This window comes from Caretta caretta, chromosome 9, assembly GCF_965140235.1.
Source record: "Caretta caretta isolate rCarCar2 chromosome 9, rCarCar1.hap1, whole genome shotgun sequence".
NCBI classification, from domain to species: domain Eukaryota; kingdom Metazoa; phylum Chordata; order Testudines; family Cheloniidae; genus Caretta; species Caretta caretta.
In genome coordinates, this window is record NC_134214.1 from 50,608,521 (window position 1) to 50,895,228 (window position 286,708).

The window sequence follows — 286,708 nt, forward strand, 5'->3', positions numbered from 1 at the left end:
CCATACACACACAAACTCACTCTCCTGCTGGTAATAGCTCATCCAAAGTGACCACTCTCCCTACAATGTGCATGATAATCAAGGTGGGCCATTTCCAGCACAAATCCAGGTTTTCTCACCCCCCCCACCCCCATACACACACAAACTCACTCTCCTGCTGGTAATAGCTCATCCAAAATGACCACTCTCCCTACAATGACAGGTTTCAGAGGAACAGCCGTGTTAGTCTGTATTCGCAAAAAGAAAAGGAGTACTTGTGGCACCTTAGAGACTAACCAATTTATTTGAGCATGAGCTTTCGTGAGCTATCAAGGTGGGCCATGTCCAGCACAAATCCAGGCTCTCTCACCCCCCCCTTCCCCCCCCGGGGGGACACACACACACAAACTCACTCTCCTGTTTTCAGTAGCTTATAACTTTGCCAAACTTAAACCTTTTGGACTGAAATTCTACTGGCCTCAGACTGAATATTTTTGGAAAGTTTCTGTCAAAGTTTCAGCCATTTCCAAGAATGAGGCGAGGGAAAAAATACATTGTTGTGCCACATTAAAAAAAAATTCTTACAGTTGTTTTTTTTTTTAAAAGCTTTCACACCTTCATGCTTTTGGTGCAGGGACTTGAAACTTGACATGGGGTGGCCGTTGTGTCCGGAATGTGCATTTTGCCATCCCCTATGAAAATCCACCCAAGTGTGAACAAATCTTTGAAAAGTGAGTTTGCTTGTGTTCAGAGACTTTGTAGACTGTAGCTAAACTCTCTGAAGATACTGTCTCTTTCAGTTCCTGCTGTTGACTAGCCTGCACATGCATACCCAGAAAGTGACTGAGCATGCTAAAGCTCAGGGATACAAGCATCAAGCAGAACTTTCCCTGCAATTGTTGCTCCCAGCTGCTGCAGACTGGTGTAGGGCAGGGCACCAGAACTGAGAGCATGGAAACTTTCCCCTTGTGCTCTCAGTGACCTGGTCACCACCCTCTGCTGGCAACCAGGCAGTGTAGAAAAGGAAGGTGCCTGACAGAGGTGACAAAGAGTCTGTGGGGGAAAGGGAGTGGAGTGGGATTGATTAGGAGAGGAGACTGGGCCTGAGAGCTGGAGAGGGAAATGGGGTGTGGGGACTGGGAGCCAGTGAGGGAGGAAAGACTCATATTTATGAAAGAGTGGAGGGAGGTGAGGACACTGTGACTAACTCAGAGGGGGAAAAAAGACTGGGCCTTGGGAACCCATAGTGGGAGAATGGAGATGGTGAGGCGGAGGAGACAGATCTGATGAAAAGCCACGGTGCATGGGGAAAATTGGAACTGTTCTGAGCAAAGAGACTGGGACAAGGTAACAGGTAGAAGGTGATGGGGATGGAAGGGAGACTGAAATTGAATAACATACTATTCGCTCCATCATAGGATTGGCATGAATGGTGCTGTTCAGCCCTTATAGATTCATAGATGTGAAGGCCAGAAGGACCATTATGATCATCTGGTCAGACCTCCTGCATAACACAGGCTAGACAACCTCACTCTGATGACTACAGCAGTGGTTTTCAACCTGTGGTCCACGGACCTGTGGGTGTCTGCAGACGATATCTAAGGGGTTATAAATTAATAGTTACATTCGTTAATTATCCTTACAGTTTAAAAAGTGTGCCTTATTTCTAGTCTGAATTTGTCTAGCTTCAGCTTCCAATCACTGGATCTTGCTACGCCTTTTTTCTGTTAGTAAACACCTTTTTAATTTATCAGAACTCTTGTTCCCATATACGTATGCATTATGATACAGTGTTTTCACATACTGTTTTCCCACAGGCTGTCTCTGCTTGCTTCAGTACCCAGAAGATCACAACTGGTGAAAAGAAGAGCATTGTGCCTGCTACAGACCAAAATCATTGGTGCCTCCTTCAGAGAGTGCAATCCACCAGAAACCACGATCAGATGTTATGATCTTGCAAACCAGTATCTTACATCCAACCTTTCTTTGTAGAACAACTTGAAAACGTGGCAACTAGTTGATTCCCACAGCACTTAATCGCTGCTCTTCACATTCCCCGACTCCTGATACAGAACGTAGGGGGGTGATTTTCAGGGGGCTGCAGCAGAGTCTCACCGTCACTGCTCAGCAGCTTCCCAGGGGGTCAGTGAGGAGGTTCTGCTCCCCTCCAGCTCCTGGGTTACAGTGAATAGGAAGTTTGGGGAATTAAACTAGTTCCTGTTTGATGTGTGTGCGAGGTGTCTCTGCATGTCAATTGCCAGTGCAATCACAGCACACTGCAAACAGCCCTCAGCTCAGCTCCGGGGGAGGTTAGAGAGCGGGCGGGAGGCGATCGGGCCGGGGAGGAATTGGGCTTGGGGACTATGGGCGAGGGGGTTTCAGGGGCGGGTGGCAGGCAGCGGGTGCTGGGGCCTGTGGCGGGATTATTCCACGTATCGAGCCCGAGGGGTCGGGAGGTGGCGGGGTGTGGGGAAGGGGCGTTGGGGTGGTGCTGGGGGGGGGTTGGGAGTGCAGGATCTGAGACGGGGGGAACAATTGGAGGTGGTGGAGTCTGGAGGGAGGTTGGGGGCGGACCCGAGACGGAGGGGGGCGGCTGAGAGTGGTGCGAGCACGGGGCCGCGGTTGGGGGGCGGAGCCCGAGGCGGGGCCGGGGCCGGGGCCGGGGCCGGGGCCAAGGCTCGGGTCGCTCCCCTCAGACATGGTCGGGCCGCGCGGGCCCTGTTGCCCGGCAGGGGGCGAGCGTGGCCGGCTCTCGAAGTGCGGCCGCGCGCGCCCCCGCGAGCAAATAGCAGGTCTCGCGGCGCTGTTGCGGAAGGTCGCGGGGCGGGGGCCGGACGAGATAGCTGCGAGCGCTGGGCTGTGCGGCTGCGAGACCCGCGATGGCTCTGGGCAGCGGGCTCCTTCTCTGCGCCCCGCTGGCGCTACTGCTGCTGGCAATGGCCCCGGGCAGTGCCTCCCCGGCTGCTGCGTCGGAGGGAGGTAAGAGAGCCCGGCCCCCCACGCAGAGCCTGCCCCACACAGCTCCCGGTGTCCTGCCCTTCCCCCCCGTCTCCTGCCCCGCATCTCCCCCCACCCGTCACATCCTGACCCACACAGCCCCCGGTGTCCTGCCCCCCCAAGCCGGACCCCCCCCGATCTCCTGCCCGGCACCTCCCCCCACACGCCACAGCCTGCCCCACACAGCCCCCAGTGTCATGCCCCCCCAAGCCCGACCCGCCGGTCTCCTGCCCCGCACCTCCCACCCCCACACGCCACAGCCTGCCCCACACAGCCCCCGGTGTCCTGTCCTGCCCCCCCCCCCCCCGATCTCCTGCCCCGCACCTGCCTCCCCACACGCCACAGCCTGCCCCACACAGCCCCCGGTCCCCTGCCCCGCACCTCCCTCCACACGCCACAGCCTGCCCTACACAGCCCGTGGTGTCCTGGCCCCATCTCTTCTGTCCCTGGCGCCTTGCCAACCCCCCCCGTACCCGACCCCCGTGCCTCGCACTTCCTCCCCGATCCCCCCAGGTGTCTTGCCCCGCACTTCCTGCCTCTGGTGTCTCTTCTTCCTCCCCCCGTATCCGACACATCCCCCAAGTGTCCAGTCCCCTACAATCATCTGAGACTCTAATTCCCCTCCACCCCTGCCCTGCGACTGCTGCTGTTGACAACTCGCGTTAGCTTCTAGCGGAGAGAAGGCCATTGGTAGTTTCCCCTGGAGCTGGTGGAGTTGCGATCCTGGGTTTTACCGCTACTTGCTTGTTTGAACATAGCAACTTCACTAGTGTCTGGTCTTCGTTAGGATTTTCCCCACTGCCAGCTAACAGAGGAAGAACGCACCCCTTTCTCACTGTGAAGACAAGACCTTGCAATAGTTGGTCTCAGTATTTAGCCTTCTAAGCACAGTGGGCTATTTGTTACAGCCTTGCCTTATCAAAGAGTGGAGTGTGCTAATCAGGGAAGTCATTAAAATGTGGTTTCAGAGGAACAGCCCTGTTAGTCTGTATTCGCAAAAAGAAAAGGAGTACTTGTGGCACCTTAGAGACTAACCAATTTATTTGAGCATGAGCTTTCGTGAGCTACAGCTCACTTCAGGTTTCAGAGTAGCTATCTTGTTAGCAGAACACCAATTTATAATCACACCTTTGTGTGAAAACTTGTTCACCTGTTAGTGTTACAAGTAACGCCTAACATGACTAAGGGGAGAGATTAGCGAAGACAGCATTGTGAAACCAACCATACACACTATTCCCTCTGTGCCTTGCATAATGACAGGTTTCAGAGTAGCAGCTGTTAGTCTGTATTCGCAAAAAGAAAAGGAGTGCTTGTGGCACCTTAGAGACTAACCAATTTATTTGAGCATAAGCTTTCGTGAGCTACAGCTCCCTTCATTGGAAGTTCATATTGAAGTTCTCTTATAGTTGTTACGAATTTTCAGTGCAGGGATGTCAGTTACTGAATTATGTGAATTGGTGGGTAAGCGAACAAACAAAGCAAGGACAGTGTATTGCTATGTATTTTATTAGTTTTGATAACTAAGTTTTTAACTTTTCACTGTACTGATAAGATTGTATCTCTGAAACACTATGAAGTAATAGCTTACTGCTTAGTAATAGCTGACTGCTATAAAGGGGGCTTCTGTTTCAGGCTTTGAGAGGTGCCCTTCCACACATGAACAAGCTCCAGTTCTATTTTAACCTCCTGAAGGTCCAGAGAAGTCTGAGCAGGCTACCTGATTTCTCTGCCAGAGTGTGGTATTACAAATGTATGGAATGCATCTCTTAAACATGATGGATGGTGAGAAATACTTTGAGTTGAAAGCATTATTTTTCACTTAATGTAACTGCCTTCATCCCAGTGCACTGTTTCCACCGTCTTCCTCCTAGTTAACAAATTTCAAAATCTTAGGGTGGAGGTTTTGGGTCTTGTGATCAGATTTTCACAAACTCTAAAACGTTTCCAAAATGCTATGTATTCCTTGTACATACTTTACAATTACAGACCAACAAGGCGGCTTCCCCAAACCAGACAAGAGGAGAAGCTTGTGAGAAGATTGGTTTTGAAGTGTGCCCTGATGTCATGTGACTTTTGACTAAAGTTAGGAATGAATTTAAAGATTACAGCCCATCACAGAAAACACCCTGATACTGCCCAACAGCTCCCTCTTTTCTTGAGGGGACTCCAACTTGAGTGCTTTGACTGACTGACTGCAGCTGCATTAACATGGCACCAGGAGAAAGGCATCTCAAATACGAAGGTTGCAAGCCATTTAAGATTCTTGGTCAAAACCATCCCCTTCCATTCACTCAAGCCAGCGTGCCGGCAGTGCAGGTCATGAAGCACTGGTGTCATGTGTTGACTGTGAGAAACTTCTCCAATAAGCAAGCTGCCACCTTTGCTGCAGGTTTCCGTTTGTGAGTTGATTTAAAGTGCATCCCTCTCACGCATTTCAGAAGTCTAATCCTCAGGTTATAAAGGCATAGGCCATGGCAGAAAGATTGAATTGAAAAGAAAAAGTTTCAACTTCTTGGCTAGTGCCTGGCTAACCACCTCCATCCCTGTTTGCACCTGTTCAGGTGACTGCTGCTATATGATCATCAAAGAGTAAGTGGGGATCTAGCAATACTACCAGATGCCTAGATTCTAAGGCCAGAAGGGACCACTGTGATCCACCAATCTGACCTCCTGCATAGCACAGGCCATAGGACTTCCCTGAAAAAAATCTTGTTTGAACTAAAGCATGTCTTTAAAAAAAAAAAAATCGAGTCTTGATTTAAAAATCTCCATTGATGGAGAATCCACCACATCCTTTGGTAAATTTTCCAATGTTTATTTACCTTCACTGTTAAAAAAAAAAAAATATGCCTCATGTCCGGTCTGACTGTCCGTTTTCAACTTCTAGCCATTGGATCTTGTTATACCTTTGTCTCCTAGACTGAAGAGCCTATTAGATATGTTCCCTGTGTAGGTACTTACAAACTGTGATCAAGTCGCCCCTTAACCATCTCTTTTTTTAAACTAAATAGACTCAAGAGCTCAATCTGTCACTAGAAGTCAGGTTTGCCAATCCTTTAATTTCTTGTGCCTCTTCTCTGAACCTTCTCCAATATATCAGCATCCTTCTTTAATTGTTGGCACCAGAACTGGACACAATATTCCAGCAGCAATCGCACCAGTGCCAAATACAGAGGTAAAATAACCTCTTTTCACACAAAATTCACGTTTGTTACATCCAAGGATCTCATTAGCTGTTTTGGTCAGTGTCGCACTGGGTGCTCATGTTCAGTTGATTATTTACTAGGACCCCCAAAGTCCTTTTCAGAGTCACTGCTTCCCAGAGTTTCTTCTGAAGGCGAAGAGAGCAGGGTGGCAGCAAGCATCCTAAAAGCATACTACCCTACTTTATGTCACACTGGCTTTTCTTCATTCTTCAACAAGTGAAATAACAACCTGGCCCTGCACCCTGCATTTTAACAGCTGCACAAGTTGGAAGAACAGAAGCAGAAGGTGGGTGGGGGACAGTATGAGGAGGTAGCACCAGAAGTAAACATTCTAGGCCTGTCTCAAGGTTTCAGTGAATGCTAGGCCAAGGATTGAGGTGGCTCTTCCCGATTAGCTTGTGAAGAATGTCACTTTCACAGGCCCTCTACTTAGCACTCATAAAGGTCTACTTAGATTAGGGGTGAAAGTAGGTGCTTTTCAAAATAAAATGAAAAACTGAACTGGATAATAGAACTGCAAAAGTATTTAATTGTCTACACTACGGGCTTGTCTACACTGGCAGTTTACAGCGCTGCAACTGTCTCGCTCAGGAGTGTGAAAAAACACCCCCCTGAGCGCAGCAAATTTCAGCGCTGTGAAGAGCCAGTGTAGACAGTGCACCAGTGCTGGGAGCCACGCCTGTCGTGGAGGTGGGTTTTTTAGAGCATTGGGAGAGCTCTCCCAGTGCTGCGCCGTGACCACACAAGGCACGTTAAAACAGTCCTGCGGCAGCGCTTTAGTGTTGCCAGTGTAGACTAGCCCTAAGAGTCTGTCCACACTAGGACATGCACATTATTAGTCAAGATGAACCCTAGGCTCCCCTCTAGGGTTCACATTGACAGTCTAACATTAAAAACTACAACTTGCCATCACTACACTAAAATTTTAAGATGTTTAAGCTGGTATGTTTTAAGAGTGTACCTCTCTATCCTACCCAGGTGGATTGATTTAAATAATGGTGATTTAATTCACCAAGTGGAAAGTCTAGATTTAAATAATCAATTTCAATCAGCTTTTCCATTTGTACTTCAGTTCTTTCGTATAAAGAAAGATGCATTCTCACTGGTGTATTCATTAAAATATGTAGACTTAGAACTAAATAGAGCCTTTATGCTATATTTGGTATACCTTTTTGCTACCTAAGAGGGTACACTATAATGATATACATTTATTTAAAGAGTGTTATAGTTTAATATTTTCAGCTTCTTAATTGTACGTTTTAGTAGGTTAGAAAATGGTGAATGAGGGGTGGAGTCATACATATTCATAATTTGAGAACTGAGCCAATCAGAGTTCAGGGAGAGGGAAGCTATAAAATAGGAGTATGAGACTATCCCGGTGGGCTCAGTGGATGATCCTGGTGAGATATGAATTTCAGTTTGTTACCCCCAGTAGCACAGCCCCTGGAAACCCCACAGGATCAAACACTTAATACAGAACATGACCTGTTGTGCCATCTTATAAAGCTTGCCCTTCAAATTGAAATGTTTTTCTCCTGATTCTTTATAAAGAAAAGTAATCTTTAACTCAGTGTTTGGTAGTGGCTCATGGATTCAGAGTATTTATTTTTATTTAAAGGTTTTAATGATTATAATTTTAGGCCTTAGCATATTTTCCATTAAATTCAGATTTAATTTTAAACAGATTTATTTTTAACAAGAAAAACTTATTAAAATTTAACTAAAATCAAAAATCTTATTTAAAGGGGGAAAAATCCAATTCTTTTATTCCCCCCCCCAACATCATCAGTTTTTATCCACCTTGTATCCTAGTGAGAGAGAGTGAGAGAGGTCATAGGTGTTAAGATGCACTTTAAAAAGAAATTGAGGTAGCCAACATGATTTGAAGGACCTCTTTCCTAGTCGTCTTGTTGTTTTTACTGATACAGACTAACACGGCTACCACTCTGAAACCTGTCACTGTGCAAGGCATTGAGTTTAGCTGTATGAAGTGGATAGTCTCTAAGTGCCACAAGGACTCCTCGTTGTTTTTTCATAATGTAGAAAGGTCTTTATCTTGTATTAGGGCTCTCCCAGTAGTGTGGATTTGTGAGATTCTGCTACAGTTGTTAGCAGTATCTTTGTTTGTTCAATGAGACGTATCACGCAAAGTATCTGACAAGCTGGTAGAAAGCAGCAGAAGAGCAAATGTAGCTTAATTCAGACTTTAAACTTCACCAATTGCATATTTGCTGCCCATCAGCTTGTTGCTTGAATTAACTGTTCTAAAGCTGCATTCTTGTTGAATCAAAATTGAACAACTCAAGGACTGGAAAGTCAGAAGGTCTTAGAAATTGGGGCTTGCTAAACAGCAGTAACATAGTGCTGGCTTGAATTAACTGATCTTGGACTGAATCACAAGTTTACTGTACTTTTTTAACTATATAATTAGTGTTAACATAAAAGTCCCATGACTTCTCTTCTGTCCCCAACGTTTGTAACTGTGTTTAGGGGTGTGGAGTGGCTGTTCCACGACTCCCTTCAACTTGGTAGTAATGACAGTGAATATTAGTACTTTATAAAGTCTCTGCTTCAGATCTAGTTTAGGAGTTCAGAGTCTGACTTCTAAAATGTAGAGCGGTGTGTAAACATCTCTATCTTACCTATGTTCATAGAATGCTGACTCACTTCAAGGGCTGTACCCTGAGGATATAAACCTAAAAGAAACCACAGCTCTGCTCCCTAATCACATGACTGATCTCCGCTGTAAATGAAAACACAAAACTGACCAGCTGCATTGTAGCTAATGGAAAATCATTACTACAAATGTTCTTATGAACAAATACCCTTTCTTTTCTAGTTTACAAAAGATATTTTAAAGGTATTTAATGTGTAGTACATCATCTTCCACAGACCATCGATTGAATGCTCAATAATTTCACTAAAATCTTGTCTTCCCGCAAAATAGGGTACTGCTGATATTTTAAAATTCTCAACTACTCCTCAAACATTCAGTAATTAAAAGTGCTCTTCAAATGCTATATTTGAAAAGGAAATAATCTTTCTGAAGTTTACTAGATGGAGGAAGCATTCTAATGAAGTGGGTTCTTAGAGGTCTTGTCTCCTGTACTTCTAACACTCTGTTTTGGTTGAAGGGAGGAAATGTGGCGCTATAGCACACTAGGGTAACCAAGAGACTATCGAATGTTAATAGGGACTATTGGGGAGACCTGTGATTTAGAAGATTTTTTATTTCATAGAATATCAGGGTTGGAAGGGACCTCAGGAGGTCATCTAGTCCTAAACCCCTACTCAAAGCAGGACCAATCCCCAGCTAAATCATCCCAGCGAGGGCTTTGTCAAGCCTGACCTTAAAAACTTCAAAGGAAGGAGATTCTACCACCTCCCTAGGTAGCATGCATTCTGTAAATTAAAATCTGCGGACACAGCATGTTTAAGCTTCTAAACGATGACAAAAACACAGAAACCTTTTTATAACTACCTAAAACCAGTGAGGTATTGTACCAATAAAGTATGCAAGCCCTTCAGTTCAGGGACAATATACCTTGAGTACTTGTGGCACCTTAGAAACTAACCAATTTATTTGAGCATAAGCTTTCGTGAGCTACAGCTCACTTCATCGGATGCATACTGTGGAAAGTACAGAAGATCTTTTTATACACACAAAGCATGAAAAAATGGGTGTTTACCACTACAAAAGGTTTTCTCTCCCCCCACCCACTCTCCTGCTGGTAATAGCTTATCTAAAGTGATCACTCTCCTTACAATGTAAACACCCATTTTTTCATGCTTTGTGTGTATAAAAAGATCTTCTGTACTTTCCACAGTATGCATCCGATGAAGTGAGCTGTAGCTCACGAAAGCTCATGCTCAAATAAATTGGTTAGTCTCTAAGGTGCCACAAGTACTCCTTTTCTTTTTGCGAATACAGGCTAACACGGCTGTTACACTCAGGGTATAGGTTTCAGAGTATACTAGCCAGGAAACTATTCATGCTCTCTCCACATTTTCACCTCAGTTATATTTGGTTTTGTTCTTTATAGATAACAGAACATGATTACAGTGAACAGGGCATAATATTAACAGAAGAGTGTAGTGAAGAGTTTGTCAGAAACCATGATCTGTTGCAGTTTGAAGGATTTTGTGTGCTTGGATTTGAAGAAAACTAAAAACTGCAACTAACGTTTCTGAGCCTCCTGCTTGGGGTAACTCACATACCAAGAGGAAGACGAGCTCAATTGTTTTTTTCATCAAGAGGGTCATTGCAAATAGGAGGCTGAGCAACATTGGTGGAGTTCTTTTTAAAACTTTTATTTAATTGCAAATCTGATAATTGGGACCTGGCATAACCTGCTTCCCCAACAATTAAGTAATAAAACATTGGACTAAATCTATGATAGCTCGCATGCTTTCATAGTTAAACGTTAAACAGCCTAGAATGAGCCTGCGTGGAAGAGACTTTTCATAATCTTGCAGAAATGCTATCTAGTCTCAAGACTGTGTGTCTCCCGAAACTGTTTAAATTGTGTTACACTAATGGCACGAGAATTGCAACAATAGATAATTATGTGGAAAGGAGCCTCTACAAATAGATGGTATATGTGCAAATAGAGTGGGAATATCTTGATTGTATGGTGCTGCTTCTCCAGTTCTCTGAGACAAAGCACTAGTGCACAGGAATAAGGTAAGAAGTTGCTGCACTTTACAGTAGAGTAATTAGTCAAGGAAAAATGTCTGGCAATGCTGCTTTGTTTTTTTAGAAACTATATGTAGTACGGCCTGGCTGCGAGGATACAGCAAAGTTAAATGTTCAGGCATTATTTATTTTCAAAATGTTGTTTGTATGGGCCTAGCTAAATACTAATATGGCTCTTTCCTCTCCACAGCTTGTCCTCAATACACAAACAAAACTTGTGAAGAGTGTCTGAAAAAAGTCTCAGTAAGTAGTAGAAAAACAAATCTATTTCCTTTATTTAAGTGAACTTGCTGTGTCAACCTGCCAAAGGTTCATAGTTTTGCGAAGCAGCTGAAAAGATCTGTCTTGGCATTTTGAAGTGGGGAGCAGCCACTATGCCAGCTGACTTCAAAGGGAGCTGCAAGTGCTAAGCACCTGTGGTGGGGTGGTTTTGTTTTTAAATGTTTAATCCAAACCCTTGGAAAGGGTTCCTGAAGAACCTTGCCTTTCCCTCCAGGTTCTGATGATCTCTGCCACATTCTTTGTTTGGATGACCTACTGTTCCCCACCAGTATTTTAGAGGACTGTTTGGAGTCCTGCTTTTCCTTTTTGTCACTGTGTGGGTGCTGGCTAAACTGCCTCACTTCTCCAGTGGGCTGAGTGGATTGAGAGAACAGATCACAATCTGAGGATATGCTGGAAATAGCGTGTCTCCTCTAGCACTCCTAGAACCAAGTGGAATTCAGATGGGGGTAGGGGAAGTTATCAAACACCTCAGTTTTGGAGGTTTGGCTTTACAGGTAGGAAGAATCCAAAGTTTTGGCTCTTGAATTCAGGTATAGAAGTAGTCTTACTGAAACAAACCTTACAAGATTGTGGAAGGCCTAAAAGTGACACTGGGCCTTGACCTCCACCTCAAATGTCTTCTAATGACGTGTGTGTTTGTTTTTCTAACTGCCTAGTGTCAGGACTCTGATTTTAAATTGGCTTGCTGAGAAACTCCGAATGCCTCTGAATTTGTACCTGCTCATCATATGAAGGTGAATGTTGGTGCAGATAGGTGAAACTTAGTGGTACTAAGGCTAGGGGAAACCATACATTCATAGGTATGAAGTTGTCCCTTATATCAGTCAGTTCTGAGCTGCAAATTCAGAGTTGTAACGTTCCCTAACTGTGGGAAAGTGAGAAATTGAGAGAGACTCCAGTGTTCTATGAAACGAAACAGTGAACACAAAAACAAGTTTATTTCTCATGCCTGGAAATGCACATTGTCCTTGCATTTCTGAGTAGAACACTGTTGAGTCTCTTGTATCTTCTCTTGAAACTCTAACACTTAACTGCTTTTTTTAAGCATCTAGTCAATTACAAAGTTCCAACCAAGCCAAACCTACCTATTCAAAATATGTGGAACTGATGCTGAGCTGGCTATGCAGGAATTGTAGGACTTATAAAAAGGATAGCTTTGAATTCAAAGCTATCATGTCTTCCACTACTTACACAATCTTCTCTCTTTTTCTGATCCAGTAAACTGACATAACCTTTTTTTACAAACTTGGAGTAGAAATCTGGATCTGTTAATCCTTTTTAAAAGAAGGAGTTCAGGATTACAATCCATCAGCCCTGTTTCTGCTTCTTCCACAATATAGATTTAGCCTAGAACTTTGTGGCATCAGTGGGGATAATGGAAAAGTACCATGGCTTCTCTGCACTGTCTTGGCTTTGTTTTTGTGTGGCTTTGTTTATTTAGTTAGATCAAGCCAGACTCCTATAGAGACTACAACAGTAATGTCCTTAGCCTGTGAAGTCCCTCCAACATCTTCAGTTGTTGTTGGAAGCTTGTCACACTTCTGAAGAGTCCTTGTTGTGCACATGTAGCATGTTTTGCCCAGTACGAATTCTAGTTGACTTACAGTAACTTGATGGAAAGCAAAAGGGGAAAGTCCCCCACCAGAAGAGAACACTGTTGATAAAGGGTGACAGAGGAGTGATGGGAAGAAACTCAATTCTATTTCCAGGCCCCAGCCACCTGACCTCCACGTGACAAAGGTTAATACCCCTAGCACATGACTGGGTCAGCATGCACAGGCTCCACTGGCTACGGTTCCACTCAGCTGTGCTCTGGGAGACAATTACGTTGAATTTCTTTTAAGAAAAATGTCTAGTTGCTTCTGGGGTTCTGCCCCTGGCTTTCATGAATGGCAGATTATTTTAAACCCCACCTCTGGATTACAGAGATTTACCAAAACTACTCTACCATCCTGTGGCTTCCATGTTCTCTAGAATATAATGACATATGGTAACTTTAAATCCTTTACCACCTCCTGGAAGGAGTTGTGCTTCCTTTGTGAACAGCTAAGGATCTGGCTACACTGCAGTCAGGAGATATGATGAGAGCACCTGTAGGTGTACCCATCCTAGCTTTCATCAGACTAGTTCACTAAAAAATAGCAGTGAGGCACAATGGTTTAGACTAGCCACCCAAATATATAATCAGGGTCACAGGCAGGCTTGTGGTTAGGTGACTAGCCCACACCACCACCTGTTCTGCTGTGACTTCACTGCTATTTTTAGCAAGATAGCTCGATCGAAGCTAGGGTAGGTATCCCTACATGTGCTGCCATCATGCCTCCCAGTTGCACTGTAAACAGACCCTAAGAGGTCACTGAAACAGCAATGAAGAGACTCTTCCCCCAGTAATGTTATGGGTCAGTTGTTCCTCACGCTCTGCCTAATAAACTGCATCTCTGATGTAACCCAGCTCCTGAGCTGAGGATATTGTGGGAAATCAACCTCAAAATACTATATCCCAAGAGGCTTAGAATAACACTGGGCATAACAATGTGGACACTTGCATTGTATAAAAGAACAATAAAAATCAGCTCATCTAGATTACACTGGAAATTGGCTTTAGAGCTTCTTTACAATACAGTTAACTGCTGGAAAAATTCACTCTGCTGCCACAGTCCAGCCCTGATCCAGCTCTACGATCAGTTACCATCACTAATTACATCTGTGGTAGAGCAAGAAAGCTTTGTTTTATCTGGAGTATAACACGGCTGCTACTCTGAAACCTGTTAGAGGTCAGTATTTCTAACCTGCATCACTATGCCTGAGTATTTCCTGATATTAGTAATCAAATCTTTGATAAGCTTCTCCTTAAACTCCTCATGTGATACACTTCTCATAGCGGCCTCAAATCAGACGAATGTCTTGTGAGTGCTCAAGTCTTTAACTGTATTGCCCATTGTTCTAGGATTGTAAGGCTGAACATAAACACATGTTAATTATCTTGAACACAGTATCTTTTCTCTATTTGGGAATTATGAAAGCATTGTACAACTGGCTAGCTCCTATATGAGGAGATACCAGTTGGTGCCCAGAATTTACTAACTGGGTGTTTTGGAATTGGCGGCTGTGATTGCAGAGCCATTGGCCATTATCTTTGAAAACTCGTGGCAAACGGGGGAAGTCCCAGATGACTGGAAAAAGGCTAATGTAGTGCCAATCTTTAAAAAAGGGAAGGAGGATGATCCTGGGAACTACAGGCCAGTCAGCCTCACCTCAGTCCCCGGGAAAAATCATGGAGCAGGTCCTCAAGGAATCAATCCTGAAGCACTTAGATGACAGGAAAGTGATCAGGAACAGTCAGCATGGATTCACCAAGGGAAGGTCATGCCTGACTAATCTAATCACCTTCTATGATGAAATTACTGGTTCTGTGGATGAAGGGAAAGCAGTGGATGTATTGTTTCTTGACTTTAGCAAAGCTTTTGACACGGTCTCCCACAGTATTCTTGTCAGCAAGTTAAGGAAGTATGGGCTGGATGAATGCACTATAAGGTGGGTAGAAAGTTGGCTAGATTGTCGGGCTCAACGGGTAGTGATCAATGGCTCCATGTCTAGTTGGCAGCCAGTGTCAAGTGGAGTGCCCCAGGGGTCGGTCCCAAGGCCGGTTTTGTTCAATATCTTCATAAATGATCTGGAGGATGGTGTGGATTGCACTCTCAGCAAATTTGCGGATGATACTAAACTGGGAGGAGTGGTAGATACGCTCGAGGGCAGGGATAGGATACAGAGGGACCTAGACAAATTGGAGGATTGGGCCAAAAGAAATCTGATGAGGTTCAATAAGGATAAGTGCAGGGTCCTGCACTTAGGAGGGAAGAACCCAATCACAGCTACAGACTAGGGACCGAATGGCTAGGCAGCAGTTCTGCGGAAAAGGACCTAGGGGTGACAGTGGACGAGAAGCTGGATATGAGTCAGCAGTGTGCCCTTGTTGCCAAGAAGGCCAATGGCATTTTGGGATGTATAAGTAGGGGCATAGTGAGCAGATTGAGGGATGTGATCGTTCCCCTCTATTCGACATTGGTGGGGCCTCATCTGGAGTATTGTGTCCAGTTTTGGGCCCCATGCTACAAGAAGGATGTGGATAAATTGGAGAGAGTCCAGCGAAGGGCAACAAAAATGATTAGGGGTCTGGAACACATGACTTATGAGGAGAGGCTGAGGGAACTGGGATTGTTTAGCCTGCAGAACAGTAGAATGAGGGGGGATTTGATAGCTGCTTTCAACTACCTGAGAGGTGGTTCCAGAGAGGATGGTTCTAGACTATTCTCAGTGGTAGAAGAGGACAGGACAAGGAGTAATGGTCTCAAGTTGCAGTGGGGGAGGTTTAGGTTGGATATTAGGAAAAACTTTTTCACTATGAGGGTGGTGAAACACTGGAATGCGTTACCTAGGGAGGTGGTAGAATCTCCTTCCTTATGACAGGTTTCAGAGGAACAGCCGTGTTAGTCTGTATTCGCAAAAAGAAAAGGAGTACTTGTGGCACCTTAGAGACTAACCAATTTATTTGAGCATGAGCTTTCGTGAGCCACAGCTCACTTCATCAGATGTTAGTGAGCTGTGGCTCACGAAAGCTCATGCTCAAATAAATTGGTTAGTCTCTAAGGTGCCACAAGTACTCCTTTTCTCCTTCCTTAGACGTTTTTAAGGTCAGGCTTGACAAAGCCCTGGCTGGGATGATTTAATTGGGGATTGGTCCTGCTTTGAGCATGGGGTTGGACTAGATGACCTCCTGAGGTCCCTTCCAACCCTGATATTCTATGATTCTATGAATGACAGCTGGGTTAGATTTGATAGGTGAATGGCAGGACAGACTTGATTCCCATAATCTTCTGTTCCTGCCATCAAACAGTATAAATAGGTGTAGTCTTGGGTAGAGGTGGTTGAGGTACTTGTGTGAATGGTAGCTGAGGAAACTTTTCAAACCTTGGTCTTAATGTCAACAAACTTGTTCAAGTTCCAGTTGTAGGGCTAAATTCTACCTTCAGTTAAAGGTTTAACTGAACTGGTTCTATAAAAGGTTCTGTCAGACAAGGATTCTGGCAATGCTACAGCTCCTGATGTCTTTTAAACTGTCATCTTAGGCCTTGTCTACACTGCAGAAAACATGGAACTCCATGCCACTTCTAGTCACTCTTCAGAGCAGTGCTTCCCATTGGGGCCAGGGGAAAAGAGGACAGTCATACATTCCCTTCCCTCCCCAAAGCACCTGTCAAACACTGTCCACTCACATGCTTCCTGTTTCACAAGAGTTCAAACTACCAGCATAACCACATGAGCTCAGACAAAGTCCTATAGTTGTTTTTGCTGGTATACTAGTGCTACCATAGGCCAGAAGCATAGGTGGCACAGCTGCATTGGCTCATTTGGTCTGTCCTGCACTATAAATGTTAAGAACCCAGCACACTTAGGTCTTCACATCAACAAACAAAAAGACAAGATGCAACAGTGGTGGGTAAAGGATGCAGGGGAAGGGAGGATGTATGTTATACTAAGATCAGAGTTACTCTAGGTGTGTGCACATCTTACTTAACAGAATCCCCCAAAGCTGTAGATAGATAAGGAGCACTTAGTCATTGAGTTTAAGGCCAGAAAGGACCATCAGATCATTTAGTCTGACCTCATGTATAGCACAAACCACCAGCACCCACATACTAAACCCAACAAATTACAGCCCATTACTTAATCTACAGGTTTCTGAATGCATTGCTGCGTGCTCTTTCTGTTTGCTATACCATGATTGCTCTGTCCTGTAGTCCTGATTCCTTCTTGTCTGGAGCTACTGCGGCTGCTGTAATCCCATTTTATGAGATAGTGTGAGCAACCCTGAGGCCTCCTTTTTGTCCTTTTAAAAAAACAACTTGTAAATCTTCCACTTTGCTCCAGCATCTCCAACAGAAACTCCCATAAACTTCTGCTTCAAAGAGCTGTGCCAGGACCTGCAGAGAAACTTCAAAAACTGTGTCCCCCTACTCCTGTGATAGTTGGGGGGGAGTGCTGTATGTGAAGACAGTGAATCCGGTCAAAGAAAAATTAGCTAGGGTGGATACTAACCTTTCACATTTCCCTGGTTCTGTAACAGTTACTGAATGCTTTGCTCATGTAACTATTTAAAGTCTTGTTTCAGAGGAACAGCCGTGTTAGTCTGTATTCGCAAAAAGAAAAGGAGTACTTGTGGCACCTTAGAGACTAACCAATTTATTTGAGCATGATAAATAATGCTCAAATAAATTGGTTAGTCTCTAAGGTGCCACAAGTACTCCTTTTCTTTTTATTTAAAGTCTTGTAGTCCAGAAAGCCTTTGCATTACCTGTCTACTGTTGACTGTGATTATTTGCATTTTAAGGGCTCTAATGATAACATTCTCCCTAGGCTCCAGGGAAAATTCTTTGTAACACCCTTATGTCTGATATGAAAATCAGTGGCTCTTTTTCACTTGTATTTGCTTTGGGGTGAAAAGTACAAATGTTACATATTAAAAGTTGACTTGCCAAACTAAGTCTAAGTCCTGACTTAGAGCGACATTTCCATTTGTTTACAAAGTTTCCTCCCTTATTTATTCAACAACCTTCATATAGGAAGCATATTTGAGCCTTTTTATTTTACAAAAATGTACTGTAACTATTATAAACCCATAGCTATTTACAAAGCTTGTTTCCGGACAGCCTTAGTTGAGGCACACTTTCATACCAACAAACATCAGCAGCAAAGCATGACATTCATGACTTGCAAACTTTTTTCAAAAGTGCAGATACTGAACTTTCATCATGCCTCAGGAATCTGCTGTTCTATATATCCACAGCACCACATAACCTAACACTTAACCATAGCAGTTCTCAGCAATCGCCTTAACTATCTGTAGTCAAATACAGATTACTCTCATCAGCCTTGTGCCCTTGAATATTGGAATATAGTAAGTCATGTCATACATTGTAGTTTGTAAACTTGTCTGGCTCGTTACAATGCTCTTAGCTTGAATAGCCTTTGTTACCTAGTAGTATCATTGCACTCAAACAATCTTGCACTTGCATCTCACTTGCTTTGCTTCTCTTTCAGTGTCTGTGGTGCAGCAGCAACAAGAAATGCATGGATTATCCTGTTAAAAACCTTCTCCCTCCTCACTCTCTCTGTGAGTTGAGTTCTGCACGCTGGGGAGTCTGCTGGGGTAAGTGGATTTTATGTCAGTGATTTTGTGGAAAATGTACAGTAATTAAAAATTGGTGGCACCTTATCAATTCTACAGCCTTTGTTACATCCAGTGTAACAAGCAAGAGAAGAAACTTTTCCCCAGGTTTCTCTAATGTGATGCCACTATGTTTTATCAGAGATCCTAGCTATATCAAGAGTTCTCAAAGACCACATCTTAATGCAGTGTCTTCTGGACCGCCTCCTTTTCTGCTGGCAATAGAATAACTCATATAACTACCTACCTACATAGAAAAATAGTATTTGGAAAGCATTTAATGTGATAGTAGCTTCTTCATGTGGTTTAGGGGCCGGAAATAAGAGCCACCAGGTCTCTGTAGATTAGAACATCGGCAAATGCTTGATATACTACTGATGGTACACAGGCTAGAATCTGGGAACTAGGGGCCACATTGTCCTCTTGCATGGTGAAAAGCAGAAGAGTTATGTCCAGCTAATATAGCAAGATGAATGTTGACATACCATCTATACTTACTTTTCTGGCCTTTACCAAAAAAAAACCTTTACTAGTATCTGGTTTGACCTCCTGTATAGTACTAGTCATAGAACTTCACTTTGTGATTGCCCATTTAGCCCAGTAACTTGTGGCCAAACAAGACCATATTCTAGAACAAGTTCTCTTTAACCAACAGAAGTTGATCCAATAAAAGATATTACCTGAACCAGTATACATGTCTGATATGGGATCCACAGTATTTCAGCCTCCTGCATCCACAGGAATGGGCCCCTCTACCTGCCCTTTATGCACTGAGCTGCCCTGTTTAACCAAGGAAATGATGTGGTACACCTGCAGGCATTTGGAGCTGTTCACGCTTTAAGAATGGCTTTTCCTCCCTTTTGTGTCATTGTATATGGTAGGGATTTCTTCATTAAAGGTCATAGCAGAATTCATTCTTTAAAATGAGCCTGGATAGCTGTCTAAAAGATGCTCTAGTTCAACTATCGATTGAGTTAGATGGAGGAATTATGGGGTGAAATTCTCTGGCCTGTGCTATGCTGGGCAGACTAGATGATCATAATAGTCCTTTCTGGCCTTGAGTCTATAAGTGAAGTTACACACATGCAGCAGTCTTGAGGAGAAAGACAAAGATGCGTTGCCTCTGCATTGCCCAGTGAACCCAAACGTGGCTGATCTAGGTTTGCTCTCTGAGTCTCTTGTCTTATAATCCTTTGTTTAATGTTTTAGTAGTGGTTACGTAAAGAGCTATTCGCTGTTACATTACATTTCCTTGAAAGAACTGTAGTGCCTTGTTAGACGTTTTTTGCTCCTTTAGAACATAGTGCTCATTTGTTGTGTAATGGTTTCTGTTGTCACCTGCCTCATGGGAGGGGTCTGTCTTGGCCATGACTAAAATGCTAAGCATACGGGCAATCCTAATAAATATTTACGCTCAATATTCCTAAATTCTAACGGGTGTTCTTCAAGGACTGTTCCCGACCTTCTAATTACTTGCATTAGGGGACAAAACGTTGTGTTCCTTCCTGAGTCTTTGTACAGCTGATCTTCGGCAGTTTAGTAGTAGGTGTGGTACATCCAATTCCATTTGCTCCTGATGGATGGGGATAGTTAAACAGTAAAACCTCACGGCATAGAGTGGAAAAACGAAGGCAAATTGACTCCTTTCCTGCCTGATGCAGATATGGAATCACAACCATAATATCTCGAGCACTGGCTTACAGACTTTGCTATCCCCATGGGGCATGCAGTTGCAGCCTTTGAAGGTATAATAAAAGGCAATGAGGGCAGAGCCTGGTAAACAGTGACTGATATTAACTTTTGATGAGTTCTGAGCAGGGGTGCATTTCATGCAGGTGTTTGTTTCAGCTAGGTCCAAAAGCTCTGCCACTGAAGTCTACTCCTGTTTTAGGTAATACACTTAAAGGTGAGAGAGTGGACCTCCGATCTGGGCTTGCATGTTGAAGCTCAATGCCAGCTTGTGGTACGCTGTCTCCTTGGCCCACCTCTGAAATGGCATTGTCCACAGTGCTTGGGAAGACTATCAGTAAGAAATTAGCCTGAAGAAAAAATAAGAAGGGTATTTCTGCTCAGTTAATCTTGAGGGATATTTAGTTGAAACACATTAAATCAACCAGGGGTCTGGGGACCCCTGGGGGGGGCCTTGAACAGGTTTCAGGCAGTCCACCAAGCAGGGCCAGTGTTAGACTCACTGGGCCCCAGGGCAGAAAGCTGAAGCCCTGCTGCATGAAGCTGAAGCCCAGGGCCCTGAGCCCCACCACCGGGGCTGAAGCCAAAATCTGAGCAACTTAGCTTTGTGGGGGGGCCCTGTGGCAATTGCGCTGCTTGCCCTTAATGCCAGCCCTGGCTTTTATAAGCAGAAAACCAGTTGTGGCACAGGTGGGCCATGGAGGTTTTTTAGCATGTTTGGGGAACCTCAGAAAGAAAAAGGTTGAGAACCCCTGCATTAAATGATTTAGTCTGCTGATGAAATTCCAGTTTCTGAAAACTGTCTGAACAATTGGTCTGAGCTTTCCAACTAGGTATATTTGCCTTGAGCAGCTGACAGGATAATAGAGATCTAGAAAATCTTTCTTGCAACCAGAACTAGGGAATTCCTCGAGACCTGCCTCTTCCATTTGTGGAAGACCCCTCTGCCCAAATGCAAATGTTCAAGCAGATCTGACTAGCAAGTATCTCAAAAGGACTCTGTAGGCTGACTAAAGGAGTGCCATGCAAATCAAGACTGGAAGGGGGGGAAAAAAAATCTTACTTTGCTGCTAGAAAGTTTGGAAACTGGAAAGTTTGCTGCTATGACAGTTCATTTAGCCTGGAAGGTAGCCGATGTGAATCGATAAATGCTCCATGTGGAAGTGAGGAGGGTCTTCCCGTTTCCTGGCCAACTGCAGGATTAACATTGACTGACAAAGGAGAGGAGTCTTCCACAGCCAGTATGCTACTATGTGATGACTGTAGTAGGAAAAAGGTGAGAAAATGAGGGATTAGAGGCCCTTGTCAAAAAGAAAAAAGGATATGGGCAGAGACTAGACGGGGCGGGGGGGGAAGGATGGCAGAAATAGGGGTACAGAAGAGATGAGAAATCCAAATTGGGAGCAGGACAAAATGACTTCCTTGGTTTTTGAAGGGGTTGGTTAAATTCCTGTGATTTCCAGCCCTGTTAGGTGGTGGCGATTGGTGGGCAAAACTTGAAATCTGTGCTTTTCTTTTCTTTTTAATTGTCCCCTCTCCCTTCCTCCTTGCCTCTCCAAGAATAGGAATCTATCTAGCGATGATTGCCTTCAGGAAAAAGGAGAGTGGCCATATTAATTGTAGTTCTGAGAAATTAAATCTGTAAGTAGGGGGTTTCTGTCCATCTCCGCTCAAGAGATGGTAACGGTACCAGACACACAGGGTGGTGGTTTGCACCAACAGAGGAATCAACACTTGCTCTTGAATTTGTCCAGGAAGTTATTCTGCAAGCAGGTTTCTACCTGCAGTAACTGATCTGCGAGTCAAGGTTCTTCCATTTCTAGTCATATTCTCACTGAAGTGGTAATGGTCTATAGTGAGTTATCAGGCCATTTTGGATTTGTAAGAGGGTATGAATAAAACAGTTTCAATGTTGATGTTTTGTCTGCGTACAGAATTTAAGACCTCCTACCAGTAGTATGACTGAAATAAGACTGCTTAAACCTGCTTTTATAATTTAGCTATAAATTGTAACTTTCAAATTTGTGCTATTGCAATTTTTCAAGTAGGTTATAGCAACATCAATGACTTTGATATCAAGTTATATTCAAATTGCCTCACCCTGCAAGCATACCAACTAGCTGGTAATTATTTCCACAGGAACCATTGTCTGACATCTCAGAACACATTGGTGTCCTTGCAAGTTCTTGATAGGTGCAGTAATAGCCAGTAACTAAAGTGTACAGTTATGCTAGGGTTGCCAGTTTTGGTTGGCCGTATTCCTGGAGGTTTCGTTGGATGATTTAATCTTTAATTAAAGATTTAATCTTTTAATTCCTGGAGATGCCAGGACAATCCTGGAGGATTGGCAACCCTAAATTATGCATCAGTTAGTTGTATAACACCCCTGTACTGTGGTAGCCTTCCTGCTTGGGATGATTGTAGTTGACTGTAATACCTGTACTGCTTTCTATAGGAGAAAAGAACAAAAAAATTTGAAACAAATGAGTCAAGCTAATATTTCTGACTTTTAAATGCAACTAAGCTTCCAGAAAACAATGGCTTCTGTGTCATAACGCAAAGGCCTCAAGGTTGTAATTCTCACTTTCTTAACATCTTCATACGCTTTTATACTTATAAATGTTTTGACTCTTTCAGTGAACTTTGAAGCCTTGATCATCGCAATGTCTGTGGTAGGAGGAGTGATCCTTGTTGCTCTCTGCATCTGCTGCTTCTGCTGTTGCAGGAAAAAGAAGAGCAAAAAGCAAGTATCTGAAAATCTAATTCCTACTTTACAGCACTTTTAGAAAGTTACAAAACTTAACTAGATGCCCAAACCCTGGTGAATGCCAAACACAGCCAGCTGATGGTTGTTTATGACAATCTCTATTATTCCTGTCAGGCCAGACAAAGACGATGAAAAAGCTGCCAGAGAAAGGGAACAGAGGAGAGTACGGCAAGAAGAGAGGTGAGTACCCAGTGTGAGGTAATGGGATGGGCAAGGCAGAAATGGATCATCTTCTGCTTAAAATAACTTTCTGTAAACAGATCAACACACCTGTCTTGATATTGGAGAAATGGAATGCTATATATGTTCAGTCTTGCTCAAATTGTAAAATATTAATCATCTGTATATTTACCGGTCTCCTAATAACATGAGGTAGTTGGTAATTTAAACGTACCATCACGTACACAGTCCTAGGTATCTGCATCCAGACTCAATCTCAACACCCCCATGGCCCAAGATGAGGGGCTCCTTTGGTGACAGCAGTGGAAGTACTTAGCCATTGGAGAACCTAAAACTGCTTCCCAGTGCCAGATCTCAAAGGGACATATGACTTTACCTCCAACCAGCAATCTGTGCAACTGGATTAAAAAATGTCTATGTATTTGTGTAAATTTCATTAGTGAGGCCCTGTTCTTTTGGCTAATGCTTAATGTTAATGTAATATTATCAAGCATCTCTGGAGACTGTTTCCATAGGTGACTGGTTGAACTTGTTAAATTAAAACAATGTTGTCAATATACATAAACTTGAGGAGATTTGAAAACCTTGACTTGACATACTAACTCATTAGAATGTGAAACTGTTAACACCTCACCTACCTTGTCTCTCTAAAAGGAACTATCTTTTATTGGACCAACTTTTGTTGGTGAGAAAGATAAGCTTTTGAGCTTACACAGATCTGTGTAAGCTCAAAAGCTTATCTTTCTCACCAACAAAAGTTGGTCCAGTAAAAGATACTACCTCACCCACCTTGTCTTTCTAATTCCTGGGACCAACTGCTACGACATTCTGGGACCAATGGCTGCAACAACACTGCACACTTAGTTCCTTTAACAGTTTTTTTATAATCTGTTTGTACTGTAACTATTTCTGATGGGTTTCCTCTTGAGTCCCGGGTTGTTTAATGCTTTTTTTTTTTTTTTTTTTTTCCTCCTCATGAAGGCCTTTTGGGGGCAGGGAAACACAATCTGTATGCAGACTGGTAACTGTCTAACCCTATGTATATTGGCTCCAGAAACTGGTACTTTGGAGGAAAAAGTATAGGAAGAGACAGATAACTTCATTAGCTTATACTTTTTTAAAAGTCTCTAATTTGTTTTTGCAGGAGAGCTGAGATGAAATCTCGACATGATGAAATCCGGAAAAAATATGGTAAAATTCATAAGTTCACAAGTGACTTTCTTTTTCAAGTGATTCTTCAAATCCATATATTGCACTAAAGTATTTGATACCTTGCTATAAACAAAACATTGACTGCATGCATCACCAAATGATCAGTTGCACTTCGGGGAGGAATACAAGAATTGCTATTGTCTGTTTGTATTTGGTCTGACACCCAGTACCACCTGTTTGAGTGATCTAGGAGTGAGTAGGAGGGGGGCAGAAACTGCATAATAAGTCATGCAGCTTAATAGTTCATTACATTAAACCAAAAAAAGTTTTTTTTTTCATGAGATTACAGTTAAACTTAATAAAGGCAGAAGAAAGCCACAAATAGACACTGAAAACAATGCAGTTACAGTGAACATTCAGACACAGCCCTTCCACAGCGCCAGATGGGAATGCTGGTCAGCTTGTTCTATATGTTGCTTTTCCTGCTTTCCTGGGGTTTAATTGAAATCTGCCAAAACAAAGGTGAGGAGGAAGCTCTGAGATTCCGGGTAGGAGGCAATGAGATTTTTTCCCCTCAAGTGATTAAAAATAACAAAAGCCAAAGGATACAACCTGTCCAGCCAATGGGCCAGATACTCAAGAAGTGGCACCTTACTCTACAATAATCCTGTAGGATCAGATTCTTCACCTCAGGTGCAATGAGGTTGGGGGCTGTCAGGGAACTGGCTGCATGTGGAGGAAGTTTTTCAGTGGTCATCTCTGGCCACTGTGAGGTGTGCAGTGGATTTAGCAGAGACTGGAGATTGCAGCTGATTGACTCCAGGCGGAATGCTCATGTGAGTAATGGTTCACCAGTGAGAGTACATGGCTCGCAGCCTGGCCCAAAGGGAGCAGGTGACATCAGGCTCTCATCCCTTTCATCCTCTTGTGCAGCGTCTGTAAACCCTTATTCCTTCTTCGGAGGGGCTCCTTGGGACTGAAGTGAGGGAAGAGGTCCTGGAGTGGGTGAAAGGAGGTGAGAGGAGGGTGAGGGCCATAATCTGAGAGAGTGAGGTTGGGCACTTGAGGGAGCAACAGCCAGTGGCAGCAGAGTAAACAAATAGAAGCAGTGAGAGATAAAAAGGCATCTTTTAAAAAGTGGAAGTCAAATCCCAGTGACGTAAATAGAAAGGAGCATAAACACTGCCAAATGAAGTGTAAAAATGTAATAAGAAAAGCCAAAAAGGAGTTTGAAAAACAGCTAGCCAAAAACTCAAAAGATGAAAAAGCATTTTTATTAAGTGCATCAGAAGCAGGAAGCCTGCTAAACAACCAGTGGGGCCCCTGGACGATCGAGATACAAAAAGAGCATTTAAAGACGACAAAGTCATTGCAGAGAAACTAAATGAATTCTTTGCTTCAGTCTTCATGACTGCGGATGTTAGGGAGATTTCCAAACCTGAGCTGTCTTTTGTAGGTGACAAATCTGAGGAATTGTCACAGATTGAAGTGTCATTAGAGGAGGTTTTGGAATTAATTGAGAAACTTAGCAGTAACAAGTCACCGGGACCAGATGGCATTCACCAAGAGTTCTGAAAGAACTCAAATATGAAATTGCGGAACTATTAACTATGATTTGTAACCTGTCCTTTAGATCAGCTTCTGTACCCAATGACTGGAAGATAGTTAATGTAACCCCAATATTTAAAAAGGGCTCTAGAGGTGATCCTGGCAATTACAGACTGGTAAGTCTAATATCAGTACCGGGCAAATTAGTTGAAACAATAGTAAAGAATAAAATTGTCAGACACCTAGAAGAACATAAATTGTTGGGCAAAAGTCAACATGGTTTCTGTAAAGGGAAATCATGTTTTACTAATCTATTAGAGTTCTTTGAAGGGGTCAACTAACATGTTGCAGTGGGTTGGACTAGATGACCTCTTAAGGTCCCTTCCACCCTTGTATTCTATGATTCTGTGTGGACAAGGGGAATCCAGTGGACATAGTGTACTTAGATTTCCAGAAAGCCTTTCACAAGGTTCCTCACCAAAGGCTCTTAAGTAAATTAAGTTGTGATGGGATAAGGGGGAAGATCCTTTCATGGATTGAGAACTGGTTAAAAGACAGGAACAAAGGGTAGGAAAAAATGGTAAATTTTCAGAATGGAGAGGGGTAACTAGTGGTGGTCCCCAAGGGTCAGTCCTAGGCATAAGTGATCTGGAGAAAGGGGTAAACAGTGAGGTGGCAAAGTTTGCAGATGATACTAAACTTCTCAAGATAGTTAAGACCAAAGCAGACTGTGAAGAACTTCAAAAAGATCTCACAAAACTAAGTGATTAGGCAACAAAATGGCAAATGAAATTTAATGTGGATAAATGTAAAGTAATGCACATTGGAAAAAATAACCCCAACTATATATACAATATGATGGGGGACTAATTTAGCTACAGCTAATCAGGAAAGAGATCTTGGAGTCATCGTGGATAGTTCTGAAGATGTCCGCAGTGTGCAGTGGCAGTTAAAAAAGTGAACAGGATGTTAGGAATCATTAAAGGATAGATAATAAGACTGAGAATATCTTATTGCCCGTATAAATCCATGGTACACCCACATCTTGAATACTGCGTACAGACGTGATCTCCTCATCACAAAAAAGATATACTGGCGTTAGAAAAGGTTCAGAGAAGGGCAACTAAAATGATTAGGGGTTTGGAACAGGTCCCATATGAGGAGAGATTAAAGAGGCTAGGACTTTTCTGCTTGGAAAAGAGGAGACTAAGGGGGAATATGATAGAGGTATATAAAATCATGAGTGGTGTGGAGAAAGTGAATGAGGAAAAGTTATTTACTTGTTCCTATAAGAACTAGGGGCCACCAAATGAAACTAATGGGCAGCAGGTTCAAAACAAATAAGGAGGTTCTTTTTCACACAGTGCACAGTCAACCTGTGGAACACCTTGCCTGAGGAGGTTGTGATGGCTAGGCCTATAACAGGGTTTAAAAGAAAACTAGATAAATTCATGGAGGTTAAGTCCATTAATGGGTATTAGCCAGGATGGGTAAGGAATGGTGTCCCTAGACTCTGTTTGTCAGAGGGTGGAGATGGACGGCAGGAGAGAGATCACTAGATCATTACCTGTTAGGTTCACTCCCTCTGGGGCACCTGGCATTGGCCACTGTCAGAAGACAGGATACTGAGCTGGATGGACCTTTGGTCTGACCCAGTATGGCCATTCTTTTGTTCTTACCTTGAGTCCAGGTTTCAGAGTTGCCTTCACAGCCTGATGTTGAAGCTGCTGCCCTACTGGGGTGGGATGGGCAGGGAAAGCCACTGGGCCCTGGGTGGGTCCCTCTTAGTGCAGCCACAGAGAGGAGGCTGGAAGGCCTTGACTTGCCCTTACTTGTAGCTGATGTTGGCTGCTGTAGAGGATGAACTCTGTGGATCTGAGGACTTAAACTGTCTCCTACAAAGTCCTTTTGCCTGCTGTCCCCATTCCTCTTGTGGAATGGGGGAAGAGTAGATGAGGCTGCTGGGCCTGGTGCCTTTGAGGAAGGAGAGGAACCAGAAGGCTCTGCTTAGCCAGTAGCTATTGCCATAGGAAGTCTGTGTTGTCTTAATGCTCTGGCCTGGTCCAAAGCCCTACTGCACAGCTTCCAGAGTGTGAGAAGCTCTCTCCTGTTTCACTCAGTGGTCCGTGTGCTCCGTCTTTCTACGAGTAGGGATGGTGGGAGAGCTGGTGCTGGCTGCTTTGGAGAAAGGAGCCGTGGGGCACAGCAGCCTGACCTCAACCTTTGGGAAGGGGCTGTGGTAGAGCTGGTGACCACCTTTCATAGACAGCTGGAAGGAAACTTTTTTTTCTTTTACATCTTTCAGGAAAGTGGGATGAGGGGAATTACTGCAGCTTTCATTTAGCCAGACCCCTCATTCGGAACACACTTCTTTCTTAAAGTCCAACCTTTACCAAAAAACACTTTGATCAGCCCTATGCTTGGACTTCCAGTTGTTTTCTTAAACATCCTTCAAAGAGGAAAGAGCCTATACACTACTGACCTTTCTCTTTTTTTTTTTGTTTTTTATTTTGTTTAAGGAGAAACTTGCCACTGCTTTACACAAACATCTTAGTGTGGAATTGGGTTTTGTTAGACTTGCAGGGCAGAAATACTTAAATGCAGCGTCCATTGTTTTGGGTGTAAGTGCTACCATTTCAATGTTTACCTGATTTGTGAGCACAATTGTATATACTGCAAATGCTATCATTTAGTTAAATAATTGAGTCAAGCCTGTACAGTCATGCTAAGAGCCTGAGGTATCTACACACCCAATTTTCATTGAAATCTGTGTGAGTTAGGCTTCTAAATACCTTTGAGGCTCTAAGCCAGGAGTGGGCAAAGTTTTTGGCCCGAGGGCCACATCTGGGTATGGAAATTTTATGGCGGGCCATGAATGCTCACAAAATTGGGGGTTGGGGTGCAGGCTCTGGAGTGTAGCCAGAATGAGGAGTTCAGGGTGTGGGAGGGGGCTCTGGACTGAGGTAGGGGGTTGGGATGCGGGGGAGGGAGGGGATGAGGGCTCCGGCTGGTGGTGCGGGCTCTGGGGTGGGGCTGGGGATGAGGGAGCAGGAGGGTGCTCTGGGCTGGGACTGAGGGGTGTGGAGGATGGGAGGGGGAGCAGGGCTGGGGCAGGGAGCTTGGTTGCCAGAGGGGGTCAAAGGCGCAGGCTCTGGGCAGTGCTTACCTCAAGTAGCTCCCAGAAGCAGCGGCATGTCCCCCCTCCGGCTCCTATGTGGAGACATGGCCAGGCAGCTCTGTGCACTGCTCTGTGCACTGCCCTGTGCGCAAGCACCGCCCTTGCAGCTCCCATTGGCTGTGGTTCCCCCTGGCTGCCCCTATGTGTAGGAGCCAGAGGGGGGACTTGCTGCTGCTGCTTCCGGGAGCCGTGTGGAGTGGGGTAAGCCCCTGACCCCGCTCCCCAGCTGGAGCGCCAGAGCGGGGCAAGTCCTGGATCCTGCTCCCCAGCAGGAGCTCGAGGGCCAGCTGTGCCCCCCCCATGGTTTGCCCACCTCTGCTCTAAGCCTTTAAAGATGGGAGGAAAACTGTACTGTGTCATAACACTTGCATAAGTGACCGAAAGCAGACTTGGTACTGAGTGAAGAAATGTTTGATTTATTTCTACTATCAGAGTGCACTCAACTTGTCTACTCTTCTTCTCCCACCCCCACCTCCCTTTCAATCCTGAAATGTATTAGTCTGACTGGAGCTTTTTTCTTTTCAGGCTTGTTTAAGGAAGAGAACCCTTATGCCAAATTTGAAAACAACTAACTGGTCTCCCTAGAAGTACCACGCAACACCAAAGCTCCTCTACCTTTGCCGACTGGAGCTTTACAGTATAGGCTTAGAGACTTTGCATTCCAAACACCAAAAAAATCAAATTAATGAGATGCTGCGACAGCCTTAAATTGCCAAAAAGACTGTCATGAGCTTCAGTAGAAAGCTTTGTGCTAACTTGGGACAGAGCCTACTGTAATCCCAATGAGCTGTTACAAGCAGCGAGACTGAACCAGAAAGAACCTGACTTTACCTCAAGACATTCTAACATAGCTCAACAGACTGTGCAGCATTGTCTGGGAGTCGATTTTAAGTCTTTGCTATTTCTGTTGTCTGACTTGCCAGACGCTTTGTAATACAATGGTTTCAAAGAACAGCTTATTGAACCAGTCTTGCCCTTCTGCCCTACTACTTCTTTATTCACCAAATAAAGCTTTAAATCTGAGGGCAGGGCAGGACTGGAGTGGGGGTGGGGGCTAGTTTGGTCCTACATAAGGTATAGCAGCAATTCAGAGTATCAGGGTAGATGAATAAAAGAAGACTTCTTAGATCATCAAGGCCTTAACTGTCACTTGAAGTGCCTATGCAGTTCTCTGTGTGTTACTCAGCAATTCTTTCAATTTTTGTAAGGGTTTTTTAAATTATTCTGAGGGAGGGAAGGGAGTTTAGTCTTATTTGCACTTAATGAGTAGATGCTCGTTCTCCTTTCAGAATTCATTTTGTTTAAAAGTCTGTCCTACCTCTGCTCTGTGCCTTTCTGTAACTTCTCCTATAATAGTAAAAGTAATTCAAGACTGATATTTTGTAACAATATAAGATTTAGATGTAATACTAGGATTTTGATCCATTAGATAAAATTATAAAGACTGTAAAGCTTTAGCAATACTGATTTGATTCCTCTAAGCCTGATTGACTTTTGCTTTAACACAAAGTATAATTTGTGTTCAAGAATGTGTTGGCAAACCCATGCTGTAGCTGACGCAGCATATAATCTCTAAAAGAATGTTCTAATAACCAAATGGTCAGAAGTATGGAAAGGCTTTCATACAGCAGGAGCAACTGTGAAACCTTTTAGTTGAGCTGCAATGTGGCCTCTGCTTTGCATTTAATATAATCTGCTGTCCTTGCAAGTGTAAGTGCAGTAACCAGCTTTTCGGGTAGTTCTGCATTGTCCTAGGCACAGCAGCCTGGAATGTTGCCTGGTGCCTTAGGGCTTGAGCCAAGTAGCTATGTATAGTTACTAATCTGTGTGTTTTAAAGTGCCGTAGAGAAGTGGAAAGATGGGATGAAAACATCTTATAGGAGATGGGTTTTAGTTTTCTATGAAACACTCAAAATATATCAAATAATTGACAACCTTGAGAGCAGACAGCTGGAAGCGGTTGCTGGTTTTTTCTGAGACACACTTCTGAACAGGTGAGGCAACTTGATTTTTGAAGTTTGAAAGTGTTTTGGGCACATGAAACACAAACAAATGGTGGCAACATTCATTGTGACATTCCAGATCATCTCAGAACTTTCTCAAGTCAGTGGCCAAGTGCCCATTAATATACAGACCAGCCATAAATATTTTGATGAATGTTGAAGTATCCATTTTTTATTCCAAGGAAACAATTTTTGTGTAGAATACTGTGTAATGTCTTTTGAGTAAGACATGTCTGCTCTGAAAAGACTGCCTGTTAAAATGGTAACTTGGGATCCCTTTCCTTGCAGACTTCTAAAAACTAACCTGGAGGTGATATTTCAGTACATCATCTGGGATCTTGTAATATTGCTGGGGAATTCTTAAAACACTTTGTTGTAATGTCACACTCTTATGGCTGTCCGGTCTCCTAGAACAGTGGTTCTCAAACTAGGGCTGCCGTTTGTTCAGGGAAAGCCCCTGGTGGGCTGGGCCGGTTTGTTTACCTGCTGCGTTGGCCGATCGCTGCTCCAGGCCAATGGGGGCTGCAGGAAGGACGGCCAGCACATCCATCGGCCCGTGCCGCTTCTTGCAGCTCCCATTGACCTGGAGCAGCAAACTGCGGCCAGTGGGAGCCATGACTGGCCAAACCTGTGGACACAGCAGGTAAGCAAACTGGCCCAACCTGCCAGGGGCTTTCCCTGAACAAGTGGTGGCCCTTGTTTGAGAACCACTGTCCTAGAACATAATAAATGCCAAACCTTGGAGCTGAACTTTGAACGCTTTCAAAACTAATCCATCGTGTGTAAAACCTTATGGATGTTGATCGGCTTGAAGGGCACAGTAGCGTTGAGTGTGTAAAGCTCTTCCGCATACTAGTAAGATGTGATTTCACTTCCACTAACACTGGACATATGGGCACAAGAAACTTGCATATAGTCTTTAATCTCTATACTGTGGGGTGTGGGGTTTTTTTTCCCCCCCCTGCCTTCCTTTCAGCAGTTTGAAGACAACTTCAGGCAAGCAACCAATAGCTAAATATTTAAATGCATTACTTGGCTAATGATCAATAAACAGATTTAGTAAGTATAAACAGTGTGCCATGTGTGTTTCTTCTTTATGATAAACTACAGTACTCCTTTTGGTATTGCCCTCTTTAAAATGGCATATTAAAGAAAAGGTAGATGTTCTTTGGCTTATTTAGACGTATATATATTTGGTGAAAAGCAGCATTGCTCCTTGGATAGTCTAAAACGGGTGGGCAAACTATAGCCCGCAGGCTAGATCCGGACACTCAGGACTTTGGATCCAGCCCACAGGATTGCCACCCCCATGGTGCTGCGGGCCCTGCTCAGGGAAGCAGCCAGCACCATGTCCTTGCGGCCCCTGGGGGGAGGGGGGAGGCAGAGGGCTCTGTATGCTGCTCTTGCCTGTGGGTACCTCCCCCAAAGCTCCCATTGGCCACAATTCCCTGTTCCCAGCCAATGGGACCTTCGGGGAAGGTACCCACAGGCAAGAGCAGTGCATGGAGCCCTCTGCCTGTCCCCCCTCCCCCTGAGGCTGCAGGGGTGTGGTGCTGGCCATTTCTTGGAGCAGCACAGGGACAGGGCAGGCACGTAGGAAGCCTGTCCTGGCCCAGGTGCGTGCTGCTGCCACCCCGGAGCCGCTCCAGGTAAGTGACACCGGGCCGGAGCCCACACCCCTTCTGCACCACATCCCAACTCCCTGCCACACATCTCCTGCACCCCAACCCCCCTGCCCTGAGCCGCCCCCTCCTGCACTCCACACCTCTCCCGGCACCACTGTCCTGAGCCCCCTCCTGCACACCACGTCTCCCCAACTCTGTCTACCCCAAGTTCTTAACTACTAGCCACTTGGACTTTTCCCATCTAGTTTATTACCCCAAAGGCATGAAACCAGCCCGTGTTCTCAGTTCACTTTGGTGCACACACTCCTTGCTGTCTGCACACTAGAGAACTGCTTGGGGGTAAAAACAAAAAGTTTGTTTACTAGAAAAGCCACAGCTTCGAAGACACGAGTAAGGGAAAGCAAACCTAGCCAAGTTACACAGAAAATGAACATAAAGATGCTACTTCAGGCTTTACACTTTCAAGTTTAAATAAAATCCCTTTTCTAATAAAAGGTTTCAGAGTAACAGCCATGTTAGTCTGTATTCGCAAAAAGAAAAGGAGTACTTGTGGCACCTTAGAGACTAACCAATTTATTTGAGCATAAGCTTTCATGAGCTACAGCATCCGATGAAGTGAGCTGCAGCTCACGAAAGCTTATGCTCAAATAAATTGGTTAGTCTCTAAGGTGCCACAAGTACTCCTTTTCTTTTTTCTAATAAAAGTTGCCCATTTCCTTAACTATTTCCTAGCATGCCCTCTACCCATAGGAGGAATCCAGTGGTCACTGGCAGCCTCCTACTTTAAGTTCTGGATAAAAAAAACCTCAGATGCAAGCCTGCTTTTGAAAGGCCTTTTTTTTCTTTTAGACCATGATGATCCATGTTCATTGAGTCAAGAGGAAGTTTCCACTCAAGAGCTGGGATAGCTCAATGCTTTTCCACTCACTCCTATGGCCCTTACTTATCTCTTCCTGTGCTGGAAAATGTTAGTTGGAACTAGTTTCATATAAATGCCCAGTTGCAAGGTGCCCCTTGCTGCTGTGAGGTGGTTGAAATGATGAGCATGATTTTCTAGATACACTAATACCTAGATCCATAACCACAGTCCGCATACATATTTTGTAATGACCATTACAAGCTTTCATAAAAGACCTTCCTCAAAACACTTCGCACACTGTGTTATCGTACTATATCAGTTGGTTCAAATTGCTCATTTTGGGGGCTTAAATTTACTGTTCTTCCCTTGGGTGCCTAGAGCCTGATTGTCACAGAGGTGTGTGGGAAACAAGTTCTCTTCTGGGAGGTGTTGAGTGGTGCAGGGGAAGGGTAGCTGACCCGCGGGCCACTGTACTTTCATGCATTGGTAAACTTAAGCTTTGTCTACACCCAGGAAACTGGCTGGTATAGATACTCAGTATAATTTAGCAGCTTCCCAGGCAGCAGTATGTACCCAGAGCCCCAGGTGGGCAGGGCTAAACTGCTGCCATGGTGTTGCTCTATTGTTACTCAAGCTAACTTTGATCTAGCTAGATTAAAATGTGGTTTGTAAATTGCTTGTCCCTAACACTGTTAGTGGAAAAGCTCTCCTTTGTCTATTGATCACTGGAGGGAAAGGACTACAGACTCTTCCATTTTATTTAAAAAAAAAATCAACTAACCTTTGCTCCTCTTCATTAGATAGTGACAAAATCATTTACTGGATTCATTTCTTCCATTTGGTTTTTTGCTACAATGTAAAGCAAGGAAATTTTCAGATTGGGCTTTTTGTGTGTCATAATCCAGAAACCTAATTTACCTCAAATTTGATAGTCCATATCTCCCCTCCATGCTTAATCTGGCAGCACTGGGGCCTGTGTTCCTTTGATGCTAGAGAAGCTGGGAATGGGCAGCATCAAGCTTATACTAGCAACTCTTGCCTCCTCACCTATGGTTGGGCACTATTGTTTCATATCCAGCTATCCTACTATGTTATGGCACTTTACAGGCAGAATACAAAAGGCATGTCCTAAGGAGAGTTGATGCTAACATACAATTAATTACCTTGGTGTAGAAAGATTAGAGTGGCAGATATACAGGCTCAGGAGACAGCCATGCACGACTCATGCCTTGGGCACCCCTCTCCAGATATCAGGCAATAAACAGGCATTTTTGGAGAGAGACACTTGCCCCCCTAACACTTTTTCCTAGGGGAGGGTGAACTGGCCTGGGAGCCAGAGGATTTCTGGTCTTACCTCTACTACTGAGCATTGGAAATGATTTTTTTTTTTTTTGGGTGTCATTCATAACTCTTATGACTGACCCAGGCTGCATCTCCCCAGCCTGGGAGCTTGGTGAATCTTACAAATGAGGTGACCTTTGTCCAGCCTGTTACTTCAGAAGGAGCTGCAAATAAAACCCAGGTCTCTTAACTTAGTGTGATGGGGTGTATTAACCCTGAACTGATGATGGAGGGGTTAAAGAAGTGCTTTGGGAAAGGCTGGCCCCACCTCTTCAGCCCTATCAGTCAGGTTACGTTGAAATAAGGGCTTAAAAGCTCTGGGTGAGAGCAGACAGTAGCTGTACCACTCAAGTTTTTTCAGTGTGCAGACAGTACAAGGTGCCCATCAGCAGCCTGAGAATTGCGACACTAGCCACATAGCTTTTCAGACAACATGTACCTGGTGTGGGCTTGGCTGTCCGCTCTGGAAACGCTCAACCATGTTCTGCTCTAGAGCCTGGCCCTGCGATCTCCACCATTCCATTGCTGCCTCCTAAAGTGGTGTAAAACCACTAGAAAAGAATGGCTCGGGTCCCCCTCTAGGGGCTGGGGGACGGTGGATAATTGTTCTCTTTAGCTACAGTTGCTCCTTCAGCATTACGGGAAGATATCTGTGCTGTGGCTTGGAAGTGCCTGGGTGCAAAGCTTTCTGATCACCTTATGGGGAAGAATCTATGATCATAGAATGCATATGCATGAGAGGGCAGAAGATGGCTGCATGGGAAAACTTTATTTTTAGCACTTTCTACCTCTGAAGGGCTTGACTTTGCAATTTTAAAACAAACCATGTTAAAAGAATGTAATAGGACCCTGAGATCATTGTAATTATTGAAAACTTTGCTCGTGCACCATGTCTTTAGAAGTGAAGCTGGATGTTGTGTTAACACTGGGCTCGTTTAAGGGAACTGTCCTATTAAGAACAGGGTGGAGCACTCGCTGGTAGGGTTTGCAGGAGCCAGAGCAGGGTGAGTTTGCCTGTGTGGCCAGAGTGTGGGAGACTCTGCCTGGGCATACTCCAAAAAGGGGAGAACTTGGCAGAAGTTAGAAAGCAAGTGTCATTCTTGAGGGCACCCTGGGAGCAGGAGCTGTTGTTCAGCATGTTACCAGTAAGCCACAAAGCCTGTCCCTTCTCCTGTTGCTATCAGAATATAGCCCAACTCAGCAGGGATTAGAAGCTGTTCTTATCCAATGGCTGGGCAGCAGCATCTCAGATGAGTTTGTCCTAGTCCCAGCTCCCATGTCTGCATGACTTGGCAGACTCAGCAGAGAAGGGACTGTGGTACTACGCTCCTCCAGGGAATGCGTTCCCTAGATGCAGGCTAACAGGGCAGTGGGGGCGGTGAGGACTTGCCGTGCTAGTAAACAGGACTCGATTAATCTGTATGCAGTTCAGATTCCCCAGCCTAGCTGCATCTGGGGCTGGCAGGTCAATTTTTCCTCCTCCAAAATCTGAACAGTCTCCCCATCTGAAACCTGGGTAGGTCCAGAGGCCTCCTAAATGTCATTATGGCAAAAGCAAAGTTGGCAGTTCCTCAATCCAGGAGGAAGAAGACTACTCCTGGGGAGGCGCTCTGACTCTTATGCCATCTTCCTTGACCTTGTAAGTTTATGTATCTAGGCAGATTTCTGCTGGGGGGCATCCACCTACTGGCTTCACAGAACATCATCTCTAGGGCACCACTCTGTTCCCATCCAGCCTTGTATTGACCGCGTGCCTATCCACGTGCTCTTCGATTTGACCTAGTCCTTCTTGCCCCCTCCTCCCTTTTTCAGAGGATAAGCCATGTGTCTGGGGGGGGAACGACCATCTTGTGGCTACTTTCTACTTGCTAGAGGTCAAATAGGTCAATGCCTTTCACCTGCCCTAAATCCAACTCCCTTGTAAAGGGTGAAGCTTAGTTATATGCAAACTAGCTTACTTGATCTGCATGGAGTGGCCCAAAACTTGGTAGCTATGGCTACATGCATCTGCGATCTTTTCAGTCTTCCTGGTTTGCTGCACAGAGGCCCATTGCTCTCAATTCTAGAAGTATCAGTACCTTAAGATAGTCCCGAGAGGGGAAAGAGTCTGTTACAAGGTAGGGTGTGAATCAGAAGTCACAATCTAGTACCCACCTGACCAAAAGCATCATGCCAGTAATGCAGCCTCTTGGAACACTGCCGCTTGTCCTTTTATCATTGTCATTGCCCCCCCCCCGCCCAATTCACTCATACTCAGTTGAATTGTAACTTCCGCTCCACCGTCTTTTCACTCTCCTCCATTCCTCTCTCATCTCCTTCCTGTTTAACTTCCATCTCCATAGTACTAGACTCCTTTGGTCTCCTTGATCAGCACTCTGCCTAACCCCCTCCCTCCCCAAGCACCATTCTTCTCTGTTCCCTGTCCATGAGTTTGTATTTACTTCCAGATCACTAACAAAAGCTACTGAATAGCATCTGACCTAGCCCTGATCCCTACAGCAACCTCATTAGAAACACCCATTCAATGATAAATCCCTACTGACAACTACTTTGAGATCTGGCAGCCAGTCCTCAAGCCAGTTAGTGTGTGTATTATTGATAGTATATAGTGCTCACTGTTTAATCAGAGTGCAGTGTTGTTTTTTTAAAGTTGATTTTGTTGTATCATGCACCACCAAATACTTGGCAGTATATTTTATATGTGAGCAGGAAGAACAGACACACCAGGATATAAGCAGGAAGGGTAAAAGAAATGTAATAGTGATTAAGACAAGAACTGGAATAAAGATGCTGTATGTAAAAAAAAAAAAGATGTATATTAAAAGAATAGAAAAGCTGCAAGAAGAGATTATGCAAAATGTTAGCGGTTAAGATGCACACAGCCAGGAAATTAAGACAATCCCTCTCCACAACCTGCTGCTTGTTAATAATTTTGGCAAATGAGAGTTTAAAGCCAACTCATTTTAAGCATCACCTGAAATCAACATGCACTGGATTTAAAGATAAACCATTGAAATTTTTTTCAAGAACAAATTAATTGAATTACCCACCGAAAAGAAAACGATAAAATCTGATTTTATTAGTAGCAGTGATCCCTCAAAAGTATGTATCAAGCTAGTTTGTGCATTGCAAAAGCAGGAAAGCTAAACACTGTCAAACTGATTTTACTAGTTGCGAGAGATGTGGTGTTAGTAATGTTGAAAGAGAAAGCAAAACACTTTAGCCCTCCTTTCTCTATCAAGGGCCATGGCTTCACACAGAACACAAGTCATGTTAGAAAATGTCAAAGAACAACGTGTGCCTATAATAAGATGTAACCACTTCTCTGTTCTGCACTTAGATGAATGGACAGTCATGGGAAATACTGCTAACTTTTTGACATGTGTGTAAAGCTACCAAGGCAATAGACCCGTCAAAGAAGTTTTCCTGTTTTGGGAACCTTTCCCCACTCATAGCGCTGCAGACGGTGTTCTCAAAGCTTTGAACGAGGTTGCTGCCTAGTGGGCGTCTGTGCCTGCTCTGTTGAAGAATGTACAGGTGGTACCCAGGCCTTGACTAGCTGCCACAGCGCATGGATTGCTTGTGTTGGGGCTATCGCTCCATGGGCTGAGTGGATTTAGCATTCTTCATATGGGTCCTGCGATTTGCTGGGGAGTAGCAGTAGCACAAGCACACAGATCCCAGGCTGATATATTTTCTCACTGGCCTGGGTCTGCTGGTGTCATAGGAGGTTCTCCCTGGCAAGTCGCCCCACAAGACCCAGACATTCCCACATCTGCTGGATGTACTGTGGTATGCTTTGGGAGTGTTCTTCTCAGCCTCCTTAAGGAGATCTAGGCTTACTTGGGAGCAGTTGGCCATACAGTAACTCCAGCGTGAAAAGCCCGGCAGTGCCTGTAGCACCTTCTGCACCCCACAGAAAGGGTACAGCAGAAGCCTGGCTCAGTGTTTGGGGTCTGTTTTCATGATTTTTTTCACCCTTTGTTTTAGGGTCTGATTAAACTTCTCTACCAGTTCATACATACGGAAGGGACTGGACTGAACTGAGGTTTGGCAGGGTCTGACCTAGAGAGCTGCCACACTTCCTGTAGTAAGTGGATCATGAAGTTTAATCCCTTGCTGGGTGAAGACCGGGGACAAACCTACCCATCAACAGACCTATGCCAGTTCCTTTGCTATTGGCTGGACTGTCATGGCTGAGAGGATCACACTGAGTCACCACTCAGGCAGCTGGCAACAATTCAGCTAAACTGACTTACCCTGCAGTGACTCAGTTCTCAGCAATGCAGTGGCAGCCCATCCCTAAGCAGAACCCAGGTCAGATGATGCCCCAGCTCAGGTATTTTCCCCAACCCCACCAGAGCTGCAGCCAATCTGTCTAACAGTCCTACCTGGACAGGGACCTTCCTGCTGCCTCGTACGGTAACAGACTCACTAGACTCCCTGCCTGATCCAGTTTCTGCTCTAGTCCTGTCCTTGCTCTACTCTAACCTTGCTCCAGCCTTCTTACTGACCCCTTCCAGCCCTGCCTCTGCCTCCTGGCCTCCCCCGCCCAATCCTCACTACCCAGATTCAACCCTTGGCCTGCACCTTGACTCCACCTATAGTACTGATTGAGCTTGCATATGGGTTCTGATCTTAGTTCTGACTCCAGCCTGTCCCAATTCCAGCACTGCCCTTGGCCCCATCCTAAGTCTGGCACTGACCTCTACTCAAACCACTAGGCCTTACTACCATGAGCTAGTGCCCAACACCCTGCCTCAGTTTCCCTTTGAGTCTCCAGAAATATCTTACAGCAAAAAGGTCTTTAAAGTAATATTCCTCCTCCGTGAAGGTCTAGTTTGAGCCTTTCCAGAAGCCCCTTTTGGCCCCTCTCCTTAAGTCCAGGATTTGACAGCAACTGGGTGCTGGTTGATTTCTTTCCCTCCAGCAGCTCTCTCCGGCTTGGAGCCTCCTTTTGACACCCCTGCCCAGTCATCAAATCATTCTCATAATCCTCCCCAGGTGGGTGTAATAACCCCAAACACCTGTTGGTACTGGCTAGGCGAGAAGGGAGCCCCCATAAAGCTCCTAGTCCTGTGCCCTCACAGAGAAAACCCAGACCAGTGTTCCTACTCCTCCCCTCTCCCAGAGGATGATTGTCCCAGGAGAACCAACTTCCTTCTCTCCCCCCCCCCCCCCCCCCCCCCCCCCCCCCCATGATTGCTTCAAGGCCTTCTGTGGAAAAAGGTAATTATCTCCTTCTGCCTTCCAGGGCCAGTACCCCATTACAATCCTGAATCCACTAACCCTGACACTGTTTGCCCCCTACATTGTACTGGGGGCCACATATGCCTGGTAACACCTATCATCTGCTGAGGCAGTCAGAGACCCACAGAGCTCTATGGCCTCATACCCAGTGTAGTTGCACTTCATAAGGAGGAAGGACTGACTAATATGTCCTGGCTTCCTACAACAGAAACAGATCATTGAGTTGCTAGTCTTTGGTTAATCCTCCAGAAGTCCTCCACAGATGCCTGGGTATAGTTCTGATGAAATGTCTCAGGGCACCTTGTGGGATCCAGCAAGTGGCAGTCTCTTGCTCTATGGGTTTTCCTGATTGCCCATGGTGGGTCCTCTGCGCGCTGAGCCTGTGGCCATCTGGCTTGGGCTGATCAACCTTGCTGGGCCAACCTGTGGCCGGACGGTCTTTGGCAGTTTGAACCGTGACTACTAGTGAGCTGGGATTATGCTGCTGTGTCTGAATAGGAGCCAGAAGAACTAAGTATTGCTTTAATGCCACCAAGTCTACAGTGTCCATTGCAGTGTGGGCCTTTAGACAAAGCCTAATCCTGGCATTGGGCAACAGTCCAGGGTGGTGACCTGGAAGGGGAAGACTCTGTCCAGAATTGGTGGTGATGTCCCTTGGGACACTCCTATCCTGTCAAGTATAGCGGCCTTTAGGCTATCCTCTAAAGGCTGGTAGGTGGTGTGGATTTCTCTGGATTGGAAAGGTACAAGCCATACAGCCCAGGTCTCCTTAGCCCACTAGGCCATTACTGCTGTCCACTTGAACATGATAGGCCTCTGGATCATCACCTGGCCCCAGCTTGGAAAGGGCCAGGCCAGTACCTAGTGTTGCTACTCTGATGGGGCTAGGCTGGCCACCTGCTGGAGCGCTGACTCTTGAAACTCTCTCTTGCTGTTGGCTATGTTGCTGCTGTTGAATCATGGGGCCTCTTGTTGTCCCTTGAGAAACAGTCACTAGGCCTCAGCCTGGGCCTGTCATCAGGCAGGAGTGGCAGGAGCTCTTCCATCAGCCCCTTCTTCCCAAAGGGGAATTCGGACATCCTACTGTGGTACCAGTTGTCACAGGGTGGAGTGAGCCAGAGGAGCTTTTTGCTAAGTGACCCTGCCTCATCTTACATCAAATGACTATTGAACCTAGGGTGGCCACCTGGGCCTTACATATCACAGTAAACAGCCTTGTGTTGACTTTGACTAAAAAGGTGCAGTGTGAGTTAGGCTCTGGCCAGGCTTCTTGGGTTACAACACAGAGATCAAAGAATCATAGACGATCAGGAGGTCATCTAGTCCAACCCCCTGCTCAAAGCAGGACCAACCCCAACTAAATCATCCCAGCCAGGGCTCTGTCAAGCCGGGCCTTAAAAGCCTCTAAGGATGGAGATTCCACCACCTCCCGAGGTAACTCATTCCAGTGCTTCACGCCCCTCCTAGTGAAATACTTTTTCCTAATATCTAAACTAGACCTCCCGCACTGCAGCTTGAGACCATTTCTCCTTGTTCTGTAAAGTAAAAGAAGCAGCTGGAGGCAAAAAGGCATTCTTTAAACATTGGAAAGTAAATACTACTGAGGAAAATAGAAAGGAACAAACTCTGGCAAGTCAAGTGTAAAAGTATAATTAGGTAGGCCAAAAAAGAATTGGAAAAGCGACTAGCAAAAGACTCAAATTGTAGTCCTCCCAGGGTTCAGGTCCTTAATTAGTGCAACAGGGGCTTGTCATAGTATTCCTTGGATGGAATATCTCTGTAGCCCTCCACAGGCTCAGTTCTCAGTCGAGGGGCCTATCTTAGTACCCTTGCTGGTTTCCTGTAGCTCTCCCTGGGCTCAGTCTTTAATGAGGCCCACAGTCTTTAGATAGTCCTGGCCCTGATATGGGACCGTCTTTATTCTCTCTAGCCCCAGCTCTTCAGCTGAATCGTTCAGTTCAATCAATCTCCTTCTGAGAGTATCTCAGTTCAATCACTACCAACCCTCTTCGGGGTTTTCAATCCCTTCTCCTGGGCCTCTGTAAATTCCCCTTCTTCAGGACTTATGTCACTTTCCTAATGGCTGGTGGGGGGGACCCCAAGCCCACCCACTATTCCAAGTCCCATCCCAGGGACCCCATCAGTAGCAGCCATCTGCTGTGTCCTTTTTCTGTATGCTACATTTCCCTGGGCCACTTCCCTGCAAACCCTGATACCTTCCTTTAGCCTTAGCTCAGGGCAATATTGTACTCAGTCCCAGCAGCTAGCCAGGAGCTCTTTCTTGCTCCTCCAGTCCCTGCTAGCAACTTCTCTGTTCATGCTTGTACAGGTCCTTCAGCCAGCCAGGAACATCATCCTCACTCCTCTGGCTCTAGACAGCAACTGACTCTCATTGATACTGCAACTCCTTTTATAGGGGCCTGCAACACTCTGACTGGCTTCTCTGTGTAGCCTCCCTGATTTGCTGCTTCCACCACAGCCTCTCTAAGCTGCTTGGAGGACGCACCTCCACTGCCCTTTTTCTGGGAAGGGATGTGGTAGTACCCCAAGGACCCCCAGCAGGGCCCCTGGGCCTTGTAAACCCAGTCACAAACTGTTGCCAGGGGATGTTGTAAAGGCAAAAAGTATAACTGGGTTCCAAAAAGAATTAGATAAGTTCATGGAGTTTAGGTCCATCAATTGCTATTAGTCAAGATGGTCAGGGATGCAATCCCCTACTCCGCATGTCCCTAGCCTCTGTCTGCCAGAAGTTGGGACTGAAGGACAGGGATGCATCATCTGATAATTGTCTTCTTCTGTTCATTCTCTCTGAAGCACCTGCCATTGGCCACTGTGGGAAGACAGTGATAATGAGATGACTGGTTCTGTGGATGAAGGGAAAGCAGTAGACATGTTGTTCCTTGACTTTAGCAAAGCTTTTGACACTGTCTCCCACAGTATTCTTGCCAGCAAGTTAAAGAAGTATGGGCTGGATGAATGGACGATAAGGTGGATAGAAAGCTGGCTAGATTGTCGGGCTCAACTGGTAGTGATCAATGGCTCCATGTCTAGTTGGCAGCCGGTATCAAGTGGAGTGCCCCAAGGGTCGGTCCTGGGGCCGGTTTTGTTCAATATCTTCATAAATGATCTGGAGGATGGTGTGGATTGCACCCTCAGCAAGTCTGCAGATGACACTAAACTGGAAGGAGAGGTAGATACGCTGGAGGGTAGGGATAGGATACAGAAGGCCCTAGACAAATTGGAGGATTGGGCCAAAAGAAATCTGATGAGGTTCAACAAGGACAAATGCAGAGTCCTGCACTTAGGACGGAAGATTCCCATGCACCGCTACAGACTAGGGACCGAATGACTCGGCAGCAGTTCTGCAGAAAAGGACCTAGGGGTTACAGTGGACAAGAAGCTGGATATGAGTCAACAGTGTGCCCTTGTTGCCAAGGAGGCCAATGGAATTTTGGGATGTATAAATAGGGGCATTGCCAGCAGATTGAGGGACATGATCGTTCCCCTCTATTCGACATTGGTGAGGCCTCATCTGGAGTACTGTGTCCAGTTTTGGGCCCCACACTACAAGAAGGATGTGGAAAAATTGGAAAGCATCCAGCGGAGGGCAACAAAAATGATTAGGGGACTGGAACACATGACTTATGAGGAGAGGCTAAGGGAACTGGGGATGTTTAGTCTATGGAAGAGAAGAATGAGGGGGGATTTGATAGCTGCTTTCAACTACCTGAAAGGGGGTTCCAAAGAGGATGGCTCTAGACTGTTCTCAGCGGTAGCACATGACAGAACAAGGAGTAACGGTCTCAAGTTGCAGTGGGGGAGATTTAGGTTGGATATTAGGAAAAACTTTTTCACTAGGAGGGTGGTGAAACACTGGAATGCGTTACCTGGGGAGGTGGTGGAATCTCCTTCCTTAGAAGTTTTTAAGGTCAGGCTTGACAAAGCCCTGGCTGGGATGATTTAATTGGGGATTGGTCCTGCTTTGAGCAGGGGGTTGTACTAGATGACCTCCTAAGGTCCCTTCCAATCCTGATATTCTATGATTCTGTGACATGATACTGGGCTACATGGAGCATTGATGTGACCCAGTATGGCTGTTCTTATTTATCTTATTATGCCCCAGCAGATTTATGTACTCTGTTGGAAAAAGAGAGCTGATTTAAGGCTCAGAACAGAGAATGGGAAGGAGTCCTTATGTCTGGCTTGGCTGAGTGCCAGGAGCATCCTCCATTCAGTAGCCAGAAATCTTGAAGTGGGGTAGGAGGGCAATTAGTTAAGTTGGGAATAGAGCTGGGTGCTCTATTTTGTCCATCCTGCAATAAAATTCCCATTCTGAGGCAAAATGAATCCAAGACCTTTCCTGAAAAATGAGATTGAGGGTAAGAGAACAGCCAATAGCCTAGTGGTTAGGGCTCTCATCTGGGAGACCCAGCTTCAAGTCCCGACTGCAAATCAGGCAGAGCAAGATCTTGAAACTGGGTCTCCCAGGTGAGTGCTCCTAACCACTGGGCTAGTGTCTATTCTGGGTTCTTGTGTTTTCACTCTGGTTTTGACCAGAGATTCCATCCTGGATCTGAGAAAACTTATGTTTCTGTGAAAAAAATTTAGTTTCAATGAATCAGCATTTTCTGATCGAAAAAACATTTCATCCAAAAATTCCCAACCAGCTCTAGTTGGGATATGGAAAGGATAGGTTCTGTAGGAACAGAAAGACCTGGACAAAAGAGAGAGACTACTGAAAGGGAGTACGGGTTAGGCAACTCCAAGAAAAAGACACTTTCTGTAACTGAAGCAGAGACGTTAAAGCAGTAAATTTAGCATTGGAAAGAAGGCAGAGGTAAGCTAAAGAATAAAACATTAGGTCAGACATTAGCAGGAAAAGAGGAAGGAAATTGTGGTGGGAGGGTGGGTTTTGATTTAGCAATCACAGTTAAAAAGAGACATTTGCTTGCTGGCAACCACCCATTAGCTAGAAACAATGACCAACATCATCACCTGCACATGTTCCAAATTGGTTTTCTTTCCCTGACCGGCTTTACCCCCCTTGTTCTAAAGGACTGTTTTCTGGGAGATTGGGAGCTCTTCTGTGTGAAGGGAAAAGCCCCTCCAGCAGTGACATGCTTAGAATCACAAGCTAGACTAAACCTGACTTGGATCTCTCTGTGTTGAGGTGTGGTGGAATCACTGAGTCACAGAGCACCTGCTTCAGAATCCAGGACTCTTATCAGCAGCACTGAATACATAACAGACCATAATAGATTTTCAGTTTATCAGGTTACTCTTTTTTGTTGTAATGGACTGGGTGTGGCAGAAGTTCTCAAACTGCACCTCATGATTTGTCCAGGGAGAGATGGTTGTTCCCATCCTTGTTTCCTGCTGCTAAATTATATAAAAAGACCACTAAAAATATGTTCCTCCTATTACTTTTTTAGATAAAAACTGTTGTAGTTGCCCAAGAGATGTTATTTGAGATTTATGAATGAAAAGTGATGCGTAACAGCTAGGTATTATTTATTATTAGTCAATGGAAGGGGTGGTTTGTATAATTATGAATGGGGGGAGGTAGCTCAGGAGAAAAAATTCTTATGAAAATAACCTTGGGACAATGGTTTATGTGTATCACTAGACAGACAAGATGGGTGAGGTAATATCTTTTACTGTACTAACTTCTAATATCCTGGGACCCCAGCAGCTACAACTATGCTGCATACAACGTATGTGTGTCACTGTCCTCTACTGGAGAGAATCAGAACTGTTTCACTAAGTTATCATTTACTGCTCAGTTTCTTAATTATCTCAAGAAGTAGGGGCCTGTGCTTTTCGAGCGGCAGCTCTAGTTTGACTCCAGGAAGTTCTGAGAGGCCAGGTTGTGCAACAGAGTGACAACGGCGGAGTACCTGGAAGACCACAGATTTCCTATACCATTGATTACAAATTGTTGTACTGGTTAGGGTTCAGTCTTGTCTGGCCCTAGCTATCTTCATTGCTAAAATAACTTACCTGTTTGCAGGTGACCTCTGTCATCCCATCACTAGCGGCTGTACCAATTCAAGGAATGCTTTTTAAGAATAACTGCTGCAAATCATATGGTACACATGCAGTAATTCCTAATAGAAAATAGGTAGAAAGACTATTTCTGTTGGGATCCTGGATGGTGGGAAATTACTTTGGCTGCTATACAAAAGTCATGGGACCAGCAGTCAGTCTCTCTTCCTCACCAAAAGAGAGCAATTTATGGTGTAAGCAAGCCTGGGATTGCTAACCCTGTCCCTTATATGTAACTCATATTAATTCTACAAGGGAAGTACATTGCATTGACATGTGTGAACTACTGCTTGGGTGTGCACACATCTATATACATACATGCATATGTATGTATGAGGGGTTGTGAGTATACATATATGCACTCATGCATTCATAAGTATGATACTATGTATGCATTTGTGTGATTTTTGTATGAAGTCTTTTCATAGATTCCATGGCTAGAAGGAACCATAGTGATCATCTAGTCTGATCTCATGTCTAACATGTCTTGTATATGCATTAGCATGTTATGCATATCCATTCCTAGGAAAATAAGCCCCCCAACATATGTATACATACGTGCAGTTTTTTTGTACATGAACATGTGTGCTTTTGTGTATGAGTCTGAATTGTTTCGGGGCATTTATGTGTACACATTTAGTATGCCTGTATATTACTGCTGTATATGCACAAGTATGTGGTTCCTTTGTTTTTGTGAGCATATACAGTTGTGTGTTTTGTGTATCTGCATATGTGCAAAGCTGTGTATGCATACATGTATGCTCATTCACATGTCTATGTTTTTGGGCAATGTAGGAGAAAACAACGTATGTATACTTTGTGCAAGTTTTCTTTCATGTGCGCGCACAGGTTGGGATGTGGATACAGCTTCAGTGTGTATGTGGGTTTTCAAGATGGCTGTTTAGAGCACATATGTTTGTTCATTTTTTTTCATGTACCAGCATATTTGTGCCTGATTTCCTGTGTGCATGTGGTCATACATGTTTATGCAGGTACCTGCATCACTGTGTATATGTTCATTTCTACATATATGTAGTGTCCATTAGCTATGCATATGGGTAGAGCTATACACTTCCATGAATGTAGGTGTGTGTGCGGGGGCGGGGGGGCAGTCATGAGCACACACACACATAGGGATCCAAATATTTGTATACCCCTATGCAGCCTCAGTTTTCCCATCTTTAAAATGCGGGTAACAATACTGATCTCAACCTGCTGGTGAAAAGTGTTATTGCAGAGCTGTTATTGCATTATCTGTACTTGTACCTTTGGGTGTCTCAGACAGGGGAGCTACCACTACCCAAACCACCACATACCTTACTTGCTGCCTCCCCATGGCAAAGGTGCTTCTGGCTAGCAGTTGTGATTGTGGCAGCCCCAGGCCCTTTGACAGGCAATAGAACACCAGGGCCCCTTTCGCCCCTCCCCCACTCTCCCTGGGAGCTGATCCCAGGGCTCTGTGCTACCCCTCCCCATAGGTTCTGTGGAGAGCTCTCCTGCTCTCTTTGCCCCTCCCCCAGGGCTTTTTGGGGAGCTGTCCCCATTCCCTTGCCCATCCCCCAGGTTCTGGAAGGAGCTGACCCATGGGGCTCTGTGCCACCCCTCGCCCCAGGTTCTGCGGGGAGCTCCCTCTTCCCCTTTACCCACCTCCTTCTCAACACCACTTGCTTCGCCCCTCCCCCCGTTGGCGTCCTCCTCCGTCGTTTCCGGTTCCCCGATGACGCACTTCCCAGCGCTACCTGCCTCCGCCCCTAAAGCGCGCCCCCGACGAGGCATTGCTCGCGAGCGCGCCTCGTGAGCGCGCACCGGCACGTGGTCCCGCCGGAACCAATCAGAGGCCGGGGATTTGGGGGGCGAAGCGCGCTCTCGCGGACAGTTCCGGCGGGAGAGACGCGGGAGCTGAAAGCGTGACTGTGCCTCTTCCCCGCTCCCGCCAGGCCGGACCCGTCCGACGCCGCCATGTCCGAGGAGAAGCCCAAGGTAACGGCTGGGGCCGCCGCACGCGGCGCGGGGCCGCTGGGCCCACGCCGCTCCTCCGCGCCCGGCCCCGGGCGGGCTCCCCGCCGCGCAGCCCGGGCCCCGCAGGCTCTCTGGGGCCCGCCGGCCACGCCCCGCAGCGGAGAGACCCGGGGTCCCGCGAGGGATGCTGGGAGCGCGGCCTGGCTGCGGGTCGGGCCTCCCTGGGGTCGGCGGCGACGTCGCCGAGAGGCGCTGCGCCGGACGTGGTGCTGTCAGGGGGAGCGTCCGGTTCGCTTCGCTCTTCTCGGCTCGCCCCGCCCCCGCCTTCGCTGAGCTCACGCTGCCCACCTCGGCAGCGCGTTAACTCCTGGCCTGCGGGGTCGCTCCGTAGGGGAGGCAGTTGTGTAGTGAGTAGGGCCTGTTTTAATGGACCTGGGGCTTCGTGGTTAAGAAGGCAGGTCAAAGACCTACACCTTGCACCGGCAGCAGAGAGCGGTGAGGTCAGGACGGACCTCGGTTTCTGGAGGCCTTCATTCCACGGTGCTAAAGACTGGCCCCAGAGCGGAGTTGTGCACCGCAGTCTTCATCCTGGGTCTGTAGGCGGCCTTTCTAGCTCTCTTGGGCCCATGCCACAGAGCGCCTTGAAGATAAGACCTGAGACTTTGACCTTGATTTGAAAATCTGTATGCAGCGACTAGTGAGCGGAGGAAGGGTTTGAAGTGCTAGCAGTAGCCTGTGTTGCTGAGGAAGACGCATTACAACATTCCCTGCTCGTGGAGTTTGGTAAATGCTGAAGAATACGTGCCCAAGTACGTTGCATTGCTCTAGTCCAGCTGAGAAGCGACAAAGCTTGGCCAGTTGACATGCTTTCATTGACGTGCCCTGACGTTATGGGATTGCGATAATGTTAGTTTGAGAAATATAACCAATTTTACAAACAGCTACTATACATCTACAAAACATAGAATATTAACAATTGGAAAAGTGAACTTGCCACTTCTTTATCTGGAAAACCACATGACCGCTATATTGCCATTTAGGGGCTTGTCACTGAAGAAGAAAAGATTTTACCAGAGGATGGAAAGCTGAACCGATAGAGGTGGGATCAGTTGATGAGCCAGCCTCTTCCTAGTAGTCCCAGCAGTGCCCAGGGAACGTACTTGATACAGGCTCCACCTGTGCCTCTTTAGTGGAGGCATGGCCAGTGGGTACTTACTAAGTTCTTTGATTCTGAAATGTGTGGAAGCTTCTGAGTTTCTTGCTCAGGGTTAAAAACAAAATTGTGGTTCACCAGGACCTTGATAGTTCTTTGGGTATTAAGAAAAGCAGTTTAGTATGATTGAGTCCTCACTGCAGGTTGTCCATATATTGATAATTCTGGATGCTGCCTTGTTTCAGACTCGCTATTGCTATGACTGTCATCTCTATGAAAATGTGAGTAGAAGAGACCAAAGGGTATTACTTACCACAATCAGTTGTCCTCAATTGTGAAGTAAATATAACACGGGTGAGCTGAACTAAACAGAATTTAAAGGTAGGCCTCTTTGAGATTAACAGAGGGAAGGTATTTTTCAGAGATAATTCTTGAATGAGATGAGTCACAGATTCTGTGCAGAAATGGGGTTTATGTACTACCAGATTTAAGTTGAAATGCCATGTTCTTTGTATCCACAAAGAACCTTGAATAGAAACTGAAGAACTTCTTGTTGGCTGGAACTAGAACAATCATTCTTAAATAGATTGTTACTTTATGGGGTGGTGAGGAGGCCAAAAAGGAAGGGTGTGGGAATTACTGAGAAGACTTGCGTGAATAATCTTCAGAGCACATCTGTCAGGAGGTATGGTTCAGGAGGAGAAAGTTCTTCAGTCTTCCTATGAAGACGGTGAGTTCCTTGGCTGAAAAGATTTTGTTCTCTAGAGAAGACACCGCAGAGGGGCTTTTGGCTGGTGGAGGAAAAGAGATGTGGCAGCTGAAATTTTCCCTTACGTTCCTGAAAGAGGATTGGTTGGGCAAGATCTCATTCAAGTCTGAGGAATTCGTTGGTGTCTTTTGGGGGGATCCCCTGAAAAGTGTTCTCACCAAAGGGAGCTTGAATGACAGAGGTGAGGCTGGTGGGCAAAGGAAAGCATCCTGAAAAGCCTGCAGTCATGGTGCTGTTTCCGTTAGTTGAGACATACACCCTCAATTGGTCAGTTCAGTCCATAGTCTAGGAGTACTCTTGGCAAGTGAGACTCAGCATCAGTGAGGAATCCAACATTTGCAAGCAGTGCTTTCTTCCATCTCTAGCTAAGAGACTCTGTCCCATCCTGGTGGACAAAGACCTGGCCTTAGTTATTCATGGCTTTGGCACTTCTCAGCTGGACTACACCAACATGATATACCTGGGCGTGAAACCTTCAGAACTTAGGAAACTCTTCCTATTGCAGAAGGCTGCAGCCCATCTCCTCAGCAACACAGGATACCATGAGCACATCACATCTGTATTCTGTTCTCTAATCTGGCTTCCCATAGACTAGAGAATCAAGTTCAAGATCTCAGTCTCAAAGTGCTCTTTAGCCTGGGCCCAGGATATCTAAAAAATTGTCTAAAGCTCAGGTATGAAGACCATGGTCGACAACCCCACTCCTCTGGCACAGTGGAACTCTCAACAATAAGAGTAAAGGTTGTCTGTGTGGGAGACCAAGCTTTCTCCAGGGGTTGTCTGAGACATTGGAATCAGCCAGCCCACCCCCCCACGACTAAGTACTACCACAAGCCTCACCACTTTCTGTTCCAAGTACAAGGTGCATTTCTTTCACCTTGCCTTCTCTACTATAAACACTTAACAACACATATTAAAAAAGCAGTGGATGTAGGAGCAGACACTAACTCCTCACTTAACGCATTCCTGAAAAATGCAACTTTAAGCGAATTTAATTTCCCATAAGAATTAATGAAAATAGGGGGGGTTAGGTTCCAGGGAATTTTTTTTGCCAGACAAAAGGCATTATATACATAGACAGTATAAGTTTTTAAACAATTTTAAATAAGCAATTTAATACAGGCACTGTACTGTTGTTGGGAGGTGCCCCTGCCTTACCCCACATGCAGACAACAAGGCAGCTGAAGGTGCCATTGTAGACTAGGAAGCACCTTGTACAGCAACAGGGGCAGCTTTCCCTACTGTGAAAGCACAGGCACCGCCTTTGGGAGGGGGTCAACCCCGGGCCTGACCACTCCACCCCTTCCCCCATGCCCCCACCATTGCCCCGCCTCTTCCCACCCCCGCTTCACCTCTTCCCCGGAGCACGCCGCATCCTCGCTCCTCCCTTCGTCCTCCAGCCTCCTGAACACCGCAAAACAGCTGATTGCCACAGGCAGGAGGCAGGGAGGAGGTTGCACGCTGCATCCTTGCTCCTCCCCTTGAACGCCGCAAAACAGCTGATTACCATGGGCAGGAGGCAGAGGGGGGATGATGCGCGCCGCATCCTTGCTCCTCCTCCCCCAGCCTCTTTAATGCCTCAAGACAGCTGATTGCTCAAGGGGGGAGCGGGGGGAAGGTGCTGATCCGCAGGGTGTGCTGGCGGATGGGAGGCCCTGGGGGAGGTGTGGGGGAGCTGACGGGGGGGCTGTCAGCCCACCTTGTTACAAATTGTGCAATGCTGTCTCATAAAGTCGCTGCTGTTCTGGAGAATCCTGCAAGCTGTGGACAAAGCAGGTGGCCAAATGACATTAGAAGGGAGCATTGCACAACTTTAAATGAGCATGTTCTGTAATGGAGCAGAGCCGTAACATTGAAACAACGTTAAGCGGGAGGACCTTAAGTGAGTTACTGTACTCCCCTGAACATACTTCTCCCTCGTGGAGAGGATGAGAGACAATATATGACAGGTGTGTAGTCACATCACTTCGCATGCTACTGGAAAGTATTTGGATATTACCATGATCCGTGCATTTTAAGAATGTCCTTGGAGGTCTGTGTCCAAAGCTCTAAGCCACATATTGTGGCAAGCTAGAATGTAACAGGGAAGGGTTTTAGTGGAAAAACTAGCAATGATGTAGATAGTTATACAGGAAGCAGAGTGCTAACTTGTAAATCTTTAGCTTTTTCTTGACTTTTGCAGGCAACCTTAGATTTAGGGTAATACATGGACTGTATGATAGACATGTGAGCAAAGACTGGAGATTTAAAGTAATTTTGTAGGACAATGGGCAAATATTCAAAGCTGCACCCCAGTGTGCTTTTAAAGTTTTGGTCCACAAAATCCATAATGGTCCTTGTTCCTTTTATTGGGGTTAGAAACTTCATGTGCTGAAAGCAGTCTTGAGACGAAGGAAGGGAGAATCAATCTAGGGGCCAATGAGGACTGGACTTGACAAGCTATATTTGATATAGCTTTTCTGTGGCTCTGCAGATAGATATTTTCCTCTCTGGATTGTACCCTTCAGAACCTGGAATCTTTTCTAGAGACTGTTTTGGAGAAGATCACTTTCTTTCTTACTGCTGCTCGTTTGGAGGAGTGTGCCATTTTAAGGAAAGGGTGAAATCTCCACCTGGTAGTGGAGGATCTGACCTGAGCTATGGCACTGGCTTACTTGGAGAGCTCACCTGTCTTCTGCTGATAACTTGGGTGAATGTTTCTGATAGTTGTATGATTCTTAAGATGAAGAGCGTGATTAGTACTTTGCATTCTCTGTACTTAAAGGACAGTCATTGCTCATTAAAAATCTTAACTGAATTTATCTGGTGCTTATCTGGTAAGGTGGTTGAACTAGTGAGGCTGTGTTTGATGGAAACGTCTGTGTTCTCCTTTGGTAGATACCAGGACTATCAGGAAAGAAAAGGGCAGGATTATGTCTTGACTGTCAGAAGTTATCTTGTTTCTAATAGTAGTTATGTTTGGCTCAAATGTTTAACACCAACAAAAGATGGGAAATAAAGAGATGACTGTTTCAAGTTTCCAAAAATATTAGAAAACTATAATAGTACCCAAATATGTGCTAAGATATTTTTATTTTGTGATAGCACCTAGATGTCAATTGAGAAAGGGATCCCATTTTTCTAGGTAATATACAAACATAGTGATAGTCCCGGCCCCTAAAAGTTTGTAAGCTAAATAGACAAAGGGTAGGGCAAAGGGATATAAAATACAAATAAGGTGAATCCAGTGATGGTTTGAGAACATGTTAGTGCCTTGGAGGTTTTTTGTGAGGGGGGGCATTGTGATTAGAATAATCGAATCATAGAATATCAGGGTTGGAAGGGACCCCAGAAGGTCATCTAGTCCAACCCCCTGCTCGAAGCAGGACCAATTCCCAGTTAAATCATCCCAGCCAGGGCTTTGTCAAGCCTGACCTTAAAAACCTCTAAGGAAGGAGATTCTACCACCTCCCTAGGTAACGCATTCCAGTGTTTCACCACCCTCTTAGTGAAAAAGTTTTTCCTAATATCCAATCTAAACCTCCCCCACTGCAACTTGAGACCATTACTCCTCGTTCTGTCATCTGCTACCATTGAGAACAGTCTAGAGCCATCCTCTTTGGAACCCCCTTTCAGGTAGTTGAAAGCAGCTATCAAATCCCCCCTCATTCTTCTCTTCTGCAGAAGAAACAATCCCAGCTCCCTCAGCCTCTCCTCATAACTCATGTGTTCCAGACCCCTAATCATTTTTGTTGCCCTTCGCTGGACTCTCTCCAATTTATCCACATCCTTCTTGAAGTGTGGGGCCCAAAACTGGACACAGTACTCCAGATGAGGCCTCACCAATGTCGAATAGAGGGGAACGATCACGTCCCTCGATCTGCTCGCTATGCCCCTACTTATACATCCCAAAATGCCATTGGCCTTCTTGGCAACAAGGGCACACTGCTGACTCATATCCAGCTTCTCGTCCACTGTCACCCCTAGGTCCTTTTCCGCAGAACTGCTGCCTAGCCATTCGGTCCCTAGTCTGTAGCTGTGCATTGGGTTCTTCCGTCCTAAGTGCAGGACCCTGCACTTATCCTTATTGAACCTCATCAGATTTCTTTTGGCCCAATCCTCCAATTTGTCTAGGTCCTTCTGTATCCTATCCCTCCCCTCCAGCGTATCTACCACTCCTCCCAGTTTAGTATCATCCGCAAATTTGCTGAGAGTGCAATCCACACCATCCTCCAGATCATTTATGAAGATATTGAACAAAACCGGTGGGTTTTGTTAGGTGGGTTGAGGTTAACAGAAAGAGGAAGGGAGATGGAAAATGCAGAAGGGGGGGGGGGGGGGGAGTGTGGAGGGCAGATGGAGTGAGATTTAAGAGAAGAGACCATGAGGGAGGGGGGTAGAGTAAACAACTAATCAGCAGAGGAATGTCCAAAGGAAAAACTAGAAAACAGGTTATGTCTACACTACACACACCTTGTGGTGGTGTGTAGGTTATGTGTTACTACATACTGCTGTGCAAAGCAAGCTGTATCCACGCTGCAGCGTAGCTACATGTCAGTGAAGGCTTTGGCAGGGGTAGGAAGTGCGGAAAGGCTTGGCTCTGCTGCTTCTCTACTGCCAGAGTCTTTCACTGCCATGGGGAAGGACCCCAGCTTTGGGGAGGCAGCTGCAGGACAGGTAGTGCTTGCGCGAACAGAGAGCCATGTTGGGTACGCGCAGGGTTCAGGCATATTGTTAACTGACCTAAGCAGTGCCTGTCCATCTACGGTGCTAGTTATTAACAGTGCTAGGGGAGTATGTCGTCTATGTACTCTACACACTACCAAAAGGAGTGTGCAGTGTAGACGTACCTTTAGATGACATCATCATGTGTCCGATAATGCCATCTGCAGCTGCTTCTTTGTTTGTTGCCAGCTGAGACTTTAGCTGGTTCTATGCAGCTTCCCCAGAGCCACATGGTTGTGGGGAGGGATAGAGCCTGGTGTTCCTAGGGGCAGGAGTTCTCTGTCTAAGGAGTGCTGGGAAAGGGAGGGAACCTGTTGGCTTCACTTGGAGCTCATCTTCCCCTCCTCCAGTGTGTTGTTTTACCTGCTGCAACTGCTTCTGCTAAGTGCTTATCAGAATCCTGCCTCAGAGCTTGCAATCAAAATAGATGACACAGAAAAAGGAGTGGGGTAAATGGAGGCAACACAAGTTTCAATATTCTTTCATATTCTCCTGGTTTAGGTTTTGTACCCCTCTGATTGATTGAGAACATCTGAGGGGTAGCCGTGTTAGTCTGTATCCACAAAAACAATGAGGAGTCCAGAGGCACCTTAAAGACTAACAGATTTATTTGGGCATAAGCTTTCGTGGGTAAAAAACTTCTGTATCTGAAGAAGTACGGTTTTTTACCCACGAAAGCTTATGCCCAAATAAATCTGTTAGTCTTTAAAGTGTCACCGGACTCCTCATTGTTTTTGAGAAAATCTGTATATTGTTAGCCCCTGGGGGAAGGGTGAGGCCAGGTGGCTACTTCATGATCTCAGGACAGATTAATGTTTTTTTTTTTTTTTTTTTTCCCCCAAAGAAACATAGCTCAGAGATTTGGAACTGACAGCATGGCTACCTTGATTGCTGAGGAAAAATATATGTGTGCTGCCAGAGATGCTAATGTGTGGTTTCTGGGCAATTCCTGGATCACAATGTTGGAGAAGTTTGCAGGAGAGTAGTAAGTACACCATGACATGGAGATTACTAATTGCAAGTTGATTTGTGTGGAGAGAGAAAAAAGAGGTTGGAATCGTGTTTTGCCCACTGTGCAGTGTCTCACTGGTGACTTAAGAGGTTGTGATGTGTCAGACATGGTGATTCAGTGAGGCAGAAATTATTTGGGCCTTATTCCTGGTGTACTGCTAACACAATGTATGAGTGCAGATTTGGACTGCATCAGTGACTTGTGCCCAGGAGCTGTGATAGTTTCCTTTAATTTGGCTGAGCCTCTGAATAATCACTACAGTGACAATATGAAAGCTATTAATAAGTGTTGGAAGAACATTAATTGGGAAATTGGAGGGTTCATGGCTAATTGAAAATTTTGTATTGTGTGACAGAAATATTTACAAGGTCTGACACCTCACTGTTTCTTGTAGTTGGGGTACATCTCTCGCACAAGGGTCAGAAAGGATTTTTCAAATGTACAGAGGGTTTTAGGATGTATGATCAGTACTTTCTTACGCATGTTTCAACACTTTTGAGAATGACTGTGTAGGTGGTTGCATTATTTTTTTTTTTTTTTTTAGATTTAACAGAGTTTTAAATGTTTGTTTAGAATCCTAGAATATCAGGGTTGGAAGGGACCTCAGGAGATCATCTAGTCCAACCCCCTACTCAAAGCAGGACTAATCCTCAATTAAATCATCCGACCAATTTTTGCCCCATATCCCTAAATGGCCCCCTCAGGGATTGAACTCACAACCCTGGGTTTAGCAGGCCAATGCTCAAACCACTGAGCTATCCCTCCCCCCCCACCCGGTATATGCTTGTATATAGTTGGTTTGTAATAAATGACTGTGACGTTCCCCTTGGGTATTATCTGGACCAGTGATCTGCTAGGCCTCTCCAATCCTTGACTCTGGGAGCCAGCCTTACCCTGCTCTGCTGTGAGAACTCCCACTCCTGGGCTGTTCACACACAGCCTCTGGCATGTAAGCTGCTCCCAGCTACTTGCAAGCGAATGACTAGCCAATATCTCTGGTCCCAGACACAACCCTGGGAACCTCTGTCTTGCAGTGTCCAGTTATGCCTGTTGGACGCTGCAAGCTTATATAAGTTTGTCAATTTAACAAAGAAAAGGATATGTACCAGGCTTGTACTCCCCAGGGGAGTCTTTGACACGCCTCAAACCAAATGCATCGCTTCAGGTAGAATAAACAAACAGATTTATTAACTGTAAAGGTATATTTAAGTGATTATAAGTCAAAGCATAACAAGTTAGATTTGGTCAAATGAAATAAATGCAAAATGCATTCTAAACTGTTCTTAACACTTTGTGTCCTTAAAAATTTAGATGCTTCTCACCACAGGCTGGCTCTCTCCCCTTTGATCAGCGCTTCAGTCTGTAGGTGAAAGAGAGAGAGCACGGCAAAATGTCTCTGCCTTAAAGAAAAGGAGTACTTGTGGCATCCTTTTCTTTTTGCGAATACAGACTAACACGGCTGTTCCTCTGAAACCTGTCTCTGCCTTGTATCATGTCCTTTCTTTCCTCTTGGCTTTGCCCCCCCCCACCCCCTTTCAGAGTCAGGTGAGCATTACCTCATCGCAGTCCCAAACTGCCCAAAGGAAGGGGGTGGCTCCCTCGAGGGTCTAACAGATTCTTTTGTTGCTGCCTAAGACAGTGTCAGTTGTTTCTGTGAGGCTGGGCTGGGTTTGTCCTATCCACGCCCTAATGAGGTGTGAACTGTCTCTGTTCTTGGAGATGTTTCAGAGTAACAGCCGTGTTAGTCTGTATTTGCAAAAAGAAAAGGAGTACTTGTGGCACCTTAGAGACTAACCAATTTATTTGAGCATGAGCTTTCATGAGCATCCGATGAAGTGAGCTGTAGCTCACGAAAGCTCATGCTCAAATAAATTGGTTAGTCTCTAAGGTGCCACAAGTACTCCTTTTCTTTTTGTTCTTGGAGAGTTTTTGCATGGGCTTGCTTTAAGCCATGAGGATACATTTTTAGCCTCATAACTATATACATAAAATTATAACCTATAACCGTACTGTAATAATTACTATAACATCACTATAACAACCATGCTCAGAGCATTATGAGCCTTCCGAAGACACCCAACATGACAAACTTTGCATTGGATACCACATAATTATTTTATAAAGATGAACATGGGGGTGTAAGGTGTTCCCCTGAGGTACAGAGCGTCACAATAATTGTTCAGCAATTAAAGTGCTTGCGGTCTATTATGCACCTGTGTAGGCAAGCATGTTCAATTCAGAGTTTGAGGACAGTGGGATAACTCAGTGAATGACAGTTATTTCACTGAAATTCATGTCATAAAGGAATGTGACGCTTAACTTTCACATTTGAAGTAGTTGTGAGCCTTAGCACAGGCTGAGTGGGCCACGTTATAAACTTTGATTTACTGAGGAGTTCCTCCATCGCCCCCCACCTTCCTCCTCCTGCCTCCCTCCCAGAAAAGTTGCATCAGGACCAAGGAGCAGCAACCCAAGCTCATAACTCATAGAATCATAGAAGATTAGGGTTGGAAGAGATCTCAGAATCATAGACCATCAGGGTTGGAAGGGACCTCAGGAGGTCATCTAGTCCAACCCCCTGCTCAAAGCAGGACCAATCTCTAATTTTTGCCCCAGATCCCTAAATGGCCCCCACAAGGATTGAACTCACAACCCTGGGTTTAGCAGGCCAATGCTCAAACCACTGAGCTAACCCTGCCCCCTAGAAGGTCATCTAGTCCAATCATCTGGAGTTCTTTGCTCCAGAACTCAGAGGTGGCAAGTTGCATGGCTGGGGATTCTGTGCAGGGTAGACAGCATTAATTTGTTTACCTAGGCATGCAGTACTGGGTGCATTGTATTATTTAGGCTTGGTAGGATTCGATTTAAATTGTTTGTTAGTTCCTAGTAAATGTGGATTTTGCCTGATGCACTGAAATTGACAACAAAAATCTTTTGGCCTCTCTGCACTGTTCCTGTGGCTGCACAGGGAGCCCTCTGCGACGCTGTTGCCACAGTCCTGCTCACTTACTGTCTGGGGATGCGGTGGCCTTCCCCTAGCAGGAGTCATTCAGTAGCATGGTGGCCTCCCCTGTGGCTGGGAACTCATTGACCTTGCAATCCAGGCTGAGGGGGTCACTGCTCTGCCCTGCCGGGACCATAGTCCTCTCTATACCTTGCTCCTGCAGGGATTCAGTACCTCGCAGCTGTTCAGGGAGGCCCTTGCAGCACCACCGTAAAACTGAAAATGTATTAAATTGTGCCAAGCTTAGTGTTGTTGTAGGGGGAAAAGGTCTTTGCATAATATTTATGTGGGATCTACTCCTTTCTCTTGACTGGGACATACAGGCTCCCATAAAGCATTGTCTTATTGCTAAGCATGGTGTCTGTCCTTGAGGGATAACCATTGCCTTCCCGAAGGTGTTTGATGGGCAGTTAAAGGCTGAGGACCTGGAATTCAAGATATTCCTCACCCACTCCAGGGGACCCCCATCTAACAGCTGCTCCTACTTGAAATAGTCAAACAAATGTCTCTCTAAAGTAAACTTTAGAAAAGGGTGTACAAAATTTCTCTTACACTTTTAGAGACTTGCAGACAGCTAGACATAACATAGCAGCCCAAAACAAATCCTGGATATCCACTAATGGGACATTTACCTGTTTCACGTAATTCACTGGAATTCAGATTGCATGGGGAGGAGAGGAAAAGAGGGATTAGAATCTGAGAGAGAGAGATTAAGTGCTTTGGACATATTACTGCATCCTCTGTACTCCATAGCAATGGATTGCAAGGTACCAGATCTAGTTAGAGCAATAATTTTTATTCCGTTGTGATTGAGTCTTTATTTTGACTTGTTTGATAAGTAAGGAAATTTATTTCAGTGGTATACAGGGTTATGCTCAGAATAAGGAGTGTCTGCACAGCCACGGGCATGAGGGAGACAATGGGAAATTCTGGCTGTGTGTGTGTGTTTGTGCAGAGCTACTGATAAAATTATTGCTGTGATGCAGCTCAGAATAGTCTGTTGGTCAGTCAATTGTTACCCAAGGTAGTGCGTGGCATCTACTAAGTCTTTGGGAGACCCAAGCTGTGAACAGTATTTAAGAACACATTCACTTCTTTGCTTGCATAGATGTGCAACCTGGAAGGAGCACAATGTGCATGTGCCAATAAAGAACAAAACCAAGAGGGTTTCTGTGCAGCCACTTATGCTTGTCTGGGTAGGCTGAGAGAATGCGCTAATGCCATTGCCTCTGGTGAACACCCCACCAATGACATTTTTAGTCTGAACCTTTGTACACCTGTGCAATAAAGATTTAATAACTCATTTTGCTTGGTAGAAGCTGTCTGTGTTATAGCAGATTTATATATTATGGGGAGGCTTACTGTGAACACAGTAGGATAGTCAGTAGCCGGTCTAAACAAATTTTTATGTTTTATCCAGTGGGGGAAGAGCCAGGGACAGAGGCCTGAGTGGGTTCAGAGCAACTTGGGGGGGGGGGGGCGTGTCCTTTAACAGTGTTAGTTGGAATCCTGGGCATGAGAGTGAATGGGTTGTAAAAGGAGGTGAAGAGCTTGTACATTTCTTACTCCTGGGGGGATTCTGCACCAAAAAATTCAAAATTCTGCATATTTTATTTGTCAAAATAATGCAGTATAATCACACCAGTTTCAATTGTTTTAGTAATTTATTTAAATTACAATACAGAAAAAAGTCACAATAACTATTCAGCATTTCCCAAACACATGGAAGGTAAGTTGTAAACAGTTGGTAACTAATACCAGGCATTCCAATTATAATCCTGGATTTAATTTAAATTAGATTTCAGAACACCAAACAGCAAAAAAATTTTTTTTATAAAAGTAGAATGTCATTTTAAATTGCTGAGACTTTCACACATGAAAGTCATACCGTTTTGCTAATCATTGTCCTGGACCTGGCTGGGTACTTTGGGAAGTGCTTGGTTCTGATTTTCCTGACATTTTGGGCACGTCTACACTGGCAAAGTTACAGCGCCGGTCAGAGAGCGCAGAAGGAAAACCGCTGTTGTGTGTTCACACTGACAGCTGCCTGCGCAATAGCGTGTTCACACTTGCAGCGCTATTTGGAATGGTGCACTCTGGGCAGCTATCCCACAGAGCACCCTCTTTCTCTTTTGCAACTAAGACTTGTGGGAACACGGAGCATCCTTGGTCCAGTCCCAATGCCCCTTGATGCGTTGCTTCGCATCCCAGCAATCCCTGTGCTTCTGTCCATGTTTGGCATTATCTTTCAATGGTTTCTGTACGGCGTGCCCTGCCTCTTTCAGGTTGCAAGAATGGATCCCTAACTGCTGACCAGTAAGCTGCTCGCTCTGACCAACACGTCACAAGTGACAGTGGAGTTATTCCTTAAACTACAAAGGCAAGAGGAATACGAAGTTGATCTTGCCATACGTAGTAGCTACAACAAGAGATTGCTTGTGGCATTCACGGAGGTGCTGACCAAAGTGGAACACCGCTTTTGGACTCGGGAAACAAGCACTGAGTGGTTGGATCGCATTGTGATTCATGTCTGGGATGATGAGCAGTGGCTGCAGAACTTTCGCATGAAGAAAGCCACATTCATGGGATTTTATGAGGAACTCGCCCCAGCTCTGCGGCACAAGGACACAAGAATGAGAGCTGCCCTGTCATTGGAGAAGCGTGTGGCAATTGTACTGTGGAAGCTGGCTACTCCAGACTGCTACTGATCTGTCACTAACCAGTTTGGAGTGGGAAAGTCGACCGTTGGAGTCGTGTTGATGGAAGTTTGCAGGGCCATCTATCGCATCCTGCTCTGAAAGACCATGACTCTGGGCAACGTGCGTGACATTGTGGATGACTTTGTATAAATGGGCTTCCCTAACTGTGGAGGGGTGATAGATGGCACTCACATTCCAATTCTGGCACCAGATCACATAGCCACCAAGTACATTAATCACAAGGGGTATTTCTTAATGGTTCTCCAGGTGCTTGTGGGTCACCATGGGTGTTTCATGGACATTCATGCAGGCTGGTCCAGAAAGGTGCATGACGCATGCATCTTTTGGAACACTGGCTTGTGCAGGAAGCTGCAAGCAGGGACTTTCTTCCCGGACCAGAAGATCACTGTAGGGCAGTGGTTCCCAAACTTTAACAACCTGTGAACCCCTTTACTAAAATGTCAAGTCTTGCGAACCCCCTCCTAAAAATGAATATTTCCAGGGATTTTCTCCTTTATCTGAGAATAAATTATAAAAGCAGTGATCTTGGAAATATAAAATTTATTTTTATGACATGCTTATTACACACTATTTATTATTAATTACTTATTACAGTATTTTTATTACATTATGAAAGCGGCAACACTCATCCAAGATCTCGCTTTTGTAGCTTATATCACTTTGAAAAGTCTGTTATAAGAAAAGGCTCCTATGTTTTATCAAGGAGTATCAGATGTGAAACAGTATGAAGGTATTTAAGACGCCAACTCAAAGAGTTCCTCCGACACAAGCATTCAGGTCTTGAGCAGTCCAGTACAACAAAGCTTAAACTTGTTCTTCATCATAATTTTAAAAACAATACTAGCTGCCTATTTAATTTTTAAAATATCCACCTCCCTGTTTTATAAGGAGTCTTGAAGTTTAAATCTCCTCAGTGTGATAAATATGCTTGCTTTGATCTGCTTAGCTCTTGGAAGTCCAGGGGCTACGGGCTGCTGGCCCCGTGCTGCCTGAGGTCACTAGGGACAGCTCTGTCCGCCATTAGGGAATTTTCCCCCGAGAACCCTCTGTAACATTTCACGGACCTCCAGGGGTTCTCGAACCCCAGTTTGGGAACCACTGCCATAGGGGAAGTTGAAATGCCCATTATGATCCTGGGAGACCTGGCCTACCCTTTAATGCCGTGGCTTATGAAACTGTACATGGGGCAACTTGACAGCAGCAAGGAGCAGTTCAATAACAGGCTGAGCAAGTGCAGAATGACTGGAGTGTGCATTTGGCCGTTTAAAAGCCTGCTGGCAATGCCTGTATGGGAAGCTGGACATGGCTGATGACAATATTCCTATGCTTATAGCTGCGTGCTGTACGTTCCATAATATTTGTGAAGGGAAGGGTGAAAGCTCAAATCGGGGCTGGACCGCAGAGGTTTAGCGCCTGGAGGCTGAGTTTGAACAGCCAGAGACCAGGGCTATTAGAGGGGCACAGCACGGGGCCATAAGGATGAGGGATGCCTTGAGGCAGCAATTTGAAGCTGAAAGTCACTAATATTTGCTGCTATGCTTGGGATTGCAGTGCTTGTAATGCTAGGAGGTGACTGGTGCACATGATGCAATAAGGGGGTTTAACATAATTGCATGTTGCTTTGCAGTGCTCTTTTTGCTTTCACTTAATAGAATAAAGATTGCTTTCAAACCAACATGGTTCTTTTATTAAAAGACAACAACCAGAGGAGAGAGTCAAATGACAAAAATACGTCAACAGGAAGGGGGGTGGGGGAAGGTGGAAGGGAAGGTCTCCAGAGGAGAAGGGGTCCCGGGATGGCTACAGATTTGTGTATGTCCAGGGATCATACCCAGCCTTCTCCTTTGGAGTCCAATGCAGCGGGTGCTGTACTTCAGCAGGGCCAAACTGCAGAGGGATGGGTGTTGAGTGCAGTGGGTAGTGGGAGTCCACACTGCTGGACTGTGAGGAGTGGAATGCTGTGGGTAGAGAGTGGAGCCAGGAGGTTGATAAGTGTGTTGGCAGTGTGGGTTGTGGGGGGGGAGGCATGGGAAAGAGTTTTGTAACAGCGGCTGCAGGGGAGGGCAGGCACGGAGCTGCTTGGTTTGAAGAGCTAGTATCACCTGGAGCATGTCCACTTGGCACTCCATAAGGTTTAAAAGCCGCTCCATGGCTTCTTTCTGGTGTGCTGCGTTCCCTTTCCGTCCCTCTTCTCGCTGTCCCGCTACTCCTTCAATTCCTGTTTCTCAGCGGCAGAATGCATCATAACCTCATGGAGAAAGTCCTCCTTAGTTCTTCATGGCCACTTTCTAATTCTGCACAGCCATTCTGCCACCGATAAGGGAGGCTGGCCTCTCAAGGTCATCTCTGTGAAGTTTAAATACAACATTTTACAGAAGCAGCATTTTTTGCAACACAGACAACACTGATTCAGTGCTTTAAAACACAGCCAGTACTCGCACACCTGTCACTAACTGGCTGACCCCAGGCAAGCACACATGAGCCACAAGACCCCCAAAATGGTGAGTAACCACAGGGCCACGGTGAGCCTGTTCTGCTGCTCAGAATAGGCATGCAGTGGGAGACAAGCCTGCTTTCTGCAACCCTCCTGCCCCCGGTAATTGCTTCAGCAATTCTCAAAATCAGATCCACTTACCAGGGGCCTCCTCTCTTCTTTCCGCTTTGCCACGATCAACTGCTGTGACTAGCTAGGCTCTTCCGGAGTAGAAAAGAAAACCTGACTGCATGCATCTCTGGCCTCCAAGCCATCCTCTGCCTCTGGGTCCCCCTCCCCCTCTTCATCCAAGATTTCCTCGTCCTGGCTCAATCCACTCTCGAATGGCACATGAGCCAATGAAGTATCCGCAGGGGCCTTTGCAATGGAGATGGGGTCACCACTGACTATTGCGTCCAGCTTCCTTTGTAGAACCAGCAGCTTGTGGGCGCAGCACTGGAGCAGCGGTTTGCCTCCCATGCCTTATGGTAGGCATTCCGCAGCTCCTTCACTTTTACCCTATACTGCAATGTGTCCCAGTCATAGCCCCTTTCTGTCATGCATCATGAAATCTGTCTGTAGGTATCCTAATTCCTACGGCTGGAGCGCAGTTATGACTGCACCACTTCCTCTCCCCAAATGCCAATGAGGTCCAGGAGCTTGGCATTGCTCCAAGTGGGGGATCGCCTGGTGCGTGGAGCAGGCATGGCTACCTGGAAAGATGCACTGAGACCACTGTATATATCACCGAGGAAAGAGGAAGGGGACTTTCAAATTTGCAATGTATGGGGTGGGGATGATGGTTGGTCACCTGAGGGCAGGTCAGTAGAGTTCAAATCGATGACCAGAGAGGCGAGGAGGTATTGTGGGACACCTCCCAGAGGTCAGTCACAGCGCTGTAGTTGCCACGGTGTCTACACTGGCACTGCAGTGCTGTAGCCCCGGTGCAGAAAGCTCTACGCCTCTCGTCGGGCTGGTTTTTTTAGAGTGCTACAACTGCGCAGTTTCTGCGCACTAAGTGACTTGGCAGTGTGTGCACCTCAGGAGTTACAGGGCAGAAAGCTGCTTTACTGCGCAGAAACTTGCCAGTGTAGACGGGCCCTTTATTGACTGCTTGGTAAATGTTTTATTGCCTTCAAAGTCTTTTACTTACCCATTTAAATAAATCCTGAACTGTAATCTAACCCCACTGTGCCACTTTGGCACAGAAAAAAAGTGAGAGATCTTCCTAGCTGAGGATCCCCTTACTATCATTTATAATAAGACTCCTTTACATCACTCTGGCCTTAAAACTTTCACAAATTTTATGCTCCTGGGAGAACTGACTGAGAATGGGAACAGTTGATTAACAATAGGAACAATTTCTGCCTCCGAGAATGAGGTCAATTAACCATCAATAGCAACTTTAACAACTTTGCTACACAGTCAGGCTGCTACATCTGTGCCTCAGCGAATGAGATCACTTAACTCAGGGAAAGTCTTCACTGGCAATGTTAAAGCATTGCTGCAGCACTGCTTTAATGTGGCTTGTGTAGTCGCGGCATAGTGCTGGGAGGGGGCTTTCCCAACACTCAAAAAACCCACCTCCACGAGGGGAATAGCTCCCAGCGCTGGGAGCCCTGTCTACACTGGCACTTTACAGCGCTGAAACTTGCAGTGCTCGGGGGGGGGGTGTTTTTTCACACGCCTGAGCGAGAAAATTGCAGCACTGTAAAGTGGCAGTGTAGACAAGCCCTCAGGCAGGCTGCTTCATTTGTGCCTCTAGCGTTCTTCCTGCATAATAAAAAGCCCTACCCTTACACGCCAGGGAGCTGCAGTTGCAAGAGAGAGGGACAGAGTATCTCTCTCGCTTGTTGGCACGCACGTATGCCCAGCCCTGCTCCCTGCCCCCCAGACACTCCCAATGGTGATCACCAAGGCACGCACGCCCAGCTTCCCTCCCCCGTCTCTGAGGCTGCTTCAGGCATGCTGGAAGAGGGGTGTGTCCCCCAGCAGATTTTTTTTTTTTTTTCATTTTTCTGTGCAGGGGGCACAGAAAAATGCAGGCCATATGAATTCTGTGCTTTCGCAGAGGTGGAGAATCCCCCTCCTGGAGTAATTTCAGCAGCTGTGTGGTTGGCAAAGTAAAGGTATGTGTGTTAATGGGGCGTATTGGGGCATTACTGAAAGAGAGCAAAGTTAAGGTTGCCCATGAACACTTAACTATGCATTTCCTGGTTTTCAGACGTTTGAGTTTTGCTCAACTCAATGTTCTGCATGACATATCAAGCAGCCTTAACTCTGTATTAATTTAGTGTTTTGCCATTGAGTATAAATAATCTACTAACTTTCCCCTCAGGATGGTCTGAGTTTGCAGATGTACATGTTGGAATTTGTTCAGTTTTTAGTAATTTGTTCTAAAGTTTCTTGCTTTTACCTCTTTGCCTGCAAGTCTCAGAGGCAAACACAAAACTTCAGGTTTTTTTCCTTTGTGTGCTGTGGAGAACATCAAACCTTTATACATAGGAAGGAATGCTTGTTTTGCAACAGTTTGCTGAAGTACTATCAGTCTTTTCCAGATTCTTAGGGTAACTTTTATTCCTAAATAGTGATGTCCATCTTTACATTTTGTTTTGCAGGAAGGAGTAAAAACAGAGAATGACCATATCAATCTAAAAGTAGCTGGCCAGGATGGATCCGTGGTGCAGTTCAAAATAAAAAGGCATACACCCCTAAGCAAACTAATGAAGGCTTATTGTGAGAGACAGGTACATGTTTAACACAGCTTTTATATGTTGTGGTCCAGTATTACTAATAAATTCATCATGCTGCCTGAGAGTCAATAGGATCACTTATCTTATGAAAGACCTTGTCATTATGGAAACTTTTCTTTTCATAAAATGTGTTAAATACCAATGTTCCAGAGAATGAGTAGACCCCATTATATGGGAGTATGGTAGAATATGTATTTTGAGGCCTAACTTTCTCTCTCTGGTTTGAAAAATTTAGTTTGTTATACTTTAATCAAAATGACTTTCTCCTCATCCAGTGCTCCTAGTTCTCTAAAATTGGTACTAGGGGCCAGAAACTTCTGAACTCTAATCTCAACTCTGACACTAATTCCTTCTGTTGCCTTAGATCTCTTAACCTCTATGTTATAATGTATGTAAAATCCTTATGCACCTGACAAGTGTGAAGTGAGGTTTAAGAAGTTTGCAGAGTGCTTTGAAGATGAAAGGTAGTTGTCTGTCTTTTCCTTTTGTTTTTTCACTCTGGGCCCCCCCCATGTTTTTTGCTGTCTCTCTATCCCCCTGCATCACTCTGCTGTGGTAGCTTAGGCCTGGTTTACACTACGAGTTTGTCGAATTTAGCAGCATTACATCGAATTAACCCTGCACCCGTCCACACAATGAAGCCATTTTTGTCGACATAAAGAGCTCTTAAAATTGATTTTTGTACTCCTCCCTGATGAGGGGATGGGCGCTGAAATCGACATCGCTGTTTCAAATTAGGGTTAGTGTGGATGCAATCTGACGGTATTGGCCTCCGGGAGCTATCCCACAGTGCACCATTGTAACCGCTCTGGACAGCACTCTGAATTCGGATGCACTGGCCAGGTGTACAGGAAAAGCCCCGGGAACTTTTGAATCTCATTTCCTGTTTGGCCAGGCGAGCTCATCAGCAGAGGTGACCATGCAGAGCTCATCAGCACAGGTAACCATGCAGTCCCAGAATCGAAAAAGAGCTCCAGCATGGACCGAACGGGAGGTACTGGATCTGATTGCTGTATGGGGAGACGGATCTGTGCTATCAGAACTACATTCCAAAAGATGAAATGCCAAAACATTTCAAAAAATCTCCAAGGCCATGATGGACAGAGGCTACAGCAGGGATGCAACACAGTGCCACGTGAAACTTAAGGAGCTCAGACAAGTGTACCAGAAAACCAGAGAATCAAACGGATACTCCGGGACAGAGCCCCAGACATGCTGCTTCTATGCTGAGCTGCATGCAATTCTAGGGAGGGCCGCCACGACTACCCCACTCCTGTCCGTGGACTTCGATGATGGGGTACTCTCCGCCATGCCTGAGGATTTTGTGGACAGGGAAGATGAGGAGGAGGACGAGCTTGAGGAGAGCACACAGCACACCGTTTTCCCCGACAGCCAGGATCTTTTTATTACCCTGACTGAAATACCCTCCCAACCCAACCAAGCCAGAGAAGGGACCTCTGGTGAGTGTAGCTTTTTAAATATAATGCATGTTTTAAAAGCAAGTGTTTTTTAATAATTAATTTTCCCTGAGGACTTGGGATGCATTCGTGGCCAGTACAGCTATTGGAAAAGTCTGTTAACGTGTCTGGGGATGGAGCAGAAATCCTCCAGGGACATCTTCATGAAGTTGTCCTGGAGGTACTCTAAAAGCCTTTGCAGAAGATTTCTGGGGAGAGCAGCCTTATTTTGTCCTACCATGAAGGACACTTTACCACGCCATGCTAGTAGCAAGTAATCTGGTATCATTGCATGACAAAACCTGGCAGCGTATGGTCCCGGTGTTTGTTGGCATTCAAGCAACATCCATTCTTTATCTCTCTGTGTTATCCTCAGGAGAGTGATATCGTTCATGGTAACCTAGTTGAAATACGAGAATTTAATTAAGGGGACATTCAGAGGTGGCAGTTCCTACTGGGCTATTAGCCTGTGACTGAAAAGAAATCCTCCTCCGCAGTTAGCCAAGAGGTGTAGGGGGAGAGGGAGGGCATTGGTGCTGAGCTGTTCGCGTTTGGCTAGCAGTGATCTTCCCTGATACCAGCCACGCGGTGGGGGGAGGGGTAAGCGATCATCCCAGAGAATTGGATTGACGGCAGGGGGGTTAGTTTGGTTTCTGCTGCTGCAAGTTAACATGAAAACCGCAGCACCAAGTGGCCAACTCAACAGGCTTTGCTTGATATGGGAAAGGAGGGCGCTGCTGTTATGAAGGTTGCAGAAGCCGAAAGACTATGGCTTATCACGGCCACCTGTAAGCCAAATTCTGTTGCCCGGCACTGCGTGTGTGTGATCTCTAACACCAAAGCCACAGGCACTCAGTATACGATGCAAAATGTGACCTTGTACCGAAATCACATGTGCTATGTAATGTGAATAGTGTTGTTCACTATGAAAGAGTATAGCTATTGTTCTGTAAAATGTATCTTTTTTTAATACTTCACTCCCTTTTCTTCCTCCCGCAGCTGCAAATGTTTCAAGCCTCCCTCCTCCGTCCCAAAGGGTATCTCAGATAAGGCGGCGAAAAAAATGCACGTGTGATTAAATGTTCTTTGAGCTCATGCAGTCATCCGGCACTGACAGAGCTCAGCAGAATGTGTGGAGGGACACAGTAGCACAGTACAGAAAAGCGGCCAATGAACGTGAGGACAGGAGGGACGATCGAGATGAGAGGTGGTGGCAGGAAGATCAGAGGAGGCAGGATGCAACGCTGGGGCTACTGCGGGATCAAAAGGACATGCTCCGGCGTCTGTTGGAGGTTCAGGAACGGCAGCAGGATCACAGACTGCCGCTGCAGCCCCTGTTTAACTGCCCTGCCTCCTCCCCAAGTTCCATAGCCTCCTCACCCAGATGCCCAAGAACATGGGAGGGGAGGCTCTGGGTACCCAACCACTCCACCGCAGTGGACAGCCCAAGCAATAGAAGGCTGTCATTCAACAAGTTTTGAAGTGACGTTTTCCTTCCCTTCTACCCTCCTCCCACACCCCACCCAGGCTACCTTGTGAGTTATCTCCCTATTTTTATACCCAATTAATAAAGAATATATGGTTTTTAAATGATAGTGACTTTATTTCCTTTGCAATCAAGCTGTGATCGAAGGGGGGGAGGGCGGGTGGCTTACAGGGAATTAGTCAACCAAGGGGGTGGGTTTCCATCAAGAAGAAACAAACAGAAGTGTCACATGGTACCCTGGCCAGTCATGAAACGGGTTTTCAAAGCTTCTCTGATGCGCAGCGCTTCCTGCTGTGCTCTTCTAATTGCCTTGGTGTCTGGCTGCGTGTATTCAGCGTATTCAGATTTGCCTCAGCCTCCCACCACGCCATAAATGTCTCCCCCCTTACTCTCACAGAGATTGTGGAGCACACAGCAAGCAGCAATAACAATGGGAATACTGGTTTCGCTGAGGTCTGAGCGAGTCAGTAAACTGCGCCAGCGACCCCTTAAACGTCCAAATGCACACTCTACCATCGTTCTGGACTTGCTCAGCCTATAGTTGAACAGCTCCTGACTACTGTCCAGGGTGCCTGTGTATGGCTTCATGAGCCAGGGTATTAAGGGGTAGGCTGGGTCCCCAAGGGTAACTGTAGGCATTTCAACATCGCCAACAGTTATTTTCTTGTCTGGGAAGTAAATGCCTTCCTGCAGCCGTTTAAACAGACCAGAGTTCCTGAAGACATGAGCGTCATGAACCTTTCCTGGCCATCCCACGTTGATGTTGGTGAAACATCCCTTGTGATCCACCAGTCTATGTACTGGCTGCCCTGGTGGTCCGGTCCCAAGATAGGGATATGTGTTCCGTCTATAGCCCCACCACAGTTAGGGAATCCCATTGCAGCAAAACCATCTACTGTGACCTGCACATTTCCCAGAGTCACTACCTTTGATAGCAGCAGCTCAATGGTTGCGTTGGCTGCTTGCATCACAGCAACCCCCACAGTAGATTTGCCCACTCCAAATTGATTCCCGAGTGACTGGTAGCTGTCTGGCGTTGCAAGCTTCCACAGGGCTATTGCTACTCGCTTCTCAACTGCGAGGGCTGCTCTCATCTTGGTATTCTTGCGCTTCAAGGCAGGGGAAAGCAAGTCACAAAGTTCCATGAAAGTGCCCTTACGCATGTGAAAGTTTCGGAGCCACTGGGAATCATCCCAAACCTGCAACACTATGCGCTCCCACCACTCTGTGCTTGTTGCTCAGGCCCAGAATCGGCATTCCACGGCATGAGCCTTCCCCATTAACACCATGATCTGCAAATTGTCGGGGACCGCGGTTTTAGAGAAATCTGTGTCTATGGCCTCATCGCTCTCGTCACCGCGCTGCCATCGCCTCCTTGCCTGGTTTTTCAGGTTCTGCATAAACTGCACGATAATGCGTGAGGTGTTTACAATGGTCATAACTGCTGCGGTGATCTGAACGGGCTCCATGCTTGCCATGCTATGGCGTCTGCTCAGGCAATCCAGGGAAAAGGGCGCAAAATGATAGTCTGCCGTTGCTTTCACGGAGGGAGGGTTGACTGACGACATTTACCCATAAGCACCCACAACAAATTTTTGGCCCCATCAGGCACTGGGAGCTCAGCCCAGTATTCGAACGGGCAGCGGGGACTGTGGGAACTGTGGGATAGCTACCCACAGTGCACCACTCGGAATGTCGACACTTGCCACGGTACTGTGGACGCACACTGCCGAATTATGTTTAGTGTGGATGCATGCACTCGACTTTATACAATCTGTTCCCAAAAATCGACTTCTTTAAAATTGGAGTAATTTCATAGTGTAGACAAGGCATTACTCTCCCTTCCCCCACTCAACAGAAAGCTACATACTGCCAGGTGCAGGGGGCATGTGCTATTCCAAAATACAGTAGAACCTCAGAGTTAAGAACATGTTGGGAATGGAGGTAGTTTGTAACTCTGAACAAAACATTATGGTTGTTCTTTCAAAAGTTTACAATTGAACATTGACTTAATACAGCTTTGAAACTTTACTATGCAGAAGAAAAATGCTGCTTTCCCTTTATTTTTTGAGTAGTTTACTGTATTTGTTGGGGGATTTTTTTTTTGTTTTCCCCTCTACTGCTGCCTGATTGTGTACTTCCTGTTCCAAATAAGGTGTGTGATTGACTGGTCAGTTCATAACTCTTAGGTTCTACTGTAGGTGTCCTGCTCATACAGTGCCTGCCCTGGGATATCAGACTAACTTAGAATTTTGACATCTGTTTTGATTCATATACTACGACATGCATATAGCTCTTCTGTAACTTTAAATCTTCTGAATTCTGATTTTTACACATTATAGCAAATACTCCTAATCATAAACTTATTTTATTTGGATTCCATATCTCCATATTTCATGTTAATTATTTTAACTTCCAGGGTTTGTCAATGAGACAGATTAGATTCAGATTTGATGGACAACCAATTAATGAAACTGACACCCCTGCACAGGTATGAAAATACGTTGTAATAACTGTAGCAGAACTCTGTATATTTTTAGATGTGTCTGCACCTAGAGAAAACTATTTTAGGGGGCATTTTGATAGAAAACTATCTCTGTTGTAGGCAGTTCCCAAAATGTGCAGTAGGATTCCTTTTTCTTTAAAATTTCTCATAATTGTTACCACTGGTGGAGCTTGACCCAATTAGCAAGTGAGAGTACTAGTGTAGACATGGCTCCAAATAGCTGCCAGAGTTTTAAGGATTGTCTTACAAACCATGCTCAGAGTAGGTCTAGACAATATCATGATTAAAACGCAGGTGGCTGCTGGTGCCTTGTCTACACTAGTGCTACCACCATTTCTGCCACTGCTGAAGCTGAATCAGTACTGGCAATAGTGATAAATTTCAGGGAGGAGAATTCCTGGTATGGACAAGACCTGTGGTAGGGAATACAAGAAACAAAACCAAGACATATTCTGGATTGTGTGGATTGGACTAATGAGTCCTCCTTTGGGGTTGAGAGAGAACAATAAATCACTGACCAAACTGGTTTGTTCTGGCTGTGGGAATGCCCTGCAAAGCTATTTTGTAATTGGATGTGAAAACTATCAGCCTAGATTATCTCTCTCAAAAGGGACACCCTGACTGCAGCTGACTGGAGTGCACCCCAGGATGGCTTGCTGAAAAGACTAACTTTTTCTGTGCCCACAGAGTATAACCCTTGTAGAATTAATGGTACTACTCATGTGAATAAACTGTTCACAGTGGTGAGCAGTTAGTCACTTGAGTAAAGGGGTTCACAATCTGGCCCTTTGAGATTAGTTCCAGACCCTTGCTGTTCAGAAGACAAATTGAACTGCACAGTGGTTCAAAGTGCACTGCTGCAGAAGTTGGCTGGGAGTGGAATGAAGTTTGGGGAGATCTGTAGATTAAATCAACAGAAACCACACCTTTAGCAGTTAGAGAGGAGGAAACAGAGCAGAGAATCTTGTCCCAGGCTTCTTGGGGAAGTATACTGAGGGTATGTTTACACTACGGCGGCACAGCTATGGCGCTTCAGCTGTGCCTCTGTAACATTGTAGATGATCCCGATGTTGACAGAAAGGGTTTTTCTGTTGATGTAGGTGATCCACCTCTCCGAGAGGCGGTAACTAGGTTGATGGAAGAATCCTTCTGTTAACCTAGTCATGTCTACACCAGGGGTCATTTTGACCTAGCTATGGTTCTCAGGGCCTGAAATTTTCCACTGCCCTGAGTAACGAAGATAGGTTTGTCTAATTTTTCAGTGTAGACCAAACCTGAGACTGTGGGGAGCAAGGGTGTGAATGGAGGGCCAGAGTTATGCCTGTCGAGCAGGAACAGTCTGTGCTGTGTGTTGACGCTAAAGGAAAAGCATAGACTGACATGAAGCCCTTAATGCCTTGGATCTTAGACCCCACTTTACTGCCTAAATCTGGGATCTTGTTCTCCAACGCAATGTCAGTCAGCCTGGAATGTCTTGGCTGAAGGGAGACCAAGACAACTTGTGACTGGAGCTGGGAAGACACTGTGGTGAAGGGGTGATGTTGCTTTCTAGTTGGGTGGAGAGGGGAATTTAATAAGCATTAAAGTTTAAATTTAAACACTGCTTTTTAATGAGTAATGCTATTAACAATGCAAGAACTAAATGCCCTTTTAAAATATATAGCTATGTATATATTAAAATATTTGTGCATTAATCCAACAGCTGGAGATGGAAGATGAAGATACTATTGATGTGTTTCAACAGCAGACAGGTGGAGTGTGTTAAACGTGATCCTTTTGGGAAGAGGAATTTAAAGACCCTTGTCACACCTCACTTTCTCATCTGTCCTTGGATTTGCTATTAAATAGTAATGAATGAACATGCCAATCACACAGGATTCTTCTAAAACTTTAGAGGACATTTACCAAAATTGTTCTGCTGTCCCTCTGACATACTGCGTGTGCAAGTCTAAACTGTATCTGCAGGGATTAACCTACATCTTAAATTGGGCCAAATGGAATTAACTTTTCAGTTTAAGTAAAATATGGGTTGTCTGTCTGCTGTTACCTTGTTTATATAAACCTGTGGCCTAAGTAACCACCTATATTCTAGGACATGAATTGTTCATTCCTGGCTCTTGTTATATTATTGCCCCACTGCATAATTCTAATCATGTAAATATATCCTCACTTCAGTAGTGAGTTTAAAATCTCCTCCTACAATAGGGCAAGGGAAGAAAAGGTTATTGATTTAGAAGTTTTTACTATGTGTTGTAAACACAGTTATTATTGTAAAACTTAAAACCTATGATACAAGGACTGTACATGCAGATATGAGGCTTAGTATAGAGTAAATGTTTAAAATATTGCAAATGTACATGTGCTTTGTCATAATCTGATAAAATAGACTGAAATTTAAGTTTTAAAAAACAAAAATGAAGGAATTGCCCAGAATTAATGTCAGCAACCAGAATGCTAGTCCAAACCTACTGGTGTTCATGACTGAACACTAGTGTATTATGTTCCGTAAGAATAAAAAGAAAAAAGTCCATCGTCACAGCTCACTATCCATTTATTAGGTGATGGACAAAAAAATGTGTAACTTGTCCCTGTCATCCCCTTTAATACAAACATAGAAGTTGTATCATTATTACTCACTTGGTACTAGTAAATATGTGGCCTCTGGTTTCTTTCAATATGTGTTTCTTATGGATAAATGTGGTCTTATATAAAACAAAACAAACCCCTAACAGACAGACTCTTGATGAGCTTATGGCCAAGTTGTATGTGCAGAAGAGCTATTAAAAGATTGCTAAGCACAAAAACCTTGAAAAGGTAATTTAAGGTTCTTCTGAGAAATTTCTGCTCTGCTGCTTCCCAAAATGTATTGAATTTTAAATGCATTTATGTGGTGACTTTCAGTTCTGTATGATGTTTTGGGCTCTACTCCAAATGAAATTTTTAAAAGGTCATTCTATTATCCTTCAATAGGTTGTCAATCGCTGCTTGATTAGGTCATTATCTGCCTTTTATATTTACCTGACCAATTTGACAACATTAGATCATCACTTTGCTTGAAATCTTGCTGGGAAAAGTCCTTATTTTCTTTTTCATTTTATTGTATATGGGCTAGGGTGGGATATTCTGTTAGAGCTCATAGTTTAGTCACCAATTTGTACATTATTTGTTGTCCTTTACTACTGTATACAGTAAATATAGTTTGGTACTCTGTCTCATGGCTTATGTTTAATGCTGCTGCATTTCTGAAGGCTTTACTTGACATGAGGTCACTGAAGTGCCATTGCTTTATTTGTTACCATATCTTGCATTGAAATCCTCACCTCTGATAAAAAGAAAAGGAGTACTTGTGGCACCTTAGAGACTAACCAATTTATTTGAGCATAAGCTTTTGTGAGCTACAGCTCACTTCATCGGATGCATAAGCTGTAGCTCACGAAAGCTTATGCTCAAATAAATTGGTTAGTCTCTAAGGTGCCACAAGTACTCCTTTTCTTTTTGCGAATACAGACTAACACGGCTGTTACTCTGAAACCTGTCACCTCTGATAGTTCTAATCAGCTACACTGAACATGATAATAGGTACAGTGAATGCACAGTTCAGGGTACTTATACTCACAAGCAACTAGGGTTACAGTAAAGGCACACTCGTCTGGTAATCCAAACTCTACTATGGTTAACTGGTGAGGAATATCTTTTGTGTGTTTTGTTAATTACCTGAACCAAAAAATAATTGGGCAGGAGCGTTGGAAGATTTCCAGGTTTCTCTGTAAACAGCAGCTGTGCTGAGTTGTTCAAGAGGCCAACTCAACGTAAGAAACATACCTGTAACTGAACGTGAGAAACATACCTGTAACTGAACTTACTGAGATGCCAGTATGACAGCAGTACATTGTTAGGTTTGCTTCTAGGTATAAATACAGAGCATTCAGGGCACACAAAGACAAGTGATCCCACCAAACTAAAAAAAGCAACATCTTTCATTGCTTGTGTGTCAGACAACTTTCACCATCGCCAGTTTCCCAATGAAAATTTTGCGGTAGCTATTCTTTCTCTCTCTGAAGCGGTTTCTAAAGAACAATTGCATGCAGCTTTTCCCTTTTGATGAATTAGAGTATTTCCCACAGTGCGAAACACATCACCAGACACTAGACATGTTCCACTTCCTCTGAGATAAATTTGCAGAGTGAAATTCAGCACTGGTGTTTCCCAGTGTAGAGACAGCTTTGACATTTTACACACAATGTACCATACTTGTCACTTTGATGTATGTCATTTTTTGTCTTCAGAAACAGCTCCTGTAGCCCTAAGCAGGGTAGCTAGAACTTATCTGGCCTGAGAGGGACTAGATCATTCAAAAATGTGGGGGAAAGGAAAACAAGTACTCAAAACAGGCCCATTGTGCTGAGCAGACAGTACTATCTGTGAGGTATACTGCTTTCTCAGGGAGGTGGGGCTCCCCTTTCCAAGGTTTCACTTGAAGGGGGGACTGAATCATTCAGGAAGCTGAAGCTTGGAGTCTACTCTGTAGCCTAGATCTCTGAGAGCAGCAGGAGGAGTGGAAAATGTGGATCAGGAGAAGAGGGAACCTGTCTTCTCCTATCGCTCTGACTACTACTCCACTTAGAGTGGTCAGATTCCATCTAGCTGAACTGGTCTACAGGCTCATGTGACTGCAGCTAAGCCACGCATGCCTGAGCAGCAAGACAGCCTACAGCTCTCAAGTTCTGCAGGTATGCAATTACCAAAAACTAGGGGACAGTTTGAATTTCCCATCTTTCAGTGAGATGTTACATTTTACAATCTGTGTGTGCCTGCAGGGCTCTCTAATCTATCTAGCAAAGCCATAAGAGAAGCCACTGGCTGGAAATAGAAACTAGACCAATTTAAACTCCAAGAAGAAAAGGAGTACTTGTGGCACCTTAGAGACTAACAAATTTATTTTTCTTTTTGTGGATACGACTAACACGGCTGCTACTCTGAAACCTGTCATTAAATTCCAAGGAGGCACATGCTTTTTACAGTGCAGGTAAATTAACTATTGGACCAAAATACCAAAGGGTGAGATGGACTCTCCATCATGTGAAATCTTTAAGAAATGCTCTACTTCACCCAACATACAAGAATCTGAGTGAAAATTTGTGGCCCGTATTACGTAAGAAGTCAGAAGGGTGTTGGGTGCTAGCTCACCAGCCCATACATCAAAGAACACACTCCAAACTCAGGATTCTACGCCCTGTTCTTCACAGCTTCAGTTTTGTCTTTAAAATGAAACTGTCCACGACCTCAGTTGTGTTCCTTCCCCCTGAACTGGAGTCTTCTGGAGGTACCCACTTACTCCCTACTAAATTGCATCCAGGAGGCTACCTGCCTGGGAGTCAAGGTGAGCTTTTTTTTCCTTGGCCTGCCCTCTGCAGTTTTCACCTTGGCAGATCATCTCCCCTCCCTAAGAATTGTATACAAATAGGGTTCTTTTCCCCCACACCAGAATCTCCTGCAGGAGTCTGTCTACTCACCACAGCTGTCCAGCACAACTACTTGCTGGCTTTTTGGGGCACCAGATCTTCAAGTTGTCACCTGACCCCTGGTCTCACAGCATCAACTGTGCAGTAGCTGATTAATTACAGGTGGGGCCCAATGCCCCTTGAAGGGCAAGCCACCCTCAAACCGGTATTTCTGGCCTTGAAGCCTATGACTATTAATAAGACAATCTTAAAACCTTGTACACGTTCCAAATTCAAACCTGGTCTAACTGGTGCAGGTAATGGAATTAAACTGGGATCAGCAGTCTAATGCGTTCAGTGAAAGAGGTTAAAGTAGAAAGGCATGTCTGTGTGTGTGTATTTAGCCATTCTTTTCTGATGCTAAATCCTCCACCTCTGTAATTACAGTCTTCTGCATAAAAGGTGCTTTATCAATGTGAGTTATTACAAAAGGTCATGGACATTGCCAGGGTTCCTTCCCAACTCTGAACTCTGGGGTACAGATGTGGGGACCTGCATGAAAGACCCCCTAAGTTTATTTTACCAGCTTAGGTTAAAAACTCTCCCAAGGCACAAATTCCGCCTTGTCCTTGAACAGTATGCTGCCACCACCAAGTGATTTAGACAAAGAACCAGGGAAAGGACCACTTGGAGTCCTATTCCCCCAAGCCCTACACCCCCTTTCCTGGGGAAGGCTTGAGAATAATTTCCTCACCAATTGGTACAGGTGAACACAGACTCAAACCCTTTGATTTTTTATTTCTTTTAAGGACCTGATGGATCTTAAGAACAGAATTTTATTTAAAGAAAAGGTAAAAGAATCACCTCTGTAAAATCAGGATGGTAAATACTTTAGAGGGTAATCAGATTCAAAACACAGAGGATTCCCCTCTAGGCAAAACCTTAAAGTTACAAAAAACCGGGATAAACCTCCCTCTAGCAAAGGGAAAATTCACAATTTGAAAAGAAAAGGTAATTTAAAGTGCCTTGCCTTATTTACTTACTCTTTGTAATATCAGAGACTTGTACAGGATGGTTTATAGGAGAAGGAGTTTTTTGACCTGATGCTTCTCTGCTTTCCCCAGAGAACATACCAACAAAGCCTTCCCCCACACAAGATTTGAAAGTATCTTTCCCCATCGGTCCTTTTGGTCAGGTGCCAACCAGGTTATTTGAACTTCTTAACCCCTTACAGGTAAGGAGGAATTCTAGGCTACCCTTAGCTGTATGGATATGACAGACCTTTTCTCCCAACTCCCATAAGGCTGAGTCAGCAAAGGAATAAAGAATGCTCATGAAGCACTCAAATGTGCTGTCATGAATTCTAAGGAACAGCTGGAGCAGGCCCTGGAATCACAGAGACCAAGTAAATAGAACATTTTTCGATTTATTTGCACGTATAATGCAATGCTTAGCTGCAAACTGCTGAACTTTGCCAACCCAGAATGTTCCAGATTATAAAGGTGCTGGAGTTAGATAGTGTTGCTGTACCTTCTTAAAGCAAAACGCACCCACTGCCCAGCCCATGGAAAAGGCATATAGTGCAACCCAATCACAGCCACTACTCCAGCCTGTGGCAGACAGGGGGTTCAAGCCCCTGAATCTAGGTAATCATCGATCCTATGGACCTTCTCCTGGGCTTGTTCTGAAGTCTCCCCTTCATGCAAGTCTATTCTGAGCTGAGGCTGAGCCCTGCTATGGTGTATAACATGTGCAAAGGCCCCCAGCTATAGCCATTCTGCCCCTGTACACAGCATCACTGGCAGGGCTCAGGTGGTGTGCTGACCCTCAGCACTGGGCACATTTCCCCACAGTGCTTGGTGTGTTAAGAGTGTAGGCCTGCCTAGTGTACCTCACCTCTCAACTTCCTCCGCATCACATTCTCCCTCCTACCATGGGCAATACTCAAGATTATAGCATAGCAATAGCTCTACTATAGTCTGGTTTGGCAGGGTTCCATTTTAATCGATAACTGTCTGTAGATGTTGATTTCAGCTGACACACTGACATTACTAAAAAGAGGATCAATGGGTCACAGTCTGTGTGCCTGTAGGGCTCCGTGGCCACAAAGCGAGCTCTCTGCAACCCTTCTGCCATAGGAGTGGCTGAGCAGGTTTGTGATAACGGAGCTGCAGAGGGCTCCCTGCAGGCACAAGGTGCGGGAAAAGGCTGCGGTCCTGGGTCGTGGTGGGTCAGAGCAGAGACCCCCGGCTAGGACTGCAAGGAGAAGGAAGAGATCCCAGGTGCGGGGGAGGCCACGCTGCTGCTGACTGGCTCTTGGGGCAGAGCAGGGAGCCCTTTGCAGCCCCGCTGTCACCCATCTGACGGTGTCACACCAGCTGGGAGTGCCAGGGTCTCTGTTCTGCCCACAGGACTGCAGCCTTCCCTGCACTTTGCATCTGCAGGAATCCAGTGTCACTGGCTCTGTGGCCATACAGAAAGTCCTTTGCAGCTCTGCTGTCACAGCCCTGCTCACTCACTCACTCACCAGCCTGGAGCGTGGAAGCCATCTCTGGCAGGAACTGTTCAGCAGTTGGGCGGCCTCTCTGCAGCCAGGGGCTCATCCTCCTCCTTCCAGTCCTGGTTGGGGATCTTGGCATCCCACCACCAGACACATCAGGACTGGACAAACTAGAAGCCTGGGGCAGGGTTACCAGATAGTAACTGTGAAAAAATGGGACAGAGGGTGGGGGGTAATAGGCGCCTATTTCAGAAAAAGTCCCAAAGACCAGGACTGTCCTTTTAAAAACAGGACATCTAGTCACCCTAGCCTGGGGCCGTGGGCAGGCAGCACTGGCAGCAAAGGGCTGGCAGGTGTGACTGGGTGGCAGCGGGGTGCATGGCAGAGGCCCATGGCTGCCAGTCCCCTTAGCCTGCGCCAGCTACCAGAGCCACCACTCGCCCAGTCCACTTATGCTCCAAACAAATCCCCCAGCTGCTCACTGGCAGCCTCTGGGGTGGGGGAAGAGGGAGGCCTGGACTGCGCGTCCCCCAGCTCAGGCCTCGCATTTCTTGCAAGGGTGAGGCCTGGCACTACGGGACCCACTGCGTCCCCTTAACTCGGCCCTTTGGAGCACCCGCCCCCTGCGCTCAGACACAAGGCTGGGCGGAACCCTCCGTCCACTCGGCGCCCAACGACTCCTTCCCGCAGCGCCAGGACCACGGAGCTGGATTAACTAGGGGGGCCGGGGCTGTGGAAGCGGGGAGGCATCCGCGGGCCGGGCCCGTGCAGCGGCCGCGGGGGTGGAGTCTTGATGTCCCCCCTCCCTCCACCCCGGGCTCTCAGTCTCCAGCAGCCCCGCCCCTAGCGCGTGCGCCCGACGGACCCCGCAGCACCAGCGAGAGGGAGCTGCGCGCTGGGCCTGGGCGGCCTTTCTAGCCGCGCCGCCTGGCTCTCTATGGTGCGCTGCTGCCTCGGACGCGGCTGGCGGCGGCGGGGCGCGCTCCAGCTCCTCACGGCTGGCGGCTGCGGCCCGGCCGGGCATGGCGGGCACGGCGCTCAAGCGGCTGATGGCTGAGTACAAGCGTGAGTGAGCGGGCCGGGCCCGGCCTTCCCTCCCGCGCGGGGACCCAGCCGCTGCGGGGCGGGCTCGGCATCGCTCCCCCAGCTTGGCGTGGCACGGGGGCGCCGAGCTGCGGGCCGGGCCTGCGCGGGACAGGGGCTCCAGGCGAGGCTCCTGCCGCCGGCCCATGGGGCCTCTGTTGACGCGGGGCAAGGCGAGGCCCCTGAGCGGAGCCGTGGGGCAGCGCTCCCTGGCCGGTCCGCCCGCGGCTGAGGAGCGGCCCCTTCCCTGCCCTGCCAGGCGGGGAGGCCCGGGGTGCCAAGGCCCCCGGGAGAAGCTGGGGAGAAAGGAGCAAAGACGGTGGGGAAATGGGGTCAAAGCATACGGCTGTTTGGCCGCCATGTGAAAATCATCCTAGTTCTGAGCACGCTCTGCCCGCTTAACCAGGCGGGGCTGGTTGGAGACGTGACCTGTCGGACAAGCTGCCGTTGACTGTCACTGGACGTGTCCTTTTAAACAGCTGAGCTCGGGTGAAGCAACGTTGGTATTGTTCACATCTTTCCCAGTAGAAGGAGCAATGAGACTTTCACTTCACAGTTTATCCAGCGAAAGCCTCATTGCTTTCTGATGAATGATGGAAGAATCTGACTTCTGCAAATGCTGCAGGAGTACTGTACTTCAGTGTGCTGTGATGATTAAATGGCCCCCTTGAAGACTCCATCCTCAACCGGTATATAAAAAGCCCCGGACAATTGTGACTAGAAATCTTAACGATCTGACAGGAGTCTGACCCCAGACAAATGAGTTGCTTGTCTCAGGTTGTCTGCACTACAAATTACTTCGGTATAACTTATGTCACTCAGGGGTGTGAATAAGCCACCCACCGAGTCATGTAAATTACACTGACCTAAGCGCCACTGTGGACAGCGCTGTTTGTGTGAGAGAAGCTGCTCCACCCCCCCGCCAATTTAGCTACCACCTCTTGTGGAGGCAGGAATTATTAAGCTGATGGGAGAGCTTTCTCCTGGTGGTTTAGAGCTGTGGCTGCTATAGTGTAGACGTAGCCTCAGTCCCTTTCATAGTGTGGCGGTATCCATGTCCCAAAGCTGCATGATGACCAGGCACTTGTCAGGGCCGTTGTTGGCTCTCAGTGAGGATGAGGATTGTGTGGGCATGAAGAGTGAATTGCTCTGATCTCTTTTGTCTGCTGCTTATGGGCAAGAGTGAAGTCTATTTGTGCTTCTGTTGAGTTTGTTGCATCTGATAGTGGTTAAATTGAGAGCCCTAGATACCAAAGTTCCCTTCAGAAGCATTAGATATGCTTCTGATCTTGGGCGGGTGGAGCGGGGGAGGATTAGTCCCTGCTTGCATTTGGGAGCTTAGATGTTCCTCCTTTTAAGTAGATCTCCTAATTTAAAAAACTTGGGCGCTTCTGTTGTCTAAAACTTCTAACTGAACTTTGGTTCATGCAAATGTGAACTTAATAGCATTAAAAAGACTTGGGCATAATAGGGGTAGGCATTTGTGGCCAGGTCCCGGGGGAGCCATGCTGCGGTTGCTCAATTAGGGCAAACTGCAAAGAATAGTGCGGCAGTCCCCCAGATTGGTGGTTATTTCAATACTTAGTTCCACCAAGATAGCAACAAAACACTTCTATAATACCTTACTGGTTACCCAGAAGCCAAAATGCAATTCCCTTAAAGCAACACAGCCTTTGGCTTCCACCCAGACAGCCAAGTCAAATATGATGAGGATTACTGAAAATCTTGTTCATCATATACAAAGTTCTACCAATCCCAGATGATCAGCCATATTACCCATCAAGTTAATGGATATTTCAGATCTTACACAAATACACGCTTACAGCCAATCCTTTAGTATCTAACATCTAAAGGTTTTATTTATAAAAAGAAAGAAAGAGGTGAGAGTTAAAATTGGTTAAAGGAATCAAATAAATACAATAATTGCAAAATTATTGGATTAGCTTTAAAGCAGTGATGGCATAAACTGCTAACTAGTTAAGTCTCTGGTTGTTCCCAAGTAATTGGAAGGTCCTCAGTACCTTGGTTATAATGCTCCCATTAGTATAAATCCATAGTTCAGAGATCAGAGCAGGAAAGAGGCAAAATGGAGCTGTTTCCAGGGCCTTCTATAGCTTCTGCCATGTGGGGGGAAACTTCATTGTCTCAAACAAAGCCTTGGCATAGTTTGTGGAAAAATACAGGAACACAAGATGAAGTTTAGTACCACAGGGTCTAGTCCAGAGGTGAGCATACTATGGCCCGCGGGACCGTCCTGCCTGGCCCCTGAGCTCCTGGCCTGGGAGGCTAGCTCTTAGCCCTTCCCTTGCTGTCTCCCCTTCCCTGCCGCCATGCGGCACAATGTTGTAGGCGGTGGGGCTGCAGAGTCCAGCCTGACCTGATGCTCTGTGCTGCGTGGCGGGGCTGCCTGTCCTGGTGCAGCCGTGCTGCCAACCACCGGTGCTCCAGGTAGCGTGGTAAGGGGGCAGGGAACGGTGGGGGTTGGATAGAGGGCAGGGGAGTTCAGGGGGTGGTCAGGAGTGTGGATAGGGGATGGGGCAGTCAGAGGGTGGGGAATAGGGGTTGAATGGGGGCAAGGGGTGGCAGTCAGGAAGGAGAGGGGGAGTTGGATGGGGTGGCGGGGGCTGGTTAGGAGGCAGGGAGCGGGGGGGTGGATTGGGCAGGGGTCCTGGGGAGGGCAGTTAGGAAGGAGAGGGGGGGTTGAATGGGATGGTGGGGGGCAGTCAGGGAGAAGGGGTGTTGGATGGGGCAGGGGTCCCATGGGGCAGTCAGGAATGGGAGGAGGGGTTGGATGGGGTGGCAGGGGGCAGTTAGGGGCCGGAGGTCCGGGGGCGGTCAGGGGACTGAGAGCGGGGGACAGGGGATGGGACAGGGGGGCCATCAGGGAACAGGGGGGGCAGATGGGGCTGGAGTCCTGGGGGGGGCTGTCAGGGGGTGAGAAGCGGGGGGGGGTTCAGATGGGGGCGGGGGCCTGTCTGTTTGGGGAGGCACAGCCTCCCCTAACCGGCCCTCAATGCAATTTCAGAAACCTGATGCGGCCCTCAGGCCAAAAAGCTTGCCCGCCCCTGCTCTAGTCACATGCCCTTGCATGAGTCAGAGCAGCCATTACCCGTACACTAGATAGAAGGTCCTCAGGAATGTCCATTAGATGGGGATAGGCTTCTTCTGTGGCCTGTTGTGTTCGTTGGTGGGCAATCACTCAAACTCCATTCACAATGTGCTGGCTAGACTTGATGTAAACTGCATTGTGGGTGTTTAGATTCATAGATACTAAGGTCAGAAGGGACCATTATGATCATCTAGTCTGACTTCTTGCACAATGCAGGCCACAGAATCTCACCCACCCACTCCTGCGAAAAACCTCTCACCTATGTCTGAGCTATTGAAGTCCTCAAATCTTGGTTTAAAGACTTCAAGGAGCAGAGAATCCTCCAGCAAGTGACCCGTACCCCATGCTACAGAGGAAGGCGAAAAACTTCCAGGGCCTCTTCCAATCTGCCCTGGAGGAAAATTCCTTCCCAACCTCAAATATGGCGATCAGCTAAACCCTGAGCATATGGGCAAGATTCACCAGCCAGATACCCAGGAAAGAATTTTCTGTAGTAACTCAGATCCCACCCCATCTAACATCCCATCACAGGCCATTAGGCCTATTTACCATGAATATTTAAAGATCAATTAGTTACCAAAATCATGTTATCCCATCATCCCATCTCCTCCATAAACTTATCGAGTTTAATCTTAAAGCCAGATAGATCTTTTTCCCCCACTGCTTCCCTTGGAAGGCTATTCCAAAACTTCATTCCTCTGTTGGTTAGAATCCTTCATCTAATTTCAAGTCTAAACTTCCCAATGACAAGTTTATATCCATTTGTTCTTGTGTCCACATTGGTACTGAGCTTAAATAATTCCTCTCCCTCTCTGGTATTTATCCCTCTGATATATTTATAGAGAGAAATCATATCTCCCCTCAACCTTCTTTTAGTTAGGCTAAACAAGCCAAGCTCCTTGAGTCTCCTTTCATAAGACAAGTTTTCCATTCCTCAGATCATCCTAGTAGCCCTTCTCTGTACCTGTTCCAGTTTGAATTCATCCTTCTTAAACATGGGAGACCAGAACTGCACACAGTATTCCAGGTGAAGTCTCACCAGTGCCTCGTATAATGGTACGAAAACCTCCGTATCTCTACTGGAAATACCTCGCCTGATGCATCCCAAGACCGCATTAGCTTTTTTCACAGCCATATCACATTGGCGGCTCATAGTCATCCTATGATTAACCAATACTCCAAGGTCCTTCTCCTCCTCCATTACTTCTAATTGATGCATCACCAGTTTATAACTAAAATTCTTATTAATCCCTAAATGCATAACCTTACACTTCTCACTATTAAATTTCATCCTATTACTATTACTCCAGTTTACAAGGTCATCCAGATCCTCCTATATGATATCCTGGTCCTTCTCTAAATTGGCAATACCTCCCAGCTTTGAATCATCCACAAACTTTATTAGCACACTCCCACTTTTTGTGCCAAGGTCAGTAATAAAAAGATTAAATAAGATTGGTCCCAAAACCGATCCCTGAGGAACTCCACTGGTAACCTCCCTCCAGCCTGACAGTTCACCTTTCAGTAGGACCCGCTGTAGTCTCCCTGTTAACCAATTCCTTATCCACCTTTCAATTTTCCTATTGATCCCCATCTTTTCCAATTTAACTAATAATTCCCCATATGGCACGGTATCAAATGCCTTACTGAAATCTAGGTAAATTGGATCCACTGTGTTTCCTTTGTCTAAAAAATCTGTTACTTTCTCAAAGAAGGAGATCAGGTTGGTTTTGCACGATCTACCTTTTGTAAAACCATGTTGTATTTTGTCCCATTTACCATTGACTTCAATGTCCTTAACTACTTTCTCCTTCAAAATTTTTTCCAAGACCTTGCTTACTACAGATGTCAAACTAACAGGCCTGTAGTTACCCGGATCACTTTTTTTCCCCTTTTTTAAAAATAGGAACTATGTTAGCAATTCTCCAATCATACGGTACAACCCCATAGTTTACAGATTCATTAACAATTCTTGCTAATGGGCTTGCAATTTCATGTGCCAATTCCTTTAATATTCTTGGATGAAGATTATCTGGGCCCCCTGATTTAGTCCCATTAAGCTGTTTGAGTTTCGCTTTCTACCTCAGATGTGGTAATATCTGCCTCCATATCCTCATTCCCATTTGTCATGCTACCATTATCCCTAAGATCCTATTTAGTCTTATTAAAGACTGAGGCAAAGTATTTGTTTAGATATTGGGCCATGCCTAGATTATCCTTGACCTCCACTCCATCCTCAGTGTTTAGCGGTCCCACTTCTTCTTTCTTTGTTTTCTTCTTATTTATATGACTGTAGAACCTTTTACTATTGGTTTTAATTCCCTTTGCAAGGTCCAACTCTACTTGACTTTTAGCCTGTCTCACTTTATCCCTACATGTTCTGACCTCAATAAGGTAGCTTTCCTTGCTGATCTCTCCTGTTTTCCACTCCCGGTATGCTTTCTGCTTTTTCTTAATCACCTCTCTGAGATGCTTGCTCATCCAGCTTGGTCTATAACTCCTGCCTATGAATTTTTTCCCCTTTCTTGGGATGCAGGCTTCCGATAGCTTCTGCAGCTTTGATTTAAAGTAATCCCAGGACTCCTCTGCCTTTAAATCCATAAATTCTTCAGTCCAATCCCTTTCCCTAACTAATTTCCTTAATTTTTGAAAGTCAGCCCTTTTGAAATCAAAAACCCTAGTAGCAGATTTATTTTTGTTAATCCTTCCGTTCAGTTTGAACTGAATTAGCTCGTGATCACTTGAACCAGGATTATCCCCTACAACCATTTCTTCTATGAGGAGCAAACACATTTGAAATATAGGAACATAGTCAATATTCATAACTTCAGATACAAAAATAATATATGCATACAAATAGGAGAACCATATTCAGCAAATCATAACTTTTCCATAGATACCTTACATGACCTACCGTATAAACTCGTTCATTAGTCCATTCGTTTATAAGCCGACCCCCCAAAATGGATAGGTAAAAATGGCAAAAACTGTATGACCCTTTCATAAGCCAACTCTGTATTTCAGGGGTTGGCAAACTTTGGCTCCTGGCCCATATGGGTAAGTCGCTGGTGGGTCGGGACATTTTGTTTACTTGGAGCATCTGCAGGCATGGAGCCCCTCAGTTCCTAGTGGCTGCAGTTTGCTGTTCCCAGCCAATGGGAGCTGCGGGAAGCAGCGCGGGCCGAGGGACATGCTGGCTACCACTTCCCGCAGCTCCCATTGGCTGAGAACGGCGAACTGTGGTCAAAGGGAGCTGAGGGGCTCCGTGTCTGCGAAAGCTCCAGGTAAACAAAATGACATTATATTAGATATTCAATTCAATAGAGCTTAAAATTGTCAAATTTTGATGTAGACCCATTGATAAGCTAACCCCGCTCTTCAATGCTTCACTTTTTTACCAAAAAAATTTGGCTTATGAACGAGTATATACGGTACTTTGTATAAGATTTGCTGTATTTATATAACAATGGTAGCCACAATGGTCATATTTTAATCATATAACATCAGAACATTCTTCGTGTATTGTTTGCACAGCTCTGCCAGTACATCGCAGTCATGACCTACAACATATGCTATTCCAGTTCTGAGTCTTCCTTGAGAAGAGGCATCCGAACTGTAATTGAATGTAGTCTTGTGAACAATTAATGTAATCTATAGCAATTAATTTACTGTGCAATGATTTCACCTATGGAGACACGAGCAGAAAAGTTTGGCACACTGTGTATCCCAGCTTCCCCGACGTTCTAAGTGATGTAGTTTATTATCAAAACTAAGTTCCTCTTGGAAAATTATAACCATAAGTCTGATATGTTTTCTCTCCGAGGCATGTAATTGTCAGTCCTTGTAGACCATTAATTGATCTGTCTTCTAACATTTGAACAAACATAGTTAAACTGCTTATGCAGACAGTAACTCTCCTAGCTAGCCTCTTTTTTGTTAAGCTTTTGTTCCAAAAAGCAGAGGTAAATCTAGACCATAAATACTCTTCATGCCTTTTGCTGATGTTTTATGCTAATGATGTACAAGTGAACACCCAATTATAGCTGTCCTCTAGTATTTTTCTTTAGCCCAAAATAGTTTTCAAAAGTAAAAATATAGTAAATGTTTGTTCATAATCTTAAAGTTAGATCCCCTTATTGTGCTTTTTTGCTTTTATTGGATGTGGATTATTAGCTAACTAGTGTGTAAACTGAAATTAAGAGAGACTGCTCTGGGGAAAGCTTTTTATGAATATATACTTTTCTCACTACTTTAATCTGATTTCTCCCCTCCTCCCAATAATTTGTTCCTAATTATGACAGAAATACCTGTTTGGCGTTTGGCTTGTTTTTTTTTTTCTAGTGTACTATCTCTGAAATTCTTTGATTTCTTTTATTATTATTTTTAATTTTGTTTTGGTCCCTTGACTTTTTTGTATTGAGATCTAGGCCTTGATACTTCAAACACCAGCATGCTTATCTTTACTACTGAGAGTGGTCCCATTCATGTCATAGGGTAGTGAAATGTGTGCATAAGTGTTCGTAGGATCGGGGCCTTAATCTGATTTTTGTAAAGTAGTAACTTCCCTTCCAGCATCTCTGGTCTTGTAAAAGAAGTTAAATCATTCCTTTTTTTAGTTTAGTCAGTTGTCTGCTAGAATAGTGCAGTTATACTCGAGCTGGTGCTTTATTTACATCTGTACTTAAGGTTGCATGAGCATTATAATCCTTTGTTTTCAGTTTTTCATAATGTTCAGGGACTTCAATATGTTGGGCTGAAATTTTTCCAGAAATGGTCTCTGCCTGTGTATGTATTTTTTTTATAGTTTAATTAAAAAAATTGGTTGCCATTTCTGAATGAGCAAGTAAAAGATGACAACAGCAAACTTTCCCCATTTTTATATGTTGTAAATAAATTCTTGAAACAATTTTTTAAAGAGCTCTATGACAAAATGGCTGGGGTAGAGAGTTCAAAGTTTTGTATGGCAATGTTCCTTTTTGAGTTCTGGTGAACATTTAATTTTATTTGGCAGATAGGAGGGTTTCCAAATTTTCTATGTATGCAGGTAAAATTTTTAAAAACCTATATTCTATGCAAAGCTGCATGTATGCGTACTGGGAAGATGCACGTTTTCTAAAGAACACTGCCTCATTAACTGTGTACGTTGAATGAAGCTGAGATCCTGTTCCATTCTCTGCATGTTGGTTTAAGCCGTTACAATTTTTTTGCCCTGTGTGTATGTCTTTCGCTGCTTTGGAAAACTATGGGCTTGGCTACTCTTGTGAGTTACAGCACATTAAAGGAGCCCCGGGCGCACTAGCTCAATACTCGTCCACACTGGAAGGCACATGGAGCGCTCTGACTCTGCGGCTGGCCCGTTCCTGGTACTCCACCTCGGTGAGTGGAATAACGTTTGTTGTGCCCCCGCTGGAGCGCCACGGCGCCAGTGTGGATGCCCTGGTCTGTTAGTGCGCTCTGATCGGCCTCCAGAGGTGTCCCACAGTGCCTGTCCTAGCCACTCTGGTCATTACTTTGAACTCTACTGCCCTGCCCTCAGGTGACCAACCGTCAGACCCACCCTTTAAATTCTCTGGGAATTTTGAAAATCCCCTTCCTGTTTGCTCAGCCAGGCGTGGAATCCTCTCGGCGAACCTTTCCAGATGACTATGCCTCCGTGCACCAGACGATCCCCAGTATGGAGCAATGGCGAGGTGCTGGACCTAATCGGTGTTTGGGTGGAGGAAGCTGTCCAGTCCCAGCTGCACTCCAGCTGTAGGAATTACAATACCTTCAGGCAGATATCAAGGGACATGATGGAAAGGGGCCACGACTGGCACGCACTGTAGTGCAGGATTAAAATGAAGGAGCTGTGGAATGCCTACCACAAAGCGCACAAGGCAAACAGCCGCTCCGGTGCTTCCCCTGCGACCTGCCGTTTCTACAAAGAGCTGGACGCGATACTTGGGGCTGACCCCACCTCCACTCCGAGTACCACCATGGACACTTCAGAGCCCAGTTCAACAAGGTGGGAGGAGGAGGAGGAGCAGCAGAGTCGGAGCGAGGGTGCTGAGGCAGAGGAAGACACCCTGGAATCCCTAGATGCATGCAGCCAGAAGCTGTTCTCAAGCCAGGAGGAAGGTAGCCACTCGCAGCAGTCGGTGTCGGGGGAAGGACAAACACCAGAGGAGGTTCCCAGTAAGCGGCTTTTATTTTGGGAAGGAATTTATTTATTTGCGGGCTCTTGGGGTGAGGAGGGTTAGGGCTGCATGCATGCCTAGATGCGGAATAGGACCTTGGTGTGCTCTCTCTCACATCTTGGTAATCTGTCTCAACGATCTCTTCAAAGATCTCATCCAGAACTTGGGAAATGTGCTTGCACAGGTTTCTCGGGTGAGCCACTGTGTTCCTTGTCCCAGTAAAGCTAACTTGTCCTCGCCACTGTGCCGTGAGGGGCGGGGGGACCATAGCTGCGCACAGGCAAGCTGCATATGGGCCAGGGCGGAATCCGCATTGGAGTAGAAGACCCTCCCTTGCTTCCCAGGTCACCCTCAGCAGCAAGATATCCAGGACTAACTCCTATGGAAAATGTGGGGGCAGTGTTCAGTATAGGGGCCCCCTGCCGCTGTTGGCTCTCCCCAAGGCACAGAAACCCAGAGGACAATACAGCTGTGAAACAATCAGTCACGCTTGACCCTGTGCTTACTCACCATTTTGGGGCTTCTGTGGGTTATGTGCGCTCACTTTAGGACGGGCAAATTATGCAATTGTGTAGACTGTGCTTGCCCTTAAGTATGAGGGAATCATTGCTCTGTCTGGTGTGAACAATGCTGCCTCTGTTAAGTGTTGCATTTTGCCTTTGCAGATGCAACCTTGAGATCTCAGCCGTCCATGTTATCACCAGCCGAAAGACTCCAAAGAATCAGAAAGAGCCAACGTAGAAGCAAGGAAGACATGTTGCATTAAGTAATGCAGCATTCAAGTAATGAAAATCAAAAAGTGCAGGAGTGGCGGGACAGGGAAAGGAGGATCAGCCAGCAGAATGAGGACTGCCGGCACAAAAGCGCGGTGCTCCGGCAGCAAAGCACGGATCGTCTGATAAGCATAATGGAGCGCCAAGCGGACTCGATCCAGGTGCTTGTAGCCATGCAGGCGGAGCACTACTGTGCCTGGACTCCCCTCCCCTCCCCCCCCGCAGCCCTTGTCCCAAAACTCTTTCCTTTGTGCCCCCATGTCACCTCCAACCCACTGTCCCCAACATCCGGGTTCTTACCGCCACCAGCTGCCTCCAACACCTGTAGCTTCACCACCCAGCCCTGAAAACTACGACTCTTACCCACTGCACTCAACCCCCATCACCATGCAGTATAGCCATCCTGAAGTGCAGCACTCATTGCACAGTACTCCAAAGAGGAAGGCTGAGTATGATAACAGGACAGATGCAAATCTGTGGTTGTACCGTTCCCCACCCCACCCCCTTGCCCTGTCTGTTTCACAAGCAGTTGTTTCTTTTCAATAAATGGATTTTTTGGCTTTGAAAATATTCTTTATTATTGTTCCGTGGTTGGGCACTGTCATAAACATACAGCTAAGGGTAGCGTAAAATCCCTCCTTTACCTGTAAAGGGTTAATCAGTTCCATTAACCTAGTTGGCACCTGACCAGAAGCACCAATGGGGAAAGAAGATACTTTCAAATCTGGGGGAGAAAGGTTTTTGTTTGTGCTCTTTGTTGTTCTCTCGAAGACAAAGAGAGAGACCAAGCAACTAATCCAGCTCCTACTAAATGATACATCAAAAATTACAGAAATAGTAAGTAATAGCAAGGAAATGCATTAGAGTATCTTTTGTTTTAGCTTGTGAATTTTCCCTATGCTAAGAGGAAGGTTTATTCCTGTTTCTTGTAACTTTAAAGTTTTGCCTAGAGGGGAATCCTCTATGTTTTAAATTGTATTACCCTGTACAATTACCTTCCATCCTGATTTTACAGAGGTGCTTGTTTTTCTTTATAAAAAAGTTCTGTTTTTAAGAATCTGATTGGGTAAAGGGATTTGGGGGGATATTTTGGGGAAACAGGAACTCCAAGTGGTTCTTTGTCTAACTCACTTGGTGGTGGCAGCGATACCGTCCAAGGACAAGGAAGAATTCATGTCTTGGGGAAGTTTTTAACCTAAGCTGGTAGAAATAAGCTTAGGGGGTCTTTCATGCGGGTCCCCGCATCTGTACCCTAGAGTTCAGAGTGGGGAGAGAACTCTGACAGGCATTAAAGTCAGAAATTTCAGGAAGTTAAGACACTACTAGGCTGACAGGAGAGCTGCTCCCATTGGCGTGGTTAACCCACCTCTGCGAGAGGCGGCAGCTATGTCTTTGAGGTAAGCCTTCCTGTCGACATAGTGCTATCTACACCACGGGTGAGGTTGGTATAACTGAATTGCTCGGGGTGTGTGTGTGTGTGAATTTTTTTACACCCCTGAGCAATATAGTTATACAGGTGTAATTTTATAGTGTAGACCTGGCCTAAATATCCTGGATTTTGTGCTGTGTTAAATCTGAAATTGGTTGAATGTCATTTTTGAGGAAAAGCATTTTTTTGGTTGAAGCACGTGAGAGTTGGTAGATTGGAATCCTCTTCCTGGGGCTGGTCTATGCTACAAAGTAAGGTCGGTTTAACTACATTGCTCATGCCATGTGCGATGTAATTAAGCCGATCTAAGCCTTGGCATAGAGACTGGTAGGAATTCTTCTGTCAGTCTAGCTACCGGCTCTTGGAGAGGTGGATTTACTACAGCAGTAGAGGAATCCTTTCCATCTCTGTAGTGTCTACATTACAGTGCTACTATGGCGCTGCTGCTGTAGCATTTCTAGCATAGCCATATCCCCAGCTTTGCCAGTAATGTGCTATCTGATCTTAGGCAGCTCTTTACACTCCTGTGTCTGAATTTCCACATCTGTAAAATGGAGGTTCTTTTATATCATTAGAACCGTAGAACTGCAAAGTAGTCGTGTTTAATATAAGAAAGTATTTCCTTTTAAAAATTGAGGCATTTAACCTGTGGAATTTATTACCACTAGATATAATGGAGGCCAAGGGCCTAGTAGGATTAAGAAAAAAATTAGACATTTATATGGCAGAGAACATCTATGGTTACGTTAGACAGGATTTAAAAAAACAATTAGAAGAGATATAAGCCTTTATGCTTCAGGACATAAGCCAACCTCATTTCAGTTTGCATGCTCTTGCAGTCTGTTCTTAAAATTGGAAAGTTTCCATCTGGAGCAAAAAGAAAAATCCAGCATTGCAGCTGGACAGGTTGTGGTTAGCTGCTGCTGCTCATTAAATAAAGAGATAAATATTTAGGCAAGGCCCCTGCAGCTGGTTAACATGGTTAGCATCAAAACCACTGCTTTGAAAATGCCCCTTCCTTTCCTAAACATAGTATTTGGGGCTTTTCCTAGTCAGTTATTGAAACTCAATCCCAAGAGAGAATGTGTTCAAAAATGTAGGAAATTGCGTCATAAAACACTTAAGCTTATCCAAGTAATGATAATGAATTCACTTACCACGAGGGAACTGTAATAAATAGGATGAGTGAGTTCAGGACAGAGAATGTTTCTACCATCTCTAATAGAGGCTATAATAGCAGGGTGGATTTGATTTAAATCAAACTGATTGAAATCATGATTTCAATCACGAGTCAGGAAGACTTGATTTAGTCATGGATTTCTACATAAAAGTGCATTCTTGTTAGTTGTTATAACCTTAATACATATGCTTCACAACTCAGAGATAGATGTAGGTTTCATTTTTAGAAGGTACACACTATACATTTTTAAGTGATTTATTTTGAGAACTTTTCAGATTAGTTTTACAGCTATATCAGAAAATGAATGATTGTTTGGTTATCTCATTTATCAAAGGTAATTGAAGCAGATATTTATGAAGTCATTGGGAGGTGAACTATCTCCAATTCAATAGGTTGATCATTAATATTTGGAGGATTTTCTTGCCATGCTATATTAGGAGATCACCAGACAGACATTTAGATTATTTAACTGAAACAACAATGTTGTGTATTCTGGATTTTTTGTCTTCAACAGCAAACATATAATATTATAATAAAACAAGCATATGAATTTTTTAATTTAAATATTCATGTTTTTTAAAATCAGGTTTGTTTTGGTTAAAATTGTTTTTAACTAAAATAGTTAAATGAAATATTTTTTAAAAAAAATTAAATCGACTGTCAGCCAGGTCAACACGAGAAACTTAAAATATTGGCTTCTGCAGCTAACTCAGTTCTCTTCACCGTCATTTTCCTGTTTGTTCATAATCTGGAGAAGAAGCTTTCCTGCTTTTTCAGGTCCCAAAAGATTTCTCAGTTTGGAATGAATTAGTCCAAAGGAAGAAAATATTTTTCTACACGGGCAGAAGAAGCTACTGTTGTTACAAGTGAGATTATCACTTCAACAGTCTCTGAATCCAAGTGCTTAAGTGAGTTCCACCAGTTCACTGGTGTGACTTTCTTTAAAACATCATCAGCAAACATATATTTCTTGAATGGTTCATCCTTAGCTCTGAAGTTTATTATAGTTGGCATTATGGAGAGATGATTGCTGGATGTCCATGTGATAGCCAACTCCTCTTCTTCAGTAGTTAAGGTTTGACCCTCGTATCGAGTATTGAGACTATTTGCAAGAAAATGAGCTGGAGATAGTGCTTGTCCCATTCGTTTTTTTAATGCTTGTAATTAACTCTGTCATTGCATATTTCTCTTTTTAAGATCTCACTCAATTCTTCCCAAATTTCAACAGCATCAGCAATAAAACAGCTATTTCCATGCATTTTGTTCAAGGCTACAGAAATAGGCTTCAGGATACTCAGCATGTGTTCAACATTTCTCTTAAGCCCAATGTTGGGAACTTCGGCTGTGACAGTGCCGTCTATCTTTTTACAATTTTGTTCACAAACTGTCATCAGATTAGTCCAATTCTTGATATAGTGCTCAAAATAGTCCACTACTGAGTTCCATCGCGCACCTTGTGGGAGAGTTATCTTGGTTCTTCCGCTTTTTTCAGAGCAGCTGCTGCAAAGTGGTTGTTACGGAAGTATTTTGCCAAAAACATTAGCCTTTATTTCTGGAACACTGAAGTCTTTGGCTAGGGGGTGCATCAAATGAGCACTGCAAATGTATATTATCATCTTGGGACTCTCTTCACAATAATGTCTTCTCACTTTGTATACATTTGCAATATTGTCTGTGACCAAGCTGCATACTAGACATTTGAATTTTTTTTTCAGCGTTTGTTATAGCTTTTACTGCTACTTCTTGTAAGTATTCTGCAGCGTATGCATTTCCTGATCATAGAATCATAGAATATCAGGGTTGGAAGGGACCTCAGGAGGTCATCTAGTCCAACCCCCTGCTCAAAGCAGGACCAATCCCCAACTAAATCATCCCAGCCAGGGCTTTGTCAAGCCTGACCTTAAAAACTTCTAAGGAAGGAGATTCCACCACCTCCCTAGGTAACGCATTCCAGTGTTTCACCACCCTCCTAGTGAAAAAGTTTTTCCTAATATCCAACCTAAACCTCCCCCACTGCAACTTGAGACCATTACTCCTTGTCCTGTCCTCTTCTACCACTGAGAATAGTCTAGAACCATCCTCTCTGGAACCACCTCTCAGGTAGTTGAAAGCAGCTATCAAATCTCCCCTCATTCTTCTCTTCTGCAGACTAAACAATCCCAGTTCCCTCAGCCTCTCCTCATAACTCATGTGTTCCAGACCCCTAATCATTTTTGTTGCCCTTTGCTGGACTCTCTCCAATTTATCCACATCCTTCTTGTAGTGTGGGGCCCAAAACTGGACACAATACTCCAGATGAGGCCTCACCAATGTCGAATAGAGGGGAACGATCACGTCCCTCGATCTGCTCGCTATGCCCCTACTTATACATCCCAAAATGCCATTGGCCTTCTTGGCAACAAGGGCACACTGTTGACTCATATCCAGCTTCTCGTCCGCTGTCACCCCTAGGTCCTTTTCTGCAGAACTGCTGCCTAGCCATTCGGTCCCTAGTCTGTAGCTGTGCATTGGGTTCTTCCCTCCTAAGTGCAGGACCCTGCACTTATCCTTATTGAACCTCATCAGATTTCTTTTGGCCCAATCCTCCAATTTGTCTAGGTCCCTCTGTATCCTATCCCTGCCCTCGAGCGTATCTACCACTCCTCCCAGTTTAGTATCATCCGCAAATTTGCTGAGAGTGCAATCCACACCATCCTCCAGATCATTTATGATGTATCAGTTGTTTCTGTAAGGAAGACGTTCCCTTCTTCTGTTGTCAGACAAGCACATACAACAGGATCATTGTGGATATTGCTCCATCCATCAAGACTCAGGTTAACAATTTTACCCTCTAGACCTTTTGCATACTGCTCAATTTCTCTTTCATACACTTTATCCAGCAATTTGCCTGCGACGTCTGCTCTGTTGGGTGGACTGTATCCTGGTCTTAATGACTGAACCATGTTAATGAAGTGTGGGTTCTCGATCATACGGGAAGGAGAGTTTCTTGCATAAAAAAAACAGGCATTTTTTTCATCAATTACCTCTTTTTGTAATCTTCTGGTTCTTATCACAAACTTATCTATGGTTGTTTCTGGATGATAGAGATTTTTTTTTTCTTTGACAACTGCACAAGTAAGCGTCTCTGATGGTATCTTCTAGACTGAGCACTGAGTCCCATTGGGTATATGGAAAGATTAACCTAAATAATCTATACAGAAGCCCCAGGAACCCTATAAAATTGGGTCCCTAATACATGAACTATTGGAACTCATTTACAAAACTTTCCTTAAACGTTACATGAATATATTGTCTCATACTATAGAATTAGAATTTTTAATCCCTATTCCATAATGAGATATCTTTGAGCTATAATGTATCTTAATTAAAACTGTCTTTAGATAGGTTTTTCCCTCAAAAAGCATTTTATCAAAAAAATCTGATTTAAATAAAAAATAATTATTTTTTATCCACCTTATATAATAATGAATAATATTTGCTATATAACAGCTAAGGGTATGTCTACACTATGAAATTAAGTTGATATTATAGAAGTCGATTTTTATAAATCAGTTTTATACAGTCGATTGCGTATGTCCACACTAAGCGCATTAAGTCGGCGGAGTGCGTCCTCACTACCGTGGCTAGCATCGACTTAGAGTGGTGTACTGTGGGTAGCTATCCCACAGTTCCCGCAGTCTCCGCCACCCATTGAAATTCTGGGTTAAGCTCCCAATGCCTGATGGGGCAAAAACATTGTTGCGGGTGGTTTTGGGTACATGTTGTCAGTTGCCCCTCCCTTCATGAAAGCAACGGCAGACAATCGTTTCACACCTTTTTTCCATGCGGACACCATACTGCTTTCAGCAGACGGTGCAGTAGGACTGCTAACCGTCGTCATCCACCGCTTCCGCTGCAACTCTGCTCTGCTGCTATTGTCTCAATAGTGAATTTCTCCATGTTGTCTGTCATGGGCTCCCGGGTACGTGTGTTCTTCCTCGGGAAATGTGTGTGTTGTTAACCTTCGTCCTCCACCTCTTCCGCTGCAACTTTGCTCTCCTGCTCTCATGAATCCACCTCGCAGGTCATCTCATCGTTCTCTGTAAATATCTATTCTCGTGGCATCTGTCGTCAGCCACCGCTTCCGCTACAACTCTGCTCTCCTGCAGACGCCATACCATGGCAAGCATGGAGCCCACTCAGATCACTGTGGCTGTTATGAGCATTTAAACACCTCGTGCTTTATCCTGCAGTATGTGCAGAACCAGAACCTGCAAAAGCAGGCGAGGAGGCGGTGGCAGCGTGGTGACAAGAGTGATGAGGACATGGACACAGACTTCTCTCAAAGTACGGGCCCTGGCAATTTGGACATCCTGGTGGCAATGGGGCAGGCTCATGCTATGGTACGCCGATTCTGGGCCCGGGAAAAAAGCACAGACTGGTGGGACCGCATAGTGTTGCAGGTCTGGGATGATTCCCAGTGGTTGCGAAATTTTCGCATGCGTAAGGGCACTTTCATGGAACTTTGACTTGCTTTCCCTGCCCTTGAAGTGCAAGAATACCAAGATGAGAGCAGCCTTCACAGTTCACAAGCGAGTGGCGATAGCCCTGTGGAAGCTTGCAATGCCAGACAGCTACCGGTCAGTCGGGAATCAATTTGGAGTGGGCAAATCTACTGTGGGGGCTGCTGTGATCCAAGTAGCCGACACAATCACTGAGCTGCTGCTATCAGGGGTAGTGACTCTGGGAAATGTGCAGGTCATAGTGGATAGTTTTGCTGCAATGGGATTCCCTAACTGTGGTGGGGTGATAGACGGAATGCATATCCCCATCTTGGGACTGGACCACCTTGGCAGCCAGAATGTAAACTGCAAGGGGTACTTTTCAATGGTGCTGCAAGCACTTATGGATCACAAGGGACGTTTCACCGACATCAACGTGCGATGGCCGGGAAAGGTACATGATGCTCGCATCTTCAGGAACTGTGGTCTGTTTGAAAAGCTGCAAGAAGGGACTTACTTCCCAGACCAGAAGATAACTGTTGGAGATGTTGAAATGCCTATAGTTTATCCTTGGGGACCCAGCCTTCCCCTTAATGCCCTGCCTCATGAAGCCATACACAGGCACCGTGGACAGTAGTAAGGAGCTGTTCAACTATAGGCTGAGCAAGTGCAGAATGGTGGTAGAATGTGCATTTGGACGTTTAAAAGCGCGCTGGTGCAGTTTACTGACTCGGTTAGGCCTCAGCAAAACCAATATTCTCATTGTTATTGCTGCTTGCTGTGTGCTCTACAATCTCTGTGAGAGTAAGTGGGAGACATTTATGGCGGGGTGAGAGGTTGAGGCAAATCACCTGGCCCCTGATTATGCGCATCCAGACATGAGGGCGATTAGAAGAGCGCAGCAGGGTGCGCTGCGCATCAGAGAAGCTTTGAAAACCAGTTTCATGACTGGCCAGGCTACGGTGTGACAGTTCTGTTTGTTTCTCCTTTATGAAAACCCACCCACTTGGTTCACTCTACTTTCCTGTAAGCCACCCGCCCTCCCCCCTTCGATCACCGCTTGCAGAAGCAGTAAAGTCATTGTTGTTTCAAAATCATGCATTCTTTATTAATTCATCACACAAATAGGAGGATAACTGCCAAGGTAGCCTGGGAGTGGTGGGGTAGGAGGGAAGAACCAGGTGGGGTTGTGTATGAGGGGAGGAGGGAAGGACAAGGCCACACTGCACTTCAAAACTTATTGAATGCCAGCCTTCTGTTGCTTAGGCAGTCCTCTGGGGTGGAGTGGTTGGGTGCCTGGAGCCCCCCCCCCCTTCCCGGTTCTTGGGCTTCTGGGTGAGGAGGTTATGGAACTTGGGGAGGAGGGCGGGCGGTTACACAGGGGCTGCAGCGGCGGTCTGTGATCCTGCTGCCTTTCCTGCAGCTCCACCAGACGCCGGATCATATCCGTTTGATTCCCCAGTAGCCTCAACATTGCGTCCTGCCTCATGTCATCATGCTGCCGCCACCTCTCATCTTACTCGTCCCTCCTGTCCTCACGTTCATTTTATGCTTTCCTGGACTCTGCTATTGTTTGCCTTCACACATTCTGCTGAGCTTTTCCGTGTGGGAGGACAGCATGAGCTCAGAGAACATTTAATCGCGAGTGCTTTTTTTTCGCCTTCTTATCTGCTCTAGCCTCTGGGACGGAGATGATCGGGGGAGTGTTGAAACATTTGCAGCTGCGGAGGGAAAAAAAGGGAGAGTAGTATTTAAAAAGACATTTTAGAGATCAATGAGTAGACTCTTTCATGGTGAACCAAGCTGTTAACATTACGTAGTATGTGTTTTCGGTACAAGGTCGCATTTTGCCTCTTCTATTGAGGGCCTGCCGGTTTGGTGTGAGAGATCTCACGCACACAGGGCTGGGCAACAGAATTCGGCTTGCAGGCAGCCATGGTAAGTCACAGTCTTTCGGCTTCTTCAGCCTTCATAACATGTGGGAATGGTCTCAAACAGCAGCACTGTCCTTTCCCATACCAAGCACCCATTGGGTTGTCCATTTAAAAGGAGGGACTGCGGTTTAACGTGCAGCACAAACACAACTAACCGCTCCCCCCCCTCCAATTCTCTAGAATGATCGCTTCACCCCTCCTCCCACCGCGTGACTAGTATCAGAGAAGATCCCTGCCAGCCAAATGCGAACAGCTCAGCGTAAGTGGCCTCCCCCCAGCGCGTGGCTAAAAGCGGGGATGATTTCAGCCACAGGCAAACAGCGCAGCAGGAACGGCCACCTCTGAATGTCCCCTTAATAATGTCCCTGGAAGATTTCCGCTCCATCCCCAGACACGTTAACAAACTTTTCCAGTTAGCTGTACTGGCCGTGAATGCATCCCAAGTCTTCAGAGTGAATTAATCATTAAACACGCTTGCTTTTAAACCATGTATTATATTTACAAAGGTACACTCACCAGAAGTGCCTTCTCCACCTTCAAGGTCCGGGAGCCCAGGTTGGGAGGGTATTGGCTCCAGGGTGATAAACAATTCTTGGCTGTTGGGGAGAATGGTTTCTCCGCTTGCCTGTTGTGCGCTATCCTCCTCCTCCCCAAAATCCCCATCCCTGTTGTGTGAGACTCCCCCCTTGCAGGTGTCCACAGACAGGGGTGGGTTAGTGGTGGGGGCACCCCTTAGAATTGCATGCAGCTCATCACAGAAGTGGTATGTCTGGGGCTCTGACCTGGAGCAACCGTTTGTGCCTCTGGTTTTTTGGTGGGCTTGCCTGAGCGCCTTAATTTTCACGTGGCACTGCTGCAGATCCCTGTTATAGCCTCTGTCCATCATGCCCTTGGAGATTTTTTTCAAATATATTGGTATTTCACCTTTGGAACGGAGTTCTGATAGCATGGATTTATCTCCCTATACAGTGATCAGATTCAGTACCTCCCGTTCGATCCATGCTGGAGCTCTTTTTCGATTCTGGGACTGCATGGTCACCTGTGCTGATGAGCTCACCACGCTGGCCAAACAGGACATGAAATTCAAAAGTTCCCAGTGTTTTCCTGTGTACCTGCCAAGTGCATCTGAGTTTGAAGTGCTGTCCAGAGTGGAGCACTCTGGGATAGCTCCCAGAGGCCAATTCCGTTGAATTGCTTCCACACTACCCCAAATTCGACCCGACGATGTCGATTTCAGCGCTCATCCCCTCCTTGGCGAGGAGTACAGAAATAGATTTTAAGAGCCCTTTAAGTCTGCAAAAATGGCTTTGTCATGTGGACAGGTGCAGGGTTAAATCAAACTAATGCTGCTAAATTCAACCTAAACTTGTAGTGTAGACCAGGGCTAAGTATCTTCATCCATAGGTCTCAGTACTTTGCAAAGGAAAGTAAGTGTCATTGTCCCTGTTTTACATATGGGGAAACTGACCGATGGAGGGAGTGACTTGCCCAAAGTCACACAACAGGGCTACAACAACACTGAATACAACAATAGGGAAATGGCAGAGTGGGAAATAGAATTGGGTTTCCTGAATCTCAGGCCAGAGTCCTATCATTTGCCTGCACTAAGGGGAAAAGATGTATTTCTCAGGTAATCTGTCTTTAATAGTTTTGCATACCTTCAAATTAATTGATAAATGTTTAATAAAGTTTTCAGAAGGTGTATTGTTCAGCAGATCATTTGAGAACATAATCAGGGTTGATTAAAATGCAGATTCTTGGTATGTTTGTACACTCGCTATAGTGAAGTCAAAGTTTATTTGACCATAACTATTTTATACCTAACAAAATGACCCTAAACCTGAGGGGGAAGCAGAAAGAAGCTTTTGTGGGGGCTGAATGATATTGAATAAATTAGTTCCCAGGAGAAGGGGAATATAGTTTCAAAGACTTTGGTTTTAACTGGATTATTCTGGAGAATTTGGAGGGAAACTGCAGGGGGTGCTTGTAGGACCACTAGGGGCAGCTGCTCTGCATGACAAAGGAACTGCAGAGAAGTTTAACTGTCCATGAAGAGACTGTCTGGTTGTGGTCACTGCATGATATCTCTATAACTCTTTCTATGGACAGTTTCATCCTGAGTGGTCATACATCAGTGACTCACAATGAGTATGACATTAGTGACTGTTGCTATAACAACAATAGTCCTCCAGGGCAGATTGGAAGAGGCCCTGGAGGTTTTTCAGCTTCCTCTGGAGCATGGGGCACGGGTCACTTGCTGGAGGATTCTCTGCTCCTTGAAGTCTTTAAACCACGATATGAGAACTTCAGTAGCTCAGACATAGGTGAGAGGTTTTCACAGGAGTGGGTAGGTGAGATTCTGTGGCCTGCATTGTGCAGGAGGTCAGACTAGATGATCATAATGGTCCCTTCTGACCTTAATATCTATGAATCTATGAAACCTTTTCTAAAAACTTGGGCATCCGCAACATGCATTAGTGGTCATTGTGTGTACCAGAAATGTTCAGGGGAGACACTGTATTTGCATGTGAATAGATCTTTTAAATGGGGTGGATATTTCATTCTAAGCTTAAAAACAAATTAGAAAATCTGAACTCTTAACACAAACAAAATTTAAGAGTGCGTAAATGGCTCCAGGGATTAGTAATGGGTTATGGAGCCTTCTGCCTCTGGCTGCAGTGGCTAGTGATAAGATACAATAAAAGATCATGGGCTTGTGTTTTTACAAAACCTGCATTTGGGATCTTGTTCAAGCTGTGTCCTTTTAAAATCATGTAATGTTGATTGCAATCTTGTTTTTTAGTCCACTTCAGTTCTGATGTAATTTTAACAGCTAATGCTTCACAAGCTAACATAAAAACAGCCATACTGGGTCAGCCCAGTGGTCCATCTAGCCCAGTATCCTGTCTTCTGTCAGTGGCCAATGCCAGGTACTTCAGAGGGAATTAACAGCACAAGTAATCATCAAGTGATCCTTCTTCTATCAACCATTCCCAGCTTCTGGCAAACAGGCTAGGAACACCATGCCTGTCCATCCTGGCTAATAGCCATTGATGGACCTATGCTCCATGAACTTATCTAGTTCTTTTTTGAACCCTGTTATAGTCTGTCCTTCACAACATCCTCTGGCAAAGAGTTCCATAGGTTAACAGTGAGTTGTGTGAAGAAATACTTCTTTGTTTGTTTTAAACCTGCTGCCTATTAATTTCATTTGGTGACCCCCTAGTTCTTGTATTATGAGAAGGAGTAAATAGCACTTCCTTATTTACTTTCTTCACACCCGTCATAATTTTATAGACCTCTATCATATCCCCCCTTAGTCATCTCTTTTCCAAGCTGAAAAGTCCCTGTCTTATTAATCTCTCCTCATATGGAAGCTGTTCTATACCCCTAATCATGTTTGTTTGCCCTTTTCTGTACCTTTTCCAATTTTTTTGAGATGGGGCAACCAGATCTGCATTCAAGATGTGGGCATACCATGGATTTATATAGAGGCAATATGATATTTGCTTGAGATTAATGCTGTATAGCATTTGAAAGCTGGGATTCCCAAATGGCCTTTAAATTGTATGAACTCTAGCAGTGTGAGAGAATCCTGGAAGTGCAAAAGAGGGGTACCCTCTCCCCGCAAAATAATCCAAGCATAAAATGGCTATCAGAATGATGTGAGTTCAAGATCCTGCAGCTTTCCTCTCTCAGGACTAGATAGGCCTAACCCCACACAGCTGCCTTGTGCTTGCTCCCCTAATGTGATGCGCACCCATTTCTGTTGAGAAGGGGAAGGACAGAGCCTAGCCAGGTGAGGTGAAGGGTTGAGTCTGCATCTTCACAAATACCTTATTTTGTCCCATAGGATTTCACCCTCACTGTCCCCAGTACCTTGTGTTGGTATGGTTTTCTTTGGGGTAGGAGGGCTATACAGTGCATCCTTCACAACTCCTTTCATAGCTATTAACTCCTAACTAGGCCCTGACTGAGCAACAGAAGTCTCATTCGCTGTTCTCTCAGCACAGAGTCTGAGATCTGAACACTGTTCTCCCTTTCAGAAGTGAAAAATCCAGCCTAGAAGGGTGCATGTAATTGTGGGAAATATCAAAAGTATTCTGATGTTGAGTTGATAGGCTCAGAGCTTCCACAGGCTGTGTATAATACCATACATTGGTGATGTCATTTACTAACTTGACATTGAACTGTACTTGGCAAGACAAAGAGAAATAATTCTTTGAACCCCTTGGCTTGACTCTTCCACTTTGAATCCTATTCCTTAATGGCTTTCCTTGTATTGTTTTTTACGCAGAGAGCTGTCAGGCTAGAGAGCCTCTTTTGTAAATTCCTCTTCCAAGTGTTCCACAGGGCTAAAATAATTCAAAAGACTGTGTTTCAGGGTATACCTAAGCTTTTCAACTCAAATCAGGGTAGCTCGCTACGAAGTTTTTATTCTGATCAGAAATTAGTTAAATTGCTCTCACATCCTCTAGATATTGGAGACTTTCTAAGTGATTACTACAGTAGGACATGTTTCAGAGTAGCAGCCGTGTTAGTCTGTATTCGCAAAAAGAAAAGGAGTACTTGTGGCACCTTAGAGACTAACCAATTTATTTGAGCATAAGCTTTTGTGAGCTACAGCTCACTTCATCGGATGCATGGAGTTCTTGCCTCAGGATGCTCATCTTATGGGAGAGTCTGAAATCAGGGGGCCATGGATTTAAGTCTACTATAGCTTGGTGAATCAGGAATTGTCAGCTGTCTATGAAGCTGCAGATGAACTGTGTCGTGATGAGGTAAAGGTTTGCTTTAGTCAGGCTGTGACTGTCTGGAGACAGGAAAGACTCCTTGACTAGTCAGCCAGTTGTTCAAGGCTGTTCTGTGGTTCTTTTCTCACATTTCTTAAATTGTACAGATAGGATGTAGTCCTCAGCAGCTGCAGTACAGTATGCAGCTATTCCCATCAAATCTTTCTGCGTCCGTTCCTCCTCCTCGCTGTATTCTGGCTTGTGTTTGGGGTGAAGATGTCATCAGTTTTGAATTAATGCAGTGAGGCCATGGGAGTAAAGTCTTTCCCTGTTCATTGAACTTTGATAACTCTGTGTGCTAATTCAGAATATCCCACCCTGAAAAAGCGTGCATGTTTTCTGTGTTTGGGTGGAACAGTGGTTTTTCCCCTTAAAGTTCAAATTGTTGTGTATTGGGTTTCAGGAAAGGTTTTTAAAGCCAGGTTGGCTAGCAAGTCAGTGATTGTGTTAGTTCATGAAGTGGTTTCTTTCTGTGAGCTTGATGTGTTGGTGTTTCTTCTCTGGAAGACTCAACCGATGAGGAGAGTAGACAACCAGTAGGAGGAATCAGAACATTCCCAAGTTTTTCCTGATATCTGATCGGCTGTTGCTGCTTGTCAGGAATTAGCATGCTGAGCTACAGCAATCCAATTGATAGGTTAAATGTCTTATTCTTTGAATTTTAAGTAATATAAAGAAACTACTGTATCAATAACAATCTTCTTTTAATTCTGAATTTTAGAGTTAACCCTGAATCCACCAGAAGGAATAGTAGCAGGTAAGGAGCTATATAGAACTCATGTTATGTAGGTATGTGTCATTGACTGTTGTTCGTAAAGCAATGATGTATCTTTTTTTTTTTTTTCTTTAAATAGGGCCTATGAATGAAGAAAACTTCTTTGAATGGGAAGCCTTGATCATGTGAGTTGATACTCCTTTGGAGTTAAACTTCATCTTACATTTAACTTTTTGGACTAGCTTGTCATAAAGGAGAGCATTAATACAGAAAATCTTAATTCAGTCTTGTATATTCTTGCGTAAAAGAGAACTCCATGCAATCTGCTCAGTCCGTATTCAAAGGGGGAAGTTGGGAACCTCTCTGCCATCAGACCATGATCTGGATTTGAAAATAGAACACTTGCACTTGAGTCGTCTTATGCTGATGGTCATATTGTTGAAGGAATAATAAAAGTTTGTGACGTTGGCCCAGTGAAGTAGTGTGCTGGGTGTAGTGGCATACCCCAGGGATCATTGCTGGCACTACATCTACTTAATGTGTACGTAAATAACTTGGAAAACAATGAGTTGCCTGATTTGCAGACTGTGAAAACAGGTAACTAAATTCAACAAAATAGGGACAGATTTCTCACATTATAAGCAGAAGAAGACAGACAGTTTGCCAGTGTTACATCTGTTTTCCTTTTGTCTCCAAAATTAATTTTCGTTTTGTCCCCTCCAGCACTTAACCAAGGTGCCAGAATGATCTGGCAAGCTCCACATTTACTGTTATGGAGCATACAGGGTCCATAGGCATTGTTTGTAGAACATATAGATGCTTACTTAGGGCATGTCTACACTTGCCATTTAAAGCGGAAAAAGTCCCTTTTTTGTACAAAAACTATGGAAGTGTCTACACTTGCCAGTGACTTTTTGCAGTGAAACTAAGTTGTTACACCACAAAAAGAAAACCACCTCCACGAGAAGCGTACAGCTCTTACTGGTGATGCTTTTGAGGTGATGTGCAAGTGAAGACGCATTCTTCCTGTTTACACAGCTTTTAGCTTCTGGAGGATATCCCACAATGCCTAGGTGACCACTCTAGCCAGCAGCTCTGCTGCTCCAATGCCAGGTAAACAGACATCCACTCCTCCCCCTGTAAAGCCCCCAGGAAGTTTGAAACTCCCCTTCCTGTTTTCTTGGCAAGTACTCACTTATCTGGCCCGGTGACAATGCCTGCTCCATGGAGCAAACGAACCCCTGCATGGAGCAATGCTGAGCTACTGGAGCTTATCAGTGTTTGGAGAGAGGAGACTGTGCAGGGACCCAGGATGCCCCCATCACCTCCCCCTCTCCCCTTCCCACAAGACCCATCATGAAACTGGAGAGAGCTGCACTGTGGGATAGCTGCCCTAGAGCGCAGTGATGGAAGTGCTGCTAATGTAAACACTGTCTGACACCTCAGGAATTAAGTGAGTACACAAACCAGTGCTTTACTTTCACTCATTCCCTGTCACTGGTGTAACTTATAGCGCAAAAACTCTGCAAGTGTAGACATACCGTTAGCTTTCTGGGAGGAGCTCAGATAATATAGGGGTAGGCATGGTGTAATCAACACCTTAAACTTCATCCAGAAGTCAGTGTGTAGCCCATGAAGATCACATGGCACAGATGTAATATGCTGTGTGTGGAAAGCTGCTCTGTAGGTGGGCTGCCTTGTCTGGCAATAGCTGTGGCTTTGGGATGGTATGAACGTGTAGTCTGTGCAGACCATGTTGTAATAGTCCAATCTTGAGTTGACAAAGGTATGGTTAGGCATAGTGAGGCCTTACATCTGAAAGGAAAGGATGCACTTTCTTGCCAATCATGTGAGAGGCTTATAGCTTTTAACTTCCTAGGGATGTAAATATCAATTTAAAAAGTTAACCAGTTAAATTATTAAAATTATACCATTTAACTGGTTAACCGTTAACCAAGGTCGTTCCGGTGGGGCGACTGGGGCTGGGATCCCACTGGCCTGCCCGCTGCTCCCGGGGCCGCTCCAGCCTGCCGGGGCTGGGGTCCCTCTGGCCCACCGGCCCAACACGGCCAGGGTAAACAGTTAAGGTCCAGTTAATGGTAAGCCTAATGCTTACTGGTTAACCTTTTACATTCCTAAGGGTATGTCTACACTACGAAATTAGGTTGAATTTATAGAAGTTGGTTTTTTAGAAATCGTTTTTATACAGTCGATTGTGTCCCCTCCCCCCACACAAAATGCTCTAAGTGCATTAAGTGCATTAACTCGGTGGAGTGCTTCCACAGTACCGAGGCTAGCGTCGACTTCCGGAGTGTTGCACTGTGGGTAGCTATCCCACAGTTCCTGCAGTCTCCGCTGCCCATTGGAATTCTGGGTTGAGATCCCAGTGCCTGATGGGGCAAAAAACATTGTCGTGGGCGGTTCTGGGTACATGTCATCAGGCCCTCCCTCCCTCCCTCCCTCTGTGAAAGCAACGGCAGACAATCGTTTTGCACCTTTTTTCCTGAGTTACCTGTGCAGACGCCATACCAAGGCAAGCATGGAGCCTGCTCAGCTCACTGTCACCGTATGTCTCCTGGGTGCTGGCAGACGCGGTACTGCATTGGTACACAGCAGCAGCAACCCATTGCCTTATGGCAGCAGACGGTACAATAGGCCTGAAAACCATCCTCATCATGTCCGAGGTGCTCCTGGCCGCCTCGGTAAGGTCAGTCAGGAGCGCCTGGGCAGATATGGGTGCAGGGACTAAATTAGGAGTGACTCGACCAGGTCATTCTCTTTAGTCCTGCAGGCAGTACTATTGTACCATCTTATGGTGAGCAGGCAGGAGATGTGGATGGCTAGCAGTCCTATTGCACCATCTTCTGGCAAGCAGCCAGGAGATGTGGATGGCTTGCAGTCCTTCTGCACCGTCTGCTGCCAGCCAAAGATGTAAAAGATAGATGGAGTGGATCAAAACAAGAAATAGACCAGATCTGTTTTGTATTCATTTGCTCCCCCCTCTCTCCCTCCCTCCCTCGGTGAAGTCCTGCCTGAAATACCAGAGGGAGGGATAGCTTAGTGGGTTGAGCATTGGCCTGCTAAACCCAGGGTTTTGAGTTCAATCCTTGAGGGGGCCATTCTGTGGGACAGTTGTTTTTGTTTCTCCTTGATGTAAAGCCACCCCCTTTGTTGATTTTAATTCCCTGTAAGCCAACCCTGTAAGCCATGTCGTCAGTCGCCCCTCCCTCCGTCAGAGCAACGGCAGGCAATCGTTCCGTGCCTTTTTTCTTGCCATACCATGGCAAGCATGGAGCCCACTCAGATCACTTGTGCAATTAAGAGCACATTAAACACCACGCGCATTATCTAGCAGTATATGCAGCACCAGAACCTGGCAAAGCGAAACCGGGCGAGTAGGCAATATCAGCGCGGTGACGTGAGTGATGAGGACATGGACACAGACTTCTCTCAAAGCACGGGCCCTGGCAATGTGGGCATCATGGTGCTAATGGGGCAGGTTCATGCCGTGGAACGCCGATTCTGGGCCCGGGAAGCAAGCGCAGAGTGGTGGGACTGCATAGTGTTGCAGGTCTGGGATGATTCCCAGTGCCTGCGAAACTTTCGCATGCATAAGGGCACTTTCATGGAACTTTGTGACTTGCTTTCCCCTGCCCTGAAGCTCATAAATACCAAGATGAGAGCAGCCCTCACAGTTGAGAAGCGAATGGCAATAGCCCTGTGGAAGCTTGCAATGCCAGACAGCTGCTGGTGAGTTGGGAATCAATTTGGAGTGGGCAAATCTGCTGTGGGGGCTGCTGTGATGCAAGTACCCAACGCAATCAAAGATCTGCTGATATCAAGGGTAGTGACCCTGGGAAATGTGCAGGTCATAGTGGATGGCTTTGCTGCAATGGGATTCCCTAACTGTGGTGGGCGATAGATGGAACCCATATCCCTATCTTGGCACCGGAGCACCAAGCCGGCGAGTACATAAACCGCAAGGGGTACTTTTCAGTAATGCTGCAAGCACTGGTGGATCACAAGGGACATTTCATCAACATCAACGTGGGATGGCCGGGAAAGGTACATGACGCTCACATCTTCAGGGACTCTGGTCTGTCTCAAAAGCTGCAGGAAGGGACTTTATTCCCAGACCAGAAAATAACCATTGGGGATGTTGAAATACCTATAGTTATCCTTAGGGACCTAGCCTACCCCTTAATGCCATGGCTCATGAAGCCGTACACAGGCAGCCTGGACAGTAGTCAGGAACTGTTCAACTATAGGCTGAGCAAGTGTAGGATGGTAGTAGAATGTGCATTTGGACGTTTAAAGGCGCGCTGGCACAGTTTACTGACTCTGTTAGACCTCAGCAAAACCAATATTCCCACTGTTATTACTGCTTGCTGTGCGCTCCACAATCTCTGTGAGAGTAAGGGGGAGACATTTATGGCGGGGTGGGAGGTTGAGGCAAATCGCCTGGCTGCTGGTTATGTGCAGCCAGACACCGGGGTGGTTAGAAGAGCACAGGAGGGCGCGGTGCACATCAGAGAAGCTTTGAAAACCAGTTTCATGACTGGCCAGGCTACGGTGTGAAAGTTCTGTTTGTTTCTCCATGATGAAACCCCCCGCCCCTTGGTTCATTCTACTTCCCTGTAAGCTAACCACCCTCCCCTCCTCCCTTCGATCACCGCTTGCTGAGGCAGTAAAATCATTGTTGCTTCACATTCATGCATTCTTTATTAATTCATCACAGAAATAGGGGGATAACTGCCAAGGTAGCCCGGGAGGGGTGATGGAGGAGAGAAGCACCAGGAGGGGTGGTGGAGGAGGGAAAGACAAGGCCACACAGCACTTTAAAAGTTTAAAACTTTAAAACTTATTGAATGCCAGCCTTCTGTTGCTTGGGCAATCCTCTGGGGTGGAGTGGCTGGGTGGCCGGAGGTCCCCCCACCGCGTTCTTGGGCGTCTGGGTGAGGAGGCTATGGAACTTGGGGAGGAGGGCGGTTGGTTACACAGGGGCTGTAGCAGCGGTCTGTGCTCCAGCTGCCTTTCCTGCCGCTCAACCATATGCTGGAGCATATTAGTTTGATCCTCCAGCAGCCTCAGCATTGAATCCTGCCTCCTCTCATCATGCTGCCGCCACCTTTCAGCTTTAGCCCTCTCTTCAGCACGCCACCTCTCCTCCCGGTCATTTTGTGCTTTCCTGCACTCTGACATTGTCTGCCTCCATGCATTCATCTGTGCTTTGTCAGTGTGGGAGGACAGCATGAGCTCAGAGAACATTTCATCGCAAGTGCCTTTTTTTCGCCTTCTAATCTTCACTAGTCTCTGGGAAGGAGAAGATCCTGTGATCCTTGAAACACATGCAGCTGGTGAAGGGGAAAAAAAAGGGACAGTGGTATTTAAAAAGACACATTTTCTAGAACAATGGCTACACTCTTTCACGGTAAGCCTTGCTGTTAACATTACATACATAGCACATGTGCTTTCATTTCAAGGTCGCATTTTGCCTCCCCCCACCACATGGCTAGCCCCTCACCCTTCCCTGTGGCTAACAGCGGGGAACATTTCTGTTCAGCCACAGGCAAACAGCCCAGCAGGAACGAGCACCTCTGAATGTCCCCTTAAGAAAAGCACCCTATTTTAACCATGTAACCATGAATGATATCACGCTCCTGAGGATAACACAGAGAGATAAAGAACGGATGTTGTTTGAATGCCAGCAAACATACACTGCAATGCTTTGTTCTACAATGATTCCCGAGTACGTGCTACTGGCCTGGTGTGGTAAAGTGTCCTACCATGGTGGACGGAATAAGGCTGCCCTCCCCAGAAACCTTTTGCAAAGGCTTTGGGAGTACATCCAGGAGAGCCGCAAATGCCAGGGCAAATTAATCATTAAACATGCTTGCTTTTAAACCATGTATAGTGTTTTAAAAGGTACACTCACCAGAGGTCCCTTTGCTGCCTGGCATGTCCGGGAGGCAGCCTTGGGTGGGTAGTGGCTCCAGGTCCAGGGTGAGAAACAGTTCCCAGCTTCGGGAAAACCGGTTTCTCCGCTTGCTTGCTGTGAACTATCTACAACTTCATCATCATCTTCTTCTTCTTCATCCCCAAAACCTGATTCCGTGTTGCCTCCATCTCCATTGAAGGAGTCAAACAACACAGCTGGGGTAGTGGTGGCTGAACCCCCTAAAATGATATGCAGCTCATAGAAGCGGCATGTTTGGGGCTCTGACCCAGAGCAGCTGTTTGCCTCTCTGGTTTTCTGGTAGGCTTGCCTCAGCTCCTTAAGTTTCACGCGGCACTGCTTTGGGTCTCTGTTATGGCATCTGTCCTTCATGCCCTGGGAGATTTTGACAAATGTTTTGGCATTTCGAAAACTGGAACGGAGTTCTAACAGCACGGATTCCTCTCCCCATACAGTGATCAGATCCCGTACCTCCCGTTCAGTCCATGCTGGAGCTCTTTTCGATTCTGGGACTCCATCATGGTCACCTCTGCTGATGAGCTCTGCATGGTCACCTCTGCTGATGAGCTCTGCACTCACCTGCAGCTTGCCATGCTGGCCAAGCAGGAAATTGAAATTCAAAAGTTTGCGGGCCCTTTCCTATCTATCTGGCCAGCGCATCTGAGTTGAGAGCGCTGTCCAGAGCGGTCACAATGGAGCTCCCGGAGGCCAATACCGTCTAATTGCGTTCACAGTACCCCAAATTCGACCCAGCAAGGCCGATTTCAGCGCTAATCCCCTTGTCAGGGGTGGAGTAAGGAAATCGATTTTAAGTCGAAAAAAAGGGCTTCATCCTGTGGACGGGTGCAGGGTTAAATCGATTTAACGCTGCTAAATTCAACCTCAACTCCTAGTGTAGACCAGGGCTAGGTGTAACCTCCACAGGGGACCATCTTTGTATGTCTGAAATAACTTCTAACTCCTGCTGGTGATCTCTCACAAATCAGTCTGAGCTCAAAGTGGATAGTAATCTCTACTTGGGATCTGACCGGTTACGCAGGTGCCAAAGTAACCCCTGTTTAGGGCAATGAGCTTCTGCTGCTCCGAGCCACAAAACAGCTCTCAGAGCTGATCTGTGAAGGGTAAATCTGACCCTCCCAATGTCAACCCATACCTCTGTCTATAAGATTCCTCCCAATGCACCTCAGGGAACAGGAGGTGACTTCCCTTTCCCCTACCTTAATCATAGCCAAGAGGGCCAGGTAGCCCTGAATGACAGTGCACCTTGACAGCATTGGAGGAGAGGGCGTATAGCAGGCCACTCCTCCATCTAGACATGGAATGGTAAGATGAGAGCCCTGGACTTTCAGGGAATGATGTCCCACATGGAGAGTAGTGGTATGAAACTTATCCAAAATGCATCCTTTTTCCAGTGAACTGTGTTCTGGGTTGGTAATAGTGAGGCAGACTCTTCCTAACAAAAAGTTCACACACCCTGAAAGAGTCCATGTAGAAGTTATACCTTTTGCCAGCATTTCTGGACGCCTTTTAGGTATGTGTATCCTCCGCTGGCATTAGGCAGCAGAAATAACTCCCAGGTGTGCGATATTTCAAACAGTCATGCTTTCCAGTATTGCATGCACACAGGCTGAAAGTTCTCTGACAGTGCAGCTTTTAACTTCCATGTGGTCCCTCTAAAGGGCCAGACAAACTCCCAGATAAACTTCATTCAGCTATAAATAAATGGGTATTAATCCCAAACTGGGATGGGCATGCACTAGTTATAAAAACAAAGGTGGTGGTGCTGAGTGGTGGAATTGTAGGCTCTGCAAGCAACCTGATGCCTGTTCACCATCCCTGCTAACCAGCCTTTACAGGGATACACTTACAGAATGACTTAAACTTTAAAAACGTTGAAATTATTGACATCAAATGAATACGGAATACAACCATGGTTGTAAGAACTTACCTAGCCTGTTTTGGTGACTGGAGCACTTGAGGTCTGCAGCCCATGAAGTGGGTGAAGGTGATATTTTTAATTAAAGAATGGGATCTCTGACTTGTTCTGGAAGAAGAAAAATATTGGTTTGAAGTGATACAACCAATTAGTACCCCCTGTCTTAATAAAATTTTGGCCTGGGAAGCAGGCTTATAATTTCAAGATTTCTTTGATATCAGTGGGAGTTGTGGATCCTCTACGTCTCTGAAAATAAGATAATTTAATTTCTAAATATGCATTCATTGCCTAACTTTTAGGCATCCAAGTCCAGAAATGTTTACCATGATTCTTTATGCAGTGTCTTCTAGTTGGAAATGTGGTAATCAGCATTCTTAGAAGTATGATCTGTGTAGCTGTGAAAGGTGAGCACTTACTAGTATTCTCTAAACAGTGTGACGATCTGGTTGACTTTAGAAATCTCCCAGGGTTTGACAAACTCCTTGGAGTGAGGAAGTACTGATAACTCAATTTCTTTCCCAAACAGGTTTCAGAGTAACAGCCGTGTTAGTCTGTATTCGCAAAAAGAAAAGGAGTACTTGTGGCACCTTAGAGACTAACCAATTTATTTTAGCATAAGCTTTCGTGAGCTCACGAAAGCTTATGCTAAAATAAATTGGTTAGTCTCTAAGGTGCCAGAAGTACTCCTTTTCTTTTTCCCAAACAGTGAGAGCTGTCATGGAGGACACACAATGGAGAAACTTGAAAGTGTATTGTTAGGCATAAAATATTTTTGTTTCCCTTGTCACTATAATGCAGATGTAAATAGCCAGAGACTTCTTGCTGGCATTGAAAATGAACACCCTTTAAAGTGAAAACTCTCAAGTACGTTTAGCTTGTGGTATTTCTGTCAGTGCAAATTAAGCATTATTACTGTTACATTTATTTGTTTGGCATGTGATACGAAAATTTGCATTTTAACACTGGATAGATTTTGAAGCTGAATTGCAATAAAAGCAGAGATTCAGGTACCTTTGTCCTCAAAACTGTTTATTATAAATAAATATGACAAAATCTTATAGAAAGTTTTAATTACTTTTAAAATGAAAGTTCAGTTAGTACTTTATATTTGGATGTAAGCTTCCCCCAGCATTGTGTGCAACCACAAAATTGCAACTTTGTGCTGATGCTGCATGATGTCCAGGAAACTAAACAGACTATGAAGTGCCACTAATTAGTCTAGCCCTGTCCAAGAGAGATACAATGCAAAAAGTAAAGGAGCAGCATAAATGGTGAAATGGCAAACAGGAGGCTTGACATTTTTTCGTTTTGACTAATTTAAGGGGCCTTCTGTAGCACATGTGAAGGACCCACCAAGCATAAATACAAGAATTACAGCCGGTTAAAGTAGTAGGGAGATGTGTAAGTGGGAACTCTTGTTTCTCTTCTAGAAAGCAAGGAACATTCTTTTTAAAATGCTGAATTCTTTCAACACTGTGTTTACACAATGCAGCACTGCTGTAATAGTTAAGTTTAAGATCTTATTGATTTGAACTTCCCAAGTAGCTGTTTTTCGGTTCCATAAAGCCATGTGTGTTTACCTATCCCAGGCGATTATATTAAGAGGTGTCTTTCTAACGCACAAATGTGTATGAAACGGATCAGAGTGCACATCTGTGATGCTACTGTGCCACTCGAATACAGCTGAGTTAATAGAGGTCTGCAGGTTGGATCTTTAGAAAAGGGCTGATTGGTTCATACAACATAGTGATAAATTGTTCCAAAATGTCAAAGGATTTAATCAAAATACTGGATAATATCTTAACGCTGTGTGGGGTCCAAGAATTTATTGTGCAAGTTTATGAATTTAATATTAACATTTCAGGGCCTTTTTAGTATTCTGCCTTATGAACTTCAAAAGCAGTGTACCATGAAAGCTTATGCTTGTGTTAAAGAAACAGCTTAGCCCACCAAAATGATACAGAAGCACTCGTTAAGAACTTTGTTAGCCTAAAGATTGCTTTTTTTAAATATAAACAATACAAATTTAAGCCGATTTTTCAAAAATCTGTCTTGAAAAGTGTTTAGATCTGTGTTTAGACTTAGGACTTTTGTTTGGAGAAGGGCTTTTTGTATCATGGAATTGCCTTTTATCAGGATCTGATGAGGTGGTGGTTTTTGGTAATTTTCCAGCTGTCACAAATACAAAAGAAGCCATTTACAAATGTACAGAAAACAGTGATCATAGAATTGCCTATACTCTCATCAGTTTGTCTCACCCTACTATTTTGGCAGACACCTGGATGTTGGTTTTCTCTCCATAGTGTTGCTCCTCCCACCATAAATAGCATCTTATTGATGGACTCCAGAGTTTCTTCTGCTCATGTTGTATATTAAACCAACAGTGCATCTCTTCCACCGTACACACACAACCCAACAGAAAAATATTTCCATTTATGATGATCAAAATGTAGAGAGCATTTTTCTTATTTTTCCTACTTGAGAACTTAGAGTTTGATTTAAGGATCTTTACTTCATATATTTTGACATGTGATGTTGACAGTTTGGGCTTGAATGGTTATAAAGCTTTAACCATTTGAATCTCAGCATCTATTATATTTAAATAATTGTCTGACCCTCCCATAATTTCCAGCAATTGTGATGATATAAATCATCTGAGTAGGGAAGGAACCATCTGAGTAGGGAAGGAAATAGACTTCTAGGATGGAGGTTGGCACAACTGATTAAGAGAGCTTTAAACTAGGAATTTGGGGGAGATGGTTGGGAGATGTCCAGGTAATCTCCACGCCAGAATTTAGCATAGAGTGGAAAGAAAATGAAGTAAGAGTGGATACAGCTGTAGGTAGGAGGAAGGGCAGTGTAGATACAAGTCTAATAGGTTATACTGGTAGTAAAATGACGGTGCCTAATAGGGTACAGAATGTGAGTGAGGCCAAACAGCAAAAATTAAGATGTTTGTACACTAATGCAAGGAGCCTAGGTAATAAAATGGAGGAACTAGAGTTACTGGTGCAGGAAGTGAAACCAGATATTATAGGTATAACAGAGACCTGGTGGAATAGTAGTCATGACTGGGCTACAGGTATTGAAGGGTATGTGCTGTTTAGGAAAGACCGAAATAAAGGTAAAGGTGGTGGAGTAGCACTGTATATCAATGATGAGATAGAATGTAAAGAAATAAGAAGCGATGAAATGGATATGACTGAGTCTGTCTGGGCAACAATTAAATTGGGGAAGAAAACTATTAGAGCCTCCCCTGGGATAGTGCTTGGGGTGTGCTATAGACCGCCGGGATCTAATTTGGATATGGATAGAGCCCTTTTTAATGTTTTTAATAAAGTAAATACTAATGGAAACTGTGTGATCATGGGAGACTTTAACTTCCCAGATATAGACTGGAGGACGAGTGCTAGTAATAATAATAGGGCTCAGATTTTCCTAGATGCGATAGCTGATGGATTCCTTCAGCAAGTAGTTGCTGAACCGACTAGAGGGGATGCCATTTTAGATTTGGTCTTGGTGAGTAATGAGGACCTCATAGAGGAAATGGTTGTAGGGGATAATCTTGGCTCAAGTGATCATGAGCTAATTCAGTTCAAACTGAATGGAAGGATTAACAAAAATAAATCTGCAACTAGGGTTTTTGATTTCAAAAGGGCTGACTTTCAAAAATTAAGGAAATTAGTTAGGGAAGTGGATTGGACTGAAGAATTTATGGGTTTAAAGGTAGAGGAGGCCTGGGATTATTTTAAATTAAAGCTGCAGAAGCTATCGGAAGCCTGCATCCCAAGAAAGGGGAAAAAATTCATAGGCAGGAGTTGTAGACCAAGCTGGATGAGCAAGCATCTTAGAGAGGTAATTAAGAAAAAGCAGAAAGCATATAGGGAGTGGAAGAAGGGAGGGATCAGTAAGGAAAGCTACCTTATTGAGGTCAGAATATGTAGGGATAAAGTGAGACAGGCTAAAAGTCAAGTAGAGTTGGACCTTGCAAAGGGAATTAAAACCAATAGTAAAAGGTTCTATAGTCATATAAATAGGAAGAAAACAAAGAAAGAAGTGGGACCGCTAAAAACTGAGGATGGAGTGGAGGTCAAGGATAATCTAGGCATGGCCCAATATCTAAACAAATACTTTGCCTCAGTCTTTAATAAGACTAAAGAGGATCTTAGGGATAATGGTAGCATGATAAATGGGAATGAGGATATGGAGGTAGACATCACCATATCTGAGGTAGAAGCGAAACTCAAACAGCTTAATGGGACTAAATCGGGGGGCCCAGATAATCTTCATCCAAGAATATTAAAAGAATTGGCACAAGAAATTGCAAGCCCATTAGCAAGAATTTTTAATGAATCTGTAAACTCAGGGGTTGTACCGTATGATTGGAGAATTGCTAACATAGTTCCTATTTTTAAGAAAGGGAAAAAAAGTGATCCAAGTAATTATAGGCCTGTTAGTTTGACATCTGTAGTATGCAAGGTCTTGGAAAAAATTTTGAAGGAGAAGGTAGTTAAGGACATTGAAGTCAATGGTAAATGGGACAAAATACAACATGGTTTTACAAAAGGTAGATCGTGCCAAACCAACCTGATCTCCTTCTTTGAGAGAGTAACAGATTTTTTAGATAAAGGAAACGCAGTGGATCTAATTTACTTAGATTTTAGTAAGGCGTTTGATACTGTGCCACATGGGGAATTATTAGTTAAATTGGATAAGATGGGCATCAATAGGAAAATTGAAAGGTGGATAGGGAATTGGTTAAAGGGGAGACTACAACGGGTCCTACTGAAAGGTGAACTGTCAAGTTGGAGGGAGGTTACCAGTGGAGTTCCTCAAGGATCAGTTTTGGGACCAATCTTATTTAATCTTTTTATTACTGACCTGGGCACAAAAAGTGGGAGTGTGCTAATAAAGTTTGCAGATGATACAAAGCTGGGAGGTATTGCTAATTTAGAGAAGGACAGGGATACCCTACAGGAGGATCTGGATGACCTTGTAAACTGGAGTAATAGGAATAGGATGAAATTTAATAGTGAGAAGTGTAAGGTCATGCATTTAGGGATTAATAAGAATTTTAGTTATAAGCTAGGGACGCATCAACTAGAAGTAACGGAGGAGGAAAAGGACCTTGGAGTATTGGTTGATCATAGGATGACTATGAGCTGCCAATGTGATATGGCTGTGAAAAAAGCTAATGTCATCTTGGGATGCATCAGGAGAGGTATTTCCAGTAGGGATAAGGAGGTTTTAGTACCATTATATAAGGCACTGGTGAGACCTCACCTGGAATACTGTGTGCAGTTCTGGTCTCCCATGTTTAAGAAGGATGAATTCAAACTGGAACAGGTACAGAGAAGGGCTACTGGGATGATCCGAGGAATGGAAAACTTGTCTTATGAAAGGAGACTCAGGGAGCTTGGCTTGTTTAGCCTAACTAAAAGAAGGTTGAGGGGAGATATGATTGCTCTCTATAAATATATCAGAGGGATAAATACCAGAGAGGGAGAGGAATTATTTAAACTCAGTACCAATGTGGACACAAGAACAAATGGATATAAACTGGCCACTAGGAAATTTAGATTAGAAATTAGACGAAGGTTTCTAACCATCAGAGGAGTGAAGTTTTGGAATAGCCTTCCGAGGGAAGTAGTGGGGGCAAAAGATCTATCTTGCTTTAAGATTAAACTCGATAAGTTTATGGAGGAGATGGTATGATGGGATAACATGGTTTTGGTAATTAAATATTCATGGTAAATAGGCCCAATGGCCTGTGATGGGTTTTTAGATGGGGTAAGATCCAAGTTACCCGGGAAAGAATTTTCTGTAGTATCTGGCTGATGAATCTTGCCCATATGCTCAGGGTTTAGCTGATCGCCATATTTGGGGTCGGGAAGGAATTTTCCTCCAGGGCAGATTGGAAGGCCCTGGAGGTTTTTCGCCTTCCTCTGTAGCATGGGGCACGGGTCACTTGCTGGAGGATTCTCTGCTCCTTGAGGTCTTCAAACTACAATTTGAGGACTTCAATAGCACAGATATAGGTGTGAGGTCTTTTTTAGGAGTGGTGGGTGAAATTCTGTGGCCTGCATTGTGCAGGAGGTCAGACTAGATGATCATAATGGTCCCTTCTGGCCTAAATATCTATGAATCTATGAATCTATGAATAAAAATAAACATGTCAGATTTATATTTTAAAAATCAAATTCTGCACAGTCTTTTTACCCTATAGAGCAATAGGCACTACACCCCATATCGTCTTTCTCAGCAGCTTTTCATGCATTTTGATCAGAAAGGGAAATACAATAGAGCATTGAATGCTAGAGCTCTAAGGTCCTGTGAACAGTTGCCCGATACCACCAACTGTGATCTCTGACAGAGAAGAACTGAACTATTCAAGTATTTTAATTTATCAGTAAATCTTCTGAAGGATGGTGTAAGGCTATGTGGTCTCATCTAGCCTCTCTTAGAACGGTTTGTAGTCAGTCGTAATGTCCTCCGAGTCCTAAATATCATAAATTTTGTTAGGAAGTTTTAACAATCAGCACCAGTGATGCTGGGCAGAAAATGATCTCTGCTGTTTGGCTGCAGAGACCGCCATCTGAGGAGGACTATGGTTGCTTGTGACATTCTATACCTTGTGGGAGCATATTGTAACCCCCATATTCCTCATTTTCATATAATTGTGCATATAAAGCATGCCTTGTATGGTATCGGGGAAAGGTTATGATCTTCTGAAAGTCACTTCTCTATCCATATATTTGTATCATTAATGCATATGAAGTTATGAGAATTGTGTTGTATGGTGGTCACTAAAACATGCCATAAATTGAGGAATCAGCCAGATATTCGCTCCCCAGAGGCAACAGCAAGGAAAGTAACCAATGCCCGGGCTGGGTGTCAAACAACCCATCAACAGCCATTGTTCAGCAAGGGAGCTACAATGCAATGACTCACCTGCATGAGGCCTCACCAGGGGAATTGCTCAACCTTGCTTGGAGAGACTCAGCAGTACCCCCCCAGACATGCCTGGACTTGTGCTCCCCAAGCACATGGACTGAGGGTATAAAACAGACAGGGTGGACACATACTTGGCCCTTCTCCTGCCCCACCTTGCAAACAGCTATGACACTGAGAAGAAGACAAGACTACAACAGAGGAGATTGGCACAGATTTAAGGAACAAACCTGTTTATTAAGGAATGCAATATCCAGTGGGTTGAGGAAAACTGCTTAAATCTAGATGTTGCCCAGTCTAATAGAGTTGAGAGTTTAGACTGCATGCTTATATTTTATTTTAGTTTGGTAACCACTCTGACTTTTTGCCTATCAATTAAAATCTATCTTTTGTGGTTAATAAATTTATTTGTTTATTCTACCTGCAGCAGTGTGTTTGGTTTGAAGTGTGTCAGAGACTCCCCTTGGGATAACAAGCTGTTACATATCCATTTCTTTGTTAAATTGACGAACTCATATAAGCTTGCAGAGTCCAGCGGGCATAACTTGACACTGCAAGACGGAGGTTCCCAGAGTTGTGTCTGGGGCCGGAGACATTGGCTAGTGTCATTCGGTTGCACAATCCGAGGAGTAGCTTACATGCCAGAGGCTGTGCATGAACAGCCCAGGAATGGGGGTTCTCACAGCAGAGCAGGGTAAGGCTGGCTCCCAGAGTCAAGGATTGGAGAGACCTAGCAGATCACTGGTCCGGATAACACCAGGGGAACGTCACATTGCTAATACCATATTTCTAGAGCTCTGCTTCCCTTAGTTACACTGGTGGTGAACAGAGGAAAAATACCCTGTTAAATGGAATGGAAACAGTCATTGCCTCCTTCAGAAAAGCACACCTACAAAACTCCTTGAAAAACACAATAACTCATCCCAGGCCTCCAGAAGCCAACGTTACGTGCTGCCTCATCACCAGCCAAACGTTCCCGAGCGAAGTAATTAACCACGGTGCTCTGCCAACATGCTAGCTGCCTCACAGACAGGGTTCAGACCCAGACACAGCCCAGAGATCGCTCTGGTGCACTAAAGGACGATCACCACATAACCATGGGCATTGGACCATCTGCTGCCTTTGACCCAATGGACCTGAAGGTGCTACTAACCCCCCTCCCTGACGTAGGAGGAGCAGATGGCCCAGCTCAACAGTGGCTCCGGTTGTTCCTCTCCAGCAGAACAAGAGTTGTGGTAACTCTTCCTCCTCTCTGAAGGCCTTCACCTTTGGGGTACCACAGGACCCAGACTATCCCCGTTTCTCCAGTATCTGTGTGAGACTACCGGTGAAGAGAGCGAGATGCTATGGGCTCAGCTGACTAAAGTGTGGTGATAGCACTCAATTCTAGATCTCATTTTCAAATGATGCAGCTGCTGCCACTACTAATGTGTCAGAATGCCGACATGAAATTAGCTCTTGGATGAAGAGCAGCTGGTGCAAGCTGAATCCAGGCAAGACTAAAGTGTTGCTGGTCACAAGGAGGGAAACACTTTTTGAAGAAGTGACCAAGACATTCTCTGCCTTCCATTGAAGGCTCACAGCCACCATTTGTCAAAGAGGTGTAGCCTCAGGGACCTATCTGACTCTGCTAAATCTGGATGACTAGGTACCATCAGTTTCCATGTATACCAGTAGCTTCATCCTTTCCTTCTGGACAAGAACCTGAATGTGGTGTTTCATGCATTTGTCTCCTGCAGGCTGGATTACTGTAACTTGTATCTAAATGTGAATACTATGCACAAGTTAGTACAGAATGCATCTGCCCGCCTTCTCCGTGACTCAGGCTGTCATCACATCAGACACCTGTTCCCATCCTTTCACTGGTTCCTGGTCAGGTCCTGATGCCAGTTTACAGCCTTGGTCCTAATTTTCAAAGCAATTAATGGATCAAGTCCCAGCTTCATGAAAGACCAAATTTTGATCTGAGAACCACCATGACAGCTGTTCTCTTCTGGGACAAGGCAGATCACAAAGCTCAGGTTCGAGCACAGAGGGCTGGGAACAAAGCATTCTCTGGTGAGTGAGTTCCAGCAATGGAACAGTCTTCCAGAGGAGTTCAGGTGAATCCAGAGTCTGACCATCTTTAGGAAACATTGCAAAGCCTTCCTATTCAAGAGAGACTTTCCACCATAAATGAGGCTCACAGCACTCTTTCCCCCTTCTAGTCCCAAGTCCCTACCCACCAATGGGAGGAGGGAAACCTACATCTAATACATCCCAGAGTGATGTTTGCTTTTTTTTTTTTTTTTTTTTTTTTTCAGGAGTGTTACACCGTTGACTCATATTTAGTTGTTATCCACTATGACCCCCAGATCCCTTTCCGCAGTACTTCTTCCTCGGCAGTCATTTCCCATTTTGTGTGTGTGCAACTGATTTGTTCCTTCCTAAGTGGAGTACTTTGCATTTGTCCTTATTGAATTTCATCCTATTTACTTCAGACCATTTCTCCAGTTTGTCCAGATCATTTTGAATTGTAATCCTATCCTCCAAAGCACTTACAAACCCTCCCTGCTTGGTAATCTCTGCAAACTTTATAAGTGTACTCTTTATGCCATTAGTGTATCTAAATCATTAATGAAGATATAAGTGGACCCAGGACCGATCCCTGTAGGACCCCATTTGATATGCCCTTCCAGCTTGACTGTGAACCTCTGATAACTATTCTCTGGGAATGGTTTTCCAGCCAGTTTGAACCCATCTTATTGTAGCTCCATCTAGACTGTATTTCTGTCATTTGAGGTCATGCAAAACAGTACCAAAAGCCTTAGTAAGATATACCACATCTACCACCACTGCCCTACTCCCATCCACAAGACTTGTTTCCCTGTCAAAGAAAGCTATTAGGTTGGTTTGACACGATCTGTTTTTGACAAATCCATGCTGACTATTACATCTCAACTTCTTATTTGCTAGGTATTTGCAAATTGATTGCTTGATTATTTGCTCCATATAATCGTTTGTTTCGTAGCTGGATCTCCTCAAGCAGCAATGCTTTGTCCAGGGCCTTGTGATTTCCGTTGTTCCGGAGAAGCACAGCTTTCTGAGAAAGTTAAAGATGTGAGATTTGCATGATCAAAAGGTAGTTATTAGCCATGTTTCAGCTTTGTGCAGTATCACAACAGTTTAGGTTGAGAAATGGTGACTTCAAGCTGAAACTACAGGGATGCATGTAGGTGGGCAGAATGTAGTTCCCGATGTGAACTTTGCTGAGGGGAACTCCAGGATTTATGTGTAGCAACACATCTTTTGTGATAGTTGGTTTTGCACTTCATTTAAAAGATGCTATTTCCAGGAGCTCCCTAACACCACACTGGAGCATTGGATCCATACTGTACTGACTAGAAGGAAAGAGTGCCAGTTGCTGTGGTGCCTTAATAACTTCCGCATCATCTGGGTTTTTCCTGGAGGTGTCCAACTACTCAACGCACCCGACGTTGATTAGCATGGGAAGTCAGACAAGATCATAGAATAAGGTGTTGAAGCTTCAAGTTTTGTGGAGTGCTTCGAGATCATTTCTGTCCCAGGTAGTGGGGATTACCAAATAGTTGCTTAACTGTAGTTCTCTTGGCATACTACTGGAATTTAATGGGATGCTGTCAAGTTGTTTAGGTCTAAAATTCACACCCTTATGCATTTCATAGTAGAAAATCCCATCTTGGTTTCACTTCGTGGTTTCCCTTTGAACTTGATCCCCGCAGCAACAAATGACTAAAACAAAAACAATTGACCTGTTTGAGGCATATATGATCATGCATTAGCATATCTGAGCAGAGAAACCCCCAGGGTTTCCTGTTGCTTTTAAAAGGGAATGTGAGGCACTAGAAACTCCACACACTTTCAGGAGTTTAATACATAAATGTATTTAAACTGTAACCAGAATAAATGTCAGCTCATGGTGTTTGTTGCTGAATTACCCTGACTAAGCATGAGGAAGACAAACATGACTGTAGTATAATTTTGATTCTCACTGGCTATTGATGCGTTTCTCTCATTTTAAAGTAATCTGAGGAGCAGAAAGTGCAGGTCTAGTGCCTGTGTTTATTGTTTTCACTAACCCACCTGTCGAGCCTTTCTAAATCCCCACACTTTTGAGGAGCAAGCCTACTCAGTTTTTCTGTCTTGTAGAACTTGAGCTTTCGTCTACAGGCCAACTAAGAGGGCAGGACAGCACCTGGGGGCTATAAAGGACAGGGAGAATCAGGTACAGAAAGATACCCAGTGGCTGATATTCCAGGATCAGAGAGCTGGACCCAGAGGAACTGTGAGAGGGCCAAAGGGAGTGAAGGATGCTCTCTTGGCAGGGATGTTCCCTGCTAAATATGCTCTCCAGGCACAAAGGCTGTGGGGGTTCCCACTGGGAAGAGTGGGGATGCACTCAGGGTAGAAGGGCTGGACTGGCTGTCCTGGGATGAGGATAGGAGAGGACTGTACCGGGAAGCCGGGGCCTGGTGGGAGATGCCTAGGATGTATGTTGCATGTACTGTTTGAACTATGTGGGGGGAATTCTGGACTATGGTTGTGGGACTTTTGTTGTGAATTATGTGCACAGGACTTCTATAATAAATTAACCCCACAAGGGCCATCTGCATTAAGAGAGGCTGTTTGGTGGGATTCTGAACAGGGAAACTGAGGCAGATGCACCTGTCATGCCACGGCCTGTCGAAGCGGGGTCACCTTATGACACTTGGTTATTTTGTGTACTAGATGCATATGATAGAGAACACTTCCACATGAACTCTGATGTATGTAATTGCACGCAGCATTATGTATGCCTTGGATATGTCACAGAACAAGAGTCTGAAAAGCTGAGAGGTGTGGGGACTCCATATACAGCAGTTATGCTTCCTGAAGTGTTCAGTATTTTGTCTCAGTTGGTAAGAAGTCCTGACATGTAGTTGATACTGATAGTTCGACTCTTGGTCGGTCAATTAGGTGAGTCCCCACCTAGTCCCTATCTTTTAAATGATTTTTGAGCTGCTATGTTTGACGTCCCTGTGAGCAGCACAACAGTATCTTCAAAGAAGCAAAAGCGCCATACCTGCTGGCTATTTTCCCTTGACGTGCAGACACGCAAATCCTGGAACATGCCTTGGAGACAAGATTACGTAATTAGCAGGATGTGTGTGGGTATAATTGAACAGAGTGTTACGACCTTCCTAGTAATTTAATGTGCAAGCTTTGATATTCCCCTCCCTCCCAACCCCATGTTTGGTTTTAAGTTTATGGGGAGTGGGATAAGAGCAGGTTAACTCTTTGTGCTCTTTAGAAGAGCTTAGGAAACATGTAATGGAAATCTGAGGTTTCTTACTAGACAAGGGTTTGGGTACCTGCCTAGTGGTGACACTAATAGCACAAGGCAGTTGCCATGCTGAAGTGGGAAAGACTTCTGTTGGTACATGGTTATCGCAAGGTGCACAGGCTCCTGCACAAACCCACCGCTTATCAGTGTGCTGACTGGTGACTAGATGAGGCATTGTAGGGGGTAAGAGGAAGGAGAACTGCTGCTGCTCTGGCCAGCTTGTGTCTTGTAACACCTTGTTTCCATCTGCTTCTACCAGCCTGCAGACTGCTGCTGTATTGTGGGGGTAGCTCTTACACCTCCCTCCCGACTGGACCTGCCAGTAATGGCCCACAGAAGAGCTAGGGCAGAGGTTCTCAACCTTTATCTTTCAGAGCCCCCCCCCCACCCCACCCCCCAACATGATAGAGAAACTCCAGGGCCCACCTGTGCCACAATAACTGGTTTTCTGCATATAAAAGACATTAGAGGGTAGTAAGCAGGGCAATTGCCTGGGGCCCCATGCCACAGGGCCCCCATGAAGCTAAGTTACTCAGGCTTTGGCTTCAGCCACAGGTGGCAGGGCTCAGGACCCTGGACTTCAGCTTTCTGCCCTGGGGCCCAGGGAGTCTAATCCTATCCCTGCTTGGAGGACCCCCTGAAACCTGCTCACGGCCCCCCAGAGGGCCTCGGACCCCTGAATGAGAACCACTCAGCTAGGGGATACCAGCAGGATTAGAACTGCCAGTAGGAGAGGAGTGTCCCTGGGGGAAGGGAACAAGGAAGCTGCCCGCCATGTCCATGGGGAACAGGACATGTTGCAGAGCAGCAGTTGTGAAGAGAGGAACAGAATAAAACACTTATTGGGTATATACAGCTGAAATGACCCATTTCCTATTGTGACTTTTTCGTGGCTGGAGTTGCTACAGGGATCTTACGTGACACTGAGGGCTAGTTGACACTAGAAGTGCTACAGCAGTGCAGCTGCACCGATGTAGCTGCGCCACTGTAGCAGTCTGGTGAAGATGCTGTATGCCAATGAGAGAGCGAGCAGAAGAGTGCAAAGGGCTGGATTTTGAGGTGTCTAGTGAGAGAAATAGCATCAACATGAGACGTATTGAGTTTTTGCCATGTCGTCCCATTCTGTGCGTGTGCCAAGTGGTTTGAGTGGGCAGGCTGTGCAATTAGACATTCGTGCATAGACTCAGGCTGAAAAGGTTGATAACCCTGTGGATCCATGGCCTTTTCCTCCATGATGCTCCAGTCACCTGCACCTCCAGCTGCACAGCTTGCTCCCATCCTGTGCTCTCTTTGTGTGCCTCAGGTGGCTGCGTGCGTGTGACCTTTCCAAAGGAGTTAACTAGGCTTGTAGGACTAATTACTGCTGACTGTGTCTAGTGCCCTTACTCCTCCATTTATGGCATAATATTTGGGGCTGTGTACCACCTGCAGTAGGTGTTCTTATTCTTTCCCTTTCCTGCAGCCCACCTTTGGGTGGCGTGCTTCCAGATACCTACATGGTCGGAAGGGCCCAATGCTGGTTGGATGTTGGTATGGTATTAGTAGCTGGTGGTCTTTGGTCTGCCATTTTTAAGTTAAGTCAAACTCATCTGCCACCATCTGTGCTGCGTAATGGAAAGCACAAAACTTTGCCCTACCTCTTTTCAATCTATCTGCCTCATCTGTGTCATTCCTGACAGGTGTATGTATCCCCTAAAACAAGAAAAGGAGTACTTGTGGCATCTTAGAGACTAACACATTTATTTGAGCATAAGCTTCCGTGAGCTACAGCTCACTTCATTGGATGCGTTCAGTGGAAAATACAGTGGGGAGATTTATATACACAGAGAACATGAAACAATGGGTGTTACCATACACACTGTAAGGAGAGTGACCACTTAAGGTGAGCTAATACCAGCAGGAGAGCAGGGCGGGGGGGGACCTTTTGTAGTGATAATCAAGGTGGGCCATTTCTAGCAGTTGACAAGAACATCTGAGGAACAGTTGGGGGTGGGAGGGGGAATAAACAAGGGGAAATAGTTTTACTTTTTGTAATGACCCATCCACTCCCAGTCTCTATTCAAGCCTAAGTTAATTGTATCCAGTTTGCAAATTTAATTCCAATTCAGCGGTCTCTCGTTGGAGTCTGTTTTTGAAGTTTTTTTGTTGAAGAATTGTCACTTTTAGGTCTGTAATCGAGTGACCAGAGAGATTGAAGTGTTCTACGACTGGTTTTTGAATGTTATAATTCTTGACGTCTGATTTGTGTCCATTTATTCTTTTACGCAGAGACTGTCCAGTTTGGCCAATGTACATGGCAGAGTGGCATTGCTGGCACATGATGGCATATATCACATTGGTGGATGTGCAGGTGAACGAGCCTCTGATAGTGTGGCTGATGCGATTAGGCCCTATGATGGTGTCCCCTGAATAGATATGTGGACACAGTTGGCAACGGGCTTTGTTGCAAGGATAGGTTCCTGTGTTAGTGTTTTTGTTGTGCGGTGTGTGGTTGCTGGTGAGTATTTGCTTCAGGTTGGGGGGCTGTCTGTAAGCAAGGACTGGCCTGTCTTCCAAAATCTGTGAGAATGATGGGTCGTCCTTCAGGATAGGTTGTAGATCCTTGATGATGCTTTGGAGAGGTTTTAGTTGGGGGCTGAAGGTGATGGCTAGTGGCGTTCTGTTATTTTCTTTGTTGGGCCTGTCCTGTAGTAGGTGACTTCTGGGTACTCTTCTGGCTCTGTCAGTCTGTTTCTTCACTTCAGCAGGTGAGTATTGTAGTTGTAAGAATGCTTGATAGAGATCTTGTAGGTGTTTGTCTCTGTCTGAGGGGTTGGAGCAAATGTGGTTGTATCGTAGAGCTTGGCTGTAGACAATGGATCATGTGGTGTGATCTGGGTGAAAGCTGGAGGCATGTAGGTAGGAATAGCGGTCAGTAGGTTTCCGGTATAGGGTGGTGTTTATGTGACCATCGCTTATTAGCACCATAGTGTCCAGGAAGTGGATCTCTTGTGTGGACTGGTCCAGGCTGAGGTTGATGGTGGGATGGAAATTGTTGAATTCCTGGTGGAATTCCTCAAGGGCTTCTTTGCCATGGGTCCAGATGATGAAGATGTCATCAATGTAGCGCAAGTAGAGTAGGGGCATTAGGGGATGAAAGCTGAGGAAGAGTTGTTGTCTCTGTTCTTGGTTTTCTTAGAGCAGTGATCTCCAACCTTTTTATACCCAAGATCCCTTTTTGAATTTAAGGGCTACCCAGGATCTACCCTGCCCCATCCCTGAGGCCACACCCCTTCCCCACAACCCCGCCCCACTCACTCCATCCCCCCTCTCCATCGCTCGCTCTCCCCCACCTTCACTCACTTCACCGGGTTGGGGTTCAGGAGGGTGTGCAAGCTCTGGGTTGGGGCCGAGGGGTTCACAGTGTGGGAGGGGGCTCTGGACTGAGCCTGGGGCAGGGGGTTGGGGTGCAGGAGGGGGTGGGGGTGCAAGCTCTGGGAAGGAGTTTGTATGCAGGACAGGGCTCTGGACTGGGGCAGAGTGTTGGGGGGCAGGAGGGGATGTGGGCTCTAGGAGGGAGTTTGGGTGCGGGAGGAGGCTCCGGGCTGGGGCAGAGTGTTAGGGTGCAGGAATGGGTGTGGGTGCTGGCTCTGGGAGGGGGGACAGGGCTGGGGGTTGGAGTGCGGTCTCCCTCTGGGCATCACTTATCTCCTGCGGTTCCTGGTTGCGGTGCAGGTTGGCTGCCACTAAGACAGGCTCCCTGCCTACCTCGGCCTCACACCACTCCAGGAAAGCGCCAATGCACCTTTGCGGCCCCTTTAGCAGGTGTGAGCGGCACATGGCTCTGCATGCTGCTCCTCTCTGCAATTGGCTGGAAATGGGGAGCTGTGGCCAACAGGAGCTGCGGGGGCAGTGCTTAAAGGCAGGAGCAGCATGAGGAGGGAGACCTCTGCCCCTGCGGGGTGGCGCTGGCAGCTTCCAGGAGCGGCGTGGGGCCGGGGCAGGCAGAGAGCCTGTCTTAGCGGCAGCCCCACTGCAAAGCCAGAGATCACAATTGACTGGTGACCAGTAATCAAATACCAGCAGTTCTCTGCTTGTAAATATCCTACAATAGCACACCCCAGGGTGTTCATCAGAGAGGAAACTTCTCTACTACAAACTTCAGTTCCCAGAGTCCACTTGGCTGTCAAAAGTAGTGTGAAGAGGACTTGAAACCTAAGGAGAAATAACTTAACAGTGCCATTTCAATTACTTTTCCCATGCTTGTAATGACTGAGATAGTGGTCTCATGGGGCAAACCATGCTTTGTGTGCCATGGTTGTGAGGAAGGGAACCGGTCATGGGTCCAGCCCTCACATCTTTGAATGGGAACATTGCAAGCCTGTGTTTCATACTTCAAGGAGACAAGCTCTGAAAAGCAGTGACTGATGCCGGGAGTTGATATATCACCACCTTTCTCCTGAAGTGTAAACTTGAAAACAAATATCAGACTTTTTCAGAACAAGTTTCAACAAGATCTTAGTCATTAGCCACCTTTAAATGGGGGATATTGGTGGTAATGCTAGCCACGCCAGGACAGGAGAAGTCTGTTGTTCAAATAGACATAAGCATGTGTTGCACAAGAATAGTGTCCTGCACATTATAAGTAACTTGCTGCTACTGATGTGCCATCTTCTGAAATGCTTTACTACTTATATTGCAGTAGTAGCTGGCGGCCCCATTCAGGTTCTGTGCCCTGCTGTGCTCAGTGTTATAAACGCACAGTAAGAGAGTTCCTGCCCCTAACCGCTTACAGTCTTTTACAAATAATCATTTTGTTACTCTTAACTTTTGGGATCTTTTTTTTTTTCTGTCCCCTACCATAACTGTATTATTTGAATTTTAATGGAATCCCAAGTGTGTGCATAATAATTTTCTTAACACTTTGACTCTTATTGCAGGAGTACTGATAGGCCAATATACTCTTCTTTCCGATTTCTTTTTGATATTCACAACACCAAGGTTAAATTGTATGTCTCTGATTAATCCTCTTAATAAGTGACTACTGCAGAGAGAGGGATTTACACTGCAGTCAGGTATTTAATTTGTTTCATTTGTTTCTAGGGGCCCAGAGGATACCTGTTTTGAGTATGGTGTTTTCCCAGCTATCCTGAGTTTCCCTCTTGATTATCCTCTAAGTCCTCCGAAGATGAGGTTCACATGTGAGATGTTTCATCCAAACAGTAAGTTTGATTCAACAGGTGTTTGTTTTTTTTTAAAGACTTTATTTTAATACATAACTTTTTAAAGGGGCAACTGTTGTAGGAGGACATCAGGTGTTGCCACAAAGGCTGTTGTCTCTCATTTAACCCCAGATCTGGAGTGTGTGCTGGGAGCTCTCCTAACCAGTGGACAGTTTCATGTCTTTCTGGAACTGTCTTTTCTCCTAATCTAACTCTCTCTTATCATGCTTTCTTGGTCATGGTACAGCAAGGGTCAGGACTGAAAAGTGAGTCTGTCTTGCATGGGAATCATTGCAGGAATTCTTGCAGTTATGCTACATCTGAATTCTCTGATGGTGTATGCCTTGTGGTGTATGGCTAGAAAAACAATCTGAATCTGGGGTAGACTCTCTTCTGTGCTGTTCTGTAACTTAAATGTTGCTAATGTGAGGAATCTTTTTAAGGGAAGAAAAAGTAGCATTTGCTGCAAAAGACGGGGGTTTAATGAGATTCCTCATGTGACATTGCTGTGAGGCCAGGTGCCTCTGTTCAATATGTGGCACAGCTCAGATTCTTGGATGTGAATTTCAGCAGAGGTTTTTTTAGTCTTTTAGTGTAACTCCAATCTTTTTAACTGTTCACTGTATCACAACCAAACTGTTTTTATGGGACTCCTCTCTGCAGGTAGGGGTTTAAGAGTGTTCTACTGAATAATACTAATGCTTGTGTCCAAAAGCTCATATATTTTAAAAACTGCACCAAATGCTATTCCAGCACTCAATTCTCATTTTCTGAATAGGCCCATGGCGTTCTGCACAAAGCTATTGGTTACTGCTTTAATTAGTTATTAAAGCAACACAGAAAACATGTGTGAACCTTTTATTATGACTCAAATTATGTGCCTGGACCCATCCTCTGATTCATTAAAGTCTGACAATACTAGAGGGAAAACTCTGGTCGCACCTGCCGCGCATGTTCCCCACCCCTAGTACACAAGCTCTGGAATGTCAACCACTTTAAGTTCCGGCTGAGATTTAGGTACCTGACATGAAATATGGTTTAAACAAGCCATGGAATTTGTGCAGCTCCTGATCTTCACCTACTCTGCCCTTCCTGTACATTATGGTATATTATTCCGTCAGCAAGAGGGGTAGTTTAATCCACCCAGCTCCCATTGCCCTTGTCTCCGACTGATTGTCAATGTTCTTAGACCCTGCCTGTCACCATGGAAACTGATCTCCCAGTTGACTCCTGTACAGATGCACCTTTAATGTAATGTAAGGAAAGTTCTGCAGGGACTGAAGTTTTCAAGAAGCCTGGGTGATTTAGTTGTGTATATATATATATATATAGGGCTAAAATTTTCTACACTGCTTTGAAAATCCAGCAAGTCAGCATAGCAGTGACCAGCAGAGGATGGAGTTCTTGGAGTGTCAGAGTATCTTGTGTCCAGTTGCAGGGAGGAGACTAGCAGAGGATTGTGGTGAGATCCACTCTTAATATCTCCATCTCTGTTCTGGAAGGAGTATGCTAATGAAACCTGCGGGTGAGAGTAATTTGGAACGGGTGGTGAGGACAGGGCAAAAGGCTGTAGGGAGGCTAGAAATATGGGCAGAAAATAACGAAGTGCGGTTCACTTTGGAAACTACGGGGTAACGATTCTCTGGAGGTACAGTAATCCATATTGCAGAGTCCCTGGGAGAGAGAAGCTTGGGCACTAGTAAAGCTGAAAAATGTTTGGCTCTAATTTGCTGCCTACTTTCACTGTAGAGTATTATTTTTTTCTCCTGTGCATGAGATCTGATTTTTACAACCTGCCTCTGTGACCTGGGCTACAATGATGGTAAAGTTAGTTTCTCCCTTCTTAGTTCAGGGAAGATAACAAAACACCCATAACTTGTCCTGTTGCCTTCTGAAGGGAAAGTGTCCCCTTGGGTTCAGGAGCAGCTGTGTGGAGGCAAGGGCTGAGCAAGTCTGGTCATCTCTGCACATAAATCATTGCTGGTCTGAGGAGCCCAAAGGGGCAAATGCATCATTTATAAAAAGCTTTTCATCTCCTCTGCTTCCTCTTCAGTTTACCCAGATGGGAGAGTTTGCATTTCCATTCTGCATGCTCCAGGGGATGACCCCATGGGGTACGAGAGCAGCGCTGAGCGGTGGAGCCCAGTGCAGAGCGTGGAGAAGATCCTTTTGTCAGTGGTCAGCATGTTAGCAGGTAAGGATTAGTGCCTCATCTGGAGTTGCTCAGTTAGGATAGCATTTCTGAAGCATGGGTAATGTCTTTACTTTGATATTTGTCTTTGTTGGGCAGTCAAAGGTCTCAGACCTTGTTCTGCAACAGCAAGATCTGTCAGTGCCATAACAGCCACCTACTGCTTTATTAATGTATCGGTACCCTCAAAATACCTGGACTAGATCAGCAAATTGGTGGCTCCAGGTTTGCATGCAACCTCACACTGCTTCTCTCCAGGCTAGTGGCACCGCCATGGAGATCTGTGAGGCCCAGTTACTGCTCTCTGCTATCGTGTGTGAAACCAGGGTTCAGTTTTTGGTTCTCACTCTGATAGGTCACCTAAGAAGTCAGCGTTTCAGGGACAACCCTGCAAGCCCTATAGCTAATGTAATAATATTTCACACAGATTTCTACCCTGGAGATAAGTTTCTAAAGTTTGGCTATCTAATAACTGGAGAAGATAAAAATGTGTCTCTTGAATAATTGGTACTGAGAGATAAAAATATAATTTAGGTGCTTAGATGCTGCTATGATGAAGGCTGGCTAAGAACTTAGAGAGCTATTCTGGATATATACACTCAGGGAAGAAATACTACCGTCGACCATAATCACAGCAATGACCATCAGGATGTAAAATCCAAGGTTTTAGGAACAGAAAACCTGAATGAACAGGACGCAAAGCACTCTACTTGTTCCCGTTTTTAACATCAAGACTGTTCCCAAATCAGCTCAATTACCAGTTATACATTAAACATCCTAAGGCTTAATACAGTGATGTGTAGGCCTCAAAAGGTTTGGGTTGTGCCACCATCTTACCCAGGCTTTCCAATGCTCCAATAGCTGCCTGGACTCTTCCATCCTTGTGACTTTGTTTCCCTTTTTCCCCTGCCACAAGACACACCTTTGAATATCCTTTGTGTAGCAGAGGTTCTGGAAACCTCTTTCCTGGACCCTGGCTGCTAGCAGATTCAAACTGTGTGCTCTGGAGTTGTGCCTACCAAAGACTGGAAACTGAAGGCAGCTGGGGCCTAGTGGAGAGGTTGTGAGAGGTATAGGGTCCCACAGTCTGATCCAGGAGTGGTGAGAAAGGTCTGGATGGTAACAGTCTTGGAAGAAGCTAGGTTTGGAGATTGGTGATCCTCGGGTTAGTGTTTCTGTGCTCTGAACTGGTCAAATCATCCGTAGTTGGATTAATTTGGATCTGAAGTTCACGTACAGTCACAAGAGACTTCATGAGCTTTATTCCCCTCTTGTCATGGAATGGCTCCAATTCCTTGTGATCAAACCATGAAAGCAAATTAGCAGATGCAGGAGGTAGAGGCTGGGAGCCAGGACTCCTGGGTTCTATTCTCAGTTGCCATTGTCTGTATGATCCTTAAGAAGTAATTATGCTCCCCCTTTCACCACTGTTCTTTATTAATTTTGGGTAAGTCTCTGTACCTTAATTTAGCTGACTGTAAAATGAGTTGCCAACCTCACAGGGGCTTAAATACTGTTTGCAAAGTTCTGAGATTCTTGAGGTTGAAGAAGTGAAGGTTGCTCTAGAAGTGAATGTTGTGTGTGTTTCTGTGGCACTCTTCCCCCAGGTGCAGGAGAGGACCTGCAGTGGTGGGGCTGAAGAGAAATCTGGGTTTTCATGAAACTCCAGAACCAGAAAGGGATTTGCCAGGTGGCATCCTGCAGTGTTAGAAACCTCCACTAATCTTCTGACTGCCTCATTGGTGACAAAATACTATCTTAAGTGCTGAGGTTCAGCTACTAAGAAAGCACCAATACCAATCACTTAAGCTTTTCCCCCCAAAAAACCTCTTGCTGAAACTCTCCTCTATTTTCTGTGAGATATGTGAAACAAGGGGTGGGATGGGCGCTGCACATATAGTGGGATTTCCTCTCCAAGGGCATCTACATTCCCCCTGGTGCGGATGGTATCCCAAGCACACAGGGGGATGAATGTGCAGAGGCAGCATTTGAAGAACCAAAGTCCTCGGTGAGTAACCTGCCTATCTGTTGTGTCTTTCTCATTTCAGAACCAAATGATGAAAGTGGAGCCAATGTTGATGCCTCCAAAATGTGGCGGGATGACAGAGAACAGTTTAACAAAATTGCCAAGCAGATTGTGCAGAAGTCCCTTGGGCTTTAAAAACAAAAAAGAAAAGAACGAAACTGCAGTGTTTTGTATTTCTCTCCAGCTGACAGAGAGCAATGCTTAGTGCTGATACCAAAAAGGCAGATTTTGCAAAATTGTTGGCCTAATTCTTCCTCTTTATTCTTTTTATTATTTCCCCCCCTTTAAAAAGCCTCTGGCTCAGACTAAAACATGTAGCAAGGGGGTACATTACTAGAATTCAAAAATGGAGTCAGTCCTATTGCAAAGGCTGTTCAATGCTACCTCATTCTGTTGTATTGAAAACATGGAGACTTTACAAAGCATGAATTTGAGCCTAGCACAGTCTTATACTCATTTTCTGCAATCCACTCCCTGGTCTCACCAAGAAAATGCACAAGTCATTGTGCATTGCCGAGCAGTGGAATCCTCCCCAGTCAGTGATTCAGAGCAAAGGTTAGTGAACAAATACTTAAGTAGCTAGGTGGTCGGCATATTAATGTTTGCAGGTATTCCAAGAGCTTGTTCCAGAGAAGAGGAGTTTTAGGTGACCTGCTACAACAATCAGCTTTACGTTTCTGCTTAACATCGTACCCAAAAATGTGTGCAGAAACAAAGTCATTTTTAATTGTGTGATCTCATTGGGAAATTGGAAACAGCAATGATATTCAACACCAGAGTTTACAAAAAGGTAGCTCAGTGAAAGAGGTTCTAAAACAAGAATACCTTCAGGTTGTTTTAATGTAGGTAGCGATTTTAAGTTTTTTAGCTAAGGCGTCTCAAATTCTAGATGGCCAGTTTCATCAGTGGCTGATGCTCGTGGACCCAGCTGTCTAGCCCAATATTTTTGTATCATGCTGTCAGTCTAAATCTAGCCTTTGAATCTGCTTTTGCAAAGAAGAGATCTCAATGACTGCTGTAATTACTCCCTAAAAATATTTATTGTAACTTCCAGTTTAAATCAGAGAGGTAGGTCAGGAAACCCAGTCTTTTCCTAAACATTTTGGTCAGCTGTTTTGTTAGGTACCTGCATCCCGAAGCGCAAGGTAGGTCATCTGTGCTCTGAAAATCGTGGAGCGGGGAAGAAAGGGGCTCAGCTAGTCCTGCTGGGAAACTAAAATCTTTCCAAGATATTGTGAGATGATCTTAAACCCTGTTCTGCCAATACTTGATAGAGTAGAGTACTGACTTGAACACTTGTCATGACAGACCAGGTCACCCACACTTCAGGTAGGGAACGTGGATTTTGACGGTGATCCAGTTTAACCCTTACTTTAACAGGAGTTGCAATTTCTAGATGCTAACTGCTCTTGCATACCTAAGTCAGTGCTGGGGGAGATCCTTATCACTGATGCCATCCTCTAGAGGATGGAAGGATGCACACTTGCAACATTGTTCTACTGACCTCTGTATGGTATGCAGCAGGACAATGAAGAACTTTCAAACTCTACTCATTGTAGTGCCCAGACTGTAAAGCTTGTGTGGGGCACCTTCTAGTGTTCTTGCTTTACAACTGAACCTCTTGTCTAGGCCTGAATCTTCTGTAGGCATTTCAAGCAAATATGCTTATGCTGCAAGCAATAACATAAGTCTCTGTTGTGTGTGGAATCAAATATTGTTGACTATCTAAAACAGGCTAGGATAGGAGTATCTTTTTTTGAATGAAAAGAACCAAGAAATCAAATTATAGGAATAATTACATTATTGAGAGAGCTTTGCTGAAGTGACACATGTATATTGCTCTCATTTCAGCATCTGGTGGCTTGCAGTTCATATTGCATACACACATGTGCTGCATGTCACTCTAGGGCGTCGTCTTTATCCATCACTGAAGAGACTCTGGGCTGGGATAACTTGCTGGATTTACCTCCATTATAGGGAGTAATTCCTATAGGTTTGGAAGAGGACTAGTTTTGGGGGCAGGAAGATGATGGAGTAGTATTGTACCCAACTAGTATTTGCAAATGTACATGAAGATGTAGCTTTTGTATGTGGAGTGAAGGCATTTTATGCACTGGATAGATGCGGTGTAGCTTGTGGAGTACCATAGTCACATTAGGAAACAGCTTCCTAAAGGAGGGGGCTGTATGCCTGATTCCAGACAGATTGATCACAAACAAGAAAGGGACGTGGCAGAATTAGTCTTGTTTTAAAAACAAAATATTTTTATTCATGTGTATTCAAAGATTCATTATCCTTATTTTATGGTGGAACTTAATCTGTATATTGAAAATAAAGTGATATTTTCTTCTTTCACAAAAGCATAAGAATGAATTTCTCCTCGATTGTTTCTTTCAGTAGGTGAAAAGATAGATAGCCAGGAGAGTACAGCTTTGACTTGGGCCCCATGTGGGAAAAGATATAGTCCACTATCATTAAGCCCACAGGAGAAATATTTGAAGACACAAAGGGGCATAAGAATTGCCAGGTGGGCTCAGACCCAAGGTCCATCCCATCCAGTATCTTGTCTCTGACATTGAACAGCACAAGCTGTTTTAGAAGGTGGTGCAAGAATCCTGTCCTGCACTGGGCATGAAGGTCTCCTTCTGATCTCTAATAGCAACAGCTCAGCTTAGGCATGAGGTTTAGTGTCCATTCCAGGATTTATGTTTGCACTTACGACTATGGAAATGGGCAATTCGATGCTCATTTCACATTGACTTTCAGTGGGAATTGGGCATCCAACTTTGAAAAATCGCCACATCCCCCTGAATTTGTCCTCTCAAAAAGAAAATGGTATTTTTAGTGACATGGAACACACTGATTTCAAAGAAACTTGTTAGCATTGAAAGGCAGGGCAGATTTGCTACATCAAAATGGCTTAAATGATGACTAAAATTAGCAGTAAAACCACTTGATTTAAACCACCAATTTTAATAACTTCTATTTAGATTTTTAAAAGTTATTTCTCAGTGGTTGGTTTGAGAACTGAAACTTGCCTTGTTCGGGTAATGGGATCTGTTTGTTCTGATTTCTCATGTTTATGCTATGGCCAAAATAGGTGAATGTTATTTACTGTACTACACAGTTTATTTCTCAAAATGTTTAAACTTCATTTAAACATAACACAGCGCATTAGAATAGTTTTGTACTAGTTGCAAATGGTGAAAAATAAAACTTGTTGATTCAAATACTGTAGGTGAATCAAATTACTGCACAGCTGACACTCTTCATCCAGAAAGATCAGAGTACTTCACAAACTTGAGGCGTGCAAAGGGTCATTTGCCCATTGCCGAAATGCCTCACCTCTGATGTCACAGCCATTCTGTGCCAGCAACTCTGCACCTTGTAGACTTCTTACAGCTTAGGAACAGTTTATAGAATTCTATTTGATAAAGCTGCTGCTGTGATATTGGATGGTCTTCAATGAGAGGAGAAATCTTCTTTCCCTTTTAAAAAGAGATTCACGTTCACAAGTGCTGTAATACTAGCCCCTAGTAACAGTCCTGATCAATTTGCCTTTTTCAGTGTCTGAAACAATTCAATCGGAACTTGTTCTCTGGGGAGCGTCAGAACTGCAGGTATCGTACGGTGATCTATACATGCAAGTAACTTCTTACTTTTTAATAATTTTACTTCTCTCTTTGGTGGATTGTTTGCTTTAGGCTTTATTAGTTTAAAAGGATACTAGCAGCATCCTTTTTAAAGGTCCCCTCTCCTCTTTGGCAGAACACACACACTGGGAAATGAGAAAAGGAGTACTTGTGGCACCTTAGAGACTAACCAATTTATTTGAGCATAAGCTTTCGTGAGCTACAGCTCACTTCATCGGATGGGGAATGAGAGGTTCTTTGAAAATACTGTTGTACTAAAAGGTGTTGGAACCACATTAAACAGACTCAGCTGGAGGGCAGAGCAGACCCGGGGGGAGAAGGGGTGGCGGAGAGAGGAGAGGGAATGGATTCTCACCAGTTTCTTTGAACAGTTCTGACTTCATAATCAATGTCATGAATTGAAGGCATATGCCTTTAAAATGAAGCAAATGTGCTCACTTTAGCTTATTCCCTGGGTAAAATCTCCACCAGTTGTAGAGTTTATCTTGTGACTTACCATACTTTCCTCTTCCCTTGCCAAAGAGCCCTAGCTCAGTAAGTGTGGAGGTGAGAAGAGACTACGCTGCATGGGAATCCAAAAATACAGGCATTGTTCATTGAGGTACCCAGGATTGGACATCTTGGCCCTTAAGGAAAGCATCTAAATAAGTGACCTGATTTTTCTGGGGCCCTGAGCATCCTTACCTTGCTCTGAGGCCAATGGGAGCTGCTGGCTTATTAATTTGAGCAGATAAATAGAGAGTTTAGGTTCCAAACTTTAGGCATCCAGCTTTGAATCTGGGGATGGGACCTTTTCATCAAGTCAGTGGAAGAGCTCGGGATTGAGTATCTGCCATAGCAGACCCATACCTTGGTGGTGTGAGCAATTTCCTAATCACTGTCTTTTCAAGTGCTGTCCATGGTACTGTTTAGATTGTAAGCTTTTTGAGGGAGAGACCATCTTACTAGGTGCCATAAGGTTTGCTTCAGTCTATCATTGCCTTCAGGAATCCCACAGGAACATCTAGCCAGCTGATGGGAGGTGCTGGTCTGGCTGCAGACACCAGGACTGAAGGCAAAACCTTCCCTTGCCCCTTTCCCCCGCCCTTTGGCCCACTGGTTAACCTGTTCTCTCTTTTTTTTTTTTTTTAAGTACCCTTAGCTTGATTTATACACTTTTCCCTGCTACCTTCCCGGAGGCCAGCAGGCCTCCTGCTACCTTCCCGGAGGCCAGCAGGCCTCCTGCTACCTTCCCGGAGGCCAGCAGGTCTGGTTAACCTAATAGAAATGCCTAGCTCAATAATAGAGCTGACGGTGTGCACACCAATATCCCCATTGGCCGACCCCCACCTCTGGGGCTGCTGCCCATCTGGCTCCTGTTTTGGCTCCTCCTCTCCTCCCTTCTAGTCCTCTCCTCTTCCCCCAGTGAGTGGTTAGAGAACCCTGCTCCTCTGCCCATCTCCCATGCTGGCTTCCCATGAGCCCAGAGCCAAGCAGGGCTCCCAGCCACTGCTGCAGGCACCGGATTTTCACAGCAGCAGGGCACCAGTACTGGCACCGGGATCCTCAGGGACCATAGGGTTGAGCTCACCATGCTCCAGGTTCTGGCTGGCATGAGAGGGCAGGGTGTGAGGGAGGGATGGGAAGGATTAGCTCTTCCCCTGAGGAAATAGGCTCCCAGAGCTTGGTGGGGGGAAGATCCACCAGGACATGTGACAAGCTAATGAGCCCTCCATATTCCATTTAATGGATCCACAAGTGTCACTGGGTTATAATAAACACCCCACACAGCTCCTTCCTGTATCTGAATCCTGCTTAGAATGGGTTCCCCATTGTATCCTACCTCCTCCTGTGGCCCCCAGCACCACCTGGGAAATCCTAAAGCACCCATTTGCCACCGGGTGCCCATCCACTCTCTTGATCAGTCAGTCGGTTCCCCAGCTCTCCCCTCTCCTTGATACCTTATCCCCTAATCTTCAGTGCTGGTGCCAGGATGATCCATCACCCTCTAGATGAACCCCTCTGCCCCACTAGCTTGACACTGGGTGGGGTTCCAGACACAGCTTTGGCCTGGCTCTTACCATGTAGTTGGTAACCACACACCACACAACAGAACCACTAACCCAGGAACCTATCCTGGCAACAAAGCCTGTTGCCAACTGTGTCCACATATCTATTCAGGGGACACCATCATAGGGCCTAATCACATCTGCCACACTATCAGAGGCTCCTTCACCTGCACATCTACCAATGTGACATATGCCATCATGTGCCAGCAATGCCCCTCTGCCATGTACATTGGCCAAACTGGACAGTCTCTACGTAAAAGAATAAATGGACACAAATCAGACGTCAAGAATTATAACATTCAAAAACCAGTTGGAGAACACTTCAATCTCTTTGGTCACTCAATTACAGACCTAAAAGTGGCAATACTTCAACAAAAAAACTTCAAAAACAGACTCCAAGGAGAGACTGCTGAATTGGAATTAATTTGCAAACTGGATACAATTAATTTAGGCTTGAATAAAGACTGGGAGTGGATGTGTCGTTACACAGAGTAAAACTATTTCCCCATGTTTATTTCCCCCCCTACTGTTCCTCACATGTTCTGTCAACTGCTGGAAATGGCCCACCTTGATTATCACTACAAAAGGTTTTTTGTTTGGTTTGTTTTATTCTCTCCTGCTGGTAATAGCTCATCTTAACTGATCATTCTCGTCACAGTGTGTGTATGGTAACACCCATTGTTTCATGTTCTCTGTGGATATAAAAGCTCCCCACTGTATTTTCCACTGCATGCATCCGATGAAGTGAGCTGTAGCTCACGAAAGCTTATGCTCAGATAAATTTGTTAGTCTCTAAGGTGCCACAAATACTCCTTTTCTTTTTGTGGATACAGATTAACACGGCTGCTACTCTGAAACCTTCTATTATCTAGAGAGTCTTTGGTATAGTGTGAGAATAGAAATATTCCTGCATTCCAGTGCAATTTTGTCAGGACCTCTTGCTGAATTGGCAATATTGATTAGGATCTAGGGACTAGATCCTCAGCTGGTGTAAACTGGCAAAGCTCCTTTGATCTCCACTGTGTGATGGAGCAGAATATTTGAGATACTGTATGTGATTATATCATTAAAGTCGATAGTGCAGTGTACTGATAGCAGGGCGCAAGGTAAGGTTGCTTATGCAACACTTTTGAGTACTTATCTGTGCAACCTGAATGTTTTCTTAATGTCGTTTTTGTAGCCTTGTTTGAAAGGGAAAACAAATCCACGATCAGTCACTATTTGGCTAGACATGGTCACTGTACCCTCCACACACGCAATGTACTGTCAGCATCAGATGCTCCACTATGCACCTTTGAAGGTTTTGTTCAATTCACACTTTGACAACGTGCTGTGGCGGAGGCACCTTCGCAGCTGTTAGCCAAACATGTGCTGCACAGCCTCCCTGTGCTTGAAACAAGTTGCTTTAACAATCACGCAACAGATACTGCACATAGAACCATAGGGCTGGAAGGAGCCTCAAGAGGGCGTCTAGTCCAGTCCCCTGCACTCCTGGCAGGACTAAGTATTATCTAGACCAGGGGTTCTCAACTATTTCTTTCTGAGCCCCCCCCCCCCCCCCCAACGCTATAAAAACTCCATGGCCCACCTCTGCCACAATAACTGGTTTTCTGCATATAAAAGCTGGGGCCTGTGTTAGGGGATACAAGCAGGGTCCATGCCACAGGGGCCCCCATGAAGCTACATTACTCAGGCTTCGGCTTCAGCCCCAGGTGGCAGGACTTAGGCCCAGCGCTTCAGTCCCATGCAGTGGAGTTTTCGCTTTCTACCCTGGACCCAGAGGTGAAAGCAAGAGCCGGTGCGCCGTACCAGGGTGGATCGTCGACCCAAGGTGCAATTTAAAGGGCCTGTGGCTCTCAGCAGCAGCTGGAGCCCCCGGCCCTTTAAATTTCTCCCAGAGCCCCACTGCCGGAGCCCTGGGGTAGCAGCGGCCGGGCTGGGGCGGCAATTTAAAGGGCCCAGGGCCCTTTAAACCACTGCCAAAGCCCCCGGCTGCCGCTGTTACCCCAGGGTGGGGGAATGAGGCACTTGCCAGTACAGGGTGGGCCGGGGCTGGCTCTGACACCCCCCCCCCCGCCCACACAGCTCCTTCTGCCTGAGGCCCTGCCCCTTCCGGGGGCCAGAGCCGGCCCCAGCCCAGCCCCATACCAGTAAGTTCCTAGACTTACTTTCACCCCTGCCTGGACCCTAGCAAGTCTAACACTGACCTTACTTGGTAGCCCCCCTGAAACCTGCTCGCAGCTCCTCAGGGGGCCCCAGACCCCTAGTTGAGAACCACTGATCTAGACCACGCTGACAGGTGTTTGTCTAACTTGCTCTTAAAAATCTCCAGTGATGGAGATTCCACAACCTCCCTAGGCAATTTATTCCAGTGCTTAACCACCCTGACAGGAAGTTTTTTCTAATGTCTAACCTACACTGCCTTGCTGCAATTTAAGCCCGTTGCTTCTTTTCCCATCCTCAGAGGTTAAGAAGAAAATTTTTTCTCCCTCCTTCTTGTAACAACTTTTTATGTACTTGAAAACTGTTATCATGCCCCCTCAGTGTTCTCTTCTCTAGATTAAACAAACTCAGTTTGTTCAATCTTCCCTCATAGGACATGTTTTCTAGACCTTTCATCATTTTTGTTGCTGTCCTCTGGACTTTCTCCAATTTGTCCACATCCTTCCTGAAATGTGGTGCCCAGAACTGGACACAATACTCCAGTTGAGCTCTAATCAGCACGGAGTAGAGCAGAAGAATTACTTCTTGTGTCTTGCTTACAACACTCCTGCTAATACATCCCAGAATGATGTTCACTTTTTTTGCAACAGCGTTACGATGTTGACTCGTTTAGCTCATGGTCCATTATGACCCCCAGATCCCTTTCCGCAGTACTCCTTCTTTCCCATTTTTTATGTGTTCAACTGATTGTTCCTTCCTAAATGGACTACTTTGCATTTGTCCTTATTGAGTTTCATCCTATTTACTTCAGACCATTTCTCCAGTTGGTCCAGATCATTTTGAATTTTAATCCAATCCTCTAAAGCACTTGCAACCCTTCCCAGCTTGGTGGTATCTGCAAACTGCGATTCTCAAATCTTCATAACTCAGTCAAATCACAACTGATTTTCACCAAAACACCCACAGCACTACTTCACAACAAAGGCTATTTCACTGCCAAATTTCAACACTGTATCTCCATCGCTTTGTTGTTCAAGCTGTTCAAAAACAGGTGATAAGATTAATTTTACACAGGAAAAAAAATGGTTCTCTCCCTTCAGTCTCAAAACCAGTAGAATGAGGTCTGCTCAAAGTTTAGAACAAGAATAATCCAAAACTTTCTGACAGAGACCAAGTGTGGAAAATTTCATCCCACAAAAGCAAAGCTTCAGGAAGTTCTGAGCGGTTACAACGGAATTGCCTAGGTGACCTTAATTCTAAACTGCCCTTAGTGCTCCAACTAGAATGAAACCACTACAAATTAAAGGAGGCTGACACCCTGTCACTGCAATGGGGTTAGAAATCCATTACAGTAAGTTTGATCTTAATCTTGTAAGATGTGTCCAGACAAATACCACAGGGAGAGTAGAGTGGCTTGAGGTAGGAAAATGCAAAAATGGTGCGCTTAATGACCATAGCCACAAGGTGGTGCCTAATGCTTGTCTCTCTGAGGGGAGATGTTGAGAGGAGTTCATTGAGGAACAGAATAAAAGCTCTTTTGTGTTACAGAATCAGTGTAAGGGGAAGCAGTGGACTGTATACACCGGCTGGTTTGGTTCTGGACAGACCCCACCCCCATCTCTGAGCATTGGTTTTCTCAGCAGTCTTCTGTGAAGCTGGCCATTGTCCTAAGGCACGGGTCGGCAAACTTTTTGGACTGAGGGCCACATCTGGGTGGGGAAATTTCATACAGGGCCATGAATGTAGGGCTGGGACAGGGGGCTTGGGTGTGGGAGGGGGTGTGGGGTGCAGGAGGGGACTCAGGGCAGAGGGTTGGGGCGCAGGAGGGGGTGCGGAGTGTGGGAGGGGGCTCAGGGCAGGGGGTTGGCATGCAGCAGGGGTACAGAGTGCAGGAGGGGGCTCAGGGCAGGGGTTGGGGTGCAGGAGGGGTGTGGCATGGGGCTGGCAATCCCACGGGTGGGTGCTATGGGGCTGGCAATCCCGCGGGCCAGATCCAAAACCCTGATGGGCTGGATGTGGCCCGTAGGCCATAGTTTGCCCACCCCTGTCCTAAGGGGTCTCAATTCTCCACTTGTGTACACGGCAGTGAATCAGGAGAAATTCTGTGGAGGCTAATGGAGTCCCGGTGGTGTGAAAATGGCATAAGGGAGAGGAGAATCAGGCTCATCATCTTAACAGACCAATCCACAAAGGTCAGAAAGTCCCATACTGATTGGAACACTCTACCGGCTGTGAGCTACTTTGGCGATACCGGTAGCTGTACGCCCAGCTGAGCTGGCTGCTCAGGGGGGCAAAGGCTAGTGAACAAATTGCAAAGGCAGAAGTGCTGGGATGGTCAGGATTAGGGGACTTATAGGGACCTGCTTTGACTTACACCCTGCAGCACTCGAGGAGTTGGTGAGGCAGCTAAGCTTGGCAGCGTGGTCTGAAAGGGAGCTGCTCTCTGCAGCATGTGTCAAAAGCAGCCCCAGGCTAGAACCGATTCCCTCCAGGAAAACACAGTGCTTAGCTTGAGGTTTGGCTGTTGGTAACATAGAATGCCAAAGCGCTCCAGGGGACCCACCATCGTCTTCCTGCTGTTGTCTTAGCAAATCCCAGGTTAACTGATGCACCATGTTTGGCTAGAAAACATTGGCAGGTCAGAATGGCAGAGTTTCTCTCTCACACAGTCGCACTCGTTTGGTTGCGATGGGGGAACCATGACATGGGGGAGAATCAGGCTTTTTGACTTTTGTCTGACGTTTAATTTGGTCCTTTTTGCTGGCAAACGGCTTGTTCATCATCCCTCAAACTTCCCCGACTCTTGCACTGGTGGGCGATGAAGAAAATAGATTGCAGTTGTCACAATTTCAGGGTACCTGTACCTTCGGACCAGGGGTTTTAAGGCTACACAGCCCCATGCCACACACTGTGATGTCCCCAGCAAGCCAGTCTATCTGGGCCAGCACTTGTGCATTGCCTTCCCTCCAAGGGCTCAGCCCAATGGGTGCCAGCAGTGACAAGTGACCACACAGAGTCTGTTCAGTCTTAAGGTAAAAGCATTACAGAGGAAAACATAAGCAAAACAATAGCCATTCCCTCGTGCTTACTCAGAGCCCTCAGCTCCAGCACAGGGCTCAGCAAGAGTTGGGGGTCTCCCCTACTCCTCATGGCCCTGTCAGCTTGTTGAATCAAAAGGAATGCCTTCAGTGTGTTTAAATTCAGCCTTTCTATATCCCAAGTTCTTCCTTTGGCTCTTGGTCTCTGGAAAACCCAGAATGACCCATTGTATGCACACCTCCATGGAGGTGGCACCTCTCTTGGGTTCTTTAAGCTCAGCAACTCACCTTAGTCCTCTTCATTGATTCTAGTTCCTGGAGGAGCTGGGGGTAACTCTCCCCCATGGAGGAGAACACACTCACGTATAAACCCCTCCTAGAGTTAATACAATGCCGAAAAGATATTGCATGGGTTGCAATGTCTACCACAGTCATTAAGCAACACTCTGAATGATTTTTGTTGGAGGCTAATCCTGTTCTGACCAGCTCAGATTCTGATCTCCGACACCAGTGTAAATCTGGAGTAACCCCACTGCAGCCCCGGAAGTCACTCCAGATTTACACTCTGTCACCCAGGGCAGAATCTGATATCAATGGGAATCACAGGCTCCATCCTGCTCCTGTTGACATCCGTGGGAGTTTTTGCCATTTACTCCAGTGGGAGCAGGACTGGGCAATGTGTCTGTGTATGTCGCTTTCTACTGCCTGGCTACAGGTGCTACAATGGACATAGGGCACCTTCTGTATGAGATACCAAAGCAAGAGGTTCCTTTAATTCGAGTGGCAGGGCTCTGTCTTCCAAACCCAGCCCTGCAGGTGCCTGTGTATGCTGCTATGGACAGATGACAGGAAGTGCTAGTAAATATATATACTTGCAGGATTCATCCTTTACAGGGAAAGGAATATTTTTTACACCCCTCACCCACCTTTTATTTTAAATCTGGTCATTATTCTTCAGTTCCCAAACCAGTGACAAAATGTGAGATCTCTGAAACCCATTCCTCTCTTGGCTGGGCCTTTCTGATCTCAATTGCCTGGGCCTACAGAACATTGCACAGGACAAAAAACTATGTAGAAATGTCTGTCTGTTAGAAGTAGAATTGTCTCCAGAATCTAGAGAACTGGCTATCTGGCCAGTTGAGGATTTTCATTCTGTGTCAATGGTTTATTCATTATTTGTTGAATAATAATAGAGGGGAGGGATAGCTCAGTGGTTTGAGCATTGGCCTGCTTAAACCCAGGGTTGTGAGTTCAATCCTTGAGGGGGCCATTTAGGGATCTGGGGCAAAAAAAATTGGGGATTGGTCCTGCGTTGAGCAGGGGGTTGGGCTAGATGATTTCCTGAGGTCCCTTTCAACCCTGATATTCTATGATTCTATGTTGTTTCCAATATTTCTGTGTCTTTGCACTATTCCACTGACTATATTTTAAGTCAGGGGTTTCTGCATTACGTCTCCCTCATTTATATCTCTTTGATTTATAGAATCATAGAACTAGAAGGGACCTCGAGAGGTCATCTAATCCAATCCTCTGCACTCATGGCAGGACTAAATATTAACTAGACCATCCCTGACTGGTGTTTGTCTAATCTGCTCCAGTAAAATTAAACTCCAGTATAATTCATGAAAGGAAAAAGAATGCTGTACTGTAAAGATTGCAATATTTGGTGCCAGTGCCCAAAATTTCTCCTGTTCTTCCACTATTAAGGGAGTCCCAATGTGTTTCCCAGAGTTTTCTCAAGGTTCCAATTTTTAAAAAATTCATTCTATCAAGAATGGCATTATAAGCTGCAGTTATATCAGCTGCATTCCGTGCCATTAATCGAGGCAGTTGCATTCAAATCTCTGTAAATGAGAGAGATTCAGTGCCACATTTGTAAGTAGGCACAAAAGACTGGCATTAGGAAGAGAAAACTGCGTCCTGAGCTGCTGAAAGAATTTAAAATATTGTGGTTAAAAAAGTGAGATGTATTTTTCTGATGTTCTTGAAAGGTCTAATTAGCTCAGGCCTGCTCAAAGATTGACTCCTTCCCATGAGACTCTGTTGGCAAACAGCCCGTTTCTTCAGGCTGGAGTTTCAGCAGAGAGTCACTTTTTGCTCTCGTGGCAAATTTCCCTCCTTGCTAAAATCATGGTAGAGGCCTTGAGGGCATTCAGAGCCCTTGCAACTGTTGTTCTGCTCCACACATCAGACCCACTTGGGATCCTGCCCTGTTAGTTGTCTCCATCTTGAGTAGCAGATGATTTAAGAGGCAACGGAAACGGCTCATGTGACTTTTTAATGTGGATTCCGCCCCATGTGATGTGACTGAAAAGGAAGCTAAGATTAGAGGGTATGCTCATATAATATTGCTATTAATGATGTGTATCATTCCAGGGTGTGTGCTTCTGTTCGCAGTGCATGTGTATACTGCTGCAAAGCACTACCAGAAGAGACAGCTCCCTGTGTATCCCCCCGGGAATGTTGGGTCGTATCATTTTAAAGGATGTGTGAATGGGTTCAGAGGCAATACTGATCACCCAGCCCCACGCCCAGACCTAGTGCAGAGGTGCTGAGATATCACACAAGAAGCATTTCCAGTGTCACCAGGGAAGTGCTAGAAATTGTACCGGGTGGATAAGAAGGAGGGGCTTGTGGGTAAAGCATTGAGCTGGGACTCAGGAGATCTGCGTTCAGCTCCTGGCTCTGCTGCAGGCTTACTGCGTGGCCTTGGGCAAGGCGATTTCATTTTGCTGTGCCTTGGCTTCCTGCCTGGGAACTCGCTGTGACACTCACCAGCTGGATAGGAGTGTTGGTGGCTGAATCAATCCATTCCTGCCTGCAAGGTGCTCAGATAGGGGCCCACAGTCAGAGTCTAGATCGGTAGTCTGTGCTCACAAGCTGTCCAGCCCACCTTGATCCTCCTAAGCACAGATACAAACCTGAACCTCTGACGCTTATGCCCATCATGGGTAATTTCCCAGTATCTCTGCTCGCATGCAAAGTGATCCAGTGGGTCTCATTCCCCACAGCCCTGCAGCTCATGTCGTCATTAACACCTGTGCCAAGTGGGCACTCCTAATTCGTTGGCATTGGCATCCGCTTTCCACAAGCAGCGTTCATGGCTGCATCAGGGCAGGCTAGTGGGGAATCGGCCCAGTAGCTGGCGTCATGGATCCACAGGATTGGTGCTGTGGCCCCAGCTTTGGAACAGCCTCTGGGAGGAACCCTTTCAGTGTGTCAGACTCCCTAGGGGTCTCACTCTTCCTCCAGGGTAAGCCTCATGGCTTTACCTCCTCCTTTGGCTGGAGCTTCACATGGTGAGCTGTGTTCTGAGTCCCACTGAGACAGACCCCTGAGGGAGACTTGTACAATCTTAGGGAGCAGCACACCTCTGCTGTCAGCATCTGCTGTGCCACTCTGCCAATGCTGTACAACAGGAGAGTTTATTAGTCAACTGGAACACAGCTTGTTCCTGGGTTAGCATGGAGAAAAGAAAGTTACAGCAGAGTTCATGGTGGTCAGCACAGAGCCCCAAGCTCTGTCCCACTGACCTCTGTGTGTCCCAGTTCAGGTGTGTGCCCAGAACCTCAGTAGCCAACCTTTTAACCACCCCCGGCACCTCCCCAGCTCTTTGTTCTCCAGCGGGACAAACAGTGCGTGGTTCCCTGCAGAGAGGTGGCCATCCATGGTCATTAGTTGCTAGGTATCCAAGTCCCGGTGATTGGAGTTGCCACTGTCTTCTCAAAAGCTCCATTGATAAGTTCTAGACAGCTAGCAGCCATACATATCTTAATCTCTGACTCTCTGCAGGGAGCAAGCAATCCTTCCTACTCCCAAGATAACACTAAGGCACATAGGGGGAACTGAGGCAAACACAAGCTTCATACAAATATTACAAAAAATCCCTGCTTTGTCACACTGGGAGGTGGTGGGCTTCTAGGGGCCTCTTGCAAGCACAGCTGGAAGAAAACAGAGTTGTGTCATGTTGAAATTAATTCCCTAAAACTGAATGTTCTCTATATCCCCAGCCTTTGCTACAACAGCAATTAAAATCAGGGAACACCCTGTAGCAGTCCTATATAAGGGAGGAACTTGGCAGGCGTCCTTTGTAAAAACCCCTCAAGAAATAGAATGTAAATGTCAATAATTGCAGTGCTGAAGGATATGGCAGCATAACAATATAAAGCAGGGGAATTGGGTGTTATGCACAATATAACATAGGAACAAAGCTTTTATGAGCCGTTTATCTGTCAAGGGTCACGTTATAGTATTGATGGCAGGAGATTTTTCAGCTTCGCTTTTTCTGAACAAATCGCAGGGTCAAGTCAAGGCCCCTACAGAAACAGTAATGGCTGTTGTCCATGTGCCTCTTCTGAGTGGCACCACTCCTTATGGACTGGTTGTCTCCAGCTGGTTGCCTATATTCCCTCAGATTTGGCCTCCTGCCCCCATTGTGGTGGAGGTGCAGCAGGGAAAACTTGAGGGGGCAGTGGGGTGGCCAATGCTGCTCTTTCTCCCTGCTACCGTGAGACTGGCTCCGGCACTGGGGCTCCCCCTGGGGATCGGCCTGGCCTCACTCGCTTCCAGCAGCTTGGGTCTCCTCTGCTGTGGCTGCAGGATTCGCTCAGCGACACCTTCCACAGCTTCTACAAGTCCAAGGAGCTGTTGAGGGCCCACGCAGGGGAGGGGCAGCTGAGAGCCCTGGGGGCAGACACGAGGGGGTTTGGCTTAAGGCCAGTGAGGGGTTAATCCAGCCCTGGGCTGGGGCACACTGCAGCTAAGCTGTGAGAGTGACTCTCGCACAGCAGGGAGCCCTGCCCAGCATGGCGATGGCCAGTAGATAATGCAACAGAGCCTGGAACTCACCCTCCCAGCTCATACCGCCAGGGGCTTTCCTTTGGGATGAGGAGCCTGGGGGAGGGAGGAAGTCGGGGCTGCTCAGGTTAGAGAGCATCCCTCCATAGGGTTTGGCACGTATGCTATTGTGGGGGGGAGGGTCTGTGGGACTCCCCCAGACCAGACCCTGCTGAGCCCTTGTACTAATCAAGGGGTTGTCTCTGCTGACCTGATGGCGGTGCTGGGTCCTACCTGAGTGCAACGACCATTTCTAAGGTGAATTCCTGCCTCCTCAAGGGCAGTGGAAGGGAACTAAGCGCCTGGAGCCTAGCAGGAGGTGCGCAGTGTTCTCTAAGGCCTGGCGCTTGGGGCCCACACCACGAGCTCACTGATCCAGGAGCTGCCAGTGACACCGTTTTATACGTACTCGGTAAGTACTGCAAAAGAATAACAGTGGAGAAATACCACCCCAGCCGAAGGAACCTCTGCTCTCTGCGGAGGACAACGTCATGCAGTAAGGACCCTGTGTCTCTGGTCAGTCGAGATTAGACATTGTTTGCAGAGAAGCCGATCTCCAGACTTGTTGCCTTGCAGCCTAGGAAGCGACTGATGAGTTCCTCCACAGATAGTAAGGTTTGTAATGCAGAGAGCTCCCTACTGTTACAGCGATCCAGTGCACTAGCCCTCCGGCGTGTGCAAACCAGCGTGTAACAGCTGAGGTCCACACAGCACAACAAGGAGATAATGGTCCCTTGGTAGAGCAGCCCTTGGGATTACTTGGGGCCTGATCCTGCTATTAGATCTGTGTGGGTGAACCCGTGCAGGCAGGTGGTTCCCCATTGACTTTAATGGGATTCTGTGCAGATGTCAGGCTGCCCCCATGCAGATCCAGTTGCAGGATCAGGGCTTTATATTGTAACCCCTCTAGGGCTGGGTATGTATTTTCTAGGCAGCATCTAGCACAGTTAAAGGAGTGTAATAGACCGGTTTGCCCTGAAGGGCAGGAGGGCCTAGGCCCAGCCAACCCTGATAACCAGGGAGTCACACCTGGGTTAGATCAGGTAGTTCCACTATAAGTAGGGTCCTAGCAAATTCACAGCTGTGAAAAACATGTCACGGATGGTGAAATCTGGTCTTCTGTATGCTTTTACCCTATACTGTACAGATTTCATAGAGGAGACCAGCGTTTCACAAACTGCGGGACTGACTCACAAGGGCAATTGTGGGGGGTTGCAAGGTTATTGTAGGGGGGTCGTGGTATTGCCACCCTTACCTCTGCACTGCTGCCTTCAGAGCTGGGTGGCCGGAGAGTGGCAGCTGCTGGCCAAGGGCCCAGCTCTGCAGGCACCAGCACAGAAGTAAGGTAGCAATACCATGCCGTGCCATCCTTACTTCAGCGCCTCTGCTGGCCGTGGCTCTGCCTCCAGAGCTGGGTTCCTGGCCAGCAGCCGCTGCTCTCCAGCCACCCAGCTCTGAAAGCAGCACCTCTGCCGGCAGTGCAGAAGTAAGGGTGGCAATACCGTGACCCCCCCCTACAATAACCTTGTGACCCCCCCCATCCCGTTTTGGGTCAGGACCCCTACAATTAGAACACCATGAAATTTCAGATTTAAATAGATGAAATCATGAAATTTGTGATTTTTAAAATCTATGACCATGAAATTGACCAAAATGGACCCTGAATTTGGTAGGGCCCTAGCTATAAGAGCAGCAGGATGGGGCAGCGCAGGGCTTGTGGGAGAGCTGCTGGGACTGCCAGAGGCAGGGGATCCGGCAGTGAGCTGGGAAAGAGACCCCTGAGGATGCTGCTTGTGATCTGCAAGGTTAACTGTTCTGCTGTTGTTTTCAGTTTTGGTTTGCTGCGTGGGGAAAAGGGCCTGGAGACTGTTTGGTGTGATCCAAGTGGGAGGAATTGTTAGAAAGTGCTGCAGAGGCAGTCCTACCCATGAGGGGGTGGCTGGGTAACCCCTATTGTAAGTAGTGTAGTCAGCAGGATGCAGTAACCTGCTCCCTTAAAGGAGGACGTTAGTGATGCAGAGGGCTCTCCAGGGGAGAGAGCAATTGCTGAGATCAAGGGGTGGAGGGTGGGGGCTTTGCAGTCAGAGAGAGACTGCTAAAGGGTGGAGTTAAAAATGAAGCTTGGCTTGGGCATGGGCAAGGCTTTGGGGAGGGGTAGAAACACCCAGCTGGAACTCGTTTCCCTTGTTGGGAGAAGGCAAAGGAAACCAGGCCCCGTGTCTTCTCCAGCAGTCCAGAGGGGGACTGTACTCCAGGGAGGGGGGAAGTGTCCCAGCTGAGGCTCACCTGGGGCTCTTTGTTTATTTGGAATCTAGTAATAAAACCAGACCCGAGAAGGGCTGTTGCTAAGGGGGCGAGGTTCTCCTTGGGTAGGACTTGTCCTGGGGTGGGCATGGTTTTTCAGGGGAGGCACAACAGGGGAGCTTGCACGGAAGAGCAGGAGGGCCTAGGCCTAGCCAACCCTGATGACCAAGGAGCCACACCTGGGTTGGATCAGGTGGTGGTTCCACTATAAGAGCAGCAGGATGGGGCAATGCTCTGGGGGGACTGGTAGGCAGTCCCAATAACTCACAGAGGCAGGCAGCCTGGCAGTGACCCTTGGCAGAGACCCTGGAGGACAGAGCCTACAATCAGCAGATAACTTACCTTGTTCTCAGTTTTGATTTGCTGTACTAGGAAGAAGAGCTGGGAATTAACCCAGAAGGGCCTGGGGGCTGTCTGGGGTGAGGAGCGGGAGAGGGAGCTGCAGGAGGAGGAATTGTTAACAGCGTGCCGCAGACACGCACCCCTGGTGACCAGGAGGTGGCTGACTAGGGTTGCTAGGCATCTGGCTTTCAGCCGGAATGCCTGTTTAATGGCCAGTTGGTGGCACAGCAGGGTTGAGGCAGGCTCCCTGCCTGCCGTGGCTCCGTGTGGTTCCTAGAAGCGGCCAGCACGTCCAGCTCCTCGGCGTAGGGGTGGTCAGGGAGGCTCCACGCACTGCCCTCATCCCAAGCGCTGGCTCAGCAGTTCCCATTAGCCAGGAATCTCAGCCAATGGGAGCTGCAGGGGCAGAGCTTGCGGGTGCAGGCAGTGTGCAGAGCTGCCTGGCTGCCCCTATGCCTAGGGGCCGGACATACCGGCTGCTGCCCAGGAGCTGCCCAAGGTAAGTGCTGTCCAGCTGGAGCCCACACCCTTAACCCCTTCCTGTGCCCCTACCCCAGCCCTGAGCCCTCTCCCGCATCCCAACTCTCTCCCAGAGCCTGCCCCTCCTCCTGCACTCTGAACCACTCATCCCCAGCCCCACACCAGAGCCCGTACCCCCAGCCAGAGCCTTCACCCCTGGGATGGAGCTGGGGGTTGAGTACCTCCTGGGCCCGGAGGAACCTGGCGCCTATGATCATGGATACCCTAAAATCTCAGGCTGTGGCCTCTCACTTCCTTCCTAAATCTGCATGATAGAAATCTGCACAGTATTGTCACTCCTCTTGACCTGAGTGGTTAGCCAGTATTTGGTGTCTTGTGGGTTGTTTATGTTAGGAGGAGAAATTGATGCAGGAATCAGGTATTTCTTTTGTGCAATTCTGTTTATTTACAAAGATGTTTCTCTGAACACAGTAGGAACTAAACAGGAAGCAGCTTTGTTTGCTCATAGCTCCAACCCTTTTTCCAGCCAACATCCTGCCCTGAAAGCTCCCTCTCTTCACCTTTTCTCAGGGCTCTGTTTCCAGTGCCTCACTTGCTATCTGCTCAGTTTTCTGGCTTGTTTTCTCGTCCTGCTCTCTGGCTGCTTCTGCTCCCAGATACAGACTTCCTCAAACAATACCCTGCACACCTCTCTGCCCACATAGCTCAGTTTCTGACTGGCCTTGCATGTGACCTGCAATCTGAGTGGTGGCTGACATTGGCCCAGCTTTCTTACCCTAAAAAGGAGCTTAACTGCTTCTTGTATTTATCCTTAAGGAGTGTGGCCCTCCGGCCTATCCACTTCAATGTGGTTTCTCCCACCGTGCACTAGAACAGGAGATAGAAAACTGGTCAAGGTGTTCGAGTTGCAGCCAGGAGTCCTTGTGACACTGCACAGAAAAAGATGCCGGTATACTTCCTTTCAGGGTATTCTAGACTTGTGTGCCTGCTTTCAGGGCTGGTTCAGATTTGTGTGCTGATTTTCCAGGTACTTGAGGAATATCTTTGAAATTAAGATGAAAATCAGTTGTAAAAATAATTCAGGTGTCATTGCGTCAGAAGCATCCTTTTTTTGTAACCTTCCTCAGCGGGCCTGATTCTTGCCTTTACCGTAGCTGCTTTGCAAGGAGACATGGAGAGTAAATCAGAATGCTGTGGATGGTGGCTGAGCGCTCCAGGGCAGGGCAGCTGGCTGCCAGGGGCAGTTGTAGAGCTCTGCAGGGCAAGATATCCTTACAGCTTGTGAGTTCTGCAAGGCAGTCAAGCCTGGGGAAGCCAGGGATGCTGCAGAAATTCCCTGGTGTAAACAAGGATTATCTAACTGATCTGAGACAAGTCAATTAGAGACCAGTGATGTATGGTTCAGCACCCCCAGCGGGTAATTACAGACAGGGACAGCTATTTGGCTGCTTCAAGAATGTGTCTATCTAGTGGCTAATTCATTTTCTGAGTGTCTGAAAATGTCTTTCATGGCTGGGATCAGGCAGGATGCTTTCCTTTCTTGCTGCTGCACCAGGTGTCTCTGTTCTCACTTTATTTGTTGGTTCAGCCAATAAATCAATTGCTCTCCATGAGCTGTTAGCAAAACTGGCCTGAGCAGCGGTGAGTGACATAAATTAGTCCATGGAGAAATCTTGCTTTGCAGAATAGACCTGTTTTTTTTAAAAGGATTGAAAAGCCTAAGGACAGATATCACTGGTAATATGAAAAGATGGGGGCAACAATGCGAAAAGCAAATAGAAAGTAAAGGCAGAGAAGAAAACTGTTCAGATTCTGAAAGTGAGTTCAGATTCTGCCCTCAGTCACACCCTATCCAGCGTTGCTGCTTAGCGCAGCTCTTGGTGTCTCTTCCTCCTCCTGAGGACTTTCCAGCCCTTCTCAACAAAGAAAAGCAGTTGCCAAATTGCTGCTCCCAGCCCATCCAAGTTTGCATTGGCACTTTCCTATCCTATTTCTATCCTGGTGCTCCTACAACAACTGCTTTTAACTCCCCAAAACTTTTTCTCTCGCCAGTCGTCCCCGGACCATTCCATTCCATTGTCTAGGAGCATCCCGAGTGGAGCACTTCCTTGTGGGGCGTTAGGGCTGAGTTTAGATAGGTTAACTTGCCCATGAACCTGTTAGGCCAGTTGTCACCAGTTTCCTTGGGGCGAGCTCCTTGAACAGAGATAGCTAAAGTTCTGACACTCCCTGCCAAGGCAGTGGAGCATTGCCTCAGTCAGCACTCTGTGGTGGGAGTGGGGTTCTGTCTGTACCTGGAGAGTCCCATACCATAGTGACACTTTGAGCTACTGCTGCCCAAGCAGGAAGACTGGCTTTGGCTAGATGAGTAGGGGTGGCAGACCTCTTATCCCATCCTAAATAGCATCAGATGGTGCACAGTTAGTTGTTACTAAGGGTGAACTCTTGCACTCTGATAGTTCTCTGAAAACATCCACTCCGTGTGCATTGGCAGTCAAAAAAGTGAACAGAATGTTGGGAATCCTTAAGAAAGGGATAGATTAGAAGACAGAAAATATCATAATGCCTCTATATAAATCCGTGGTACATCCACATCTTGAATACTGTGTGCAGATGTGGTCACCCCATCTCAAAAAAGGTATATTGGAAAAGGTTCAGAAAAGGACAACAAAAATGATTAGGGGTAAGGAACGGCTTCCGTATGAGGCGACATTAATAAGACTGGGACTCTTCAGCTTGGAAAAGAGACGCCTAAGGGGGGATATGACAGAGGTCTATAAAATCATGACTGGTGTGGAGAAAGTAAATAAGGAAGTGTTGTTTACTCCTCATAACACAAGAACTAGGGGTCACCAAATGAAATTAATAGGCAGCAGGCTTAAAACAAACAAGGAAGTATTTCTTCACACAACGCACAGTCAACCTGTGGAACTCCTTGCCAAAGGGTGTTGTGAAGGCCAAGACTATAACTGGGTTCAAAAAAGAACTAGATAAGTTCATGGAAGATAGATCCATCAATGGCTGTTAGCCAGGATGGGCAGGGATGGTGTCTCTAGCCTCTTTTTGCCAGAAGCTGGGAATGAGTGACAGGGGATGGATCACTTGATGATTACCTGTTCTGTTCATTCCCTCTGGGGCACCTGGCTCTGGCCACTGTTGTGGCACTGGCCACTGCTGGCCACAGGCTACTGGGCTAGGTAGACCTCTGGTCTGACCCAGTATGGCCGTTCTTATGTTTTGCCACCCCCTTCATCAGGGCTGGGATTTCACCACTGGTGCCAACTTGAGAGGCTTCCTCCAGTATGAAACTCTGATCATTGAGCAGAATGAATGTAGCGGGATTTTTTTTTTTAAAGCAATCAAGGCACTTTAATACACTCATCTGGTGGATCATAAAGACCTAGAATCCACTTGCTAAAACAATAACACTGTAAAAGTCCATAAAAATTTTCTCCACCTCCTTCTGGGTCCATCCTCAAGGACCCATCTTGTTGTCCCCACCCATCCTCACTACACAGCCTTGAGAAATGTGAAATACATCATTGAAGTCAATGGGTTTTAACTCTGAAACCTAAAGAGGGCGATTTCATTTGCTTCTGAGGAAGGTCCATCTGCTGGGATCCAAGTGAAGGGATAGGAAAGGGTGTGGGTGGGAGCTCATTTAGAAACCCAGCCCCCACTCCCATTCAGCCTCTGGGTTCTCAGGCTGTCAGGCTGATGAGAAGCCCCCATGTTCAGGAATTGGGACTAATATGTCTCTTCCTTCTGACTGAGACAATGTCAGCCTCTGGCCTCAGGTACGTTCTGCTTTGGTTTATTCACTGAGGTCAGACAAGCTGTCCTTTTTTCTGCGAATAACTGGGATGTGGCACAAGTGTCCTGTCCTTCCCTCCAGCAATGATGCATCTTACATTGTGAAGGAGGATCTCTGCCTTCAGTGTGTCTTTTAGACCCCCCAAAGCATGCTGTGCGTCAAGTTGGGCCCAGAGCAGCCACGGATGTGTGCCCATGGTATGCTCAGCCTGCAGCGTGGTGAGACCACAAACACACCCACCTAGACATGTCTGGTGAAGCCCTTCTCATGGAAGTGGGACTTACGGGGATCCTTGAATCTCAGCTGCTGACATTTGGCAGTCACTTAGAGATGATCCTTGTTTTTCCCTCTAGCACAGGTCAGTCAAACCTGCAATTGACTTTAAAAATCATAGGCTAATTACAGGTTAATCATTAGACTCAGCCACTAACCCATAAGCTGCTCTCTATGCCCTTGGGCATTGCTCGTGTATTTATGCATGCTGAGCCTTGTATTTTGTGCAGTGATTTGAGGATTTGGGGGTGCTTTAATTTATAAAGAGCGTAAAGTCCTGAGCTGACATGGTGTTCATCTTTCTAGATCTCTGCAGAGTTAAGTTTTACATCATTTTATGACTTCAGAAACTTCCTGTGAATCTGGGGTGGTTTGACTATGTCTGCAATAAACATGTCTGTCTTCGGGGTCCGTGGAGCCGATTACATTGTGCCTGAATCTCTGGCTCAGCATGTAGAGGAAGAAGTAGCTTCTGTTGGTGAGATAGGCAAAGATTACCATTTAGTGACTTCAGCTGTCTGGGGGATATTGCTAACTGGCTAACGTTCACTCTGAGCCTCCAGGTTCCTCCCTGGCAGACCTGACCCACTCCATTGTGCACCACTGGGCACTCGCCACTGCTTGTGCTGTGGCTTGGTCCCGCCACCTCTCCCTGCTGCCACCTTTGGAGTGCTGGTGTCCGCCGTAAGGGATGGTGCCTGAAGCTGTGAAGAGGGACACTGAACCGCTGCTGAAGGAAGAGATGCCTCCCTGCCTGCCCTACTTGGGGAGAGGCCCAGTGGGGCAGCAGTGAGTGGGGAAGGAGGAAGTCTTTGCTGCCAGCTCAGCAGCTCGGAGTAGCCAGGAGGGAAAAGTACAGGGTCCTTGCTCCTGGCCTGCTGTCCTGCTGGGGGGGGCTCAGAGGTGTGTGGTGGTGTTTGTCTGGCTGTTCCTGTGGCTGGGCAACACTTGGGAGGGATAGAGCATGTGGTGCATGTACCTGCCCTTGCCACCCTCCCTGCCACATCCTCTGGGATAGCTGGGGAAAGGCAACTCCCTTCTCCTGGCATGTGCTGGCCTAGGGTGCTGGCTGGGGGTGTTGGTGTGGGGTGCTGGCAGAGGTGAAAGTAAGCTGGTATGCCCCAGTACGGCGTACTGGCAAGAGCTGGTGCACCGTACTGGGGCAGCCTGGCTTCCCCAGGGGGGCAATTTAAAGGGCCTGGGGCTCCCAGTAGTGGCTGGAGCCCCAGGCCCTTTAAATTGCCTCCAGAGCCCCACTGCTGGAGCCCTGGGGTAGCGGCTGCAGGGCTCCGGCAGCTATTTAAAGGGCCTGGGGCTCCCCTGCTTCTACCGCCCGGGCCCTTTAAATAGCCCCTGGAGCTGCACCGCTGCTACTCCAGGGCTCCGGCGGCTATTTAAAAGGTCAGGGCGGTAGAAACAGGGGCGCTGTGGGCCCTTTAAATAGCCCCTGGAGCCCTGGGGTAGCGGGGGCTCTGGCAGCTATTTAAAGGGCCAGGGCGGTAGAAGCAGGGGCACTGTGGGCCCTTTAAATAGCCCCTGGAGCCCCGGGCTGCTGCTGCTACTCCAGTGGAGGGTGGAGGGGGCACTTACCTTACAGGGTGGGTTGGGGCTGGCTCTGACCCCCTCAACTCCGCCCCTTCTGCCCTAGGCCCCACCCCTTCCGGGGGCCAGAGCTGGCCCCAGAGTACCGGTAAGTCACTTGACTTACTTTCACCCCGGGTGCTGGTTAGACAGAAGAGGGGAATCAGAGGCAGTGATGGGAAAGGCCATGGATCAAGTGGCTGTGCGATTGCAGGCTTGGCATGCTTTTGTCAGCACTCTCTCCATCTTATTTGTGGGCCAGGTTCTGCTGGCACAGTGGGTCCCTCCGTGAGTTACTGGCTCACTTACTTTGATTCATTTATCAAATGTTCTGGCAGCAAGGGTTCTGGGCAGCACACTCACAAAATTAACACCCAGCCACAGTCAGCTAGGTACAGGCTAGCTATTGCAAGCCCAGAACAGCATGTGAGACTGCAGACACAGCATTCTAAGTTGGGAGGAGCCAGCTGTGGCATGAGCTTTGGGAGGAGATGAGATGAATCCAGAGTCTTTTCACCTCTAGGAAACATAGCTGAACCTTCCTCTGCTACCGCTTTTCTGCCATAAACCGAATGATGTTCACATCAACTCCTCTGACCACCTCCAAGGAGAAGAACCCTATGAACCAGAGTCTCCACGAAGTCCACTATGGATTTCACTGGTGCCAGCCTAGTTGTTGTAGGAGGTAGTCTGATGCTACAGAGATAGGGAGCAGTACAGAGTCCTAAGCTGCTGTCTGTTATTAACCAGTGGGACTCGTTCACAAACACACATCTGCCTCTTAACTAACTCCACTTTGCCAAGTGCTTGGGTAAACGGATGGGCCATACACCCTATTCCAAAAGTCAACAAATCAGACGGTGTTCTGTGGTAAACCACCCAGTTGCCCCTCCTTTGTAGTTCCTGATGCAGAGCAATAAAGAGAAATCAGAAAAGGTGTACCCGAGCTTCCTGAAAACGATACATTTTAGGTTCTCAGATTTTAAAATTCTTTGCGTTTAAGGGCAGAAGGGATCATTAGACCACCTCATCTGACCTTCTGCATATCAGAGCAGGACATTGACCTGTTACCCCTTGTGGAGCCCAATAACTTATTTTTGGCTAAAGCCTCTTCCAGAAAGGCCTGGAAAGGTCTGGATCTGAAGACTCCAAGAGATGGAGAATCCACCAGTTCCAATGGCTAATCGCCATCTGTTAAAAATGCGTATGCCTTTCATTTCTAATTTGAATGTGTCTGGTTTTAACTTCCAGACGTTGGTTCTTGTTCTCCCATTCTCTACGAGATTAAAGAGCCCTTAAGTACCTGGTATTTTCTCCCTGAGAAGGTGCTGATACACTGTCATCAGGTCACCTTTCTCCAGAGCTTTTCAGATACCTGAAGGGAATAGTTGTCCTCCCCACCACGTGGCAGGGAGAAAACTGGAGCTGTGCACAGATCTGGTGAGTGATGGGTTTTTTGGGTTCTCTGCCAATTCTCCCCCCGCCCCCAAACCCCAACAACACCTGTTTTAAGTTAAATCCAAAACACAAATTTTCAAAACTTTTGGTGAATTGAAAAGTAAAAACTTGTTGTTTGGGTCAAAATATTGGTTTAGTTTAAATATCTATTAATCTAAAGCAATATATTCAGACAGTAACATCCCAATAACCATGTCAATCTGGTTCCCAAACTTTAACAACCTGTGAACGCACCCCTTTCACTAAAATGTCAGGTCTCATGAACCCCCTCCTAAAAATGAATATCTCCAGGGATTTTCTCCTTTACCTGAGTATAAATTATAAAAGCACTGATCTTGGAAATATAAAATTTGTTTTTATGACATGCTTATTACACACTATTTACTATTAATTATTATTTATCATTACAGTATTTTTATTACATTTTGAAAATGGCAACACTCTCCCAAGATCTCACTTTCGTAGCTTGTATCACTTTGAATAAGCCTGTTATAAGACAAGGCGCATATGTTTCATCAAGGAGTATCAGATGTGAAACAGCATGAAGGTATGTAAGAAGCCAACTCAGAGTTCCTCCGACACAAGCATTCAGATCTTGAGCAGTCCCAGCAAACAATGCACGTTACAGCAAAGCTTAAACTTGTTCTTCATAATAATTTTTAAAACAATACTATTTTGCTGCCTATTTAATTTTAAAAACAGCAAAAAATATCCACCTCCCTTTCTATTTCTTATAAGGAGTCTTGAAGTTTAAATTTCTTCAGTGTGATAGATATGCTTGCTTTGATTTGCTTCGCTCTTGGAAGTCCAGGGGCTCCAGGCTGCTGGCCCCGTGCTACCCAGGATTCCTAGGGACAGCTCTGTCCGCCATTAGGGAATTTTTTCCCAAGAACCCCTGTAACATTTCACGAACCCCAGTTTGGGAACCACTGATCCAGAGTGTTCACAAATTATTACAAAGCAGCTCCACTTCTGTCCCCATTGTTGTGTTCTGGCTTATACATTCCAGCTGTGTTCACCGTAAAATCCTTTAATGCTCTGCCAGGGATGGCTGAGGTTCGTTTAAATCAGGTATTTCACACGCTGCACCACCCTAGTGGCTGAACAGAAAACTACAGATTAGCATTCCATTACATCTCCTCCCTTTATGGTCTATATTCCTCCTGTTTACAATATTTACACTATCATGCTGTCTTTGAAGTTCAGTATGGATCAGTCTGCTAAGTGTCTCTGAATCGTACTGGTTTTCTAATTACATGATCTGGACACATAGCACTTTGGTCATCTGGCTGTCCAGTAATTGCAGCAACTGGCTGTGGTTGGTTTTGAATCCTTGAGAAGTTGTTGTCATCTTGTTCTGCATCTGCCATCTGTGGAGTGTGCTCAGTTTGTTCTTTCTGAGGAAAAAACTGTAGGTGTTTCTAACTCTCTCTGATTGGTCTCGATCACTCAATCTGGGTGATGAAGCCTTTTTCTTTATAACGGCTGGAGTTGTCCATCCTTTTTCTCCATCCAATTCAAGGTGAAGAGTCACCACATTCTACTCCTGGCAGCTCTCTAATTGAGTGATGTCTACTGTAAAAGTATTCCTAAGCTGTTTTAGCCTTTTTTATCTCTTCTGGCTACTCTCTGCATAGCTGGCCACTTTGGAAACAGGTTCTTTTCCCAAGTTGGAACAGTAATTCTCAATTCTCTTCCCATCAGGAGTTGTGCTGGACTATATCCAAAAGCTGCTGTTGGTGCTGATCTGTAATTCAAAAGAGCAAGGAATGGATCTTCCTGCTATAGGATTTTCTTCACTGTCTGTACAGCTCTCTCAGACTCTCCATTTGCTTGTGGGTAACACGGGCTGCTAGTAATATGATCAAAATCATATTTCATTCACAGTGACTTAAATTCTGCCACTGTGAATTGTTGTCCATCATTAGTTCTGAAATACCAAAGTGAGCAAAAGCGCACTTCAGTTTCTCTAACACTGACACGTTATGTCTTTCAAGTACACTATTTCTATATTCCTGGAAAAATAGTCCATAACAACCAATTAATGGTGTGCTCTGAAGTCACATAAATCTGCAGCTAGTTACTTCCAAGGTCCCTCTGATAGAGGTTTTTGTACACTGTATGGTTCAGCATTGTCTCTTAAGTTGACTTTTGTACGAGATCTCCTTTCAAATGTCCAATATCATCAAATCGTCAGAGTTCTTCCACCTTTCTCACTAGGCCCATCATGGCTGCCATTCTGCAGCTCAGAAGGTTATTGTTCTTTGATCTTTTTGATAGCATGCATTCTGAATGCAAAGTTTTTTGCCTCTGGAAGTTTTCTGTGGTGAACTGGTCCATGGAGTTCAGAATACATCCAGGGCTAGTCAGAGCTGTGTCAGGTGACTTCAGCTCTGGGAGGGATTCAAGGTGATTGTAAGTCTCTTCTGAGATGACTATGACATCAGCTTCTGAGTCAATTTTAAAGTCAATAGTCTTGCCTTGAACATTTTGGTTTCACTCTCCAGTCAGGCTGTGTCTTCAGATGTGATAGATCCCAGAAACAATGGCTCTTGATGGTCTGTAATGAGTCAACTCCCTGACTGCTTTGGTGTGGCAAACAGCTGCAAAATATTACACAATGAGCCTCTGGCTAGACATGCATCATCTCGGGATATGATTTTTTCCACACCTTGAACATGTAGGCTGGAATTAGTCTCTCTTAGCCTGGAAGTTCTTTCTCCTTGCCTTAGGGGTTTTGTGATGACGACTTTTATCACTCAAACATCTGTTTATAATTTCTAAGATAGCTTCAGATTTTTCAAGATGCCTCTGTCTTTTGTTCTATTTGACTAATTCTGACTGTTTTTGCTTTGCTCTCTGTGTAGCTCTGGTTAGGGTTAAAACTCTCTTCAGTAGTAGCTGCTGTGAAAGGTACTTATCTATTAACCCAATAACCAGCCTGTCTCTGATATTCATGTTTTGCATTCCCAGAATAAGTTTTCAGACAATGTATGCAGCACTTTTATCACACATTCAACATTTCCCCCTGGTTCTTGAATTCGCAGATGAACACATGCCCTTTCATAAAACACTTCACTTCTCTGATGTATAAAGTATGCATCAAACGTAGCCAGAACCCTTTTATGGTCACCTTTGTTACTGTCTTCAGTAAAGTCAAAGGATTTAAAGATATGTTCCTCTTGCTTCCCAAGAGTATAAATGAAAGAAGATACCTGTATATCTCCCAGTTTCTTTGTGGAGCTTGTTTGCAATTTGAAATATTGCAAACTACTGCTTCCAATCTCTCCATTCTGAAGGTTTGTCAAAGCTGAAGTTCTCTGGGGCATTGAAGAATGTCATGTTGATGAGATCCTGCAACCTTTGTTACTATTCCTTCTGTCTGCAACTTTTGTTGCTGGTTTTTCTTCTGTTTCTGGTTTACTTCTGACACCATATTGTATTCTTCTGTACCAGATATGGATTGGTCACAGAGCTTGTTCATATACCCCAGATGTGTTCCTCACAAGATCCTTTAATGCTCTGCCAGGTATGGCTGAAGTTTGTTTAAATAAGGTATCTTACACATTGGGCTACCTAGTGGCTGAATGGTATAATCTGCTTTTAGCATTCTATTACAGCAGTGTTACAGCATTTCATTACACTAGAATTTGCAATGGTGATAATTAACACATTTAAACACAACTAAAATGTCACAGGTAGACCTGTCCAGTATGTGCCAGGGCATTTAGGTCAACTCCTCCTTGTACTGCAGCTGGGTAAAAAGAAGAAACCTTCCTGTTTCCAGTGTGATTATTCTGAGCAGGGTTTTCTTGGGCAAATATATTCCCAAAAGAGATGCCAGTAGGATATGTTCTGGAACAAATGTATTTGTTCCTCTGCCCTTTCTGTACCACAAGCACTGCTTCCATACCAAGGGCTTTAAGATGCAGACACTGATAAATGTTTCTAGAGCTCTGTGAGGTTGTACCGCAGACTAATAGGAAAGATAGCTCCGAACCCCAGAAGTCTTTGGTTTTGAACAGCAGGGTGTCCTGGCTGGCACCAACCAGCCCTAGTCAGATCCGTGCTTGCATTCTTGCTAGCTCTAACTTTGGTGCTGTTTGCGGTGTTGTGATAATATCTAAAGGGGAACCCTGGAGGTCACATATTCAGGAAGGAGTCCTAGCCATTGGCTGTATTCGCATGGATGGGGCCAATGCCAGGGTGCAGCATTCCACTCAGGATGAAGATTGGGAAACTTTCCCTTTGTCCTCAACCATCACAAAACCTGGTCCTGTTTCTCTGCTGCTCAGTGTGAACTTTGGGTGTTGCTTAGGGTGACCATATTTTCCCAAAGGGAAAATGGGACATTGTACAGGGCCAGCCCGTGGTGCTCCCTCCTCCCTTCCCACACAGGTCTGGTGTTGTCGCCTCCCCCCACAAGTTTCTCCGTGCCCCTCTAGGGGTCACATGCCACTTTTTTGGCATAACTGGGCATTTAATAGAATTATAGAATATCAGGGTTGGAAGGGACCTCTGGAGGTCATCTAGTTCAACCCCCTGCTCAAAGCAGGACCAATTCCCAACTAAATCATCCCAGCCAGGGCTTTGTCAAGCCAGGCCTTAAAAACCTCAAAGGAAGGAGATTCCACCACCTCCCTAGGTAACACATTCCTGTGCTTCACCATCCTCCTAGTGAAAAAGTTTTTCCAAATATCCAACCTAAACCTCCCCCACTGCAACTTGAGACCATTACTCCTTGTTCTGTCATCTGCTACCACTGAGAACAGTCTAGATCCATCCTCTTTGGAACCCCCCTTTCAGGTAGTTGAAAGCAGCTATCAAACCCCCCTCCCCCATTCTTCTCTTCTGCAGACTAAACAATCCCAGTTCCCTCAGCCTCTCCTCATAAGTCATGTGTTCCAGTCCCCTAATCGTTTTTGTTGCCCTCCGCTGGATGCTTTCCAATTTTTCCACATCCTTCTTGTAGTGTGGGGCCCAAAACTGGACACAGTACTCCAGATGAGGCCTCACCAATGTCAAATAGAGGGGAACAATCACGTCCCTCGATCTGCTGGCAATGCCCCTACTTATACAGCCCAAAATGCCGTTAGCCTTCTTGGCTACAAGGACACACTGTTGACTCTCATCCAGCTTCTCATCCACTGTCACCCCTAGGTCCTTTTCTGCAGAACTGCTGCCTAGCCATTCAGTCCCTAGTCTGTAGCGGTGTATGGGATTCTTCCATCCTAAGTGCAGGTCTCTGCTCTTGTCCTTGTTGAACCTCATCAGATTTCTTTTGGCCCAATCCTCCAATTTGTCCAGGTCCCTCTGTATCCTATCCCTACCCTCCAGCGTTTCTACCTCTCCTCCCAGTTTAGTGTCATCTGCAAACTTTCTGAGGGTGCAGTCCAAGCCATCCTCCAGATCATTAATGAAGATATTGAACAAAACTGGCCCCAGGACCAACCCTTGGGGCACTCCACTTGATACCGCCTGCCAGCTAGTTATGGAGCCATTGATCACTACCCATTGAGCCTGACGATCTAGCCAGCTTCCTATACACCTTATAGTCCATTCATCCAGCCAATACTTCTTTAACTTGCTGGCAAGAATACTGTGGGAGACCATGTCAAAAGCTTTGCTAAAGTCAAGGAATAACACGTCCACTGCTTTCCCCTCATCCACAGAGCCAGTTATCTCGTCATAGAAGGCAATTAGATTAGTCAGGCATGACTTGCCCTTTGTGAATCCATGCTGACTGTTCCTGATCACTTTCCTCTCCTCTAAGTGCTTCAGAATTGATTCCTTGAGGACCTGCTCCATGATTTTTCCAGGGACTGAGGTGAGGCTGACTGGCCTGTAGTTCCCCGGATCCTCCTCCTTCCCTTTTTTAAAGATGGGCACCACATTAGCCTTTTTCCAGTTGTCCGGGACCTCCCCCGATCGCCATGAGTTTTCAAAGATAACGGCCAATGGCTCTGCAATCACCTCTGCCAACTCCTTTTAGCACTCTCAGATGCAGCGCATCCGGCCCCATGGACTTGTGCTTATCCAGCTTTTCTAAATACTCCCGAACCACTTCTTTCTCCACGGAGGGCTGGTCACCTCCTCCCCATGCTGTGCTACCCAGTGCAGTAGTCTGGGAGCTAACCTGGTTTGTGAAGACAGAGGCAAAAAAAGCATTGAGTACCTTAGCTTTTTCTACATCGTCTATCACGAGGTTGCCTCCCTCATTCAGTAAGGGGCCCGCACTTTCCTTGGCTTTCTTCTTGTTGCTAACATACCTGAAGAAACCCTTCTTGTTACTCTTAACATCTCTCGCTAGCTGCAACTCCAAGTGTGATTTGGCCTTCCTGATTTCACTCCTGTATGCCTGAGCAATATTTTTATACTCCTCCCTGGTCATTTGTCCAATCTTCCACTTCCTGTAAGCTGCTTTTTGTGTTTAAGATCAGCAAGGATTTCACTGTTAAGCCAAGCTGGTCGCCTGCCATATTTAGTATTCTTTCTACACATTGGGATAGTTTGTTCCTGCCACCACAATAAGGATTCTTTAAAATACAGCCAGCTCTCCTGGACTCCTTTCCCCCTCATGTTGTTCTCCCAGATGATCCTGCCCTTCAGTTCCCTGAGGGAGTCAAAGTCTGCTTTTTTGAAGTCCAGGGTCCATATTCTGCTGCTCTCCTTGTGTCAGGATCCTGAACTTGACCATCTCATGGTCACAGCTTCCAAGGTTCCCATCCACTTTTGCTTCCCCTACTAATACTTCCTGGTTTGTGAGCAGTAGGTCAAGAGGAGCTCTGCCCCAATTGGTTCCTCCAGCACTTGCACCAGGAAATTGTCCCCTACACTTTCCAAAAACTTCCTGGATTGTCTGTGCACTGCTGTATTGCTCTCCCAGCAGATATCAGGGTGATTGAAGTCTCCCATGAGAACCAGGGCCTGCGATCTAGTAACTTCCATTAGTTGCCGGAAGAAAGCCTCATCCCCCTGGTCTGGTGGTCTATAGCAGTCTCCCACCATGACATTGCCCTTATTGCTCACACTTCTAAACTTAATCCAGAGACTCTCAGGTTTTTCTGCAGTTTCATACTGGAGCTCTGTGCAGTCATACTGCTCTCTTACATACAATGCAACTCCCCCACCTTTTCTGCCCTGCCTGTCCTTCCTGAACTGTTTATATCCGTCCATGACAGTACTCCAGTCATGTGAGTTATCCTACCAAGTCTCTGTGATTCCAATCCCATCATAATTCCTTGACTGTGCCAGGACTTCCAGTTCTGCCTGCTTGTTTCCCAGGCTTCTTGCATTTGTGTATTTGTCTAGTTTTGCTAAAAAAATCAGGACAGGGCTTAAAAAAAGGACTGTCCTGGCCAAAATGGGATATATGGTCACCCTAGGGTTCCTCCCATCCTCCATTCTTCTGCCTCCATGATGGGGTGTGAATTGCTGTTTGGTTCTGCCTTGCTGCCTGTGGTACGTATGCTTCCTGGGTCAAGCATAGCTCGTGTTGATGGGGTGCACCCCCAGCCCACACATGGTCCCTATCTTGTGTCACAAATCTGCCTTTGCAAAAGTGCTGTAATGAAAAAGAGCCACTTAGAAACTCAAAGGAAAATGAGAGGCAGAAAAGGCAGCAAGGTGAAGCCTTGAGAAGGGCTGTAGTGATGATTTCCAGAGGGACTCACAGGATTTCGCTGTGAGCATGTAAAGGATACACACGTCTGAAAACAGCAGGAGGCTTCGTGGGGCTGCAAAGGGCCATTTCCTCTTAAGCAGAACACCCCCACTGACTTCAGTGGCATAATTTGACCTATGGGAATGGGGAAAAAGGAATGTGCCAATGAGCCCAGGTGCAGTGATGGAAGAGGTCACTGTAGGGCAACCAGTCCACTTCAGGTAAATGGTTAACCCTCCTGGGGTGGAAGGCACTTTACCTGCCATTAGCACAGCCTTGCAGCCAGAGTGCATTGCTCAAATTCTGGTGACATTAGCATATGTTCATGGCAGTCGAGCAGAAGTACAGGTGTTCTATCTGATGGAGATCTGCATTGTAATTTACAGCACCACTCGCTCCAGAGGCAAAAAAGGACGGTCTCAAGCCCCTTCTCCCTCCTGCAACGCACACCGCAATTAACAGCGCAAAGAGGCCTGAGCAGCCTCCCAGGTATTTCTGAAAGGCCTGACTTCAAAGGCTTTAAAAGGGGGAAGGAGGCTTCCTTTTGCTGCATTGCTGCATCTCCTGGAGGAAGGGTTATAATTAGAGCTGAGCTCAGGGTGTGATCAAGGGATTGCTCATCATCCTCACACACAGTCCCCCTGTCTATTTATCTCCTGCTCTCTGTGAGGCAAAGCCTCTATTTACAGACGCGGGGCTCTATTAGGAACAAAGGCTACATTCTGTTTGATGTGAATTAAATGCAATCTATAAAAGGGAGGAAAAATGCCAGCTTCACCTCAAATAACCTGTTCTTTTCTTCTCCTTCACGTGCTCTCTGGTACTCCAGGTGGTTTTGCTCATCCCCTTTTGTGCCAGAATCAGGCTGTGCCACATGCAAAGAGAAACTGGAGAAAGACGTTTCTGAGCTCTCCGTCTCCTTTCAGGCAGAGCAAATGTAGCCTTGCATCTCCCCCAGTGAAAGAGTAACCCCAAGTCTCCTGCAATCCCTGTCACAAGGTAAGGGGCCAAATTCACGAATGGATGTTGGAGAGTGATTTATTTTTTTTCCTCTTGTCAGAAGTGAAAGTAAGCCAAGCCGGTCCAGTACTGCATACCGGCAAGAGCTGGTACACAGCTGACCGTACTGGCAGGGGGCAGCTTCTCCAGGCCAGCAATTTAAAAGGGCCCTGGGCTACCGGCAGCGGCCGAAGCCCCTGGCCCTTTAAATCACCGCCAGAGCCCCAGGGTTCCCAGCTGCCACCACAGCTACCACTACCATGGGGCTCTGGCAGTGATTTAAAGGGCCCGGGGCTCCTGGCCGCTGCTACCACAGCCAGAGCCCTGGGCCCTTTAAATCCCCGCTGGAGACATGGGGTAGCAGCAGCGATTTAAAGGGCCTGGGGATTTAAAGGCCCTGCCCCCCTTGCTCAGGACCCCAGCCCTGCGTAACGGTAAGTCCCTTAAGTTACTTTCACCCCTGCCTGTTGTGGAGCCTTAACAAATGTTCTTCCTTTTATGCATTGATTGGACTTTGGCATCTTAAACTAATAGCTCCACAGACAGCTATTTAATATCTGTGCTGAATTGGCACAGCGATCGATCATTGCCCAATATTTATGACCTCTTTGATATCTCCAGAAAACTGGCATACTATATTTGTGATGTCAGTTTCTTGGGGATACTGGCGTTTGATAATCATGACAGCCATATGTAAAAATGAGGCACTAAGCAATAAATAGTGGGAATATCCCTGTTTCCTTGTTGTGCAAACAACAATAATCTATTTCCCCCTCTGTCATTGTGAGAAAACAGATCTGGTGTATCCCTGGGACGATTGGCAGGCATGGAATGTCCTCCAGCAATGAGTCTTCCTACCGCTCCTTCCTACCTCCCAGCAAAGAATCTGATTCCTGAATCTCAGGTAGTGTTTTCCACTAAACAGTAGCAATGAGCTGAAAATCCCAGTTGATGTTTCTCCTCATTTGCTGAAGGACTGATTGATTCTGGCCTGGACTGAGCCGCATACCGTATCCGAGCAGGTGGGCCTTTTCCTGTTGATCAAGGTGGAGGCAAAAATGAAACCATTGGGACCGCTAAGGCCAATGCATAGAGGTGCTGCTCATCGGTCTTTGGTATCATGAACAAATTTTCTCAAGCATCCAAATGACTGGCAGATCTTATTTCATTCCATGATATTCCCTAAGGGGGTGAGTTTCATAATCACCAAGTGATTTAGGAGCCCAGGTCTTTCAATGGGGCTTTCAGTGGAACAAGCAGGAAAGAACAAGGCATTGCCTATAACTATGATCCTTTTCCCACAACTCTTGAGCTTATTTTATCTAGGCTTCTATGGCTCTCATTGCCACGAGTATTTGATTATAACATAGGCTCTAATGTAGGAAGAGAAATAGCTGGATTGTTATACAGAGGGTTTGTAGCTTTGGTGTGTATGTATAGAGCTCCTGAGGCAAGATTTAGTCACAGAGGTGCATTTGTTTAGTTCTGAACGTGGTTAGTCCCGTGGCCATTCTTGTCTCTGACAAGAGTGAGCTCTGTAGCCAAGGTCCAGGCCCTGGGAACGGCCCATCTCTCACTGTTAACTGGCCCAATATATACAAGGAGTTGGTGCCTTCTCTCGCCCATTACAGCTAGGCACTGATACAGAAGCAAACATAGAGTGAGTTATTCCAGCATTCCACTTCCCCTGTGACTCTGCGCATTCTCTCTCTGTAAATGGATATGCTTCCAAGCCCTGTGGGTTCCACTTAGCAACTGACCGATTTCCCCAGAAACAGACCTGTTAAAGCAGCGCTTCATTTTATCAAACCAAAAGAGAAACAGACACAGCAGTCATTGCAAAAGCCTGATCCTCCAAAGCCTTACTCGTGGGAGTAGTGTCATGGATGTACTACCTGCTGGAGTGAAGGTTACTCAAAGGAGTAAGTGACATGACAGGCCCCAGATGAAGAGGAATAAGCATCAGGTCCTAAATGATCAGGAATCAGCTAGTGAGGAAAAGAACAAACTTTCACTGCATCTGCAAGTGCATTGTAGCAGAATGGAAGTGGTCATCTGGTGTGTGTGTGTGTGTGTATATATATATATATATATATATATATATATATATGTATGTATATACAAACACTGGAACCAGTTTAAAAATAAGCCTCTGGGAAAGGAATACAGCATTCAAATGAGTCCCTTTGCCATCCCCACTTGTGACAACATCCTGTTTCTTGGTGAAAAGCAGTGGATGGTGCATGGCTTGCTGAACCCCTTTAAGAAATCTCACCAGGTTTCCACAGCCAGGACTTGCATGAGGCACAAGGATCCTTTGCCTCACTCCCCTTCACCTGAACCAGGAGGCAGAATGTCGCCGAGGGATGACCAACTGTCACTCTCTCTGCTAGTTGCTGCTTTTCACAACAGATCTAGGATGCAGCCAGGGGTGAAAGTAAGTCGAGTGACTTACCGGTACTCTGGGGCCAGCTCTGGCCCCAGAAGGGGCGGGGCTAGGGCAGAAGGGGTGGGGTTGAGGGGGTCAGAGCCAGCCCCAGCCCACCCTGTAAGGTAAGTGTCCCCCCTCCCGTAGCAGCAGCAGCCCGGGGCTCCGGGGGCTATTTAAAGGGCCCGCCGCTCCCCTGCTTCTACCGCCCCGGCCCTTTAAATAGCCGCCGGAGCCCTGGAATAGTGGCAGCAGGACTCCAGTGGCTATTTAAAGGGCCCAGGTGGTAGAAGCAGGGGAGCCCCAGGCCCTTTAAATAGCTGCCGGAGCCCTACAGCCGCTACCCCAGGGCTCCAGCAGTGGGGCTCTGGAGGCAATTTAAAGGGCCGAGCCCCAGGCCCTATAAGTTGCCCCTGGGGAAGGTGGGCTGCCCCAGTATGGTGCACCGGCTCTTGCTGGTACTCCATACCGGGGCACACTGGCTTACTTTCACCTCTGGATGCAGCCGGATGAGCTCAACTCTGTTACTAGCTTAGTCACTGGGAGCTACAGACCCTGATCCGCTGCACTGCCAGAGAGGTGCAACAATGTAATATAAGCCCATGCTACAGCCCTCTTATTCTGCCAGGGTGGTGTAAAGGGGCCTTCGTGTAAATGAGATCCCCTGCCAGTCAGGCAGGCTGCAGAGGAAGGATGGCCCGGTAATTAGGGCATTAGCCTAGGACTTGTGAGATCCAGGTTCAATTCTGTTCTTTGCCACAGCCTGCTCTTGCCCTTGGCACTTAGCCTCTCTGTGCCTCAGTTCCTCTTGTGTACAATGGGGATAACAGCCATGCCCTGTCCTGCTCCCTGGGTGGTGTGAGGTGGAGTAGGTTAGATTGTCTGACGCTCTGATGATGGGAGCCATGTAGCTTCCTCGTCTACCTACCTGAGCTCACTGTGTTCTTTGCAAAAAGAAAAGGAGTACTTGTGGCACCTTAGAGACTAACCAATTTATTTGAGCATAAGCTTTCATGAGCTACAGCTCACTTCATCGGATGCATACTCTGAAACCTGTGTTCTTTGCATTTATCGCTTGGGACCTGAGCAGCACAATGAAATGAGCCCCGTGACCGATACAATAGCCAGGGCAGAGTCAATGTCATGGACTAAACAAACCCACTGAAGCGGTTTCATGTATTTGTGACAAGAAGGCTTATCTGTATTTACATGAGGTATTGCGTCTAATTAGAAATATTAGTCTCTTTCACATTGTACTCCTCAGTGCACCTGCAACCTGCCAGTATCTGAGGGAATTGTTCATTTGCATGTAAATGCAGCTATTTCTTGGAAGGTGTTAAATGCCCTCTGGTCAAAGAGAGCTCACTGAAAACAGGTTCCTATTTGCCTAGGAGATGAGATAAATCCTCTCAGTTTTGTATGGAGAGAGGTTAGCAAGAGTTGAGAAAAGAAAAGGGGTACTTGTGGCACCTTAGAGAATAACAAAATTTATTTGAGCATAAGCTTTCGTGGGCTACAGCTCACTTCATCGGATGCATTCAGAGTTGAGAGTGTCACAGAGAATCCTATGAGTGTGAGAAGCCCAGGCAGCATCTTTTTTGTGTGCCACAACCTTAGGGCAAAGCCCCGCTTGTGGAAAATGGGACAGCACCTTTTAAGGCAATGAATTATCATAGAAAATCCATTGTAACTGGGAATCTGGGGGCCAAATCTGGCTTGCTGGCAGTGGGGAAGCTCACTTGACTTTACTAGAATGGCAGTGACTTATACCAGGTCTGAATGGGGCTCAGTATGTGTCTAGTAATAAGACAAAGGGAATTGTAACTTCTGGGCTTTGTTGTAGCTTCAGACAAGAGGATGCCCTGTCATCAAGGCCTCCTAGATAGTATGACCCAGCCAGCCTTTAACTAACTGTCCCTTCTGAGCAAAAGAAAATTAGCCTATTAGCAGGGCAAAGGTCTCTGCAATCTGGGAACTCATTCTGGTGCTAGAGGTAGAAGGAAGAGGAGGTTTCTCTTACTCAATCTTTTCCCAGGTTTAACTTTAACAGCAGGATTTCCACACTGCAGAAAGCCATGTCTGTGGCTGATGTTTGTTTGTTTAAATGTAGCATATTTCTGCTGGAGAGGGTTGCCTAGTGGGTAGAGCACTGTGCTGAGAGTCAGAAAAGCTAGGTTGTGTTCCCAGCACCACCACTGTCTTGTTCTGTGACCTTGAGCCAAATCACTTCTGTTCCCCGGGCCTCAATTCCTCCTACCACCATTTATCAGTCTTGTCTACTCAGATTGTAACGGTAGCAGCTGTACGTTGTGCCCATGCTCTTTGCGAGAGAGCACTGAACTTCACAGGGGACACCATGGGCTTCTGTAATATAACCAATATTCAGCAGTTGCCTAGGTGATCTTAAAAATTAATGGTGGAAATTAACTAACTACCATGCTTCACTTATTGTGAGAGAAGATCTCCTCTGCCACTTCCAAAATGCCTGAAAACCTATTCTCTTGGCGGTCCACAGCTGCCTAGATGCTGGTGATGAGATAAGAGAGAGGCTCTCTTGAAGGCTGGTACCCAGAAGGTTCAGTGAGGAGACACACTGTCAGTTATTTGATTTGACCTGACAGCCAATTCGTTACTTATTCTGGTGCAAACAATGTGGAGTTTATTAAATAAACCCAGTAATAAAGGCCAGGGAAGCAGTAAAGGCCTGTAGCAGTAAAAGGTGTACTTCAGTATTCAAATGCTGAAGTCCATTGGCTGTGTGAATGGCTGCAGTCTTGCTAACTTGTGGGAGTTTTTTTGGTCACAAGGCTTGTGATAGCTTGTGTGCATTTTTCCCTTTAAAGCTGCTGTCAATGTAAGAGAATCGCAGCTTCCATTGCAAAGACAAAGGAAGCATCTGGCTCTCGTGGTTGCTCAGAAAAGCTTAAAACCATGACCTGAGTGCAACCTGAAGGCTCAGAGACCAGAGAGTAAAGGGAAAGAACAAACCTTTGTGACTTTAAAAATCACACATCTATGGACCATGTCATAGAATGAGAAATGTAGGCCCAGCCCCCTGTGCTAAGGCAGGACCAAGTAAACATAGACCAATCTGGTCTGGTGTTTGTTCTTAAACCTCCAGTGACGGGGATTCCACAACCCCCCTTGGAAGCCTGTTCCAGAGCTAACTACCCTAACTCTCAGGGTAGTTATGTCTACATTGGAAACTTCAAAGCACTGCCTCGGGAGCGTTCCCACAGCAGCGATTTGAAGTGCGAGTGTGGTCAAGCGCTGGGAGAGAGGTCTCCCAGCGCTTCTGGTAATCCACCTCCATGAGGGGATTAGCTCCCAGCACTGGGATCCTGTCTACACTAGTGATTTTTCACACCTCTGAGCCAGCAAGTTAGAGCGCTATAAAGCGCTAGTGTAGACAAGCCCTTAGAAAGCTTTTCCTAATCTCTAACCTAAACCTCCCTTTGCTGCAAATTAAGCCCATTACTTCTTGTCTTGCCTTCAGTGGAGGTGGAGAACAATTGATCCCCATTCTCTCTTGAACAGCCCTTCACATATTAGAACACTGTTATCAGGGACTCTTATCTGTCTTCTTTTCTGAAGACTAAACATGCCCAGTTTTGGTGGTTGTTGTTTTTTTTTTTAACCTTTCCTCAGAGGTCAGGTTTTTCTAAACCTTTGGTCATTTGTTGCTTTGTTTAGGACTCTCTCGAATTGTCCACATCTTTCCTAAACTGTGGTGCCCGGAATTGGAAACTATGCCCACGGAAGCCTCCCTGGTGCCTAGTAGAGTGGAACAATTACCGCCCGTGTCTTACATATGACACTCCTGTTAATACACCCCAGAATCTAGGCCCTTTTTGCATTTCATGACTGACCCCCAGGGGTTGGCTGTACTGTGTCCACACCTAGGTTTGTAGTAGTCCACCTTTCACTTACTTCAGTGCAGGGCTAGTGACTGAGGTCAGGAAAAACACAACTCAGGCTGCCTTTCCCCTATGTTAGCCTTCAGGACTTTGTGTTAGTATTTAATACTACCCCTTTTAGTACAAGAGGCCACCCCTGGCAGTCAGGGGCTGCCCAGATCAAGTACTAAATGGTAAGCTTCCAAGCAAGCTGTGCATTGCAAACCTTTCAGAGGGGGATCTCCCTGGCTTTGTAGACAGAGACTAGTCTTCCTTACTGAGAGCACTAACCCTCAGTGCTCAAGTCAGGAGCCAACAAAACCTCAAAGCCAGGTTTTATCCCAAGATCACCCGCTTAGCTGTGTACAGCACCCCTTCAGTGGCCATTCACCCAGCCCTTTTTTGATTAGATTTCAATACAGGGAACCCTTAGGCTTGCATCAGTACTGGGTTTACAATGGCGCCATGGTGCGGGGCCCACGCTCAAAAGGGGCCATGGCCCAGCCCACTCCACTTGCGCTGCACCCGGAGCAGCTGGCTCCTGCCCGCCCCCAGCTCGCTCATCTCAGCCAGCCCAGGGCTTCTCTCTGTCCCTGTCACCGGCCGGCAGCCGCTGATGGAGACAGGGGCAGAGAGGAGCCTTCAGCAGCTGCCACTCCGGGCTGATGACCATCCACTTCTGCCTACCTAGGACCAGGGCCTGCCTCTCCCCGCTGCTCTGTGGAAGGGGCGGGCTGGGGGAGTTGGCGGCTGCTTCCCCCGCCACCCCATGCAAGGAAACGGCTTCTCCGCCATGACCACCACTAGCACCAGGCGGGTAGGGCTGGGTGAGCCCTGGGGAAATGGGACTGCTCTGTGCTCCCAAGCTTCAGCTGTGCGGGGGCGGGGGGGGGGTCCCTGTTGCATTGGCTCAGCAGGGTCTGTGGGGCAGATGCTGGGCTGTGAGGAGGTGGTAGGCTCAGGCAGTGGGGGTGGGGTTGTGTGTTTTGGGGTGTTGGGCGGTGGAGGTCTGCGGGGGGTGCTGTGTGGTTGTGGGGAAGCATACTGGGCAGTGGGGGTGGGGGAGATCTGTGCACGTTGGGGTGGTGGTCAGTTGTGGGGTCTGAGGTGCTGTGGGGAAGGACAATGGGCAATAGGGGGTGGGGGAGATGTGTGCGGGAGTGGGGGTTCTCTGTGGGGTGCTGGGCTGTGTGGTGGGGCTAAGGGCAGGGGTGGTGGTGTACAGGGCATTGTGCATTTGTGCTTGGGGGTGCTGGGCATAGTGGGTCCGGGGAGTGCTGGGGGGCTGTGTGGCGTGGTGTGGTATGGTCCTGCCTGCAAGGGGAAGGGGCATGCTGGCAGCACAGAGCAGGGTGGGCTAGTGTGCATCTGGCGACTGCCAGTTTGTAAACAGTGCCCTCACACTGAGCGGAGCGGGTCCGCCCCTGCCATGCCAGGCCATACCATGCCCCATTGCCCCTGGCCGGCCTCTTGCTTCGGGGACTGACCTCCTCATGCCATGTTCCATTGCCCCCCATGAGGGCCCACAAATATGTTTGGGGCCGGGCCCAGAAAAGATTAATCAGGTCCTGGTTTGCATATTAATTCTAATTGTAGCTCCTGACAGAGGGAAGGTTTACACATCTGTAATTCTTCCCTGTCTCTCAACACCGATTGCACCATGTTCTCTGTCAGCCCACAACCTCTCCCCACACTGTGCAAAGGCTGTGTTTTATAAATCATTAGCGAGTCAGCGTGCAGGAGAAGGGCCAGGAACATGTGTGGGCAGTGCTTTTCATGCAGCAAGTGAGAAACAGGGAACCAAGCCTCAGCATTCTTGTGCTTGGCCTCGGGAGCTCAGTTTATTGCTTTTACAAGACAGTTTTTGTTTCTGTTTTTTTTTAACTGAGGTCAAAAGCAAATAATATATCTTTTCAAAGGGCACTGTGTTACCCTGCAGCCTTCTGCAACACACAGCTTGGAAATAACAGAACCTGGACATCTCAGTCTGGTCCAAGAAGGAGCTTTGCAGATGGGCAGTATCTCTACTCCTGGCTCACGTGTCTCTGACACACCCTGAGCTCAGGAATTGCACTAACCAGTTGGGTGCGGTTTTGCCTTTAAGCCAGTCTAAGAACTGGCTAAGAAGGGTGCCTAGTCTGTTGTTTTTGTTACCCTCTCTCACCTGCTCCATGCTCTGATCTTCCTGTCTGTCTCCTCACCCATGATATCTCCTCTTTTAGACTGCAATGTCTTGGAGACAGGGACTCTAATGTTCCACATGTTTGTACAGTGCCTGGCACCATAGGGCCCCAACCTGGTTGGCGGATAGGCACCACTGCAGTATAAATGGTAAATAATAATAAAAAGAAACTGACATTCCCAAGATAAACTGCATTCATGTCTCATTGGGTACGGTCTCTTATCCCAAACGTTACGTTTGGCAAGTGGATCTGTGTTTAACGCTGCTTTGGGCATCGTGGACTAGGAATAAAAGAAAATGAAGATGCCAAGCTGCTTTGCACTCTGCAGGGTGGAGGTTAGTCATTCAACCACTTGTGTGGCCAAACGGCCATTTTTGCCTGGGCATTTGGTCCAACAATGCCTGAACTTTGCAACCACTTCTTCAACTGGCGAGAACGAGGGGCAGAAATCTGATCCAATGGTGAAAGCAAAAGGGATAAAGGTCCAATCCAGGCAGGTACGGAGGACCCTTGATCCTAGGATGTTCAATAGGCACACAGAGCACTCAGCACCTTGCAGGGCTGAGCCTTTAGCCAACTGCCTCCTACAGAACTGCTAGGGAAAGCTGGACATGCTGTAGTGAAGTGCAGCACTCTGCTCTGCAGGTTCAAGACCATTTCAGCTAAGACAGGGCTAGGCAAAAAGACTAGGAAGCAGAAATCTGTTTTGGGAACTCTTGGGTGGTTTCTCGCTAACTTCAGTGGGGCCAGGATCTCACCTGTTCTTTCTAAAGAAGGGGCATGGAAGGTATTGAAAGCATCCAGAGGCTGGGTTGTACGGTGCAGGCGTGCCTTGTACTAGGGGAACAGGGTTAAATGGCAGCTGCTGAGAACAAAGGCATGGGAGTGGATGTGACTCTTGGCCGCAGCAAGGGCTGCACATGCTCAGGAGCTGATTGCCTGGGCCGAGGCCGGTGTGGCGTGTGGGATGGGGTGGGCTGGATGGTGGGGGAGAAAGCGGGGGTGTTCAGAGATCAATAGGGCTAAAGTTAGTACTTAGGAGGCAGCGTGGTCTACTGTGAAATGGGAACAGCAGGGCTGGTCGCCCCCAAAGGGGGCCAAGCACAGGACAGTGCCTATGAGGAGAAATCTCCATAAGATTCCCTTTAGCCCATTGGATTGAGGGAGCTGGGTTTGCGCCCCACTGAAGCAGATTGGGGGGCCAAGCCCCTCAAACCATCCCCATCCCTGGGACCCACACAAGCCCGAGAGAGCTGCTGCTCAGGAGGCCTCTGGGCTAGGTCCTGTGCCCTCTACTGCTCTCCCAGAACTACCCCAGTTTTCCCGGTGCATAGGGGCTCCAGCACAGTGTTATAGCCTGAGATGGTGCCTTCCCTGGCCCTACCTCTCTGGCTGCCGCCCCAGCATGGATCCCTCTGGGGCTGGGGACAGTGAAAGGGGTCTGGGGTAGAGGAATGACTGAGCATAGAATATGTAATTCTGACCTCAGCAGACTGGATCGCAAGGCTGTTCTTCCCACAATCGCCCATGCAGGCCAACAGGAGAACAGGCACAGATTACAGATATTACAGAATAAGACACACTTATTGTTTTATGTTTGTTGATCAAACTAGCCCTGCTGGAGAGCTGCTATGGGAAGGCTATTTCTGGTGCAAATGTTGACCTTATTGCCTGACTTATAGGGATCCGGGCTGGGCTCTGATCTATCAATCAAGCACTAATGAGCTATGTATGACTTCAGGAAAGCTCATGAACAGGCAGAGGTGCAATGCAAGTCGATCGCACCAGCTAGTGATTCCCTTAGTTTGGCTTGTTTCATCAGAGTAATTAATTCATGACCTACAAGAATCCTAGGGCAGATCTCAGCCCTGTGGAAGGGCATTTTAATCCCTCCCCTTGCTGCTTCTCTCTCTGACCATAGAGTCACTGTGACTTGAGTGGAGTTTCGCCTGATTTAGACCAATGTGAGGAGAGACTCAGGCCCTGGGGGCTATTTTGATACATCTGACTGCAGGCTCTGGTATTTTTAATGAGCTTTGCACACATGGCCTCCCACGCAGCGTGAGGGAAACACAGTCCTTTTGAACAAAACTGTCTAACACCTGCGCTGAGTGGGTTAGAGATAAGGGGCATGTTTTAATTGTTTCACTCCAGCCCCTTTGCACCATGCTGGTTGGAATTGCCATTCGCTCCCCCGTTACAGCCTGTTTCACGCCTGGAGCGATGTAGCAGGGTCTTAGTGTGACTGAAAATCAGGTTCCCAGAGTTTATTTATCTAAAATGTCGTCGTCATCTGTGCGGTCTGAAGTAGGAAGCACCTGTTATTTGTCATCTTCCTCTGTTTGGGCTCTTGCCTCCTGAGTCTTCTAAGGATCTTTGTTCCAATCCCCTCCCTGGAGCCACGCTAGCAGCTACAAGGAATGATTTGGAGCCTTTCTTGCTGTAATTTATACAAGTGAATGAAAATGCACCTTGCTTTGTCAAGGCGTCTTTCTCCACCTGATGTTTCCCAGCTGGTGCGGAAGCTGCCCCGCATTTGCTTTGAAAATTTACACCTGCACAGCAAGCGTCGGCGCTTGCCTGGCTTCCCCCCTTCTCCCCCCCTCCCCCCCCCACTGTCAAGCAGTGTGGAACAGCTCATGCAGTCTTGCAGGGGCAGTTTACAGCTGGTTTGCAATTCCCAGGCATGTCCATGTCCAGCGCTGGCAGGCTGAGCGATTGCTCGTGGCCTTTTCCAGCTGACTTCCCCCTGCAATATGGAGGGCCTGGTGCATTTAGGGAGGTTCTCTTGGGTGCAGCATTGCAAGAGAGGATGCAGAGGCCCAGGCTGTATAGACAGCATTGGCTACCACTCTGCATGGCTCTTTTCTGGGACTCCTATGGGAGCCACTCAGCCATTTGCTGGCTCCTGCTGCAGCTACTCAATGGGCGATGGAAGGATTCCCCGGTGGAGTTAACACAGATCAAAATTCTGTTCGCTCCCAACCACCTAGAGGCCAACCTGGAACTTGGCCTGGTATGCTGGCGATTGATGCACCAGGGTGCAATTACTGCCCAGTCTATCGTTCCCCACCTCTAAACCTGTGTAGGGTCCCTTCTGCGAGTCACCCGTAGGGGAGGAGCAGGCAGCACCCCCTGTCTGGGGGATTGTCCCATGGAAAGTCCTGCAGGCCTGGCTTTATCACCACCTCATCCTGTGGCGCTTTGACAGCCCTGCCAGTGTAAAGTGTCTGCACTTTGGGACAGCAAAGGCTCAGTCAGCTGAGGGAGAACAGGCCTGGCCGTGCTCAGACGTGCCCTCTTCTTGTTCCTGGGCTTTCCCAGCTCCTCAGGCTGTTCTGAGAACATGGAGGCAGACAGGGCCAGGATGCAGCCAACCCCAGGGCTGGATGGCACAGACACCTGGCAGGATCTGCTAACTCACCGGGTCGCAGATTTCCACACCAGAACAGCCTGGACTCAGCCGCGGGAGAGCTGGCTTCTATTCCCAGCTTTGCTTCTGACCTGCTGTGGGACCTTGGGCTGGTCACTGATTCTCTCTGGGGTTTGGTTCCCAGTAGGTAAAATAGGGCTAGTTATCCTTCCCTACCTCACTGGGCTGCTGTGAGGCGGAGTCTAGGAGCTCGTGTGATTACTCCGTGATTACTCCACGAGAGTCAACACTCCCATTGGAGTAAATAGATTGCTGTGGTTCTAGCTGGGGGGCTGGGCTAGAACTTCTGTGGCCCAGATTTAGCCGCGCACCTCAGCCCACACTGTTGAAGTCCTCACAGAGAGCAAGGGACTGCAGGATTTGCCCCTGTGTGTCCCCTGACAGAGCCATGACTGAGAGAGAGGCTGTGGTAGGGCAGTGCAGCTAGGAGTTAGCTAAGTGATATGCTTCATGATGAAAGAACTTTCCATTATCAGCAATCAAGTCAAGGCTGAAAATGGACAGGGCAGAAGGATGCCTTGAGACGTGATGAATAGCAAAGAATCATTGGCAGGAGAAACGCATTGTCCTGACTGAAAATGCCAGTGCATTCCTGGTCCTGGTCAGAAGCCACCATCCAAGGCCTCCCCCAGAACTGTATTGTACATAGCATCTTATTGCTTCAACATCATGCAAAAATATGGATCCCAGTTTCTTATTGAACACCATAGTCTAGTTCCCCAACCATATGAACAATGCCATTGAGATTGGAGCAACAAGTACAAGCAAACTCCTCCATGTCAGGAGTGCTAACAGTACCAGGCCAGGATTTCCCAAGGGATTTGAAGACACGATTCCCATTAGTGTCTCACTGAACTTCCCAAGCCACCTTTGAAAGTCCCACCCTTTCTTAGGGCATGGCTACACTTGCAGATGTAGAGCGCTTCGAATTAAACCCGCCTTCGGAGAGTGCAGCAGGGAAAGCACTGCAGTCTGTCCACACTGACAGCTGCAAGCGCGCTGGCATGGCCACATTTGCGGTACTTGCAGCGGCATTGGGAGCGGTGCATTGTGGGCAGCTATTGCACAGAGCGCCTCTTCCCATTCTGGCGCTGTGGATTGTGGGAAGGGGGCAGGGGTGCAGGGCATTCTGGGTCCTGTCCCAATGCCCCGTGATGCTTCGGTTCACATCCCAGCAATCCCTCTGCTTCCGTTCATAATTGGCGCCATCTTTCAATGTTTTTTGTACTGCGCGCGCTGTCTTCCCTTTCGGGCTGCAGGAATGGAGCCCAAACTGCTGAGGAGTATGCTGACGAGTGTCGCCAGCACGTCACGTTTGGCAGTTGAGTTATTCCTTAAGATCCAAAGTGACAGCGAGGACTCAGATGATGATATCGACGCGAGTAATGCATATGACATGAGATTGCTTGTGGCTTTCATGGACATGCTCACCACCGTGGAATGGTGCCTTTGGGCTCGGAAAACAAACACTGAGTGGTGGGATCACATCTTCATGCAAGTCTGGGATGATGAGTAGTGGCTGCAGAACTTTTGGATGAGAAAAGGCACTTTCATGGGACTGTGTGAGGAGCTCGCCCCCACCCTGCGGCGCAAGGACACGAGATTGAGAGCTGCCCTGGCGGTGGAGAAGCAGGTGGCGATTGCAATCTGGAAGCTGGCAACTCCAGACAGCTACCGATCGGTTGCTAACCAGTTTGGAGTGGGGAAGCTGACCGTTGGAATCGTGTTGATGCAAGTTTGCAGGGCCATTAATCACATCCTGCTCTGAAGAACCGTGATTCTGGGTAACATGCATGACATTGTGGCTGGCTTTGCCAAATGGGTTTCCCTAACTGCGGAGGGGTGATGGATGGGGACGCATATTCCAATTCTGGCACCAGCCCACCTAGCCTCTGAGTATGTTAATCGGAAGGGGTGTTTCTCGATGGTTTTCCAGGTGCTTGTGGATCACCGTGGGCATTTCATTGACATTAACGCAGGCTGGCCCGGAAAGGTTCATGACACAAGCATCTATTGGAACACTGGCCTGTTCAGAAAGCTGCAAGCTGGGACTTTTTTCCCAGACCAGAAGATCACCATAGGGGAAGTCGAAATACCCATTGTGATCCTTGGAGACACCGCTTACCCGTTAATGCTGTGGCTCATGAAACCCTACACAGGGAGCCTTGACAGCAGCAAGGAGCGATTCAACAGGCTGAGCTGGTGCAGAATGACTGTGGAGTGTGCTGTTGGCCATTTAAAGGGCTACTGGCGCTCTCTGTATGGGAAGCTGGACCTGGCTGATGACAGCATCCCTGCGGTTATATCCACGTGCTGCACCCTCCATAACAGTTGTGAAGGGAAGGGTGAAAGATTCATTCAGGCATGGAACTCGGAGGTTCAACACCTGGAGGCTGAATTTGAACAGCCAGAGAGCCGGGCTATTAGAGGGGCCCAGCGCAGGGCTGCAAGGATTAGGGATGCCTTGAGGGAGCAATTTGAGGCTGAAAGCCACCAGTAATGTCTGGTGCCCTGACCGGGAGTGAAGTGCAGTGGTTCCAATGTTAGTAGGAATCTGTGTTTGCTATGTATGATACACTGGCTTGCAGTGCCTGTTTCTTTCCTGGGCTACGGTATCTTTTACTTTATGCAATAATAAAGAATGTTTTCAAAGCAAAAAAATCCATTTAATGAAAAGAAAATGCATTTATTGAAAAGAAACACAACTGCTTGGGAAACAGACAGGGCAAGGGGGTGAGGTGAGGAACAGTGCAACCACAGATTTGCATGTGTCCTGTTATCATACTCAGCCTTCCTGTCTGGAGTGCTGTGCAATGAGTGCTGCACTTCAGGATGGCTGTACTGCATGGTGATGGGGGTTGAGTGCAGTGGGTAAGAGTCGTAGTTTTCAGGGCTGGGTGGTGAAGCTACAGGTGTTGGAGGCAGCTGGTGGGGGTAAGAACCCGGATGTTGGGGAAAGTGGGTTGGAGGTGACATGGGGGCACAAGGGAAAGCATTTTGGGACAAGGGCTGCGGGGCAGGGGGGTGCGCGGTGGTGCTCCGCCTGCATGGCTATGAGCGCCTGGATTGAGTCCGCTTGGAGCTCTATGATGCTTATCAGCCGCTCTGTGCTTTGGCACCAGCGATCTGCAATCTGCTGGCGGACCCTCCTTTCACTCTCCTACCACTCCCGCACTTTTTGATTTTTCATAAAGGGATTACTGCATGACTTCATGCAGCATGTCCTCTTTGCTTCTACGTGGCCTCTTCCTGGTTCTTTACAGCCTCTTGGCTGGTGATAACACGGACGGCTGAGATCTCAAGGTTGCATCTGTAAAGGAAAAATGCAACACTTAACAGAGGCAGCATTGTTCACACCAGACAGAGCAATGATTCCCCCGTACTTAAGGAGGGCAAGCACAGTCTACACAATTGCATAATTTGCCCGTCCCAAAGCGAGTGCACATAACCCACAGGAGCCCCAACATGCTGAGTCAGCACACGGTCAAGGGGGACTGATTGTTTCACGGCTGTACTGCCCTCTGGGTTTCTGCGCTTTGGGGAGAGCCAACAGCTGCAGGGGGCCCCTATACTGAACACCGTCCCTACATTTTCCACAGGAGTTTGTCCTGGAAGATATCTCGCTGCTGAGGGTGACCTGGGAAGCAAGGGAGGGTCTTCTACTAGAATTCGGCTTCCACCTTGGCCCATATGCAGCTTGCCTGTGTGCAGCAATGGTCCCCCCACGCCACATGGCACAATGGCGTGGCCGTTAGCCTGACTGGGACAAGGAACAGAGCGGGTCTCCCGAGAAACCTGCGCAAGCGTATTGCCCAAGTTCTGGATGAGACCTTTGAAGAGATCGCTGAGGCCAATTACCATGATGTGAGGGAGAGCGCACCAACACCCTATTCCGCATCTAGGCATGCATGCAGCCCTAACCCTCCTCGCCCCAAGATCCCACACCGAATATCTTCTTTCCCAAAATAAAAGCCACTTACCAGGAACCTCCTCTGGTGTTTGTCCTTCCCCAAGCACCAACCACCGTGACTGGCTACCTTCCTCCTGGCTTGAGAACAGCTCCTGGCTGCATGCATCTAGGGATGCTGGGGTGTCTTCCTCCGCCTCAGCACCCTCACTCCCGCTTTGCTGCTGCTCCTCCTCCTGCCTTGTTGCACTGGGCTCTGAAGTGTCCACGGTGATACTTGGAGTGGAGGTGGGGTCCCCCCGAAGTATCGCGTCCAGTTCTCTGTAGAAACGGCAGGTCGCAGGGGCAGCACCGGAGTGGCTGTTTGCCTCGCGGGCTTTGCAGTAGGCATTCCGCAGCTCCTCCACTTTAACCCTGCACTGCAGTGCGTGCAGGTCATGGCCCCTTTCCATCATGTCCCTTGATATCTGCCCGAAGGTATCGTAATTCCTACGGCTGGAGCGCAGCTCAGATTGGACAGCTTCCTCTCCGCAAACACTGATGAGGTCCAGCACCTCGCCATTAAGAACATAAGATTGGCTATACTGGGTCAGACCAAAGGTCCATCCAGCTCAGTATCCTGTCTTCTGACAGTGGCCAATGCCAGGTGCCCCAGAGGGAGTGAACCTAACAGGTAATGATCTCGTGATCTCTCTCCTGCCATCCATCTCCACCCTCTGACAAACAGAGGCTAGGGACACCATTCCTTACCCATCCTGGCTAATACCCATTAATGGACTTAACCTCCATGAATTTATCCAGTTCTCTTTTAAACCTTGTTATAGTCCTAGTCTTCACAACCTCCTCAGGCAAGGAGTTCCACAGGTTGACTGTGCACTGAGTGAAGAACTTCCTTTTATTTGTTTTAAACCTGCTTCCCATTAATTTCATTTGGTGGCCCCTAGTTCTTATATTATGGGAACAAGTAAATAACTTTTCCTTATTCACTTTCTCCACACCACTCATGATTTTATATACCTCTCTCATATCCCCCCTTAGTCTCCTCTTTTCCAAGCAGAAAAGTCCGTTCCTCTTTAATCTCGTCTCATATGGGGCCCGTTCCAAACCCCTAATCATTTTAGCTGCCCTTTTCTGAACCTTTTCTAATGCCAGTATATCTTTTTTGAGATGGGGGCCACAGCTGTATGCAGTATTCAAGATGTGGGCGTACCATGGATTTATATAAGGGTAATAAGATAGTCTCCCTCTTATTCTCTATCCCTTTTTTAATGATTCCTAACATCCCGTTTGCTTTTTTGACTACTGCTGCACGCTGCATGGGACGTCTTCAGAGAACTATCCATGATGACTCCAAGATCTTTTTCCTGATTAGTTGTAGCTAAATTAGCCCCCATCACATTGTATGTATAGTTGGGGTTATTTTTTCCAATGTGCATTACTTTACATTTATCCACATTACATTTCATTTGCCATTTTGTTGCCCAATCACTTAGTTTTGTGAGATCTTTTTGAAGGTCTTCTCAGTCTGCTTTAGTCTCAACTATCTTGAGCAGTTTATTATCATCTGCAAACTTTGCCACCTCGCTGGGGATCACCTGGCGCGTGGAGGCATGGTCACCTGGAAAGAGTCGCTGAGAGCACTCCACGCCTGGCTGAGCAAACAGGAAGGGGATTTTCAAAATTCCCAGAGAATTTAAAGGGTGGGTCTGACGGTTGTTCACCTGAGGGCAGGGCAGTAGAGTTCAAAGTAATGACCAGAGTGGCTAGGACAGGCACTGGAGGCCGATCAGAGCACAGGGACACCTCTGGAGGCCGATCAGAGCGCACTAACAGACCAGGGCATCCACACTGGTGCCGTGGCGCTCCAGCGGGGCGCACCAAACGTTATTCCACTCGCCGAGGTGGAGTACCAGGAGCAGGCCAGCTGCGGAGTCAGAGCGCTCCCCGTGCCTTGCCAGTGTGGACGGGTAGTGAGCTTGTGCGCCTGGGTCTCCTTTTAATGCGCTGTAACTCGCAAGTGTAGCCAAGCCCTTAATGATCAGTTTGGTTTGCCTGTCTTCTAGCAATGGCAACAAAACTGGAACATCTAATGACAGAGGCCAGGCCAGGACTCCTTGATAATGACAAGCTGTCAAAGATCAGACTGCTCCTTTAACAGCCTCTTTTATTGCCCGCTATGCTGATAAACAGAGCTTGGCATTTCCTCAGCCTGCTGCTGTGCTAGTCATCAGCTCCCTTAGCCCCTGGAGGGTGCATGCCACCCCTCCCCCATAGCTGGCATGTGGGACGAGCAATTTCCCATACCCATTGCTTTCCTCCGCTGGAAGCAGGAGACAGTTACAGCCGCATCAAACACCTGCAGCCTGCCTAGGACCGTTCCACCCACCGTGGCCATGGATTATGGTGTTGCACCTGGAATTGTGTCGTGAAGTTCCCAGTTACTCAAATCCATGAATCTCTGTGGCGGCACGAAGCACGCACCCCTTTGTGTGTTGCTGGGGAGTTGGGGAGCACGGTGTGCTGGGTGTTTTGTCCAGCTGAAGAGCTGCAACTCTGCTTTTGACTGTAATTTGTGACTGAAGGAAGGCCAGATGGCTGTGAGATTGACATTTCGCACTTTGGCAGCACCAAATCCTGAGCACAGTGCTTAGGGAAGGCCTCTAACTGCTCCAAGCCTGGCTGTAAGAGGGTCCAGGTTTCTGCATCACCACCATCCAGCAACATAGGCTTGACAGATCCTGAACTTTGCCTCAGCGCAGAAACATTTTTACTACCTACCCCATAAAAAACCCTGCCACTTACGTGACACTGGCAGGCCATCACCTTCTTCACTCTGCTTGCATGTACGATCCTCGCCCCACAGCACTCGTTCTGTCTTGTCTGTTTGGAGTGTGAGCTCTTCGCGGTACGTACAGCGCCTGGCGTGATGGAACCCACCTGGGGCTGTCAGATACTGCCGCAGTACTTGCAGTGGTAATGAATTGCTGTATCAGAGCATTAAAACACCCATCATAGTCCAGGGCCTGAGGGCTCCCTTCATACACACAGATGTGGCTGGTGCACATGGCACATCACTGCTCCAGTGGGGGCCGGTATCTCTGAGCATGGATCCCCCACGGCAGTGTAGGCAGTGCTCAGACTGACCCCCCCCTTCCCCCCAGGTCCTACTTCAGGGAGCAGCTGGGGCTTCCTGGGTGCCCTTCCAGGGAAGCTTCCCCTGTAGGTGCCCTAAATGCACACATGCTCTAGACCCCACACCCTTCTTGTACCCTCAGGGGGTGGGGAGGCTGCATTTGCCTTGCACCCCTGCCCCGCTCTGCGGGAGGCTTTGTGCTGCCGGGTGCTGTGCAGCCAGGCCTAGGAGCCAGTCTGGATCTGGGAGGGAGAGGAAATGAAGCTGGACACTCGAGCAGAGACCTGCTCAGCTGTCAGCATTGGCCTGCACAGGTGGCCATGGTCTGCGTGCAGGACTTGCCTGGTATGAGGCTCTCTGCAGAAGAGGGGCTTGCCTGCAGGATCCCAGCAGTACCACACCTGGGTGGTCACTAGGGGATAGCATAAGTCAAGCAGCCCCAGCTGGCGGGATGGATGGAGACTCAGAGAAGCTGGCTGTAATTGTGGAATAACCAACCTGCAGCAGCTGGACAAAGACAGGCAGTCTCCAGGGCCCTGGCACTAGCCCGTGGCCAGTGCTGACGACAATCAGGGCCACGTGATGCTGGGCTCTGGGGTTCCAGGCAAGGGCACAGGTGCATGTGGAGACTGTGTGGAGGGGTGAGTTGCTGGTTTGGGGACAGGGCTGGATGTACGGGTGTCTGAGGTGGGCTTTTTGCAGGGAGAGCAGTCTGCCTGCTGCTCCTCCATCCCTGTCCAAGGGACGCATCCCAGGAGCAACAGCCAGCCCTCCCCAGGCCCACCTTTCCCAACCCCTGAGCATTGACCCAAGCTAAACAGCCAGTGTTAGAATCCACATGGGCCAGCTGCGAGGGAGGGAAGCGGCACACACTTTGCCAGTGTTGTGAGCTATTTGTTAGATAACAATAGGAGTTGGGGGACCAGCATTTTCATCCTGGCTCTGAAGGGGAATGTGCTGTGCAGGCAGGGCAGCTCAGGACACATGGCATTTCAGATGCTCAGCATGGTGTGCATGAGACTTACGCTTTTCCTGTTGCAGGTTCTATTTTCACCTCTGCATCAGCTGAGGTCGTGCAGTTGCTCTTACCTTATTTATAAAATGGAAGCTGTGGTTAGACTGCCTTGGAGGGTACGTGTCTGAAGCCTTGACCAATGATCTGGGCTAGGAATTGCACTGAAATATAAAGAAAAGGAGTACTTGTGGCACCTTAGAGACTAACAAATATATTAGAGCATAAGCTTTCATGAGCTACAGCTGTCTGAAGGTGAAGCCCCCAACTAAAACCTCTCCAAGGATCTACAACCTATCCTGAAGGACAACCCATCACTCTCACAGATCTTGGGAGACAGGCCAGTCCTTGCTTACAGACAGCCCCCCAACCTGAAGCAAATACTCACCAGCAACCACACAACAAAAACACTAACCCAGTTGTCCTGTGTTATCCTGGCAACAAAGCCTGTTGCCAACTGTGTCCACATATCTATTCAGGGGACACTGTCATAGGGCCTAATCACATCAGCCACACCATCAGAGGTTCGTTCACCTGCACATCTACCAATGTGATATATGCCATCATGTGCCAGCAATGCCCCTCTGCCATGTACATTGGCCAAACTGGACAGTCTCTACGTAAAAGAATAAATGGATACAAATCAGACGTCAAGAATTATAACATTCAAAAACCAGTCAGAGAACACTTCAATCTCTTTGGTCGCTCGATTACAGACCTAAAAGTGGCAATTCTTCAACAAAAAAACTGACTCCAAGAAGAGATTGCTGAATTGGAATTAATTTGCAAACTGGATACAATTAACTTAGGCTTGAATAGAGACTGGGAGTGGATGGGTCATTACACAAAGTAAAGCTATTTCCCCTTGTTTATTTCCCCTCCTACTGTTCTTGTCAACTGCTGGAAATGGGCCACCTTGATTATCACTACAAAAGGTTCTCACCACCCCGCCCGCTGGTAATAGCTCACCTTACCTGATCACTCTTGTTACAGTCTGTATGGTAACACCCATTGTTTCATGTTCTCTGTGTATATAAAATCTCCCCACTATATTTTCCACTGTATGCATCCGATGAAGTGAGCTGTAGCTCACGAAAGCTTATGCTCAAATAAATTTGTTAGTCTCTAAGGTGCCACAAGTCCTCCTTTTCTTTTTACGGATACAGACTAACACGGCTGCTACTCTAAAAACTGAAATATAAACAGCTGAGAGGTGAGGCTGGAACCTTCCCAGCTTAGTGCATGGTCACCTCACCTAAAGGGAATTTGGAGAGTCTCTCCCATACCACAGTGACCAACTTTGCAACTTAGTGGAACGAAACTCAAGTGTACCTGAGCCCTCTGCTCCTGTACTATGCCCCTGTCTCTGAAGGCCAGGGTTTGTAATCCCAAGCCACACTGATACATGTAAAGCATTTCCTCCTGACTAATCATGGGGCATCCAGAATGCCAAAGGGATTAATAATTTACCACTGGTTGCAGAGCTGCCTCCTGTCACAAGCCTTGCAAATGCATGAACATGGTATGAGGGCCTTGCATAGTTTGTTACCTTAGAGCTGTCTGAGGCAAATTCAGAGATTTCAGCAGCCTTGACAAATATCAGCTGTTTTCTCAGAAAAATGCAAGCATTGTGTGGGCTAGGTTGAATTTCCTGTGCCATGGACTGCCATCAGCCTTAGATATGAATGAGGAAACATACTTCCTAGCCTATTTTACACACAGAAGGATCTACCTGTGAGTGCTCTTATCCAGCTAGTATAAATTGGGTCAGTCTGGCAATTACACGTGGCCGAACTCCCCCAATCTCTCCAGGCCTTTGCAGAGATGCCCGGAGAAAGAAACGCTCGGTCAAACTGCATGGTAGATAAAAGGAAATACTTTTCCCCACATAAGAAGCCTGGGGAACTAATTGCCACAAGATCTGAAGAGCTAAGCAGGACTCAAGAAAAAGGATCATCTGTTTATATGGATGAGGGGATGTCTATAGTTACATTAGACAGGGTTTTAAAAAAATGAGGCCAGGATACACCAAGATCTGCAGAAGGGGGGAAGGAGGACTGGTCACGCCATAATTGCTCAGTGGCGGTTCTTGCCCCTTCCTCTGAAGTGCTAATCACGGTCCGAGACAGGAGCCCAGCTCTGATCCAGCCTCTGAGAACTTGCTTCCTCCAATCTCACTGTCGGACTAACAAGGATAATGTCACTGTTCATTTGTCGTTGATTGTATTTGAATGCAGGTGTTAAGTGACCCAAGCGGCTGGCACAGGCTTCAGGTAGACAAATATGTAGATTTGGCTGATCTATGTCTGTATGGAAAATCATCAGCGACAGCCTAAACCAGCCTGTGGCTTCAGTGGAAGACGCTACATGCTGACACGCCTGAAAATCAGGCCATGTAAGAGCTACCGAAGGATTAAGGCCCTGATCCTACAAACACTTACCCACATGCTTAATTTCACACACATGAGTAGCCTCACTGAACTCACTTGGCCAGATTCTCATTTATACTAAGGCCCCTTGCTGGCAGTAGGAAAGGGCTTTAAAATGAGTAAATTACACTTACACCCAGTGAGCAGCCTTAGTGTAAATAGGAATAAGGCCGAATGAGAGTGCCTGTGTGTGTTTGTGACACCTAACTTTAGGTACCTGTCTTTGATGCTATTGGCTTGCAGCAGTATGGTCTAGTGGACAGAGTGCTTAATGGGGACTCAGGAGACTTGGGTTTTAGATCTGGCTCTGCCACTGGCCTGCTGGGTGACCTTGGGCAAGTCACTTCCCCTTCTGTGCCTCAGTTTCCCCACCTGTAAAATGTAGCTAACACTGCTGACCTCCTTTGTAAAGCACTTTGAGATTTCCTGCTGCCAAGCACTATGCCAGGGTCTATATTTAATCTTTTATGTTCATGTAATTAAAAAGACAAATGCGAGTTGAATGATACAAAGAACTTTAAATGGCAAGAACAAAGAAAAAGGAGGAAGTGTCAGCTGAGTTGCATTAAAATCAGCATTAAGTCCCTCTGTGGGCCCGACTCTGCATGAGTGCCCCATTGGGGGGTCTGTCCCCTCACGCACAGCGCTTGGCCAGATTAGGCCCCACAAAGAAGCCCATCGTTAAGTTGTCATCTTGAGTTCTTTAAAAAACAAATCAAACCCAAGTTTTAACTGAAACTTCTTGGCAGTTCTTCCTGGACAGCAGTTTTCCATTTTGTAACTTGTCTTGTAGGGGAACTGGGAGGATGCTAATTGCATTGTCCTAAGAATAGGAGTCCCTTTTTTCTTTTTCTTTTTTTGTGTGGCTATAGACACCAAATGAAGCTTGCTGCATTCGGGGAGATTTTCCATTGCTCAGTCTGTTTGAATATTTTTACCTCCAGGGTTTCTAAAGCGACACTCTTGAGCAGTTCTTTCTTCAAGTGCTTCCCTTCTAGCAGATCAGGTTTTGCTGTCTGGCATTTAGGCAGGCAGTTATTTCCTTGAGCCATAATAATATTCAAAGGGGATCCCAGCAGCAGCTGTGCAGCACCGCCTTGCCAGGAATCATTAAAACAAAACCTTTCTGCACAAAAGAGGGGTGTAATTAAATAGATGGGCTCACACCCACCCCACCCACACCCTTGTGTGCTAACTGCAAGCTAGCGGCAGCGTAGACACTAAAGCACTCAGGTGCACAAAGCCCTGTCTTTGCCTTGTTCCCATTTGATTCCCTTTCTGATCCCTCTGGAGAGGGAAATTCCTCTACCAAGATTCCTACCACCCCCAGCTGAAAACAAACAAAAAGAAACAATCTCAAGAGGGCTGGGCAAAAGATACAAAGCTCTCCAAGGCGGTGGGACTCCTCCTCTTGACAACTGACTTCTCCTTTAAATGTCTGCAAAGGCAGGCTCCAGCTAGAGTTGCTTTTGTGGCTGCTGGGGGAAAGTCTCCTTCGGGCTAGGGCACTGGCCTCTCCGAGGCTCACCGGCCACATGTGCCAGCTGACACAGGCAGTTCCTACGCTTCCTCTTTTCTGAGCCTCCCACCTCTGTGCTGATTTTTGTGCTTCCTTCTGGAAACCTTTCCTCTACCTAATGCCAGCTAAGAGGCCAGGCGGAGACAGGGATCAGCCGGCACGTGTGGCCGGGAGGAGAAGCAAAGCGGAAGGGCAGGCTGCGTGGCCAGTTCTCAGAGGAGCAGTTGAAGCTGTGAGGCTCCTACAGTGAAAGCCTTGGCAGAGTCCTGCTCCTGGAAGTGCTCAGGGGGACGGGGGTGGGGGAAAGGAGGGAGGGTGTTTACATCCAGGATGAGGAGGTCTCCAGAAGTGGTTGTCATGTGAGCTGGCTATGAGAAATTGGAGTGGACTCCTGAGCAGACCCCTGCCTGGGGTCTGAAGACAGGAGGGCAGGAGTGTCCTTGTGCATGGAGCCACTGAAGAAGGCCCCCTGATGTCTGCTTTGCTGGTGGTCTGGGCTGTGCTCCTGCACTCGGGGTTCACCAGCTACCTGGTCAGCGGAGGGACGTCATGGCGACATTGCACAGGTAGGAGCAGCTTGTCTTGGGAGTTAGTACAAGTTGTCTGATAAGCAATGATTAGCCATCTTGCTGGTGGGGGTGGGGAGCTGGGTGTGGAGGAGCTTGCAATCCAACCTCTGCGCTCAGCGCTGCCCTTCCAAATCTGGGAGATCATCACAAACGTGTCAAACATCCCTCCTCTGGAAGAGCCACAGCTGCAGTCCAGGGACCCTGATGTGGAACTACACCCAGCATGGCTCTGCCATTGACAATATCCTCCGGCGCTCACCCTTCAGTGCTGACTCTGATTTAGGGCCGAATGAAGCTGGCGGACATGCCGGATATTTTGGGTCTGCCATGAGTCCTGTTTGCCCGGGAACTTGATCCAGCGAAGTGTCCTAATCCGCGCTCAGAAGCACAGCTGTGTTTGTTTCCTTCTCCCTCGAGGATCTTGTGCTGCCTTCTCTGGACGGTTTGCTCTGCTTTAGTTTGGCTTCCAGTCACAACGATCGGAACCTCAAGTCAATGGCTCTTGCAGTTTTTGCAGAAACAAATCCCCATGCTGTAACCTGTGGATGGAAATTTGTAAAAGCAGGTGGGGCATGTGACTGAGCCAGAGCTAAGTGAACTGCTGGGTCTGCTTGTGGGCTTTTGGCTCTGCAATTTATTAAAGATGACCTGATTTATCTGCTAACGAGCTGGCTTTGGCACCATACCAAGTATTGTGATGAATAGCATGTGCCCTGCCATTCATCCAATGACCTCAGCTAAAAATAAGGGAGGAAATCAGGCAATCCAGGCCTGGAGTATTACAGCTGCCGTTGGCTGGGGGCTGCAGAAGATGTGGCCAATAATTACACGGATTTAATCTGCCAGGATAGGCTGTTATCGCCATGGCCTATATTGCTGTAGGAGAGTGTGTGAGGGTTGTAAGCAAAGGACTGAGGCAACTGCCAGCCTCCTGGATTTGCTGGTGTAAAAGGAGAGTAGGGCTATTGATGGTGACTAGGGCTTTGTTTGGGCCAGCTAGAGCCATTTCAGAACCCAGCCCAAATGTCCTCCATCCTGAACTGTCATCATAGCAACTGACCTGGGTGCTCATCTGGCCCTCTGAGCATCGCCATCATTAATGGGACTTGATCCTTGCAGACCCTGCCTCCTGGGAGGGTATGTGTGTGGGGTGTTTGGTCCCCATTTAGTAGGCAGGGAACCACAACACAGGGCGGATGTTATCACTTGGCAAGGTCACCCGGGAAGTCCGTGGCTGAAGCGAGAATGAAAGCTGGGTCTCCCTAGGCTCTAGCCCTTTGCCCATCTTTCCAGTAGGGGCTAGTTCCAGTTCCTCCCATCAGCAAATCTCCCCAGGGACTCCGGAGTCCCATACTGCAAGGTGATAGCTGACAAAGATGGAGTTCCTGGTAGGGCTGTGGCAGCTGGGAGTGGGCAGGCTGGATGGGGGCATGGAAGGGGGGAAGAGTGGGCAATATATAGCACATGTTAGAGGAGGAGGAGGAGTGGCCCTTATGGGGCTGCCACTTTGTTCTCCTGCTTCCAGTGGCATCCTCTGCTTGCAGAAACCCGTGAATACAGCGTGGCAGGGACAAGGGGCAAGGGGCTGCCCATGTGCGGGAGGAGAGCTGCAGGGAAATACAGCTCGGGGGGAATCAGGACTCGGGCAGGTTGTGAGGAGTGTGTGGAGGGGGGTGCAGGGTGGGATGGGGACTCTGGCTGGATGCTGCTGGGGGGCAGAGGGATGGAGTGTGGGGAGTGGGATCTGAACCAGCACTGTGATGGAGCAGAGACGGGGCCTATGGCTGGGAGCTGGGGAAAGGGAAGATTGCTGAGTGGAACGGGGGCACAAGGAGGCCAGTGGGTGATGGGGACTGGCCATGATAATGGAGGATGGGAAGTGGGGTGGGAGCAGGACTGACAGTGCTTTGTGCTCAGGGGGTCCCTAGCCCCTCTGGCAGGAGACCTGCCATGGGGAGCCAGTGGGCAAAGGGAAGGCTGAGCATTTCTGCTGCACGGCAGCCACAGCTGATTAACTAGTGGGGCCGCTTAGTGATGTGTCCCCATCCAGCCAGGCCCCAGCAGTGCCCCCAAGCTGGGTGTGGGGCAGCAGGGCAGGTGCAGGTGATGATGTCTGCCTGTCCCTGTCCCACTGCTGGGGTCTGCCAGCTCCTCAGCCCAAAACCCCATTGCCTCCTTGCTTCACGTGCATGCTGTGTTTACAGTGTCGGGTGCAGCAAGGCTGACATTGGGGTGCTGGGGCTCTGGAGGGAGGGGCAGCACCAGATTGTGTCTTGCGGTTACGTTAGGTGAGAGTAGCCCTGGCAGATAGTGGCGCTCACTCTTCAGACTGTGTACAGACCTGCAAGACACTGCTGAGCCCAAAGGTTTAGTGGCAACACCCCTTGTAAATGCCAGAGTAGATCCTGATCTGCCGTGCATTGTGTAGGTCCTGTATGAGGCGGGGCCTGAGCTGTGTGCCCATGGCAGGTCCATGCCATTGAGCCCATATGCGCTGGTTCAGGTCCACACACTGGGAAGAGGTTTGAATTCCTTTCTGGACAGGCTGTCCCTGGAATCCTTTGCTGTGGCACTGCTGGAGTTAGTCATCTCTGCCAGGGGAGAGTCAGGGCTCATAGTGAGCCCACAAGTCTGAGCCTGCTGTGTGTAATAACAGTGCAGAGCGTTTATCATCTTTAAGTGCTTTGCAGGCACCGAACACCCCTTCCAACAGCTCCGGGAGGTTCCTAAGTAGGTGCTATTATCCTCACTTCACAACTGGGGAAATTGAGGCAGAGATTACGTGTTTTGCCCAAGGTCACAGAGAAATCGGTGTCAGAGCCAGGGTTAGGCTCCATTCCTGCTGCTCAGGGCTGGGCGCATGCTCTCGCTTCATGATCATCTTGGAATTGGAGTCAGTTCTGTCCCTGCTGCTCCGGCAGCTAAAGCAAGGAGTGGCGGCTGCATTCACAGCGCACTATCTGAGCGGATTCATGACATGCTTAACACAAGGCCTAAATGAAAACACTAAGAACGGAAGGGTAAGGAAAGCAGCCCTCAATACCCAGGCCTTGCCCAGACAGCAGCAGCGTCCTTGCAGGGAATGGGTAACACGACCTAATTTGTATTGCAAAATTGCAGAGTGGATGTTTCCAGCTGAAGAGGTTGCGGTGCTGGGGCAGGCTGGTAGTGCTGCGATTTGGAGCGCCGTCTTGTGAGCTTGCTGTGCGCTGGGTGCCATTCTAGTGCTGCCCCTAGGATGCGGGGAGAGCTGCTGGGGGATCCCATTCACAGAACCTTCTCCACAGCTCTACTTCTGCATATGGGGAGGAGACCCTGATGGGTGGGAGGGGCAGAGATGGGGAGGAGGCTGGGAGGAGACCATTTTTATGCCAATGTTACGTCACTCAGCTCTCAGGGGGTTTGATGGCCCATGGAGGCAGATGTGCATCTCAACCAGGGGAGGAGGTCTAGCCATGCCCACACACCTTAGCGCTGTGACCAGTGAGCGGAGAACCCCAGCACAGGGTGGTACCCCTGCCTGCAGGACCTGCCCTGTAGCTGGGGCCAGTGCCCAGGCCAAGGGAAGGGCATGGGAGCACTGTGGGGTGGCGCTCAGAGCAGTGAGCCGGAATGATGCCTGTGGGAGGCACGGGACACTGCTTGCAGAGGCAGGAGCAGGGCTGGGAGCTGGCATCCCAAGGGCTGGGCTTGGTGCTGGTGGTGCCTTTCTGGGAGGCCGGTTCTGCACCCAGCTTGTGTTGTGTTTTTGGTCTGAAATGCCCCGACTGGGGGAAGGGAGAGAAGGGACAGAGCATAAAGGGTGAATTGGTGCGCAAAGGAAATGGGGTTTCCTAGATATACCCCTCAGAAACGCGTAGCCGGCTCTCCTCTTGGTCTGTCTCATGGTGGTTTGAGGCAGCTCTGGGGTGCTCAAGGCAGGCTGGGAACTGGGCTTCCTGGCCCGTGAACGTTCCTGCGGTTTCGGGTCTTGTCTTGTTCTTTGTCAGGATGGACGCGCGAGCAGAGCTTCCTGTGATTCAGGCCGTGCGGGACCCAGGTACAAGAGCCAGCGCTGCCTGATTCCGACCAGGCCCTTGAACCTTGCTCCTCCATATCCCAGGTGCCCAACCTAGTCCCCTGGATGCTGGCTGGTCTAGGGACAGTGACTGGCTTTCTCTGGCCACACATTCCTCCCTGGACCTGACGCAAATTTAGTCCAGACTGAGACTGGTGCATTCCTGCCAAAAGATTGTTCTGGCAAATTGGCATTTGACAAAGGAGGTGGGGGTGGGGGCGGGGTTGGGGGCGGGAGAGGAATGGGACTGGCTGGGCCAAAAGCCAGGGAAGGGATGGTGTCGGGAGGCTGAGATTGGATGAGGAGCCCAAGGAGGGAGTCTGGGACTGGGAGCCAGTGGTGGGGGAGGGGAAAGACTGATCAGGCCAAGAGTTGTGAGCAGGGAACCGGGACTGGCAGGGCAAGGGGAATGGGATTGGGATGTGAAGCCTGAGAGTGGAGACTGGTCCTGGGTAAGTAAGGAGAATGGGACTGAAAGAAGGAGCCAGCGGTGGGGAAGAGCTGGATTGGGACAGGGACAGATTGGAGGGGCCAGGGCAGAAGGGGAAAATGGGCAGAAGAGTCTGTGACTACTAGAGCACACTCCCCTCTAGAGCATGAAATGGAACCTCAGATGCCTATGAACTCAGACTGGCTATGAAACCTACTGGCATCCAGATGGCAAAGTGCATGTTTTGTTCCCCTTTAGTGCTGGTCCACACAGAGGATAACAACCTACTACATCTCTCAGGTACTCTGTTAGCTTGAGCGACAGAGCTCTGTGCAGTGGATCTAACAGTTCCAACCCTGCTGATTAATCATGTGGGTGTCAATACAATGCCACAAGATGGAATTTGGTGTATGCATTATGAGACAGTTTTTAAATACATGATCACCTTCTATTTTTCCCACAGGACCCCTACCTCATTCAGGGCACAGGACGAAGTTGCTCTGGGGATGAATAAATTTGTTAGTCTCTAAGGTGCCACAAGTACTCCTGTTCTTTTTGCGGATACAGACTAACACAGCTGCTACTCTGAAACCTGTGTAGTGAATGAGGCTTTTGTCTGTAGGCCCTGTCTCATTTGTTGCAGAGGTTGAAAGGTGATTAAAGAACGAGGAGGGGTTTGCAGGTAGAGAAAGGAGGGTCTCATGGTTCAGGCAGTTGAATGCTGCCCTGGAGAACTGGATTCTATCCCTGTCTCTGCCACAGATATCCTAGGTGTCTCAAATTGAGCCCCCAAAATTAGTGGAAACTCTTGACTTTCAGCACTCTGTGCCTCAGTTTCTCAGCTGTAAACTGGGGATAATACCACACCCATCATTTCACAGGGCTGTTGTTATAATAAGCTATGAAGCACTTGGATACTATAGTGATGAGGGCCATGGAAAAGACCGGGGGAGATTAATAATTCTGCCTTTAGAGAACGGTTTGAATAGTTTGCAATAAATAAATTCTGGGGTCACACCCTGAATGAGGAGAATACAAAATATTCCAGGGCTGCTCATTAAGTGAGCACCATCCATCCCGTGCACTGAATGAGGCAGGTGTCCTGTGGAAAAAAATACTATGTGATCATGTCATTAAAGACCATATCATAATGCACACACACACAAGGGAGGTACATTTAGGTTGCACAGACAACATTAATTTTGGCATTTCCTAACTGTTGAGTACATGACTTTGCAACCTTACAAATATTCTTTTCATGCAATTATTTTGTGTGTAAAATATTTAATATTATAAAAATGAAACCTTTCAATAAGGTCATTTTAATTTTTCCAGATAAACATGTTTTGGGATTTCCATTTGGGAAAATTTCTAAATTTCAACTTTTCTTCCTGATTTGAACCAAAACCCATTTTGGGAATTTCTGAATTTCCCCTGGGACAGAAATTCTGTTTTCTGGGCAACTCTAACACTTCGATTGTCAGGTTTCAGAGTAGCAGCCGTGTTAGTCTGTAGTCGCAAAAAGAAAAGGAGTACTAGTGGCACCTTAGAGACTAACCAATTTATTTGAGCATGAGCTTTCGTGAGCTACAGCTCACTTCATCACGAAAACTTATGCTCAAATAAATTGGTACTTCGATTGTCAGCTCTTTAGGGTAGGGACAATCTCGCTGTTAGGTGTTTGTGCAGTGCCTAGCACAATGGGGCCCTGAGCCAGGACTGAGGCAACGAGGGGTCACTGTAATACAAATAAGGCAGCCTCTTTCAGTGACTGTAGTTCTGTTCTAGTCACAGAAATGACCATGGCTGTATGCAGTGTAGGGGTAGCTGTGTCAGAGATCGTAGAGAGACAAGGTGGGTGAGGTCATATCTTTTATTGGACCAAACTTCTGCGGGTGAGAAAGACAAAAATGTCCAGTAAAAGACATTAGTTCACCCACCTTGTCTCACAAAAATGACCAGACTGGTTTGAGTGCAGGCAATATTTGCTGTCTGCACTGGCAAGCCCGGCTCTAAATGCAATAACACATTCAGCCAATCTCTTACGCATTGAAATGCACCTATTTTCTTGTAAGAGCATTCAGACTTTTTTTTCTTGTCTGTGCAGTGCTTCCACCCAAGAATAGCGTTCCTTTTTGCCAAAGGTAAGAGGTAGCTCACCAGATTCCAAGACATGAAAGCAGCCAGATTTCAAGATCTATAAGCTGGCCAAACTGCTCTAAACCACCCCAGCTGCTGCTCTAATCATTAATGAGGTTGTGTGTAATCACCAGCTGTGTTTTAATCATTAACAGTGCCTGTAATGTGGGAGCTGAACCAAAACACAAATCCTTGTCTTTGGTTTTAACTGAAGATCAACTTGGAGGGATGGTGGCTCTCCATTGTATTAAAATCTGACTGCAAGCTATGGAGAGCTTGGGTGCAAGAACAGCTCCCATTAATACAACTTATGAAACTCCTCATTCCAGATGCATAGCCCTGTGGGAAATGAATTTTGGATGATTCATCTGCACAAGACAGCTGTGATTAGGGAAAGAATCCATGGGCTGCTAACAGCCAATAGCTCTGTAAATCCATACAGAGCTGGAAACCCAGTCCTAGGCCTCTAGTTCTTCAGTTTCAGAGGTATAGATGTCTCCCACATGAGCCAAATAAGATCAACCTCTGCTGAGAGTTGCCAGCCACAGGAGAACATTACAGCCCATGGCTGCCTCCAACAGCAAGTCCGGGCCCCAGGGCAGGATAGTCAATGGGCCCCCACACCTGCACAAGCTGCGTCTGCGTGGACGCAGTCCACCTGACATTTGGGCGGTGCTGCGCCTGTGCTGGCTGGTGCCCAGCGAGCTGCCGGCTCCGCTGCCGGGTGCGCTCTTCCGGCCCGGCCAGGGCTTCTGCATGCCCGCCCGGTAGGGTTACCAACTGTCTAATTGCAAAAACCCAGAGACCCTTGTCCCACCCCTTCCCTGAGACCACGCCCCCTGCTCACTCCATCCCCCCTCCCTCTGTTGCTCACTCTCCCTCACCCTCACTCACTTTCACCGGGCTGGGGCAGGGGGTTGGGGAGTGGGGTGCAGGCTCTGGGAGGGAATTTGGGTGTGGGAGGGGGTGAGGGGTCTGGCTCTGGGAGGGAGTTTGGGTGCGGGGTGCAGGCTCTGGGCTGGGGCAGAGGGTTGGGGTGCAGGAGAGGGGCAGGGGGTCAGCGCTTACCTTGGGTGGCTCCCGAAAGCAACTCGCACATCCCTCTGGCAGTGGCTCCGAGGTGGGGGGCCCAGGGACTCTCTGCGTGCCGCTGCCCACAGGCACCACCCCCACAGCTCCCATTGGCTGCAGTTCCCGGCCAACAGGAGCTACGGAGTTGGCACTCAGGGTGGGGGCAGTGCACGGAGACCCCCTCCCCAGGGGCTTCAGGGACGTGCTGGCCACTTCCGGAAGTGGCGCCGAGCGAGGGCTGGCAGGAAGCCTGCCTTCACCCAGCTGCGCTGCTGGTGGTGGCTGGGGGCCCCCAGGCCCTTTTAAATCACATGGGCCCCTGGGCAATTGCCCCTGCTCCTCCCCTCCCCCCCAGTCGGCAGGCCTGTCATACCTCAGATACGTGTACAGAGTTGGTGCATGCATTCGGCTGGGATCTTCAGTATTGGCCTAGCTCTGCTCCTATTGAAGTCAGCAGGCGTCTTACTATTGACTTCAACAGGAGTTAAGTTAGGTCAGCGGTTCTCAAACTGTGGGTCAGGACCCCAAAGTGGGTCCTGACCCCATTTTAATGGGGTTGCCAGGGCTGACTTAGCCCGAGCCCCACTGTCTGGTGAGACTACAGGCCCCCTGGCTGGTGCTGAAACCCCTGGGCTTTGACATCCCCCCCGCCCCTCCCCCCGGGATGCCAGGAATCGGGTGGGCTCAAGTCTCTGTCCCCCGTCCTGGGGTCATGCAGTAATTTTTGTTGTCAGAAGGGGGTTGTGGTGCAATGAAGTTTGAGAACCCCTGAGTTAGGTCATTGCAGGGCCCAGCCCCGCCAACCCCCTGCGGAGGCCTGTCCCATTCCCCCCCTACCCACCGAGGAGGGCCTGCATAGGGCTCCAGAATAGCTAGGGATGGCCCTGTCCACAGGCAAGTCCCTCCCGACCTGTGTAGGTGGGGGGGGGAAGTGGGGCAAGAGCAGTGAGTGATGGGAAAGAGAAGTGAATGGGGGTGGGGCCTTGGAGGCAGAAGCGGGGCCTCGGGAAGAGGTGGGGCAGGGTCTTGCGGGGAAGAGGCGGGTGGGGGAGGTTCCGGCACTCCTGCTGGAGTGTTACGGTCTCTAAATATTGCAAAGTTGGCAACCCTACTGTAGAGTCATTTCACATGGCGCCTCTTTCCTACTTGTTCTGCAAAGGTACATGGGTTCTCCAAGAAAACGGAGCAAATCCAGATCTGTTGTAAGAGGCTACAGGTCCCGCTGAAGTCTCTGGGTCATGTTCAGTAGTGATGTAAGCTACCCATCGTCAGTGCATGGGTCACAAAATGCTACCTCCAGGGTGGTAGAAAATTCTGATTGGACAGTGTTTTACTTGTCTGAGTCTCAATGACTAAACAAGCTGCAAGACAGTGGAGGATCCAGCCCTTAGCACCGATTCATAGTTACACAGACGTTAAGGTCGGAAGGGACCATCTGCTCATGTAGTCTGACTGCCTGTGTAACACAGGCCACAGAGTGTCACCCAGTGATTACTGCATGGAGCCCACAATGTTGGTTGAGCTGGAATGTATTTCTGAGGGTGTGCCTACCCTGCTGCCAGAGGTGTGACTGCAGCCGGCATAAACAGCTAGCTAGCTCTGGGCTTCAGTGCAGGCTAACCCCCTGGGGCTAGCTCGCTGCGCTGCTAGCCAGATGTGAGCTCGCTCAGGTAGGTCTACTCCAGCTGCATCATACCACGTGACTGCAACACAGGCCTACCTGTAGAGAGACAGCCATTGTTCTCTGGAAGAAAAGTGTACCAGGTGGTCTTCCTAACTGGTGACCCCCTCAGACCAGAGGCTGTGGGGGAGGGCTGGAATTTGATGGTAGCAAGGTAGAGCTGAGTAAATTGGGGGGAGGACTTTCCCACGATCATTGATTTGAATTCAAACACAAATTCAGTTTCAGCCTTGTTCATGACCCTTTGCAGCTGGCTTGCCATGAACATTTAAGCAGTCAAGGCTTAGCATAAATAGCGGCTAAAAGCAAATGCTAAGCTTGAAAGCATCCATTTGGCTAAAAGGAAATTTTGAATTATAATTTGTTTGAATTGTACATTTGGTGGTTCGTTACATAAATTAGGAGGCAGAAATAATAGCCTGTGACTTGTGTTATTAACCATCGTGCAGCCATTTTCCAAGTTCAAATGCGGATCATTTCCAACCGAGTGTTCACGAGCTCTTCATATAAGGAAAACAGCAAGGAAGAAATGAGCAAGGAGTTTGGTGTAATGCACGCAGTCAAAAATTTTGTGATTTGTTTGCTAACCTTTTACAAGCAGAAGAAGAGGTGAAATTCAACAAATAGTGTGTTCACTCATAACCCAACTAAATATTGAGTGCTCCACTAGGGACCTGGGAATTTCTCTGTTTAACCGAATGATGGAAACCAGGACAAATTTGTATGAAAAATGTGTTAATTTCATTCCCTAAAATGTAACCAATTCAAAGAGAGGTTATAGCACGGAGCCAACAAACCCCAAAGCAACAAGAATGGCTGCGTCCCAGAATGATGAGAAATTGAACCTGGAATGGTAACCAAGGTCATCTCCTTGGTGCCACAGAGTGCTGCCAGCCAGCCAGTCCAGCTGCTCCACAGATGAGGTTTAGGTTTTCTGAGTGCCTGGTGAGTTTTATTTCACTCTGATCCCATGGTGCTGGCCCATTGGAAATGCTTGGAGATGCAGAAATGGACAATGGGATCGTCTGGGTGAAACCCAATGCCCTGCCATAGCTTCTGGGACATGACAGGCCGGGTTTCATTTCCTCTGTCCTCTGAGGGGATGTCATTTGCCTCATACAAACTGTGGGCCAAATTCTGATCCCCTTACTCACACGGAGTAGCGTCATACTCTGTTGTGTTCAGTGAGCCTGCTTTCTGAGCAAGGTGCTACTTCCCAGGAGTAAGGGGATCAGAATCTGGCCCATTGCGGGTAGAAAATATTCACTTGCTACAGACACCTGCAGAATCTCTCATTGAATTCTGGGAGTTCCCGAAGCTCTTTGGGGCGGGATGGTCTCTTTGTTCTGAGTTCGTACAGCACCTAGCACAATAGGGGTCTTGGCCATGATGAGGGCTTCTAGGCATTACAGTAATAGAAATAATGTCTTCTCCTACAAGTAGGAGCCAGTAGATACCAAAGCCAGGTAAGCTCGCTGTCTAGCACAGTTCTGCTGAAAGGTATCTTCACCTTAAAAGCATCAGCGTAGCTGAGGGTGGGAGGAACATCAGTGCACCAGTTTCTGTGCAACAGACAGATCTTTGCTCAAGTGCCACAACCAGTGCAAACACTCTGGTCTGGTCTATTTTTGTTAAACAAAGAATGTTGTCAGGGACGCCGACAGCAATTAAGAAAAATTGGACCGACGTGACGCTGATGCCAGTTAATAGGTGAAGCACCCGGGCAAAGTTTTCTCCTTTGCAGTTGCTCCACAGCACGGTATTTGCGAAGAGATCAAACGGTGGGTGCTCTTAACTGGTTATAATTCAGCATTGCTGGCATGGGTTTGAAGCGCTGCAGACAGGTTGTGGGTGGCCTAGGGCTGCCAGGCTGATGTCTGCACTTCCCAGCTGTGCCCAATCAAAGGCTGTCTCCTCACTGAGTTTTTCAGTCCGGGGGATACCCTGAGGCCACCTGTGCGTTGCTTTCTTCTCTGAGTAGATGTTAGTTCTTTAACAACGATGTCCTATGGCTCTGTGTGCGGGCAGGTGGGTGGTGCATAATTAGGGATGAGCCAAAAAACCTGGAACTTCCAAAGCAAGTTGTTTCAAATTCCTGGGCCATCTGGATTCTGAGCCCCAGATCTAAACCTGCCCCTACGACTTTGGTCTCAATTCAGATGCAGAAACGTTCAGAGCCCTTTGTGGGATTCTGGGTCTCTGAAACTTCATGAGAGCGGTGCAGCTCCCAGGACTTTCCCCCATTTTGACTGAATTTGTGTGGGAACAGCTCCCGAAGCTTTGATGACCTTGATTCTGCACCCAAACCCCAAAGCTGCTTGAGCCTCCAGCCTGAATCATAGTGTAAATCCAGACCTGAACTTCCGCAAATGCAGATGCAGGCTCTGGTTAAGGATGATTTCTAGCCTAAAACTACATCGGGATCCACACCCCATCGCCTCTGCCCATCTCTCTGCCTGCCAGACACACAGTGGGTGGGGTGGCGCTGTACAAAGCGTTTACCAGCAGGGGTTTGGGCTGGCCGCATTCCTCCCCAGGGTGTTCTGTGCTTCCAGGAGTCTTTAGAAAGCTGTGCTGACACTGTTATTTGTGTCCCGGGGGCATGTAAAGCCAGGCACCTCAGTACCATACTGTACTTGAAAGACTGTGTTATACTAGAAAGAAAAGGAGGACTTGTGGCACCTTAGAGACTAACCAATTTATTTGAGCATAAACTTTCATGAGCTACAGCTCACTTCGTCAGATGTGTGTGCGTTGCCCCCTAGTGGCAGAGAGGATATGAGCCCCATTGAAGGGAGACGGCTTTTAGCTCACGTGACAATGACCAGTAGTTTTGGAAGAGAAGGGCCAGGATTCTATTCTAAATCCGGCTTCCCACATCCCCGCATGCTTGATTGGCCTAGTCATTGATTAGCCTAGTCATTAAGCATGTTGTCTGTAGCACACAGATCCAATGCAACACCACTGAGAAATCCCTACAGTAGCTGTTATAATGCCAGGGTTGCAGGGGCCAATCTCCTGGGCCATAGCAGGGCTGGCAATCAAGTGCTATGTCTCAGCGGGAAGCTGGCCTGATGGACTGAGAGCTACTGGCTCTTTAACCTGTCCCTGGCACAGGATTGAGCAGCGACTGCCCTGCAACTCAGAGCAGGGTCATTGTTTCCCTGGGGTGGGGAGGGGAAGGAAATCCATATACGAAGGATGGGAGTAGGGGGCTGAAGAAGGAAAGAAATGTTTTTTTAAGCAGTTGTCTGAAGCATCTCACAGGTTTGGGGTGTTGGAGTGAGTCCCATGGAAGGTGGGAGGAGTGCAGGGGCAGTGCTCAAAGGTGCATGACAAAAACAGTTTGTCAGCCATCCATGCTCTGTTGTACGTGGATATCACCAATCCTTTTTCGGAGGTGGAGCTGAGCCCGGCATTCCCTCTTGGGGATTCTGCATGGTGTGGGCAGCATTAATTTATGGCCAGGGATCCATGGGAAAGGACATGCTAGATCAGAGCTTCCCTGGCGACTCTCATGCAGGTCCCACAGTGGAGGGAAGGGAGAAGCCACTTTCCATCAACACCCCTCCTCTATCATCGGGATGGATATCTGTGCCAGCAGAGACTGAAGTGAATCCTGGGCTGATCTGGGCCCCAGTTCATTGGGTGAGATAATCTGTTGCATTATCTGAAACGTATTAGCAGTGATTTTTCTTCTCCCTCCAAGCACAGCTGAACTCCGGGTTCCAAACCGGGATGGCTTTACAGGCAGAGGGATACAGATATTGTTTACAATGCGGAGTGAACTGGCGCTGCTTCATTGACCAGTCCCATGAGTTAAAAAGCATCCTTAATCCTTTGTGGTCAGGTAGGAAACTCCCGCCCCCAATGTATTTTTTGAGGGGAGAGGTTGTCTTCTAAGCATCAGGGATGGCCATGGCTGGAGATGGGACACTAGACAGGGCGGGCCAGGGCTCTCAGCTGGCACGGGACATTCTCTCTCTGGTGCTTCGCTGGCTGCATCTTGCTCACATGTCTGATTGCCATGTGGGGTCGGGAAGGAATTTTCCACCACATCAGATTGGCAGTGACCTCAGGGGGTTTCACCTTTCTTTGCAGTGCGTGGGTGCGGGTCACTTGTCAGGATTATCTGGATATTTCTCACTGAATCATTCCTGCCAATGCAGGGGTCTCAAGCATTGGTGCATCACAGTCTCTCCATTCTCTGCCTTTGGCACACAATAGTCTAGTGTCCTGTGGACTGTAATATTTTGTGTTAATTCAGGTTGTTGGGCTTGGTGTGCAGGTGGCTGAACAGTGCCCAAAGTGGTCTGAAAACCCTGTGGGGGCTCCTCTCAGAATCTGGGAGCAGCAGCTGTGGTAAGATGGTGCTTGAAGTGTCCCCGCAATCCCCTAGCTCAATTGAAATCAGTAGTAGTAGTATTTGGCCAGGTCTGCAATCCCTTGTGCCCTCTCCCCACTTCAAGCGCTGTGGCTGGGTGGCCATGGGGGCTTGTGCTGTACAGGTTAGATTATGATCGGGTGGCCCCTTCTGGCCTTGAACTCTGTGACTCTCTGCAGAATACAGGGCATCAAATTCCTCTCCAGGGCTGTAGAAGTGAGTGGGTGTCACCGCTCATGAGGAATCCAGCCATCTCAAACCAATGATGCTACAGCGCTGACTCCATGCAGCAGGGTGGGGTGTGCGTGAGCCATCTGCACGTGTCGTGATGAGTGCTTGTCCAGGATTCTTTTGTGGGAGGCACCTCCCAAAAGCAACCACAGGCACATCTGCCCAGAGGAGCGCACAGCCTGCATCCAAAATGACACGGCATATTGAGGGTTAGAAATAGACCAGGGGGAGGGGAAGCAGGTGGGTGGAGCTGACAGTGGTCAGTCCAGGCCACGACTCTGGTAAGGCATGTGCACATGGCATGGCAGCTGTGCTTTTGGGGGTTTTGTTTGTTACCCCCCTCTCCCCACATCTGATCCATCATCTTCCCCCCACATTTGTTGATGATTCCAGCTGGGTGGTTTTAGTTACTTATTTAGCTGAATTGATTTTCTGGTCACAAAAAGCATTTTTCAGTGCTCCCAAACTATTTGTGAATTTGGGTCAAATTCAACAAATGGTTTTTGGCTGAGGGAAAAAAATGAACTTTCTTTTTAAAAAAGTTGACACATTTCACTTTGGCCATTTAGAAACAACTTGTTTGGGCTTTTCATTTTGAAACAGGTGTTTTGAATTCAAATTTGGCCAATTAAAACCCCCACACACACACACACAAAGGGTGAAAAACACCTGAAAAAAGCCAATTTGAAATGAAAAACTCAAAAATCATTTTGAATCAACCCAAAATATTTCAGTTGATTCAGAACAAATTTTTTATTAGAATTTTTTTTAAAAAAATGGTTTTGAATTTTTTCTGGTTTGGTACCCAAATGGAAAAATCCATTCTTAGCTCAGCCCTACTGATGATCTTCATGCCATTGGCAAGGGTCGTGAGCAACCTTAGTGATGTGGCTCTGTGATTTCTCTGACACAGACTTGCGCCCCCTGGATATTCTCTCGGAAGTGGTTCCGACTAGTGGTGTGAGAAGTGGGATTCGGATGCTCCAAGTGCAGGGGGCACGTGGGTTTCAGTTCTCTGCATCAGCACGCCATGCCCTGAGCTTCCCGGCTTCCCAGATTTTCCTCTACTGTGACCTCTTCCCAGAGGAATTCTCCATCATCATCACCCTGAGGGTCCTCAGCGTCCCACCAAAGGTAAACACCAACTGCGCCTGCACCAGGGCCCTGGGTGTGGATGCCCCTCCCCTTTGGTGAATGGTTAGGACCCAAGCCCATATGCAGACCTGAGTTGCACTCCAGTGTCTCAACCACAAACTCATCCTTCCTGCCTATGAGCTCTCAGTTCTCCAGTGCAATCAATGAGCAAAAAGGTTTGCATGTATAGTCGTCTATGGGCAGCCTCCATGCCCCAAATGCTGGCCTCAGAACTAGCCCTTTCCCTGCTCTTTCAGAAAAACGAGTATATCTTCACTGTGATGAAGGAGGAGAGCAACACGGTGCTTGTTGGGCTCAGGTACTCGCTGAACAAACTCTACTTCTTCTTCTGGAGCAGAGAGTTCTCCAACGGCTGGCAGACCCAGGTCATCTTCCAGGGCATCTCCTTAACTGACAACCAGTGGCACACACTTGTCTTGGCCGTGTCTGGGCCATTCTTCTCCCTAACTGTGGACTGCAGTATCCCCATTGACGTGTATGTATAGTAAGTGCAATTCAGGGGGACCTCCTGGGTGTAGGGCTGGCTGGGGGGTGGTGAAAGCTTTTCAGATGTGGGTGCTCTGCAGGGTTTGCTGTTGCTCTGTCTACTCCTGCCATCTCACCCTTGCACACATAACAAAGCAGAGAACCTGGATGCTTACCAATGCTGCACAAAGGACAGAACTCTATGTCCTGTCCCTGTCCCTCAGGCAGGGAGTCCTGGAAAGCAGAGTCTTGCTCCAGCTCTCACCAGCCTGGCATTCTCAGAGGGTACCCAGCAATGTCAGCAATTTTTTGGAGGACTCTGCTCTCTTCCCCAAGTTTGGAGCCAGGCTCCTTGGTACTGGGGGTGACATGCCTGCCCCAAGAGGAGTTCCACAAATGTCTCCTCTGGGGTGGGAGCACTGAGCCAATCCAGATTCACGGTCTCCCCTTTTCTGTGCCATTCTGCCATGGAGTTACGAAGAACAGAGCTGGCTGGAGTCTGATCATAGAATCATAGAATATAAGGGTTGGAAGGGACCCCAGAAGGTCATCTAGTCCAACCCCCTGCTCGAAGCAGGACCAATGCTGGGCTAGAGGCTGTCAGTCACCCTGGAGAGGTGCCATGAGGCGGGCAGGGCAGCAGGAGGGTGCACTGAGGCAGCATTGGCAGGGTAAGCTGGGTGGGGGTGGGGGAGATGTTTTGGGAATGGGGAGGTAGGGAATGGAAAGAGGAAGGTGTCTTCTTGCTTTCATCTCATCCCCCCCAAATGCTCCACTTCTGTGTTGTGTTTGTCTCGTCTCTTTAGCCTGTGTTTCAGGCCAGGGATCTGGTGCTCTGAGCTGTGTTGGGGCTGGCTGGAAAAATATCACCAAAAAGCCAGTTAAAAACAGGGTTTCATTGAAAAATGACTTTTTTTTTTTTTTTAAGCTGAAATGCCTGTTTTCAAGGAGATTTTGAAAAAAAAATTCTAAATGTTCATTTGGAAATACTGGGGAAATTCCCTCTTGCTCTTAGTTCCCCCCACCGAAAAAAAGGGAAGTAAAAAGTGTGGGAAAGGGGGGAGCCCTCCTAAAACTGAAACATTTTTGGAATCAAAATGAATTTTTTCTAAATAAAATGAAAAATTTCCATTTTCACTTTGCAATTTTTCATAGAACAATGAAAACCCCAAACCGAGTGAAACATTGGACAAAACAAAAACTGTTCATTTTCTTTCCAAAATTTTTGCAACCCCTACAAAATGTGTGTTGCCCAGCTCCAGGGCAAGATGGATCAGTTTGGGAGAAGGGCCTTTGGGTGCTATTGCAGTATAAATACTACATAACAATCACCAAACTGGCTGCAGGCAGTCCATAGGCTGATTGGCTCTGCTGTCTGGTGACTTTAGTGTGAGAAGGGTCCACCACTGGCTCCCCCTTTGGGGGGGGGGGGGGGGGCTCAGCTGTAGCTTGGCTGGCTCAGGAGGAAGGTACTGACCCCTGGTGGAAGGTCTGGGGGAGCGGGTGCCTTCCCTGGAGGGAAGGGGATAATCTGGGGCATCTGCAGTGTTACAAATGGGGAGGGAGGATTTGGTAGGCAGATGTGAAGGGAAGCAGAGAGAGTGTCAGTTTAAGTAATCTCACTGAAATCCTGCGTAGGGGACTTGTCATCTGAAAAGTTGCCGAATGTTCTGTCCAGATCAGAGTCAAAACAGCCTGTGAGACCCGGTTCTTCCCTAAAATCCAGAGAAAAGGAAAGACTTTAGTGCCCATCACAGAATTACCTTGTGGAACTCTCTGCCACATGAAATCATCACTGAGGCAAAAGTCTTTTAGTAGGAGTCCAAATATGAATAGCCATCCTAGCCACTGTCTGAGGCAGGATCCCAGGCTAGATGAACTAGTCTGGCAAGGATCCCAGGCTAGATGAACTAGTCTGGCAAGGCCTGTGTTTACATTTGTCTTCCTAGCAACTGAGCGCTGTAATTACAGGAATCTCCTTAGGCCATCAGGCCCAGGGTTGGTCTTTCCAGTCACCAGTGGATGCCATGAAGTTAGCTGCTCTGTGCTCATGTGCCTCTTATTGTAATCCCTCCAGGGTGGTGGATACACCGTTCCCCGCATCCTTGGCTGTGAAGGGATCCAGGTTTTATGTTGGGAGCAGGAGGAGAAGGAAAGGGCTATTCACGGTAAGTGTCACTAGTGACATGGGATTGGCTCGGTGTGCTCTGAGAACATGATTATCAGACACAGGGCGGGCTCTGGCTCATGTGGGCTCCGGTGAGATATGTTAGCAGTGGCAGTGCAGGGTTGCCCCCATCTCTGGGCCAGAAGCATCATCGGTTTGAGACACACTCCTCTCAGGAAGACTGGGCCCAGGTAGCACAGAATGCTGGGCTGGCCTTTGGGAAAGATGCCTGCACATTTCTCAGCCGAGCTCCCAAAGGCAGTGGGAGGGGACCCCAGTTTAAAACTCCACCATCTGAAAAAGGCTTAGGAGCTCCCTGGTATGCTGGCCTCTATTGTCTCCCTCCATTAAACAGCATCTAATGGCTAAGGCAGTTCCTGAACACATATTGGCTCCCAGCCACATTGGCCTTCGGTCACTGTCCTGATAGTATCTACACTGGGTTTCATTCCAGCTCTTTATTCATGAGCCCAGGCTTCCGTTCGGTAACCACAGCCCCTGCTTGCACCATAGACAGTACAGAGATGCCGGGATTGCTGCAGAGCGGCCAGTGCTGGGACACCCCTTAATACTTTGCAGAGTTCTTTGGATTCCTCTGAGGGTGCAAGGCCTTATCCCTAATTCTCTGGATGGCTCTGCTAATGTGAGCAAACTCTGCAGGATTGGAGCCAGGATGGACAGTGCTGATCTGCACTGTTGTGGCTTCTCCATTCACTATTCTGGCAGTTAGAGAATTCTGATAGAGATTAACATGGCTGCTTCTGTTCCCTGCTGATTTATGATTGCAAACGCAAGCACATTTCTGAGCCGAGACCATGTGCTTCTTCTCATGCAGTCTTTGCCCCCAGTACAGAATTCAGCTGCGAGACAGCATGACCAATGTCACAGAACAAACCTGGAAAATCTGGGGTCACTTCTTAATAGGGTAGACCCCGGTCCTGCAACTGATAGCATGCGAGTGGATTGCTGTGCCAGTGTGGGGTTCCAGTGGCACCATTATGAGCACTGGGCACATGGATTTACCCATGTGGTTCTTTCTGCAAGACTGGGGCCTTATTCCTTTTAGGTATTTTTGGATGATGTGCTCATCTTCTCCCTCAAAGACAATGGCAGACTCCAGATTACCTTTATTTTTGGAACAGCAAGGCCAACAAAAATTCAAGCATTATTCAGTTGCCTGTTACTTTGTTTCACAGCTGGTTACGTTGCTGAATGAAAATAGAGTATGTCAGCGGTCATGTTAGTTACCAAATGCAAGCACTTAAGATCAATGAAGTGACTAGATGCGGAATCTATCTGTATCTGCCTTTTGTCTCTCATCTTGTACTTAGACTGACCTTTTACTCTATGTTTATACAGCACCCAGTACAATGGAGCACGGATGCATATTTATTACTTACATGCTTTGCACCAAGAGGCCCCGATTAGGAATGGGACCTTTGTGTGTTACCACAATATAAATCTCTGTCGATAATACCAATAATTATAATAATAAACCTTCCACTGCCCATGTAATCAACAACAGCATAATTCTTATAGAATATGAGACCAATTTCATCACAAGAGAATAGCTTTCACTCTGGCCAATGGTTTGATGGGGTTTTGTTGTCTTTGTTTTGGTCTCTAAATAATTTTCATTTAAAAGATGTTGGCAAACAGGGAAGTAATGTCCATTAAATGTATTTATTAACTGGCCACCAAATTTTATTTTGTCAAATTACTTATAATTCCTTTGAGAATAATGACAGGCTTCAGAGTAGCATCTGTGTTAGTCTGAATTCGCAAAAAGAAAAGGAGTACTTGTGGCACCTTAGAGACTAACAAATTTATTTGAGCATAAGCATTCATGAGCTACAGCTCACTTCATCGGATGCATTCAGTGGAAAATACAGTGGGGAGATTTATATACACAGAGAACATGAAACAATGGGTGTTACCATACACACTGTAACTAGAGTGGTCACTTAAGGTGAGCTATTACCAGCAGGAGAGCGGGGGCGGGAACCTTTTGTAGTGATAATCAAGGTGGCCCATTTCCAGCAGTTGACAAGAACGTCTGAGGAACGGTTGGGGGTGGGGGGAAATAGTTTTACTTTGTGTAATGACCCATCCACTCCCAGTCTTTATTGAAGCCTAAGTTAATTGTATCCAGTTTGCAAATTAATTCCAATTCAGCAGTCTCTTGTTGGAGTCTGTTTTTGAAGTTTTTTTGTTGAAGTATTGCCACTTTTAGGTCTGTAATTGAGCGACCAAAGAGATTGAAGTGTTCTCCGACTGGTTTTTGAATGTTATAATTCTTGATGTCTGATTTGTGTCCATTTATTCTTTTACGTAGAGACTGTTCAGTTTGGCCAATGTACATGGCAGAGGGGCATTGCTGGCACATGATGGCATATATCACATTGGTAGATGTGCAGGTGAACGAACCTCTGATAGTGTGGCTGATGTGATTAGGCCCTATGATGTTGTCCCCTGAATAGATATGTGAACACAGTTGGCAACGGGCTTTGTTGCAAGGCTAGGTTCCTGGGTTAGTGGTTCTGTTGTGTGGTGTGTGGTTGCTGGTGAGTATTTGCTTCAGGTTGAGGAGCTGTCTGAAAGCAAGGACTGGCCTGTCTCCCAAGATCTGTGAGAATGATGGGTCGTCCTTCAAGATAGGTTGTAGATCCTTGATGATGCATTGGAGAGGTTTTAGTTGGGGGCTGAAGGTGACGGCTAATGGCGTTCTGTTATTTTCTTTGTTGGGCCTGTCCTGTAGTGGGTACTTCTGGGTACTCTTCTGGCTCTGTCAATCTGTTTCTTCACTTCAGCAGGTGCGTATTGTAGGTGTAAGAATGCTTGATAGAGATCTTGTAGGTGTTTGTCTCTTTCTGAGGGGTTGGAGCAAATGCGGTTGTATCTTAGAGCTTGGCTGTGGACAATGGATCGTGTGGTGTTTCGTGGATGGAAGCTGGAGGCATGTAGGTAAGTATAGTGGTCAGTAGGTTTCGGGTATAGGGTGGTGTTTATGTGACCATCGCTTATTAGCACAGTAGTGTCCAGGAAATGGACCGCTTGTGTGGATTGGTCTAGGCTGAGGTTGATGGTGGGATGGAAATTGTTGAAATAATGGCGGAATTCCTCAAGGGCTTCTTTTCCATGGGTCCAGATGACGAAGATGTCATCAATGTAGCGCAAGTAGAGTAGGGGGCGTTAGGGGACGAGAGCTAAGGAAGCGTTGTTCTAAGTCAGCCATAAAAATGTTGGCATACTGTGGGGCCATGCAGATACCCATAGCAGTGCCGCTGATTTGAAGGTATACGTTGTCCCCAAATGTGAAATAGTTGTGGGTGAGGACAAAGTCACAAAGGTCAGCCACCAGGTTTGCCGTGACATTATCGGGGATACTGTTCCTGACGGCTTGTAGTCCATCTTTGTGTGGAATGTTGGTGTAGAGGGCTTCTACATCCATAGTGGCCAGGATGGTGTTTTCTGGAAGATCACCGATGGATTGTAGTTTCCTCAGGAAGTCAGTGGTGTCTCAAAGATAGCTGGGAGTGCTGGTAGCGTAGGGACTGAGGAGGGAGTCTACATAGCCAGACCTGCTGTCAGGGTGCTAATGCCTGAGATGATGGGATGTCCAGGATTTCCAGGTTTATGGATCTTGGGTAGCAGATAGAATACGCCAGGTCGGGCATCTAGGCATGTGTCTGCACAGATCTGTTCCTGTGCTTTTTCAGGGAGTTTCTTGAGCAAATGCTGTCGTTTCTTTTTGGAATTAATTTGCAAACTGGATACAATTAACTTAGGCTTGAATAGAGACCGGGAGTGGATGGGTCATTACACAAAGTAAAAGTATTTCCCCATGTTTATCCCCCCCGCCACGCTGTTCCTGAGACGTTCTTGTCAACTGCTGGAAATGGCCCACCTTGATTATCACTATAAAAGTTCCCTCCCCCGCCAGCCTCCGCTCTCCTGCTGGTAATAGCTCACCTTAAGTGATCACTCCGGTTACAGTGTGTATGGTAACATCCATTGTTTCATGTTCTCTATGTATATAAATCTTCCCACTGTATTTTCCACTGAATGCATCCGATGAATTGAGCTGTAGCTCATGAAAGCTTATGCTCAAATAAATTTGTTAGTCTTTAAGGTGCCACAGGTACTCCTTTTCTTTTTGAGAATAATGTTTTCTGTGTAGTTTAATAGGCGAAGAGTATAACAGCCTTGATTTATAGTGAAATGACAGGTGCATGGGTCTTATATTGGAGACTGATCCATGTGTCTGTTTTAGCTTTTGTTTCTTTTTTTCAAAAGGGTTTTATGTTTTCGGGTTGAGTAATTGATGGGTGAGTAAGAACATTGCTTTTTAAAGACCATTTCCTTGCTTGGACTAGTAGCAAAGTCCCAAGCTCATATCACTTGGCAGGCAGGAGCAGGGAAAGCTAGCTGGCTCTGCAGCAACTCACCCAGTCCTGCGCGTGTTTTGGCCCTGCTGCATCTGTGCTCAAAACACAGAGAGCAATGAATCCTCAAGTCAAATGATAAGGACTGTCCTGGAGTTCAGGGGATTCAGGGGGCCGGTCACAGGTGTGGGGGTAGAGGTTGTGCCCATCCTGATTACCACAGAGGAGGGCCCTCCTGGGTACCACCCCCCATTACTGCCCTACAGCTGCAGCTATTGAGCACCCCTGTCTAAGGCTGCACAGCCCATGAATGTTCTCAGCTGACTGAGAACCACAGAGGAAAGTGCTCCCCTAAAAAGCTGGGGAAACACTGTGCATGGGTATTGCCATCCTGATGCCCTCTCCCATTGCCAGGGGAGAGAGTCGTCATGGACCATGCCCCTGAGCAGGGGGTGGGGTTGAGTGTAGGTACCAATCCCCTACTTGACTTTGACTGGCTTTCTGCTGCACCAAAGCACACCCAGGACATGGCACAATAGCATCAGATTAAAGGAATTCTAAACACCTAATTGATCTTTCCCCATTTATGCTGTTTGTTCAGTCTTTACATTTCTCGCAGCTTGGGTTGGGAAAAGCAGCTAGTCAGTTTCATGCTGGGGCTTTCCTGCACAGGTCCTGTTTAAGTTACAAACCCTTTGTGACAAGTTTAAACCCAAACATATGCAATGGTGCCAGTTCTTGTGATTTTATTGCTAGTCTTGTGATAATTGCTGTTCATCCGTCTGGGACAGTTCCTCAGATTTGCCACCTAAAAAGAACGGCTCAAGTGTGGGAATCCCCCGCACATCCTCTGCAGTGAAGACCAATAAAAAGAATTCAATTAGCTTCACCGCCACACAGTCCAGCATAACTGACAGCCTCAACCACTGAGAGCATCAAGGCTGGAATAAGGGGGTGGGCTGCAGGGCCAGATTCAGGTGCATTGGCAGAGCTGTGCAGAGAAATGATCCAATGTGCCTGGGCTTGCTATATCAGCATCTAATCCAGAGATGGGCAAACTATGGCCCACAGGCCACATCCAGCCCGCGGGACTGTCCTGCCTGGCCCCTGAGCTCCTGGCCTGGGAGGCCAGTCCTCGGCCCCTCCCCCCGGTCCCCCTCCCCTGTAGTTATGCCGCCACGCGGGCAGCGGGGCTGCAAGCTTCTTCCGCTCTGAGCAGCATGGTAAGGGGGTGGCGGTGGTGGTGGGGTTGGGTAGGGGGTCCTGGGGGGCAGTCATGGGACAGGAAACAGGGGACAGTTGAGGTGGGGGAGGTCCCAGGGGGCAGTCAGGGGACAGGGAGCAGGGGGCGGTTGGATGGGGCGGAGGTTCTGGGGCGGTCAGGGAACAGGGGGGGTTGGATAGGGCATGGGAATCCTGGGAGGTCTGTCAGGGGGTGGGTGTGTGGATAGGGTTCAGGACAGTCAGGGAACAGGGGGGGTTGAAAAGGGGGTGGGGTCCCAGGGGGGCAGTTAGGGGCAGGGGGTCCCGGGAGGGGGCGGTCAGGGGACAAGGAGCAGGGGGGTTGGATGGGTTGGGGGTTCTGAGGGGGACAGTCAGGGGGCAGGAAGTGGAGGGGGCGAATAGGGGGTGGGGTCCAGGCTGTTTGGGGGGCACAGCCTTCCCTACCCGGCCCTCCATACAGTTTCACACCCCAATGTGGCCCTCAGGCCAAAAAGTTTGCCTACCCCGATCTAATCGCTGCTGGGGGAAAACCTAATTTTCATTCAGCTGTGAAAGCCTAGGAGCGTGTGACGTTTGGAGAGCTCTTTGTACATACGGGTGTAAGAGCTAAGTGTGGCGGGATGGATTCTGTCTAGCAGCTGGGCACTACACGCATGGCCTAGACTACTAGGGAGGGGGTTTATTTCACCATGTTAAAAACTGCAACACTTCTGCCTCTCAGCTTCACCCTCTCTCAGGAACTTGACAGTGAGTTCCTTGGGACAGCAGAGCAAATAATTCACAACAAATGCATCCAGATTTAGCCTCTCTGCTGCTTGGTGAATATCTGTGACCCCTGGTGATTTTCCTTGAATGTATTAGTTATCCACATTTATTCAGCAAATGTTGCATTGAATTAGTTTTTTACTTTCTGAATTGACTGAGGGCGGGTCTCTCTCTGAGAATTTCAGAATTAAAATCTGAGCTGTGGTGGCCAGAAAGTCACATAGTATTGTGGCTGGATGAGATTGCAAGGACCTCCAAATACTTGTGGGTGGGGATTTAAAGTTAGTTTCCCACAAACACTCAAACACATGACTTTGAAATTGCGTTTCTCTGAACATTGATGTGAGTAAATCTCAATTGGTTGGGTGTTTGCGGAAAGCAAGCACATAGGGCAGCAAACGTGGCCAAAGAGAGTTCATTTAAATGTGGGAGCGAATATTGTTGGAAAATGAATGATCATATCATAGAATCTTAGAACTGGAAGAGACTTCAAGATGTCATCTACTCCAGTCCCCTGCACTCATGGCAGAACTAAGTGTTCTCTAGACCATCCCTGACAGGTGTTTGTCTAACCTGCTCTTAAAAATCTCCAATGATGGAGATTCCACAATGTCCCTGGGCAATTTGTTCCGGTGCTTAACCACCCTGACAGTTAGGAGATGAAATATCTCACAGCTCTTTTCCAGAGGCAGCTATGCAGCCAGGTGAGTTGTTAAAACATTAGGCAGTAATTTGTTTCCCCTGTCTCTCATCTCTTGTTGCTAGTTAGATAAATGGGTTGTCCTGAAACCAGCCTCATCCTTCACTGAAACAGCAAATACAACACTGTCCGCCCCAGTGATCTATCCCTGGAGACCTTCCCTCCCCCAAGCCCACATCCACAGGCTACAAATATGAAATAAAGCGTGCTTGCGACATAATGGATAACTTGAAAGCGAGAGAATGGCCTACAGCCACCCCTGTGATCACAGGGTCAGAACCATCAGCCAGAGCCCACTGAGTTGCCACTACTGGCTGCACAGGTGGATAACTTAGTGAGCGACTCTTGCAAAGGAGGTTGTGGAGGGGGCTCAGATGTGGAGCACGCCATGGAGGAAAAGGATTGCTAATGGAGTAGTTTCTTGCTGCTCTAGGACACACAATCCAGCCAGTGGGAGTCACCATGTTGGGTGCCATTGCTGAATCACCTGCAGGACATGCCAAGTTCTTTCCTCTGGATGGGCTGTCAGAGCTCCAGGAAATAGGCCCCTCCAGCAAATGAGGGTGTTGGTGGGGGGAGGGGAGGATGAGGGTGTTGCGGGAAGGGAAGATTTGGGGGCTTGGTGAGAGGGGACAGGGAGGATTCGGGGGTTTGAGGGAGGGAAGATTTGGGAGTTGGTAGGAAGGGGAAGAGAGGATGGGTTAGATCAAGGAAATCAGCAGGTAAGAACAAAAGTAAAGTCTCCAAAAGCGAGCACAGTGTGTGCGTTTCCTCTGTTCCAGACTAGAGACAGCTCTGAGAACAAAATGGCCAATGAACTCTACATGAATCTACCTGTGTAGTTTAGGTGTTTTACGCAAAGCTGAGCACTGCCGTATCTATGCACTGAGAGCCAGATTATTTAGGTGCCTAAAGATGCAGACAGAGGCCTAGTGAGATTTTCCAGCGTGCCTAAGCAAGTTAGGCATCCAATTCCCATTGAAACCCATAAATTAGGTATCTTAGGAGAGTTTGAAAATACCACTAGATGTATAGGTGTGTTTTGAAAATACCACGAGATGGCTGTGTTCATCTTTAGATCCCTAAACACCTTTGAAAAATCTGCCCCTACTTCCCTAACCCAAAGCAACTCCCATTGATTTCAATGGGATGTGGATCCAGCTCTGAGCATGGGAAATGTAAAAGCACAATACGCAGAAATCCAATGTCAGTTTGTCAGCTACGCCTGCCATATGTTCCACTCATAGCAGGCTATGCTGCGGGTTGATAGGGACTGAAGTGCCGTGTGTGAAATTGCTGAAGCACCTGCAAGAGGAAGGCTAGCCACACGCACTGGAATCTGACCCAACATTTCTTGGCATTTTCCCAGACTTGCATGACACATAGAAAGTGACTCAGGCAGTTTGTTAAAATGTCAAAAGTTTTTAAGCAAATATCTTAGAGGTGTGAAAAAATATTGACTGTCCCTTATCTATGGGACTGATGTGGTTTTTGAAGTGTCAGTGATTTTGTAAAGGCAAGGGGACAGTTGCCTGTGGTCATTCTTGGTCTCTAATTTGGCAGCGAGGTCTTTTTAAAGCTAATTGTCTCATCATTGACATTAATATGATGATGGCTCTAGAACTGCTGTGGATGGACATCTTGGAAAGCTAAGATGGTGTCATTAAACTCTGACCCTCGTTCATGAATCACACCCACTCAGACTGTAGGAGTTTAAGGGAAATTCAAACCACAGACCACCACTTATCATTGCCCATGCCCTGCAGTCTTGATGGATTATTCCTACCTACATGCCTCCAGATTTCACCCTGACCATACCACATGATCCATTGTCTACAGCCAAGCTCTGCGATACAACCGCATTTACTCCAACCCCTCAGACAGAGACAAACACCTACAAGATCTCTATCAAGCATTTTTACAACTACAATACCCACCTGCGGAAGTGAAGAAACAGATTGACAGAGCCAGAAGAGTTCCCAGAAGTCACCTACTATAGGACAGGCCTAACAAAGAAAATAACAGAACGCCACTAGCCGTCACCTTCAGCCCCCAACTAAAACCCCTCCAACGCATTATCAAGGATCTACAACCTATCCTGAAGGATGACCCAACACTCTCACAAATCTTGGGAGACAGGCCAGTCCTTGCCTACAGACAGCCCCCCCAACCTGAAGCGAATACTCACCAGCAACCACATACCACACAACAGAACCACTAACCCAGGAACCTATCCTTGCAACAAAGCCTGTTGCCAACTGTACCCACATATCTATTCAGGGGACACCATCACAGGGCCTAATAACATCAGCCACACTATCAAAGGCTCGTTCACCTGCACATCCACCAATGTGATATATGCCATCATGTGCCAGCAATGCCCCTCTGCCATGTACATTGGTCAAACTGGACAGTCTCTACGTAAAAAAATGAATGGACACAAATTAGAAGTCAAGAATTATAACATTCAAAAACCAGTCGGAGAACACTTCAATCTCTCTGGTCACTCGATTTCTGATCTCAAAGTGACTATCCTTCAACAAAAAAACTTCAAAAACAGACTCCGAGAGACTGCTGAATTGGAATTAATTTGCGAATTGGATACAATTAACTTTGGCTTGAATCGAGACTGGGAATGGTTGAGTCATTATAAAAAGTAACCTATTTTCCCATGTTTGTTTCCCCCCTCCCCCACTGTCCCTCAGACGTTCTTGTTAAAACCTGGATTTGTGCTGGAAATGGTCCACCTTGATTATCATACACATTGTAAGGAGAGTGATCTCTTTAGATAAGCTATTACCAACAAGAGAGTGGGTTTGTTGCGGGGGTGGGGAGAAAACCTTGATTTGTGCTGGAAATGGCCAACCTTGATTATCATACACATTGTAAGGAGAATGATCACTTTAGATAAGCTATTACCAACAGGAGAGTGGGGTTTTTTGGGGGGGTGGGTTGGGGGGGAGAAAACCTGGATTTGTGCTGGAAATGGCCCACCTTGATTATCATACACATTGTAAGGAGAGTGATCACTTTAGATAAGCTATTACCAGAAGGAGAGTAGGGTGGGGGGAGAAAAAACCTTTTGTAGTGATAAACACCCATTTTTTCATGGTTTGTGTATATAAAAACATCTTCTGTATTTTCCACAGTATGCATCCAATGAAGTGAGCTGTAGCTCACGAAAGCTTATGCTCAAATAAATTGGTTAGTCTCTAAGGTGCCACAAGTACTCCTTTTCTTTTTGTGAATACAGACTAACACGGCTGTTACTCTGAAACTTGATCTCCCTAGTTTTTCTTCCTCTCTTTTCAGGGCTTGTTAAGACAGCTAGTCCTGTTGCCAGGATCTGATGCTACCTCAAGGATGTGCACTAACATGAACTTTAAGCTAGCAGTGCTCTCCATCCCCCCAGTACTGCAGGATCTCCCAGTGAAGCCAGCGAGCAATGAGGTGCTGAAATACCCTGACGGTCAGTAACATGCAGCAGATAGTTAGTTCATGAGGTGCCTCACCATCGCGCATTAGCAGAACGTTAGAGCAGAACCTTAGTGCTGCTTTCTAACTGCACGGAGCCTGATACTAGTCTGATGGGAAAGCCAACCACGGTGAGTGGACTGCATAGCAAGCAGGCAAGAGTTGCAAGGCGTTTAGCATCTCAGGGGAAGGAATTTTTGTCTTCCATTGATTTTATCCTATTCCTTTTCTTGGAAACTTGCAGAATCAGTCATGGAACAGAGCAATCTTGTGGGTATTTCCCATCAGGTGCCTGGGCCAAGCTTGGAAGGAATAGCAGTAGCTCATCTCCTTTCCCAGAACGACACTTAGTTAACAGCAATATGCAAGATAATGTATTTCCCTAAGCAATTTCCTGTAAGTATAGTATAGGAAGAATCTTAAAATAGAAGTATATTTAGAATAAGGATAGTAAAGTGACTACAGTGAGGGGCCTGGGCAGCAGCAGACCCAGCTTCTTGTTCTGCTATAAGCTTCATGGATGATTTTAGGGTGGGTATCTTTCTGAAAAGCGAATGGCGTGTCGCGAGAGAGAGAGACAAGGGTTTTGAGAGAGACGAGGGTTAAAAAAGGAAGGTTTTCTCCCCTTCTGAAGGTTTGTTTTGGCTTGTCATAACTCCAGAATGGCTTGGCCCAGAAATGACTGATTTGGTCTAATCTATTGGTCTGGGTAAGAGTTGACGCTAATGAATAGTCTTAGGATGGGGCATATGGAGAGAGGGCCCAACGGGATGATGCAGGGAGGAGAGTTGGCCCATACAGCAGTCCAGAGACCCACTCCTGAAATAAATCCGCCATTCAGTCTTCATTAGACTTCAGCGTGAAGACCTTATTAAATCGCATGGGGACAATTCAGGCCATTCATATTCATTGTGTCTAGCTGTCTGCAGACTCAGGCAGGTAGCACTATTGTGTTGTGCATTCTGTTCCTGTTTGGAAGGTGTTTGTCAGTCCCATAAAAGCTACAAGCTTAATTTTTTTTTTTTAACATGAAAGCTTAGGCTAGCATCCAGTTCTGGCAAGGGGTGGATTGGGTGTCAAATTCTGCAGAGCCCTGTCAATAAGGAAGCTGGTTTTATCCCTTGGAAATAGCAAGAGAAGCTGCGTTTCTGAGTCTGATCTTTGCGGTACGTGTCAGTTTGCAAACGCCACTTCTGAGAATTGCTAGGGAACAAGGCCCTGCCAGCAGAATTGCAGATCAGCCTGTGAGAGCTGTCCTGGGGATGTAATGCCTGTAGTGCACAGTAATATTCTCATTAGAGCACTGCTGTGTGGAGCTCTGTGGAAACAGGTCTGGGCTGGTCTCTCTTGCTCAGAAAACATCCCAGTGTTATTCCCTATGCTGTTATTCTAAGCACTGCTGTGGTTCTGTTTCCCCTCCAGGCTATTTACTATCATTCTAAGCATAGTGCAGCATCTTCCAGGGCTTGTAGCTCCTGGAAGGATGGTGTGGTCCAGGTCTTTGTGTCCCCGAAGGGAATAGAGCAGGGAGCTCACTCTGGAATTCTGGGAGGAATCCATTAATGCATCTCCATGCCTGAGTTTCCACTGGCTCACACCAGTGTGATTCCTCAGATGTCAGTGAAGTTACCCCTGATTTGCACTGGTGTAAGAGCGAGGAGAATCAGGCCCAAGTTTCGGGAGTCGCTGCAGAGCAAAGGAGAGCCAGGCACTGAGAGCAGGGGGATCCGAGAGCGCACTCTGTGGCTGGTAAGGTGGTTGTGGCAGGGGGTGATGTAAGCCAGGAGAGAGAGAGAGAGCAGTTCCGCCCCACCAGCCCAAATCAGCCCAAATCAGGTGATGCTGGACTCTGTAGAGTTCTGCAGTAGGTGGTTCAGAGAAACTGAACTAGCAGCTGAATTGAGATACCAGGGGGAGAGCTCGGAGTAGGGGGAGAAAATTAAAAAAAGAAAAGTTTTTTCCACTTTTAAAACATATGGAATCGAGGCACTGCATAGTGATCAATATACAAATTAAGCTCTTGTACATTTTGTATGATATCTCCAGATTTCTGGACCTTGGGCCTTAACAGATATGGACTAGATTAAGCCCTCAGAGCTCTGCAGCATATCTGCTGAGTCTGGCTTTGTCTTGGAACAGTGCCCTTGCTAATTGCTCCTGCAAAGTGGACATACAGTCTCTTTCTCGTGAGTGAAGGCCCCATTCAGCACAACACTAAAGCACATGCTTGATGTTAAGCGCAGCGGTACTCTAATTGACATGAGCGGGGTACGCTGATGTACTTAAAGCTAAGTGTGTGCTTAGGTGCTTTGCTGGGTGTGGGTCCTAAGCCATGTAACCCACTGTGATCTGTAGGAGTCTCTACCCAATCCAGGCCACCCTATGCTATATGCTCTGGCAGGGCAGTGGTCTCCATTTTTAATAGTCCAATTTAATCTTTCATTGTATTGAGGGCATTAAAGGGACCTGTTTGCTTTTGTTTTGTGTTCAGAGGCTGACATGAAAGTGACTCTAGGATCCCGACCTCCCTGCACGAAGAATGAAAAGGCCCAGTTCTGGTTTAACGCTTCTCAGAAAGGGCTCTATCTATGTGATGGGAGTGCATGGATCGCCATGCTAGAAGGTAAGAGATCTGTGACTGGTAGACAGCTCTGCTACTATGGCTCACTTTGTTGCTCCTAGTGGTAGAGATTTAGATTGTGAGCTCTGTGGAGCTCAGACTCAGTCTTCTCATCTGGGAGCACATGTGATTGGTCTGACACTCCCCTGGACACATCTTATGGAATTAAGATAAATGTTATTGAATTAAGTTTAATATCTTGGGGTCTATTGTATTAAAAATGCAAGTGTGGATGTGTTATTGTGGAGCATCTACAGGAGACTGACTAGTACAATCTCTGGGACGGATTAGGAACTTCCGAGGACTTTTTGGGGACAAGAAGTGTGAAGTGGAGCTCCTAGGAAATACATGAGGTGAGGGCATTGCAACTCCCCACCTACACACTCAGTCTTTGAAACTTCGCCTTGTGGGGGCACCTGTTGTCTATTGATGACCTGTTACATGCGGGCAGTTCAGAGACACAATCTGGATTCTCCAGGGATCTACAGACACAGAAAGGACTTCACAGAAAGATGACTCAGGACCTTCTCCCTGATCCAACAAATGGGCAGGACCTCTGGGCGACAGAGGGCCCCAATCTTTAGGGTTGGAAGGATTTGACCATCTGAGGCCCCATAGGACTGGGTGCTGGTTCTGAGCTGAGGCTTCTGACCATAGCAGAGACCGCTTTGTGGGGTATGGAAGAACTTCTCCTGCCATAGCCCATGGTAGAGTTGGGGTGACCTCTGGTAAACTTGTCTGTGTGCACATAGGTTCTCTTCTCGTTTTTAATATGTTTTCTCTGGAGTGCTTTTACCCAAAGAATAAACGTGCTTGCTTAGGAAGAGCTGTGTGGTAGCTTAATTGTGGCCAGCAAACACTATTAGTCCCTGGAGAGAAAGCAAGCAAGTGTGCTTAGACAGATTGTCTTTTCCTGGGAATAACACAGTGATGGCTGGGAATTGTTCAGCCTGTAGACACCCTGTTCAGGAAGAAAAGAAACGCAGGTCTCCACCCAAGAGAGGCGATGGCAGGGGAGCTAGGGGCCCTTGCTGTACCACTGAGGGAAAACACAGGTGCAGTTGCCCTGAAACATGACAGCACCTAGCATATATTTGGTGCTATATGAATAATAATAATGATGATGATGATTAACAAAAGGTGTAAGTATGGCAAGTTGAAGTGTTTTCTCTCTTTGTCTCTTGTGCAAGGTTGTTCTTTGCTAGTGAGTGTGTGAGAGCTCAGCAGAGGTACAGAAAGATTTTTTTCACTGCTCTCCTGCCCTCATTTTTCATTCTTTGTGTGATGGGTTCTTTCACAGAGACTCCCCTCAAGAGTGTCACTCAGTGAGCTGGGATACCACTGAGAACAACCCTCCTGCCAGAACAGGTGCCCCTCCACTCCTGTCTTGCTGAGTTAGACACTCCAGCACAGACCCAAAGGTTGGACAACATCTCTCTGCAGTTCACTGAAACAGATTCACTCAGCCAAGGAGCTTCTCAGTTAACAGGGACTTTCCCAGTGCCCAGTGTTCAGCCTTTCTGGGAGCCTGAACTCCAGATAAATCCGTTTTACTCTGTATAAAGCTTATACAGGGTAAATTCATAAATTGTCCACCCTCTATAACACTGATAGAGAGATATGCACAGCTGTTTGCTCCACCAGGTATTAATCACTTACTCTGGGTTTATTAATAAACTCAAGTGATTTTATTAAGTATAAAAAGTAGGATTTAAATGGTTTCAAGTAATAACAGACAGAACAAAGTAAGTCACTAAGCAAAATAAAGCAAAACCATGCAAATCTAAGCCTAATACATTAAGAAACTGATTACAGGTAATATCTCACCCTCAGAGATAGTCCAACAAGCTTCTTTCACAGACTAGACTCCTTCCTAGTCTGGGCCCAATCCTTTCCCCTGGTACAGTCCTTGTTAGTTCCAGCAGACATCTCAGGTGGTAAGCAGGGATTTTCTCATGACTGGCCCCTTTTGTCCTGCTCCACCCCCTTTTATAGCTTTGGCACTCGGGAATCTTTTGTCTGTGCTTGTCCCCACCCTCACCTCATCAATGGAAAAGTACAAGGATTAAGATGGATTCCAGTATCATATGACATGGTCACATGTCACTGTAAGATCCCAAGTCTCCATTTTTCCTGGGTTGGCCCACACATGCACAAGAAGGCTTTCAGGTAAATAAACCATTTACAACCAATTGTCCTAGTCTATGGGATTCTAAACCACCATTACTGGCCCACACTTTACATATTTACAATAGGACCTCAGAGTTATACTTCATATTTCTAGCTTCAGATACAAGAATGATACATGCATACAAATAGGAGGAATATTTTCAGTTGGTTATAACCTTTTTTATGATACCTTACAAGAGACCTTTTGCATAAAGCATATTCCAATTACATCATATTCACACTCATAAGCATATTTCCATAAAACATATAGAGTGCAATGTCACAGTATGGATGTACATATTAGAAGACCAAAGGTCAGGCTTTCTCACCTATTTAGCATCTGGTTGAAAACTGCTTGATTGCTTAGTACTAGGAAAATTCATCTCTAGAACTGCACTGCATAGGGTACTAGACTAGTGTTCAGAGTGCCTGGTTTCTATTCCCAGCTCTGTTATGAAATGGCCTTGGGGAAATCATTTCAATTCTGTGTACCCATCTGTAAACTGGACATGGATTTCACCCCATCACTGTAGCATAAGCACCTCTCAATATTTAGAAATGGCAACAACATTTATCTACTGCCTGCCTTCCACTCCTGCAGGAGAACTAGCTTAACTCGCTGTTTGTGTGTGAGTGGGCGGGTTGCGTGTGAAGAACTTACTGAGTGAAGGCAAATTCAATCATTGTAACGAGACTCACCTGCCTTTATAATGCATGTTGAGATCTAGGACTGAACAATGCTATGCATTAAGTATTAAATGGCTCTGTTATGAAAGAGGTTTTACATATAGCTGGGGTCTGCACAGTTAAGAGCTTTAAGGAGCAACTGAAAAATAATGCTTGCAAAATGCTTTGTACAAAGTATTATTAAAGAGGGTCAGTGATAGGGGTGGGACTGGAACTTCAGCTGCAGACTCAAAACCTCTCTGTGCACTCCTTTTAAGCCGTGTGATTTCAATGAAGTCTTGTGGTTGGAGAGAAAGCAGCTTTTAACATTCCTCGCATGCATAGGTGCTAAGTTTTCTTTTTCCCCCGGGGCTGCTCCCCCCTGCCCTGCTCCAAGCCCCCCCCGGCTCTGCCTCTTCCCACCCCTGCTCCCCCTCCTCCCCAAGGCTCTGCCCTCTCTGTCTCTTCCTGGCCCACTCCAACCCCTCCCCCAAGGCCCCGCCCGCCTGCCGCTTGCTGCTCTCCGCCCTCCTGCAAGTGCCTCCCCCAGCTGCCGAGCAACTGTGGCTGGTGGGTGCTGAGCACCCACTATTTTTTCCCCTTGTGTGCTCCAGCCTATAGTCCAGGGATTCTCACAACAAATGTTTGGGTGGCCTCAGAGTGCAGCCACCAACTCTCACTGGTGGCCGCACTGACACTTTCCCCCTAAAATACTTAATTAACTTTCGGAAAAACAATTACATAGGCACAGATTCAACTTCCAAATAATTGTAACGAGTATTTGTAGGGTTTCTTGGCAGACTCAATAACAAAAATCATGCTGCCTCCCCCTTCACTTCCCCTCCCCTCCCCTCCCTCGCCCCATGCAGGGCTTCATGGGTCTTGGGGCTTGCTGTGAACAGAGATATTTGTATATTTGTTAATATCACAGCACACTTAGTAGCTACCTGGGAGGCTATGAAAAGTGATAAGTGATATTAACAAACATACAGGTATCACTTTTCATAGATAGCTAGTAAGTCTGCTGTGAAAAGTGATACTTGCACGTTTGTTAATATCACTTTTCTCAGCAAGCCCCAGGACCCATTAAGCCCTGGATGGGGAGGGGGAGGGCAAAGTGGGGAGGCAACAGGGGCCAGAGGCAATGGGGGGATGGATGCAGGGCTGGGGGAGGCTGAAGGGTCCTGGGTGTGGGGAGGATGGATGTGGGGCTGTGGGAGGCAGTGGGGGCCCATGGTAATGGGGGTAGGGGTGGATGTGAGGCCAGAAAGGCAGCAGGGTCCAGGGGCAATGGGTGGGAATGGATACAGGGCTGTGGGAGGCAGCAGGCGCCGGGGCGATGGGGGTCGGTGATGAGCCCCACTGTTGCATGGCCAGAGGCAGGGCCTGGTGTCTGCTGCCATGCGTCCAAGGCTCAGTGCCCGAACCCGGAGCTGGGGACAGGAACTGCATGGCTGGAGCCAGGGATTGGAGCCCACTGCCATGCAGCTGGAGCTGTGGGTCAGCGCCCAGGGCTATTGCCTGCCGCTGCATGGCCAGAGCTCGGAGGTGGGTGCTGGAGCCCAGGGGTTTGTGGCTGCAGCCAGGAGTCAGCACCCGCCATTGAGTGGCTGGAGCCAGCACTTGCTGCTGTGTGGCCAGGGCCAGGGGTTGGCACCTGGGGCCAGCTCCCACCACTAAGTGGCAGGAGCCCAGGAACAGAGCCGTGATTTGGTGCCTGCTGCCATGCAACTGGGGCAGAGGATCAGCACCAGGGGCTAGGGCCACGTGGCTGGAGCCTGGGGCCAGTGCCCACCACCTCCTTCCAATGGTCTCCTCAATTAGATTCAAAGTTCAGGGACCTTCCCCACCCCTTTTTAAACTAAAAAAAGGTGATTTTTTTTTAACCCTCTCATAGTGGGAAAATGCCTGACTGAAGGGATTTTGCTCCAACTTTCTAGAAGCATTCATGGGCTGGCAGAGACCGGACCTACAGAATGCAGCTCTGGAGGCGAATGTGTTGGAAAATGATCAGTATGTCTTATGCACAGGGAGGTACAAAGGCAACTGTTTTGCATCCTTAAGCAGAGTGGCCTCTGCAATACATGTAACATCCTTCCACTCACAGCGCTGTGTTTACGGAACCCTTGTCTTCCTGGTCCATGCTGTCCATTGTCTGTGGCCATCACTTGTCAGGTCACTTTGCTGAGGGCTGGACTGTGCAGGTAGAGCCCAACAGTAAATTAACTTGCCCTTTGATTGTTAAGCCCTTTAGCACAGGACTTTTAATTTGGCTACTCAGTGCCATGCATACAAAATAACCAAAAATATAGCCCTCCATTGAACTTTGGAACACAGTTGAATTAAGGAGGCATCTATTTTTCATTTCCATCCTTTTTTGTTATTTCCTAGTCAAAGAGAGGCTGGACTATGTAGAAGAATATCAGAACTTGATGACCAACTCTGAAACCATGGGCATCGAGATCTTCGTCATTCCAAAGGTGGGGGTTTTTGCGGCCACAGCAAATCGGTACACTCCGCCTGGGTCAGCTATCTACAAATGGACTGATGGAAAATTCCTGTCTTACCAAAACATCCCCACCTACCAAGCTCAATCCTGGTGCTATTTCACCATAGGAAAAAAGGTAATTCCGCTTTTAGGGTTCCTTTGGTGCTGTGTCAAATTGCAAACGCAAGATGACAGCTTCTTCTCAGAAGGGCTGGCCCAACTTTGAGTCTTGTCAGGGTTAATGGTTTAGGGCCAGATCCTTAGCTGGTGTAAACTGGTGTAGCTCAGTTAATTTCAACAGAGTTGTGCTGGTATAATGGGGCTGTCCCCATGGCTAATCTGCAACTGTACATAGATGATTGGGAAGGAAATGTTGCTTTTTTTGATTTTACTATTGTACAAAGCAGCAAAAATCCTAGCTAAGCTGATATCAGTTACTGACACGCCATAGGAAATAGATACTTGTTTGACTCTCCATAGCATTCAAAGCTCATCAGTCAGTCCTTCTTGAATTACTATTCTCCACAGCATGTAGGTCTATATGAAGCCTCCAAGCCTGTGATTTTCTGTTCAAGATTCTCTAAAACAACAATTTGTTGCTGCTGATTTCTGGTGGACTCTGTCTGCTCTCAGCTCAGACATTAATAGGTTTCTATTAAAATCATATCTGTGAATGTTGCAATGTCCTGTTCCCATGCAGGTCATGTATCCAGCAGACTTGTATCATGGATGGATTTTAATAAGTCTAATGGGTATGCATTTCCCAGTCTAATAACTGGCTTTCCAGAGAACTGGGCTGTGTGACACATGCCCCCTTTGATTCCATAAAACTATGTAAAGTTCCCATTGTCCAGAAAATAAATTCGATTTCCAAACCTGGGCAGAACTCCATGTCTGTAACATGAACCTTCTAGAATCTTAGCCGGGACATGCTTCCATTTACGAGATCTGGAGCCAGATTCTCTTCTCCATTGTCCTAGTTTTATGCTGTTGTGACTCCATGGATTGTCCAATCTATTTCCAGCATAAAAGTGGTGGGTGGTGGAGTGGAGAATCAGTAAATTGCACATTGCTTCTGCTGTAGTTTGCTTTCCCTTTTCTGATGTACTCGTAAATGGAATCACACCTTATGTTACGTGTGTGACTGTCATGGTTCAGGGCCAGCTGCCCCCATGGCCCAGCTCTTATCTCCCCAAGTGCACCCCACTCCCGGCGTCAGACCTCGTGCCTTCACCTACCCTGCAGGGAATCCCATGACTCTCCTAGTCTTAGACTGGGCTGGGGGCTGCAGTGCCCTGTGACTGCTTAGCAGGTGGTAGCACAGGGCGTGACCAAACAGCCTTCTGAAAACAAATGATTGTTTCCCCTTAGCAGCAGGGAAACAGCGCAGCACGAGAGAGAGGATTTCAAACAGTGAAGGCCTTAACACTGGTCGGTCAGACCAGGCCTGGCCCTCAAGAGGGACCAGCTGCTACAGACCCATCCCACAGGGCCTGCCTCTGTATCAGTTCGTTTCTCCACAAACGGGTCCTGACAACTGCCTCCTCCGCAGTCACTTTTGATCTGTTTCAGTCCTTTCAACCCGGCTGTGCCAACCCGGGCAAAACAGCTGTGTAACCAAGCTCACCAGCCCAAGCCCCTTGCAAGGGTTTACTTGGAGGTTTCTTATCTATTTGTGTTCCCTTCCTGCTACCTCTGCTAGTCAATATAGTCCTAAAGTTCACGTTGCCCGTGACTCGGTCACATACAAGCTTCGTGAATGAACACAGATCTGTAGTAGCAGTATTCCTATGTTATTACATCTCAGCCCCACCTCCTGCACACTGACCTCTTGCTCTGCACGCTGCTCAGTACCTTGCTCCTCGTCGCATGGGAGCTTTCTGTGCAGGCGGTGTGCATACATTACGTGCTCTGCCGTATGCACATGTTGTCTGTTGGGGATAGGCAAAGAGGCTTGTATTTGGATTTAGATTATGTTTGGCTCTGAAGTTTCTGACATTTGGATGATGTTCATGAATACCCGCATTCAGGAAAATGTATGTTGGTCTGGAGAGGGAGGTGTTGGTAGAAGAACGGCAGCACTTTCCTAGCAGATTGAGAGAGCAGGAGAACCACATCGGGCATTCACCAGCTCCAAAGCCCACCATAACAGCTGGGCCCCAGGGTTCAGAGACCACAGACTCAGCCAGGGAAGCGTCCTCCAAGGAATGTTAGTGGGGCTGCTCTTGGCTGAGAGCTGGCGACTCTGTGCAGGTGATGCTGTGGTGGGTGTTTGTTCTCTCGCTCGCTTTGTGCTTCCTGTCTGAAGGGGCAGGCTGCTCAGCCACAGAATCTTCAAAAGTTCTCAGCAGCTCCTGTGGCCCTCCCTGGAGCCTGCTGGGGGCTGAGCTTTTTTGAAAATCTGGCCCCAGTTGGGAGTGCGGAGACCTTGAAAATTTGGTCCTGGGATCTTTTGCAAAGCTGGCCCTTCGAATCCCGCTGCTGGTGGTTGCTCTCTGGCTTCTGTTCTGGTACCTGCAGGCAGAGGTAGGGAGCTGGGCCCACAGCTCACGGGAGAGCCGGCCTGCTGTCTGCAAACACTTGAGGAATGTCTTTTCACACTCATGGATATACTGCTATGATTGAAACACATGTTGAAAACAAAGGCCCCCCCAACTATGTACACGCACTGCTTACGACCTCCCCAACCTCTGTACATCTCCTCTGTCCATACACAAATCCTCCCAATCCAACCCTCCAACAATCACATCCCAGCTCCTTGTGCAGCTGAAGCATAGAACTCTGCGGAGCCAGAATTCACCATGCCAGGGTAAGGAAGGCAGTCAGGGTGGCCTGCCAGCACCTGCCTCTCCTCCTCTTCCTCTCTGCCACTCTCCTTCCATTGTAAACGGCTACTGCAGCAGCACCTGCAACATGTTCGTGCTCCTGTCCAATTTCTATTGTGGCAAGGGAAAGAACTGGCCCCCTTTTCTTAAGGATCCTGGATGTACTCTTCAGTTCATGCTGGCTACCCTGGATGTCTCAGTTGTGGAAGCCTTAGTGATAGGAATAATAAAATAAATAGTTGATCTAGCTGTCCAGAAAATGTAATAGCACCTTACTGAAAGAAAAGTTGGGATAGGTTCTGAAAAAGTCCTTTTAAAAATTATGAAGCTATTAGCTTTTGCTGTATTTCTGGGGCCCTTCCTAGAGAAAACCTGTATTTCTACTTGTTTCAGAGTAGCAGCCGTGTTCGTCTGTATCCGCAAAAACAACAAGAGTACTTGTGGCACCTTAGAGACTAACAAATTTATTAGAGCATAAGCTTTCGTGGGCTACAGCCCACTTCATTGGATGCATAGAATGGAACATATAGTAAGAAGATATATAGATACATACTGATAAGTTGGAAGTTGCCATACAAACTGTGAGAGGCTAATTAGTTGAGATGAGCTATTATCAGCAGGAGAAAAAAACTTTTGTAGTGATAATCAAGATGGCCCATTTAGACAGTTGATAAGAAGGTGTGAGGATACTTAACTTAGGGAAATAGATTCAATATGTGTAATGACCCAGCCACTCCCAGTCTCTATTCAAACAGAAGTTAATGGTATCTAGTTTGCATATTAATTCAAGCTCAGCAGTTTCTCATTGGAGTCTGTTTTTGAAGCTTTTCTGTTGCAAAATTGCCACCTTTAAGTCTGTTACTGAGTGGCCAGAGAGGTTGAAGTGTTCTCCTACCGGTTTTTGAATGTTATGATTCCTGATGTCAGATTTGTGTCCATTTATTCTTTTGCGTAGAGACTGTCTGGTTTGGCCAATGTGCATGGCAGAGGGGCATTGCTGGCACATGATGGCATATATCACATTGGTAGATGTGCAGGTGAACGGGCCTCTGATGGCATGGCTTATGTGATTAGGTCCTATGATGGTGTCACTTGAATAAATATGTGGACAGAGTTGGCATCGGGCTTTGTTGCAAGGATAGGTTCCCGGGTTAATATTTTTGTTGTGTGGTGTGTGGTTGCTGGAGAGTATTTGCTTCAGGTTGGGGGGCTGTCTGTAAGAGAGGACTGGTCTGTCTCCCAAGATCTGTGAGAGTGAGGGATCATCCTTCAGGATAGGTTGTAAATCTGTGATGATGCACTGGAGAGGTTTTAGTTGGGGGCTGAAGGTGATGGCTAATGGCGTTCTGTTATTTTCTTTGTTGGGCCTGTCCTGTAGTGGGTGACTTCTGGGTACTCTTCTGGCTCTGTCAATCTGTTTTTTCACTTCAGCAGGTGGGTATTGTAGTTTTAAGAATGCTTGATAGAGATCTTGTAGGTGTTTGTCTCTGTCTGAGGGGTTGGAGCAAATGCGGTTGTATCTTAGAGCTTGGCTGTAGACAATGGATCGTGTGGTGTTTCGTGGATGGAAGCTGGAGGCATGTAGGTAAGTATAGTGGTCAGTAGGTTTCGGGTATAGGGTGGTGTTTATGTGACCATCGCTTATTAGCACAGTAGTGTCCAGAAAATGGACCGCTTGTGTGGATTGGTCTAGGCTGAGGTTGATGGTGGGATGGAAATTGTTGAAATAATGGCGGAATTCCTCAAGGGCTTCCTTTCCATGGGTCCAGATGACGAAGATGTCATCAATGTAGCGCAAGTAGAGTAGGAGGCGTTAAGGGACGAGAGCTAAGGAAGCGTTGCTCTAAGTCAGCCATAAAAATGTTGGCATACTGTGGGGCCATGCAGATACCCATAGCAGTGCCGCTGATTTGAAGGTATACATTGTCCCCAAATGTGAAATAGTTGTGGGTGAGGACAAAGTCACAAAGGTCAGCCACCAGGTTTGCCGTGACATTATCGGGGATACTGTTCCTGACGGCTTGTAGTCCATCTTTGTGTGGAATGTTGGTGTAGAGGGCTTCTACATCCATAGTGGCCAGGATGGTGTTTTCTGGAAGATCACCGATGGATTGTAGTTTTCTCAGGAAGTCAGTGGTGTCTCAAAGATAGCTGGGAGTGCTGGTAGCGTAGAGTCTGAGGAGAGAGTCCACATAGCCAGACAATCCTGTTGTCAGGGTGCTAATGCCTGAGATGATGGGATGTCCAGGATTTCCAGGTATATGAATCTTGGGTAGCAGATAGAATACCCCAGGTCGTGCATCTAGGCATGTGTCTGCACAGATCTGTTCTTGTGCTTTTTCAGGGAGTTTCTTGAGCAGATGATGTAGTTTCTTTTGGTAATCCTCAGTGGGATCAGAGGATAATGGCCTGTAGAATGTGGTGTTGGAGAGCTGCCTAGCAGCCTCTTGTTCATATTCTGACCTATTCATGATGACAACAGCACCTGCTTTGCAGCCTTTTTGATTATGATGTCAGAGTTGTTCCTGAAGCTGTTGATGGCGTTGTGTTCAGCACGGCTGAGGTTGTGGGGCAAGTGATGCTGCTTTTCCACAATTTCAGCCCGGGTACGTCGATGGAAGCACTCTATGTAGAAGTCCAGTCTCTTGTTTCGACCTTCAGGAGGAGTCCTCAGAATCCTTCTTTTTGTAGTGTTGGTAGGAAGGATTCTACCTTAGTTAGTATGTTGGTCAGAGGTGTGTTGGAAATACTCTACTGGCCTTACCAAGCACAGCGTATCAACCTTCCAAAAGGAGATACAAATATAGTAAAATATAAATTACAGGAGGAAGTCAGTGAAGAGTCCTTTAGGTTGCTGCTGAAAGCACATGTCTGAGCTGATGCAAGCTTTTCTGTTGTTTGTATTCTCTGCTCTCTTGCCAGCAGCTCATCCAGTTTTGCATGTGGATTGCAAGAAGCTTTAATCTGCTTAGAAGACACAGTGATCCCATTTTTCTTAAAGTGAACATGCATTGAAAGGCATCTGGTGTCATCACTTGTCATGGGATATGTATTGTTGCTTTCAGGATATGGTTTTGTTGATCAGTTGGAGAGGGGTCAGAGAAGAGTCACAAGAATGATTAAAAGATTAGAAAACCTGCCTTATAGTGATAGACTCAAGGAGTTCCATCTATTTAGTTTAACCAAGAGAAGGTTAAGGGGTGACTTGATCACAGTCTGTAAGTACCTGTATGGGGAACAAATTTTTAATAATGAACTCTTCAGTCTAGCAGAGAAAGGGATATAAGGTTGAATGGCTGGAAGTTGAAGCTGGACAATTTCAGATTAGAAATAAGGAGCACATTTTTAACAGTGAGGGTAATTAAGCACTGGACCAGTTTACCAGGGACCATAGTGGATTCTCCATCACTGGCAATTTTAAAATCAACTGGATTAAAAATAAAAATAAAGACCTAGTTCAAACAGGAATTACTTGGGGCCATTTTCTGGCCTGTGTTATAGAGGAGGTTAGAGTGGATGATCACAGGTGTCCCTCCTGGCCTTGGAATCCATGGATTGCCTCGGTTTTCTTAAAGTACAGAATCATTTCCAGTTTGCTTAGTGCCCAGCCCAAAAGGATTTGCATGCCCCTGGTGGCTTATAAACTGACGGCAAACAAACTGAAGAAATGTCATAACTTTATGCAGTACTGCCAACCCCAAGTGTTCAAAAATCATGAATCAGGCCCCAAAAAGCATGAGATATTTTTAAAATAAATATTGAGTTCTTTTTATTTGCCGTCGGGTTTCTGAGGCTAGGGTACATTCCAGTTCCATGTTCAAGCATTTCTCTGCAACCACAAGGGCTGGAAACATAGAGCTTGTCTGCACTTGGAAATTTACTGAAGTAGCTATCACAAGTGATCTTCTGACACAAAAGGTATAACACCCAACATAAGGTAATTCTATTTTGGACCTCCTTGTGATGGCTAAAGATGAATTAATCACTAGACTGGAAATTGGTGGTTGCTTAAGGACCAGTCAATGTGATCTGATTATATTCAACATAGGGAAACAGAGGATAGTCCCAATCATTGATATATGCACTTGGGGCATCAAAGGGGCTACTTTCCCAAAGCTGAGGAAAATTGTAAGTGAAATTGACTGGGAGGAAACATTTAGCCAGAAAAATTTGAATGAAAATTGGGAGTTCTTTAGGAAGAGTTTATTAGATGGAAAAAAAGCCACGATTCCATAATAAAAGAGGACAACTTTAACTAAAACCCATCTTGGTTTAATGAAGGCAGTAACTAGAAATAAAATGGCAAAGTATAAAAAATGGAAAACAAGGGCAGATAGATAGTAATTGATATAAATGAGAAATTATGAAGTGTAGAAAATTGATAAGGGAAGCTAAAGACATAAGGGAAATATTCATGACTAGAAGTGCTAAGGACAGTCAGAAGGAGATTTTAAAGTATATTAGGAACAAAATAAATAATAGCAATTATATAGGCCCATTACTAGATAGAGATGGTAAAATTGTTGTTAATAATCCAGAAAAATCAAGAGTATTCAGTAAATATTTCTGTTCTGTATCTAGAAAAAAACATGATGATGTGCTTGTATTGCATGAGGATGGCAAAGTACTTTCCAGTCCCTCTCTTATTAAGTAAGGTGGATGTTATACATCTACTCAGGATAAACATTTTAAAATCAGTAGCCCTGGATAACTTGCACCCAAGAGTCCTAAAAGAACTGACAGCTCATTGATGTTAATTTTTAATAAATCTCAAAATACCAATGAAATTCCAGAGACTCAAACAATGCTACTGTTGTGCGAGTATTCAAAGAGGACAAGTGGGATAACTTGGGTAACTATAGGACAGTTAGCTGCACATAAGTCCTGGGCAAAATAATGGAAAAGCTGATAGGAGATTCAATTACTAAAGAATAGGAATACAATTAATGATAGTCAATATGGTTTTATGGAAAACAGGTCTTGTCAAACAAACCTGATTTTATTCTTAGAGGAGATTACAAGTTCGGCTGATAAAGGTAACTGCGGAGATGTTATAGACTTAGTGTTTTGTAGGGCATTTGACTTAGTACCACATGATTAAAAAATTAGTACTATGTGATATCAGTAAAGCATACATTAAATGAACTCGTTACCTGGGAGATCTCAAAAAGTAGTTGTCAATGGGGAATCATCATCAAATGCGGAGTGTTTAGTGAGGATCCATAGGGATCCGTTCTAGGCCCAACACTATTCAACATGTTCATCAGTGATCTGGAAATAAATATAAAATCACTGCTGATAAAATTTGTAGATGACACAAAGGTTGGTAAATAATAATGAGGACGGGGCAGTTCTACAGGGGGATCTGGCTCACTTGATGAGGTGAGCCATTTCAAGCAAAATACATTTTTATACAGCCAGTGCAAAGTTATACATCTAAGGACAAGGAACGCAGGCCACATCGACAGAACGGGGGACTGTATCCTGGCAAGCAGGGACCCTGAAAGGATCTAGGGGTTGTAGCAGGTGCACAGCTTAACCTGAACTCCCAGTGTGAAGCTGTGGTAAAAGGGCTGATGAGGTCCTTGGATGTAGAAACAGAGGAGTAGCAGGGAGGTTATTTCCCCTCTGTATATGGTTGTGGCTCCCAACATTTTACTAATGCAACCCACCATTTTAGGGGGGCCCACCATTACTCCTGCACCCTCTGCCCCTTCTCAGCTCCCTGCTCCCCCATCTCCACTCTGCTGCTCAGTCCAAGCCCCCTGCTGAGCTCCTCCCCCCACAACTCCCTTGCAGTAGCTTTCCCAGCCCTGTCCCTTCCCACAGCCCCAGCTCCTCTCTCCCGGTGGCTGGGCCATAGTCACTACCAGGCCACTGACTGTCTCTTTGCTGGCTCCAGCTGCTTCCTATCCTCTGCTGCTGCGATCTCACTCCCTATGCTGCCGCCTGCTGCCCAGGGGAAGTGAGAGCCTAGGCTGCGGGGCGAGAGCACATGCAACCCACCTAGACCCTTCCTGCAACCCACTGGCGTGTCGTGACCCACCATCTGGTAAACACTGGTCTCTGGCATCGGGGAGACCGATATAGGAATATTGCATCCAGTTCTGGTGTCCATGTTTTCAAAAGGATGTTCAAAAATTGCGGAGGGTGCAGAAAAGAGCCACAAAAATGATTCAAGGGCTGGAGAAAATAGTGTAGATTCAGGTGCCAGGCTCTGAAGCCCAGCAAGCGGGGAGGGTCTCCAAGCCTGGGCTGGAACGTCTACACTGCTATATTGAGCCCTGTAGTGTGAACCCCACAAGCCCAGCTGACCTGGCCCTGAGGCTTTCTGCAATAGGGCAGGGGGAGGTTGCAGTATGGACATTCCCAGAGAGCTCAATCTGTTCAATTTCTCAAGCAGAAGACGACAGTGTCTGACGACCTTCATGGGGCTCTTTAATCTAGCAGGAAATGGCATAGCAAGGACTAATGGCTGGAAGCTGAAGCCAGACAAAGTTTCTGTGAGAAGCAAGGCACACAATGCTGACAATGAGGGTGGTTAACCACTGGCATGAACTACCAAGGGAAGTGGTGGATTCTCCATCTTTTGTCTTCAAATCCAGCCTGGCTGCCTTTCTGAAAGGTGTGCTTTAGTCAGACACAGGTTTAATCACATTCAGGAAAACCTGGGTGAAATTCTCTGGCCTGTGCTATACAGGAGGTCAGACTAGATGCTTTAATGGACCCATCTGGCCTTATATTCTATGAATAACATTCTGCGTGGACACACTTATTCTGGAACGAGTACCAGTAGTTAACTTATTGCTTGTAAGGGACGTTGGGAAATACTGACTATACAAGGAGCTATACCAAAGGTATATACCAAAGATAACATTTGCAGTAGAAGGAATTATTTTTCCTTATTTTGGAAACTAGAGTGAGCAATGGAATTTTTGGTTCGGTAGCTGAGCCAATAAATTAGAAAAAAAACCACCCAGTGCATTTCAAACCAAAACTGATTTCTTTTTTGTTTGTTTTTTCTTGCTAAAAAACTGAACTTTTTTTGCATGGGTCAAATGCAATGTTTTGAATGTTGCTTCGAATCAACATTTTGGTTTGAAAATGTCTTTTCAAAATGAAATGTCAAAGGGGTTTGCTTAAAAAATGTCAAAACAAAACAAGTTGGCCTTTCTGAAACAAAATCAGGGTTTTTTTCGCCTGAAACTATTTGCCGAATTTTCTCTAAATTATTCCAAACAGTTAAATCCAAAACAGACTGCGAAGAGTTACAAAGGGATCTCACAAAACTGAGTGACTGGGCAACAAAATGGCAGATGAAATTCAATGTTGATAAATGCAAAATAATGCACATTGGAATACATAATCCCAACTATACATATGAAATGATGGGTCTAAATTAACTGTTACCACTCAAGAAAGAGATCTTGAAGTCATTGTGGATAGTTCTCTGAAAATGGCCACTCAATGTGCAGCAGCAGTCAAAAAAGCTATGTTGAGAACCATTAGGAAAGGGATAGATAATAAGACAGAAAATATCATATTGTTTCTATATAAATCCATGGAACTCCCACATCTTGAATACTGCATGCATATGTGGTCACCCCATCTCAAAAAAGATGTATTGGACTTGGAAAAGGTTCAGAAAAGGACAACAAAAATGATTGAGGGTATAGAACAGCTTCCATATGAGGAGAGATTATGAGACTGGGACTTTTCAGCTTGGAAAAGGGAAGACTAAGGGAGGATATGATACAAGTCTGTAAAATCATGACTGGTGTGGAGAAAGTAAATAAGGAAGTGTTATTTACTTCTCATAATGCAAGAACCAGGGGTCTCCAAATGAAATTAGTAGGCAGCAGGTTTAAAACAAACAAAAGGAAGTATTTCTTCACAGAACATGCAGTCAACCTGTGGAACTCTTTGCCAGAGGATGTTGTGAAGGCCAAGACTATAAAAGGGTTTAAAAAAGAACTAGATAAGTTCAAGGAGGATAGGTCCAGCAATGGCTATTAGCGAGGATGGGCAGGGATGCAAAACCATATTCTGAAGTGTCCCTAGCCTCTGTTTGCCAGAAGCTGGGAATGGGCGATGGGATAGATCACTTGATGATTACCTGTTCTGTTCATTCCCTCTGAAGCACCTGGCATTGGTGGTTTAGTTGGGGTTGGTCCTGCTTTGAGCAGGGGGTTGGACTAGATGACCTCCTGAAGTCTCTTTCAACCCTAATCTTCTATGATTGGCCACTGTCAGAATACAGGATACTGGGCTATATGGACCATTGGTATGACCCAGTATGGCTGTTATGTTCTTATGTTAAATTTGTGAATAGTTTCAGTGCCCCGAAAAAAGTATTTTTTGGCAAATTCACTATTCACTGATAACATTTTCACCCAGCTCTGTGACAGTTTTAAGTCTGATTGTGATGGGGTGGATCAGCCCCGCACTGCTACCGAAAGGGTTCCAACTGGAAGTCAGGTATAAAAGCCTGCAGAGCTGCTCAGTCAGGGCTGGCTGCTGAGGAGGAAGGACGCTTGGCAGAGGCTCCAGCCCAGGAGCTGCTACAGCCCTTACCTACGAGAGCTGAAGACCCAGAAACTTGGGCCAGAGGCCTGAAGCTATCAGAAGCCCAGGGAGTGCCGGGTGCTAAGGAGCCTGGAGATCTCGAAGCTGAAGAGCCAGAAACCTGGACCAGAGGCTTGCAGCTATCAGAACCCCAGGGAGCATCTGGTGCTGGGGAACCTGGAGACCCTGATGCCATATGGACTACTGCTGCTGGAGAACTGGTAGGAAGTGACCCAGGGAAGGTAAGGGAGTGGCACCTTCCACCATAATGAGGTCAGCGTGTTTCAGTAGGATTCCCTGCTGATCCTGTGGTGGACCGCTGTGCCACTGGCAGGGCCCTGGCTCGGGGCCTGGTGGAGTTGGGTGGGTCCGGGCCCTCCTACCAGGGGTCACCACCCCCTTGCAACGGCCCCAGTTACCTGATCCTTGTTTTGTCTCCAAAGTGGGCAGCTTGGACTCCAGCTGCTAGGCTGCGCTAAGGGAGGGGGAATTAGGCGGACTCTGGTCATTGGGTCACACTGTCCTAGGGGCACATTGTATGGACTCCGGCCGCTAGGCCGCATTACCCCACTCGGGGAGAGGTAGTATACGGACCCTGGCCACTGAGCCACACTGTACTGACTTCCGGGGTGTGTGTGTGGAAACAGACATAGGCGTAGAGAGGCAGGTTACCACTCACCCCCCTGACTCAAAGGGTTGACGAGGTACAAAACCCGCCACACTGATAAATTGTGATTATGCTAGTGCTGTCTTTTCAAAAGCTACGCAAGCTCAAATCAAAGCTCTCAAGTGATAAGTGTACCACTTTGCTCAGTAAGATGCTCCGATGGTTCTTTATCTTCATTGTTAACAAATTGCATTTTTTCAAGTTTGAATTTTTCTAACTTCCACATCTAGCCTGTGGATCTTGTTCTGCTGGTGAGAGCTAGATTACAAAGCCTGCTGGTCTCAGAAAGCTCCTCATCTTGTAAGTGTTTGTAGACCATGATCAAGTTGCCTCTGAACCTTCTCTTCAATAAGCTATTGAGATTGAGCTTCTTCAGTTTTTAACGGCCTTCAGGAAGGTGTGCTTCCCGGATGCTGGGACTGGAAGACGGGGTGGATCACTTGATAATTGCCCTGTACTGTTCATTCCCTCTGAAGCATCTGGCACTGGCCACTGTAGGAACACAGGATAGAGGACTAGATGGACCACTGATCTGACCCAGTATGGCCATTCTTATATTCTTATGACCTTGAATCATTCTTGTAGTTCTTCTGAGTCCTCTCCTAGTTTTCACCGTTGTTTCTGAAGTGCGCACCTTGGAAGTGAACTCTGATTTTTTAAGTCTGCCTGTAGCCTAGTACCTACAAGAGGCCAGATAAATATTTTTACTAGGCCTCCCTGACAACAGCCTATCTTACCAGCTCATGGGACAATCTGACCTCTGAGTAAAGGGTGTATTCATTTATCTGTTCATCACTTCTCCCATCTGTGCTGTACAGAACCTAGCACCCAGCTCCCTGCCTCTCTGCCCCATCATTCACAACCTCGTCAGCCAAAGTGGAGGGAATGACGCAGAATGGGAGAGGTGAGAGCAAATCTGGTGCACTTGAACAAGGTGGTTTGAGGGGGATTTCCGAGGTTAATGTTCCTAATCTGATCGCTGCTAGCCTGGTTGTAAGGACCTGGTGTTGTGGTCCTAGCATCAGACCCAGTGCCCAAGGGAGTCGAGAGAGGAAGCTTTGCAGTGACTCCACTGAGCTTAGGATCAAACCCCTATCTGACAGTGCCTTCTGCCCACATGAGCAAGAAGAAAGAGCCAGAAGGGATTGGACATTATCATGTGAAGCCAGGTATTTCCCCACCTGGATAGAACTCCACAGATGCTGTTCTTCAGAGCATCACATGGACTGGAAGGTAAATTATCTTGCGAGTAAAGTGTGGGGGGTTGGATTTTGTTTTTTACTTTCAGTAAACCGTCCCTCAGCCGCAGACAATGCATTGAATAGAAATAATTCAATATTCACCCCGAGTGATTCTCACTTTCCCACCTCTTGTCATTAAGATCCTTTCTATCAGAGTGCTTCTCGCTATATTTTGCATTGTTAGGTAGATATTAATAGAGGGGCCATGTCTTCTGGCTATCATCCAGCCCTGCCCACATCTGCAGACTGAGAAGGCCTTTCAGCAGTTCCAAAGCCAGAAGGGACGACTGTGATCATCTAGTCTGACCTCCTGCATAACACAGGGCAGGGAACGTTCCGAAAATAATTCCTAGAGGAGAGCTTTTAGAAAAATGTCTGTCTTCCTTTAAAAATGTCCAGTGATGAAGACTCTGCCAAAATCTTTGGTTCCAGGGTTTAATTACCATCACTATTAAAAATTTAAGCCTTTTTTCCAGTCTGAAATTGTCTGGCTTCAACTTTCAGCTATTGGATTTTTTACACATTTCTCTGCTAGATTCAAGAGCCCATCATAAATATCTGTTCCCCATGTAGGTGCTTATAGGCTGCAATCAAGTTACCCCTTAACCTTCTCTTTGTTAGACTAAAAGAGCTCAAGCTATTTAGCTTATCACCATAAGGCATGTTTCTAATCCATTAATCATTCACAATTCAACATCCTTCTTGAATTGTGGGCACCAGACCTGGATTCAGGATGTCAGCAGTGCTCTCAGCAGTGCCAAATATAGATTCCCTTGTTTTTGCATCCCAGGCATCACATTAGTTCTTTTGGCCAAAGCATCACACTGAGGGCTCATGTTCAGCTGATTCTCCACCATGACCCCCAAATCTTTTTCAGAGTCACTGCTTCCCAGGATAGAGTCCCCCGTCCTGTAAGTATGGCCTGCATTCTTTGTTCCTATACAGATACATTTACATTGAGCCAAATTAAAACACACATTGTTTGCTTGCACCCAGTTTACCAAGCAGTCCAGATCGCTGCGTATCAGTGACCTCTCCTCCTCATTATTTACCACTCCCTCCATTTTTGTGTCATTTGCAAACTTTATCAGTGATGATTTTATGTTTTCTTCCAGGTCACTGATAAAAATGTTAAACAGCATAGAGTCAAGAACCAGGGGCGGTGGAAGCTTCTGAACAGTGGGGGGCCACTTGCGCCCAGACCATGGCCCAACCCCCCCATACAGCCCTTTCCCCTGAGCCCCTGCCCTTGAGGCACCCCTTTCCCTGATGCCCTGCCCCCATGCCACCCCTTCACCCGAGGCTCCACCTTCCGCACTGCCCTTTCCCCCTAAGGCCCCACCCCTGCACCGTTCCTTCTCCCCGAGTCCTTGCCCCCATGCCATCCCTTCCCCCTGCCCCTGTGCCACCCCTTCTCCCCTGCCCTCACACCACTCCTTCCCTGGAGGCCCTGCTCCCACACAGCCTCTTCCCTCCCAAGACACCATCCCCTCCCCGCATCGCTCATCCTTAGGGCTGATAAAAGGTGGAAGGGCATAGCCCTCCCTCTTTTAAAAGTGGAGGGGCCATAGCCCCCAGCCCCCCATTCCAGCACCCCTGCCAAGAACCAATTCCTGCGGAACTCCTCTAGAAACACACCTGTTCAATGACAATTCTCTATGTACAACTATATTTTGAGATCTATTAGCTGGTTTTTAACCTATTTAATGTGTTCCATGTTGATTTTCTATTGTCCTAGTTTTTTAATCAAAATGTCACGTGGCACCAAATCAGATGCCTTACAGAGGTCAAGTGTATTGTATCAGCACCACTGCCTTTATCAACTGAACTTTGTAATGTCACCAAAAAAAAGACATCATTAGTTTGACATTGTTCATCAAATGTCTGCTGTTTCCCACATGAGGTTCTGTCACATCTGCAAATTACAATCCAACAATATGAGCATCCTAATCAATTAGGGGTCAGTTACCACATAACTGATTCAAGGGTTCTTAACAGGGTATGTTACAGCTACACAATCTGTGAAAGGAAAGCTATTGGAGAAGCTATTGGAGGAAAGCTAATGGAGAAGGTAAAGTATTGGATGGAAATTAACATTGTGATTACATGGGCACTTTCTGTCTTCTCCCTGGTATCTGGGGAAATCTTTCATAGAAGATTAGGGTTGGAAGAGACCTCAGGAGGTCATCTAGTCCAATCCCCTGCTCAAAGCAGGACCAACACCAACTAAATCATCCTAGCCAGGGCTTTGTCAAGCCGGGCCTTAAAAACCTCTAAGGATGGGGATTCCACCACCTCCCTAGGTAACCCATTCCAGTGCTTCACCACCCTCCTAGTGAAATAGTGTTTCCTAATATCCAACCTTCACCTCCCCCACTGCAACTTGAGACCATTGCTTCTTGTTCTGTCATTTGCCACCACTGAGAACAGCTGAGCTCCATCCTCTGTGGACCCCCCCTTCAGGTAGTTGAAGGCTGCTATCAAATCCCCCCCTCACTCTTCTCTTCTGCAGACTAAATAACCCCAGTTCCCTCAGCCTCTCCTCGTAAGTCGTCTTTGCAATGGGAGGTATTCTAACAGTAGAAATAACAGCTTTTGTTAAAAGAAAACAGCCAAGGTTGCTGGTCCCCGGCATTTACCTACTCCAACAGCAATCTCATCAGGGATGTGTTCGCGTACAGATTGCAAACAAGCAATTATTTTTCTCTTCCTAAATCCATCCTTGCTGCAGGATGAAACAGAATCCCCTGTTGCGTGCCTTTGAGTGGCTGCTCACTCTAAACAACACTGCTGTGAGAGGCCCATGCACTCGATGCATTTGTGAGTTTTGCTGGAAGCTATTTTTTTCTTCACTCTGTAGCAAAGTTCAGTTAAAAATAAAATTGCAGTCCCTTTAAGCTTTATGACCTGCCAGATCAGATGCCTGTCATTTGTAGGCTTTGTGATGCAGGTAGCACACTCAATTTCCATCCCCTTGCTCTCTGTTAGGGCAGTAGAGGGGCTGGTCGCTGACCCTAATCTGGAATCTTTGGCTCTCCACCTGCATCTGGGCAACAGCCCTTAAGTGGCCATGTGAGGGGGACCTGTTCCTTCCCTCTCCACATATCCCAGCCCAGGGCCCCGTGGGAAGCAACGCTGGCATGGTTCTCCCTTCAGGGAGCCTAAATTCACTGGCAAAGCTAGAGAGGCCTTGTGGGTCTGTTGGTTAAAGAGGTTTGTGCCTGTGAGCTAAGAAACTTCTCCCTTTGTTCTTGGTCCTTCTGTATTTGGAGGAGCTGGACTTTGTATGTTCCTTACAACTAAACAAGATGCCAGCAAAGAAAATAGCAGCCTCTATCAATGTATCCTTCCAGCTTTGACTAACTGCTTGGATCAAAGAGGGGCAGCACATGTGCAGGAGTGAGACCAAGTTTCCAAGGAGACTAGAAAGATTGTGAGCTGCTGTTCCTGTTGAACCAAGATGGAACAAATAATGGAGTTACTTCCAGAAAACAAAAATTCCCAGCACGAATTAAAACAAGACCTAAAGCAGGATCTAAAGCGAGAGCTGGAGGTTACCCGGAAAGGGCTCAGAGGTGACGTGCATGCTGAGAGGAGATCCCTTCTGGATCAGCAACTACCAAGTGCTCAGACGGATTGGGAAACCCAGCTGCAACACCCAGGCTGGAATGGGGTTGACCAACAACCTGACTGCCACAGACCAGAGATTCTGCCAGGAGATAATGTAGACCTAGACAAGCTTTGGCCTATCTGGAACTTGCTTACTCTGATGAGTTGCAGCAGTTCAGCCCCCCCAAAGGAAATCAAAGGGGCATTGACCATAGCAGAAGGCAGTTGCCTAAATGATGAATTGGGCCAGCCAGGGGACATTTACAACAGTTTGCTACCCTGTTTGTAACGCGCAGAGGGCCAGAGGGGAGCGGTCAGGCTGTCCCAGCTCAAGTAACTTTGTCCCAGCTCAAACATCCAATGAAGTGGGCTGTAGCTCATGAAAGCTTATGCTCAAATAAATTTGTTAGTCTCTAACATGCCACAAGTACTCCTTTTTTTAAAAAACTCTTGGAGGTTTATTTGGCTCAATTCAACACTGTAGCTCAAATGAATGGCTGGGAAGAGAGACAGAAGGAGGGCGACGATTAGCAGCCATCTTGGGTGGTCCAGCTCTGATGGTGCTGCATAACTTACCCCCAGAAAAGAGATCAAGTTATCCAGACCCAGGACAAACCTTTGAAATGTGGTTTGGAGCTACCCATGTAACTTAGGCCTTGGCTAAACTGGGAACTTACATCGGCATAGCTACATCTTTCAGAGGGGTGAAAAATCCACACCCCAGAGGGACACAGATGTGCTGACCAAAACACCTGGTGTAGACAGACCTGGATTGATGAAAAATTTTTCCATCCTCTCAAGGAGGTGGATACCTACAGCAATGGGAGAACCCCTCCCATCAGCATACATAGTATCTACACCAGCGGTTGTCAACTTGCGTCCCATTCAGCACAGAGCTGCGGCCCATGTGACATCCTCAGGCCCAAACAGGTAGATGACACATTGTGGGCTGCAGATGCGGCCCACAATGGTAAATAGGTTGAAAGCCACTGATCTACACTGAAGCACTACAGAGGCACTCTAGCTGTTGAAGTGTAGATATAGCCTGCGCTAGCCGGGGCACAGCTAAGAGCTCGGAGAAAAGGGAAAGAAGAAACTTCACCAGAACCAGCAGAGGATCTGCACAGACTTGTGTTCCTGGCATACCCAGATACCAATGTGGCCTTCCAGGATAAACAATGTATAAGTGCGCAGCTAGAGTTGGATCTGCAGATCAAGATCGGTGGAAGGAGGCCACAAACGCTCCAAGAGGCTGTGGAATTTGCCACCGAGCTAGACTCTCTTTTTTTTTTTTTGCAGCAATGCACCAGAAGAAAAAGCAGCCAGGCGTGAGGAAGTTGGAAGTTGTCTCTCTGAGCCTGGTAAGTGCAGCTGTGTCTAATATGAGTGATAAAAGAGGGGATGCTAATCTGGCTCATGACACTTTTGAATGATTAGAAAAAATGATACATTTGGCTTGTAAAACAAAGGAAATTGGCAATAATGCACAAACTAAAGGAAACAGTTTAGTTAAATGCTGATACTGTGACAAAACTGGCCACAAAAAGATTGTAATAAATTTAAGGCAGGCCAAGACCAACTGTCACAGGTGTCTAATGAAACCTCTTTCCTAGTTTGGGAAATGGGGAACACCAAGCTGAAGGGGCAAAGTTTGGGGGAGGTACAAGGATCAGACCCACAGATCTGGGCAGCTAAAGCACAATATTGGGGGTTTAGCTACTGAATGTGTAATAGGATGTATCCTGTGTATTGGAATAGTTGACACAGGCTCAAACATAACAGTTGTTAGACCTGATGAAGAACTCTGTGTAAGCTGGAAAGTTTGTCTCTTTCACTAACACAAGTTGGTCCAATAAAAGATATTACCTCACCCACCTTGTGTCTCAGGCCTGGCCTTCACTCAAAAGTTAGGTCGACACAGCTACGTTGCTTAGGGGTGTGAAAAAGCCACACCCGTGAGCGACATAGGGCTTGGCTACACTTACGAGTTACAGTGCAATAAAGGAGCCCCGGGTGCACTAGCTCACTACCCATCCACACTGGCAAGGCACGTAGAGCGCTCAGACTCCATGGCTACAGCGCTGCTGGTACTCCACCTCGGTGAGTGGAATAGCGTTTGCTGTGCCCCTGCTGGAGTGCCGCGGCACCAGTGTGAACGAGGTGTTTCTTTACTGCACTCTGATCCGCCTCCGGAAACATCCCCTAATCCCCTTAAGTCAAGTGGCCACTCTTGTCATTGTTTGGAATCGGCTGTAGGAATGTGGAAATGCCCTTTGAAAGCTCCGTTTCTGACAGCCGGCTGCTTATCTGCTCCGGGACAAAGCAACCATTAGTGTGGAATGCTGTGAGAGAGAGAGGGGTGTGAGGGCGAGGGGGATCTGCTGCTGTCTGAGCTTACAAGACATCATGCTGACATGCTCTCAGCCCCCCCCAAACCCACTTTCTTCCCCCCCACATACACACAACACACTCCCTGTCGCACTCCACCCCCCCCATTTGAAAAGCACATTGCAGCCACTTGCATGCTGGGATAGCTGCCCATAATGCACCGCTGCAAGTGCCGCAAATGTGGCCACGCCAGCGCGCTTGAAGTTGTCAGTGTGGACAAACTGCGGTGCTTTCCCTGTTGCGCTCTACGAAGGCGGGTTTAACTCAAAGCGCTCTACATCTGCAAGTGTAGCCATGCCCATAGTTAAGCCAATCTAACGCTCGGTAGACAGTGCTAGGGCAACTGGAGAATTCTTCCATCAACCTAGCTGTGGCCTTGTGGGGAAGTGGATTACCTACACTGATGGGAGTATTCCCACTGATGCTGTCAGGAGTGTCTACACTGAAGTGCTACAGCAGTGCAGCTGCACGGTTTAAAGTGTAGACAAGCCCTTAGTTATTTGACCAGCTGTGCGAAAAAGGCTAGGGGATAGGGGATCCAAAATAGAAGCACCTAATTGGTTCCAAATGGATACAGTGACACCCATCCAAAATTTGGGAAAATTGGGTTTGAATATTGGTCCTCTGGAATTCAAACAAGAAGTCTGGGAGGCTGAAATGGTGGATGAGACAATAATTTGCTTGTCATTTTGACTAATAACTGTGTAATCAGTGCCAGGAAACGTGTCCTCCAACTTCAGTCTGTGGAAATTCCTTTTAAATATGTAGCCCAGGTGAGACCAATGGTTTGTAGGCACTTGTGTGCAGTGAATGTGTTCTTCTGCCCCTGGGGACAGACACTATATCAGCTATGTGCTGTGATAGCTTTCCAGCAAGGGAACAATGGGGAGTGATTGAAACTGTTCTGAGACCCAGGGTCCCAGGGGAATCTTAGCTGCTAAAGCTTTTTATGGCTTCGAATCAGGAAAAGATCCCTGTTTGCTGAATGTCTCTGATAAGCAGCAAATATTACAAAGGGAACTATGGTTGTAAAATGTGAATCAGTGGATCTGGTAAATATCAGTACAGAGGAAAACTATAAGAGGGAAGTAGGGAAAGGTGAGCTCCCCGAGTTTCTATTGGACTTGCTGCAGCACAATGCTGTACATTTAAATGAAGAAAAGCAGAAGAGTGCAGGAGACATTCAGGTCAGAAATCAGGACGCTTCTCTCCTGTCCCAACAGAGATACAGGCTATACTGCACTGGTCCGGCCCAGGACTGATGCTGTGGGAAACTAACCCGTTAACCATCCACCTCACCGGTCACCGGCAGCAAAAAAGGGAAGAGGCACTACAGGCCGTCACTGAAATGTATCAGGGAGACACAAGTGAGCCTTCAGCCAGCCCTAGGGCCTCACCTGTGGTGCTGGTTAAGAAAAATGGTGGAAACACCAGAATCTGTGTGGATTATAGAAAATGAAATGAAGTCACTTTAAGGGATTCTTCTCCATTACCATGAATGGATGATGCTCTGGATGCTGTAGCAGGTTCAGTCTGGATTTCACAGTGGACCTGAAAAGTGGGTATTGGCAAGTGACCCCAAAGGATAGGGAAAAGACTGCTTTCACAGCAGGACAAGGCCTCAGAGTGGTGGCTTGCAGCCTGTGCAATAAACCAGATGCATTTGAGAGGCCCATGGAGAAGGTGTTACATGGCATACCCCTCTCAGCCTGTCTGTTATACCTAAATGATATAATTATGCATGCTAAAGCATTCCAGTGGGAACTCATACATCTACAGCTGGGCTGTGCTAAACTGATGACTGCCAGTCTGAAAATGAACCCCAGGAAATGTGAGTTTTTGCTCATAGAGGTAATCTGCCCTGGGCACACAACCAGGGAGGGGGAATTCCCTTGACGAAAAGAAATCTGAGGCTGTACAGATCTGGCCAACTCCCTGAACACACGTTTGCACAGAGATTTGCAGGGCTCTGCTCCTGTTCCACTGGGTTTATTTGTGGGTTTGCCAATATTGCAAGCCCACTGCATAGACCAGGTGAGACGGGGAAAACCATTTCCGTGATCAGCAGAGTGTGATGTATCATTTTCTGAGTTGAAAAAGGCTCTGGTGACTAATCCTGTCTTGGCCTGTCCATGTTTCAAAACCTCTTTCAAATTGGACACAGATGCTGGTGCTTATGGTTTGGGGCCAGTATTGACACAAGAACACAAGGGACGTGAGCGGGTAATGGCTTATTACAGCAAACATCTAAGCTCTCTGGAAAGAAATTATTGTAGCACTCAAAAGGAACTCCTGGCAGTGGTTAGATCTATAGAACATTTTCATCGCTATCTGTGACGGGAGTTCTTTATGGTCAAGACAGACCATGCTTCCCTGCAATGGCTCTTTCGATTCAGAAATCCTGAGGGGTAGCTTGCCAGGGGTTGGAGAAACTACAGTGCTGTGATTTCACAGTGACACACAGGCCATGGTAACTGTGATGCCTTGTTTGGATGGTCTTGTTGGGAAGCTAATTGCAAACCCTGCCCCAAGCAGGAGAGCAAGGAATTGGCTGCTCAAGGGAATGGATACGCCTCTCTTCCTCTAATTCGCAGAAGTCCCCATGGTCCTGGTTCATTCAGGGGAACAGTGGGGGTGGGGTTTCAGGAATGGACCCCAGAGCAACTACAAACTTTCCACAGAGGATCCTGATGTCAAGATAGTGTGTGATTGGAAAACCAAAAAAAACCCCTGGATGTAGTGTCCCCTGACAAGGCCACAGTAAAAGCTTTCTGGTCACAGTGGGGAAGCTTGGAGTTCAAAGATTGAGTATCCTATAGGTCGGAGATGGGGGAAGCCAGTGAGTGATAGGTACAGGTGCCAACTGGTTGTGCCAGATACATTGAAAACAGATATAGAAAGCTGGTGCAGGAATGTGTTGCTTGCATTGCAGAGAAGGGGCCTCCTATGACTAGGAGAGCCACTTTACAGCAGTCTCGTGTGGGGGCACCAGTGAAGCACTTTGCTATTGATGTTCTTGGGCTCTTGCCTGAGCCAGAGTCTGGCAATCAACATTTGCTGTTAGCTATGGCCTGAGGCTTATCTAATATGGGCTCAAGAAGCTGTGACATGGGCCTCAGTGAACATATGTTTCACCAGATTTGGGGTCCCAGCTGAATTATACACAGATCAAGGCTTTGAATCCAATATGTTTCAACAGGCTTGCGAGATTCTGGGATTCCACCAAACCCCAGCTCAGCCCCAGTCTGACGGGATGGTGGAAAGGGTCAGTAGGACTTGGAGGGGGGGGGGTTCAGCTGGTTCCCTGTGTGGAACAGCACCAAAGGGACTTGGACCAGCACATTTAATTCCTTTTGATAGCTTATAGAATGGCTGTCAATGAGAGTGCACAGTGTACCCCAGTACTCCTCGCGTTTGGGCAGGAGCTGAGAACCTCAGCAAAGCTCTTCCCTGGAGAGGAACAAAGGGATTTCAACCATTTGGAGCATGTAGAAACCCTACAATGCAAAACTGAAAAAGTTCACCCCTTTGCTAGGGAAAATGTGAAGATCTCCTTTACCAGAGTGAAAGGGCTATAGGATGTAAGGGTTGTATAGGGAAACTGGTTTGACAATCCCAGAGGAAAGAAGGGTAGGAGCCCTAAGCTGAGTGAACCTTGGCAGCGACCGTACACAGTGCTCACCCAAATAAATCAAGTGTACAGGATCCAGCTGGGGCCCAGGACTAAATCTAAAGTGACCCAGAAGGACCATCTGAGGAGGTAGCGGGGGAGAGGATTTCAGCATAGCTACCCCCAAGGGTCAGATCGCTGCTCAGCCTCATTTGGAGAAAGAACTTGGACCCAGGTCTCCCACATCTCTGGTGAATGCCATGTCCATCTGGCTGTTGTGAGGCAGATTGCTCACAAGCTCTTCTGGAAGAGTTGTTCGGCTTTGTATAAATAATTAAGTATCCAGGTGTCACATATCCCCAGACCCTAACCACCAGGCTACAGAGTCAGTCTCTCTAGCCCAAAGTACATTTAATTGTTTGTATGAAGTGGAAGAACTCCCAACAGGAGAGTCTGAGAATGTTAACTAGAAATCCTCCCTATAGTTTCATGCAAAAATTTTCAAAAGGTCTCGGGTTCTTCTCAGCGTTGACCAAGAAATGTTTTGAAATGTCAAAAATATTTGTGGGGCAGGAAAACTGTTTCTACCCAGCTCTACCTTTAATACTTTTAATTGTAAAACCACAAATGTTGGCCGAATACTGCTGAAAATGGGAAAATATTAGGCCAAAAACTGGAAAGACATATGGTTTTTGGCTGACAATTTTTCAGTTTTCTGACCAAAAGTTGAAAATGTCCTGGAAAAACACACACTTTCTGTAGAAAAAATTTATTGAATGAAAAATCCAATTTTCCCTTGGAGGGGAAAAAGGTTTCAATGGAAAAAGTTTGCCCAGCCCTACTAGAAAGCTGGTCTTCTCCATCCTAGGAAATATAGCGAGGTCTGTAGCTAGCTAGGCAAATAGCTGTCATGGCAGAGTGTTTTCTGAGCAATCAAGAACCGGCGGAGCAGAGTTTCTGTAATGCTTTTGTGGGATTGTTAACTAGCTGTGTTATGGCTGAGGTGGTGACCACCAAAGATGGACTCAGGAGATATACATTAGGTGCCCGCCTCTACCCCAAGGCACCTTGTGTGACGTTCCTTTATGCCTCATTTTCTGATGGGAATAATATCACTTTCCTGTGGGGGGTGCATTCTTGTCCTGGGGACAGTCAGTGGTTAGTCCCTGAGGTCTGGAATAAAACAGAATGAGTTTATTATGTGCCCTCACTGCTCTTTGCCCAGGTGCTGTGAGCATAAATTCAGTAACGTGTATGGGGTGCTCTGTGAGCACCACAGAAAATCCTTTACATAAAGCCAGTGCGGTACAAGCTTCCTCTGACTGTGGGTGTTGTGGCAGACATATTCATAGGCACCCCACTGCTGGTGATTCACACAAACACTCATGTATTGAGTGTGGATGCATGTGCAAGCATCGGAGCTGTGCTATGCAGGCCAGGATGCTGGTGGCAATGCTGAGCGTTTGCACGAGCTCCATGGGTTTGCCTGGTTTTGTAAAGCTAACCTCAGACAGCTTGGAGTTGGATATTAGCTAAGGGGAGTGCCAAAATGAAGGGATGCTTATCTGAGCTAGCACCAGATGCCGTGGGTCTAATTGGTCAAGCTAGAAGCTGCAGATTCAGAGGTGGGGGAAACCAGTTAACATTGCTTTTCTGAACCTCAGAAAAAAACTTTCTTTGAATTTGGGGTCCAGGTGGAGGGGGCTCTTCTGTTACCCAGTAGAGCTCTGCAGAGCAGCCTCACCTTGCAAGGAATTTGGGGTGTCCTTCAGAGCGATACGGTGGTAACTGTTAACCAGGAGAACTCACTTCCCCTCTTCCCCCGTGGACGCAATAGACATCAAAGATATCATTGACAAGGGCCAGTCTGAGCCCTGGCTCACGGACCTGGAAGGAAAGGTGGGCAGACGGAGACTAGGCCGACTCAGAATGCCTCCAGCTGGTGCCACAGAGCCCCGTTGGGGCACAAAGCAGCCTTGGTAGAGTCTTTAAAAGGGCCCAAATGCCCTTTCCCCTCTGTCCGTTCTCTTCCGCCCTTTCCCTCCATGCCTCTCCTCCCTCTCCCTCCCCTCTGATGCAGGGACGGGGAGGGGAAGAGAGAGCTGCTCTGTGTGGCCAGCAGGGGGTGCACTTTAGCTGCACTGTCCTTCAGCCCTTCCAGAGAGCAATAGCAGCCCTGCTGCCTGGCCCTGCCGTGACCCAGTGGGACGTGCCCATGTGCCGCTCCCAGCACTCTGTTCCAAAGCGTGCCCCATTTTCACTGCACCTGTGCTTGATCATTCCCTGTGAGGGGAGAAACTGAGATGTCCTGGCTTGTTATTTTTCAGATCTTCCTAGCAGTGGCTAATTTTGAGCAGAATGAAAGGGGTCAGGAGTTCTCTGTAATTTACAAGTGGAGCCACAGAACAGAGAAATTCTTCCCGTACCAGCGGATCGCCACGCACAGCGCTAGGGACTGGGAGGCCTTTGACATTGAGGGAGAGGCCTTCCTCGCGGTTGCCAACCACCGAGAAGGTACCTTGCCCTTATTCTTCCTGGCAGTGCTCGGTCGGTAGGTGCTGAGTGCAGGAGGTTTAGTGGGATACAGCCATCTGGGACCTGTTGAAGGAGGACTCGGGGACCCATCCTGCCTGTAACGCCCCGTTTCAGAGTGGGGATGCTCTGGACCAACCTCATGGTGTCGTTAAGCGCCCCGTTATTGTGCAGGCACCTCCACAGCAGGAACATGGGGTGGGATCCTGGCCCCAGTGCCGTCAATGGGAGTTCTGCCAGTGACCTCAGTAGTGCAAGGATATCACCCATAAAATGCAAACCCTGGGAAAACGCTGTTGTATCTGGTAAGGCTGATGCCTAGTAAAGTTTTAAACAGTAGCCTTTTGCATTCTCAGCGTGCTGTCTGTAGCAAAGGCAGGAGCTAGCCCTGCTTTGGGGGCACTGTTTTGACTGGATATTTGATTCATTTCCATTTGTTTGTCAGGAGAAAGGGTACGGAAGAAGATGTAACAGTAGCTACTGGAATCAGCAGAGACTGATTCTTGTCATGGATGGCTAATGTAATGACCCCGCTAATGTAAATGAAGGGCATTGGACATCCTCTCTTTTACCTGCAGAACCTTCTTACCCCTTCCACCTACAGATAGCAAAGTACTCTGCAGAAATTATTAAACCACTCAGAGAGAGAAAAATATTGTCTGCATCTTACTGAGGTGGGGAAACTGAGGCACAGCATGATTAAGAGTCTTGCCCACAATCACACAACAAGCAAGTTGCTTAGAAATAGATACCAGATCTCCCAGCTCCAGTGCTTTAACCACTAACCATGAGTCTCCCTAACACCTCCTAGAAGGTGGTGCGATTTTCGGTTAGCAAACAAACTGTGGTGATGGGAAGAAATGTGGTCATTGCTGGGAGGAAGGGTGTACAATGATCCATTTTACCCTGTGGGAAATTTCCAATCCCGCCGGCCATCCACACACAGAGCTCCCCTGGTTGTTAGGTCAAAGAGATCCCAATCCCCTGTCATTCATAGGTGACCTCTTCCATCACAGCCCACTTCTAGCCCATCACTGGAACAGCGTCTCTGCCTTGTAGAGATCCCTCTCCCTCTTACCCCGGTGTGGCTGTAGATATGAAATGGTACATCTGAGTTACAATTTACCTTCTCACCATTAAAGTGAAGGATTCCACTTCAGAGGGACTCTGACAAAACTCCTCGCTAATGACCCAGCAGTTGTTGCTTCTCGCTAATCCTCCTGTTTGTCACAGTTCCATACTGAGGCACAATCCCAGTTGCCTCACTGCGGTCCTTGACATGCGTTCCTGCTTCACGCTGGAGAAAGCGGATAGTGTACAAGTGGGTCTTTGAAACACCAGGCCGGCGAAGAAACCAGCGTCTTTCTCCTGTTGAGTTAGCCAAATCGTGTTTCGCTGCACCCAGAAGACCCTTACAAACACCAGCCCTTTAAAGATGCTCCTTCTGCTGATCTGTCAGATGTTAATGACTGTGAAGTATCTGCATCAAAAGGGCACCGTCAGCCTGGCCACATCTCATCCTGAGAGAAAAGTGTCCCTTGAACTCTCAAGTTAGGGCAACCATTGGGAGCACAGAGGCTACCTTGTAACATTCTCCAGAATACATATATGTTCTTGCTACATACTCTAGGGTAGTTGACTAACTGTTGCTTGTATTGACTGCTTGGACTGAGAGTCTTGAGCCATTTCTTCATTAGAGTGTGTTTGCATCTGCCCCGCCCCCAACCCCATCCTCTATGGAGTAACCATGAGCATACCATGCTGGCCTGACTTCATTCCATGTGTTCACACCAGCGTTTGTGTACCACCAGCTGTGATGATCTAGTGATGGGGATTTGGATACCCCCATACAAGCTGGCTGGGCATTGTGATATCCTCCCTAATAGCTCACCTACCACCCCCATCTGAGGTTTGTTCTGCCAGGAGGGATATTGCAATGGTTTCAATGGATGGGCTGCATTACGTGGCATCATTCCTAAAGGCTCATCAGAAGAGTTTTAAAGAGATAGTACTTCTCCTGGGGAGCAGTGAAAACACACTTGGTTTCCCAATGGGTTAAAATAATCTCTGAAAGTACCTTTCCTCTTACACAGTCTGCATCTCCCGCAATAACTCGCTAGGCTTTATACAGCACTTTTCATCAGTAGGTCCCAAAGTGCTTTACAAAGGAAGTCAGTATCATTCTTCCCATTTTAAGGGTGGGGAAACCAAGGCCCAGAGAAATGATGTTCCTTGCCTGGTCGTCTTGGCAGAGCCAGGAATAGAAGTCAGGTCTTCCACTGAGTGCTGTAGCCACAGTTCTATACGCTGTATCTGACCGCCAGGCAAGGCCAGTAAGAGACACCTGCCAGGGGAGAGAGAGCCCCACAACCCTGGAGTCTACAGGCTCTGTCGGCCGCAGGAGTAAAGACAACAGTTGCCTACGGAAAACCTAGAACTAGCAAATATGGGCTGGTGAATCTGAGCGATGAATCCTGTGTTTGTAATGGGGAATTGGGGACGTCAGCAAGGAGTGGGAGGAGACCTTGGGAGCCGTTTCATTTCCAGGGGAAACCTCTGCTTTGCAGCTGGAATCCTCAAAGCCTCACATCATGGCCACGATGCGAGGGAGGCGCAGGGTCTAGTGGTTAGAGTCCTAGACTGGGGTGTGGGAAATGTGGGGTCAGTTCCCTGCTGTCACAACCTGCCTGTGGGACTTTGGGTGAGTCACTTAGCCTCTCTGGGCCTCGGTTTCCCCATCTGTAAGGTGGGCATAACAGCCCTGCCCTACATATGTTACCCACTAGGAGGTGCTCAGGTGCTGTGGTAACAGGAGCAGATAATTACCAAAGATAGACTCCAGCTGTCAATCATTCTCCTCCCCCGGGGAACGTCTCTAGGTGTAATGCCTGTGCACCCCTTCACTCATCAGCATGGGGGTTACATAGGACTTACGTGTGCCCAGACCTCGTGCTGGCCTTGCATGGGGTGAACATCATTATTTCCCCAAAGTGTTCATGTTGCTGTCACATCATCTCCTCTCTGTTGGCCTCTAAGAGCAGCATGTTTTTCCCCGTGTGTCAGCTGCGTCTCCAAACATCATCAGCTAAGGGCTAGTTTTCTCAAGCGCTGGGCATGTTTGATCCTGTGAGGTGCTGACCACTAGCCAAGCATTTAAACACATGCTTACCTTTAAACTTCAATGGGATTGGGCCTGGGGCTTGGTTTCAGTGGCACGCCTTGCAAACGCCAAGCCCCCTGGACTGAGTCCCAAACCCTCAGCACCTCGCAGGATTGAGCACTGGTGGTCTTCAGCTCCCACTGAGCGCTAGCTTGTGTCCATACTAACAGGATGCAGGAGTTTGGACTCATTCCACACACTGAGGCTAGCCATGAAGTTGCCGTGTGCTGCCACCCAGAGGGGAATGTTAGTATAAAACCACGAGGCGTTCAAATTATTTAACACAAAAGGGCCGCAAGTACCGCTCAGAGCTTTGGCGACGGTAAAACGAGTGACTAGCCAGTGGTTTAATCAGTTTCATGAAAATAGCTGAATCTGTCTGAAAAGCACATTGCTCTGCTACTAGTGGTACAACCACAAAGAAAAGAGCAAGGTTTGTTAAAGGGTTAGGGTGGTTAATAAATTCATAGGTTGGAAGGCCAGAAGGAACTGCTAGACCAAGTAGTCTGACCTCCTGTTCACCATAGACCAGAGACTTGCTCTTAGTGATTTCTGCATCCAGCCCATATTCGTGGTTGAGCTAGAGCATATTATTAGAAAGACCTTCAATCTTGGTTTAAAGACTGATTTCCCCCTGAGAAATGATCATGCCCATAACTGAAACCTCCTTGATATCTATTTTTCTTCTATATCTGTCACCTTCTCATTTTATGCTTCTGTAGTAAATAAACGGTACAAACAACCACTCCACTTCTCTGCAGTTAAAAAAATGAGCGATTGAAAATTCGATAAAAAATGCAGGTTTAAACTGGTGTGCCTGAGAAGGACTGAATCTCTGCACTGCTGCAAATATAAAGTGGAAAGATTTATTTCAGCCTTCTCACTGTAAATCAAGCAAACAGCCAGCCATCCCGCGTGACCAGCTGTGCAATAATTAGGCATAGAACCACAAGAGGAAGGAATCGGAGATATTGACAGTAGGTAATCAGTGGCCTATGAAAACTATCAGCCCTGCATTTTTAGGGGCCCACCATTACACACATACTTGTAGGAAAAGAAAATTCAGGAAAGAGACTTGTTTTAGCTCAATGACAGTATGAAAATCAAAAGGCTCACCTTTTATTTTCTATTATAATAGATCATATAATACAACATAAAAATGTTGCAACAAAAAGTCATTTCAAAAGGAAAAACTGAAAATGTTTCATTGTGAAAATGCCGAGACGGAACACTGGGATTGCTGGAACTATTTTCTCTCTGTCGCTGAAATGTTGGTGAAATTGACATGATTTTGTGACGCGTTTAGATTTTGATGGAACTGCATGTGCCGATGGAACACTGTTGGGCTGTAATTTTTCAGACCAGCTCTAGTCCTTGCGCATGCATTAGTATGCATTAGGCTGTGTGCTAAAGGCAGGCTGGAGTGACTCTCACGTTCGGGCAGCACTATGGTCCAGGAGAGCCTGGGGGTGGGAGCTGAAAGGTGCTGGGTAACTCCACCGAGGAGAGATGAAATGGAAGCCCCCAAATCAGGCCGCCCAGGAGGTTACTTTGCATGGTGAGGAGGATGGAAGGGAGGGTAGAGAGCTCTATTCTCAAGTGTTTTGCTGGGAAAGGGAAAGCTGGCAATGCAGCCAGCCAGTTGGGCCAAACAGCATTCTCCATTGCGCACACCTGTGTGTCACCCCCTGTGCCTGGTCACAGTGCTAGCACCAGTCACTTTTTCTCCTGCACGGTGGGCTTTGGAACCAGGTTTGGTATTTGGGAATGACGTTCTCTTGCTTTCGCACCGGGCTAGTGCCACGGCTGCAGCCCAGAGGTACTCAGCACAGTTGAGTCCAAAGGTCACTTTAAGCAAACTTTGCATCAGGAGGATGGGGCTTGTCTAGCCCCTTGCATGACTCAGAGCAGACTCAGGACTGCTCTGTGTTATGTCTGGCTGCCCTCAGCCCTAAGGAGTTATTCAGGCAGGTAGGGAGCGCCATGGCATAGGGATAGCCTGGCATGAGCTGCAGGACGGTCTAGCTGCCCCAAGTACATGCCTAGGGACTCAGATGGGCACACAGGTGGGGTGATTAGTCCTTCCCACAGCTCATGCTGCCAGGGCTGCGTTCTATTTTCAGTGCACTAGCTCAGGGAGAACTAACACAGTACGTCTCTGCGAGCTGGCCATCACACCCCAACCCAAAGCGTAGCCTCACCCCTAGATGTAAGAGCTGGTAGAGCCCAGTCAGGGTGTGTGTGCGAACAGGCAGGATTACGTTGTACTGTCTATATCTGTACACGCACAGAGAGGAACTGATTGTCCCTTCTGTTGATCCCTCCTGTGCAATATTTCCTCAGGTCTCTCGGAAGCAAGACTGGTCCAGTCTCACCCAGCAGTTTTCCAGGGTGAATGGCACATCCCCAGCTGCCTGGTGTAGCTGGGACATTCCCTTTGAAGTGCAACATTTCAGTGGTGCCCAAGCACCAAACTCGGTAGCTGCACCCCTACTGAGTGGCAGAGGGCTGCAAGGCACCGTTAGAATTGCCCCCACATATCCAGGAGAGGTTTCCACTTAGGTATTACTTACTCCTCGTTGTCCTTGGTGGGTTAACGCTGTCATTGGCTGAGAGAGGAACTGAATTGGTAGCATCTGCTCGTTTGCTTCTTGGGAAGAAATTAGTCCCTAAGGGACAGACAGCTTAGCTGCTTTCCCCCCTTTCGTATATTTCTTCTGATCCTTCGCTAGTCTCTGTCAAGTTACTGTCTCATTTCTTTTGATCACCGAACTGCATTCTGTTTGCTAACGCCCTCTTATTTTTCTGTCATTCCCAGGGGATAATCACAACATCAATAGTGTCATATATCGGTGGAACCCCAGGACTGGGCTTTTCGAGGCCAACCAGACAATTCCTACCTCTGGAGCCTACGACTGGGAATTTTTTACCGTTGGACCTTACTCTTTCCTAGTCGTGGCCAACACATTTAATGGCACATCTACAAAGATCGACTCCCACATCTACATCTGGCTTGGTGGCTCCTTTCAGCTCTTCCAGTCAATCCTGGTAAGAAGTTGCTATTAGTCAGATTTGACTTCCCTTTCACACTGAATAGTTCCAGTGAGTTTAATGGGACTTCCCAGCTAAGTGAGGCCAGCTGGATATGGCTCTATGAGGAGGTGCATGGCTCATGGAGGCCAGTGGAATCTGGCTGTAGGAGGAGGTGCGGCTCCTGGGGCCAGTGGGATCTGGCTGTAGGAGGAGGTGCGGCTCCTGGGGCCAGTGGGATCTGGCTGTAGGAGGAGGTGCGGCTCCTGGGGCCAGTGGGATCTGGCTGTAGGAGGAGGTGCGGCTCCTGGGGCCAGTGGGATCTGGCTGTAGGAGTGGTGCAGCTCCTGGGGCCAGTGGGATCTGGCTGTAGGAGGAGGTCCATGGCTTATCGTCTGGGGACAGACCGACAACCTCTCTTTGTGTGTGAATTGGTGAAAAAAGCGAAAGCTGCTGAGAGTGTCTCCTTTGATCACGGAACTCGTGGAAGCCTATTTTGTGCCCACTGAAGACAAAAATCAATATAGAAAATTAATCAAGCTTCTTCCTTCTCACAAAACGTATACCCTTCCCCAGCTTTGTTCTCTTGTCTTTTGCTACTTGAGTGTAATAGCCCGAAGTCTGTCTCCTGCCTTCCAGGGATTCGAGACAATGCTAGATAATAAGTGTAGAGAGAAGTGTTCTCTAGTCCCATGGGGTACTGCTGGGGTTTTCTTTCCTAAAGACTTGCCAAGTTCAGTTTTTTTTTGTATGCAGTGGCAGTGTTGCTAGCTGACATCAGTGGCTGGGAGGTACCCCCTTGGGTAAGGTGCCAAACTGGTTTGGGGCAGCAGAGGAGAGGAATAGTAGAGTGTGGGGCGGGGGGGCTACATGACCTCGGCGTCAACCCCAACCCCATTACACACCTGCTTTCATCAATGCACATATTAGTGTTTGCTGTCTGTACAGTTCCAGTCGTGTGCCAGGCACGTTAGAGACTGCTGAGAAGACAATGTCCATGCCCCCACAGGCCGAGACCCGAACATACAAGCTGAGGAGAAGAGCTGGGGGCAGCTCCTTGAATGCTGCCTGCCTTTCCTCACAGCTTTACAGCAGCTCCTAGTGCATCCTGCCATGGGCTGACTCAAACATGAAGCAGAAACTATGTGAACATCAAACAAGCCCAAACTCGCCACAGCTATTTCTGATCACTCTAGATATAGAAAAAGTGACTTATACAGCCCCTGCTGTGTTATCTTGCTGGGGGAAAACATTGCTGGGTGGGCGGGGATCTCCCAAGTCACTTTGCAGGCCGCTCTCCAAATCAGCAGAGCAGCGGGGCTCAGTGGGCTGATGGAGAGAGCAGCCCTGGCTGAGACAGCAGCGTAGTGCTGTCTACATCCCTACAGAATTGTTAGGCTCCGTCTCTCTGCCCTTCTCTTCATACACCTCTGCCCTCTCAGGCCCTGTGTTCCCCAGCCCATTAGCCAAGCAGCATCCGACACTGATAGCCCTCTGAGGTCTCTGGGAGTTTTGCCATTGACTTAAATTTCACCCTCATCCCGTTGACTGGAGCAGTCTCTGCTGAGTGCTGGGAGTTTCTTTCTATCTCCAGGAGCTGCCTTCACAGCAAGAGCAAGAACACAGCGTAGGTTTCACCCAGCTCCTGGGTGTTAATCTGCCAAACTGTCCTCGTTTTAAAAGCAAGTACCCGGGCTTGGCTGGTCTCCTTGCCCAGCCCTTTTTGCTGCAGTCTGTGCTCTCTGAGGGTGACATCCAGGGCAGCAGCTACTGGGGTCTTGCTGGATCTAGAGTAAAAGTTCTGCCTGCTGAATAATAGCCTGTGTTCCTAATTAGTCAGAGCCAGGGTCCAGAAAAGTAAGAGAATCACTGAGGTCACCTGCAGTATCCTTCTGAGAAAACAACTGGCTGAAATCAGCAAATCGCTCGCCTGGTGGCATTGCCACACCCTTGTACAAGGCTTCTTGGAAGGTTCATTATTTATACAATTTCACCTTCCCTCCCTTCCATGTGATTTTTAAATCCATGATGAGGGTGCTGAGATTTCAGTCCCTGGAGGACCGGGGCAAGGAGTGTTGTGAGAGGAATTCTGGGTTTACTGGAACACTTCGCTATGAGAAAGAGCCACTGGAGGATTCGGAAAGCTGCTGCTCTCCGCCAGTTACCAGCAGCAGGACTTGCTTCAGGCCGTAACAGCCAGTTCCTGTGTGGATGTTGTTTTTGGCAGGGCATGATTGCTCTCTTGGGGTATGTTCTCTCTTTCACAGAGGAGTATTTAACAAGCTCCAAATTGCAACCAGTGAAATGTGGCAGCTACATTCTCACAAGGCGGAGATGCATTTCAGTCCCATTTCTTGGATGCTGCTCCATGTCTGGAGAGCTTGATTTCTTTTTAATGGGAAATTGCAAACTCCCAATTTGATTTTAAAATTTACCCTTAAGATTTGTGAAAATCCCTAGCCTCCCTAAAGCAGCAGGAGCTAATAAAAGGAACAGAAAGTTCAGAACTAGAGCTAAGCAAGCTATGCCCTCAACATCAAATTGCCTGGACATTGATCTTCCGAAGCGTGTCACTCTAACAGGTAGGGCTTCCTATCTCTCTGTTTCACTTTGTGGGGAGGTTGTCACCTAGAGACTGTGCTAGTGTTGGGGAGGAGAACCTGTGTCCCAAAAGCCTGTCCTGGAGCTGCCAGAATCTCTTCTCTTTCACAACTTTGCTCAGATTATTTTGTGACAATTGTAGCCTCTGGATCACCAGCTCTGAAACAGCGTGTACGACATCTGTTCCTGATACATGTATAATAGCATCACAGTGTGAAGTTGCTGGGGATGAGAGGTGATGCACTGTACAATGCTTTGGTCCTTCCATACAACAGCCTTCTCAGGCTGTGATTCAGTAAACCGTCCCTCTTCAACCAAGTACCCTTTAAGTTCTGTATGCACTGTAAAGGGACTTAACACATGCTTGAAGTAAAGCATGTGCTTAAATTCTCTGCTGAAATGTGGCCTAAAATGGGCCTATGCACACCTGTGTAATAGGTTTGAGAACTCCATCCAAAATTTATTCATTGAATCATGGAAATGTCAGGCTGGAAGGGACCTCAAGAAGTCACCAAGTCCAGTCCCTTTTATTGTCGCAGGACCAAGTAAACTTAGACCAGCCCTCACAGGTGTTTGTCCAACCTGTTCTTAAAAACCTCCAAGGATGGAGATTCCACATTCTCCTTTGGAAGCCTATTCCAGAGCTTAACTACCCTTATAATTAGAAAGTTTTTCCTAATATCTAATCTAAATCTCTTGCTGAAGATTAAGCCCATTACTCCGTGTCCTACCTTCAGTGACCACAGAGAACAATTGATTGCCTTCCTCTTTATAACAACCCTTAACATATCTGAAGACTTTTATCCGGTTCCCCCTGAGCTGTCTTTTCTTAAGACTAAACATACTCTCTTTTTTATAGCCATTCTTTGTAGTCAGGTTATCTAAACTTTTTATCATTTTTGTTGCACTCCTCTGGACTCTCTCTAATTGTCCACATCTTTCCTTAAGTGTGGCACCCAGAACAGGACACAGTATCCAGCTGGGGCCTCACCAGTGACAAGTAGCGCAGGACAATTATCTCCTGGATCCTACATATGACACTTGTGCTAATACACCCCAGAACGATATTAGTCTTTTTTGCAACATCCATTGTTGACTCATATTCCATTTGTGATCCACTATCACCCCCAAGTCCTTTTCAGTAATACTGCCACCTGGCCAGTTACTCCCCATTTTGTAGTTGTGCATTTGATCTTTCCTTCCTAAGCAAAGTCTTTATTGAATTTATGCACTTGTCTTTATTGAATTCCATCTTGCTGATTTCAGACCAATTCTCCGATTTGGCAAGGTCATTTTGAATTTGAATTCTGTCCTACAGAGCGCTTGCAACCCCTCCCAGCTCAGTGTCATCTGCAGATTTTATAAGCACACTCTCCAGTCCATTATGGGCACTAGGACCCAGGAAAAGCTGCTTATCCGAGACATTAATGAAAATATTGACTAATACTGGATGCAGGATTGGCCCCTGCAGGACCCCACTAGGCACAGCTGTCAAAGTTTGACTCAGACTCACAATTTATTAGACCACTCTGTTTTATTAGCAAAGCTGCTCTGCTAATACATTTAGAAGTGATCCCCTGAGTGGGGCTTGTGTCTTTTAATTTATACAGTTTTTTGGAGAACAAGTTACAGAGAAGTTACAGACAAAAGAAGAAAAAGATTTTAGTCTCCACCCTTCGAGATCCCTGAGACCAGTCACGTATCTTCAATTACCTGCCACCCTTAACAATCTCCTTTAACAGCTTCCAGTTAACTTAACTAATTGCCCTTCACACCTTCCATTCTGATGCCTGCTTCTTAGACGTGCTGGCTCTATCTTAATTGCTTCTCCATTCAAAAGCTAACTGTCCCTACGTGTGCTCCCTCAGATACTTTGTAACATGTTTTGGCATGCCCTCTCATATACAATGTATCCAGCATGTCCCCTTATACAACGTTATACTTATACAATGTTATACTTCCACACACCCTCCACAGCAAACCATTGAAAACTACCCCCGAATATGGTCTTTCAACTAGTTGGGCATCCATGTTAAGGTCGTTTCATCTAGACCCCATTTCCCTGGTTTGTTTATGAGAACGTCATGTAGGATGGTGTGAAGAACCTGACTAAAATCTAAAGATGTTACCCAGGTTCGCTTTTTCGGTTCATTCTAGACTTTTGGTGCTGCCGACTGGGAGGCCTTCCCCATTGGAGACCGAATCTTCCTCGCGGTGGCTAACAGTCATAGTTATGACAGTGCAACGGTAGTACTGAACAACTACTATGCCATCAACTCCTCCATCTATGAGCTAAACATCACGGCACAGATGTTTGTCAAGTTTCAGGATCTTCTCACCTACAGGTACCAACTCTCTTTTCAGTGCAAAAACATCTGCACTGGGTCCCGGAGAGCTCCCGATTTAACCTCCTTTCCAGTGATCACAGAGTCAGACATTTGTAGATTTTTCAGACCAGAAGGGACCGTGACCTCCTGCATAGCACAGGGCAGAGAATTTAACCCAGGGATTCACATAATACCGGCATCTGCCAGGGATTGCACTTATAGGCATAGTTTGACTGCTATACTGGGGGTGGGGGGGAAGCGCACCCATGCACATGCAAGCACCCACACGTGCATGCTGAAGCCGGTCCCCTTGGTCACTGGCTCTCTCCCCCCGCCTACAGTTGTACCTGGGCTGCTGGTGCTGGGGGGGACAGAAGGGCATAACGGGGGAGCCCCAGCTGCTGCTGGCAGCCACTCCAGCACCAGCTGCTGCAGTGATGTCCTTGCTCTACTGCTGCTGCAATTGCCTCCCTGCTGGGGCTGCCCAGGGAACGCCCCATGCTGGGCTCCTGCTTCCCCCGTCCATTCCTGTATCCCCTTTTCTTCCCCATCCGCTCCCTCTTCCTCTCCCCTTCTCTTCCCCCTGCCCCAGCCAACTTCCCTTCCCCACTGTCTCTTCTCCTCACCACACCCCCCTTACTCTGTTCCCTCGCCTCGCCCCCAGGGGCACTCATGGCTGTAGAGAAAATAGGTGGGCACTAGGACCCAGGAAAAGCTGCTCACTCAGTCCTGCTCCATCCGTTTCCCAGCGCCGAAATGATGGCAATGACAAAGTCCCCTTCTCTCCCTGGCCCCCCAAGCTGAGCAGAACAAGCCCTGCAGGGCAGCTGAGCACTCACAGAAATAGGGGGGAAGGAATGGCATGTGACCCCTCCATGCCTCCCCTGTTTGAGAGGACCGTGCCCCAGAGACCCCCCAAATTACACCTATGATCATGCTTCCCCTCCCCTCGGGAAACATGACAAGAGGGAGTCACTACGTAGGAACACCAGGGCCCATACCCTGACCTAGCTTAAATCAGCTGACTTCCATGAACTTCAATAGCTGTGCTGATTTACACCAGCTAAGGATCAGGCCCCCAATTTGGAAATTGAGGCATGTTCCCATTTAAGCAAAGGAGGGAGAGTGTGGCACATGACTGATGACTGGGGGTGGCTGGGGTGCTCAGAAGAAGGAGAGTCCCGTGTTTGTCAATGAAGGTTCCACCAACGCGTCTGTTCCCATCCTGTTTCAATGAACCACATTGTGTAAGAAGAAGACACAGCTGGCCACAGGGGTTATCTGATGTTTAGCAGTTGAGAGCGTAGGTTGAACAACTATCTAGATAGTTACACTCTCAGGTCTACTAGCGTAGAACTGGGAGAAGGTGGTTAGAGGAACCCCCCACTTTGGATCCAGTTTTCCCCTCCCCACACTGGATTTCAGTGGCTGCATTATATGTCCCCTTTGCACCATATAACAGGCTGCCCAAGGTGCAAGGCAGGAGAACCAGGCCCAGTGTCCTATGCAGAGCTCAGTTACAAAGTCTGTATCACCAGCAAAGCCAGACAAGAACAAAAGAAAAAAAACCCTTCATTGTCTCTGTCCATTTCCCTGGCCCTCTGTGCCCAGTGGGGACCCACCATACCCAGGGCCCATCCAGATTACCCAGGGCCCATCCAGATACAAGCACTTCACTCTGCTCCACACATTCCTCTGCGCTGAGGTGGATCTTCCTGGCCAGGCTAGTGGGGAGGCCCAGGTCCTTCTGCTGGCAGGGTGTGGGTAGATTTCAGAGTGCCGATCCCAATGGAAGCTGTGGATCATGTGGCCTCAAGGCCTGGCGCTGGAGCTTTGTGTGTGCTGAGACCGGGGACAGAAGGGAGCACTGAGAGGCCGTTTGTAGCTCAGCAGAAAGGAGGCTTCTCCCCATTCGATCTGAGTGCAGACCCTAGGGGGATGGATACATCGTAAAGCCTGATTGGCAATGTAAGAGCCCTGGGCCAGGCAGGATTGCTCTTCCTTCAGCCAGCTGCTTCCATGTCAGAGTCTCCACAATAAACTGAGCCCAGACAAGCCCTCCCTCATGAGTGCTGCCAGCCCTGTGCATTGGCGTAACACCCGTGAGCAACCTGCACCTTGGCAGGTCTTTAACTGACCTCCTCCTCCTGTGGGAAATCAGCCTTTCCGTGGCACCAGCACCATGGCATAGGTGAGCTACTTGGCCATCGTTTGTCAGCCCGCTCAGATGGGGTTCTAGCCCAACATGACCTCAGCTGCTCAAAGGGCAGCGTGCCTCTTTTGGCTGAGACTGAAGCAAGGACGTGTGTTTCAGGCCCCCTGCCGTAGCTGGCTGTTTCTCGCTCCTTCTCACAACCAGCAGCCGTTCCGGAAAAAGCAAGTGGGTGAGTCCTTGGTGCTTTGGCCTGTGTGCGAGCAGTGGCCTACTCCATTCCCCAGAGCAAAGCACTCAGGTCATCTTCTTTGGAGCTGTCTGCAGGACATGCGGAGAGGTGCCCCATGAAATCTCTGCCAGCCAATCCCACTGTGGGTGGAGCTTCAAGAGTGGCAATAACAAATAGTTCCAGTCTGGCTGTTCTCAGCCACCAAATTCAAGCCACTCAGCTTAGGACTTCAGCCCGCTTTACAGGGAAGGAAATGGAGGCATCAAACTTAGTCGCTTCACATCGTCAGGGCTTCTCAGCACTTCTTCAAATCAGGCCTGAAAGCAAGCACCAGCCATACCCGCCGTGTCCCACCCATGCCCTCCCGGGGTTAATCAATAGGCGGCCCGCAGGCCAAATCCAGGCCGCCAGCCGCTTTTGAACGGACCCCGAAATCTTGTTATTTACATAGTATTGTTACTGCGGTGTGAAAAATATTTCTCTGGAGTCTGGACCTTGGCCGAGAAATGTGGAGCTTGACAAAAAATAACTGACTACCCCATTCCCTCTCCACTGACCCACACTGGGAATTTGCTTAATGGTAGCTCATTCTGGAACATGATAGTCAGGAACTAAAATCCGTGAGGATCAATTGTTGGAAAGATTCTTTTCAAAATGTATTATAACTGAAGGCAGCTTGGGGAAAACCTGCCTCTACGTGGAAATAGCTGCATTCCCCTCAGACTGACATAGTTTTTGTAAGTCACTTTTAAGGGAGGAGTGATCTTGCCTCTTCTGTATACAGCATACAGGCCCAGTTCTGTCCTCCTCAGTGCCCAGCCCAGTCATGTGTGGCTCTGAATTTAGCAGCAAGCATATCTCAAATGGAAAGCTTGGCTGTGATCCCTAATCATTCCCTGTATCAGTGCCTCTGGGTCTGGACACCACAGTGCAATTTGACCATGCTGAAAGGAGGTAAGGTTTTGTTACCCATTTAACTCCTAACCTCTTGTGGTGCGAGATGTCACAGTACAGCCACAGCAATGACCCACACTGTCTGTGTTTGCAAGGCTTGGTATGCTGGCCTTCACCTGGCCAGGGCTGACATGACTCTGTGGCATGTATACCTCACACCCACATATGGACCAGCCACTGTTACCAGAGGCCAGGCTTGCTATGACTGAAGTGCTTGTGGAAAGGGCTGAATTAGCAATTGTTTATTTACAAAACAAGTGCCTTGTGGGCAGTGGCCCAGCAAACTGTCCCACCAATGTGCCTCCACCCTGACCTGGGGAGACCATACCTGTTGGGAGGAGGGTACTTTATATCCATCATCCCTTCCTGCTGCCACGTCCACTCCATACCAGCTGCGGTCATGGCCTATCTCCCGGGGACACTAGGATCTGGACTGGAGCCACCAACTCATCACAAAGCCCAGGGAATGGCCAGCAGACGGTAACAGCTTTGTGTCTCTGTGCTGCCCTGGGCCGGATGGCGGCTGGTGCCCCGAAGGGACCTGGTGAGCCTCTCTAGGGATGGTTCTAATGACCCATCTGTGTGCTTGCTCCCTATCACAGTGCTCTGGACTGGGAGTTCTTTTCAGTGGGAGAAGATTATTTTCTGGTGGTAGCAAACTCCTTTGACGGATTCACCTTCTCTGTGAACAGTATTATATACAGGTAACTATGCCCGAATGGTGCTGCCCCATCTTAGAGCCACAGGCAGTTGGAGAGGCACCGTCAATTGTCTGCAGTCCAGGGCCAGAGGAAATGCAGACAGAGACAGCTCAGAAGGCTCAAGTGATTCATTTCATCCCTTCACCCTGCTCTGCCTCCTCAGGATCTGGGCTGCTCTGCGTGGGGCCAGGTGGCCCAGAAGCAGAGCAAGCAAGAAATGTACAGGGGAGGTTATTCCACCCTTTTCTTCTACTCTTGCTACCTGATTGCAGATCCATACCTCTGAATGGGCCCTAGTGCAAAGCGAGTGTCTTTCTAACCCATGCAGAACTGGGCCATTTCAGCCAAAAGCAGCAAAAGAAGGCAGTGGGCCTGAAGGAGGAGTCAGGGAGAGAAGGAGTGAGACTGCGCCTTCCACTGCTCTCTGGTGGCCAATGGATGTGTTGGGTTCAGTGCCCACAGGCAGTGACTAGAGGGGGGACCATGCAGAGGCCTTTCCCCTCAGGCTTTTCCTGCTGGATGCAGAGCTGGTAACGTGCACCCGAGCGAGCATCCTGCAGGCCTCTGTCGGGCTGGGGACTGGTGCTGTGCGGGCAGCAGCCCCGCGAGCTCTGCGTGCTGCCCCCCTGCAATCCTGACCGGGAGGTGCTACCACCAGGGCGAGAGTCTCCATGGCTGGGCTGCCGGTTGACCTTTGCTGAGCCTGCCCACCTGCTCTCAGTGACCTGTGGGGTGGTGCTGACCCTGGTCACTAGGGCCTGGACTGAGGCCACCAAATCCATTTCATGTAGGCCACCCCACCCAGCCATCAGGTGACCATTCTAGGCCACTACTGGGCAATTTTTCAACCATCAGCCTAGAGGGAAAAGGTTCAGTATTTCATGACCAGTCACCAGTGCCTCATCGTCTGGAGGGGGGCAGAGGTATGAAGCTGTTCAGACTGGGAATGAATCCGGTGTCTGCTTCTGCACAAAACATCCCTGACAGGAGAGGTCTAACACAGCACCAAGCCTCGAGCAGCAGGATCTTCCTCTAGTTCTGTTCCAGTCACAGCCCTTCCAGATAAGGAAGCATGCAATGGAGTAATGGGGGCTGGGAGGGGCCAATGCATCTTTGTGGGACAGCGTTTCTGTCAGTTTGAACTAGCAAGGGTCTGTCTACGCTGCACTCAGAGGTGTGACTGCAGCACGCGCGGACATACCTGAGCTAGCTTTGGTCTAGCTAGCTCGGCCCATGCTGCAGCAGCTTCACTGCTGCTGTTATTGGAGCTAGCGAGGTCAGAGCTAGCTTGGGTGCATCTACACCTGCTGCAGTCCCACCGCTGACTGCAGCGTAGACAGCCCTTCAGAGTCACTAGCGTGGGGAGGTGCCCAGTGGAGTTGCAAGCCCATGGTATGGGTATTAACGCTATCCTCTGCGCTGCAGGTGGCAAGGATATGAAGGCTTCGTAGCGGTTCATCGTCTTCCGACGTTTGGCTGTCGAGACTGGGAAGCGTTTCACACAACAGCGGGCTCCTACCTCATCTACTCCAGTGCCAGGGAACCACTCTCCAAGGTGCTGAAGCTGAAAACCATCTGATCAGATATTCAGTGATGTCTGTTTACTGCCAGGAGCGGGACAAACCCAGGCAAAGAGGTGACTTGTTCGACTCTGCCCAGGCTAGAATTATCCCCCTGCAGGAAATACGCCAACTCAGGAACGCTGGGAAAGTCTGAAGCCTCAGTGCCAAATCCCTGGGGTTGGTTGAGCTGTGCTCTGCGCAGGACCTGGACAGATGGGGGAAAGTGGTTCTATGGCACCTATCCCATTCCTTCATCCAGGAGCTGGCCGGGGCACCATGCGAGCCCAGCTATGGCTTGAGCTAGATGGCGGCCGTCAGGCTGGTGCTATTCTGAGCTCCACGGATAACATGCAGCAGGGGAGATGGTCCGAGGGCACAGTCTAGTCCTACATTCAAACCCATCCTAGGCAGCCATCCTCTAGCTCACTCTGCAGTAGACCCCAGCGGGTGAGAACACCAGCTCTGAGGAGTGTCCAGCCTCCATTGGATTGGTCTGATGAACGAGCCTTGCATGGTTATGTCCTCCAATAACGCTGCCCATGTCCTCCAAGGTGTATTGATTCTTGTTTCCATGCCCACCTGCCTGTAATGCTGAGGAGGCGTGCAGTGTCTGTCTAACCTCCTCCCATTACTGTAGTTGTTTCCAGTTATTCCCTGTACGTGACGGGTTCATCTTGCAGAAATCAATAGGTATATTTTACGACCACGCTGAGTTGATGGAGATGTGATGATTTATCACCTATAATGATAGAGGCAGCGGTGACAGTTCCACAGTTACGGCTGCACTGCGATTTGCACTTAATGGGATTTTAGTCATTAGAGTAGCAGGCCAGATCCTCAGATGGTGGAAATCACCCTCACGCCATTGAGCCCTCGCCCCCCAATCTGGCAAAGTCATTTTCCCATGGAAGTGTCTGTTTAATTGTTTTAGTAAGAGATTCAGTCAGTCACAGAGGGAATGTTGCAAAATGCTCCAGTTGCAATTTTGTCCTGTTTCGCTCATCCTTCTTTGAGGTCCTCTGCTTAGAATCATAGAAGATTAGGGTTGGAAGAGACCTCAGGAGGTCATCTAGTCCAACCCCCTGCTCAAAGCAGGACCAATCCCCAATTAAATCATCCCAGCCAAGGCTTTGTCAAGCTGCGCCTTAAAAACCTCTAAGGAGGGAGATTCCACCACCTCCCTAGGTAACCCATTCCAGTGCTTCACCACCCTTCTAGTGAAATAGTGGCTCCTAATATCCAACCTAGACCTCCCCCACTGCAACTTGAGACCATTACTCCTTGTTCTGTCATCTGCCACCACTGAGAACAGCCTAGCTCCATCCTCTTTGGAACTCCCCTTCAGGTAGTTGAAGGCTGCTATCAAATCCCCCCTCACTCTTCTCTTCTGCAGACTAAATAACCCCAGTTCCCTCAGCCTCTCCTCAAAAGACATGTGCCCCAGCCCCCTAATCATTTTTGTTGCCCTCCGCTGGACTCTCTCCAATTTGTCCACATCCCTTCTGTAGTGGGGGGACCAAAACTGGGCACAGTACTCCAGGTGTGGCCTCACCAGTGCGGAATATAGGGGAATAGTCATTTCCCTCGATCTGCTGGCAATGCTCCTACTAATACAGCCCAATATGCCATTGGCCTTTTGGTAGCAAGGGCACGCTGCTGACTCATATCCAGCTTCTCATCCACTGTAATCCCCACGTCCTTTTTCTGCAGAACTTCTGCTTAGCCAGTCGGTCCCCAGCCTGTAGCGGTGCATGGGATTCTTCCTTCCTAAGTGCAGGACTCTGCACTTGTCCTTGTTGAACCTCATCAGATTTCTTTTGGCTCAATCCTCCAATTTGTCTAGGTCACACTGGACGCTATCCCTACCCTCCAGCATATCTACCTCTCCTCCCAGCTTAGTGTCATCTGCGAATTTGCTGCGGGTGCAATTAATCCCATCATCCAGATCATTAATAAAGATGTTTAACCAAACCGGTCCCAGGACCAACCCCTGGGACACTCCGCTTGATACCGGCTGCCAACTAGACATCGAGCTGTTGATCATTATCCATTGAGCCAGACAATCTAGCCAGCTTTCTATCCACCTTATAGTCCATTCATCCAATCCATACTTTTTTAACTTGCTGGCAAGCATACTATGGGAGACCATATCAAAAGGTTTGCTAAAGTCAAGATATATCATGTCCACTGCTTTCCCCATATCCACAGAGCCCGTTATCTTATCATAGAAGGTAAGCAGGTTGGTCAGGCATGACTTGCCTTTGGTGAATCCATGTTGACTGTTCCTGATCACCTTCCTCTCCTTCAAGTGCTTCAAAATGGATTCCTTGAGGTCCTGCTTCATGATTTTGCCGGGGACTGAAGTGAGGCTGACAGGTCTGTAGTTCCCCGGGTTCTCTTTCTTACCTTTTTAAAATATGGGCACTATATTTACCTTTTACCAATCGTCCGGGACATCCCGGACTTAACCAACCAGAGGTCTACCAATCCATAGGCTCAGAGACAGAGCCCCCTTTGAACGCTGAGCATGCACGGAGTTATCGCCATTATTAATCACAGCCCCAGCCTGCCCGCCCTGGCTCCCCGCGTGCACCAACCAGCAGCTCTGGGAGGCTGAGCACTGGGAGAGGGCACATGCGGGTGGCAGGGGCATGTGAGGGGAGCATGGGGAGACAATTGGGGTGTGAGCTAGAGGGGAAAGAAGCTGCACTCCAATGAGCCACCCCCGGCCATTGGCACTAGGTGCTCTGAAACAGCCGGCCCGTTTCCTCCAGGGGGGGCTGCATGGAACCACTTGAGGATGATTTGGGAAGAAGCCCTGTATGAACATAAGATCAATGTACTCCCCCACATTGGAGAGTGCTTCTGGGGGAGCCCCAGCATGCTCCGGGGGGGATTCCCCTAGAGAGATGGGAGCACCAGCTACAGAGATTCTGATGAAGGAGTCCCTGACGAGGGGACAGTCCCCTGACGAGGGGACTGCAGAAAAGATGGGGCAAGATTAAATAAGAAGGGCCCCCCAGACCGCTAGTGCATGGGCAGAAGGGGCTGTGCTGGCCCCAGGGCCCCTAGTGCATGGGCAGAAGGAGCTGAGCCAGCTCCTGGGTCTCCAGTGCACAGGCAGAAGGCAACAGACAAAGACTGAGGAAAAACCCATTTGTGCTTCACAGCCAAACCCAGCCTTCCCCTTAGCTGCCCGCTTTGGAATCTAAACTGGAGCATGTATTTCACACTGTTGGGGCACAGTGGGGAGGTGAACGTGGCTTTCAGCTCAGAGACCCTGCCCCGGCCTCGCTCACATCACAAGTACAAACACTTCTCCTGTGGCCCCAGCCAGCACCCAGCACCCCCAGACTGCAGGGCTATTTCAGCTGGCTGAGGCTGGGGGGCTCTTGGCAGGGTTACGTCTGGGCAGCCAGCGCAGCAGCTGCCTGCACGTGGCCCGACAGTCTCACAACTCCTCGTCCTGCCTGCAGCACTCGGCCTTTAGCACGCAGCCGATCATGGCTGTGGGAAATTGCACTGAGCGAATGAACTTTGACTAGACCAGCTCTCGGCTCCAGACCTCTCCTGTCCCAGCTGCCTGGCCCGCTCCAGAACAGCTGTAATACCCATCCCACCCAGAGTGCGGGGTGTGTAAAACAAGTGATAGGACCACTGCTGCTGGTTGCTCTGCTGGAGCCGGGAAACCACGCCCATCTTCGCTAGGGCCCCGCTGCCAAATGTCTACATTGCCTTCACGCGCTGCCACGTGATTCCACACCCCAATCCCTTTCCATTTCCCCTTCATACGCCCCCAACCCAGCCAGCGGCTGGTTCCCCCCTCTCCTGCCTAGACCTGGGCTACGCTTAGAAATAAGCCACAGCGCGTAGGGCAGTGAAACGTGGTGTGCGGTAGTTACGGTGACCTAGCCGCTGGTGTAGACGCAGCTCAGTTGACGGAAGGATTCTTCCATTGACCTAGTTACCGCGTCCCGGAGAGGTGGAGTAACTGCATGGCTGGGGATAGGACAAGTCTAGGGTGCTATAACAGCACAGCTGCAGCACCATAGCTGTGCTGAGAGGCTCTAGTGTAGACATGGCCTTAGACTATAATCCTACCCTGTCCTCTTCCCAGGGGACGGACACCCACTGACAGAGCTGGGATATCTCCCCAGTCTGCGCCTTTGAATTCTTCTCTGCCTAGAAACTCCAGTCTCCTAAGGGTTACCACGTGAGGAGAGGGATTGCTCCGGTTCAGTTCCTGAGCTGTGTCCCTCCCTCAACTATGTCCGTATCGCCTGGGAAAGGGAGGAGAGCAGAGATGGCCAGGGTGGAGTCCAGGACATTGGGAGAGGCTGGCTGCCACAGGCTGTGTCACCGAGTGGCTGAGTCAGGCTTTCCTAAGCAGTAATGTCTGGTTTAGAGCAGTGTTTTCCAGCCAGCTGAAGAGGAGAACATTTCGAATGCTCCAGCTGAGAAAGGCCTGTCCTAAAAAACGTGCTGTTCAGTGTGCCCATCGCCCGCTGCTCTCCACAGCACACTCCCCGTGCATCCTTCCCCCACCTCCAATTACCATCCGAGAACAACTCGTGCAGCCATTTCAACTGGCGCCAAAGCTCAGTGCCCTGGTTATATTTCATCTTCCCTTCCCAACCCTGATAAATGGGCAGACTGTATTTTACAATCCTGCCACGGGGACGAGACAATTAAATTAGCAGATGCAAATTGAATCCAAGGGAACGGTTTGGGTTCGGCTCACCAGAAAAGCCTGACATTTTTGCCTTGCTCAGACAGTAAAAAAAAGCTCAGACATGTTTTTCCTTAGTTTTCCATTGGTTATTTTCCCACCTCCTGGGTCGTAGCACTGCATGGGGCTATTTCATTGCTACATGTAAACTACGACTGTGATAAATGGTTATGTCTGCAACTAGCAATTTGTCTGACTCCAGGTTTTAGATGTCTATTGCAATTAGACGCTGTGGGTCCTGAAGATGGGTTGCCCAGAATGTGCACTAGCTAAATTGTTATCGAGGCAGGGGTATAACAAGGTGGGAGGTGGGGTAGAAGGCTGAGGTCCCCTCCTTGGCCCCTGACCAGAGCTGGAAATTTGGCCAGCCACTCGGGGCAGCTGGACCAAAATTGAGTGGCATGGCAACCCCCCTCATATCTGATTCCCACACCCCTCTTTGCAGTCCTGGCACCTGTGGCCTTGCCCAGGGCCTGGGGAGAAGAGGGGCAGGGGGCCTCAGGATCCCCCAGCCCCAGGAGGGGTAGGTCCAGCTTTTGGTGCTTCCTGGGGAAGCAGAGGTGCAGAAGGTGCCTGGATCAGGGGCTCCCAGAACTGCCTGGCTGCTGTTGGGGGTGGCACTCTTCAGGCAGACCGCCTCCCTTGCACTCAGGTCTGGGCATGGCACAGGTCTGGGTGCAGGGTGGAGCTCAGAGCTGGGTGTGGGGCAGCAGGAGGGGAGTGGTTTTGGCTCTGAGGGCAGGGGGAGAGTCCCGGTCAGGGTGCGAGGACAGCAGGGGGTGAGGCAAGGGGCTGGGGGAGAGAGTGGGGCAAGAGCTGGGCCATGGCAGGGGAGGGAGAGTCCTGGGCCCGCTCTGCAGGAGCCTTCTGGTCGCACCCCTGTCCAGAATCTATATGGGATGATGTGGGATAGATAGAATCATAGAATATCAGGGTTGGAAGGGACCTCAGGAGGTCATCTAGTCCAACCCCCTGCTCAAAGCAGGACCCATCCCCAATTTTTGCCCCAGATCCCTAAATGGCCCCCTCAAGGATTGAACTCACAACCCTGGGTTTAGCAGGCCAATGCTCAAACCACTGAGCTATCCTTCCCCAGAACCTCAAGCCCTCCCCTGAACTGCAGCTGTCCCCCATGAATGCCCTCTGTCCCCAGGGTGGCAAATGCAGCGAGATGGACAGGTGGGTGATCTGCCCCAGGGGAGCGGCACAGCTCAGATTAGAGCACAGCCCTCCAGGCTCCATCCTGTGCCCTCAACACTAGGCCAGACTGCCTCTCCTCAGGGTGGTTTTGGCATGTAGCTGCGACCAGCTGTTCCTGCCATCTCAGTGCCACCTGTGGGGATTTGGCCTAGAGCGTAGCACGCAGGGGGGGCCATGTCCACGTAGACCGAGAGCCAGCACAGTTACATCGCTAGGGCTAAATGTATAAGAGCGAGAACCCCTCCTGCTGCAGGCAGGCCCAGGGTAAAGAAATGTGGGATCCTGTGTGCTATGAAAATTGGGGGCCCCACAGGGAATGTCTAGGCAGAATGTCATTGGGATGCCTGTGCCAGCCCCCTACCAGCCAGCGTAGACCTTTGGATGGTTAGTGGGTATGGTCGAAGTGGAGTGGGGCGCGGTGGGGGGGAGGGCAAGCACCAAGGCACAGCACCACTCAGGTTTGGCCCGGCCACCCCTCTCTCACACTTCTGCATGCCCCTTCAGCCCATATATCCCCACAACTTCCCTCAGCCCCATTTACACAGACAGCCCCCCAACACAACCCTGCAGCCCCACTCCTCAGTCCCCCAGCCCCCAACAACCTCTTCCATTGCTCCCAGAGCCCCCCACCTACTCCAACATCCCAATGCTCCCCACAGCCCCCAGAACTCACCCCATCACCCTTCTCACACCTCAACCCCACACTCCATAGCCCCCCAAGGTCCCCCACCCCACCACTCCATCAGCCCTCTTGCACCCTCAACCCCACTCCACAGCTCCCCAAAATCCCCCACCCCACCACTCCTCTAATCCCCACTCCACAGCCCCGCAACATCCCTCACCCTATCCCTCCACAGCCTCCCAACATCCCCCACTCTCCCCCACCACTCCATCACCCCCTCACACCTCCAACCCCACCACTCCACAGCCCCCCAATGTCCCCCACCCCATTACTCCTCCAACCACTCATGCTACAGCCCCCCAGTATCTCCCATTCACCCCCCCCACTCCTGGCCACTCACCACCGCCCCTGCCCCGCCTTAGCTCTCTGCTTCTGTCCCAGACTGGGGCTGCTCCTCCCAGTCCTGGCCCCCCAGCAGCTCCACTAGCGCCCACAGCCTGTCCCACATGCCCACGGCCCTGCACCCACAGAGCCCCGCACCACTCATGGGCGTCTGGGCCAAATCGGAGAGAGTGAGGCACTGGGGTAGCAGCACCACTCAGGTTACTGTTTTTCCCCAGCAGTCCGGGGACCTCAGATCGGAGCCCTGAGCATGGGCAGTGAGTGCCCCTTGATTAATCCAGGCCTGGGACCAGGCCAGAAACCAGCCCCGCGCTGCCTGAGTTCAGCAAGACGCTTGTTCACTGCTTAGGTTAGTCCCCAGCTGCCTGTTAAAGTGGTTCTTGTGCCTTCCTCAAACGTAACTGGTGCTGGCCACCAGCACAGATGGGACACTGGTCTAGGGGGCCCTCAGCCTAAGCTGATTTGCAAGTCTTATGTGCCTGGCTCTGGCGTGTTCTGCCCTGTGAGTGTGATGGGACAATGCTATTAAGTCCTAGCCAGTGGCCAGGTGGGCAAACCCTCCTCCATGCTGGTGAGGAGCAGACCGGAGAGCGCTCTGGATTGGGGGGCTGGGTTCCACATGTGCCAAACCAGACTAGCCAGACACACACACACCCATCCCCTGATGCACTCTGACTGTGGTCCTCCCCAGCAAAGCCCCTGGTGCGCAGGGCCCTAGCCAGGGGTGGGCAAGCAAGGCGTTTGCCCTGGGTGCCTGCCAACTTGCAGGGGGCACTCAACTGGTCCACGTTTTTCCTCGGCTCTCTCTGATTGGCTGGCTGTTTGAGCTCTGCTGATGATTGGCTGGTGGAGGTTTTCTTTTTTTCCTGTTTTGCTTGGCCGGCGGGGTCATATGGTATGGGTGTATGGAGCTCAGTGCAGTTCAGGGTACCCTCCAATGAGCTGCCACATGTTCCCGCCCAGGCATCAACTGGGCATATTCTGCACCGTGCCCAGCAGGTGGCAATGCAGGTGCAGGGAACATGCTGGGCCCATGTACGATCAAGCTCTCAGAAGACAAGTGGCACCAGCTAGGGTGAGAGACGAGCAGAAATGTCAGGGACTTCAAGTACGAGAGGCCAGAGATGAGCTGTGGGAGCTGCCTGGGCACTGGTGAAAGAGTTGCTTTAAGAGGCAGGCTGCCTACGTGGTTCACTCAGATGGAGGCCTCTGCTAACAGAGCATGCGCAAGGCTGCCTCCAGCCCGCAGCCAAAGGGAGTTATTGGGCTAGCACCTCCCCTGGGGCTGTGAATGGCAAGTGTGAATGGCACAGAATGGTGCCTGGTGCGCTCATTACCATCCTCACTCCTGAGCGGGAACAAGCCAATGACCAGTGGGTGGCCAAGGCTTGGCTGCCAGGACCGAGTGTGGTGAAGTTCCTGGTCCTGTTCTGAGCAGAAACCTGGCGTGTTTGGTACGGACCAGTGAGCAGCCTGGAGCCCCTGGCTGCAGCATGCGTCTCTAAAACAGCTGCTCTACTAATGAGGAGACAGGTTTGGCTGCAGCCCAGGTGCCCGCCGCTCTGTGACAGAGCCCGTGTGAGTATCACAGCCCGGCTGCTCGAGGGACGTGCCCCAGTGGCCGCCGGCGCCGACTGCCTCAATGCAAGCTTCTTACACAGACCCTGGGGATGGCTGCTTGGACGAAGGAGACTGAGCGGCTGTGGAGCACCGTGGGTATTACAAACCAGTGTAACTCTTTCAGTGCCACACAGCGCGGCTGTGCATCCAGGAGCCCAAGTGGTGCTTGTGGACCCCAGCCAGCTAGGTGGGCCAAAGGGGCCCGGACCTGAGGTGTGCAGGGGCGGCGAGTTATATCTCCATGTGGTGCCTTGGCACCAGCAATATTCAGAGCTCAGGGGCCCAGCTCCACCAATATTTGGGGCTGGGTGTCCCCCCCACATCCCCCAGCCCCCTCTTGCTGCCCCCGCCCCCACGCCTCCCCGGCCCCGGAGCAGAGCATGCCTGGCTGCCTCTTCCGAGCAGCTCCATGCTGCCTCCCTAGTGCCCCCCATCTCCACTGCCAGGGCAAACTGACTGAGCCTGCCCTTCCACCTCAGATCCTTCCCTTTCCCGGCAGGACCCTCCAACAGCACAGGGCCCCCCCCCACCTGCAGTCACCACTCCTGCCCCATGCTGGCTACAGTGAGGGGCAGCAGGAGGGGAGGAGGCGCACGTAGCACTCCCCGGCACCCACCATGGGAGAGGTGAGGGAGATTCCTGGACCTTAGAGGGGCCCACGGAGCACATGCAGTGACAGCGGTGAGGGTGAGTGGGCTGCTCGGGGGGGCAGGAAAGGGGGGCTCCTCCCCCAGAGCTCGCTGCTGCTGGTAGGGAAAGGGCTGGGGGGAGTTCTCCTCTCTGGCCCCTGTCCCGGAGCAGCTTGCCTGCACCCCAAACTCCTTATCCCCAGCCCTGCCCCACCCCAGAGCCCACACCCCCCAGCCAGAGCTTTCACCCCCCCACACACCCTCTACCCTAGCTCTTAGCCCCTCCAACACCCCAAACACCTTATTCCCAGTCCCAGCCAGAGCCCTCACCCCCCACACCCCAACCCTCTGCCCCAGCCCTGAGCCCCCTCCACACCACAAACCCCTCATCTCCAGACCCAGGAGAGGCCAGGAGCGGGTGCAACAGTCCCTTCTCTCATCGCCTGTCACTCAGCCTTGGAAATGTGACTGGTTTTAATGTGGGAACAATCTTCAGGCCGTGCGGGGATTCCCTGTTGCCGAAGACGAAAGAAATGCCGTAGTGGCGCAGGGTGACACAGCACTGTCCCGCCATGCCTTCACCCCACCCAGTTCCTGCCAGCCCAATTGGTGCCTAAGCCCTGCCATTATCTCTTCGGCAAGGCTGCCACAGTCTGCCCGTGGGGCCTGGGGCTACTCACCTGTCCCTTTGGCATCAGTTCCCCAGCCGCACAGTGGGGAGTAACAATCCATCTATCCTTCGGCTCTCTTGTTTAGGTTGATCGGCAGCTGTCTGGAGCAGAGACTGTCCTCTGGGTTTATACAGCACCTGGTGCAATAGGGCCCTGAGTGCAGATTACGGCCCCAGGAGGCAGGGCGACTGGTCTACTATTTAGCTGAGCGTCCAACTATGCTTCATTCATGTGAGCTGGAAAGTGGTGGAATCTCTTGCTCACCATTTTTGTTAGACGCATCAGCAGCACTTGGTCCATTTTATTAGTCAGGGCTCGTAGCTGCCAGGGCTCACATGCGTGCCCAAAGCGGGAGAGGTGCATGAGTTACGAGCTGCATGGGGGCTCCTCAATTTGGAGGAAATAAGCAAGGCTCTTGGTTTGCCCGACTCTGCAACCCAGAACATGTGGGATCAGCAGGTAGGTCTGGGTACAGCAGTCTGGTGAGCGTCCACCAGGGAGAGCTGATACAGGGTGGTAACAGGCCCCGTGAGAACCCTGTTTCAGAGGCACCCCCCGCCCCCTTGAGCAGCAGTGGGTTGAGATGCTGAGGCCAGAGGTTCAATCCCTGCAGGTGGCCCCCCAGGGTTGTCCTTATGAGTAGTGGCCTGGACAGGGAGTTGAACTGCTGTGGGTCTCCGATGCTCAGGACAAGCTGCCTTGAGTGTATAACATGGCATGAATTTCTGGCCCACTCTAGGGGTGTGGCTGCATAGAGAGGTTTCTGAGTAAACTAACTGACCTTTGGCTCAGGCAGTCTAGGCTTAGACCTGGAGGTCCCACGGTCCTTCCGAACACGGGATGCGTGCCAGGGGGTGTCATTGCACAATTCTGCCAGTTTCACCCTTCAGTCGGATGCTGTGGTGACATAAGGGTTCCTGGCACCTCTGTAGTGGGTGGGAGCCCAGGGATAGCTGCTCCACCCTTGCTGTCTCAACTGCGGGGCCAGGCTTAGCTCATTGCTCAGAATTGGCAACTCTCCAGTGGAACAGTTCTCAGCACATCCCAGGGAATGACCCTCAAATGGCTCTGACCCCCCTTCACAGTACCCTGGTCTGTCTCTCCCAAGCAGAGTCTGAGGGAAGCCTAGGGAAGCCGGCCATCTTTTGTCTCCATCCTGTGCTGTATTTCCTGCAGCTGCTGGGTGATCTGTGAGAGGGCTCTCACTGAACACTGCTTGGCAAAACAGCTTAGTGTCCCCATCACCACGCCCACATAGGACACCATCCCTTCCCCCATGGGGGAACTGGTTCTTCCTTTCCAGGCCTGGGAGTACTCGCACACCCAGAGTTCTCTGCTGGACTGAGGGTTATGTACATACTTGACACACACAGCATGATCTAGATCCTAGGGCAGAGGTGGGCAAACTACGGCCCACGGGACCGTCCTGCCAGGCCCCTGAGCTCCCGGCAGGGGATGCTAGCCCACGGCCCCCTCCCCTGCAGCCAGTGCTCTGGTCCACTGCTCCTGCCGGGCAGTGTGGCGGAGTGGCTGCGAGCTCCTGCTGCTCTGAGCAGCATGGTAAGGGAGCGGGGGGAGGGGTTGGATAAGGGACAGGGGATCCTGGGGGGCAGTCAGGGGACAGGGAGCAGAGGTTCTGGGGGGTGGTGGTCAGGGGACTGGGAACAGGGGGCGGTTGGATAGGGCATGGGAGTCCCAGGGGACCTGTCAGGGGGCAGGGGTGTGGATAGGGGTCGGGGCAGTCAGGGGACAGGGAGCAGAGGGGGTTGGATGGGGGTAGGGTCCCATGAGGGGGTGATCAGGGGACAAGGAGTGGGGGGGCAGTTGGATGGGTCTTAGGGGGATGGGAAGTGGGAGGGGGCAGATAGGGGGTGGGGGCCAGGCTGTTTGCAGAGGCACAGCCTTCCCTATCTGGCCCTCCATATAGTTTCGCAACCCCGATGTGGCCCTTGCATCAAAAAGTTTGCCCACCCCTGTCCTAGGGCATATGGCACTGACCTGGTAGTCAGGGTACCGGGGAAGTCTACAGCTGCTGATCTGCTGTGTGGACCTTGGGCCAAGCATGTCCTGCCTCTCTGCAGGGACCATCTCTCACTAGGTATCCATGCCGCCCTTAGCACAATGGGAACTGGATCTTAGCCAAGGCACGGATGTAATGAAAAGTATAATGAACCTAGGCACTGCTGTAAGGAAAACAACTCCTCCAGCAAGCCTATTTCGCACAACTTCTGAATGAAGCTGGAGTCTTACAAAACTTCCAGCCCCCGGGAAGGTACTGCCGCAGCGATAACCGTGTGTGCGGGGGACCTTTTGGAAATCCATGAAAACACCAGTTCCCTCGCTGTTAGAAATACAAAACATTTCCACCTCACTGGCAGAAACAATGTATCTTCGCCTCTGTTTCGTACGGGGCTGCAGCTCTTGACGCTGTCTTACCGGGACAGAGTTTGCTTACTTCATGCAATTTGTTGGAGAACAAATTCCCTTAGCAAAGCCATAGCTGGTGTGTAAAGTGGGTTCAGCGGCAGGAGTTCACTGATTCCTCCATTTAATTTCCTGCTCTTGGTGGAAACAGACAATTTGATCTTCTCTCCATTACTACGCGCCAAGAACAACAGCCCTAAATCGGCCCCAAGTAGACGGAAAGGCAAGATAAGGAAACCAGACAACTGCTGGGTAACGGCCTGTGCTGTGAGATAGGGAAATACGGTTTGACTCGCAGAGAAAACTGTGCCCGATCCAGGACGTATTGGTTATTCCCCGTGGTAAGCTGGGCATTAAAATCTCGGCTGGAGGGATGGACAGAAGACTGCAGAAGCTGCAATGTAATGGAACTATAGTTAATAAACTGATTAATCAACTACATTTGCGTCCTGCTCAGTACTCGTGCTGCTGTTAGTCTAACATATTCTGCTCCTTCTCCCCTGACCTTGCTATCTTGAAAATTCCCTCTAGAGCGCCGTGCCCCCCCACATAGCCTGGGTTAATGGCCTTCTGAAGGCAGGATCCTGCTAGCCTCTCAACAAGCCTTTGAATCTTGCAGTGAAATGAGAAGGGGGTTTGTGCTGATGAATCTCTCAATGCGCATGAGATGCTCACACACTTCAGAGAGGGGCCATAGCAGGACCTACGCAGCTAGATAGCATAAGAGGTGAGCCAAGATGATCACTGGCCCAAACCAGAAGAAGAAGGAGGGGCTAAAGCATTGCCTAGCAACACTGAGCTGCCAGAGAAATAGTTCGATTGAGGGGTTAGTGGCTTGCTGACATGTGGGGAGAGCGGGGGGGGGGGGGGCGGGGTTGGTGGTTGGCCTGCTTTGTGTATTCCCAGCCAGGGGTGCTGCACTGAGCCACGGCTTGCTGGGATCGGGGAGAGGCAAGGGAATGTGTTTGGAGCTATAAAGCAATGTCCAGAACTGGCTGGGCCAGCAGTAGACCTGTCCAGTGCCCTAGCCCCTAGCTCTGGGTGTCTCAAATGTCTCCTCTTGGTGACCCCATATTCGAAGCCCTGACCCCTTTATACCTACTGTACAGTAAGAATAAGGAAAGCAGCTGTGACTGGGTGTTAATAGTCAAACTCCCAGTCTCCTTGTGCAATCAGTCCCAGTCTCACCAGACTTCTTGTCCCAAGCTACTCTTCTCCCTGCCCCTGATCTGGCTTTTGTCCTTTCTGCATTCGAATCAGATGGCTTCCTCCACATTGCCTGGGGGGCGGGGGGTTCACTGAGAGGCTCCCTGCCCTCAGTTCCTAAGCCTGGCCCCATCCTGCCGCAGCTGGAAGCAGCAATTACAGGAAAAGGCCTATCGGCCCTGTAGCTGTGGGCTGAAGCATGCTCAGTCACTCTGTGAGGCTGGTGCACACAGTGTGTGGTCAGCACTTGGAAATGCTCTAGCAGTTCCAAGAAAAGATCACCTGATTGCTTTTAATATGGGCAAAACAACACATTTTTTCCCCAAAGCTCCTTCTTGGGAATGGCTGAAATTTTCCAAATTTCCTTGGCAAGGAAGATT

General features: G+C 47.3%; 4 protein-coding genes and 3 long non-coding RNA genes across 9 annotated transcripts; 6 read left to right on the top strand and 1 right to left on the bottom strand.

The window, feature by feature from the left end:
* The first annotated feature begins 2,764 nt into the window (after nucleotides 1-2,764).
* On the top strand, nucleotides 2,765-31,975 carry PTTG1IP (PTTG1 interacting protein). Its single transcript, XM_048863187.2, has 7 exons — nucleotides 2,765-2,958; nucleotides 11,069-11,121; nucleotides 18,262-18,370; nucleotides 22,715-22,820; nucleotides 22,959-23,024; nucleotides 24,169-24,215; nucleotides 29,428-31,975. The coding sequence occupies exons 1-7, from the start codon at nucleotides 2,859-2,861 to the stop codon at nucleotides 29,472-29,474; spliced, it is 528 nt and encodes a 175-aa protein (XP_048719144.1). The 5' UTR covers nucleotides 2,765-2,858; the 3' UTR covers nucleotides 29,475-31,975.
* On the bottom strand, nucleotides 24,199-47,835 carry LOC125642222 (uncharacterized). Its single transcript, XR_007358336.2, has 4 exons — nucleotides 47,673-47,835; nucleotides 45,981-46,087; nucleotides 34,171-34,238; nucleotides 24,199-25,172 (listed from the first exon to the last, which is right to left on the bottom strand). It is a non-coding gene; the product is annotated as an uncharacterized LOC125642222 (long non-coding RNA).
* LOC125642220 (small ubiquitin-related modifier 3) lies at nucleotides 47,798-75,231 on the top strand. 2 transcript variants are annotated; one of them, XM_048863190.2, is made up of 5 exons: nucleotides 47,798-48,005; nucleotides 60,912-61,445; nucleotides 66,438-66,566; nucleotides 71,935-72,006; nucleotides 73,724-75,231. In XM_048863190.2, the coding sequence occupies exons 2-5, from the start codon at nucleotides 61,431-61,433 to the stop codon at nucleotides 73,784-73,786; spliced, it is 279 nt and encodes a 92-aa protein (XP_048719147.2). In that variant the 5' UTR covers nucleotides 47,798-48,005; nucleotides 60,912-61,430; the 3' UTR covers nucleotides 73,787-75,231. The 2 variants fall into 2 exon arrangements, with proteins under 2 accessions (XP_048719147.2, XP_048719148.1); XM_048863191.2 differs by lacking the exon at nucleotides 60,912-61,445 and having other exon boundaries at nucleotides 47,814-48,005.
* On the top strand, nucleotides 66,573-69,619 carry LOC142073193 (uncharacterized). The gene is made up of 2 exons (XR_012669918.1): nucleotides 66,573-68,032; nucleotides 69,029-69,619. It is a non-coding gene; the product is annotated as an uncharacterized LOC142073193 (long non-coding RNA).
* Nucleotides 75,232-80,838: 5,607 nt separating the features above from the next.
* On the top strand, nucleotides 80,839-137,606 carry UBE2G2 (ubiquitin conjugating enzyme E2 G2). 2 transcript variants are annotated; one of them, XM_048863765.2, is made up of 6 exons: nucleotides 80,839-81,027; nucleotides 105,642-105,677; nucleotides 105,775-105,820; nucleotides 130,902-131,020; nucleotides 133,074-133,214; nucleotides 135,260-137,606. In XM_048863765.2, exons 1-6 carry the CDS (start codon nucleotides 80,985-80,987, stop codon nucleotides 135,370-135,372), a joined length of 498 nt encoding a protein of 165 aa, XP_048719722.1. In that variant the 5' UTR covers nucleotides 80,839-80,984; the 3' UTR covers nucleotides 135,373-137,606. The 2 variants fall into 2 exon arrangements, with proteins under 2 accessions (XP_048719722.1, XP_048719723.1); XM_048863766.2 differs by lacking the exon at nucleotides 80,839-81,027 and adding an exon at nucleotides 81,615-81,734.
* Nucleotides 84,029-91,671, top strand: LOC142073195 (uncharacterized). Its single transcript, XR_012669920.1, has 3 exons — nucleotides 84,029-89,530; nucleotides 89,760-90,328; nucleotides 90,996-91,671. It is a non-coding gene; the product is annotated as an uncharacterized LOC142073195 (long non-coding RNA).
* Nucleotides 137,607-194,137: 56,531 nt separating the features above from the next.
* TSPEAR (thrombospondin type laminin G domain and EAR repeats) lies at nucleotides 194,138-277,737 on the top strand. Its single transcript, XM_048864889.2, has 12 exons — nucleotides 194,138-194,395; nucleotides 209,305-209,525; nucleotides 209,783-210,021; nucleotides 212,089-212,179; nucleotides 222,565-222,721; nucleotides 225,218-225,349; nucleotides 230,573-230,805; nucleotides 255,902-256,088; nucleotides 262,085-262,314; nucleotides 267,055-267,242; nucleotides 271,165-271,266; nucleotides 272,689-277,737. Exons 1-12 carry the CDS (start codon nucleotides 194,302-194,304, stop codon nucleotides 272,840-272,842), a joined length of 2,028 nt encoding a protein of 675 aa, XP_048720846.1. The 5' UTR covers nucleotides 194,138-194,301; the 3' UTR covers nucleotides 272,843-277,737.
* The last annotated feature ends 8,971 nt before the right edge of the window (nucleotides 277,738-286,708 follow it).

What these genes read in the sequence shown, in the direction of transcription:
- LOC125642220 (XM_048863191.2), top strand. Translation starts at nt 47,985, where the DNA reads ATGTCCGAGGAGAAGCCCAAG. An exon ending in TGTCCGAGGAGAAGCCCAAG is followed by an intron (nt 48,006 to 66,437) that starts GTAACGGCTGGG and finishes TTTGTTTTGCAG; the next exon opens with GAAGGAGTAAAAACAGAGAA. An exon ending in AAACTGACACCCCTGCACAG is followed by an intron (nt 72,007 to 73,723) that starts GTATGAAAATAC and finishes TTAATCCAACAG; the next exon opens with CTGGAGATGGAAGATGAAGA.
- UBE2G2 (XM_048863765.2), top strand. Translation starts at nt 80,985, where the DNA reads ATGGCGGGCACGGCGCTCAAGCGGCTGATGGCTGAGTACAAGC. An exon ending in GCTGATGGCTGAGTACAAGC is followed by an intron (nt 81,028 to 105,641) that starts GTGAGTGAGCGG and finishes TCTGAATTTTAG; the next exon opens with AGTTAACCCTGAATCCACCA. An exon ending in ACCAGAAGGAATAGTAGCAG is followed by an intron (nt 105,678 to 105,774) that starts GTAAGGAGCTAT and finishes TTCTTTAAATAG; the next exon opens with GGCCTATGAATGAAGAAAAC.
- TSPEAR (XM_048864889.2), top strand. Translation starts at nt 194,302, where the DNA reads ATGTCTGCTTTGCTGGTGGTCTGGGCTGTGCTCCTGCACTCGGGGTTC. An exon ending in GTCATGGCGACATTGCACAG is followed by an intron (nt 194,396 to 209,304) that starts GTAGGAGCAGCT and finishes TCTCTGACACAG; the next exon opens with ACTTGCGCCCCCTGGATATT. An exon ending in CAGGATCTTCTCACCTACAG is followed by an intron (nt 267,243 to 271,164) that starts GTACCAACTCTC and finishes TCCCTATCACAG; the next exon opens with TGCTCTGGACTGGGAGTTCT.
- PTTG1IP (XM_048863187.2), top strand. Translation starts at nt 2,859, where the DNA reads ATGGCTCTGGGCAGCGGGCTCCTTCTCTGCGCCCCGCTGGCGCTACTG. An exon ending in GGCTGCTGCGTCGGAGGGAG is followed by an intron (nt 2,959 to 11,068) that starts GTAAGAGAGCCC and finishes TCCTCTCCACAG; the next exon opens with CTTGTCCTCAATACACAAAC. An exon ending in TGAAATCCGGAAAAAATATG is followed by an intron (nt 24,216 to 29,427) that starts GTAAAATTCATA and finishes TTTTCTTTTCAG; the next exon opens with GCTTGTTTAAGGAAGAGAAC.